General features: G+C 50.6%; 6 protein-coding genes across 10 annotated transcripts; 3 read left to right on the top strand and 3 right to left on the bottom strand.

The window, feature by feature from the left end:
• Positions 1–5,716: 5,716 nt before the first annotated feature.
• CDX1 (caudal type homeobox 1) lies at positions 5,717–32,585 on the top strand. Its single transcript, XM_073358127.1, has 3 exons — positions 5,717–6,143; positions 31,097–31,242; positions 32,382–32,585. Exons 1-3 carry the CDS (start codon positions 5,717–5,719, stop codon positions 32,583–32,585), a joined length of 777 nt encoding a protein of 258 aa, XP_073214228.1.
• An 18,580-nt stretch (positions 32,586–51,165) lies between these two features.
• SLC6A7 (solute carrier family 6 member 7) lies at positions 51,166–81,681 on the top strand. Its single transcript, XM_073355338.1, has 14 exons — positions 51,166–51,447; positions 59,891–60,074; positions 61,673–61,804; positions 63,564–63,798; positions 65,284–65,422; positions 65,973–66,107; positions 67,287–67,390; positions 68,194–68,318; positions 70,477–70,589; positions 70,690–70,821; positions 71,384–71,483; positions 71,933–72,033; positions 74,085–74,252; positions 78,584–81,681. The coding sequence occupies exons 1-14, from the start codon at positions 51,415–51,417 to the stop codon at positions 78,791–78,793; spliced, it is 1,911 nt and encodes a 636-aa protein (XP_073211439.1). The 5' UTR covers positions 51,166–51,414; the 3' UTR covers positions 78,794–81,681.
• Positions 81,682–93,269: 11,588 nt separating this feature from the next.
• On the bottom strand, positions 93,270–168,432 carry CAMK2A (calcium/calmodulin dependent protein kinase II alpha). Of its 3 annotated transcripts, XM_073355334.1 has the most exons (19): positions 168,193–168,432; positions 153,334–153,428; positions 136,863–136,922; positions 128,968–129,022; positions 127,211–127,276; positions 125,445–125,517; positions 123,392–123,494; positions 121,646–121,729; positions 120,592–120,686; positions 119,651–119,773; positions 117,504–117,587; positions 115,615–115,657; positions 111,623–111,663; positions 106,036–106,068; positions 104,902–104,950; positions 102,807–102,882; positions 101,187–101,281; positions 100,453–100,681; positions 93,270–99,176 (listed from the first exon to the last, which is right to left on the bottom strand). In XM_073355334.1, the coding sequence occupies exons 1-19, from the start codon at positions 168,252–168,254 to the stop codon at positions 99,173–99,175; spliced, it is 1,470 nt and encodes a 489-aa protein (XP_073211435.1). In that variant the 5' UTR covers positions 168,255–168,432; the 3' UTR covers positions 93,270–99,172. The 3 variants fall into 3 exon arrangements, with proteins under 3 accessions (XP_073211435.1, XP_073211436.1, XP_073211437.1); XM_073355335.1 differs by lacking the exon at positions 106,036–106,068; XM_073355336.1 differs by lacking the exons at positions 93,270–99,176; positions 106,036–106,068 and having other exon boundaries at positions 100,449–100,681.
• A 15,369-nt stretch (positions 168,433–183,801) lies between these two features.
• Positions 183,802–188,021, bottom strand: ARSI (arylsulfatase family member I). The gene is made up of 2 exons (XM_073358126.1): positions 187,702–188,021; positions 183,802–185,386 (listed from the first exon to the last, which is right to left on the bottom strand). The coding sequence occupies exons 1-2, from the start codon at positions 188,019–188,021 to the stop codon at positions 183,985–183,987; spliced, it is 1,722 nt and encodes a 573-aa protein (XP_073214227.1). The 3' UTR covers positions 183,802–183,984.
• A 37,502-nt stretch (positions 188,022–225,523) lies between these two features.
• TCOF1 (treacle ribosome biogenesis factor 1) lies at positions 225,524–261,880 on the top strand. 3 transcript variants are annotated; one of them, XM_073355331.1, is made up of 18 exons: positions 225,524–225,842; positions 226,398–226,453; positions 232,192–232,319; positions 235,473–235,576; positions 236,406–236,772; positions 237,640–237,734; positions 238,373–238,639; positions 239,391–239,669; positions 247,190–247,364; positions 249,472–249,620; positions 251,193–251,393; positions 252,243–252,519; positions 252,832–252,914; positions 253,932–254,151; positions 256,220–256,765; positions 258,566–258,675; positions 259,459–259,495; positions 261,258–261,880. In XM_073355331.1, exons 1-17 carry the CDS (start codon positions 225,732–225,734, stop codon positions 259,489–259,491), a joined length of 3,201 nt encoding a protein of 1,066 aa, XP_073211432.1. In that variant the 5' UTR covers positions 225,524–225,731; the 3' UTR covers positions 259,492–259,495; positions 261,258–261,880. The 3 variants fall into 3 exon arrangements, with proteins under 3 accessions (XP_073211432.1, XP_073211431.1, XP_073211433.1); XM_073355330.1 differs by having other exon boundaries at positions 252,829–252,914; XM_073355332.1 differs by lacking the exon at positions 239,391–239,669 and having other exon boundaries at positions 252,829–252,914.
• Positions 261,881–265,047: 3,167 nt separating this feature from the next.
• Positions 265,048–277,098, bottom strand: CD74 (CD74 molecule). The gene is made up of 9 exons (XM_073355333.1): positions 276,810–277,098; positions 273,096–273,271; positions 272,058–272,149; positions 271,079–271,141; positions 270,646–270,741; positions 270,157–270,247; positions 268,626–268,814; positions 267,276–267,356; positions 265,048–266,508 (listed from the first exon to the last, which is right to left on the bottom strand). The coding sequence occupies exons 1-9, from the start codon at positions 276,893–276,895 to the stop codon at positions 266,495–266,497; spliced, it is 888 nt and encodes a 295-aa protein (XP_073211434.1). The 5' UTR covers positions 276,896–277,098; the 3' UTR covers positions 265,048–266,494.
• Between the last annotated feature and the right edge of the window lie 7,016 nt (positions 277,099–284,114).

The raw sequence follows: 284,114 nt of genomic DNA, 5'->3' as shown, positions 1-284,114 counted from the left end.
GTCCATGCCTGGAGAGGTCCCTCCACAAGCAGATCCCCTGACACCTGCACAGAGAGTGGGCTCAGCCATCTCTGCACCACTGTCTTCCACCTTCAAACCTTGCAACAGCTTCTTTACAAGTCCGGCATCTGTGCTGTGGGCAGGGTAGCTGGGGCCTTGGGAGGAGTCGGTGAGCGGGGCAGGGGCGGCATTGGCGGGGCTAGGGCGGATGGGGTACCACACCGCTCAGCCCTGTGGAGAATCCCCGGAAAAGGTGGTGGAACAGTCTAGGGCTGCATCCTGTTCTCTGTGGAGACGTCTCCGGGGCAGCTGTGGCTGGGGTGTAGCAAGATCTGCTGGCACGTCTTTGCTAGTAACGGTTCGGGCTGAGCTGTGCTTAGAACAATCTTGCCCTCAGTTACACGGAAGTCCAAGAAGCTGCACAGCTCTGCCAGGGCAGGGTTCAGACTCCCTGCTTCGAAGGCCAAGCATCACCTACTCTGCTTTTAGCCTCCGAGTGCCAGGAGCTCATTTCCAGTTGCTTTGGCTTCAGCCTCCCCTGCGTGTCACTGAGCTGCAGGGTTCCCTTTGCAGGCCCGTCCCTTATCTCGCCCTCATATTTCCCTTTAATCTCACTATGGACTTTTCACCCTTTTGCAGGGAGCGCATGTGGCTGCTGCAGCTTCCCAGCAGGAGAAGATAAAAACGGGTTTCCAAGCACATGAAATATTTTTGCCTAATCTCAGACTGAATCGAGAAAAATGAAAAAAACCCAGCAAACTAGGATCAGACATGCTGGGACTGCGTCTGCAATGCAAGTCACTGGGCCCATCGTTCTGGGGCTGGGGCTGCTGCTGGGCTGTGGTCTGGCCCATCTTTAGCTCTCACATTTAGCTGACCTATTTTTAGTGGCAGAACAGAGTTAGGCCGAGGCTGAGCCCTTGGAAAATCCAACCTTAAGCAAATAAATAATGGCATTTCCACAGCATCTCTGGGAGCTCAAATCCCTGTGCAACCATAGATGAGTTCAGCCTTAAGACACTTTTGCGAAGAACCTCTTTTATATGGAGGAGGGAAGAGAGACAGCAGCATCCAGTGGCTAGAACAATGGACTAAAAGTTAGGAGGGCAGGGTTCTGTCCCTGGCTGCCATTGATTCGCTGCCTGGCTCCGAGCCAGTCACTGACCATTTCTGTGCCTCAGTTTCCCCACCTGGAAAGCGGAGATAATATTATGTAAAAGGCTTTGAGAACCTCAGATAAAAGGCGCTCTCAATGTTATGATATTATTGTTGTTATTATCCTTTTACCCCTCCTTCACCTCTACAGATCTTGGGACCCAGTCCTGCCCTTGCAAAAAAATCCCAAGTTTACCATTGTGCTTGGGAGAAACCCTATGTATCTATTTGTCAATCGGTCCAGGGTTTTATACGACTCTCTGCTCTGATCCTATCCTACAGGCTGGACCTTCAAATGCACAAATAACCATCTGTTCAGCAGGAGGTAGGGGGGCGAGAAACAGCTCGGTGGCCTTTGCTGTGGCTTCATTCTGTTTTTAAACAGGCTAAGCAGGGTTTGAGTTCTATTTTCCAATTTTTGGGCGGGTCTTGTTTATTTTTTAGAATCAAACGTCAGGCCTGGGCTGTCTGGCAGTATGCTCTGGGCCATGGGAGAACTGGAAGGGCTATAACATCACAGACATCAAAGGGTCATGCAGGAAGTTGGGGGCGGGGAAGGGGAACAATCTTTGCACATTACACTACAGCAGACAGAGGAGTGGCTGCTGCAGAAGTAGTCACTGCCCCCACCAGCTCTTGAAGGGCATATGGGAGTGTCCGTCCTGCATAACCTCAAACGGGATCGGAACTGTCACGGGTTTTAATATTCCACTGAGGATCTACGTTTCCATTCCTGCATTACAATCTCTCTCCAGCCTATTACATGTTCAGTTTACCTACACTGTCTCCATTCCTATCAAAGGCACTGCTTTGCCATCCTGGGCCAAGAATGATGTATTAGTCTTTAGTGTTCTGGTAGCACTTAGGAGCCCCAGTCCTGGGCCAGGACCCCAGTGTGCTAGGTGTTGGACAAACACAGACCAAAAATTCAGTCTCTGCCCCAAGAAGCTTCCAATCAAAGCCCACTTCTGTTCCAGCTGAAGTAAATAGGCCTTTTGCCATTGCGTTTGAGCAGAGCAGATGCAGGCTCAGTGTAGGAGAGGGGAATCTCCTTGCTTCTCTCATTTGAATCACTGTAGTGGATTTTTAAAAAAATCTCCAGGACTTGATGAAAATAATAATTTAATATCTGTGACGGCGATGATGCGATCCAGTGGTTGGAAACCAAAGCGAGACAAAATAAAGACTAGAAATAAAGTAACAGGAAGGGTAAAATTAACCCCTGGAACAATTGCCCTATGGATGTGGGGATCAGACTTCACTTGCCGTCTTACATCAAGACTGGCTGTCCTGCTAAAAGCTCCGTTGTAGCTCAACCATAAGCTATGGGCCTGGTGCGGAAATTACTGGGGGAGGATCTCTGGCCTGTGTCATGCTGGAGATCAGGTCAGATGATCATTACAGTCCCTCCTGGCCTTCGAATCTATGAGGCTAAAAAAAAGGGAGGAAATGCCCTTGTTCTGCACGGTCTGCACCAAAATGCCAATGGGTCCAGTGTGGTTCTGGTTTTCAAATGTGGGTAAGAAATAAACAGCAGGGCTGTGCCGAGCTGGGACCAAGCTGTCCCCGGAATCAGCATGCTGGAGTGAAACCATTTTGTCGCCATCAGAGAGAGAGAGAATTCCACACCCATTTAGTGCTCATATAATAAAAATGAACGGGTGGTTTAGAACAGAACAGAATAGAATAGAATAGTTCCTCTTTTCTTTTCTTTCCCCCTTTTTGTTTTAGAAAGCAATACAAACTTTTTAAACTGGGGGGGAGGGGGAAGGCTGAGAAAACGTTTCTTCCTCACCTGGCTGGAAAAATTCATTCTGAGACACAAGATAGTGAGGGTCAAATTCCAGCTTCGAAGGCATTTTTTTAAAAGCCCGGGATGGCCAGGTACAAAACAAGTGCTTAACCTGGACATCGTGTTTATGCTTGAAGGGGTTAAGTCACAATGCTTCAAAGAAACACCGGGGCTTACATGAAACCTCTGACTCCCAAGAAAATAAAGGCAGAAAGGAACAAGGCATATAAGGGATGTCGACTTTGTTCTCCAGAATAGCCAATGGCCAGTGTCCTGATTATTGCTAAAGCACACCGGGGTGCCTCATATGAAATGTACAGCCCACTACATATACCATAGTGTAGGCTGGGGTGAGTTGGGTAAGGTCGGGGCTCCGCGGGAGGTCAGAGTAGATGCTGATGGTCCCTTCCGGCTCTGGCTAGACGCGGTTACATTACATTGTCATTACTACAGACACAGCTTCCACGTGTTTCTGAGGCACCTTGTTTATTTCCTTCTGACAACCACCCATCGTGGCTTGTTTCCTTCTCCTTCTCGCCCTTTTCCCAGTCTCCGCCGCACTTCCAGCCTTTGATGAGAGGCCAGCCAGACTCACCCACCCTCCGCCCAAGGACTCCGGTCACCTGGGACTCCCATCCCCCCAAGGAGGTTCGGGGAGCAGGGGCTGCTCTCCCACTGAAGCGAATCGGGGGGGGGGTTGTTGCCGCGTTCAGTGCGGAAGGGATCGGGCTCCGTTAGGAGGTTGCCCCCGGGGGTGGAGCGCCCTGGAGCCGGAGCCCAGCTGCGGTTTGCAGGCCAGGGCTGTGTTTGGGATACTCCTCTTCTGGGGGTGAGCTTCCGTGCATGATCCCCTGGTGACCCTAGGGTTCAGGCTGGGGGGCAGAGGCTGAGCGGAGCCGGGGCCTTTCTTGTAATCCACATACACTGCAGAGACTTCAGCCCCGTCCTAGGACTTGACTTGCCTGGCCCCTGGCCAAGCGAACGAAGGGGCGTTGGGCGGTGGCTCTCTGCCCAGGGGAGAGGAGGTGGAACTAGGCAGCGGGGCCAGGGGCCCCCTGCTCTGCATTTGATGATTTCCCCATTTAGTCCTGCCTCCCCCCAGTCCCTCCCCCGCCACAAGAGCCAGGCTGGGAAGCTGTTCTGGGAGCTGCCCCAGCAAGAGGAAAGAGATGGGGTGGGGCGGGGGGAGACTGCCAGGCTCCGGGGCTTCAGGGGGAAAGCTTCCGGCACATGGCTGGAGGGTCTGGGCCAGGGGTGACACGGGCAATGGACAGCCCATTCGGGAGGGTGTCCCCGCAGTACTGGAGGGAGTGAACCGGCTGAGAGCACTGTGTCCAGCAGTGTGCCTGGCTGACATGGGGCGACGACCACTATTCCCCTCTCAGGCATGGAGATGAATCTGATCTCTCCCTCCATCCGCCAGATCCCATGGTTAAGACCCTCCCCACCAGCCAGCTAGCGTTCGCCCTCCAGTATCCCTACAGGGCAGAGCCAGGCCGGCAGAGCCGGTCCTGTCCCCACACCGGCAGCCTGCGGTTGCCCCAGTCAGGAAAGGAGGCTTTCCACTAACTGGAGGCCGTAGTTTGGAGCTGGGAAGGCCAACGTCCTTATAAATACAGGCCCAGCCATTGGTGTGTTGGGGAGATACGGTGACCATGGTACCCTCACAAAGCCAGTGGCTCATTTCACTCCCTCCCTTCGTCATTTAAGAGGGTTTCTCAGGTCAGGAAGTTTTTGATACAAACAAAACTCCCCATTAGCGTCCTGACATTTGGCCTGAGTCAGGCCCCAGGGAAAAAGGCCAGAAAAGGGGGGATTTTTTGTGGGTAATAAATAAACTGGAATCCTAACTGCGATTAGACCCCGGAGCTTTGTAACGTGTAGGTTTAAAATGGTGACAGTTGGGCCCTTTTAGGGGCACAAAAGTCTGGTATTTTACACTCGCTGTGTTCTTATGAAGGTCCATATCTTGCACATAACAGGCGCACTCCTCCGGGTCCCCAGCCAAGCCCTCCTGGCGCCGGAGAGCAGCCCCAGCAAGTCGGTGGAAAACAAGACGCTTGACAGAAGCCCCAAGGGTTCCCCAGTAGCTGGGAAGTTACACGGAGCCAGGGTCAGCGCCAGGTCCTTAGCAAGGGAAATAACCCCAAATCTGGGCACGTGTCCCCGGGGCGGGGGAGCCGATCCAAAGCTCCCTGGACTCAGTGGGAAGGCTCCATTGATTTCATCAGGCTTTGGATCAGGCCCTAATAGTACTCGTGCCACCAGAAAGGGACTCGCTCCGTTGCCATCACGGAGGTGCTCGGAGGGGTAGGGGAGACTTTGTAAAAGTTCCCCGGGCTCCAGCAGTTCCGCTCTCTTGAGCGGGTCATTGGCCGGTCTCCTTGAGCCCGGAGGTCTCCGTGTTTCCCGGAGCCGCTCGGCCTTTCCCCACCCGCCTCAAACCTTCCCACAGGATGGGCCTTCTTCCCCCCCCCCCCCCCCTCTTGTGCCTGGCGAGCGATTTGTACCGTTTGAATTCGCCCCGCTGCCTGCCACTTTGATTCCTGCACTTTGAAATGCAAACCTGCCTTTCAATGCAAATGCTCCGGGAGGTTGGCCCAATAAAAGCCCTTCGTCAGGGAGGTGCCTTTGCGAGGTGGGGGAAAGCTGCCCAAGAAGTTCAGGTGAACCGCTTATCAGGAAGGAGAGGGAGCTGTTACAGGGAGCTCAGGCCAGGCCAGAGGCAGCCGCAGGGGCACAGTATGCGCGCAGAGCCAGCCGGGGATGATGTATGTGGGCTATCTTTTGGATAAGGACACTAACATGTACCCTGCCCCGGTCAGGCACCCCAGCCTGAACCTCAGCCCCCAGAACTACGTGCCTGCGCCCCCTCAATACTCGGATTTTGCCAGCTACCATCACGTGCCAGGGATTAACAGTGACCCGCACCATGGGCAGCCTGCGGGCGCCTGGGGGTCGCCATACACACCCACCAAGGAGGACTGGCATTCCTACGGGCCTGGAGCCGCTTCTTCCGTCGCTAACCCGGGGCAGCTCGGATTCAGCCCCCCTGATTTTAACCCAATTCAGCCGCCAGGCTCTGGACTCCTACCTCCAGCCATCAACAGCTCGGTGGCCCAGCTCTCCCCCAATGCGCAAAGGCGCACCCCCTATGAGTGGATGAGGCGCAGCGTCCCAACCAGCAGCAGCAGTGGTAAGGACCCCCCCCGCCGCCCCCGGCCTCTCGGGGTTGTCTTTGCGTAGGTCGTAGCTGGGGCGCAATCCTGCACCCCAACAATGCCAGGAAGGGAGGGCAGCATTCGGCCTGGGAGAAGCTGAGTTTTCAAATGCCCATTACCCTAGAGAGCTCTGGTCAATGACACCGTAACGTGCCAGGGTATTTCGGAGAGCGCAGGGCTTGTGAATTAATATTTACACACAGTTTATATCGGCGGTTTCGTCCATCTGAACTTCGGGGGATAATTACAATCTCGGAGACTTCGCTTGCGACGCCTCAGGTTCCTGGGGGTCCTTTCACAAGCGTGTCCCCGGAGCTGGCCCGTACGGGCCCTGAGTCGAAGTGCATTTCCCCCTGCCCAGTAGAGCTGCATAAAAGTGCTTTGTTCTTGCTTTGTGGTAATGATAGTCCCCACGGGGCAATATCGCCATCCCCGGTGCGGCAGCTGCGGGGAAACCTGTTGCATCCGATGTATCCGATGAAGCGAGCTGTAGCTCACGAAAGCTCACGCTCAGATAAATTGGTTAGTCTCTAAGATGCCACAAGTCCTCCTTTCCTATTGCAAAGACCTCTCTCTTCAACCCCCGGCCCTGCCTGGAGTCCGCCTGGACTGGAATCCAAAGAGTTTAGCTCCAAATTCGGGTCACGCCATTCTGTTAAACACCCAAGACCTGATCCAAAGCCCAATGGTCCTCGGAGAGGGGCCGATTCAGGGCCCAATTTTCCAGGGCCTGGGTGTTTTACCCGTTTCTCCTCAAACCGGCAAGGAGACGCTGGTGCTAGGCTGGCTTTTCCCAGCCTGGGACGCTCTCCCCTGAGGGCCCCAATCCCCCCCAGTGCGGGGTGTGCCGCTGATGCAGGATCAGACCCAGACAGCCTATATCCCCTCCTGTCCACTGTTATTGGGAGCCAGGCATTATGAACGGGCGAGCTTCGATCTCAGGCGGCCCAGTGGCTTCTAGTTTTGCCATTTCTGGTGTAGTTAAGAAATGCCCAGAGCTTATCCCTCGGAGCAACAGGCTTCTAAGCGGAGACTGGGGGCCTCTCCCAAGCCCCACTGGATCAGGGCTGGGGCCGGAGAGCTGGGAGCACACGTCCCCAAGGGAAGTGGCAGGAGGGAAGAGAGTTTCTGATCGTTCAGACCCTTTCTGGAGGAGATCCCGGACAGACCCTGCACAAGTCACTGGAGTGCCCTACACTGATTTTAGAGAGCCCCCCCTGCCCCCCCTGCTGTGTGTGGGTGAGGTGGGGGCTGGAGAGGGGGGTTGTGTGAGTGTGTCTGTGAGAAAGGGGGGGTGTATAGGGGAGTTGGGGTGTGGGAGGTGCGGGGGGGGGTTGTGTGTGAGAGAGCGGTGTGTGTAGGGGTTGTGTGGGCTCTTGTGTGAGAGAGGAGGTTTGTGTGAGGTGTGCAGGGTTGTGTGTGTGTGTGTGTCCAGCTCCCCCTTCCAGGCGTGCTCTCCCCGGCCCCTTGCCCCCCGGCGCAGTGTGGCGCCGCGCCCCGGGCCCCGCCGCAAGTGGTTCGAGGCTGCACCTCGCTGCCTCTCCCGCAGGCCCCGGGCCGCAGCTGAACTCCTGACCCCTCCGGAGGCGGGGGGCCGGCGGGGGGGGAGGAGGTGGAAGTCTCTCCCCAGGCCAACCCAAATGAACACGCTCCGCGGCCGCCCGGCTGCCCAGTTCAAAGGCAGCGCGGTTGTTTAAGGCAGGGGGGCTGGAAGTGGGGGCAGCCCAAATTTACAAGCGCTGCCCTTTGTCATGCAGATCCGGAGTGACTCCGGGTTGCAGGAAGGCGCGGGGCGCCCAGCAGCCCCATTGTCCTCGGCCTTTGTCGCCCCTGCTCTGCTCTTTGATGTTCCGAGCCGAGCCGAGAGGTCGGTGCGGGGCAGGACCTCGCCCCAGAGACATCTTCCCGCTCCCACTGCCGGGGCGGCCAAGGCCTGGCCAATGCCCCCGACCCGGCCCTAGGCTGCGAAGGGGACTGGCCCAACCAGCTCCTGCTGGCCGACCTCCCCAGCCTGCGGCACAGGGGCCTTCTCCCACTGCCGTCGCCAACCGGGCAGGGCTCTGGCAGGACTGGGAAATCCAGGCTGGAAAGGGGCCGGCTGTGAGTGGCTTGGACCCATGGCTGGCTGCCCCGCATCTCCAGCCCGGCTTGGGCTCTGCTCCCTTCCCCGCTCTGCCTTTGGGTCAAATCCTGCTGCCTAGATCCTCCCTAGATCCCAGAGCCCCACTGGAGTTAGGTGGGCGGCTTCAGGGGACATGGGGAGAGCCAGATTTGACCCGGAAGGCTACCAGCTACATATCACTGCCCCTCAGATGGGGGTTATCATCATCAGGTGTGAGGACCCCAAAGCCCCAGCAATATCAAACTCAAAGAGGACTCCTATTAAAAAATATATGTATCAGAGGAGCAGATCCTACTGGCATTGGCTTCACATGCACCAGGGTTCTGCCCAGAGTGAGCTGCGGACCAGAAGTGGTAAATTTCCCCATGTAGACCAGCCCATCACTTAAATTGCCCTTACAAAGGGTCCAGTTCTGTCTTCCTTACGTCTTCTTTCCTATGGCTGGTGTAGAGCAGCATCTACAATTTCCCCTGAAGTTGATCAAGCCATATGGCTACATCAGGTGTAGCAGAATTTATTGCAGTAATGCCTCCTTCATATTTATAAATTGGGCAGTAGGTGGTGATATGTTGGATGGTCTGTCTTGGGGAGTCACACTCCCAGGCTGGGGAATCCCTGATTTTCCATGTCTGCATCTACCGTGACTGGTCTGGATTTGGTTCAGAGTTGAGCAAGATGACAGTGGAAGGTTAAATCCAGGAACCTTACTAGACTGAGTACTGCCTTACTTACTCTTCAAGTAGTAATACAGCCCAGAAGCATTGTGGGCTTTCAAATTCTCCTGGGGCTTGTAGCTCAGTAAGGTACTACTCAACCTTAGCAAAAGGGGCAGATCTGAATTTGTAACCACATCTGATCCATGAGCCGCAAAAATGGTCCACAGATATCTGCATCTGGATTTAAAGTGGATATCTGTGGAGTTGCAGGGCTGTATAGATCTGGGCCAGAACAGACAGCTTGCGGCTTGATCCTGCTCTATTGAAATCGGTAGGAATCTTGCCGTTGATTGCAGTGGGAGAAAGATCAAGCTGTGTATAAATTCTACGTATCTGAGTACAGATTTTTAGGATGCCCCCCACCAGTACTGGGTCTTGGTAATATTAAAAATCTTCATTTACACACTAATCATATAATCTGCACCAATTTGACCATATCTGGGAGCATACAGTACACAGAATAAATACCTTAGCAAGGGAAGTTTCTGATTCAAAAGTTGCTTTGGGAAATCGGTGCACACTCTTATTTTCAAAACTGCCCAGCACTCAGCTGCAATTATCCATCTCTGTGAGAGCTGCTGGGGATCACATTTGAAAATCAGGCCAATAATGTCCAGTCGGGCCATTGATCAGCACCCAGGAATTCCTGCTAACTTCCACGCAATTGTTCCGAGTTAAAATTCAGGTACCTAATGCTTCATGGTCAAGAGAGTTTTGGAGGTGTCCTTTTGAAAAGGGAATTTTTACAAATCAAATGAATCTGAGTGGGTTTACCAGCCCCTCAGCTTGGAAATATGTCCCTGCTAGAATGTGATCCACCAGCACTGAAGATCTTTTTCATCCATCTATCCAGATGCCATGGGGGTGGGGGTGGTATCAGAACTTAAATAAAATAGAAGCCAAAATGAGACATGCTCCGTGTCTCACTTTGGCTGTGATCTAAATATTGCACTTCCTATTTTATGCAGCTTTTCAAAGTTTTGACAACAACCCCCTCCAACATGTTTGAATGGCTTGGATAGGGTAATGATCTAGCGGGTAGAGAGAGAGCTCTGCACTGCCATGCAGGAGACCTGAGTCCAAGGGGGAAAGAGCTGTCATGAGGGATAGCCTCAGTCTCTGCTGGAATGCGAAGCGGACAGATATGGCCATGGGGGGTTCTCATCTGCCAAGAAGGTCCTGTTGCTGAGCTGTGTAGCCATCTCTTGCTGCTGTCGTCACACAAAAATTGTACGGCTTCAACTGTAGCAACATAATTACAGCAGTACCAGCCACCTAGTGTGGATGCAGTTACGCTGGTATAAAAGGGCTTATACTGGTACAGCTAGTCCCATACCAGAAGGGGAATAAACTCTACTGCTACAAGGCATCTTTATACTGGTATAACTGCATCCACACTTGGGATGCGCCAGTGTAATCGCACTCCAGTGTCATTATTTCAGTAAAAAGTCACACTCCTAACTGAAATAGTTATACGGATACAAAACCTACATGTCGACCAGGTCAGATGCCCTCTCCCTCTTACAGCAGGATGGGTGCAGCTGTCATGAGTTGGATGAAGCAGTAGCTCAGGATATAGGAATGGGAACTCTTTCTCCCAAGTGACTGGCTTGGGAGAGGAGGGTCTCAACGTGGGGTAAGATGACGGGTGCGGTGTTCTCATATGAGACTCTCTCTGCTCTATGTGGACACTAAAGATCGGTTGGCATTTCTCAGGGGCAATGGCATTTGCCCAGATATCTTTGGCTGAAAATACCCCATCCCCTCAGTACTGTTGTACTGTGCAAGAGTTGCTTGTGCATTTCTGCCCCAGAGGTGGTCGTATTTCAGTGGTGCTCTAAGTACATATCTTGAGAAACACTTTGAGATTAAAGGCACTCCAACAACAATAACTGATTACACAATAGGAATCCTAATTGAATTAGTTGTATGTATACTATTAATTGACTAGAGCAGAGCACATGTGAATTCTTTGTCGTATACTGTGCCCAGTTTTGCAGCTTGTTGCCTTCCCACTGGGCTCTGCATAGGCACATTCAGCAAATAGCAGAATTGAGGCCTTGGAGAGGACATGTGATGAGTGAATCATGATATTACTATCTGGGTGGATGACTCCAGAGCCCCCGGTACCAGGGCAGGAATTTATTCCCATTCTGATTAGTGCTCAGTGAGATCCTGGAATGATCAAAACTCCATGATCCACTATTATCAAAAGAAGAGCCAGCTGCACGGGGTAGTTTTGGGCTCTCAGGTCAGCCCTTGGAGGAGAAACTTGGGAGGGGCAGAAGTTTGAAACAATTGATAAAGGGAGAAAGAAACCAACAAACATCTTCTCTGGGTGAACCTTGTTTAATAATTTTACACCCAGGAGTGGAATTAAGATAAAATGGGAGCTTGAAAGCGCCTCTGATTGAGTTAAATGACAATTGGATTGATTGAATTGTGAAAAATATCGTGAGGTGCTCAGTTCGTATCTCTTAGATTAAATACACACCAAAGGCCAAATAAAGTAGCCATTGTCTCCTTCAATGCATATTAGGAAATTCCCCTCCCCAGCCAATGTCTAAAATCAGGAGGGTGTAAAACAAGTTCTGCGTCTGCCCAGTGCATCGTTGGCTTCTAATGACAGGCCCATTCTTGCAGTCCTTACCTCGGGAAGTCAGTCCTGCAGGCCTCACTCAAGATAAATTCCCAGCAAAGTCCATGGGCATTTCCCCCGGGAAAGAGCTGCCGAATCAGACAATATCCAGTAGTACCAGTTCATTTTGTTCGAAAATTGGCTTAGAATTTCTGTCCCTCTCCTCCATGCACAAGCACTCCACACGTGGGATTTTTTGCCTGAGTAGGACAGCAGGATTCTTAGTAAGAATCTGCAGTTTCATCCTGCAGGGAGATCTTGGGTGAAATCCTCACCAAAATCAATAGCAAAACTCCCATTGACTAGTATCGGTTAGCACCAATTAGATGTTGTTTATATACCCCAGTCTTCAGTGGGATTTGTGTATGCAGAGCGTTTGCAGAATCAGGTCCTTCATACCTAATGGAAATAAAATATTGAGGGCTTTCCTGGGCCATTCTTTTTTAAAACAGGCAAATGCTTCAGAAACTTTCTTTATTAAGACAAAAAGTAATCAGCCTAGAGGCACGTTTGGCACAGGTAAGGGAGAAATGCTTAAATGAACTGTTTTATTGCAATCAATAAACTGGGCATTAATCAACCTGGATTGATTAACTACCCACCTTGCTGCAAAAGAAATAGGAAATTGATACCACAGCGTTTTTACTATAAATATCAACAGTTTAATTATGAGTGCTATAAATCATAATATTTCAGAAGGTTATAAATTACACCTTCCTCTCTATCACTCCTTGAATAAACAGCTACTAGTCTCTAGCCTGAAAGCCGCTGGGAAAGTGTTTTTCCTAGGTAATAAGATACTGTAATAACATCAAACTTTATATGGGAGAAAGGGGTGCAAATCCTATAGAGAGATCCAAAGCCCAGGGGACCCTATGAAAAGTCTCTAGTTGAGTCATTCGATGAGCTTTGGACAGGCCTTAAATAAGGGAACATTTTATATAGTTATCGCTAAATATTTACATGTTCTCCTCCAATTGAACTACCAAACTATTGGGGGGAGGTCCCAGCTGTCTGTACCATGCAAGAGAATTGAGAGACTTCAGGGAAAGGGTTGTTGGGAAATTGGTTAAGAAACCAAGCATTCAATAGAATTGAACACATAATTCCTAACAAATTATTTGTCGAACGTCACCTCTTTTTTCTGCTCATAAAATGTTCACAAGCACAGTGTGAAAGTCTCGTGCTTGCTCATGGTTCACAGTTATTTGCAAACCTCCTTGTGAATTTCACCTCACTCTGGAAATAGCTTAGGAAGGGCTTGCTGAAAATGTTTCAGATCTGAACTTTGAAATTCACGCGGTGCTGGTGAGTTACATAAAGCGCATGGTATGGATTGTGTTCTAGGATTTGTGTAACTCATGAACATGGTGTGAATTTCAAATGTTGCAGCTGATTGATTGTACAATTAAAACTTCACTTTTTGGTGCATCCATGAGTGGAAAAAGTCTGCTTTTTGCAAACATTCATGTCAGTGACGTTTGAGCGCTTGAATGCTGGTGGGAAGCAAATGTTAAACTTGCTGCAAGCGCGGTCAAATCAAAATGTGTCTAGAATTCAAACAAGTATTCTCAGAACTTTCCCCACGCTATTTGCTCAGCTCTGGCATTAACCCCAAAATCTTGAGAGGAGAAAATCTAATTACTGAGATGTTGTGGCAAGTTTTGCTCTGGAAATTCTGCTGCAGGAAGTCTCAGGGATGGAACGTTTGCAGCCATTCCCAATGTCTTCGTGAATAGGGGGATTGTCTCATCTGAGGAGGTCAGTATATTTCATTCAGCCTGCTAAACTGTGTGTGTGTGGGGGGCGTTTTCAGTAAATGATGCTCCATTGTTAAAGTCCTTAACACAATTAACCCCCCACCCTCCACACACACTATATACCCACACACATGCACGTACACACCCAAACCACCCCCGCCACCCTTAAATTATTAACCCAGGGATTTGTTGAGCAGCTAGTCGCCTGTCCAAGGTACAGAGTTTTCAAACTTTCTTAGAATTGACTTTCCTTGAACAAAAAAGGGCTTCCCTTGAACATTAAAGATACCTACGTGACAGGCCAGGCCAGATAATACCCTGAGATTAGTGAAGGGACACTTAAAACCTCTGGCCAACGGAGGAGGTTTCTTACGGGGGAACCTTCAAGGATGCCCACCTTCCCACTCTGTCAACACCGTGCTTTCATGGTGATAAGGGAGCCCGATTCTGCTCTCACACCAGATTTACACTGGGGTCACTCCATGAACTTCAGTGGAGTTGCTCCTGATTTATAAGCGCAAGGAGAATCAGGCCCACTCTGGACAGTTTGACTGTGGCGCAGAGGCTGGGAGCTGAAAAGCAGTTGAGAAAAGAGTAGAAAATGCTGTAAAGATGGGCTAGTATCTTCAGGTTTCAGAGTAGCAGCCGTGTTAGTCTGTATCTGCAAAAAGAACTCACGGAAGCTTGTGCTCTAATAAATATGTTAGTCTCTAAGGTGCCACAAGTACTCCTGTTCTTTTTGTAGTATCTTCAGGGACTGTTTTCAGAGTAGCAGCCGTGTTAGTCTGTATCCGCAAAAAGAAAAGGAGTACTTGTGGCACCTTAGAGACTAACCAATTTATTTGAGCATAAGCATTCAGTGCATCCGATGAAGTGAGCTGTAGCTCACGAAAGCTTATGCTCAAATAAATTGGTTAGTCTCTAAGGTGCCACAAGTCCTCCTTTTCTTTTTTCAGGGACTGTCTGCAGGTGCTTTGTAGGAAGGCACTGCTCCTTCTGACACAGCAGGCAAAATCCTAAGAGGTGCTGAATTACGGTAGGCTGGGGCTGTAGGCCCATGCTTCATTAGCCAGGGTGTGGCGAACCATGTGAAATCGGTACGCAATACACCCACCCTCCAGCTGATCTGTTTGTTGCCTCAGCTCTACCTTCCCACATATGACATTACACAGCAGGTACGGTTGATGGGAGGTTTAGCAGTGTACTAACGAAAAGCCGGGCGAGCAATCAAAAGAATCAGCCAGGTGCCAAAATCAGTGCTGAATTCTGAGGAATTGGAAGGGGAGAGACGAGTCTGCGTGAAATACATGCCCTAGGTCTGCGTGTGATGTCGTCCTAACAGTTAATCCACCTATGGTTCAGAGAGAGCACCGTTTTCAGTGCATTTTCCATTAAATAGGGGGGTGTGATGATGATTAGGGATGGGTGACATAGAAAACTGTAGCTGTTCTACCATCTCCTAGGCTGGGGCCTGAATTTCATTGTGGGTTGTATTAAGAAATCCTTGCTTTGGTTTGCAATTCTCACAGGTTCTTGATCCTTCCTCACTGCTGTGAGATGCCTCTAATGTTATGGTGAGATCCAGGAGGGACTGGGTTTTTCTCTATTTAACTTGTAACTAAGCCTGGCTTTGGACCACTGTGGAGCCTTTGACAACCACTTTCCGATAGGCACAAAACTGGGGAAATAATTCATATTTCTGGAAGCACTTTTCCCCCCATTCAGACAAAAGCCCTCAAATCAACTACAATTCTGTAAATAATAGTTGACTGCAGCCAGCCTTCTGTGAATAGTTTGCAGTGGAGATGTAGCAGTTAATTGTGATTGGTCCGATAAGATGAGTCACATGGCATTATTTCTGTTCCCTGACTAGATGAACACTGTGCTTTACTCCTGGGAGCATTCTGCACCAAAAACACAAAAATTCTGCAAAATTCTGGAAATTTTATTTGTCAAAATAACAAACTACATAATCACGCCAGTTTCAATTATTTTGGCAATTTGTTTCATAATACCTGTTAGTAAGCATTTCTGTAACAATAGAGACACACACAAAAATTCCCCCTGGAGTACAGTTAAAGAAACCCCTATGATAATCCAGTTACTGTTTCTCTGCTCCCTGACCCCCCCAGAGCCCAGCCAGGGGGCCAGACACCCTCCCCCCAGAGCCCAGCTGCAGGTCCCCCCCAGCCAATACACCTGCACCCCTCAACCCCAGAGCCCAGCCACAGCCCCCCCCCGCCCCCAGCCCAGACACCCGCCTCCCTCCCCCTCCTCAGAGCCCAGGGATCCAGAGGGAGAAACAGCCTGATGCTCAGTCCCAGGCTTGCACGGAGTTTCCCGTGTGCAGGCTGGGAACTGCAGCTGCCAGGAACCCTCTAGCTCCCACTCCCTCCCGCCAGCAGTGTCTTTGGCGTGCAAGCTGGGCTCTGCCAGGTCTGGCAGCCCATAGTGGCGGCAGTGCATTTCTGTGGGGAAAAGGAAATTCTGCACAGTGGCACAGAATTCCCCAGGAGTAATACTTGTGCATATGAAACAAAAGTTTGTTTGCAATGAAAACTCCCACATGGGACGTTGGAATTTTCCCACTCAGCGGACGTGAAAGTTCTGCTGGAACATGTACAATGTTGGCTTCTGGACACTTGGAGGGGCTTTCTTAGGATTCCTACACCGGCTGTTGGCCACATCTATGACCTGACATCCCCTTCCCCTCTGAAAGCGAGATTACACCCCTAGTGTTTCATCCACTGTCTATATTTTTGCTACTCCACTTCCTGTGGTGGGGGGCTGAGAAAGGGGTAGGAGAGGGCTTGTGAAAACCAGGCCTGTTGATTCACAGCCAGGACAGTGTCCTTCAACCATCGTGCGTTTGGCTCCCCCACCCCGTAGGAGCTCCCGTGAGCTCCTGCCTGAAGTCAATGAAATACAAGGGCGACAAAGGAGCGTGGGTAGAATAGGGAAGGCAGGTGCTACCAGGGCTCACAGGTTCTCAGACGGAGGCTGTTGTCTCAACCTTTCTTTTCCTTCAGACAAAGTGGGTTTAGTGATGGTGGAATGTGCTGGTTTGACTGTCCTGAGGACTGATGGCCGCTCTTTAGCCAGGGAACACTTAGCTCCATGGGTAACAGCTTCCCCATGCAACCTCATTAGCAAAATAGATAATGTGCCGAAAGTGTGTGGCATTCTTCTGAGGGGAAGCGCTGTATCAGTGCAAAGCGTTATGATTATTGTGCTTCCATAAGGACGTGTAGCTCGGGTCCCAGGCCCTCCTGCTTAGTTCTTGGCCTCTTTGGTGACACTGTGAACTAGGAGGCAATTACCATTATTTCTATCGGTGATGGGAGCCCTTTTGCAGTGAGAACTGAACTGGGACCGTCAAACATTTCACATAAGGTTACTGAGCAGCCTTCAGTTGGTAACAGCTTGTGGTTGGCTATTGACCTGACCCAGGCCGGAATAACTGGCTGAGGGGCGAAATTCTCCATGTCCCATTATCAGCCCCTTGAGCTATCAAGCCCCCTACCATCTCAATAATAAAATACCCACCCCACACCTGCATGGATAGTTTAGAGACTTTAATAGGAAACCATCTCTTTACTGGCACATTCCTCTTCTCTCTCAGCCAACCCATGGAAATACCCTTAAGGTACTGGATTCATAGTTACTTGTGGGCAATCCTGCTGGATGATATTGTAAGGGACTGTGGCTCTCACGGACCCTGGTGGGATTTACCAAGAGTTGTGGGGTAAGATAATAGTGATAGACCCTACGGGTATATACTCTGAGGATCTGTGGGCCTGGTGGAAGAGGCTGGAGCGAGTTGTGAGGGGTGCAGGCTCAGTATTACAAACCCCACAGTTTTGTAGTGCAAGGATTGTCGGTCTTGTGAGACCGAAACGCTGCAGAAGCTTCTTAGGAGCCAGGATAATGCTGCAACAGTAGAGAATAGAATAACTGCCCCGGCAGCTAATTACTTCTATATTTCTTCTCTGTGATTTTCTTAGGAAGATGTGCCATGGTTGACAGTGGTGTATTGTATATTTGGCTTCTTCTTGTTGCTTTGGGTGCTGCCGGAAGGGATGTATGTTAGGGAGGGGCCGCTGTAATCATACACTGGCCGACGAGCATGAACCTCAGGACTATTCACACTGAAAGGGTTGGAAAATGGTTGACTGCCTGAGAGGGTTAGAGTCCAGTGGGAGGCCTTCAAACCTCATGAGAACCAATAAGTGTCTAGATCTGCAATCTCAGTCATGTAACTGATGTGGCAGCCATCTTGCCATCACCGATGAGTCGTTTTGCCTGCTGCTTTCCTCTCTGTGCTTCATGCAGGAGATGAGGAGAAAAACCAGTAGGTTGCTCCTATTCCAAACTACAAAAGAGACATTGATTTAAAGTTGGAGCAAGTGCAGGTAGGAGCAGTCAGCACAGGGTTTGGAGTCCGTAGTTTCTGAGATCCAGTCCTGACTCTGCCACTGATTTGCAGTGTCGCTTTGGGCAAGTCCCTTTGCCTCCCTGCCTAAGTTTCCTCATCCATAAAACAGGGAGGATAATAGGTACTTAGCTACTTCACAGGGGTGGTGAGAGGTGTAATTAGTCAACATTTGTGCCATGGTTGTATTTGGATAAGTACGGATTTTCATCATAAAAAAAATTAAAACAAAAATGGCAGCTAGATGTTATGGAAAGGGATACATGAGAGAGAGAGAGAAGATCCTTATGGGGACAGACAGATGGATGGACAGAAGTGCCACGCTCTCTCAGGCTTTGCTGCTGGCTTCATTGCTAGTGCAGGGTGAGGGGCAGAGAAGGCAGCATTCGCAAGAAGTGGACACAGGCACCCCACACATCAAACACAGGGCGTTGTGCCCTTCTCAGACAGCTGGCCTGGCTCAAGCTCGCTTGCTGCAGGTTCTGCCTGTTTAGTTTTGGATGTTTCTGACTTTTGACTCTGGAGGCCAGTCTATTATTACGTTATTCATATGGTTTAGGAAACCTACATTCTTTGTTTTAGTTTTAACTGTGGATGAGTGAAGCCACATGCGCAGGGCTGATCAGCAGTGCTACACGCTGAGGCATAAATGGCTGGACTCGGCGCTCTGTGCTCCTGACCACATCCACCAGCTGGCATTTCTCGAGGTCACTCTCCCTCGTTGGAGTTTCCAGTGTTAATTACTTTGGTTTAATAACTGCCAACCCCAGCCCCCACACTGTGCTCTCCCCTGTGAGAGGGTCCCCACCAGGGGCTGTCAATGAGCATATAATCCTGAACCTTCAGCACCAGAAACACCAGCCTCTACCAATTGAGCTAAAGGAGTAACTCCACTAGCTGGTAGCAGTAGTAGGCTCTTGTCCTCTATGTGGAGCAGCCACTATATAGGGACACAACACAACCTGCTCCAATCTGTGTCTCTTTCTATCACTGTGCTCATGAGTCCATCACCATCATAAAATTGTACAGTTCTCCTGTCCTCTCTGCATGCATTTGTGCTGCTCCTGCTGCTGCAGTGTATGCCAAATGCCTGTTATCCATCTGCCAACACAATGGTGCCCACCTCTTAGCCATTCCCATTTGCTGCATCAGCTGTGCCCTCCTCACCCAGGGCTGGCTGGATCTCTGGTAAGGAAGAAAAAGGAAACAGCCACCTCTGTTAAATAAATACAAGTCTCACCCCTCCTCTGCTTCTGCCTGCTCCTCCAATGCTGTTTCTGTCTTTATGCCCTTGCCCGTCACTCTTTAATGCAGTTATTTCCATTCCAAATCAGAATATTCCCAAGTATTTCCTGAGCCTCCAGTTCCTAATACCACCCTAATCTGAACATCCCTATATTTGCCCATTTCTTCGAGTTTAGACCTAACGCCTTGAATCGTTCTGTTCTTTGCACAATCAATTCAATACCAAAGTATTCTTTTGGGTGCCTAGTCTCATAGGCTCCTCATTGAGAACTCTGTCTTGAAGCAGGAAGAGGAGGTCAGTCCTGGGGAGAAAGGCTTGACTACTGCTGCCTCTCTGGGCATGAGCAAGTGGGATCTTCCATTCGCCTTGACCTCACTGAAGGCCAAACTCTGCTTTCTAGCCCCAACAGCGACTTTTGACTTCCTCATTTATCTGCTGGCCTCATGCAGGCTGCTCTAGTCCAGGATACAGAATAGAGGAAGCAGGAAGAAGTTTTTATTTCCCCTTTCTTCCCCTGCTAGGAGGGAGCGACAAAGCTCGCCTTGTCTGGGGCTGCATGGGCCACAGCGAATGGATGGAGACCCAGCTCCTAAACCCAGCCACAGCCAATCCCAGTCTGCTGGGAGATGGTGAGAGAGGTGCGTTCTGATGAGATGTGGTATAATGGGACATGCCGTGCATTGGAGCTGAGGCCGGAGCTCCCTTCCTTGTCTCAGAGTGAGCGCGATCTCAGGCAGAGCCCACGAGGCCTTATCTGTGAGAAGGCAGTACAGCAGGTGGATGCTGGGTGCAGCTCAGAATCTGGACCCAACCTACCATCCCCGTCCCCCTCCCCATGTGTGCGAGTGGGTGTGTGTTTCTGTGTGCACACGCTCAGAAGTGAGTCCCTTTTGGTTTCCACAGCACATTAAAGCTGCTCCCTTATCTAATCGTGGCTAAGGTGAGGGCTATTAGAGTTATATATTAACAAAGATAATGATACCCTCTCCCCACACAGACATTGGCCCTTTCTTGATCCTGGTGCTGAAATCCTTCCCACTGGCCTCGTGAAGGGCTCCTTGCGGCTGGTCATTCACCTGCCATGATTGTGATAGGACAGAGAAAGATTAAAAAGAAGCCGGCCTGACTTGGCTGCAGATTGTCAAGCGGCAGTGATAACGTTTTCAAAAATTTGAGCGGCCAGTTAAGGGCTCCAGGCCTGAGGAGGCCCGTGGCCAGGCTGTCAGGAGAGGCGGGCTTCATTCATAAGGAGTAGGGGGGAATTAAAAAGCAAAGGTGGCGAGCGAGAATCTGATGTCAGGGAGAGGGAGCGAGTTCATGCTGATACTCTCAGGAACCTGAGGCCAGGTTCCATGGCACGCAACTGGGCCTGCCTGAGAGCTATCCAAAAGACTCATAGAATATCAGGGATGGAAGGGACCTCAGGAGATCATCTAGTCCAACCCCCTGCTCAAAGCAGGACCAATCCCCAATTTTTGCCCCAGATCTCTAAATGGCCCCCTCAAGGATTGAACTCACAACCTTGGGTTTAGCAGACCAATGCTCAAACCACTGAGCGATCCCTCAGCCCTCAGTTGGCTCAAGCTCCCAGTGTGGGGGCCTTGGCGCTCCCCTCAGACCTTGTCGGAGGGCGGGGGGGCAAAGAGAAGGGTGGCTGTAGGCAACACTGCAGGTGGCTCTGTAAGCTCCCTTAGCTGACATGTGCCCACTTATTAATGGCAGGGTGGAAAGTGCTCATGGAGACCTTGGTTGTGGCTTCTGGGCTGTTCATTAAAGCCCATCCTCCCTGCTGCTGTGGCTCCTGAGGGGCCCGGGGCACTGGAGCACTTGCCCCTACACGGGACTTTTCTCTGGAGAACGGGAGCACCGTGCGGTCAGTTTAAACAGCTGGGGATGAAACATAGCATTGGGCCCCGGGGGGGTTGTGTTTTAATTTAAGATTCCATGTTTGGGGAGCGTGGGCGGGGGGGCATCCACACTCCACGCACGATCCTTGCAGGCTTGCATCACGCGTGAATGAGTCTTACACTTAGGCTGGTGTGGCCCGGTGTAGCGGGCTTGTGCACGATCACGGGAGCTCTGCCCTCGGGCCCAAACGTAGTCACGCGGCACAGAGCCCAGATGCTGCGCCGGGGGCTGGGGAGCTACGCGGGTTGCTCAGCAGGGAAGGAAGTCCTAGCCTGCAGAATCATTCTGCAGCTGCTGTTGCGACTCTGAGGCTGCAGCACAGTGAGTGGCAGTAAAGTTACCCCTTTACGAGGAGGAGGAGAGAGCTGCAGGGCTGCGCCGTTTGCCTTCTGGTGCGGCTCCTTCCCAACCTTCTTTTGCCCTGCCCCACCCACGCACTACAGTGCCCTGCAGTGCAGTGGGCAATGCAGAGCTGGGCTCTCTACCATGCTAGGGGAGCACGTCCTTTATGTGTTCCTGGCCCACCCTGGAGCAATGCCCTGCCAGGGGAGCCTCTGCAGCCATGACGGAGGGGACTGGATTGGCCCCTAAGGGTTTAAATGAAGCTTACACAGTATGGAAGGGCTGTCTACTCAGGTGTGTGTGTGTGGCGGGGGGGGTGCCACACCTTAAGAGGGACATGGATGAGGGTAGTTGGAGATGTGATTTGATTTTTAATAATGTGCATCACTAGAGTACGTACATTAAGTCTCCCATCTTCACTGCTGGAAATAGAGGTCCAGTTTTATAGCTCTGGTCTTTCCAAACAGAGCAAAGCTGACTTGAGGTGAAATCTTTGGTGGCCGAAGGATTTGGCATAATGAGTGGCTTTCTGTCCCAGCCACCAACGATTTAATTCACTCCAATGCGACTGAGCGGAGCGAGCACATCGTTCATCTCTCAGACGCGTCGCTTTCTGTTGCAAATAAGAGCTCGACACCACAAATGCCTGGTTGAAGCCCTCTCTCTTTCTACACCCACCACGGAGGGTGCGTCTACACTGTGTTTGAAAACCCATGCCAGTGAGCCTTGCTCTATCGCACTGAAACCAGCTGTGTAGACGTTTGGGCTCAGGCCCTGAGGTGAGCTTGACAGCAGAGTTTGCGCTGCTGTTATGGACAAAAATCACTGTAAAGATAGCATTAAGTTTGCAGCTCTGCATTTGTATTTAAAGAGAGTTGAATTATTCATTGTGAGTACTATTTTGGTCTTTTCTTCTGCCTCTAAATCTGCCACAAGCCACTTTAGAATTCAGCAGATGTATTTGCATTTGACCATTAGTTGGGATGAATTACCGTCAGTCTTTGGGTTGAATGTGCAACCTTTGCTACTTTGTTTAGATTGTAAGTGCCACATGGGAGGACCTGTCTACTCTGTGTTTGTGTGGTATTAGCACAATGAGCCCCGCTCTTGGTTGGCTGCTAGGCCCTAACATAATAAACAAGGTTAATAATAATGTTTGTGGTGAGTGACTGGTCGCTCAAGTCACATGGTATTGTTTCATCTGCCTGATTAGGTGACTGAAACATTTGAAACAAAGAGGAGAATTAATTAATGAGATCTGGTGAACAGCAACTAACAGTGAATGACTAATTTCCCGCAGGGACTTTTGGATGAATAATAATTCCTGCTAAAATTCATGGAACATTCAGGATTCACCCACCATCTGATTTTTGACTTTCAAACATTTATTTTTAATCTTATTTCCTCTCTTCCCAATGGTCCCCCCCACCCCCACAACAATAGTCAGGGCAAAGAGAGTTAGAAGTCAGATTCCCATGGAGCTCCCATATGCTTTGCATGAGTAGAAGCCCTGGTTTCCACCTCACTGATCATGTGGAGTTTACAACTTCTTCATGACTCCTTGTGTTTATAAATTATTGGGCTTGTAAGCCCGGCAGTGCTTATAAACTTGGAAGGAGTCCTTCCAAAATTTAACTCTGCAAGAATCCCTGCAGAGTTTATAAACTACGCAGAGGACCCTTAAGAATTAGTGAACGGAATTTATAAATTTCAGGACCAGGGGTGCCTGACCAGGTAATGAATTTCAGGCTGCACCTACACAGCTTGTAACTTTAGAGACTTGGAGCAATTTGGATCACTTTGTCCACATACTCTGCCTGAGGGAGTTGTGAGAGACACAGAATTCTACATGGAAGTTATCGCCGTTGCAGAGAATACATAGAGCAATGGCCCCCAAGATGTTCCATTTTCCTGTTGCTTAGCTAATAGCTTTTCAATAATCCATCGGGCACAGTTTAATACACATCTGTGCACTAGTTCTCTCTGGCATCTAGTGACTGCAACACTTTTAGAGTTCCTAGCTCAAAACTTTTATCAGTAATTTTTGAAGTCACATGTTGCATACACAGCCGGTGAGATCCACCTCACAATTGCAAAAAACCTCACCAACAATCCCCCTGAGCAGGAGAATATAGATGCAAATTTCAGATGGAAAGGCCCTATAGTCTGTGGAAGTTAGAGGGAGGAAATCAGATTTATAATGCAAATTGTCTTACAACAGTAAACGTGGATTTGCTATGGTGGGTCCATAATATAATAAGGCCCCTTTTCTTAACCTTGTGTTTGTCTCGCTCTATATTTGCACGTGTTACACACACAAACATAAAATCTCTCTTTTGCACAACTACACCTACTTACTCTCACACTGAAACACATTTCTCAAGTGGTCACCGAGCTGTTCGTTCTTGCTAGCTGTGACGAGGAATTGAGGTAGGACGCTGGAACTGGAGGTGCTGGCTTGAAGTAATAATAACATCCAAATGCGCGGTTTCCATCACATGCAGCATTTAGAGTTTTGTTCAGTGACTTTCAGTATAAAATCCCTATAAAAATCGTCCCAGCACCCAACTTGGGTGCTCTCTTCTGAGCAGATATGACGTGAGCCAGTCTTACTACCTTGCTTCCCTTCTACTGGCAAGGGATGATCAAATTAGGTCTTTTCTGCTACGTGCGATTTAGTGGCTAACGCCCAGTTCTAAGAGATTTGGGTTCTATTCCTGGCCGTGTGACAGACTTGCTGTGCCCTTGCCCACCTCGCCGAGTTCTTGGAAGACTTAATTGCTGCTTGTCAGTTGCTTTGAGCTCCTCTAAGGCAAGGCTGCATAGATGTGCATGTTATTATTTAGATGACAGGTGCTATATGAAATCCCACTCTTGTTCTGTCCACATAGGTGCTCATACAAATCCATGCTCCACGCCTGTGTACCTCCGAACACACACTGACATAGGGATGAGCAACCCTGGCTGTATGCACGGGCATATGCTCGAGCTGTTTGCCGAGTACATGCACTTCAATGGCTTCCTCAGCCAGAGGCCTAGAGAGAGGACACAAAAGCCCCGGTGAGTGGTACAGGGATGGAAATCCTGCTTCCACTTGAAAAGGTGAGCGACTGCTTTTGTAGCCGGGGGTCCTCAGGTCCCGTCCCAGCAGGATCAGCTGTCTCCCAGCACTTGCGCCCATATGCAGGCGCATCCCCCGGGTTCACACATGCGTTCACACATACCCATGTGTTGACACACGCTTACACTCTTGCATCTGGCTTGGTGGCAAACTGGAAGCAGGAAGTAAACTGGCTTGGGCTTGGTTACTCATTAGAAAAGCAGCTGCTTTTTGCCCCGACGCTCAGACATCACCTGTTGTGGCGGCTGCCCTTTCCCGCTCTTATTGCCAGTGGGCTGATCCCTCGTCAATCACTCAGCAGGGTGACCCTGCCCCCAACATCTCTCCTGAGGACTCTTCCCTCCGGGGTCCTGTGCCTTGGCCCAGGGTGAGCCCCAGGCCGCCACAGAGCCGCTGCCCTCTGATGACGCTCACCCTTGTTTCCTCGCCTCTTTCCATGAAAGAAACCGTTTTAAAAAAAAGCCCCATCTCGTTGAGATGGGGAAGGTATAGAAGGGACACACCCGGCCGGCTGAGGCCTCCCGGAATGAGGGGAAAATCCAGCTAGGTAGGGCTGCAAGGGGGCGTTGCGTCTTCCACTCCAGCGGTTCCTTCTCTGGTGTACTCTGCAGAGACCTCGAGCCCTCCCCTCCCAAACCCTCCATGGGGCGGCAAAGGAAGCCGGAGAGGCTGAAAGGGGCAACTTGGTGGCTGGAACCTGCTGGGCAAAGCGTTCCAAGTGCATAGGGAGACCAGACTGGGGCGAGGGGCTTAGCTTCCTGCTCCCACCCTCAAACATTGGTACGATCAACACCAAGCCTCGGGTAGGTGAGGTGGTGTAATAACGCCCGGCCCCACCCTTACCAGGAAGAGCCTCTCCGTTGCCATTTGGCCTTTCCATCCCGAGGGTGAGGCCGACAGCAGGCAATGCCCAGGCTGCTACTCATAAATTTAAAAAGGACAGCCTGACACGCACTCCTATATTTTTACCCTCAGAAATGGGCTTGCTCATATTTTAGGGGAAGGTTTTGAGGGAGGGACCAGTTAATATTTTATTGGCCTGGGTTTGCCGGCCAGGCATTGGCTGCAAGGCCCTCAGATACCACAGTGATGGGCATAAGGTCCCACTTTCTTCCTTTTTAGTGTGTGCCTCCTCCTCTGAGCCCTGTTCCTCCTCTGCTTTCTTCCTTTTGTGGGCTACCCTCCTGTGCGCAAGGAGCTGACTGATGGCCAGAAAAGGCCAAGTGCCAGTCTTGGAGCCTTTATGACACGGAGCCACGTGAAATTCCCAGACTGATGCAAAATGAGCAACTCACAGTGGAACCTTTTCAGTCCCTTGCCACTGGCTTTGCATTTTGCTCACTGAGTCAGTTGGGTCGTCCCTGCACTCTGCGTGCAAATCTTGCCCCGTTTTCACCGCTGCTTCCTTTGCTGCGTTAATTCTCCTGCTTCAGTTCCCTTTGGTCAATAATCCTCTTTGGTTGCTGGGATTAATAATAAGACAAATCAGCCTGTTCCACAGCAGAGCCTCTAGGACATTTCCACATGAGCCATGGATGCTGATCTTTTTAACTCGCGTTCGGATACCCCGGTGATGGGCATAGTAAATCGACTAGCAGCCAGGCAGGCTGTATGTTTGTATTTCTAGCTCTCCGAAGATGGTGTTGCAGTCTGGGCAAAGACCAGGCCCCCAAAGAGTCAGGGTACAGTGAGCGGGGCACAGGGATGTGAAGAGCAGGCCTGAGTAGTGCTGTGGAAAGGCTCCAGGCTGGCAGCCCAGGAAGGCTGAGCCGTCTCTCGGTGGAACAGGAACAGCACCGAAGCAGCAATTCAAGCTTCTCCTCCACTGCCCGCCAATGGGGCCCAGTCCTCTCCTGGAGGAACCCCTCCTGGGGTGAGTAGACATGCCCATGAGAATACCACGCTGCCCATGCTTTGTGGTGACATTCGCAAAAAGAAAAGGAGGACTTGTGGCACCTTAGAGACTAACCAATTTATTTGAGCATGAGCTTTCGTGAGCTACAGCTCACTTCATCGGATGCATCCGATGAAGTGAGCTGTAGCTCATGAAAGCTTATGCTCAGATAAATTGGTTAGTCTCTAAGGTGCCACAAGTCCTCCTTTTCTTTTTGCGAATACAGACTAACACGGCTGTTACTCTGAAACCTGTGGTGACTTGATACCTGTCCACCAGGTACCATTTATTTCACCTAGGAGAGCTATGCAACATTTTGGACACCTAGAATTGTCTGACAATATAACAATATGTTATCATGCCTCTCGAGCAGTGATACTCAGGCTGAGGGTCCCAAGCTGCAAGTGACTCTTTAACATGTCTCCTGCAGCTGTTTTCAGTACATGGTATTAAAACACTGGGTCATTTAATTATTAGCCAATCTCAGTTATTAACCAGTCAGGATGCTTTTACTATGTTATACTAAACACTTCCCCTGGCATACTGCTTACATGTGAATCGATAGTACTTTAGGAAATGAAACAATGAATTCACACGACTGTGGTTCTTTTGGGTAATGTTGATCACTAATTTGGCTCCTGAATCACTGAGGTGTGAGGATCACTGCTCTAGAGCAAGGCAACATTCCTGTCTTGGGCTAGACGTGAACCAGAGAACTTGAAGTGAAAGGTTTTGTATCCCGATACCTTGTCCTGCTCTGTAGGAATGGATCTTGGTCTCCAGGCCTGGACTTTCCACAGCAGCGGCATACACAGCATCATACATAGCTCCCCCATTCCTTTTCACTATGCCAGTCTTACCAAGTGTGACTGATGGCCGTCATCATGGAGAGATGGAGTCAACAAGTCATACAAGAATCTTCCAGTATCAGGAGAAAGGGACATTTTTTTTTCTTAAAGAAGGATAAAGACAAACAAAACTAAAGCAAATAACTCCCCTCTTTAGAGATTCCAGTGGGCTTCTCACATCCCTTTTCATGCCCTTTTCCCCCTGGCCAGGTCCCCTGTCCCAGGACGGGATGCTAGAGAGCACTAAACTTTCTTTATGGCACTCACAGATTCCCCCTGCACAGAGGGAATCTTCAGAAGGGCAGTGTCCACCAGGTTTCCAGCTGCTTTGTACCATGCAGGGGTGTCAAGCAACCTAAGAACTGGGCCCTCTATATAAGGATGTCCTCCTGGTTAAACTGATCCAAGCAAAGTAACTGGTAGCTGTATATGGGGGGTGGGGTGGGGTGGGCATGGGGGACTGGTTGTGATGATTTATGTAATCTATTGCTGACACTTCTTAGTTTGGAAGGGCTTCATGGTTCCTTTCACTGCTACAGTATTACACTGACACTCTAATAATATATTTAATACCCTCACATGCTTTTCCAAATTAAAAAAGAGGGAGGTGACAATATTCTGTCCTCTCAATGAAAAAGGCTTTCCATGCTTTGGCACCACCAGTCACCATGCAGCATGAGCTGTCTTGAACATAATCCTGCCCTCTATTACTCCAGATTTACATCTGTGTAACTCCACGGACTTTTGTGGGGTGACGCCAGGTTTACACCAGTGCAACTGAACAGATTTTGGCCCATTGCCTTCTTGAATTTTGGAAATCTCTTAGTTGTTGCTGTGTCAAGCTCTGGAGAACCTCTGTAGGTCAAAAAACACACGGCCAAACCCTGTTTTCAGTGACACTGATGTAAATCCGGAGCAACTCAATTGAAATTCATTAAGATGCTTTGGATTTGCACCCACTGTTCCCTGGTACAGCTCCAGTCTCTTTGGCAAAAGTTTAGGAAAAGACAGGCATCTACATCTGTTGTCCTGTGTTTTCCAAGAAGACAAATGGACTGATTCCCAGGCAGGAGGATGTTGAATATGCAGTTGAAAACACCATCATGACCCACCTGCCATTCTGGAACAAAATTTATTGATTTCTGGATATGAAACAAACTTTCATGGCTGTGTTTGTTGCCCTCTCTCTTGGGTATTTGGTAGGGATAATCACAACATTCTTATTAGTAAACCTGTTGATGTGGGTATATCCAGTTCTTCTTTAAAACGTCTTGAAAGAAAGGACCTATGTCCACTGATCCAGGAATGTAATAAGTGAGATGGCAGGACCATCAAAGGCCTATGTTGTATTTATTTGCTGTATTTCTGAGTCACTGCTTGTCTGTACACAAGGACACTGTTGTGCATGACTCATTTGTCTTCAGGCAACCTCGTGGTATTGCGGAGCTGAATGTTCTGCTGCAATTAGGCTTCTGTTTGGTAGCGATGTGGATTGCTCAACAGACATTTGTATTTAATGCTAACAAAGCCAATATGCTACATTTTGGACCCCTAGAATTGTCGGACAAAACCTTTGTGGATTAGCAAAATGGATGACCGACCCATGGTCTTTGACGCATACATCCCATTATCCTGTTGTGTGGTTAGAGTTAGGTCTTACTCTGCAAAATCCCACAGGAACTCCAAGACAGAGCCCTCTCTCTTACGGTATATTTTCATTAAACCTTTATCTTTTAGTTTGCATATTATCCCTAAATATATGTCACACACTGAATGAGCTAATGCAGGAGACCTGTGTATCATCTTCTACATTTATTTTTCCATTTAGGAGAAAATAGTTATACAGAGGAATTAAATTACTTATGGCTGAGGCTGAGAAGCAATGTGTGGGGTCCAGTTGTGGAGTTTGGGGGTTTTGGGGCTCTATCTCTGCTTTGTCTTTTATTATTAATCATCATCATCATCATTTCTATTACAGTATATAGGCTCTAGATATTTTATATATCATTCTATTACCGCCTAGCAGCCATCTCTAAAGAAAATCAACTTTCACATAACTTACCATGTGATGGATCTGAAGAACAGTTCACTTTCCTTTCCAGTGTTACATGTGAAATGTATCAACACAGTCAAGTCAAATCTGCTGCTTACAAAGAGCCCTATTGAACTCCTGATTGAAATCAATGGGCCCAACGGAGTAACAGAAAAATATGTTTGCGAACAATTATTCAGTGAACAGATGCAGAGATTCACAACAAATATCCCCAAAGAACCTATTTAACTCATTCAACAAACAAACAAGTAACTTGCCCTACGCTTTGTCTCGCTAAACGCTGGTCGAAGGTGGACAGCTAAGCTGCACCTGCAAAATATACCCTTGCATCTGCTTTGTGCACAAAACCCACATTTGCAGACACAACTTAGGTGCTGCCCTTTGAAAAAGTGGTACTGCCCTGTCCCAATGGCAGAGACACACGTGTGTTCATAGCACATTCCATAAGCCGCCCCTTTGCTTCACTATTACTTAGGGGCTGAGGTGAGCAATTCAGGGCCTTCTTCCCTCCTTAGGTGCACTGCCTGCTGGGGTCACTTGCTAGAAGTCTCGGGTAGGTATCCAGGAACAGAGCTCAGCCCTTAGGTTTCTTCGCCTGCAGCTGCAGGAGCGGCCCTAGCCATTTTGCCAGCCAGGGTGGAAAACGTTTTCGTCCCCGCCTCAGCAGTGGAGGGGGAAAATCAGACAAACCAACTCCGGCTGGCCAAGCAACAGTGAAAAACCAGGTCAGCCAATGCAGCAGAGAAAGGGGGGAAAAGTCAAGGGGCACAGGAACATGTTGCCCCTGGAATTTGGCACCCAGAAAAACCCTGCTTGCTCACCCCTAGAACTGGCCCCAAACAGCTGACAGTAAACTCATTGGGGCTACTGCTGTGACATAGCTGCTGTTCCTATCTGTAATCCTGCTGTTATTCCCGGGGGAAAATCTTTAGCTCTGCTGGTATCTTCTTTTCCTGTTATTATTTCTTGTGCAGGTTGCAGTACTCCCTGGAGGCCCAACCAAGTGCAGGGCCCTCTTGTGCAGGGCGCTGTACAGACACATAGCGAGAAACAGCCCTGGCCCTGAAGCTCTTACCATCTCTGTAGACAAGACTGACAAAGGGTGGGAGGGGAAACCGAGGCCTGGAGTGGGGAACGACGACTTGCCCAAGGACGCACAGCAAGTCAGAGGAAGAGAGAAGAACAGAGTGCGGGTCTCCTGATTCCCAATCCACTGCCCCATCCCCTAGACTCCACTACACTTTTCCTCCCTGGCTTCTAGCGCATGCATCTTAAAACGATCAAACCTGACCTTCTTCCAATAGGTTGGGTTTGGAGTTTTATGGCCAAGGGACTCCGGTTTCCTTTGCATTCTCAGGTTTCATTTCAAACCAGTTCATTCTACATTTCCTAGCCAGCGTCCATCATTGCCTTCCAACACCTGACTCTGGCACTCTGTCTCTCTCTGGTGCCGTAACGTGTGTCTCTCTCTTCCTTGGGTGCAATTAGATACCGCACAGCCTCCTCCTCAGTCTACGGTGTCATCTCTCTCTTGGATGCCCCCGCCCCAGCCAGCTCTCTTCTTCCAGCGACTGCTTGCCAATGGGTAGGAGTCTGTGGGCCTCCCTGGTGGACTGACTTGGGCAATTGCTGGGCAGAGCATTTCCGCATCCCTTCCGAAAGGGCTTGATGTCTCCGCTGCCCTCTGGGTACCAGGGCTCTGCAGTGCTACCAAGCGATCCATGGCATTGAATTGTGGCTAGCCGGCAGGTCCCTGGGGGTAATGTCCTCACACTCATCCCTTGCCAGCCGGCACTCCGAGTCCCCACTCCAGTCACTGGACATTGTCCTCTCTGCTGTTCCCATTAGGCAAGACCAGAACAAAAGACAAGTACCGGGTGGTATATACGGACCACCAGCGCCTGGAGCTGGAGAAGGAATTCCACTACAGCCGCTACATCACCATCCGGCGGAAAGCAGAGCTGGCAGCAACGCTAGGGCTCACCGAACGGCAGGTCAGTGCTGCGTTAGCCACGACGCGCTGGGCCGGGCTGGGGTTATTCTCCCTCTCGCCCCACCAGCTACCGTCAATGGGAGGATGATGGATGACCATCCAACCACTGCCAGTGGCTAAGGGCTCCTCCAGCCGATCCCATCCCCGGCAGCTGAGACGTGGCGCCTGCATTGTCCCGTGGGATGGGCTGATGCAGGCAGCCTCGGATATTAGGCCTAACTGCACCCATTGAAGCCAGCGGTAAAACTCCCGAGTGCATAGGAGTTGCCCTCCTTTGCACTCCATTGCACTCCATTGCAATTAAACCAATGCGGAGAGCTCTTGAAACCCGCCCACTCTTAGGCTGATCCTATAAAACAGCAGAGTCAGCATCCTCTAGGGGAGACGGGAACGCTGTAGGGGACATGAGAAAGCTTTGGAGGAGATGGGAAGCGAGGTTAGGAATCAGGGGCGCTCTGAGGGGGCGGGAGGCTCGTGTTCGGGCACAGGCTCAGAGCGGCGACGTGGCTCATAAAACGAAGACTTCCCCGCCAAGCCCCACACTACGGCTCCTCGTTCCTTCCTGCCTAGGGTGACCATACGTCCTGTTTTGGCCGGGACAATCCCTTTGTTAAGCCCTGTCCCGACTCTTTTGGCAAAAGTGGGCATTTGTCCTGTTTGCTCTTGCCAAGCTTGATCAGTTGGCAAGAGTAAACGGGACAAGTGCCGACTTCTGTCAAAAATGTGGGGTGTGGAGGAATGTGCTTGTGTGTGTGGGGGAAATGGCGACGCCAGCCCCCCCCCCCCCCCGGGCCAGGGGGGAGGGGCTCAGGGCTAGCCCTGCACGGTGTCCTTTGGGAAATATGGTCACCCTATCCCCTGGTGTCCCCTGTCGGAAAGTCTCTCCATCCTGTGTGTGCCAGAGGAACAATAGTGAAGACAGAAAAACTAACCCGGCAGAGAATTGACTCCTTGCACTGACTCCCTCCAACCCTCTCGTCCCCATCACCTCACACGCTCTTTCCCTCCCAAATGCTCGTTCCCCTTCTGTCCCTGGCCTCGCTCACTGCCATATTTCATCCTGCCTGCTTCTCTCCTTTCCCTGTTTCTCTCCCCCGGCCCCTCCCATGCCTGTCCGTCTCTCTCGTCTCGTCTCCCCAGGTGAAAATCTGGTTCCAGAACCGGAGAGCCAAGGAGAGGAAGGTGAACAAGAAGAAGATGCAGCAGCAGACGCAACCCACAAGCACCACCACTCCCACCCCGCCGGCCGTTGGCACCCCGGGTCCCATTGGCGGCATCTGCAGCAGCACCACCAACCTGGTCTCCTCTTCCCCAATGACTATCAAAGAAGAGTTCATGCCCTAAGGCCAGAAGACAGCAAGACACGGCTAGATGTGCCGTGCAGCGGCGTGGAACCACGTGGGGAGCTCTGGAGACTGGCCATCCCTTCACAAAGACCTGATGCTGCAATGGCTGAGCCTATGAAGCCACTTCCTCTCTCTCCGGAGGAAGAATAAGCTTTCTTTTTGATGGCAGACGACCCCTCTGTGGCCGTGTCATGGACTCAGTTCTATGTATAAAAACAATAGGTTAGTTACTGTTACTCTGTGGTAGGAAAGAAACACTGATCGGGCCTCAAATATTTATAATCAAATGCAAGAGGGGGCGCTTGGGGGATGGGAGGAGACAGTGAGGCCTAGGAAATGTCATTAGCAGGAGGGGGACAGGTTGGGCTCCTGGCTGGAGGTTCAGGAGACTGGTCAGGAATGACTTCCCCTCGGCACATCAGGCGGAATGGGGCCGTTCAAACAAGTCTGGACTAACCACTAGGTAGATGTGCTGCTGGGAACAAGCCTCTGAATCAGTCTCTGGCATCCCCCACAGTCACAGAGCGGGAGAAGGGAGAAAAGCAGTGGAAGTCCTTCTGCAGAGAATCGGGTGAGGAGCACACAGGAGACAGGACTGAAGGGATTAGCCAGGAGAAGACACTCAGCTGGTGCCTGGAGGGAGAACAGAAGTGGAGAGGGGACATGGGGACAAGCTAGGAACGTTCTCTGGAGCAAGTGTGTTCTTGTAAGTCTGAGGCATGAAAGTGGGAGGTGGAGTAAGCGCTGTTCCAGGAAAGGTGGCTGTTTTAAACAGGGTGAATTTGGTCCTCCTTTAAACAAGGGCCTCTTAGTACTGGGCTAGGAGCGGGAACTCCACTAACATGCCTTTGTCCTCATCTGCAGCACCCACTATTTAGTCCCAGGTTCCCTACACACAGCTCTGCCAATGCTAGTCCAGTCCTGCATGTCTCCTGAACAGCTGGGATACCGGGTTCAGGTGCATAGGGATTGATTTGTAAAGTGGACAAATGTCCAGAAGGAGCCAGGCTGACACCACCCGCCCACCTTCGCCCACATTTATTTTACTGTGCTCCAAGCCAAAGGCTGAAGCTGAGTTCCAGAGGTGACAGTTCAGCTCCTAAATCCGCTAGGCAACAGAGTCATCCCTCCCTTCCAAGGAGCATCAAGAATAATTCTCCATATGGAATGCGAGTGGCAAGAAATAACCTGGTTTTGGGGTTAGCCAGAGAGGAAGGCTGACTGAAGGAACTGCCAGAGCTAGCTCATTCTTGTCTTAAGAAGTCTTTAAATGCCGAGAGATTTCCGCATCTGGTCTGCAGATCTGTCCTCCTGTAGGAGCAGTCTGAACTGTAAAGAGAACAAGCTGAGCATAAGAGTATTTTTAGTTGTGTTGGGGTTTGATATCTGGGCAGCATAACCAATTGAGGCTGGGTGCAGGGGGTGGTGGAAGTCATATCTGAGATTCGTGTGACCAAGCAAATTCAGAATGGGGCTATTACAGAGGTGATGCAATAGTCTGTTAGTTTCCTGCTGGTCATGCTGGTTCCATTGGGCACCTCTTATTGGTCCTAGTCACAGAGCATGTCCTACTGGAGGCTTCAGGAGCCACCAGCAGGTCTTCTCTTGCAGCTTGTGGCATGAGCCAATAGGTGGAGGAGGATAAAAGTGCAAAGGGAAGGAGTGTGTGAAGTTAGAGGGTCCCTTAGTACAGCGCGCAGAATTGAGGATTTAAATGACACGTGACAATGAATACAGCTGCTGTGGCATCGGGTTTGTATGCAACCAGCCTGGTGACCAAGGTGGGATTTCACCCCATGGATGTGAGGGGACAGCACACACAGTGGCATCCACCTGTGTGGGGAAATGCAGGCTCCAGGAGGATGCTGTAAAAGTTGTGGTTTTCCAAAGCTAGTGAGCATGGTTGTTTCCCATTTCTCTGCCTCAGTGGAGTCCTGCACACCGCAGAGCCCTCTGGGTTTTCATCCATTGTTCTCCTCACCACCATCCCCCTTGCCCTCTTCTTGCTGCAAAGCCCCTTGCTCCTGTCACCATCTATACTGTGTTCCAGATAAACACGGAAAAAAGATCCAGACCCCAGTGCACTGGCAGAGCAATCTGGACATACAGCTGGCATAACCAGCTTCAAGAAGATCACCCAGTGTTGGGAGAATTCTCAGGTGGTGTGCAGCTGGCATCATGAGTTCTACACCACCCCCGGTCCTGGGTGCCCACGTAGGCGCATGGCTCTTCTTTCCCCGAGCCATTATTGTCACGTTGGCCCCTTGAGGCCATTGGCAGTCACCGTAACTTACATTAGCCCTTAGGATGCTCTAAGGGCTTGTCTACATGATGCCGGAGTCCGGACTAGGATTGTGTGTGTGAATTGTAGCGCGCTCTTAACGCTCTGAGCTCTAACTGCTCCATGGAGACCCCGCTGGCGTGAACTCAAAGGTCCATCATTCACTTTAACGTAGTCCTGTTTGACACGGGACTACATCAGTGTGAACTAGGTCCCATTTTCATGCCAGCAGGGCCTGGTTTGGACTATGGCACTGTGTAGACAAACCCTGTCACATCAGGGGACAGTTACTGCACCCAGCTGCCCTATGCAGGGGAGCACTGTGTCCAGCCTTGCAACCCCCACCCTGAGCTGGGCACTCCTTAATTATAGCCTGGGTTCTGGGCCTCAGTACCAAGGTAAAGAACTAGCAGCTTGCTTGAGCATCTGCAGCTCTGCTACCACAGAAGTGAACAGGAACCCTCTGAAGATGTCCTGTCCTGCCACACACTGGGCCTTGTTTCAAAGCTGGGATGGCCTTTTCTGGGTCTGTCTCTTGGGTTGGTGCAGCGTTCCGGCCTGGAGTTCCGTGGGGATCATAACAGTCTGAGGACTGGACGAGACCCACTTTGTATCTCCCCCACCATTGCTCAGCCCGTCGGTTGCTGGGGGCTGCAGGTGAATACCATGCATTCCTTTCCCAGTCCCCTGGGGCCGAGGTTAATATCCCAGTGGTACTGCCAGAAACTTCCAGCCCAGAGAGCAAGAAGTCCAATGGGGGAAGGAAACTGAGGTCTCAATGATGACACAGAGGGTCCTGGACTGTTCCCTGGGCCAGCCCTGCTCCTGCGTCCAGCCTCCAGTGCAGTTTTAGCTCCCTCCCATCCCACGACACATGAGCACTGCCCCCTGGACACTCCCTGCCTGCTGCTGTCAGGGGTCAAAACATTGATGTTTATATTGGTTCAGGGCTTCGGCTCAGGGTTTTGTACATACAGTGGAATCCTTTTTTAAAAAACAGCTTGAAAAATAAAAATGTGCAAGAACCTGGCCCACTGTGAATTTGTTGCTAGCCAGTTCCCACCCCCATGGTCTCACGGTCTCAGTTAGTATCCAGCACAGGCTTGGAGGAAGCTTCGGACCAGATTCACATGATGTGATCTAAACTAATGAGAGTTTTCCAGGCAGCAAAGCAAGACACTGCCATTCTCACTTTCCTCCCAGCTGCCAACAGGATGCTGACCATCTCCGCACAGCTCCCAGCCCGCCGGCTGTCAGATTTGGGCAGGCATCTCATCACGCCGGGTTTGGTGGAGGCTGGGAAAAAGGCAATGATCCCAGCCAAGTTAATGCCCCCAATCACCTGGCTACCGACGCCGACATCGATGGCTGGGGGGGCACGCTTGTGTCTGGTGCTGTCTGCGCAGGGGCCCTTCGTCCCCCTTGTTGACTCGTTTTGAAGTGTCTGTGTCACATTAATAAAGGGTTCTATGGTTTTTAGTGTGATCGTTTTCCGGGCCTTAACACCAGGGGTACGTATGAAGTGTGCCGTGCCCCTAGCCCATGCAGGCACATCGCCAGTGCCTGGTGCTTCTGGCTCATACAGGCATTTCCCTGGTGCCCAGTGTCCCTGGCCCATATGGGCACATCAGTGCCCAATGCCCCGAGCATATGCAGGCATGTTTTGGGTGCAGTGCACAGAGATTTAGTTCCTCTAGGCCCTAGCAAGAATCAGGTGGCTCCATCAATGGGCCGAGACTGTCACGCAGCTAGTGTCCTGGTTCCCAGTTCCTGGGCCAGTTTGCCGTGCCTGGGGGAACCTCCCTGAAGGCTGTAATCTTGTAACATCATGGGGGAGGGGAAAGAACAAAGAACAAGGCCACCAGCCACCACTAAACGTGGCAGCCTCTGATAGGTGTTTTCTCACCTCTAATCTCTGTTTATGGCGGTTAACAGGCCAAATACCCTCCCCAATCAAGAACAATAAACAAAGAGAGAAGATGCAAGATAGCCCGTGGAACAGCTGGCACCGGTGCCTGGCAGCGCGGTGAAGGGATGGTGAAGGAGAACGGGGGCGGATGGGCAGCGACTGGCTCTGGGAACACATCCTGGTCCTGCTCCCGTTCCCTGTCTCGCCCTTCCTCTGCGGTTACACTGTTCCTCCTCACCCTCCCCTCTTCCCAACTGCCCAGCCCCACAACTCCCCCTGCCAATTCCCCCTGCTGTTCTCGGCTTGCTAGCACCAGAGAGCTTCTGGGGTAACCTGAGGGGGAAGGGGAGAGGAGCTGGTGTGAGGAGGACCGGATGGTTACGTCATTTTGGTTCCATATTAACCCAGCGCCTTGTTTGCCACGGCCCTGGAGAGGGAGATCCAGACTCAGGCATGCTGGGGTGGAGCTGTCTGTAGGATTCAACATGGGGCCTTGCTCTGCCAATGGCAAAGTTAGGGCAAGGTTGAGTGCCTTTGAAAACCCCTTTCCAGCCATTGCCCGCGCCTGGGACTCCTCTCCAGTATTAATCAGCAGTGCGTTTTATTGTTTTTTCACCTCACGGAACACAGCGCCCTCCCCCGGAGGCATGGAGAGAGGTGGGAACACCTGCATGGCGTGGGGAAGCTGCTTTGCAGTGAAGGTGGGTCTGGCAGGTGGGGTCGGGGGAAGCATGGGGAGCTTACTACAGGCCTAATGCATGGAGGGGCTGGAGGTACAGAGATGGGGTAGCGAGTGGGAGAGGGAGAATGCAGGGAGCAGGTGAAGGGGGAGAGGTGGGCAGAGCTCCGCGGGGCTCTGGAGAAGGGGCATGATGAAGTTAATATAGAACGGGGGGGGTCAATGCAGTATAGGGAGGGGGACATGACCAGGGTGGTCATCACAGCAGCTATTCATAGACTCACAGATTCCAAGGCCAGACAGGACCCCTGTGACCATCTAGTCTGACCTCTGGCTTCACACGGGCCTGAATGAATCCCTGGCTGGACGAGAGCAAATCTATAAGAAAAACAGCCCGTCTTGATGTAAAATGTTCAGCGATAGAGAATCCGCTGCCCCCCTCAGTAAATTGTTCCAGTGGTTAATTACCCCCTGCTAAAAATGTACACCATACTTCCAGTCTGAATTTGTCTAGCTTCAATTTCCAGCCATAAATATTTGTGTCCCTCATTTAGCAGCAAGAGAATGGAGACGTGGAGATGAAGGGCTGCCTACGTGGGGAATGCACAAGGAAGTTAGTGTGCAAGAGCTAGGGGGTAAATTTAAAGTGCAATAGCTATTCTGCACTACTGCCTCGTGTAGACACTCTTATTCTGTGCTAGAGCAGATTAACCGGATCCCCACAAAGGGGCACTAGCGTGGAATAGCTATTAGCTATTCAGCACCAGCTGTGTGGGGCTTTCTACCCAGGTAGATGAGCCCTCAGTGACGTACCTAAGATCCCACAGGAAGGCTGCAATGGAGCCGGGAAATGAACCCTCCTTCCCAAGCTCCAGTCTAGCACCTTAACCACTGGACCATCCTTGCACACCTGAGCTGGGTCTGGGTGAGCTGGGTAAAGGAGATGGGAGATTCTGAGCACCTGGGCTAATATCTGCACTAGAAGGTATCTGCCAGAGGAGAGATTCTGGGTTAGCTCTGAAGGTCTCATAGGAGGGGAGGGGTTGGGAAGGGGCAGTTGTGCAGGGACATATTCCCCAGTGCTGCCTGGACCTGGAGTGTCTCAAGGAGCTGTCTCTCCTTTCAACCGGCAGGACAAGAGCAGGGAAAAGTTAAGAGAAGGGGGAATCAAACCAAGGTTTGGGGTGGGTGAGTTACACGAATAGAGCATTCAACAAAGCAGCAAAGTTCCTTCCAGCCAGCCCAGGCTTGCAGCTGAATGTTGGTGCTGTGGATTGCCTGGGTTGTTAACACACCAGGTTAGCTGTGAGAGCTGGTGGGGAGAGAAAGGCCCCTGCTGCTCCCTCACTGGCACACACCAGTCAGTGGCTGGAACAGGTCTTTCCATCACTGCCCGTTGGCACCTCTGCCATCATCCTACCATTGGCGTGGAGATAGCAGGCTAATCACGCTGTGTGTGTGTGTGACAGGCAGGTTTGCAAGTCTGCGTGTGCGAGCACTGGTGTGCAGGGGAGGAAGGGCACTGGGCTGGAAGGGGAGTGGGCCCTGACCAGGTGGGCAAAGGGAACGGTATGCAGCCATGGGGGAGGAGCAGTGGTACCGCAGGGAGAGCTGCAGGAAGGAGAGGTGGCATCTTGGAGAGCTGGGGTGGAGGGACGGGTCTGGGACGGGATGGCCCTGGGGGAGGGAGAGAAGACGCGTTTGCAGGTTGTTCCTGCACTACGATGTCGGGATGAAATTCCACCTGATACTCCTATCAGGTGCCTGACTGTTTGCATAGCAGGGTAAAAGTCCATGAAGCCGCTGTGCCCTCAGGTTCCTGCTGGCCATGTGTGTGCAGGGAGCAGGCAGCTTCGGGAAGTGGCAATAAATGTGCCCCCAACCCCAGAACACACCTTGCCCAGGGTGATGAAATGCATCTGTCCAGGTCCCTGCTGGGGCTTTAGGTTTCGAAAGCATTGGGATATTGCTGTTTGCCCTGAACTGGTCAATGACTGTAGCTGGAGGAGAAGGTGGGAGCAAGTTGATCGTTAGTCACCGAGCCAGCTCCCCAACAGACACATACACACAAACTCTCCCCCCGGGCAGCTCTGCCAGATGCCACGTGTCGCCGTGACAGGCGCACCACCAGCAGGTGGCAGGCACTCACTTTCCTTCCCCAGTCCTACCAGCTGCCAGCGGCCACTGCACATCTGCTCCCAGTTCATCCCAGCGCTGGCAGACAGGACAGAGACTGGGCTGCTGGCACTTACAGGGTGGCTCTGAGGAAGGCCAAGGAGCATGGCCACACCGTGTGTGTGTTGCAGGTGTGTGTATATATCTCAGCCCCTTACACGTCAGGATTTTCAATGCTCCTAGAGGCATTCAGCACCATTTCCTTGATCTCATGCTATCCTGGTAAATCATTGCATGGAGACACCTTCTTTACAAAGTAAACCCACAAAATATAATTAGCCCAACACGCAGCCACCCTGCCAACAGTCTCCAAACAGGTACATTACCAAACAGTGACTACCTGGTGCCCTGAGACATCTGTCTCCTTTCTTACGTCTTGCAAAGTGGAGACTGAATTGGGACACCTGTGTCCCGAGATCAGGGGCTCTCTGCTAGCTTGCAGGATGGCTGGGGCATGGTAGCGGAGCAGCTAGACCAGTTGGCTCAGGACGGTGCAGTTTATAAGCTTTCTGGGACCAGAGAAGTTGAAAGGCCAAATTCTCTGCTGGTACAAATGACCCCAGCGTCTGTCACATCAATGGAATTTTGCCTTTCACACCAGCAGAGAACTGATATTTGCTCTTCAGACCCGGCTGTAAAGCACCAATCACGTAAATAACAATAGCCCCCGCTTGCCCAGGGTCTGAGGCAGCTGGGATCAGTACAATGGGCCCAGAGCAGAGGCTGGTATGTTTCCCTACTCCCCTCCCAATCCACAGCCCCATTACTGACACGAAGGGCCAGCTCCTCAGTTATGATGATTTACATCCCAAAGTCAATTCCTCCAAAGCAGGGCTTAATTTGTAATGAAAGAGGTGCCGGCACTCAAGCAATCTTTTTACTCTCATAACTGACACAGCAAGCCCACAGGTGCCAGGGCTATGAACCGCCAAGCCTAGAAGTGCCAGGGCTGAGTGGAGGAAGAAGAGGAGGAAGAAGAGGAGCATTCTCCTTCACCCGCTCACAGCACTCAGCTAGTCACCGGAGGGACGGACGTGTTTTCTCGGCCATAAATGGCCTGGTCTGTCACAAGTCCCTGTGCACCCAGGCCAGTTCAGTTCCCACGTAAAGCTACAGTGAGTCTGGCCACAGGCAAAGCTTGCCAGGAAAATTTGTGGCAAAACTGTGAAATGTTTCTCTATGGTTGCTGGGATTGCCACCCCAGCAGGGCAAATGTTTTCAGCAGCTCAGCCCAGCCTTGCCCTCAGAGCTCTGGCTTGGCACCACCTCAGCAGGAAGCACAAGAGGAAGCAGCTCTCTTCATGCTCTGTCACAGCAGCCAAAATCGACAGCCGTGCTGTCACTTACACTCCCGAGCAGTGAACATTTGGGCGCTGGGGCATGCAGCGTATGCAGCTTTGAAACTGATGCCTTAGGTTTTAAGTGACTGGGTGACCTTGGGCAAGTATCCCTGCTTTGTGCCTCAGTTTCTCCATCTGTAAAATGGGGGTACTGATGCTTCCCTCCTTTGTACAGCACTTTGAGGTCTATGGATGAACAGAGCTTGGTATTATTATTACGATTATTAGGTGTGCTGCAGCTTCCAGAGCCTAAGATCTCTCCCTGTGTGCAGTGTTTAGCAGCCATTTTGTTCTCAGAGTAGCTGCAGCCCTTTATAGAGACCCCTACACCATGCTCTCTCTTAGAGATTCTACTTTGGTTCCTTCTTTATTCTTTACTCTCATTTCTGAATGAAAGTATTTGTTTTTCTCTTTGCAGGAAGACACATTAGGGCAATACTTTTGCAGAAGAGGGCCCTCAATGCTCGAATGGAGCTCAGATCTGTTGACAGAACAAGGACAAAGTTCATTTAGCTACCCAGGCTTTTGCCCATGTGGGGGGTTCTGCCAGGGCATACTTCTGCTGATGGTGGAGGCGAATCTCTTTACATTTAGGGCTTGTCTACATGGGTAAATTGACCAGAAACTATACCGGTGTGATTATATTGCTTTTAAAATGACATAAACTAAACCAGAATAAAGATCCTCTTATTCCAGAATAAGACTGTTCCCATGTGGAGCTATACCAGTATCACTGTAGTGTGTAATTATGTTGGTATAGTTCTGCTGGTAAAATTCCTCCCTGTAAACAAGCCTGTAGTTTGATATCAGTTCAGCTAAATGTTGCATTGTTTTTAATCAGTTAGGTATATGCCCTGGTGACATTGTGCTGGGGCAATTTTAACAACCAGACACCCACCTCTTCTCTTTAATGCTGTTGTGTGTTTTAGGTGGATCCCTGGGGAAAAAGTCAAAAGGTTGATTGAGATAAAAAAGTGGCAAAATGCAAACAAAGCATCAGTGCATGGAACGGAAAGGGTGGAGCTGTGACAATGCCCGACATGAAACATCTGACTCCTTCTGGAGTCCCAGGTGGGCACAGCGACAAACCGCCTTCCAGCCAGGGTGCAGGGAGTTACTGCACCAATTTTCACCAAGGGCCTTGGCTCCAATTCCTGGGTAAAATGTGTTTGCAGTCCTCATCTCTGTCACCTACGGACTCGTTCCCATTGCAAGATGCCTGTGTAACGTAGCCTCTGCTCAAGTGAGCCTGTGAGTGGGACTGGCGGGGGGGCGGGGGGCGTGCTGCAGGACAGACGGGCAGGGGCAGAGCTGCAGGGGAAGCTGCACAATGGCTGGCTACACCAGCCAGCTCAATCGGCCCCTCACTTTCACCAGCGATGTGTGCCACCCCTGATACTGTACAGGCTTGTCCTCTCAGTGCTCAGCTGTGACTTTAGGCCAAAGGCCAGCCCTGGAGAGGTGCAGCGGCACGCTGCCCCGATGGAAGGACAAAGGCGCCAGGCACTCTGGGTTGACGTAGGACAGTACCTGGCACAATGGGTACACACAGTCTCAGGTGGACCCTTGAGGTTCTACAGCAGGGGTGGGCAAACTTTTTGGCCCGAGGGCCACATCTGGGTATGGAAATTGTATGGCGGGCCATGAATGCTCATGAAATTGGGGGTTGGGGTGCAGGGGGGGGGAGGGAGGTGATTGCTCCGGCTGCGGCTGGGGATAAGGGGTTGGCGGTGCAGGAGGATGCTCTGGGCTGGGACCGAGGGGTTCAGAGGGAGGGAGGGGGCAGGGGGTTGGGGTGCACTAGAGGGTCAGGGCAGGGTGCAGGCTCCGGGTGGTGCTTACCTCAAGCAGCTCCCAGGAGCAGCGGCATGTCCCCCTCCTGCTTCTACGCAGAGGCGCAGCCAGGCAGCCCTGTACGCTACCCTGTCCGCAGGTGCCACCCCTGCAGCTCCCACGGGCCGCGGTTCCCAGCCAATGGGAGCTGTGGGGGCAGCGTGCTGAGCCCCTTGGCTGCCCCTACGCGTAGGAGCCAGAGCGGGGACATGATACTGCTTCTGGGAGCCATGTGGAGCGTGGCAAGCCCCCAACCCCACTCCCTGGCTGGAGCTCCAGGGCCTGATTAAAATGGCTGGAGGGCCAGATGCGGCCCCCGGGCCGTAGTTTGCCCACTCCTGCTCTATAGCATAATAGTAAGTAATGGCGGGGGGCGCGGGGCGGGGTAGCATGGCTGGGGCACTGCACGATTGCAACTCCACTCACCATTCCTTCCCAGCAGACAGCCGCAGAAGGGAGGAGTTGAGATATGACCATGCCCCTGCCCACCCTCTTAGGAGAGGCTTGGAGCGCTGCGGGTGCTGCTAACTTTGCACCACCCTGTATAGACTGCAAATGTGCTCAGCCTGTGTATGCACCGGGTGTGTGGGTGGGCTCTCTTCCTCCTTGCACCCTCTTCCACCCGTAGCACCCGCTCCTGGTCCTTCGGCACCATTCAGTCCTTGAAAAGCTGCCATGCGATGCCAAGCGATTTCCCCGGGGCATTTCCATAGAAAGTGTCTGCCTCCTCATTAGTCAAGTGCCTGTACGGCCCTATTTCCCTGGCGGCCTTCGGGAGCTGTGCAGAGAGGGTTACGATGGAAGGAGTGCGGGGGGCTGGCTAGGCACCGGCAGACTCTGCCGATCACAGCACTACCGGGACAGAACAGAACCGCGGGGCGGGGTGGGGACTGTGCCAGCCTTTCCATCAGAAACGCGTCTTCTCACGGGTTTAGAAAGTGGCCATAAATTCCACTCTGGGGCTGAGAATTGACACGCAACCGGTGCGTCTGGGGAGTTAGGAGGGTGGGAAAGCAGCAGAAGGCGGCACTTTGGCGGGATCTGCACAGGGAATCGCAATGGTTTTAACACAGAACTGCGGCTGCTCCTAGGCCCCCTGCCTCTTTCTTGGTCCCAGATCCACTTTGCCTTCTTGCGGGACCTATCCCATCACCAAATCCCAGCCTCCCAATCTGCAGATCCAGCCCCCACTCCCTCCCATCTCTGCTACAGTGTAGGTCCAGGTTCAGCAGCCCTGAAGGAAGCCCATTAAACTCAGTGGAGGCCCTGCCACCTGCACCAGGTCTGGGTTTTTAGCCTATTACCTGATATTAATCTTAGCAGCATTCCAAGTGCAATCCCTGATCTGCTCAGATTCTCCTCTTGAATGGGCCCAAACCGGCTGGAGTAGCAGATTCCCTCCCACTGCCAGAGCTGGGCCGGTTCTGCAGAACACCTTACACGGGTCTGCACCAAAGTGAATTTGCATCTGTCTCACCCACACCCATTTTGGACCCAATTCTCTGCTAGAGCAAATGGCCCCAACTCCATTGACATCACGAGTTTCACCCACTGCTCATGGCAGGTGCTTTGTTTCCACTGTCCATGAACATTCATGCAATTGGCTTTCACTGGTACAAATATTCCAGGCAAGCTCAAAGTTGCACATGCAAACGACGGGAGAAACTTGGTTCTGCCGAGGCACAGTGTAAGCCAGAAGTGAGACCTCTGAAAATGGGCTCTTCGGGCTAAAAGACAAAAGGTCTGACAACAATCCAATGGCTGGGAGGTGAAGCTAGAGAAATTCGGACTGGAAATAAGGTGCAAAATTGAAAGACTGAGGGTAATTAATCACTGGAACAACATACCACTGGCTGGGGTGGAGTCTCCAGCACTGGAAATTTTCAATCAAGGTTGGATGTATTTTCTACAAGGTCTGCTGGGGTTCAAACAGGAATTAATTCAGGAACGTTCTGTGCATGAGGTCAGACTAGATGATCTGGGTGGTGGTCCCTTCCGGCTGAATAATCTATGAATCTACGCGGTTGCACACTCAGCCAATCCGGGAACAGAAATAATACCATGTGACTTCTTTGCCCTCTCACAGCCTATCAATGTAGCTCAAAAGTGAAGATCTGCAAAGAGCTGTCGTTCTTGAGCAATCCATGGAGTTAACAAAATTGGTGTATGTGGGGGCGGCAGGGGCAGTCACAGAGTATTCCCAAATAGGGAATACAGCTGAAAAAAATGGGATCTGGCATTCTGTTTGTTCTAATAGCAGGATAAGAGGAGAAATTCACTGGATACATTTTTCACTCAGCTCCACCCACTCCCACTGGGAAATTCAGATCATAAAACGTAGACTCCAAGTGGTAAATTGTGCAAACTTTGAGGCACTGCATCATCCTTTTGCTCTTGTAGCTAATTCTTTTTATGTGTAGGCGCCTTTTCCTTTTAGGGGTAGATTTTCAGAACTGCTTAAAGGGACTTAGGTGCATAAATCCCACTGGAAATCCATGGGATTTGCTCCTAAATCCCTGGGCACTTTGAAAATCTCGCTCTCTATCATTTAATCTAATACCTTCCCCAACGTACACAAATTCTACGCTCCTTGTTCATCCTCAGACCTAAGCAGGTTGGAGGGTTCAGGAGAACACTTGCACATTCACAAGGCGGAGCTGGATAGAGTGATCCAAATAATGCCCCCGCCCCCCATGTCACCAAGGGCCTACCCAGCTATTATACGCTGTACAGCACAAAACAAGTCCACCCAGTGAAAAGTTTTATCCAACTGTCAGACAGCAGAGAGAAGCAAAGGTGCTGGAACAATTTTGATAGTGGGGGAGCTGAGAGCCATTGAACCAAACTGTAAGACCTGTGTATGATGGAAACCACTTCAAGTCAGGGGGTGCTGCAGCACGCCCCCGCGCCCCTAGTTCCAGCACCCACGGAGAGAGGGCGATGTCACCTGGGTACAATTCACTGGCTTCATGCACGTCCGTGAGAGAGCAGGAATTCCAATCCAGGCACCCCGTACTACGCATCAGATGGCTGGCTGCCAAGCTGTAGACAGCAAGGGGGGTTGCACTGAACAAATATTTTGTCACATTCACTTATTGCTACAGACATGGGTGATCTATAGGAGCCTCGTTAGCATCGGTGATGATGCAGCCTCCAGCAGTCAAGAAAGGGAGCACCTCCGTTCAAAGTGATGTCTGCAGCTTGCCTGACCTCTTTGCTCTCATCAGTTCAGAAATAGCACGTCGGCTGCGGCACTGCAGCCAGGTGGCATCAAGCTGTCCTTGTTCACTGGCGGTGCCTTCCATGTCTTTAACATGCTCACCGGGCCGGCATCCCGTTAGACAGTCCCTGAAGCCGCAGACCCCCTGCTCTCTTGGGTTGCGAGTGCCAAGGAGGTGTGAGAGCTCCTGGAAGTGCAGACACCTTGCTTCTGCCTGCGTGAGGCCCTTCCCAAAGCTGGATCCCAGCTCCGGGGGCACCGCCAGCCCCAGGGACTATTTCCTTCTCTAGCAGCTGCTCCGTCTTTCCCTAAGGAGTGCCTGTAGTTGCTTCCCCTCCACAGGAGCCCATCTGTGGCCCAGATTAGAGCAGGGCACTGGGCGTCAGGACTCTAAGATCCCACTCCAGATTTGGCCACTGACTTGCTGTCACTTCACTGCACCATGCCTCAGTTTTCCCACTGGTAAAATGGGGATAATTACAGAAATGTAGGGCTAGATGGAACCTCAAGAGGCCATCTCATCCATCCCATCCCATGCTGAGACTGAATTAAATATATCTAGAGTCCTAGACCAACCCATGGTGGCGACCTCCCTGCCTGGGGTGTCGTGTGGCTTAGCTAATGGGTGTTCATAACTCACACTGAGATCTGTGGATGCTGTACGCAAAGTATTATAACCGTAATGATCCTGACTGGAACCTTTGGGCATTACTGCAAGACCAGTGCTCCTGCCATCTGAGGACAGACGCTGCTGCAGCCGGCTATGGGCAAAGTTGCTCTCACGCACAGACATGGAGTGTCAGATTGCAGGAGGTAGATATCATGGCTTCAGCGGCTCTTGGGGACGTTCCCATTAGATTAGCAGCCACTGCAGCATGGCTGCCAGGCCCTGTATTGGACAGATCATGTTTGACAAGGTATTTGGGGGGGGGGGGGGTAAACGGGACCTACCCTGGAATCTTTACCCATGTCTGTGAAGCCACCGTGCTCTGATGGTCCTGCCCCCTCATGCCTAGAGCTCTGACAGAGGAGTTCAGTGATGTTCAGAGGGGTCCTCAAGTTAATTCCCCCAAGGGCTGGCACATTGTAGGGATTTCTCAGCCATTCACTCTATGATGTCCTGGCCTGTAACACGCCCCCTGTCGTGCAGAGGGCACATGTAGAACCCAGCTCCGGGGGCAGGGGAGGGAGAGCAGAAAACAAAGGCCAGATTTCATTAGCCTCAGGGATGTGGTACTTACCTGCCTCTAACAGGGCAAACCAGGACAGCTATCCTGGAGAGGGGGAGATAGTGCGCTGGAGATGGTTCTGGTGGCCATCAGGGAGGCTGAGACAGAGAAGGGGACCCACTTCTTCCTCTCCTCAGTCAAGCAACTGTCCTCCTCAGCCCCCTGTGGATTTGGCTCAACATGATGGGAGGAAAACAGGGACATCCTTGGGTTTCAGGGACACCTGGTCCCACTAAGTAGCCAGCAAGGATTTCCAAGTACCCGGGAATGTGAACTGTACTTTGCCTGTGGCCAATGACAGGTCAAGCAGCCTCCCCCTGGCGTCTGCTCCCCATAACTCAGAGAAGCCTGGCTGAAGAGACGCATGGATTAGAAGAGAGCAACGGGACCAGCGCGAAAGGGAAATGCCACTCAGGGGCCCAGCCCGAAGGCCCTTCCACTGGGGTTCCAGGGTTACTTTGCAGCAGTGAGTGTGGGTGGGATAAGACACCATGGGATAAGATACCAGCACGGTTATAATTCACTGGGATACTCCATAAAAGTGGGGTCTTACCAATAACTCAGGCCATTGGCTCACCCTACCCACTGTTACAATGGCCATGCCGGGCTCACGCCCAGCACTGTCGGGTATTATTCTCCAGTCTCAACAAGTCCTTCCAGATGCACCCCCCGCCCGTCCCTCAAATCTGCAGCCGGTCTGTTAAATGCCCCAGAGACGTCTGGGCTGAAGAAGTCTCTGCCCATTCCTCCTCCTGGGCTTCTAACAACCAGCAGAGCAAGCCCTGACGGAAGGGAGAGCGGCCCAGTTCCTTACTGTGCGGATTCCTGCTTCTCGCTCTTGAAACAGAGCGATAAGAGCTGGGCAAGCCCTGCTGAGGGGAGCTGGTCCCCTCCCAATACAGAGCTGGTCCTTGCATTGTCCATCGCTTTGCCTGCTTGGGAGCAAAATGCCCCAAGCAAGGGGCCGATGTCCTAAAATATCCCAGTGTCCCAGCGCTTCGCTGGAGATTGTATGGCTCAGCCTGGTACAGCTCACTGCCAGCAGGTCCCCGCTGAGCACCCGCCTACATCGCTGCTTGCTACATGTCGCCCGAACTATACCCCTGCGTGCCACCCTAAATAACCCCTCTCCCTCCCTGGGGTTTGCTCCTGCCCCCGACAGCCCTAACTACCATGAAGCGGCTCCCCCTCTTAAAATCAACCCTTCCCGCCAGTTAATTATTTCCATTGCTCCCATGCTGCAAGAATCCTCCGAACTGGGCCTGCTGCAGAGCTCCGCCAGCAGGGGGAGCAGGGACACCAGGTTTGGGCCTTGTGCAGAGACCCCTGTAGGAATGGCAGCCGCCAAAGCCCATCATCCCAACTCCCCTGGGCAGAGCAGGGCTGGAAACCAGCTCCCACCCAGAGGAGGGCTAAAGGGGAGGAGGAGAAGGGAAGGGAGGAAAGCAAGACAGGAGGGGGAGAGAATGACAGCAGCAGAGCCACGATGGAGGGAGGGGAAAGGGAGAGAGAAGGAGCCCAGATCTGATCTGATCCGTCGGATTTTACAGGGCGAGGGGTGGGGTGGGCAGGATCATGGTGTCCAGACCAGCTGAGGTATGCAGCAACATCCCCCGCTCCTCAGAGAGCCCATGGCCCAGCGGGGTCTCTCACTGGAGGATGGGGACCGCAGGGAAAGAGCCATATTCTCCGTAGCCCTTCCATGTTAGGGGGAGTCTGGTTGGCCTGTGGGTATGAGGGTCCCCTGGCCCCCCTCGGGTGGGGGCCTGTGTCTGGAACTCATTTCAGGCCATTTCTAACCTGCTGTGACTGGTCAGTGCGGACGGGGCCAACGCGCGATAGAACCGGGAGGCACAGCCAAGCGCTAGCCCAGTTCTGTGCAGACGGGGGCCTAAGGCTGAGGTTACTGGGAGCCTTCACTAAGCACACAGACTCCAGGCAGCTTTGTCGGGCACCTCGGACATGGCTGCTTGTCTGCTGGAGATCAAGTAAAGAGCTCTCCCCCACTGTTCAGAGCTTCTGGGATGGATTCTCTGGGAGCTGCCTCTGCTTGGGTCGTTCTCATGCCCCAGCCTGGGGATGGGGGAATGTCGCCTGTGCCCGGGGGGGGGGGGATCTTTCCCCGACATCCCAGCACTGTCCCTCTGTGTCTCACTGCAGCCTCGGTTTGTGCTGGGGTCTCAGGCTGGAACACAGAGTTGGGGATGTTAAAGATTTTCTTGCTCTGGAAGCAGGAGGAAAGGAATGGGCTCCCGGTGCCTATGTGCATGCAGTCTTAGATTCTGTGCAACTGGGAAATTGCCACCACAGTATGCTGCCAGTGCCCAGAGTCCTGCCTCAGGAAGTCACAGCATCAGCCCATTAGCTTAGCAGGTGTTCAGCTGTGATCCAGGGACAAATGATGATTTATGCAACCCTTGCAGGTGGTTCCTGGAGAGCTGACTAATTGCGTGGGAGGAAGGATGGGCTTGTGGTTAAGGCAGTGGGCTGGAACTCAGGAGATCTGAGGTTTGTTCCTAGCACTGCATCAGACCTCTGGGACCTTGGGCAAATCAGTTAACCACTTTGTGCCTCAGTTTCCCCAGAATAAGGGTGTCATAATACTTCCTCATCGGGCGTGGGTGCTCTGAGGATTAGTTCATTAGCATATGTGAGATGTTCAGATTCCAGTAATTTGCACCAGAGAAAAGCCAATAAGTAAATGAGGCATGTTCTCCTCCTTATTTCCAGCTGCTGATGGTCCCTCAGGTTCCTTTTGTGGGTTGGCAGTTGGTGTAGTTATCCCAGGGACATGGCAGGAGGGGAGATGTCTGGGAGCCCATCTCTCTAGGAAGAGGTGCTCTGCGCTATGAGAATGTTTGAGAGCCCCTGTCCTAGCACTGTTCCCTGGAGCGCCGGCTGCTGCAGGCGATGGCTCCTGTGGCAATGTCTCTTTGGGGGAAGGGAAATAAATACGGGCAGGAATGAACCGGGAGGTGCAGCGTGACACGTCTGGTTTTCTGTCCTGCACCTGCATGCTGGCCGACAGCTCTACAACCAGAAAGAGGGACTTCCCTCACATGTTCCCCTCTCCTGCTGGGGAATCAGCTCTTGCTCCCAGACAGACACACTAACCCTGTTGTATGTTGCTGGGCTGTCGCGCTGTCCAGGGAGGCTGCTGGGGTACTCGCCAGTGTCTGACATTTACAGCTGTGCTTCGGAGTTCCCTGTCTCAGAGCCCATCTCTTACAGGATGTTTGGAGAACCCTGGGGTGCCTTCTGCATGGGCTATCGCAGGGCCTGCATAAAGAAGAGCCCAGTCAGTGCGGATTGGATGAACCCCATGAGTCTAGTCTCTCTGGATATCTAGGCCGACTCTTAGTGGCTTGATCCCATTGTATCTGCTGATTGCTCGACCCTTACCAGCAGCACACCCTGTTATTAAAGTCCTGCCCCCCCGGCCCCCCGCAGCATTTCAGCCCCGTCTTACTGTGCCCCGCTATTCCAGTGCCCCCCACAGCTCATCCACCTCAAACCTCACCTGTGACATGGCCTGCTGATCCAATCCCGGGCCACTTTCGGGCATAGGTGGCCAGCATTGGCAGATTGCCAGCCGGATCCATGACCGGGATGGACCACAATGAGATCCAGCACACTCATTCCACATGTGATGCAGCTCTGGTCTCCTCCTTATTCCCACCCAATGAGCATTCCCTCACTGGGTTACTGAGGATCTCCAGTCCCTGAGCCACCGGGGTTGTCCTCATTGGAACTCATTGTTTTCCCGAAGCAGGACTCAGCCCACAGACCCCGCAGATGGCAGAAACCCTTTTGATGGAGAGCCCATCTGCAGCCTGCTGGGATCCCTCCTCTTCCCACTTGCTGCTCCCCACCCAGCGATTTCCAACTCAGAGCAAACCTGTTTGCCAACCCTTATGGTTGCACCCTGCCTGCCTGGCATCCCTCTCTCATTCTGCCTCATTCTAGACAGGGTTAACATCTCGTCTGCCTGTGCCAGGAACACCCAGCCGAGGAGGAGAGAGCCGGAGAGCGAGAAGTGGGATTCTTCCTTTTCTTTTCCGGACTCGTCTCCCTCCCCATCGCCGTAGAGACGGTCTCCGAGGAGAGCGAAGGTGTCAGAGCGCGGAGAGGCAGGGGAAGCATCGCAGCAGGGCTTCAGAGATGAAGAAGGTCCAGGAGCACCATCTCCGGGAGGTAGGAAGCAGCAATCTGTAACCACACAGAATGAGATGCCAGGGAAGGAGAGGAGGGGGAAAGCTGCAGGGCTGACCAGCATGGGGATGCCTTTTTAATGCAAACCAGGCAGGTCGAGGGGACTAACGTTCAGCCTCACAGTACCTCCATCTCCTCTCCCCCTGGGGTAGGGGGGTTCTTTCGGGTACTTATTAACGGTCATTCGTTGCACCTGGGAAGAGCAGAGTTTTCTGTTTTGGGGAGCCAAAGCTGGCTCAGTAGCAGATTAAGCAGGTGGGTGGCTGTCATTTCGTAACGAGCTCTTCTCGCTCTCTTTAATTAGCAAGTTCAGTAAATAGCGACGCCCGGCGCTGTGCAGCTAATTGGCTGGTCCCACGTTCGCCCGCCAGCTTCGTCGTGGAGATGCTTTTCCTAGCGAGCAGGTGTTTCCGTCGGGATGGTTCATGTTGTGTCGGGGCGGGTGCTCAGGTGGAACATGCTGTTCCTCGAGGTGTTGGGTGGTTTGCATGCCTGGCATCACACCCAAGGTGGGACAGATGCAGCAGATGTGGGGCGGGCACAGGTGCTCTGGGGAGGGAGTAGGGCCCGAGTGATCTTTTGTTGGGATTAGCAGACTGGCCAGCGGACAGGAAGCAGTTTGATCCTCCCCAGACCAGGCACTGGTCCTCTCCCTGGCATGTTCCAGCCAGCTCCCCTGCCTCAGTTGCCAGCAGCTGGACTTTTGGCTGATAAAGAGACTCCCCCCGGCTCAAAGTCTAGTTCTTGGGAGTGGTGTTCCCCTCCCAGACAGATGCAGGACCACAAAAGGGCACAAATGTTCCATTTGCCCTGGATGAGACCCTGGCAGCTGAGGTGAAATGTCACCCCGGTAGGAAAGGGAAACGTCACCCCGGTAGGAAATGTCACCCCTTTGGCTTATTCCTGTCAGATTCCATAGCTCCCTTGCCTGGGCCCTGAAGCCTCACGGCCAGTTGGATGCAGGTTTCTTTGCGATTCCCAGGTTGTGTGGGGAACATCTGGAGACCTTAAGGGAAACCGGTGGGATTCTTTAAATGAATCCAGCTAACAAGACATGGAGAATGCTGAGAGGCTCTTTACAGAATAGTTTCAAATAAAGGGGGTATTGTCTCACCCCGTCTCATCTTTAAATCCCCCCTCAGCTCGCGTGGCCCCTCCCGCCCTTACCAAAGCATCCCCCTTTCTCAGAGACCTTTCAACCCCCAGAAAACTCCCCTTTCCCCTCCACTTGCCTCTCTTCCTCTGCCTCGCGAGGGGACCAAACAATGGAGCGAATGTGACTGGGGCACTCTCCCACCCATCTCTCCCTTTGCTTCCAGACAGGACTGAGCCCTAATGCCTGGCTACACTGGGTCTCATGAAGGGAGTTTTCTTCACATAAGGTGGGAGTTCAGAGGGCCCTGAGGGGGTCTGTCATCCCATAGGTGCTGGGCACTCCGCTCCCTCTCCGGCCCCTTTGGAACTCTCAGCCTAGGAACCTACTATTAAACCTCTGCTTTCAGGCCCTGCTTTCGCAGACTCTGTCTCTCCCCTTGACCCTCTTCCTCTTACTTCTGGGCTCTCTCTCTTCTCCAGCACTCTGTTTGTTCTCCAGCACGTGTGGAGCTTTTCCATCTGCACCAAGCCCTTCTCTCTGCCACGGTGCCCAGCTCCCCAATCTCCCGCCAGACCCCCAACGCTCATTTGAAAGAGAAGAGTGCGCTTCATTAAGAAGTGGGGGCTGGGGTTGCTCCTGCTAGAATAGCGCTCGGCATAGTGCCTGTCTGAGCGTATCACAAAACGTGTTACAAGTGTCGCGAACGCCTGCTCAACTTCTCCCTTCTCCCATTTGGGTGCTCATGCCGCCCGACTCTTCCTATCAGACTGGATTCCAGCTTGGTCTTGACCACATATTCTGTAGTTCTTAAAAGTCCAAGCAGCCTGATGGCTGAAACGAAAACATGGGACATTTCAGGTATGATGAAAGAAGTTCCTAAGACACCGGGACATGGTATGAACAACCAGGACTGCCCTAGTAAAACCAAGACATACGGTCATTCTACCAGCCTTGGCTGCTTTGGCCCTCCCTGTCTCTCGCTGCTCTTGTGGAAGGCTTGCTTATTGTTCAATATATATAATTATTTTGTCAGTGATTTTGTCTCAAATAATGACAGTTCAATCGACTGAAAATTAAATTCCCCTCTCTGTAAATGAATGAGGTATAAACACTCTCTTTCCATACCTCTCTCTCTCTATTTACACCTACTACCGTTACTGTTCCATCCCATAGGTGCCATTTACAGCCTTGTATGTAGGTTCTCACACTGTGCTCTGTTGACCACCAATGGTCTGCAGTTACCTAGCTAAGAACATAAGAATGGCTGTACTGGGTCAAACCAGTGGCCCATCTTGCCCAGTATCCTGTCTCTGACAGTGGCCAGTGCCAGATGCTTCAGAAGAGGGAATGAACAGAACAAGGCAGTTATCAAGTGATACATCTCTGGTTGTCCATTCCCAGCTTCTGGCAGTCAGAGGCTTAGGAACACCCAGAGCATGGGGTTGCATCCCTGACCATCTCAGCTAATAGCCCTTGATGGACTGATCCTCCATGAGCTAGTCATATGGTTCAGGCTCCTCTTTATTTCTAGCTGCCAATCCACATTAAAAGACAGTTAGACAGACATTCAGATGTTTCTTTCCTGTAGCTACCAAAGGGACATTGCAGGATTGGGAATGGGAGAGAAGGCGGGGATGTACTGTAGTGAATGGGAGGGGAGAGGTTTAGGAGATAATCTCACTATTGAAATGTAGGCCACACCATGAAAAGATTTGAGAACTCCTGCTCTCATCTGTAACTGAGCCTGGATTCATGGATTCCCAGACAAGAGGAACCACTGTGATCTTCTAGTCTGACCTCCTGCAACAGGTTTCCCTGGAATAATCTGTGTAATATATATCTGTTTAGAGAGCTAAAGTAAAATCACCCCTTACCCATGATTCTTTGCTCATTGTAAGTCTCTGCCTAGTTCACTTTTTCTCTTATGCTGCCCAGCACAATGTAGGATGTTTTTCTACGTTTCCTCCCTCCCTCTGATGTTTCAGTGCAGGGTCCAGCTTATGCTGGGCTCTTCCCTCTCATTCACTTTCCCATAAATTACTGCTTTGGATGACAAAGTGAATGCCAGATCCATTAAAAGTTCATATAGGCAAGTTTTTCCTACCTTCTTCCAAAGTCTCCATATGAGCAATCACTGCGCCTGATAGAGATCAATTTTAAACTTTGATTCAGGGATACATTTAGTTCCTGAAATACCAGCTCAAGTAAAATATATGTCTCCAGGATTGTTTTCCCCATTATTCATGCTGTTTTGCTACAGAACATTTTGGGCCCTATCCTGGCAAAACTCTCATGGAACTTAATGGCAGGGGGATAACAGGATCAGGCCTTTTAACCGTTCCACAATCCCATGTGCTCATTGTCACCTAGAACCTTTGAACACTTGTTATTATCTCTTAAATCAAGTTTCCTCCAAGGAGCCCAGTACAATTGCTGAGAGATTTTACACAGTGTTGGCTTTGGGGGGGGGGTCACATCTCAGATAGTTCAAGAGCTTTTCCCTCTGATTTTGATCCACTTTCCATCCATGAGTTGGGAGTTTAAGGTCTTTTTCCGAAATGGATGGAAGTTCAGGTGTAACAGAAAACAAGACATCTCTCATGCTTGATGGATTTTATACCCGATTTCCCTTAACCAGTGCTTCCATAAAGGTCTGAGTTGGGTTTTGCTGGAGATGGGCCCAAAATTCACAACCAGAGCTGGGGGTTGGGATTTGGGGTGGGTCCCAGGAAGTTCAGAGAGGGCTGGGATGTGAGGTTCGGCCTCGTCCTGACCCCTCTCTTATGCTCAAGTCTTGTTTTAAAGATTTCCCGGGGGGCACTACCGGTCAGTGTCCATTCTGCTTGTATTTCACCGCCCACGTGCCAGGCTGCTGTGCTCCGTCCAGCACAAGAGCAAGTGGAGGCTGCACAAGGTGTGAGGAAAGCTAAGTCTGAGGTGTAGCCCTTTGCACAGAGCAGAAAGAAGTCTAGAGCCCCTCTGCGTGCCTTACTCACAGGTGCCAGGATAAGAGGCTGAGCCTGGGCAGAGAATGGGCATTTCTGAGGAGAGAGAGTCTTAATCGTCACCGCAGCATGTCCACAAGGTTCTTAGCTACAGGTGTCTTTGTTTGGGCGTGATTCAGTGCTCAAATATCAATGGGAGCCCCGCCACTGATTTCAGTGGCTTTGGGGCAAACCGTCCGGCTTCACTCCTTCTGTGAGGCTGGCGTCATTGGGCAGCAGTGCTCTCTGCGATGCAGGATCAGGTCCTGCTGCACTCCCCGGCCCCCTCAGCGCTCCTTACGGCGTGTACTCACATATGCAACACCACGCCCCTGTGCTGTGCACAGTTGGGCCCCACAGCTCATGAAAGTCCTTGTGTGAAGCGGGTCCAATGTTTGATGAACCCCAGCTTTCCCCAGACAGTGCAGATTTAGTGTCACTATTGAATTTCACTAACGGTGCCGAATACAAGTGTTGCCAAAGACCCTCCAGCCGCTGTTACAAGTAGGTACAGTCTACCCCAGATGGAGCTTCACAGGATTATGAGGATTTGAACCCCTAGGTCCATTGGTCATCCTTGACCCGGTGGCAGGTTGTTCTGTCCCCTGACGCCAGCTCTGCCGGGTCTCTCCATTCTTAGGCATCGTTTTTCCTCATTGTTTTTTAATGTGCTTCTTATTTGCAATAATGTGAGGGAATCTCTTTCTCCCACTCCCTGGCATTTTGTGTATGACAGTAGAGAGTTCATCTCCACCCCAGGTTGCTCGCAGTCACTGCTCACTGGGGGGGCCAGCATTGCTTTGCTTTCCCCTGGCTTCCACTTCTGTGTGCAGTCACTGATTCTGGACTGGGCAAGTGTCAAACTTAGCTTGGTGGCAGCTGTCATATGAATGCCTTTGGCGACTGTCTTGCAGAGGTGCTAGCGGATCACCTGCCTGCCACTGTGGTTTTTGGTGGGAGTGCCAAGCTCATTCGTGATGGAAAAGGGCAGCCTGAGGTGACCCGGTTGTTTTGCTGCCTTTTCTTGCTTAAAGGGCTTCCGTATCTTGTGCTGTTTATTTTTAAGTTATGTTTGATGATTGGTCTATGGATTTAACAGGGTCATACATTGCGGCACTCGTTCCCTTTCCTTCCCATTTTAAGGTTCAGCCCTCTGCACCAGGTTGAGTCAAAAGCTTGTTAAAAACCTCCACAGCAGACAGCTCCCTTGTCTGGTTACCAGTCCACACATCTGTGAACGTGCTCTCTGGGTGGTAAGGGAGCGGGGGGTTGGTTCTCAGTGAGGAATCCAGCTCGACCCTCCTGGCTGACTTCGTTAGTGGTCAAATCTTTCATTAAGGAGGCTACAGAATAATTTGCTGGTGTTACGGCAAACCCAGGTGCTTCTGTGAGTGAAAGTCACCGCTGCTTATGTGTATTGGGGCAATTAGTCTGTGACCATACCTCAGGGAAGTCTCTGAACTGAAGAGCCAAATGAAACTGCTTCAGAAAGGCTTCCTTGATGTGGTCAGTGCTGCGTTCAAGCCACTCATCTGATGTATTTTCAGAGTAACAGCCGTGTTAGTCTGTATTCGCAAAAAGAAAAGGAGGACTTGTGGCACCTTAGAGACTAACCAATTTATTAGAGCATAAGCTTTCGTGAGCTACAGCTCACTTCATCCACGATATGCATCTGATGAAGTGACCTGTAGCTCACGAAAGCTTATGCTCTAATAAATTGGTTAGTCTCTAAGGTGCCACAAGTACTCCTTTTCATCTGATGTACTAACAGGGCTGCATGATATTCTGAGTTTGAATTATTGGAGGTTTTCATTTAGCCCTTGTATTGTTATAGGGGCATCCAGCAGGGACTGGTAGGTTTTTAATGGTGTCTTCAATGATCATTGCATTTTTTTATTTTATTTTTTTTTAGTGATACTATTTTGGTCTCAGTCTAGATTCTTCAGGCTGGATTTTTTGTTGAGACTTCAGAAGAATTCTGTCCAAACTGCTGGACGCTGCTGCTATGTATTAGGTTGATATTCTTTCCAAGCTTGCCAGAATGTGGGTGTGTGTATTTGCACATGGGTACGCAGGCGTGTGCATGATGTGTGCCCATGTGTAAGTATGTCTATGTGTGCATGCATGGATGTAAATGTGAGGCAGGCATGAGGCATATAGGTGTGTAACCATCTGGGCAAACCCACACGTCCCAGGCAGGTCTGTGTTTAATGATCAGATTGGCTAAACATCACACATGCGTTCTCCATTCCAACAGCTCCTCATCTCCATGGAAACTGAGCAGCAGGAACTTTGCAGCCCTAGCTCAGCCGCAAGAGAGGGAGAGAAGTGGAAGAGGGGGCCGGAGGACAGGCCGGGGAGGCTTCACCAGCATTTCACCTGCTGGGACGGCTGCTGTCTGAGTGCTGGGCGGGTTTGGCAAGGCCGGTCAGCGGCACGGTCAGCACTGGGCTTTCCAGTCACGTTTTAGTTGCTGGTCTGTTTTTTTTTTTCTGGGGTGCGGGCCAAAAGGGACCCTACAGCTGCAGCTGGGTCTCCATCCCTGTGCAGAAAACATGGAACTACAGACCAGGTGCCCCCTGCAGATTCCCCGCCGTGTGACAGCTGTTCATACAGATGTTTCCCAAACCCTTATAGGGTCTTTCTTGTAAGAGCCTAGTACAAATGTTGGAGGGGCTAGAACTAGGAGGACGTCATCCCATTGACCCGTGTGTATTCTATTGGCCAGTGAGTTTGTTGTGGTCCCATGACACCTGTCGCCTTACTTGCCTCCACTGTCTCGTTGCCATCACAGCACTGGTCAGAGCATGATACACGGCGGCAGCTTGGGGGCTTAGAATATTCAGCATGCAGCTAAGCAGTGGCTGAGAGGCCCTCATTCTGTCACTGGGCTTTGGCCCTGTGACATTTGGTCTGTGATGCCTGTGGGTGGCAGAGAGCCCTTGCCTGGGGACATACCAGTACAGGGATCTCATCGGGCAATGGTGTGCCAGGGAGGTTCGGTCATTTGGGTGCATGACTTCAGATAAAGTAAGGACCAGCCTTAATCTTCTAGCCCAGTGGTTTTCAACCTGTGGTCCACAGACCCCCTGGGGGCTGCAGACTTTGTCTAAGATGCCGAAGGGGTCCGCACCTCCATTCGAATTTTTTTAAAGGTCTGCCAATGAAAAAAGGTTGAAAACCCCTGATCTAGCCAATCCCCCAAGTAAGGCTCTGCCGTCTTTTTAGCTACGGAAAGCGTGTCTTACCAGGAAGGGTTGGATATCTCATTGGAAAGCCAAATATCCAGTCACACTTTCAGATCAAAGAGCGTGAGCAAAACTAGCTGTGTTTTAAGATTTGCCCCTGCTGAGCTGTGGCCCAGCTTTGAGATCCTGGGGGAAAGGAAAGGGTTAATATCCTGCCATGTGATAGCAGCATGCACTCTGTGGATCAGGGGTCAGATTCTGTGAGCCTGGAAGGGATCTTAGGCACCAGGCACATGGTTATCACTGAAGCACTGTACTTCAAGCCAACATAGGGTGACCAGACAGCAAGTGTGAAAAATCGGGACGGGGGTGGGAGGGCAATAGGAGCCTATATAAGAAAAAGACCCAAAAACCGGGACTGTCCCTATAAAATCAGGACATCTGGTCACCGTAAGCCAAAAGCGTGGGAAATAAATACAGCATTTTTAGCATGGAGTGTCCCACGTAGCAAGGGGATATAAGCAGGGTCAACTCCAGTTCTCACCAGCACAGGCTCAGTGGGTATGTGACAGTCTGTGGCAATGTAGAGACCATTCTTCTCATTCTGTCCTCCTAAATGCTCTGGCCTGTGCTATAGGAGGTCAGACTAGATGTTCATCATTGTCCCTTCTGGCTTTACCACCTCTGAATTTTCTGGTTGGGAAAAGCAGGCAGGATAGTGCTTGGGAGATGGTTCTGGCCACCCAAGGAGAGTCCCCATGGCACTCCTTAGCTCAGCCAGGAGTGGGAAGAAACGTGGAAGGGATAGTATTCCACTGAACGATGGCCAAGGGTCTGCTGGAGTCACTTGTGTCAGCCTGCCCTCTGGGAACTGACCATAAGGGGACTCTTAGGGGACCCTTCCTTGGGGTTAAAGTCTTGGTGAATCAGCCACATGAATTCTAACCTTGTTTCTCATACCTCTTCCCTTTCCACCTTCTCCCTTTCTACAACAAACCCTTTCTGCCTTTCTGTCATTCTTCCCTCGTTTCATCCTCTCTCCTGTCTCGGCCTGCACTCTCCTCTCCCCTCGTTTATTCATTCTCTCTTTCTCCTTCCCTGGCCTACTTCTCTCCGACTCCCTTACCCTCCTCCCCCTTCTTCTCTTTCTCGGTCAGCCCATAATTCCAGACCTGCTGATGAGCCCCAGCGACCAAGGAGATGGGGACCTGGAGATGGAGTACCCAGCAGAGAGAGGGAACTGGACCGGGAAGCTGGATTTCCTTCTCTCCTGTATTGGCTACTGTGTGGGGTTGGGGAATGTGTGGCGGTTTCCATACAGAGCTTACACCAATGGGGGAGGTACATGCTCGATCATCCCCTCTTTAATGGGTTCAGTTTCACCACTTCCATCCCCTCATGTTGGACTAAAGCCTCACTTATGTCCCTTTCTCCCCTTCCCTCTCAGGGTTGGGAATCTGCAGTTACTTGGAAATTCTTGGCTTTCAGATGATTTCCCTGCAACTGCCTGATCTCTCTTCAGACTGGTCAGGACGAACAGCCTAGGATTTATCTCAGTGGACCAGTCCACTTCTGTGAGGCTTGGTATCTCAGTACAGGAGTGGCTTACCATGGACTAAGGATGATTTCATCTGATGATGCCCTAGAAGGATATACAGTGCATGCTTGGGAACCCCCACTCTGTGTGTGACAATACAGCACCCCACGGGGCCTGCTATTCAAAGACCTTAAAATGGGAATGTGGATTGGGCTTTGATAGTCTTAAACGCTATGAGTCCCTCCTGGTCTTTGGCACCACCTCTAAAGCCACCTCACATTGCTGTTGGTCCAATCCAGACCTCTGTAGATCCTGGCAAACAATTCCCACGGGTATTCATCTCACTTATGGAACAAATTCGCAGCATCTAGGCATGCCCTTTGTGCAATCACTCCCTGCAAATGTCTCAGTGAACAGGCTACCCCAGCCTGAATATGGGTGAAACCTCAAACATCATGCACTCTTCACAATGCAATAACTAACCAACAGTGCTAATTGCCAACTTGACTCCTGAAATTCAGGGTTTTGTCTGGTCACATGCGTCATCCATTCCAGGATCTGATCCATCATGATATGGCCATCCCGCACATCATCACAAATCTTCACAGTAGGGTATTTGCAAACAGCCCGCAGATGAAGAATTATTCCAGAGAGATACTTGCTAGTAATTTGGAATAGTAAATAAACTGGAGAGTTTGACAGCCTGTTTGCAGAGAGTTCAAGGACAGGAAATAAACCATTCCTGATGCATTATTTGCCCAGCTCTCCTTGCCCCAGATTCCAAAAGCTAAGCAGAGTCAGAGCTGGTCCTGGAACACCTCTAATAAATTTCCCGGACGCTGCAGTAAATGGTTATGATTTGGCAGGCAGCATCCCGCTGAGTCAGTGTCCAGCTGGCATGATAATATGACACCAAGGGGTGCCTTGCTGTTGGAGATGCCATCTTTGCAGAAGAGATTTAAAATGAAGACCGTGACTTACTTACTTACTTGCTTACTATAACTTTCCCAGAACTTTTCACACTCGTGGGGTGCTAACCCTGGGGTCCTGACCATACTCTAGCAGATAATAATGACATTCTCCCTGCTGAAATTCCCCCAGTCGTTGACTCCTTGACCTAAGAACTGATGCTTAGTCTCGCTGGAACAGCATTTTGCTGCAGAGAGGACTGTTGCAGTGGTGGGGGGAGGGATCCCTACATATACAGGGCCAAATCTTGAGAGGCCCTAGGCAATCCCAACCCTCACTGACCCTTTAATGTGAGTGGTGGGTACTCATCACCTTCCAGGCTTTGGCTCTGTGCACTTTGAGATGTTTCAGGAGCTTTATAAAACTGTATTGATCTCCTGTCCCAGCACCAGCGCTCCAGGCTCACCCTCCCTGCCTTTTTTGTCCCCTACAGGAGCTTTCCTTGTTCCTTACTTCATCATGCTGGCAATATGTGGTATCCCCATCTTCTTCATGGAGCTCTCACTAGGCCAGTTCTCCAGCTTGGGGCCACTTGCAGTCTGGAAGATAAGCCCACTCTTTAAAGGTGTGTGACGAACCCCAATCCTGCTCTCTCTTCCCTCCTTCTTCCTGCCCTCATAACAGAGGGCTGATGGTGAGATGTGTTAGCATCGCCATCCTTTGATCTTTAAGGCAATTGTGAGAACTACAATCTAATTAGGGGGAGCTCGTCAGGCTTTTAGGTTGACTAGCTGGCATCTATCCATCCAGGTCCTCCAGGGCTCTGGACCCACGTTACTTCCAGAAAGAAATGTGACTCAGTGTCAATTTCATAAATTTTATTACAACTATTGAACAAAAATAAATATCGAGAGGACATCACCACAGCTAAGCTGTTGTTACAAATATTAAACTAACCTAAGAATAAAGCAATGCAGCCATCAAATCAAGGTCAAAGCAACACATTAGTTTCAATATTGGATTGTAATTAAATCATCATTTAGTTAAATCATCTGATGAATGCAACAAGTAATCAACCCTTTTAAATTCTAAGACAGCATCTAAGGAGCTGACTGTCCACTTCATTATAAAGCCCAGCTAATGAGCTTTACCAAAGTCAATCGAATCTATAACTTGGAGCTCTTTAAATATTTTGACACTGAAACCAAATTATTATCTAATGACTGAACCTCAACCTCAGTGCCAGAGATCCTTCCTTCAATTTCAATTCTTGCATGGCCATGCAACTTGCTCCAGTCAGGTTTGAGTTAGATCATGCTTAGCTAGTGTCAATTTGGAGAAAAGTCCTGCTTAAGCCAGCAATTTAAAAAATATTCACTGTTTGCCTACCACAGAGGCTGTACGTCTGTGACAGCCGCCCTCCACTCCTTCAAATATCAAACGTAGAGAACATACGATTACTTTTGAGAAGGCTGACATGGCCTTGGCTGGGTGAAAAGAACTTGCGATGACATTATTTCACCACTTTATGGAAAGTTTGACCCCAAATCCTATAAAAATAATGGCTTGAAAAGACTCTAGGCTACAACCAGCCACTCAATGTCCATCCATCAGCAAAAGTAAAAATAAACGTGAACATCTTATGATCAGATGCCATCATTCTTCATGCAAATAAGACAATCTGGGTATACAGGGGCTGGGCCATAAGGCAAACACAGCTCTGAAAGTTTCATCTTGAAAGAGAAAAGTTACCTAAAAACTGCTCAAGATGAAACTCATTTAAGATATAAAAATAATTAAAGTTTATATAAGGTCTGTATGCGCATATACGCTACTTCTCTCACCCAGTGCAAACCTCCAATGCTGAGCTTTGGAAAGGGAGTTCTGACAAGGGAAAAGGAGTCTCTCTGGCTGACACTTGTCTACAGGAATCTAGAGTAGTTCTCTCCACCGGAAGGCAGCTTCCCCCTTGCATAGATCTATCACATTTCTGCACCAGTGCCTGTGACTTTCAAAGCGATCTCAGGAGGAAAGGCTCAGATGTGGCTGGAGCAGAGTTCTCGGCTCTGGGCCTGAGCCAGGAAAAGCCAGGAAAGCAATGAGCCTGTTAGCAGATCCTTGATGTTCTCATGCAACATCCCCCTCGCTATGGTGGGTTATTGTTCCTTCCTGCACAATAACCTAGCAGCTCTGCTTTGATCTAGCTCGTGGCTGTGGTTTAAGGTTCATTTTAGATTCCTAACAGCTGGTCTGCTTGTACCAAGGACTGGGCCCCTAGGATGCCTCTGGTAGCATCGCAGTAGCTAAGCAGCCCCTGGGAGAGATGACTGGGTGGTGTCTCTTTGCCGTCACACTGAGCTGTGTTTACATCTCCCCTCCCTTAGGTGTTGGGATGGGCACGATCCTGATTGTCTCTCTGGTGGCCATTTACTATAACATGATCATTGCTTACGTGCTCTTCTACCTCTTCGCATCCCTGACAAGCAACTTGCCCTGGGAGCACTGCGGCAACTGGTGGAACACCGACCTCTGCTTGGATCACCAGGTCGTCAAGGCAGGGAATGCTGCCATCCCATTCAACATCACTAACACCGTCAGTCCGAGCGAGGAGTACTGGAAGTAAGGAGGCTAGCCAGAGACCGTGGCAGAGCAGGGTGGGGGTTGGAGTGAGTGAGACTGGTGTAGGAACCATGGCGATGGGTCTACAACACACACGCTATGGCTTGATGGGCACCCACCTTCTCCAAGTGCACGATGAGGCGTGTGGCTGTTGTCATCAGCACTATCCAGCGTGTCGGCACAACCTGGACTGCGTTGCTGCAATGAGACAGTGGTCGTATATGTTATATGCCAGCTTAGCACCTGGGATCATGGTGCCTTCTCATGGCTGGCTTCACTATCTAACAGTTTGCCATTTACTCACAGATACAGGAAGCTGTAGTTTAGGCGGAAGGGGCATGTGGTTATGGGCAAAAGGGGCCTGGGTTTGGTCCTGTCTGTGTGTAATCGGCCTTGGTTCCATGTGTATTTTTGATTCAGTGGAACCTGTTAGCCACCAAATGCCTGGGTATGTTGCTGGCTGTTCTGACAGGCGGCTGCATGGTCAGACGAGATTAACCACTTGCAGGGACTGAAGTTTCACTAGCCATTACATAGGATGGGTGACCCTGGTTAGTGGATGACCATTAGCGACGGTTCTACTGTCTATTTTAAACGCAGTCATTCTCTTTGTGTGTGTGTGTCTCTCTCTCTCTCTTCTTTGACTCTTTAAGGCTGACATTTGAATAGCTTTTGTGGCTGTACAAAACCCCTGGATGTCATTTTACAATGTGCCCGTTCCACCCTGCCAGGCACAGAGCACTTGGTAGCTAGTGAGGGTCCAAACACTTGGGTGACCATGCCATAGAAAATTCATGCCACCCTAAGTGCCCATTCTGGCAGGGGGCAGGTGTGGGAGAGACGTTCTCAGTTGCGAGGTCAAGAACTTCTGCACTCTCTGGCCCTGTTGGAGTCTCCCATGGTACGGAATGATCATGTGACCCAGAAGAAGGGTTAATTTACACGAACTTGTGAAAATGGAACATGTCGCCTATGTAGGCATAGATCCATCAATGGCTATTAGCCAGGATGGGCAGGGATGGCGTCCCTAGCCTCTGTTTGCCAGAAGCTGGGAATGGACGATGGGATGGGATCACTTGATGATTCCCTGTTCTGTTCATTCCCTCTAGGGCACCTGACATTGGCCACTGTCAGAAGACAGGATACTGGGCCAGATGGACTGACTCAGTATGGCCGTTCTTATGTTCAAAATAGTTCATTTGTGTTGATTGAGACAATTAAGCTAAAAACCAGCCTTTCCCTGGGGACCTCTCAGTTCATTAACGTGTGGTCAGGAATTAACTCCCCCCGCCAAGGAATCAAACCCTTGGCTCTCCTTGCGCAAAGGGATTTTCAGTATCATTTTTATTGTCAGAGTCAAAGCTAGATCCAGGTTCTAAGGTGCTGCAGCGTAAAGTACGGGCTCTCAGACAGGAGCTCTGGTCCCTGGCACATTGCTGAAGGGAGGATGCTACCTGTTTATTAATGGCTCTCCTTTTGCCCTAGTCGTTATGTTCTGCATATCCAAGGGAGCTCTGGGATCGGGGACCCTGGGCGAATCCGCTGGAATCTATGCCTGTGTCTCCTGCTCTCCTGGGTCATCGTGTACCTCTGTATCCTCAAGGGAGTCAAATCCTCCGGCAAGGTAAGACCAGGAGTCATTCTCCTCCTGCAGCCCCCTGTCGTTTGCTTCACGAGAATGAACCGAGCGAGGTTAAGTGGTCATTTTCCGTGATCTACAGTATTTGTGTGTGTGTGGCTGTGTATATATATCTTGGAAATATCAATTAGAATAACTAGCTCTCTTGCTAAATACAATGGCTATCAATAGGCACAATTTGGAGAGGGTGGTAGTTTGCAGATCATCAAATGCCTGCCCACTATTCAGGGCTGGAATGTAGTTAATGACACAACTCTGCTTCCGATGGAATTAGCATGGCCATGTGCCTCAGTAAATTGCATGGATACACCACAGTGACCCATCCAACATTGTGTTGCCCACATCATAAACCCACACAGCAGTGAGGTGCAAGATAAAGCAGACTTTTAGTTGAACAGAGATGCTCCCCAAAGGGCACGCCTCTTCTGCAAGTGACTCCGGAACTGTCCAGTGGGCAAAGATCCCCTGTGTGTCAGTGCGGTTAAGGGAAGGTCTTGCTGAAGCTTAAACTCAGATCCATCTGCTCTTCCCGCAGGTTGTGTATATCACTGCCACATTCCCTTACTTCATCCTGATCATGCTGCTCATTCGTGGTGTGACACTGGAGGGGGCCTGGATAGGAATCAAGTTCTACCTCACACCCCAGTTTGATCACCTGCTGTCTTCCAAGGTGAGAAGGGGACAGGGCACTTTTAACATACTGTGGGGTTCAGTTACCTGGTTCAGGCTGGGATCCAGTCTTTTGGCCGCTGCTTTCAAGTGATTTTGGGGGGGGGGGAGGGATAGCTCTGTGGTTTGAGCATTGGCCTGCTAAACCCAGGGTTGTGAGTTCAATCCTTGAGGGGGCCATTTAGGGATCTGGGGCAACAATTGGGGATTGGTCCTGCTTTGAGCAGGGGGTTGGACTAGATGACCTCCTGAGGTCCCTTCCAACCCTGATATTCTATGATTCTATGATGATGACAAGCAAAGCAGAGCTGTGAAACAGGGAAATCCCCAAATCTGACATGTGTGTAAAAGAAAAGCTTCCATTGTATAAGGACTTTTAATGCCACGGCAGGTCAATCTGGTTATTCATGGCTCTAATTAACACTCTTACCAGCTGACTGGCATGCAAACAAGATGCAAAATCATTTCCTGCCTTTGAAAGTAGAAAAGAAAAACTAGGAAATCATTTCCAGCCTGATCCCTGCAACCAGGATCTCACTGCGTAGCATAAAGTACGGCAAACACATCAGCAGCATGAATAGCAGCTGTTAGGAAGCCCAGGACAGCCTGCACTTTAAGAGAAGCCCAAGCATGCCCGAACAAAAAGGCCAAATGCAGTTCTTCTCCACCATTGGCTTTTGGGTTGGAGGCCAGTGCAGAAACCCCTGGACTGATTACCTTCTCCCTCCCTTAGGGTGATGGCCCATTGGTGGAGCAGCCTAGGGTAATCAATAAGCAACTAGACTGAATTCCCTCCTCCATGTGGGTACTTCCAAATCTGATGGGGTCTCCATTTCAGAGCAGGTGGAGAAGTCCAAGCATGGACTCCAAACACCTGCCCAAGGTGGTTGCACCAGGTCAGGGCTGGAGTCCACTGGAGCATTTGGTAGTTCTCTGTGAAGAAGCCCAGAAGCGAAGGACCATGGGAACTGCCCTCACTTGACTCTAAGAGACCCGTGTTGGATGGAATCTGTGTTGGCGATGCAGACAAAGAGTGGAGATATGCTCGGTAAAAGGAGTCAGCATGTCCGTCTGGAGCAGAGGGAATCCCTCCCGGAAAGCACTCTCTTCTTGAGAGTGGAGCTGAGATTTGCACTCCTTTCTGTGCAGTGAGCTCTTCTTCCTTGTTTCCCCCTCCCAGGTGTGGATAGAGGCAGCTCTGCAGATCTTCTACTCCCTTGGGGTGGGCTTCGGGGGACTGCTCACTTTTGCGTCTTATAACACCTTCCACCAGAATATTTACAGGTAGGTTTCCAGTCCTTACACAGGAAATGGAGGTGAGCCTCGGGGTGACACTCACAGTGGGGTTCAAACTGACCTGGGTCCTTAGAGTTATTACAACCTCTCTTCCCGGAATGGAAGCTGCATATCATGGGGCACCAACGGGTAAGCACCAACTGTCTCTTTAAAGGGAACAGATGGGTCAGGATAAGGTGGATAAGAAGAAAGAAGCAGGCAAGAAACAAGCAGAAAGATAGGGATGCATGGAGCCCAGTGGCAACCTGTAAGGAGAGACACCTGCATCCTCATCTGCATGCAGGAGGGGCCCTTCTCTTGGCACGAGCCAGGCACTGAGTGCCGCTTTCCCTAGCCTGGTTCCAGCCCCCAGCAGATGCTGAGGAACGGGTTGCCTTGTCCAGTGTTGAGAGGGGTGTGTCACAGCCAAGCTGAGCTGAGAACCAGCTGAATTTGCTGCCCCCCACCATTGATTTTCCCTGATATTCGTAATAAAAACCCAAAACAGGTGGGGAAGTTGCCCAGTGTCACCTCCACACTTTTAGTTTCTCTGTAAGTCCAGCTCCCCACAGGCTCCTGAATGCGGATGTTGGCAAAGAGAAAAGAGCCTGTCCCCTCTCTAACTGGGGAACCCATCTCAGCTCGGCGCAGAAAGCCAGCTTGTGCCCCCAAAGTGGGTCTTTTCTTGGTGCCCCTCCCCAGTCAGCCGCTGCCTCCTCTCTCTCCTCTGGAAACCATGCGAGCTCTCAGCAGTGCAGTCTCTTTAGGCTCTGATGGTGACACGTTCAGATCAGCTGCTGTCTGTTCTGCAGGGATACATTTATAGTCACCCTAGGCAATGCCATCACCAGCATCCTGGCCGGGTTTGCCATCTTTTCCGTCTTGGGCTACATGTCGCAGGAGCTGGGCATCCCGGTTAACCAAGTGGCAAAAGCAGGTCAGACCAAAAAATAATAATTCCTTCCCTCTTTTCTTGGTGTGTGTGTGTGTGAATACATGCGTGTGTGGGGATATATGTAGGTTGGGGTGTGTATGCAGAAGGGACGGGCTTATAAGTGCTTTATAAGACTCAGGTGTGATAGTTTAAAACAATAATAACCATGAGACTTTGCATGGATAAAGAGCCATTCACTGGAGCAGTTCAAAGCACATTATGAAGGTGGGTGGGTGCACAAATGGGCCCTCACCAGGGGAAAACGGGGAAGCAGGCGCCTAAGTGCCCAGCCGCAAATTCAGGATTTGGGAGCATAGTTTATGTGGCCACCTAATGGGGCCTGAAATCAGCGTTTAATGGTGACTGTTTCCCAGTCGTTTTTCTTTCTCCAGCTCCCAGCGCAGACAGAACTCCCCAGAGCAGCTCCTCTGGTGCAGTCGTCAGGCCCTTATCCTTTCCCGTGTGCAGGGAGCCATTGCTCCTTCCCTTGCAGTGAGTCCAGGCTGCTGCCCAAGTGTCAGCTGGTCTGGTAGGACTGTAACAAAGTGGTCTAGGTTGATAAAACAGCTGAAGCCAGCTCACGGAGCCTCAGGGAGGAATCTGGGCTCAGGTGGGACATATGTCTCCCTGGGCACCCGTGGAACCAGAGGAGCCAAGCACTGAAACAAAACCGCAGCGGGTGTCAGAGAACGCAAGGAACGCCCAGAGGAAGAGAAGGGCGGTTTGGTGGTGTGATGCCAGCTCTTCATTCTGCCATGCAGGAGAGATGGCTTGGGAGCCCCTGGGACTCTCCTTGCCAAGCGTGGTGGGGACCAGGCGCTGCCCAGAGGCCACGGGTGAAGGAGGGGATGGTGTTACTTACAGAGGGGAGGCTTGACACATGGAGGGATGGAGCAGGACACACAGAGCCTGAGCATGCAGCTGTGGGCACTAGCCTAGCTCTCCAAAACCAGGCCAGAGCATTGAAACAATAATCAGAGCCAGCTTCTCACTCCTCCAGGCTCTCTGCAAAGCCCATTCCTGACTGGGGGCCCAGGGGGAAACACCTTACGAGAGACATGAGCCACCCCAGTGCATCGGGGCAGGAGCTGCTGTGATAAGTCCCACAGGAATGGGCCGAATGACAACCCTGTCCCTTGGTGCTTAGTGAGACGTCCCAGGAGCTCCTGCATGCACTGATGTCGTTCCCAGGACAAACCCGGGGCTGGCAGAGAGGGGAATGTTAGCTGCGTGGTGGTGGGGTGACAGACAAGAGGCTGAATAAAGCCACGCAGCTCCACCAGCCAGCGCTGCCTGTTGTAGCAATGGCAGCTTGATACAGACGAGTGGGTTTGGGGGGAGTGGGGCATTCATCATGCTCAGCTGTCTCGTTCAGGGCCTTGGCGGGGCGATAAGGAACTAGGCAGAGCGGAGAGTCCCGCTCTAGTGGCTCCTGGAGGCTGTGATCCATCAGCTTCCCCTCTCAAAGGGCTAACGTCCGTTTCCGCGCTGGTTCCCTCCCAGGTCTTGGAGGCAGACGCTCTTGCAGTGAGTGGGGAGACCTGAGGTACTGGGGACCTCCTCCATCCGCAGGCTACTGCAATTCCTCCAGCTGGGAGCTCCCACCAGCCAGGGCTTCCCTATAGGGCCTCCTATTGGGAGGCGGGTGAAGCCATGAGCGACTTAGCAGCTCCCCCTTGGGTAGCCTCCCCTACAGTGCCCCCTGCTGGGGAGACGTTGCCACCACAGCCAGGGCATCTCCCAGGCTGCGGGCAGCGTACAATTCTGTTGAAAACCTGGGGCCGTGGGTGACAGGTGGAGACCTTCCGGGCAGAAGGGAGGTGCCCGCTGTTGGGGGCTCTCCTTGCCCGCCGTGCGCTGCGCGACACTCCTGCTGATCAAGAAAAGGCAATCGTGACCTTTTATCTAAAAAAATAGCATGAAAAAGCCTTGAGGCTGGATTCCTGCCCCCTCCCACGGTGCCGGCCCCTGCCTGCTTCTGCTCGATCCCACACATGGGAACACCTCCTGTCTGCTCTTGTAGGACACCTCTCCCGCCCCCCCTTCTCCCAGCGGTGCCATACCCTGCCTGGGCTGGTACACTGCCTCCCCCTGCCCAGCAGTAACAGCTGTGTCTGATGTACGATCCCATTCACTGTCCCATCCTCTGCCTGTCCCCTAGGTCCCGGCTTGGCTTTCGTGGTGTACCCCCAGGCCATGACAATGCTTCCTCTTTCTCCACTCTGGTCTTTCCTTTTCTTCTTCATGCTGCTGACCTTGGGCCTGGACAGCCAGGTAAGGACACAGCATGCCGAACCTTGTACGTTAGCCCCCCACACACAGACACACACACAGACGCACACGCTTAGGGTGGCTTGTTTTCCGTTATGTGCAGTTTGCCTTCATGGAGACCATTGTTACTGCAGTGACAGATGAGTTTCCTTATTACCTGCGGCCCAAGAAGGCTTTTTTCTCAGCCATCATCTGTATCGCCATGTACCTGATGGGGCTCATTCTCACGACAGAGGTAGGCAATCTTTCCCACGGGCCAGCTTGTCAGAGTCGACTTTGACTGGCGTCTGAGTGCTCAGTTAGTTGAGGATTTACAGGGGGACGTTTGTCAGATCCATGATCATTTGTGACTATGACTGAGTGGGAGGGGGCTCGGGAAGAGAAATGGATGGAGCGTCCCACCGGATAGGGCCGTGGGAGTGGAGACGCTAGGTGACTTCAGAGCAGAGTGAATCATTCGCAGGGAATAATTTATCTAATCAGTAGAGCCCATGTTTATTAACATTTCGCTGTGAGTATTCCATACTTGAGATTCACAATCCAAGCTGCAATTGATCTAATATGTGGCGTGGCATTACTTCTGTCCCCGGATTGGATGAGCATGCAAACAGGATGGATACACTGGCATTCGCTTCCCACGAATATTCAGGCCCCTAAAACTCAGCCTCCCAAATGTGACCAGGAAAGGGGCACAAGAGAATTTATCCCAAAAGGCGAGGGTGGGAGCTTGTTGACCAGCTCTGGTGATAACGGGTCCTTCCCTGAGGGTCTGGCTGCTTGTCATTCTCTCTCTCCAGGGGGGGATGTACTGGCTCGTCCTGCTGGATGACTACAGTGCTGGGTTTGGACTCATGGTGGTGGTGATTACAACCTGCCTGGTGGTGACACGTGTCTATGGTAAGGGGGGACTGGCCTCCATGGAAACTTGTCTATTCAGTGGGCGTTTGAACTGGAGCAGGAGGTATAGTTTCCAGCTTGTGCAGATGAACCCCATGGCAGAGGGCTAGACACTTCAGCTCCAGGCTCTTGCTGCTTCCCAGGGTCGAGGCAGCTGGATGGAAGTTCCAGATCAAGCCAGAGACATTTGTGTCATCACAATGGTAGCGGATACCTCAGTTTGACCCCTTCCTTGCTCTCATAGCAGAGCAGCGAAAGTCACGTGATACAGAAGGAGAAACAACACATCCGTTGTTCTCCAGGCTCTCTCTGCCCCCGTGGCTGACAGCCCAATCCCTGAGCTCACACAGCTGGTGGGGTGCCTCTCTGGAGCCAAGGGATTCGCCAGGAGAACCCCCAGCTAGAGTTGCTGGCTGGTTTCTGATGCCATCTCCTCCTCCTTTCTCTAGGCATGAAGCGGTTCTGCCGGGATATTCACATGATGCTGGGCTTCCAACCAGGGCTGTACTTTAAAGCCTGCTGGATGTTCCTGTCCCCGGCAATGATGATGGTAACTGGTGTGACCCTGCCGACGTTTGCTGAGCTTCCCTTACTCTGCCCACTCCCCATTGTCATGGTCTCAGCACCATTTGGATTAGTCCCTTTGGGACAAAATCTTTCCCAACTCGCCTGGCTCCCCCTCACAGCCAGCAGCATGGAATGGTCTTTGCACCCTGGTATCAGCATGGGTCTCCAACCTGCGTTGTCTCGGTGGGGTCCAGGTAGCCCCTTCCCATCCCAGCCTGGGGAGCCCAGGTTCTGGGTGTGGGGGAGGTGTCACTAAGTTCTAGGGCTGGGCTTGGGTGTGAAACCCTCAGAAGATTTTGGATGACAGCCTGTGATGATCCTCGGGATGGCTAGGTCTGGGAGTCACCTTGTTACCCTCCTGCTGCCAGCATGAGAGAGTCTTGCTTGTGTGTAACTGGGTGTCTGCTCCCTCACATCCCCAGTCTGATCGCCATCCAAGCCCTCTGCTCTGGGCTATGCCAGCCATAGCTTTGCCTTGCAGGTTAACATTAGGTGTGCCCCAGCCCCCGAGCCCCTTGGAAGCGTTTCCCCATAGCATTCAGCCCCTTCTCCATTGAACACTTCCGAAAACACCAGGTCTGCCATCCCCAAAGGAACAGTACGCACACCAGCGTGTACGATTCAACTCAGGCCCAGCACGTTGCTTAACACCACCGCACTGAGATACATTGATAGTGAAAACAGCAATGCATTTACTATCAAAGTGCCAAGATTCAAGTGATCATGAGTAAGGAAACTGGAAACAAAATCATTGCCCATTTTCTAGAGACTAACCTTAACTATCAGGTTAGCCTCCTGTCTAATAAATTTTATCTCACTCAAAGCCTTTTGCAACATCTTCAGTCCAGCTGGGCTGCGATCCTGATTTCATGAATGTAATAGCACTGCCCATTTACCTACTAGGGCAGGGTAAAGGGGTGTTTTCTTTGACTTCTACTTGTATCCCCAGAGTTTGTTGTCTATCCTCAGAGACAGGATAACCCCCCGGGGCTTGTGTTTCCTGTGTGCTGCTCTCTTATTGACATCACATATTTTCAATAATTTTGTATGTAAAGGGGCATCCATTGTGTTAGCTACAATGTTTAATTCACATCCAACAGAGATCAGACCTGCAGACATATCTCCGCAACACACCTGTCAAGATCCATGGGTCCCCACATATGCCTATCACAACAGCCCACTAAATGCCCCAGCACCTAAGTAGGGGAAACCAGTCAATCGCTATGCTCTTGAATGAACTCACACAGGAAAATGATAAAAGACAAAACCACCCTGTTGTCTGTGGGAGAACACTTTTCTGACAGCGGTCACTCTCTATCTGACCTCTCAGTCCTCAGCCTCCAAAGAAACCTGCCCAACACTTCCAAAATACGAGCCTGGGAGCTTAAATTCACAACTCCGCTAGACACTACAAGTCATGGACTGAAGAGCGACACTGGATTTGTGGTTTATTAAAACAATCTGCAACCCACTAGCCCCCTCCCCCTTTTTGTCCTATGACTGCAGAGGTGTAAATGGGCCACTTCACCTTGAATGGGCCCTTAGAATATGTGCTAACTACTTATGCTAAACTCTTTGTTTGACTTGTATTTAGCTGTGACATCCTTTCCCCAGACCTGAAGAAGAGCTCTGTGTAGCTTCAAAGCTTGTCTCTCTCACCAGTAAAAGTTGGGCCAATAAAAGATATTCCCTCACCCATCTTGTCTAGCCAACAGAGGGACAGGTGAATAAACACCTCATCTGGCAGAAAACCTGGTTCTCCACCTCTGCTGTGATACAAAATAAGAATGTATTGACCGTGTTGTGTGTACACATAACTCCTTGCATAGCACCTGTACATACGGTTCACAAAGAGATTAGTGACTGGTGTGACCCTGGCTTTCATTTGAGAGCTCATATGATGTTGGTGAACCAGAATGTGCATCCCAGAATCAGGTCATTCCTGTAACCCTCTGGCCAGCTGGCACTGAGGGGTTCTTGTGTCACACAGCCCCAGGAAGGACGCATCCCTTTGACTCTCTCCCTGTGTTGCAGGCCCTGCTGGTGTACAATATAGTCAAGTACCAGCCCTCAGAGTATGGGAGTTACCATTTCCCATACTGGGCCGAGGTCCTGGGCATCCTGATGGGGCTGTTCTCCTGCCTGATGATCCCCGCAGGGATGGTGGTCGCGGTGCTCAGAGAAGAAGGGACGCTGTGGGAGGTAAGTGGCAGATGGACGTGGGCGGCAGCCTGTAAAAAGGGAGGGGACTCTACCCCTCCAGGGCGTTTCTTCCCTTGGCTGCGTTCCCCAGCTCTCCCCACTGCTAGATACTGGTTTTCTGTGCCATGAAATCTTGCTCTTTGGTTCATGCTGGGTAAAAGACAACCCCCTTCCGGCTCATTTTGGAGTCTTCGTTCTAGCCATAGGTCAAAGGGGGCCGGCTCCTGGGGCTGTTCCCAGGTGTGAGGGCTGAGAATTGAGCATCATGTCAGACTGGGCTACCTCGCAGCCTGCTCAACCTGTGGCTTGTCACTGCAGCCTGTCTAGGGCAAATCCTTCCGCTCTCCAGGCTCACCCTGTTAGCTCCCGCACAAGCTCTGCCTGGTCCGGAGTTGAGGGCCCCAGCATACCCATATTGTCTAACCTTTGCAGAATGGATTTAATGCATCTGCCCCAGCAAGGACAAAGGCCTCACTTCAGAAGCACAGGTTCCCATCCCACCCTCCCTGTCCACGAATCCTGAGAATTGGTGTACAGGACAGCTTATTCCCGTGTATTTACAATGGTGTGTGGCACCCTCTAGTGGTTTGCATGGGACATCACAAAGTCATGCTTATTTGGGATGTAGAACGGGAATGATAATCCAGAGAGGAAACAGGCCCCGCCTCACTTCTTTGCCAGGCCCTATGGCAACACATGGTGATATCACTATTCGTGGCTCACACGTGGACGGAGCCTGTGCACAGATTCCAAATGCAGCCCACGTGCAGGGAGGGGGGATGGATGCACTGGGGCATACCTGGGGATAGCTGTAGGTGGATTCCTAGTGCATGCTGCACAGCAGACTGCAGGCCACAGCCCCATGTGTGTTCGCACCTCTTGGTGCGTTTTGTGACATTAATATAGCAGGCTATGCGGTTAAACCAGTGTAAATCAGTGGATTTGCCTCAGGAAAGTGAAGTTCTGATGGCAGAGGCTACAGCTAAAGAGGTGCTACAGATTTCCATATACAGCTCTCTCAAGCCTCTCTGTTCTCATCCTAGAACTTCCCTGAGTTACAGGATCATAGAGACATAGGGCTGGAATGGACCTCAAGAGATCTAGTCCATCCCACTGGGATGAGGCAGGACCAAGTAAACCTAGACCATCCTTGACAAGTGTTTGTCCAGCCTGTTCTTAAAAACCTCTGATGGTGGAGATTCCACAACCTCCCTAGGTAACCTCTTCCAGTGCTTAACTGTCCTTGTAGCTAAAAAGCTTTTCCTAATATCTAACCTAAATCTCCCTTGCTGCAAACTAAGCTGATTGCTTATTGTTCAACCCCTTGGTGGACATAAAGAACAATTGATCACCGTCCTCTGCAGAACCACCATTTATAAATGTGAAGACTGTTACATGCCCCCGCAGCCTTCTCAAGACTAAACACATTCAACTCTTTCAACCTTTCCTCATAGATCAGGGTTTGCTAAACATCTAATTTTTGTTGCTCTCCTCTGGACTCTCTCCAATTTGTCCCCATCATTTTTCAAGCGTGGCACCCAAAAGTGGATGCAGTCCTGCAGCTGAGGCCTTGCCAGTGTCACACAGGGTGGGACAGTTACCTCACCGGTCTTACCTAGGACACTGCTGTTAATACAGCCCTGAGGGACATTTGCCTTTTTTGCCACCGCATTGTACAGTTGACATATGCAGTTTGTGACCCACTATAACCCCCAGATCCTTTTCAGCAGCACTGCTGTCTAGCCAGCTATTCCCAACTTTGGAGCTGTGCATTTGATTTTTCCTTCCTGAGTGTAGTACTTTGCCCTGGTCTTTAGCATCATATGGTGATGAACAACAAAAGGGGAAGAGACAGAAATAACAAATGCCTAACTCAGTCAGGTGAGAGGCTTCCCCACAACTGTCCAAATGCTGAGCCTTAATGGGTCCGTGCTTACAGCTCTGCTGTGTCAGATAACCATTACCCCTTGTGGCTCACTATTGCCCCAAAAGTAACCTCTCTGAGCACATGCTCCTACAAAGGGCCACGGCTGCATTTGGGATGGGCTCAGGTAGCCAGGTTTGGCAGTAGCTTGGGTCAGTCAAGTCAGCTGGTCCTGGCCAGTGCTCTGAAGCCCAAAGCCTTTCACACTGCTATTGCGGTGTACATTTCGCAGCATTCTCCCTCCCTCTTGACAGGAGCTACATTCTTGTTGTAGATAACACTGAGCCATAGCAACAGCCTTTCTGACTCCATTAACACACCCCAGAAGCCCACACCCTTCCTGCCTGCCCACAGGCTTTGGGCAACAAACACCCCCTAGGGAGTAGGATTAGAGCTCAGGACACTAGTTCACTTGTGCCCTATACCAGCGTGAAGCCCAGCCGGGCTCCCAGAGGCCATTGCAAAGAGAGGTAGACACCTGCTTTCTTGAGGTTAAATGACCAAGCTGACTCCCAAAATAGCAGCATGTAAGTGGCCTTGGGAGGTCTGATTCTTTCAGTGAATTTCCTCATTCCCTGACAAAGGAAAAACACGCAACTGAGAGGGTTCAAGTGGCAAAGCTGCACCCAGATCCAGGCTTCTCTACTGCTTTGGCCACAGGAGAGGGATGAAGCTGGGTTCTTGCTTTGGCCCAATCTCTAACACAGACTAATAAAATAAAGGAAACTCCCTATCAGTCCCTACTTACTGCATAGCAAAGCCACAGCACCTAGGACAAATCATAACAAATACAGCCACTTAATTCAGGACCCCCAACCCTTTCCCCATACACCATAAACAACTCCACTAGCTAGCTTGCTAGACCACTGCTGGGGGTTTTATACTGAGCTGCCTTCCCATCATGCCTTGGGACAAGGCTGTCCCCACCTCTCCAGTCCTTAATGGAAGGGTGGTTCAGCCAATCCCTTCCCTCTGTGCCTGAGTGGCCCCTCCTCTTCTTGTGCAAGCAGAGGTTTCTGCTGGTGGCTTGCAGCTGCGAGCTGGTGATTACTCATCAAAGCAATGGCAGTTCTGGTGGGTGGTGATTTTCCTGCACTGGACTGGTGTCCCCTGAGCCCTGCTGCTCTCATCACACAGATGTGAGGAGAATAGTGGGAAGCTGCTTCTCAGGGGGAAGTCCCTCCTCCTCCTTGTACCCCCTGCTCAGTGCTTCTGCCCCCAAAGCCTTTCACCCTGCTGATTAGTCCTCAGGTGCACCAGGTCACAACCTGACGGGAAGAGTGCAGCAGCTCAGACCCCTGAGCTGCCCAGCTGAGCAGCCCTTTGAGATGCAGGTCTGGAGCGAGAGGGAGTCCCCCCCCTCCGTCCTCCCCCAGGGCCACTGCTGCAGGACTTGGGCAGACAGGTGGCCTGTGTGGGTGCTGATCACATGGCTCCTGGGAGTGCCTTTACCCCTGGGAGGGCCAAAGAGCAGTGAGCAAAGTGCCCGATGCATTAATCCAAACACACAGCAGCCCCAGGCAGCAGGGCCTGAGTCCGCTGGCTCCTGGCACGCAGCATCATTCACTGCACTGGGAATGCTTCAATACAGGGACGACGTTCCCTTTTTCTTCTGTCCCTGGGGAATCTCCGCAGGCGCCCTTAGGCCTGACTGCACCCAGGAAGTCTCCCAGCGTCTAGCGACGGTGCAGGGCACCGATGCAGATGGCACTAGCGTTCCCTGGCAATTTCACCATCCTCCAGACCAGGTTACACAGAAACGGCCGTGCCGGGTTAGTGCTGCACCGGCACTAGTGAGGCAGGGGGACTGTCCAAGGAGAGGCCCAGCCACGGGGAACAGGGCTCAGAGCAGCAGCAAATCCTTGTCCACACAAGTGCTGGCTGGGGCACCTTTAGAGCTTCAATTGCTCCATTCAGACTCAATTACAGCGCCCCCTATGGGCTGGCTAGAGATGGTCTGGACAGGTGCCCCGTGTAATTACAGTACCCCCTGTAGGCTGGCTAGAGATGGTCTGGTGTCCCATGTGATTACAGCGCCCCCTATGGGCTGGCTAGAGATGGTCTGGTGCCCCATGTGATTACAGCGCCCCCTATGGGCTGGCTGGAGATGGTCTGGTGCCCCATGTGATTACAGCGCCCCCTATGGGCTGGCTAGAGATGGTCTGGTGCCCCATGTGATTACAGTACCCCCAGTGGGCTGGCTGGAGATGGTCTGGTGCCCCATGGGATTAGAGTCCCCGTTGGTTCTGATACCCTGACAGTAGCTATGGAGTGAGTCTAGTCCAAAGCATTGGATGCTGGGGCATTGTCTGAAGCGCTCACCTGGTGATCTGTCACCATTACTGAGCCTTAGTGCCTAGCAGGTGCTTCTGTAACACTGCTGTTCATCTCCTGATTTCAACCACAGAGAATCCAGCAAGCCAGCCGGCCAGCCATGGACTGGGGCCCTTCTCTGGAGGAGAACAGAACCGGCATGTACGTGGCTACCCTGGCCGGCAGCCAGTCCCCCAAACCCTTGATGGTCCACATGAGGAAATACGGGGGAATCACCAGCTATGAGAACACAGCCATCGAGGTGGACAGGGAGATCGAGGAGGAAGAGGAGTCTATGATATGAGGAGGCCACGACCCCGGTGGGGAGCAGAGAATGGGGGACTGCACCCCTGAACTTGCACAGTTGCACTTAGGCACTTCGGGCCAGTTAACAGGCCTTTCTAGAGGCAGCTGCGAGCTGCTGACCTTCCAGCATCCCACGGGATGCTCTGGCCTCTCCAGGAGAACGCTGCTGAGAATTCCAGTGTTGCTGAGATTTTTGTTCAGTGTGGCAAGCTGTGTAATGAATGTGTGTGTTAGCTCTCCAGTGTCTGGGACCAGCTGCCCGGACCCTACCCTGCTCCAGGCCCGCCCCACCCTGCCTGGGTGCCCTCTGCCCAGAGTTATGACTCATTGACCCCTGTGTAAAGACTGCGACATGCACCCACTTTGCGCTCCTTTTGCACAGGCATCAGTGAGCAAGGCAGTGGAGAACAAGGCTAGTAGTTGTTGGTGGTGTTTGTTGTTGCTAAGCCTGTTTAACTCCAATGACGCACGGACGTTGTGGAGAAAGGATGTCTTTGTTAACCCCACCCTGTCAGTGGAGTGCCTGTGTGTCCCACCCCTGCTGGGGTCCTCCAGCAACACCAGGTCCTCATGGTGCCCGTGTGTCCTGCCCCTACTGGGAGCCTCCAGCAACACCAGGGAAGACCAGAGTGGCCATTCCTGATAAATAAGTCTAGGGAAAAGAAACCCCATGTTATAAAACAAACCAACCCGCCCCTGGACAGGCCTTTCTGTGCACGACAGAGAAAGGTAAACCCTGGTCCTGGGATGAATCAATCCTTTGCAGGTTGCTCTTAAGAGATGCCGTTTGCACTCTGGGCCCCTGTTCACACAGCTGAATTGAGAACCTCGGGGTGAGGCTGCGCCACGTTAACCCCTCCGTGGACTGCAGCTGGTGGTAAGGGCAGAGCCTCTGGCTGTGGCTGTCCCTCCCCTATTCCCGCCCAGGGTGGAGCAGAGTGGGGGCTGGGAGGGGGCGATGTCTAATCTCAGCAGTGCCCCCCCAGTCACACGCCCTGGGAGCAGAGTGCAGGCCGGGGAGCGGGGGGGGGGCACTTGACGTGTGTTTTTTCCACGTTTGCAATGCGAAGGGGTCGGCCGACTCGCCGAGTGAAGGCTGCAGCAGGACCAGCCACGTGCTCTCTGGCACCGGTGGTCCATTGTGCTGCAGGGCCTGTGCTGCGCTGACTAGCCCGTGAATTATGAATGAGGAATTATGAATTGGAAGTGTTACTAAAATAACTTCACAGAAAGGAATGGAAGAAACCTCTCTGCATGGGCTCTTTGTAAGATCCCACTCGCTGGGCACAGAGACCCCATGCTGAGGGGCTGCCTCCAGAGTCTTCTCCAGGCAGGGACAGAAATCCAGTCTCACTTCTTCTCCTCCAGTGCCAGAGTCCACTCAAGGGGGGCACGGCTCACCTTCCCTTGTAGTCCCTGTTATTGAAGTTTGGGGGAGGGTGCCCCTTATCTCACATGGTAATAGGAAAATCCTGGACTGGCAGCCATTGCTTGCATGACATGGAGTAAAGTTCCAGGAATGTACTGACTTGTCAAAGTCTCCAGGAAGTCCTCTCCCCACATGGCCTGTTACAATTTCTACACTAGGGTGACCAGATAGCAAGTGTGAAAAATCGGGATGGGGGTGGAGGGTGACAGGCACCTACATAAAACAAAGCCCCGAATATCGGGACTGTCCCTATAAAATCAGGTCTTCTGCTCACCCTATGCTACACACAGTTCTCCACACCTTCCTCCCCCAGCAGTCTGAGGGTATGTCTACCTGTGCACTGTGGGTACATCTACACAGCAAAAATCAATCAATCAGTCTGTGGCAGCGAGTCTCCGAGCTCAAAAGAGCAGTGTAGACTTTCGGGTTCGGGCTGAAGCCTGGGATATGAGACCCTCCCCTGCTGCCAGGTTTCACAGCCCAGGTTCCAGCCCAAGCCTGAGCATCTACACTGCTATGTTTAGCCCACAGCTTGAACCCTGCATCAGTTGACCTAGGCTCTTTGCTGTGTAGACATAACCTAAGCCTGGGCTCTGACTCAGGTTTGAGCCCAAGTCCCACTTCTGTCCACACACAAATCAGTCTGACCTGGATCCTAGAACCCTGCTAGGGGAGTGGGTCAGAGTCTGCGATCTGCTGTGACGTGGGTCCAAGCCCTGGCAATTTGCAGCGTGGCTGCAGGTCAAGCCACAGACCCAAGTCAGAAGGTCTGCGTAGTGCAGCATGGAAGCATTTGCATGGCTGTGAGACCCGGGTCCAGCAGCTGTGAACCCAGGTTTACAATGCAGTGTGGACGCTCAAGTGCAGGCTTGGAAACACTGAGTCCACAAGCCCAGGTCCACGGTGCAGTGCGGGGATATCCGCACTCGAGCTGGGGCTGCAATCCCTTGTCAGCGCAATCAGAGCTTGTGCCCTAAAAACAGCAATGAGCTGCGGTGGGAGGGGGTAGCTGCCCCCCAGTAGGTGCCGAGGGCCTCCCCCGGGTTTGTACTTGAGGCTGCTAGGCCTTCCCGCTGCTGCGGGTACGTAATGCTGTTAGCGCACTAGCTTGATCAGAGCTAGCGTGGGTACGTCTCTCTGCGCCAGACTTCGCCCGTCCTGCTCCAGCGTAGCCAGGGCGTCAATGATTCTGGGTCATGTGATTTCCAACTTTGAAAGCCCGCCCCGCAGGGTCCTGGCAGCCGCTGTGCGTCTGTGCGTCAGCAGCTCAGCTCCTGCCGGTGCTATTGTGTATGGAGGGTGCAGGGCATCCTCTTTTAAGGAGCAGCAGTTCAATACCTAAGCTGCCCCCGTGGTGGTTTGTAACGTACCCCGTGTTCGCCTGCTGTGATGTGTGTTCTCAAGTGTGCGTGTGTCGTTGGTGTAACATTGCAAACAAATGAAGATCCACCCTTCTGTGCGTGCTGTTTTCACTGCACACTGGGCTTGAAATGGGCTGGTTCCGGGCGGCTCCGCAGCTCACTCGCTCTTGCGTTATTAACGCACCAGTTGTGTAGTGGCTAGACGCCACCTTGTGGGGGAGGAGGGTTATTTCCACTTCGAGCTGAGCAGTGTTTCAGACACAGCATCGAAGGGCCCAAACTTCTCCCTTAACCTGAGCTCAAACCGAACACAGGCTCCAAACCTACTGGTTCCTTCCTAGAGGCCAGGGAGCCCAGTGCATCATCTCCCAAAACCACCCAGAGAGCTACCCCATGGAGGGTCCTGGGTTGCTGTTTTTCATATTCATGATCCTCTGCACAGCCAGTTGTGTAGACGCTGAGTACGTCTACACAGGGATGAAAAACCCATGGGAGACACACCCTTAGAGACCAGAAGCAGACACACCAATGTACCACCAGTAAGGTTGTGCTTGGGGGTTCTTCTACCTGGGAAGCTCGCAAAGCTGGACTTCTTCCTCGACAGCCTGATTTCCATGGCTGTATTCGAGACGGAGCAGGGCCAAATCCTGGCCCCAAACACCTCTGAACCCAGGGCTGAATTTTGCAAATGGCCCTTTATCGTTACAGTGGGCTCAGCCGAGCCCCAGGTCCCAACGACCCCCACATGGGCTTAAAGTCTCCGTCTGGACCTGGATTTTATGGTTTGAGCCTGTCTCCAGCTCCAATAGCTCAGCTCCCTGTGTGTATCCAAACTGAACCTCCCCACTTCCTGAGGGCTACTGCATCCCCTGGAGGCCAGGGCAATCTGGACTGGGGTTTGAAGGGCTGTGTGTTCCCGGGGTTTCATAGAATCATAGAATCATAGAATATCAGGGTTGGAAGGGACCCCAGAAGGTCATCTAGTCCAACCCCCTGCTCGAAGCAGGACCAATTCCCAGTTAAATCATCCCAGCCAGGGCTTTGTCAAGCCTGACCTTAAAAACCTCTAAGGAAGGAGATTCTACCACCTCCCTAGGTAACGCATTCCAGTGTTTCACCACCCTCTTAGTGAAAAAGTTTTTCCTAATATCCAACCTAAACCTCCCCCACTGCAACTTGAGACCATTACTCCTCGTTCTGTCATCTGCTACCATTGAGAACAGTCTAGAGCCATCCTCTTTGGGACCCCCTTTCAGGTAGTTGAAAGCAGCTATCAAATCCCCCCTCATTCTTCTCTTCTGCAGGCTAAACAATCCCAGCTCCCTCAGCCTCTCCTCATAACTCATGTGCTCCAGTCCCCTAATCATTTTTGTTGCCCTTCGCTGGACTCTCTCCAATTTATCCACATCCTTCTTGAAGTGTGGGGCCCAAAACTGGACACAGTACTCCAGATGAGGCCTCACCAATGTCGTATAGTTTATCCTGGACTGGATTGGGTTTGATTGTAGATGGCTTTCATGGGTAAACAAAGTTTTGTGGTACCATGTGCTTAGTGTTAAATGCAATCTCTAGCACTGGTGGCCTTACAAGTCACCATGTTGTGGGCAGCTACTCTGCCCCACTGGACGTGCAGTGGCCATGCTGACTAAAGCCCTGCAGACCTCCCGCCTGGGACCTTTGCCCTGAAGAAGATAAATACACAAGAAGCAACCCCTGCAATCCAGGCTCCTGGCTGGGGAGCCGGCCCAGAAAGGGAAAGTGCTCTCTGAATGGCTGTGCCATCTTTTGCCCACGCACAACAGCCCGCTCCCAGGATGCCAGCAGAGAGTCCTGTGAACCAAGGAGCAGGATGGTGGCCCTTCCTCAGCGAGGCCGGGCCTGCCCTGCAGTCCTCTCTCATCTCAGTTCCTTTCTGCGCTGAAGACTGGGAAGAGACACACAACCCTCTCCCGGCCACCCACCCGTGCGCTGCCCAGGGACAGCATATAACTGACCCCGGCATCTCCTGGGGTCCCTTCTGCATCTCCCACATGCCGCTCCCTTCCTCAGTGCCACAGTGAACGTGTACTGGCGTGGCCATGGCCATGGGTGCGCACACAGGGAGACGGGGACAATGAGTGTAAATACTGTTACGATGAAATAAAGCTCTTTCCTCCCTCTGGAGTCCCAGGTATCCCAGCACCTGCGGCTGGCAGTGATCGAGCCCCGAGCGGTTGGGAGCGAGACATTCCCGCGCTGGCCGGCTGCTCGTCCTGCGTGTGTGCACGAGGCTGGGTTAATAGTGGGCACTCGAGAGAGACGCAGCTATTCCCCACTCGGAGCACTGCTTTTCCCCTTTATGACTGGTGCCTAATGGAGGTGACGCTGCTAATTGTTTCCCCTGCCAATATGCCATCTCCCTCAGCTCAGAGCCCAGGGAAGGGCTCGAATGGCTCTTGCTGTCCTGTCTAACAGCTCCCTCTGCCTGCCCCAGTGAATGCAGAACGGCATACTGAGGACAGCTGGGAACTGTTCCACCCCAGAGCACCCCGATGTCCCGCGCTGCCTTTTCCGCCCCTCCAGCAACAGTCAGCACCTGGTGCCCAGAGCGAGCGACTCAGGGGAGGGTGGCTCAGTGTCAGGGCCACCCTGCCCCACTTTCCACTGGGTCACCATTTGCTTTCCTCGTGCGTCTAGCCTTCCACACTTATTCCATCTGACTCACTTTCACAATCCTCCTCTCGGTGCCCAGAGACTGAGGGGCCCCAGCAGTGAGGGTCTTCCCTTCCCCTCCCTGCCTAATCCCGGCACGGCTGCTGCAGCTCAGACACCGAGCCGGAGAGGGGCAGCGTTGGGTGCCAGAACAGAGCCCCAAGCTAGCTAGGTCGGCTTTGGTCAGACACAAGTTGTGGGGCTCAACACTGGGGAAACTGGGTGAAATTCTATCCTGTGGATATACAGGAGGCCAGGCTACATGAGCTAATTCTCATTATTTAGGTTACTAAAAGACCTAAGAGCTCCAGTCAAGGATCAGGACCCCGTTGCGCTAGGCGCTGTAAAACACAGAGCAAAAAGACGGGCCCTGCCCAGAGGTGCTGGCAATCTAAGCACAAGCTTGGTCCTTTCTGGCCTTAAACTCTAGAAATCTATGAATTGCCACTGAGTTGCCTGGGATTTGAGGGGGTTCAGCCCCTCCCAGGATCAGGTCCCCAGCATGCAGCTCCCAGCCCTGGAGACTAAAATAGCTTTAGCTCCGGTGTGGCTCTGGTTGGTATTTCTCCCATTTCCTCTCCATTCAGACAGCCGGTATCCTCGCTGTCTATGCTCTGCTCCAACAATACCGCGATCACTCCTGCTCCCCGGCCTTCCTTTGCCTGTGGCAGCTAGGGAACCAGGCTGCGTTCACACGGATTGCTTCATGGCACATGGCAAATCTGCAGCATCTCGGGCAAAGGAAATGGATGCGTCCTAGCCAGCTGCATGTGTGACACAGTTGCTGGCAACCTGGCCTAGCAATGCGTGGATTCTGGGCTCAGGCCCAAGGCAATGCAGTAACAGAGGGCGCTGTGAGACTAGCGATGCTGTTCTTCCAAAGAGAGCTGGACATTTGCTTAGACCAGGGGTCGGCAACCTGCCAATTTTTACTGGCACGCTGCTGCCAGGTGGGCTCCCGGCTGCCGGCCCCACTCAGCCCGCTGCTGGCCTGAGTGAATGGAACACCTGGCCGGCAGTGGCTGAGTGGGGCCGGCGGCCGGGACCCCAGACCGGAGGCGGGTGAGCCACTGCCGGTCTGGGGTTCTGTCCGCCACCCAGCTCAGCCCGCTGACGGTCTGGGGTTCCGGCCGCCAGCCCCTTGCCAGCCGGGGTCCCGGCCATCAACCCTGCTCAGCCTGCTAACGGCCTGGGATACCAGCCGCCAGCCACGCTCACCTCGCTGCCGGTCTGGGGTTCTGTCCGCCAGCCCCTTGCCAGCCAGGGTCCCGGCCATTGGCCTCGCTCAGCCTGCTAACAGCCTGGGATACCAGCCGCCGGCCCTGCTCACCTCTCTGCCAGTCTGGGGTTCCAGCCATCCGGCCCCCTGCCAGCTGGGGTCCTGGCCGCAGGCCCGCTCAGGCCGCTGCCAGTCTAGGGTTCTGTTGGGGGCCCCCGTAAATGTAAAATTTATTACTGGCACGTGAAACCTTACATTGATGAAGACTTGGCACGCCACTTCTCAAAGGTTGCCGACCCCTGGCTTAGACTGTTGGCTCTTTGGGGCAGGGACCGTTGTTTTGTTCTGGGTTTGTACAGCACCCTGCGCACCGGGGTCCTGCTCTGTGTCTGGGGCTGCGGGATGCTGGGGCAACGGACACAAGCGGGGATAAGATAGCATTACATTGAAATACAAATTCAATCATCTCCTTTCTGCATTGATGGGCCTCCCAGGGGGAACTACAGACATTAGCACTGTCCTGTCTGCGCTGAGGCAGACCCCGGTGTTCTTGTCAGGAGCCCCCCGGCTCTAGGTGAGCTGTCGCTGTGCACACCATGGCTGCTTCCTGCATAGTCGCTGCCCAGCCAGCGCCTGCCTCCTCCCTGGGACGTGGACTGGGCTCCCTGCAGGGTGACCCCTGCCTCATGGCCGGCTGGAGGACAGCATCCGCTTGAAATCACAGGCTCCAGGCACCGGTGGGAGGTGCACCAGGGCCAAGCCCGCCGGCTGGTGTGCTGGAAGAGGGCTGTGAACGCGGAGGGGAAGGGGCCCGAGGAATAACTCCCTCAGATGACCACGGCCTACTTAGCGTTTTAGGTTGCAGGGGGAGCGGCGCAGAGATTTCACCTACTCCGCTCTAAGGGGCACTGAATGGTGGGGCGTGGTCTCCCCAAAGACAGAGCATCCCCCCTCCTGCCTGATGCAGCTTGTGCCCTGGAAGAGAGACGGATGCCTATATTTTGTGCATGAGCCACCCCCTCCTTTACCGTATCTCCCTTCCCCCTGCCCGGGGCGCTCCAGCACCAGCGGAGTTAATCATTAGCGGCCCACCATAAAGGGATGGGTTATGGAAAGTTCCGTTTCTGGCAGGGCCTAGGAAGGGGGATGCAATAAAGATTTACGGCTGCAGCCAACGACGTGCTCTGACCTTGACACTGTTTACCCAAAACGAGGCGTCAGCGTGCAGCTTTATTGCCCCGGCCCCCCCCGCCATTGGGCGAGGGCGAGGGCACCCAGGAGTGGATTGGGTAGAGGAGAAAGAGACCGAGAGCTGATTGGCTAACAGCAAGGGAACTAAGTAACGGGGCGAGGGCTGATTGGCCGGGGGAGTTGGCGGTTAGGGCACCAAGCAGGGAGTTGAACCGATTCGCTGGCCAGCTGGGGTGTGTTTGCTGGTAGAACCAGTGCAGCGAGCTCGGGGGGGGGTGGGGGGTGCAGGGCAGGCTGTGGGTCACGCAATGAGTCACACACTGGGGAGGTGGCCTCTTGCCAGCGGAGACAGGCTCACACTGCTCATTCCCACCCAAGACGGGCTGCACCCATTGTCCTACCCCCACTCTGCTAGGGACAGGTGGGGTTCCTCAGGGGTGGAAAAGGCTTGCTGCTGGCTGACTTCCACAGTTGGTGAGGTTTGATTCCCATGGGAATAGGGTGGCGATGTCCCGGATTGGGCAAACACTTCCTCCTTGCAAAGGAAGAGGCTACAAAACATTTACCCAGAGCCAGCCTCACATGTCAATTAAATATACATCACTGTTCCTCTTGGGGGTGGAGGGGAGAAAGCAAATACAACATGCCGACAGCCTGCCCCGCAGCTCACACCCTCCTGTCATGTATAGCTCAAACCCAGGCATTGGTGTGACTCTGAGATCATTTCACACCCACACACGGCTACCCACACGCCATTAACATGGGGAGCTGGACACCCAATTCGAGACCTGGGGGTCCAAATCGCATAGACAGCTTTGAACATCTCAGCCCCCAAACCCACCTGACTGCAGCACCTCTGAAAATCAGGCCCCAGATGTCACCAGTCGGGCACCCAGAACCAGAGGCACCCAAAATTACTCGCACTTTCGAACATTCTGCCCCTCGTTCACTCAGGAATAGAGCCCAGGTCTCTGTGTCCTGATGCCCAGGCCTCTGCTTTAGGCACAAGATCACCCTTCCCGCCTAACATGCACCTTCCCCCACAAACAGGCCTCTGACAGCACACCTTTCAGCAGGGAGGTCCCATTCCCTGTGGGGCAACTCGCCAAGGACCATCTAGCTCCAAGTCTCACACACAGGCACTCCCTTGTCTCTATTTGGCTTCTGGTTACAGAAGGAGGCAGCCATCAGGAACCGGATATGAGTGAGACAGAGCAGGGGAAGAAGCTCTGGCAGGTACAGACAGCTGGGTAGAGTGGAGGATAGGAGCCCAAAACGAGTAACATGTGGATGTCAAACGTGGTACACTTTAAAGGGATCTGAGTTTCGGGAAGTGCTGAGCACACAGAAAGTGTCTCAAGTCGGGCACCCAAAATCATGAGTCCATTTTGAAAAGCTTGCCCACAATGTCTTTGGGGAAGCTCCTCTAGCTGAATTTGCACTGGGGACCATTTCACCTGGGGAAACTGGTTGGTGGTGAGAACAAGCTGCTGAAGTTCAGTTCTGCATTTCGCACAGCTGTGAATTTGGAACATTTGGGTCTGAGCTTGGGCTGCAGCAGGTGCAATTTTTAAACTTGTGACTTTTTTTAGTTGCAGTGGTGCACAGGTGAAAACAGCAGCGTGATGCTAACGAACTCTCTGCTTGCCTCTGGAGATCAGTGAGTTACTTAGCCATCTGACTACTTCTGTTTGCAACCACGTTTCGTGGCATGAGCACAGATGCAGCCAGAATTACTGGAGGGAGCAAAACTGACCCTGGAATAGCAGAGGTTGGGAACAATCCAGGGTAATAAGACACTTCAATGACCCTGCAAGTTTGCCAATAATGAAAGAAGCTGAGTTGGTTATTGTTGCAGGGCAGAAAGCAAATCAGCACCCAGCAGGCCAGAATTACAGACCAGGTGGAGAGCATTGCACTGGGCTTTGCTCTTTATTTCTAGCAGCCAGCATAAATCCTGAGTCCCCAGGGAACTGGCTTATTCACATTTAGTTTTCAGAGTGCAGAACAAGCCCTGTCAAGTTCTGTGACACTTGGCAAGTTCTGATCCAGTGTGTTGTCCTGATTGAAGTGCAAGAAAAAGAAAACACTTGACTTGATGGCATTTGAAAAGCTAAGTGGACGGTGATTGCAGCTCCCCTGAGTCGGAGGCTCTTATTTACAACAGGGGGCTTGGACTCTGTGGGAGCGCAGGCTTAAATCCTGGCAGGGCTGACACAGCCTCTGTCCCTGTGAGGCATGCACAGTGGGATTGGACAGTTAACCGGGTGTGGGTCTCTCAGGTGAGGCCTGTCTTCTGCTCTTTCCGGGTACTAAAAATCCCTTGGCAATTTCCTGAAGAACAGGGGGTTTGCCCCTGTGTCCTGAGCTGGACCAAATTTTCATCCCCACTCTCCATTTGCAACCCATTCTTGTGCTGGTCAGCTGTCACGCTATACTCCAGAGGTGGCTGCATTTCAATGATGCCACGTGCAGTTGATAAAATGCTTTTGGATATTATTAATTATTATAATAATTATTTCTGATCCTGGCCAGTAACCTCTGCACGGCAGGATTCTGGGGTAAAACTTCTCCCCAGACTGCCTCTGTACAGGGCCAGCACTGTAAGCACCACAGAGTGGGAGCTTTTTTTCTCCGCAGGGGCCCTTAACACCCCGTTGCAAACAGGCTGGTCCGGAGTGTCTTGGCAAAGCCAGCCCTGCTGACGCTGTCATTCCCCCGTGAGACAGGAAACGAGAACCTCTTGGCTAAGCATCCTCACGCTCTGGATAAAGAGGCCAAGCAAACTTAAATCCAAACCATGCATCTGTGGGAGACCAGAGCTTCTGATGGCTCCAGCTGCCCGCTGTGGAGCGCCACACGGATGAAGGTCTATGTCCAATGGAAGATAAGTTCACTTTCGACAGAGGAGCTGATGGAGGGAAGTCTCAGTGAGCTACTGAGCGAGTCAGCCCAATTCATGGGGTTTCCAAAGGTATCAGCCCTGTCCTGATTAGCTCCTATCCCAAAAGCCCTATTGAGAAACATTCCTTCCGTTCTCCATCTTCACACACTTTACCTGTGTGAACTAGGCAGCTGTGCAGATAGTGGTCTTTCACCGCCCCCTGGCAGACAGACTGTGGTATTGCAAGCGCGAGCTGTGAGTAGCCATAATATAAGGAAGATGACACTGGGTCACTGCCAGCCTGACTGCACATGGCCTCCTGGTCCCAGGGGTGCTGGACCTAGGGGTGCTGGGGGTTCAGCAGCTCCCCTGGCTTGAAGTGGTTTCCATCATATGCAGGGTTTACAGTTTGGTTCAATGGCTCTCAGCACCCCCCACTGTTGTTCCAATGCCACTGTCTGGTCCTGTCTTGTATCCCTCTCACCAGTTCAGATCTCCTGATCAGGGGACCTGCAGTCATTCCTGCATAGGGATTTTAAATGCTCTTCCTGCAGCTTTTCCTGGCTGTGATGTTATATTCTAGCACACTGCAGCACTACCCTACTCCCTGCTCTGCCAGATGGATGCAGATCTAGACCTCTCTGAGTTACGCACCTATGCCCTGGCTCTCACCCTGGCCTAAGGGCAGCATGTGGTGCATACAGAGGAGCCCCCCAGGGCAAACTCCACATTCCCCATGTTGGATTGCAGACATGATAGGCTGAACCCTGCCAGTCAGCCTTTGTTCAGCTGCCTTTGGCAGGGCAGTCAAAGGCCAAGGAACTTATACAAATCTCCCAGCAGCTAAAACACCCTGTGCATCACTGGGGTCCAGCTGGCCAGCAGAGCTCAAATTCTTGTTAAAATCTTGAGTAGAAGACAGAAATCCCCTGGCCTCGTCTGTGCTGAGGCTGCCAGCTCTCATGTGGGCTAAGCTGCTAAGGACTGAAGTTCTGCCAGCTCATAATGACTTTCTGTCACTACCGATCCAGGGCAGATTGGCTCTAATGATCTAGATGTGGGAGGCTCCCTAGCTCATTCTGGGAATCCTGAGCCACCTACTCCTCCTAGGGAAAGTGTCAATAAAAACTACCACGCCCTCCCACCACGTTTTCTGCAAGGGCAGGTGCAGCTCCACCAGAGGGGTGGAGGCAGCAGGAAAGATGCAGCCCCAGCTATAGGCATTCACAGAGGAAGCAGTAGTGGGCACTGGGGCTGTACTAAGGACAGGGCAGCTCCAGCAGGCATAGAGTTGGGAAGTCCCTTGCTGCTCACTCTAAGGGAAATCAATCAGATGGAGTCCAACATCGGCTGGAGGCTTGTGCGCATCTGCCCTGCAGCCCAGAGATAGTCCTTGTACCTCTTGGAAGGCTGAAGATGTTTGACGGGGTCTCTTTGAGGGACACAACTTGCCACCAGTTTTTATCTTTAAAGCCCTACTTTGTGATGCCTGCTTATCAGATCAGGAGCTCGTTACCTGGCCGAAACTGGAAAATACAGTGAAACCTGCCTTAGCCATCCCACCTCCTCTAGGCAACTCCTGGTCTAAAGGGATGATTTTAAAGTAGCCCCCAGATTTATCAATGCACCCCACCCATGAAGACCAGCTGTGCTAGGTGACTGGTTTTTCTTGGCTTAATGGATGGTAGCTTAAGACAGAGTTGACTTAAAGGGACACCATCAGCATGAGCGTTGCATTTCACTCTGAAAACGTTGTCCCTGTTAGTTATGACTAGCACCTAAGGAGACTATTGCTGAAAGAAATTAGTGTGTGTGGGGGGAGGGAGAACAGGGAAGGATTCTCTATTCTGGTTTACTTTGCAGATAGTCAGGTTCAGTATTTCTCTCTGCACTACAGGGATGGGCAAAGTACAAACCCTGAGATGGAGGCACTTAACAGGGGGAAAACGGACCAGAGCCCGGAGTCAGCAAAGCACTTAAGCACATACATAACTTTACCTTAAAAGTGAGCATTTGCTTAAATGCTTGGCTGAATCGGGGCCCCACTGAAAAAGACTCAATAGCTTTGTCAGTATCACCAGGGAGAAGAAAAACTCTTTGGAACAATTTTATTTTAGGAGGAAATCGTCACAGCCAGTGGTGTTTAAAGGGAGGGGAATAAAGTCAATCTCCCATAAATAAATCTCCCTCTCTTTCAGTTACCATCCCAAAGAAGAAATAAAGAAAAGGAGAGCGAGTCACACTTAGGCTGTGGGCCATCAATTTCCTTTTTGTTCTCTGCTTGTACAGCACCTAGCGCAGCATTTCTCAAACACGGCCACTGTGGCTGCATGCAGCCACCAGGGAAAGTAGCGCACCCTCCTTCTCCCTGTTGCTGCTGGATGCACCACCTTGGTGGGGGTTGCTGTGGCCACGAGCAGGGGTTAGGCCCTGCCCCCAGCTGGAGTCCGCTGGGGCACAAGACCATAGGAGCAGGCAGTGGGTGAGTTCCCCACCTTCCCAGAGGTGCTGGGGCTCAGGCTTTGGACTTCAGCGCTGGGGTGGTGGGGCAGGAGGCTCTGGCCGTGGGGCTCTGGGCTCCGGCTCCGTGGCGGCAGGCCCCAGGCTCCAGCCACACGGCTTTGGGCCCTGTCCTCTGGCCATGGGGCTTCAGGCTCCAGCCCCCTGCTGCCTCCCCCAGCCGCCCACCGCCTTCTCCCCTGACCTCCACTGCCTCCCCCGACCCTCCATTCAGCCCTTAATTTGTTCCCAGGCTTGCCAGGGCTGAGTAAGTCTGTTGTGAAAAGTGATATTAACAAACATACAAGTATCACTTTTCACAACAGACTTGCTAGCTAGCAATAAATAAATGACCATGATTTGGACATGTCTATGTGCATATTTATTTGGTTTTCCTAAAGCTAATTAAATATTTTAGGGAAAAGCGTAATGGGGACTTTGTCCATGAGTGAGACGCCTAGCGGGTCTGGTAATACAAATAAAAAATAATAAAGATCCCTTCTCTCTCCCCTCTAACCTCAATCCCAGTCTCAACGCTTTGGACTCCATGAAACAGACAGATGAAGTGGCAGATCGTCTGAGTCACTGCAGGAGAAATCATCACTTTCCATGCTCAGAAGTTTGTAGCTATTTATTGCACTTGAAACACCAAGAATAAAACTGACAATTCCCCCTCCCCCCCGCACCCCAAGTCCCCCAAAAATATAGCATAAAATTTGAGCAGTGATCATTCTGTTCACAGCCACAGGTTCAAAAAAACTGTAACAAAGAATCCAACACGGAAACGCCGCTTTACAGATCGGATTCACTTACAAAAGATACCACAAGTCTTAGAGTCCAACCACACTGAGTTACAATCAGGAGAGGACACACCGCAGCCTCTCACTGGGGTTTTCATTTGTTACATTAAAAAGCTCCCCCCTTTTTTTTTATTATTTTGTTTTTGCAGTCGTGTGAAATAAATACTTCCATAGAGATTTCCTGTATGTATATATCTATATATATCTATATATATCTATATCTCATAGTTTTTAAACCACTGTTAACATTTTCCCTGCTTGTTCCAAAAATGTTTCAAAAGCCCTAAAATTGTGCAACAGTTAGAAAAAAGTAACAACAATCCAAAAGAAACAAGTCAATAAACAACACCCCGCTTCCCCGGAACCCCACCCTCCCTCACCGGTGTCACGGTTACAAAAAGGGTGGATGGTTCACAGCCGTGCGAGAATTGAGGAGAAGGAAGGAAGCTCAGCCGAGGGAGGGGAGCCAGGTGGGTCTACAGGGAAGGGCTGTGACCACCTGGGTCCCCTACGGCACTGAATGGGAATGGGGACAGACAGCAGGCCCTTCTTTCCAGGCTCCATCCATGGCCAGGAAGGTGTTGTTACACTTTATATTAAGGTTCCCTGTATCAATAGACTATAAAGTGTTAAAAGATGTTTTAATACATGGTTCATCAATTGTAGAATCCAACAGGTAGCTTTTAAGCATCTATAACCTCTTCTGAGGAAGTGCCTACAACCTTCTATGGCATCTGTTGCTCGTGTCTGTGATGCTTGTGCTGTCTGCGGTCATTTGTTAACCCTCTAGGAACAGTTTGTAAAGATGCAACCACTTATTCTTTGCATTTCACCACTGCTGTTGTGTCTGTGAAGGGTTAATTGGGGCTCACACCAAGAGTGCTTACCTTCTGGGGATCCTGGCAAATCTCCTCCCACTGATCCCCAGCCAGGCAATCTGGGGGTGGGCCCAAAGCTACTGGAATGTAGGCATATACCTCCAAACAAAGAAGTTCCTGAAAACCCAGCTGAGCGTGCCCAAGGAAATATGCCCCCAACACGGCCATGAACACCAACAGGTGTATTTCCCTGGGCTAGAAACAAGGGTTAAATATGCTCCTGGAATGTCTGCAGGAGCTAATTGCGTGATCTTCTGCATCTCTGCTGTTCTCAGGGGAAAGCTACTCCTGGGGCACATGACTACATCAGGATTGTCTTAAAGACACGTCACCATCCTCCACAGGCACTGTGGTCATGGTGCCCCACTGCAAACATTAGAGATAGCGTTACCTCTATCTTCAACACCTGATCAAAGAGAATTTGCACCAGCTGGACTTCCACAGCACCACTGCAGAGCCATCCTGGAAACACCAGGATGGGCCGCCACCCTATGCCTGCTGCTTGCTGACCTGTCCAGCGCCCTAGTGAAACTACACTAGGTGGTGCCATGGTGGGTTTGGGGTCAGGAACTGGTTCTTTGCGCATCATACTGGGCAGAGTGATTGTCTTCTGCTGTAGAAAAGAGAGCCTGAAATGTCCTCCCAACAACCTACAGGGTAAATTACCAGGGAGGCGACTTTTTAACCATGTAGGTCCCCATAGACCACAGAACCTTCATGCATGAGGCTCACAGGGGTTTAATGCAGGCCATTTTCTTTCAGTGAGGTGGCAAGATGCAAGCTCCAAAGACATCAGAAGACGTGATAACATTAGCGCTGCTTATGGACAGGCCGGTTTATGGTGGACTGTGACGTGATACCATCACTGCATTGCTCTTGTAACCAAAATCGATGGGATGGTGTCGTGTTACAGCCTGCAGGACAGGTCTCAGGGGAACAGGTGTTTTCCACCCCTCAGAGCATAGCTATCCACAGACAGTGCGGCAATGGGGCTAGGAGGGGGCTAAAGTTGCCTGTCTCTTTCCAGGCTGAGGGAAACAGCAACAGTAAGGACATAAGAGATGCTACCACAGACAGGCTGGCAGCTTCCCGAGACTCAGAAGGGAATTGCCGCCACCACCTGCTCCAGCCTAAAAAGGAGAAACCAGAGCAGCAAATGCTGTCACCACAGCTGTTGCTTGTGGTCTCCTGTGACAGACAGGGGAAGTAGGAGGATAATGGAGTGTGGCTTGGCCCCAAGGCCTGGGCTACCGGGGAAGAGACGGTGCCCTTTGTTCTGGAAGCCAAAGAAGAGCCAGTCTGCTGTGACGGAGGGTGCTTTGTCTCGGAGGAATTGGAGAGTTTGGGGAAGACCCAGGAATCCACGACCTGACCAGGGATAAAGCAATTTTGATATGGCTGCTAAAGGAAGGCAGCAGCTTAGTACTGTGCCAATGCTTACTCAGACAAAGACCAGTGCGGAGACCTATTCTAGGTGTCCGGGCCGAGCTGGGGATGGAGACCGGGGCACAAAACCAATCCATTTGTGCTAGCAGGGCCCTAAAGTGCGCGTGCTAAAAGCAGACGTGGTGGACAGGAAGTGAAAGGCTGGAGCGCCCCTTCCTTGTCAGGATTCTCCTTTCCAAGGAGACGAAAAAGAGCCAAAGCCCCAGCCTCTGCAGGGAAACAGCTTCACTTGGAAATGCTCAGGTGGCTCATTATTATTACTAAAGTCCCGTGGGTGTTGTATGGCATCCATCCAGCCCAGGACTGAGGATGAGCCTTCCCCTGAGAAAGAGGTCCATGGGGAAACAGTCTGAGTAGGGACCATGCACTTCTAAGAAGTCAGGCCATAACCATGCTGGAAGCAAAGCCAAACTGGGTGCAGAAATGGGTGGGGCCTAGGTGGGTGTGGCTGTTCAGCCCTAGCAGCAGAGGGGAGTGTGACCATGGCACCCAATCAGCTTCCTCCCTTCAAAGGAGGCTCTCATCTAGTGAAAGGAGAACATTTCTGCACAAAGGTCAACGTTCTTCTGAGCTCCTCTCCACGTTCTCAAAGGTATTTGTGTTCTAAGCCCAGCCTCCGGCACCCCCTCCCCCAAGGATGACCAGAGAGCAAATATGAAAAATCGGGACACTTTTTGTAGGAGAGGGGATGGGTATAGTTGCGTATATAAGACAAAGCCCCTAATATCAGGAAGTCTGGTCACCCTACCTCCCTGTCTGTCCAGTCCAGCCGCCCTTTACAGTCAGAACTCACCATGGGTGCAGGTCCACCATCAGTCGCAAAGGTAGAAGCTATATGTGCAGGCTGGACTCAAACTACAGCCCCCGCTGGTGGATTCCCACTGGGGGCAGATTACGACGATGGAACTTGATAGGACAGCCGCAGCCTTCACGGCTGCTCCTGCAATTAAATCACAATTTGGGTCGCGCCCCGGGAATGTTCACAACATCCAAAATACTGCCGATGCCCAGATGGCATGGTGATTAATAGGTGGATGAGACACCTCATCAGAGTTGGCTTCACAGTAGGTTCTAGAGGAGCATAGTAAGCTGTGAAAGAGCCAACGCCCTCATTTAGACACAAATAGCTTTGGCACTAAGCAAACACAGGAAGAAAAAAACGTTGTGAAAAAGCAACCCTAAAAGGCTGATCCTCTCCACAGCATGAGAGTGCCTGTTTAAGAGAAGATTCTGGGCCAGATTCTCAGCTGGCGTAAGTCAGTGTCACTCCCTTGTAAATCAGTATAGGTCCATTGAGTTTCATGGAGAGACACTGATTTCCATCAGCAGAGAATCTGGCTGATATGTCCCTAAAAAAGGCACATTCAACGCCCATTCCGCACAATAAGCTCACAATGGGGTCAGTGGAATCTCATAGAACATGCCTCCTGAAGCTTGTTAAATGCCCCGGCTGCTTGGATTTCTTCCCCTCAGGTCCAACGAGAAAATATTTTCACACTTTGCAAACATGGCTGTGTTTCAGCAGGCAGTCGTCCTGCTTTGATGGTGAGCTAAGCACTTGAAACCACGGAAAAGGCAAAATACACCATTTAGAATTTACATTGAGAATACACTGGTTTTTTTGTCCAAAACAAGCATTTTTGTTTGTTTGTTTCTAAATACACGCACCGTCTATAAAGTTAAACGTCATGCAAATGAAGAAAGTGCAGTTAGAAAGTCCCCGGCAACGCAAGTGCACTGCAGTAACCTCACATCAAAGAGTAAAGAAGTTGCAGTTTGAAAAAAGAGAACAGGAAATGGAAGGATTACCAAAAAATAACCAGATCACACCTCTCATACCTCTACCAAAAATAGACGTCTTGCCAGCCCCTCCTGATGTCATGAGACTGACATAACGGTGGCACCGGAAGAACCACTGGATGGTTGTTTATCGTTCAAGAAAATGCACAGGCTCAGAAATGACCCATGCCTGCTGTATTCCTGCCAGCTGGCTCCGATGTCCCTTGGAGATGACCACTCTCCCTGCAGAACCTGCAACTTCAGTCCAGGGATGCCTCACTGTCCAGTTGTCTCCATTCAAATGGGCACTTCTGACATTCAAACATTTCCATTGCAAATAGAAACGACCATGTGTCCCATGTATCTTAAGGGGCCTAGCGTGGTTCACAGGAAAACCAGCTACGGAACTTTCCCCACCCTGCCTTCTTGGGGCCACCTTCACTATGACCATCGCTTTGTTGCCAAGCCACTCCCACACGTAAACAAAACAAAAACAACCTCCCCAAAATCCAACAACTCCCAAAAAATTCCCCACCCCCCCAAAAACGTTCAATATTTCTAGTTATTACATAAAGATCCATTTCAGCAAATACTCAAAATCAATTTACGAAATACACGGAAGGTTTCTTTTTCCTATAAAAAGGCATGCACTCAAAGTAGAAGAGATAGCTAAAGGCTTGTTTGTTTCTTCGAAGCATAATCAGATTCCTCAAAGTTTTATTACTAAAGTTTACATTCGCCATCTTTGCTGGAAGGTATCCTGTGGTCGGTTTATTTTTCTCTCTCAAATGAACAGCCGGCTCTATTTCCTTAAGCACCAGTGTCGTCAATTCTGTGAATTTCCTGAAGCTGATTAATGGGGAAGGGTTTTGGTTCCTGGTTTTGGGTGGCCTTTAAAAATGAAGAGAAAATTGAGTCTTGGAGGGCAGATTGGAAGAGGAATGTGGGGGGCAAAGGGGTAGATTCAACACTAGATGTTTGGAGCTGATCTCTTAAATTGGCCGAGGGTAAAGAAGACCACCTGCAAGGTGTTGGATGATGGCAGATTGCCTAAGAGTGAAACAGTTCCTATCACTGAGTCAGGAATGGATAAATAATGCTTGCGGAAGAAGAGCCAGCTACCACACCCAACCTCTAACCCTGGCTATGACTGCCCTCTGCACAGAGGGCTGCTCTCTCAACTTTAGTTGCACTTGGATACCTTATTGTGCCGATAAAGCACTTGAAATTGTTTTCTTAATCTCTCACTCTCTTTTCCCAGCATCTCTAAGCCCCGCTCCAAAGGGAGAAGGGAGAAAGAAAGGAAAATGTTCACATTTGACCAGCATGGTCAAAATTAGCGTGAGAACTCACTGGGCCATGCATACGATCCTGCCCAGTCCAGTGAGTTCGCACGCTAATTGCCTGCCCAGCCGTTTCTAGAAAGAGAAACAAAGGATATATTTTACTCACCCATCACAATAAAACCCTACTCGCCCTAGAGTAGCAAGTGAGTAGGATATTGAAAGAGTTTAAGCAGATGTCCTTCAGCTGTTGCTGCAAAGAACTGGGAGGGCAGGAGCCCTGAGGGGGAGTGGTGTGGGGAACATGCCAAGGTCAAGGGCATCAGATCGGGTACCTAGACACCAATAAGGCAAAACCCATTGGTGCTGAGAGGACGTGGCCACAGACCTTGGTCAGCCCAAAGTAGCTTGACACTCCTCTCATGCTCCACCCTTTTGCCTTGGTCCCCAGAGACTCCCAGGCAGAGGTGAGGATGGAGGTGGAGTAGGAGTCCTACCCCGTCCTATGAGAAATGTACTGAGCTGTGAGGGAGGATGCGTGGGGATCTGAGAGTTCTGGTGAGGCAGCGGGTGGAGGTCTTCGCCTCAGACACGTTCTGTGTGTTGGTCACTTGTTTTTGTCTTACCGCAGACGGTTTCATGCAGAAGCAGTGGGAGCTGCGCACGGGCCCCTGACAGCGCTTGCTGTGCCCAAAGGTGACAGTATGGGGGGAGAGAGAGAGAGAGAGAAGTCAATTCGAAGCTCGTTCGGGCCTTGTTGTCCTTTGTTTGTTTTTGGTGAGGAGCCAGGTGGGCAGGAGGAATTCCAGCAAGAGCCAAGCAGTAGACCCAGCAGCCAAGTTCTATAGGTGAAGGATGGGGGTGGGTATTCCCTTTGCAGTGAGGCAGTGACAAACCTGGCCCGAGCGGCCAACGTTTCAGCTGGAAAACACAAGTCGGGGTTGGGGGGGAGACTTTTCATTCACTTTGTCCTTCTGAAGGGCCTCTTGGGCACGTCTCTTGTGTCTGCCTGTGCCCTCCCCTTCCACAGGAGCTAACCAGCAACCCCCCGCAGATCAGTCACCTAACCTGTGTTTGATTTTTCCTGCAGCCGTACACTGGGCCACATTGACTTCGGTTTTGCTAACTGAGAATCTAGCCCATGCACATGATCAGGAGGGGACAGCAGAGAGAGGACATGAGACACTTGACTGCAGTGGGAGTTTGCAGGGGCCAGGCACCATCAGGATCAGGCCCTAAGGCTCGTGACTGGGTCTTGCACAGAATCCAGACAGAATTTCATCCCACTTCCAAGCTGGATTTTCCTGCCTCTTCCCTCCCTCCCCCCAGATGCCCCCGCTCCAATGCAGAATGGATCTAGCAGGCAGAAGCCACAAGCTGGATGTGGAAAAAGAGCTTAGCAGGCTGGAGGGGGAAAAAAGCATGAGGCATTTAACAAATATGCAGGGCCGGATCAGATAACACTTCCAAACCTGTAGTCACAGGGAGACCCTGGGTCACGCTGCAGTGCGGCGGGGGATGGAGTGTGAGCTATGTGGTGTTGCCAGAGCTCTGTGCTCAGAACCAGAGTCCCCTGGGTAGTCAGGAAGTCTCCTCCCCACCCCCATCACAGCTCCGCCCAGGGCAGGGCAGGTTCTCCACACCTCTCTTGATCAACGAGGAGGACTGCTAGGTTTTCCCCTAACTCCCTCCATGGGCACACACGGCGTTCTGGACCTATTCCTCTTCCCACCCCTCTCCATCTGGCCTCGCACAAGAGTTTGGGGCAGATCACACACTGTGCCTTGGACCTGGCTGGGGAACCCAACTGAATGGCTCCGCGCGGAGGTGGGGGGCAAATTTGCTTGAATTAGCCCTGACGCTATCTAGGATAAAATTACACTGGTGTCAGTCCTAGAGCTTCAAGGCATGAGCTAGCCCCAGCTGGGGCCAGGACAAAAGTGAACTTCCCTCCCCAAGGTGGAGCTCTGCACAGATAGTTGCATTCTGTGAAGCCTATTAAGCTTCTCTAAAGCATCAGGCGTCAGCCACTGTTAAGAGACAAGGACCCGGAATGACTCTTGGTCCATTCAGCTCCCTTAGTGGGCCCTTTATCCCTTCACCCCTACTCTCCTCTCCCATTCTAGTCTCCATGCCTGGCGAACAGGAGTCAATGGGGCCGGTGGAAAGGGCTAGCCATAGTTTCTCATTGGCTTACTGTGGTAGAACGGAAGGTGCTCCAGATCTGTGGAAGTGAACAATTTGCCATTTGCCATCCCGGCGGTGCCAGATGCGGGTCTCCTCAGACTGGGCAGTGCGTGGGATGCCGCCTGCATCAATGTACTGTGTGATGCGGATATAGGCAATGCAGGCCGACTCGTCTCCCATCAGGTGGATGTGCGGGTTCAGGATGGTAGTGTGCACCGGCTTGCTGTTTCTGGACCACACTGGACATGGGGGAAGGCAGGTGGAATTACACAGAGGCAGGGGTCCCGTGTGAGTGGGGAATCTCCTCTCTGCTTGACTAACCACCACAGGCTGTAGCCATATAGAAAGGGGAGATACTTAGCAAGCAAACTTCCTGCCAGTGCCATGGAGCATTGGATCATTTCTGCATCAACACAGCTCAGACTGGGAAGGGGCCAGTAAAGGCCCCTATAAAAGGCGCTCTATAAAAGGCGCTCTATAAAAGGCGCTTTATAAAAAATTTATGAACCAACAACTAACCAAAACACCACTCCATGAGCCAGCCGCTCCCCATTTTGAATTATTTAACAGATTTGATTTGCTTCCCGCCTAGATCTTTTGGGATGGCCAGGAGACAGCAGTGAGAACATCCCATCCGAGGAGATCCAGAGATGCCCCAGCCCCGCCGCCCTGCTCTTCCAAGCGACATAAAAGCATATCAACACGAGAGGTCAACAGCCTATTGGGGGGAAAGGAGCTGCTTACAGTTTTCAAAGTAGAATCGATGGAACTCCAGTCCTTCCACCAGGTTCCCCAAGGCCTCGGGCTCAAAAGCAGTCATTCCAGGATCACACATCTTCCTGAGGAAGCCAAAGCACAGAGAGAGGGGGGAGATTATCTCATTGTTTCAAACTGGAAGGTTTCCGGGAATGTTGCTACATAACAATAAATTCATCCCAGCTCTGTGGGTCTCTTCTGGAATATAGAGCACAGCATCCCCTCTCTCTGTCCCAGCTCTCTCTCACTTCACCTAAGATCTGCTCCTGCTGAGAATGACAGTTCTCTGATAGCAGGAACAATGTACCCCACTGTTTCATCTGCATGGCACCAGAGCTACCCAGATGCATGCACCACCTAGCAACCTTTTAAAAGACATAGTTAAAGATCCCCAAATACTCCTCTGGATTATCCTCACATTTCCAGGATGAGAGTTAATAGCAGGAGCTGCTGGAATAAAGCATCAAGAACTTTAGGGAGACATGAGCCTGTTTCTCATAGTGTTAGCTTCAGAGTCCCTGGCACAACTGTACAGAAAAGCAGCAGGGCAATATGCCAGTCACAATTCATCCCTGTGAAATGGACATAAAATGTTACCTGGGAGATAGCTTGTGGCTGGCACCAAAACCAAGCAGTGGGAAGTTTCATCATGCAGATGGGCCCAAGTCAGATCCATTTACCCAAATCCCCCCTGAGCTGCAAAGGGTTCAGATAAAGGGCGCCAGATCTGCATTATGAATATGCAGAACAACAAGGTTTTGCAACACCCAAAGCACTTGTACTGAAGCTGCTAGCTGGCCCCTCCGTCTGGACCCAAGCTGGCTTTTGCACATCCCCCTTAATGAGGGATAGAAGGACTTAGCTGAAAAATCGTGTGCTCTGAGCTAATCCCAAGAATTCAGGGAGAGAATTACGGTACCTCCCTCACCATGTGGAATTGGATCTTTGTGATACACTACCTAAGCTTTTGCAGAGCTAGAATAGGCTTGTGACCTCTTTTCTGAGACAAAATAAAACCCAAATAAAAACCTAACCCTGCTCCATACCAGTAAACCCCTGCTCTTGGTCTCTGAGGCAGGAACTGAAATCTGTGTGAGCTCGGCAGTGCCTCTTAAATAGGCTTTGGACGCAGGAGCTTGTAGGAGGGAATGTCTTTGAGTAGTACTTACTCAGCGAGTAGAAACTTGCTATGTTTCAAAGTACCACAAGGCAATTCTGAGTAATAATGTATGGAAATAACATTCCTCCCTCCATTATAAATCACAATTACAATTATTCATCCTTTAGCAATCCATAAGATGCACCCATCCATTATAGTGAGGGGAGAGCGGCATGGTACAGTGGTTTGGTTTGAGTATGGGACTGGGAAATCAGATCTCCTCTGGAGATCAGACCTCTGGAGTCTTGAAATAGTTACTTACCTTTTCTGGGTCTCACCATCTTAGCATTCTGACATTTCCCACCGAATGGCCACACAAACCAACCAACTCCTTTCTCACAGCTGAGAGCACTTGGCAGTGTTGCGGCTAACTGAACCGCACTTAGCTCGCTGAGCCAAACTCCCCCTCTCCCCATTGTACAGTCAGAACCCACCCCAGATACACTCACGTGTAGGACTCAAAGTCTCCGTTGCTTATTGCTTCGATCAGTTGCTCTGTTACTTTAATAATTTCTTGTTTTCGTACTGTTGGTTTTAAAAAAAACAAAAGCACAAATTTCAGAGGGGTCGCTGTGTGAGTCTGTATCAGCCAAAAAACCGAGGAGTCCTTGTGGCCCCTTAGAAACTAACACATTTATTTGGGCATAAGCTTTTGTGGGCTAAAACCCACTTCATCCAACGAAGTGCCAAAATTGTGCCAAAAGCACAAATGTTGAGGTCCCCATGAGAAAAAGGGCATCCCCATTCACCCATTCGCTTGAGAAAACTTGTCGGGGGAGAGGGGCCCAGAGGATGGAAAGCAGGGATTCCTGCCTGGATGGATGGGAGCAGGAAAGGGCCTGGGAACGATGAGATAGAAAAGTTCTAACAACAGCAGGTGAGGAAACTCCTTCAGAATCAGGGACACTTACAGGAATTCTTAATGTTCATCTCTTGTTACAAAAGTAGAGGGTTAGTGACCGATTTGTGGTATAAAATGGTGGTATGGAGTCTTGAGTGACCTCAGCATCACCATCTGGCCAGTAAATCTCCACCAGTTTAACCATCTCTAAGCAAGTGAACTTTGCTCGACTCTCCCAAGACTTTTTATCCTGCTCACTAGCCAGAATGTTGTCCTGCAGACCCCTAGCCAAACACTAGGGTGGATGGAACCAGCTAACAGGTCCCTCATCTGGTGGCTGGGTGTCCATCTTGCTTGTGATCACAGCTGAGACTTAAATTGGGATCATCCTAGTCTGTGGGTGGCCCTTCTCCCACGCGAGCCAAAAAAACACCCCTTGCCTCTGCCCCACGGTAGGAGGAGGTGGGGTTCTTGCATGTCTCAGAGGGAGGTCTGACCTCGGAATCTCACCTGCCTCCATTCCATCGCTCACAGAAAACTCCAGGAGAGAACCAGCAAATGTAACTCTCAGCGGGGGTCAGGCTGATGTTTTGCGTCTCCACGCCTGTTCCCAGCTGGATCTGGGATAAGCCTAAACCTACTTGGGACGAGTCCAGTGATACTCGCTGGCACTTCCGAAGGAGCCTGTCTGAGCTACCCCAGGTGCTTATTAATGAAGTCCAGTTCAGATGCAGACCAAGGGTCTGTGTGACTCACAAAGTAGAGTTAATTTTTTATTATGCCAAAGGGGGAAGAGAGAGAGAAGGTCATTAATAAAAATGAGTATCTAGCTCTGGGCCTTGCTTGCATGCTCGGCCTGAAGTATTTCCACCCTTTGAAATGTTAATTTCCATTCCCTGTCTCCTGGGATTTGTTCCCTGTGAGGACGAATTTTCAATTAATTTTAATGTCAGGCCAGAGTCCACATCACTTGCTGCTGGGTTCACTTCATTGGGGAGACTTTACAAATTAGCGCTGAACAATTATTCCCCAGGCTATTCTTGGCAAGCCAGCCCTGACAGGGTGGGAGGGAGGTATTTCCTCCCTAGGCTCTTCCCAAAGGCTGATTAACTTTTCAGACTGTCTCCAGCGGCAGGGACAGGATCAGAAGGGACAGGAACGAAAAGGAGCTAAGCAGGGAGGGCGGCACTTGCAGAATGGGGCAAGGGATTGCTGAGCTCAAGCACTTGCAAAGACTAGGAAGATCCCTGGTGAAGTGCTGGGATGGATTCTGGCAGGGTCAGACTAACGCAAGGGCTAATTGTATATCGCCGCATAAAGAATGGCATGCTGCAGTGACGTTCTGGAGTAAAACACTGTGCATTAGAGAGGGACCAAAACTGAGGCCAGTCATCTGCCTCTCCTACAGTGATCCCTCGGGTGTGCAGATAAAACGGGCCAAATTTCTCCCTAGTGTAAGCCTAATATGTTCACAGAGACTTGGGTACCCTAGTAATAATAACACCTAACTCTGATCTAGTGCTTTTCATCTCCAAGCACTTTCAGTATCATCATCCCCATTTTACAGATGGGGAAACTGAGGCACAAGGCACAAATGAGTTTATACTGCATAGACAGTAACTATGTCTGACTTGGGAGGGGCCAGTGACAAGGGTAGGATCCCTGCACCTCTCTCCCTGACGCCTGAAGGCCATCCACTGTACCTTTAGTGTCTTCATCTTCAATGGTGGTGTTGGTGCTCTCCGAAGATTCCTGAGCAAAGAACAGAAAGGAGAGAGGAAAAGTAAGACCCACTCTACGCTGTTTGTTTGAAGGCTCCCGTGCACTCAGAAATCCGTCACACAGGTTCTACCCAACTCTGCAAATGGACCAAAACCAGGTAAAACACCAGCTGACCGAGCCAGCCATCAATCACCACTCTAGCTTAGCAACTGCAGTGTCCTCCCTGAGTTTCAACCTGGTAGCCAAAGAGAAGGGGGCTGGTGTCTGTAGGAGTGGACACGCCTTTCCTGCAACCATCTACAGTGACATACAAGGGGCGGATCTGGGGGAAGGGGGGGAGTGTCACAGGATCCTAGGACTGCAGCCAGAAAGGGCGGGGAAAGGCTGTGCAGGGGTGAAAGACATCATGTTGACTATACAATAGGAAAAGAAATGTACAAATTAACAAAGAGAGGTAACTGCGATGAGAGAGCAAGGGGACTGTGCAGGAGTGAGAGAGACCACATTGACTGCATAATAGGGAGAGAAATGGACAGTAAAACAGAGAGGGCTTCCGAGACCCACATGGACTACCAAAGGCTGAGACAAACCGCCGACCGAGACACAGATTTGCACGGGGAGGCGCCGGGGCCGCTGAACCCATCCGCTCTCCAAATTTCCCAGGAAAGATGAGACTGCCAGGTGAGCTAGAGCAACTGCTCCACTAACCCGTCCCAGCCAAGGCGTATTTATGTAGTACCCGTAATCCACTAGATCCACTGGGCTGGCAAGGGCTGCCACTGCTGTTGTGACTCCCGCGACCACACAGGTCCAGGAAAGCCAAGTGAGGTGTTTTTTCAAGGCTCTTTGGACTGATGCAGGCTGCAGACAGGAGGACTGGGAGAAATGTGTGATAACCTGCCAGCAGGAAGCAAAGCTGGCTTCCCCTTGGCCTTGGGCATCACCAACCCTGTTCAAGGGATCTGGGGGTGATACTGCTTTGAAAATGTTCCCTCCAACCCAGTGTCCCCTCTTCCCTAACCCCCGTGTCAAAGGTAAGCTCCAAGAATGGGATAGGCTGGCACACGTGGAGAGGCCCAGCATTAGCGGCATTGAGGAAGACGAAGGACACTCACCATTAACTGAACGCTGGAACTGGACTTTCTTTTCTGGAAAAACAAGGAGAAGAGATGGGACAGGGAGAGACACAGAGTGAGAAAGGCAGAGAGCAGCACATGGGAGACAGCAGCTCCTGAGCCACCCTTCACAGTCCTTTTGCAGGGGGGAATTTGGGGGTAAATTTGGCACTTCAGGTGAGAAACCGATGCCACTAGCTAAGGTGAAACAGTGCAGCCAATGCTATGTGAGGTCCCCAACACAGCTCCACCAATGCCTCTCAGCCCTGGTCTGCCGCAACATCTGCTCCTCCAGTTCTGGATCCATGCACACCTCTGCCTATGCAACTCAGTCCTCACCTTGCTATTCCAAAACGGAGCCTCTCTGAGCAATGACAGCCAATCATGTCAAATTGTGCAGTGGTTTTACAGGGTGGACAAACATCCACTCGGAACTAGCATGAGACCACTAAACTCATTCTACTTGTGACTATACAAGGATCTGAAACCAGGTGAGATGCTACTATTCTAATCCTCTTCACCAACTAAATTTCCCTCTGCCCTGATCCTGCATGTGAGCAAGTTGTGGTTCTAAACACTGGAATTGCTCAGTTGCAGGTCCTCTATGGAGTAATTTTTACATCCAGGAGTCTGCTTCAAAGTGCTTCTTGAACAAACCACGTCAAGGTGTCCTGGATATAAATCTAGCACCTAGGCTATCTCCTTAGAACACAGCTGAGCTCCTCAAAAAAGACCTTATGCATATACTTTGATTCCTACCCAAGAATGCTCTGGACTCCTTGGATAAAAAGACCCCTTGAACAGATTCCTGCCTATCACCCCAAAATACTCCTGCAGATTCTTGGCTTATGCACTCAGCTTCTTTTCACCTTCTGTTTGGTTTGGAGACTTCTTCAAAGGGATGGGCAAGATGACCTACCGCCTTTTTCTATCTCTAACTTCTAGGATGTGCACCAGGGTTATCAATTCCCTAAGAACACATTCCACTTTGACTTCCATGATGCGAGGTGGTGGTGGTGAAGATGGCAGGAACTGGGAATTCCCACAACAGTAAAGGCCAATGCAAAACGCATCAGATTTGGGAGGTGCCATGCCAAGGTAACAGGCTTGGTGCCAGCACATTGAATTAGGCATAGACATACCTCCCACGGCCAACGGGGCAATGGGCAAAAGCTATGCATGCCCCTTGTGAGATGAAACTCAGTGTCCCATCACAGCTCACGATAGGCTGTGTTATAAAGAGCCATCCAAATCCACTAATGCTCATTACCACTTGTTCCTCCCTTTGCATCCTAAATGATTGCAGCCATTTCATGAGGCTCCATCCTACATTAGCATAGCTACCACCACCCTATTGGCATCACCTAAATTAGTCTCCCGGCACAAATATACATCCTCAAATACGATGTAAGGCCAGATGGTGGCGACTGCTGTATTTAGGGTGAAACCTGATGAGAAAGTGTAGTGACAGCTACCTTGAATCAGGACATAGGAAGATGCAAGGAGGGTCAAGAGCTTTCATTAATTCAGTTTGGGAGACAAGGCAGTCAGGGTAGAAATTTCAGACGGAACATGATGCAACACAAAGCAGTGACCGCATTAATTTAGGACATACAGTAACAGGATGCAACATGGGGCAGTGACTTCATTAATTTAGGACGTAACAGGATGGGACATGGGGCAGTGATTGCATTCATTTACAATGTAACAGGATGTGACACCACAAAGGGCAGTGATTGTATCGTATCCTCCAGGAAAAGGAGGACCAAAAATGGCCTCCATGCATTGTGGGTAGGGAAATTCTGGCCCTGTGAAAACTGTTTCATGGGTAAAGAACCTCTGGGGATCACAGGTTTCCAAGCCCACAGGGCCACACTGCTGGATGTCTCCACTAGTGGGATGGGGGGGTAGCAGAAGTGGGCGGAACCCTGCTTTCAACCATTTGCAAGATAATGTGATGGCTGCATTAACTCAGGGATGGGACAGTAACTCAGGAATGGTGGGTCTGCTGCCTGGGACCAGTGTGTTGTCATGGGATGGTGAACCCCATGGGTTCCCTCAAATGAGGACACAACCCATCCAGCACCATACCAGACCACATGGCCTGAGTTACAGTGATGTTCACTGATAAACAGCACTCCCCCTCCCCACTTAGAGGGGGAAAGGGTACTCACACTCCTGTCCCCAAAGACCCCCTGGAGTTTTCAAGACACTGTCCCACTTTTGCAGCTAAGTTAAAACCACAAACCAAAGAAATGAACACATCCAGCATGTGCCCTGATTTCTGCAGATTGCTCGCAGTCTGTCACGCCAGCTTCGCCCCAGGGCATGTCCAGCTGCCAGCCTGAACATTTCACTCCTCTGTGCCCCGGAGGCTGCTGGGATGGAAGCCACACCCCCGAGAGAGAACCGTGCCTCCAGGCTGGCCAGGGCAGCGAGGTGTGAGGAATGGTGCAACTGAACGGTCCATTGGGAAAGAACTAACACCTGTGTTGTTTCGGCAGGAGCCCTTCCTCTGCCCTGCCTCCCACCTCTACCCCTCCCACGAAGTTAGTACTTCTCCCATCTTCCTGTCAAGTTGTATCATGGCACGGGGCCAGGGAGGAGAGGCTTCCAGCCACCTACCCAGGCTGTCCCTCCTTGGTGCCCAGAAAATGCAGTCATGGCAATCCAAAATCATTAAGAACTCTTCCCCAGAGTTCTCTCTCTCAAGAGCTGGGTGATAAGGTGGGGCAGACGAGCCCATTCACAGGGCCCTCGAGACAAGGTTCAGAATTGAAGGATACAAACCTAAGTGACTGATGCGGTACTGGAAATCTAAACCCTTCCCTCTTGATGGTTCCAAAGATTTAATTGGTGTTGGTCCTGCTCTGAGCAGGAGATTGGACTAGATGACCTCCTGAGGTCTCTTCCAACCCTGATATTCTATGATTGTTTTCCTAACAATCTACCCACAATTACCCTCGAGCTCTGCTGCATACCTAGGACCGCGTTCACCCTTATAGCCACCACAAAACCAACGTGAATAACCTTTATCAAAGAGGTTTCCCACCAGCACAGCCACCTTTGTGAAGTGACAGGTCTAATTCAACACTACCCCTTAGGGATGGCTAAGGCCCTTTGTTTTCAGTTTTTAATGAATTTTAACAAAACACATTCCCAGCTTTTACAAAAGCCATTATTTTGTAATTATTTTACCACTTTTCACCCAAATTTCGGACGACTCAAGTACATGGAAATATTGATAACATTAAGCAAATCCAGTGCATTACATTATGCAGATGTGTTTAGGTTAATCAAAAGTTAGTCTAAGGGTAAATGTGAGGCTGTCTGTTAGAGTAAGGCAATGTAGTAGAAGATACACACACGTGTGTTAATATGTGTACACACTGTTAAGATATAGTTCATGAAATAAACCACAGCATAAATAAAACTGCATTTACTTTCAATACTCTTACTTTTCTCTATTTGTTGCTTTACATCTGTTCCCCCATCTCCCAATATTAACCCAAATATTTACCCAGAAAACGTTAACGTTATTTTTTGAACCGATTTTCATCTGTTTTCAAATGTTTGTAATAAACATCAATAAATTCCCAGCAAATTTTAAACAAACTAAAACCCAAACATGAAGGCCTTGCCCGTGGGCAATCTAACCGAGGAACGCCACTACACAGGCTTCCTGGTCCATCGCCCTCTCTTTCCACAGCTTTAGAAAGCTTCTTTCAGTTTGTCCTACTCTCCCCCAGCCCCTTGCACTGCATCAGCAATGCCTGGGGGGGGATTATTTCCCCTGGGGACCATCATAAGCTGCTGGCAGCTCTGGCAGCACCAGAGTAGCAGAGGAGAGGCACAGGCTGACAGTGAGGTGCCCATGGTACAATCATGACTCTCCTGGTCCGGGGCCTTACTGTGTCACATCCCACAAGACTAGTGTGCAGGAGGTTAACAGAGAGAGTTCTGACCCAGGGCACCCCTACGTGTGTCATGACCTCATGACACAGTGCGGCGTCTTCACGTCATGAAGCAACATTACCTCCTGATGGCAGCTGACCAAGATACAATATTCTCTGGCCTGCAGGTGAATCTCAAGAGTTAAGGAGAGAGGCTGGCAGCAGAGGTAGAATAAGCTGAGCTCATATACAGCATTTCTGTGGTTATAAATGCTCTTAACACTGTGGGCTTGGCCTCCTCCAACAGTACCAGGGAGAGAGGAAGCAATCCATTGCCAGAGCTTCTTAGCCCATCCAGCAACTGGGTCACAGCGAGAGTTAGAGTGAGAGCGGCCTGATTCTCTGGCCCTCCCAGAATCCTGGGGCCCTGCACAGCTCGTAAGTTTGCCCCCGGAGAAAGCCCCAGAGAGAAGAGGTCCCCATGGCGTCTGGTCCCAAGCCCTGGTGAAATCAGTGGAAAGACTCCCAATGCATCAGACAGAGAGACCTTCCCACAGATCACACGCCCTCCTCTGGGGAGGAAGGAGGACGAAGGCCCCTCTCCCCCGCCCCCATGCACACACACCAGAGGCCATTAGAACAGGTGATTAATGGAGAGAGCTGATTTCCACTGGGCTCTAACCCCAGGAGACTGCCTGGCTCTGGACGCGGGATTGAGCTCGGTAGGTACCGCAAGCACATGGGGCCCCGTCGCTCACCCTGACATGTCCATACTCTTTTTAAGTAAAATGGGATTTTTTTCTTATTATTTCTAACTCTTGAATTTGGGGTAGGAGGGGGAGGGGTGTGCCCCCCCCCCCAATCTCCTGGGACCAGTGCCACCTGCTGGGGAAGTGAGAGGAGTGGAATTGGCAGGCTGTGAAACTCTCTGCAGAGAGCCGGCTCGTGCTGCTCATTTATTCATTTGAATACAGGCAGCCCCTTCCAGGTTCTTGCGCTCAGCCTCCCTTGGGTGACCCTGAATTTGCATGGGCTCTCCTGCTAATGAGCGGGGGAGATTCTGGAATGCCTCTGCTTTGAATTCCTGCTGCTCGCCTGAACCCTCGGCTCTCCCCACCAGGCATAAATTGCAAGACTGTCTTTCCCCTTCCCCTCTTCCTTTCCTGATCCCTTCTCTCCCCTTCCCATCCATTCGACTCCTCTCCTTTCCCCATCCCTCCTGCCCTCATGGGGAGAGAGTGGTGGGGGCATGTGGAGAGGGCTGCAGGCAGCTGAGCAGCAGTAAAATCCTCGGGAGGAGGCGAATTTCGGAGTTCTCCTCATGCCACCTTCCTGCAGGGGTGTTGGAGGGGTGCATTATTCAAGCATGAGCCTGTGCATCCATTCTCTTCGCTCACGGATCTGCAAGCTGCAAGCTTTTCCCTAGAGAGCTTTGCACATTTTACAGTTTTTCCCTTTTGCTCTTGTTGCAGCTCTGCTGACTGACAGCGGGGATTGTGGGGGACAGGGGAGGAAGGGCCCTCTGACCTAAGGACAAGGGGATGGTGGCCAAGGAGCCGGGCCAGCAATGCATGGCTACCAACCGCACTTTCAAACAGAGGAAGGCCACGGCGGGGCCCTCAGCAGAGCTGAATCCACTGCAGCCCCAAGGAGTGGCTCCCGAGGTGCTGTCCCGGCCGGGAGGGAGCGCTTACCTTCACGCCGTCATTCTTCTTGTTGCCTCCGCTTTTCCCTCCTGCGGAGACAAGGTAGGAGGTTAGCAGGGCCAGGCAAGGCGCCAAGGCCAGCAGTGTGAGGATCAGTAGCATGAGGGACGATGGAGTCAGACAAAAGAGGGGTGGGGTTCAGGAGTCCTTGCGGGTTGGCGCGCTCCAGACCCAGAGCAGAACAGCCCCAGGTGCCGCCTCTCTCCACAGCCCCTTGAGCTGCAAGGTGAATGCCTCAACTCCAGCCCTTCCTTCTCCTGCACAGAGACAAAGGCCCTGGCCGCCAGCTCCGTGGAGGAACCTTAGCAAGGGGCAGTGTTGGAAACAGCAGAGGCCTGGGCAGTTTTCTTCCTGCCGGGACTCAAGGGTCATGCAGTAGTATGGCCAGTGAGGATCCAGCGTCCTCCACGGCAGAGCATGAGCCTCAGTCCAGCCCCAGGGCTTCCCCTCCTGCCTTTGTCTTGGGGAGCTGAGTATGAAGCTCTAAGCAGTGTGCCGTGGCACTGCCTGCCTGCCTCTCTCTCTCTCTCTCTAATTTTAGCCCCATGCTGCCGGGGTCATGTGCTATGATTCCCTGGACCTGACAGCTGCAGCCCACATTTTGACTATGATGAAAAGCAGACGGCCTCCCTTGAGCCCACCTATCACCACAGGCCTGGCCCCATCCCCCAGGGCCACTCCGGCGCTCTCCCAGCTCGCTGCCCTTGGCAAACAGATAATGAACTTCCAGCAGCCGCCCTCCCACACGGTAGCGTCAGATGAGTGCGCTGAGGGGAGGAGACCCCTGGGAATTCCCGGGCAGAATGCGGGAAGGGAAGTGGCTATGGGGTGTAGCTTTGAACATCCTGGCCTTAGATGCTCAAGGACAGCCTCTTCACCCTTAGTAGGGCCTGACAGAATATCCCCCCTGGGTGTTTAACTCTTCCAACTCCAGCACGTATTCCCACAACTACCACATGTCCGCAAAAGCCTAACTACCCCCATGACAAATGCCCGGGGCTGACCCTGACCCCCAGCCGCTGGACAATCCCAATGCCCCTTGCAGGCCCCAGCGGTCCTCGACCTGACCTTCCTCCCAGTTCACCTCCTGCTCCCTCTTACCCACCCGACAAGCACCCTGCTCTGACTGTCTGCAGCTACTTCACAAACTCCCTGTGCCAACCATCCTCTGTCCAGCTCCTGAGACTTCCCTTAAGGCCCCGCCCCAGGCAAGCTTAATTGCTCCTCCATCCTCTTTCAATCCCACCCTAACAGTGCCCTGTCCCCGCCCCCATCACTCCACCTGTTCAGAGAATCACAGGTTCCCAGGCAAGGGACCATTGTGATCATGTACTCTGACCTCTGGTACAACCCAGGCCAGAGAACTGCCCCAGAATAGACACTGGCTCCCCCCATCCCTCAGGTGAACACCTCACAGTTCCTCTGCCCTAGACCAGCGTCCGGATTCCTCCTCCCCTCCCTCACAACTTCCCCGGTTCTCCAGCTCTCCTCTGATATGCACAATCCCTTTGGCACCTGCACACCCTCCGTCCTCCCTGCCTCTCCCCGCCCAGAGGAACTGGCATCCAGCTAACCCCCTCCATCCTGGCCTTGATTCACCCTTTGCCCTGCACCTTGTGTCAGCATTTACACCAGTGCAGAGTGTAAATCGGCCGGGCAGCATTTTGCACTGGTGCAAACTACTGTGCAAGGAGGAGGTGTTGCAAACAGCTGGGGCAGGGGCACACTTTGTTAGGACTTTAAAAAAGAAAGTTAAAATGCCCCCTGGCCACTCCCAGCAGCTGCAGAGGTTGGGACTCAGCATTACGCCCCAGGGGCTTTCACAGCCCACATCATGTTCATGCAATTGCCCCTTCACAGGCCTTCAAAAACACAGATTAGCTCCAGGTATGTTTTTAGGGTTTTCCCAGAACACAAGTGATTAGCGAGAGCTAATCTGCAATGCTTTTTAGATTGTCAAGACTTTAGGGTAGGAGCTGTGTCTTCTAATTGCCTTTAAAGCCCCAAGCATGCTTTGGGTGCTATGTAGCTAAAAAAGATCAAACAAGAACACTAATAGATCAGAAAACTCTTTGTGATCCCTACCCACCCGTTATCAATTTTCCAAAATTAAGTGTCTTTTCAAACGACAATCCTGCTAATAGTCAGCTACAATGACCTCTGCACTGTCTGAGATGGAGAATGAAGAGGTCCCTTGCCTGGAAGAGTTTACAGTCTAGCACGGAGAAGTGGTCACCTGCTTTACCGTCACCAATACGTTGTTTTCCTAACAGAGATTTTTTTTTTTCTTCATATTGAATGAATGTGGAACAAACCTGAGACTGGTCCAGGTCAAAACACACCTGTGGCCACAACAAATCTCACCAACCCCTTTTCTAGGCTGGCTGGGCCCCTGGGGTCAGAGACTCGCCCCACTCGGGGGACACAGCCAGGCCAGGCCTGCAGCCCTGCACATTAAGTACCAGTGCCCTCCTCCGCCTTTTCTGCTCGGGCTCTGAGCAGGTTGCAACAGGGAGCTGCAGGGGCCTGTGTTGGAGAGGGGATGCTCTCAATCCCAGTTTGAGGGTCGAGGTTCAGACTTGTTGTGAGAGATCTCGTTGGGTACCCCACACTCAGGAATCATCTGGGAATTCATGATTCCTTCATGTGAATTCCCACCTGTAGGGTTTGCTTTAAGTCTGCTGAATACCCCACGAGACAGGCGCTTTGAGAGAAGATGCTAGCTAGTAATGTCTGTGCATCCCATAGGAGTAGACAGTGGGCTACAAAAACCCCTCCCCAACTCCCTTCTTGTCTGCTTGTGTGTGCTAGCTGTGTTGTAACACCTGGGAGTAAGGGAAGGAGGTGGAGCCTTTGGGCACAGACCAGACTTCCCAGTAGCTTGAACCCTTCTTGAAACTCTGACCACAGGACTCTCCCCTAGAGAGGGAGAGAAGAAAAGGCAGAAAAAGAAAGGAGGGAAACAGACAGAGACTCCAGCCTCCGGGGGCTGCTGCGGTCTAATTCTGACTGTACCTGGACGGCTTCCAAAGGGCTTCAAGGCAATTTTTCCATGAGTCTCTAACATGCTCCCCCACACAGAGAGAGATCTTTTCAAGTAGGGCTGCACTCCAAGATCAGCCTTCAGGGAAAACAACCTAATAGCTCGCATGCCATGATGGGTAGAGTGGTGTTCTCCCCCTCACAGCAGGGCCCTCTCTTTCAGGGCCAGCCATTCGCACCTGAGGCTCTTGGGATTGCAGTTCCCATCCCAGAGGACCCTCAATAGAAGGGGAACTTACTGGGGGAACTTTACATAATTAGGTTCCACGTCTTTGTATTGATGTCTGCAGAGAGGCCCACATGACTTGGGCCATATCTGCCTCTCATTATTCACAACCTAGATAGAGGCTGAACCTAGGACCCTTCCCAAAAGGCTGTTTCTCTTTCCTTCTGCTCTCCTTGGGGCCCGTCCTGGCATGGCTGCCGGAGGGGTTATTACAGTGACAGGAGCTTTCCCCTCTGGGCTGAATCTGAGCACCAGCCACTCGCCACAGAACTGTGAAACGAGAGGCTGCACCTTCTCCGCCCCAGCACCTCTCCAGGATGTGAACATGGCTGCCCGTTAACTGTGAGTAAGCAAATGCATAGAAAGCCCTTCAGGACCAAATCTCCAGGAACTGTGATTTCCCACGCCCTCAATTCCACTCCCCTTGGACATACATCTCTCCCGCTTCCCTTCTCCAGGTCACCTTCCCCACTGCCAGCCTTGTGGTGCTTCCCAGAATGACATCCATTACGAACACGCAGCATGCGTGTTCAGCTCCCATAAGGACATGGATGGTGTAAATGCAGAGGGGCCAGTCTTTACCAGTAAGGCTTCTGGGTTTGGCTGGCTTTTGTGAGTACAAATCAGCTCCCACCTAGCACCCGAAACCCAGTGTATACAATAAATGCAAAGCAACCGAGTAAAGAGCGTGAGGTGCCAAGACAACACCTACCAGAGAAATTCCGGGTTGCCAGCATCGTAGTGAGAATAGCTCCCTGAAATACACAAAAGGCAGAAAGGAAAGAGAGATCACTGTGCTCAGAGTCAGGTCCATCTGTTTGTCCTTCTTTTCAAAGGTATCCGGTGGAAAACAGAACCAGGTGGAGCTGGTGGGAGATTGCATGAATGGAGTCCAGAGATGATATTAACAGAAACAGAAACCAGTTTGTAGAAACAGGTCCTGGGTAGGGGTCCTACAATCCGAGTCTCTGGATGGTAATGGGAGGGACAGGATGATTTACAACCTTCTTGTGAAGACAATCTAGATCTCTCCCCTGGGGCTTTTTATGTGCCATGCAATGGCATCATTTCTCTGGCCCTGTGTTCCAAAGGCATCGAGACCAGACCAGCAGAGAGATTTCTATTGGGAGTTTCTGGGAAGTTTCCTTATCTTGAGATTTCTCTCAGAAATTCCCCCCACATCATCTGCCTTTCTGAGATTCTGCCAGAGTGAAAATGGCCAAAACGCCAGAACTCTGCTCACTCCAGTAACACACACTTTTACTTCTCAATAACAGCTTATTCTCCTGTACCTGCCTCCCTAACCACAGTCCCAGGGTTTCCACTGCAGGCCACTAAACTGCCTATACCCGTGAGATTAAAAGGAGTATCAGACATGCAGGGCCGTACTCTGATTTCAGATTAGTCTGTGTAAATTGTAACAAGTGGAATTACTCCAGATTGAAATGGGTGTAACAGAGGTCAGAATCAGGTTCAATGCTATTAAAGTAACTTCTTATACTAATTACAGCTGAGGGAGGGAATTGCCATCAAAACTAAACTTTGACCAAAAACAGGAAAAAAAAGTACTGCAAAAATGTTCGCCAGAAATGTTTTCCGTTTTCCAGTCGACTCTACTAGCTAGTCAAGTAGCATATAATGAGATTTGAGTAATTAGTTACAGTAACGGATTACTACTTAGAAGTGTAGACCTGAACTAATCTGATTACTTGCTGAGATGAACAGTAAATATAGATTATTGCCAGTTTCTTTTCTTGCCAATCTTGTTACCAGTCTGGAGCCACCTACTTTATGCTGCAAAGCCATCAGCCCTCCCAGGATAATGAAGGGCAGGGTAGATCCCTGCTTAGATTGGAGACCCCCATGAAACAGACGCCCATCTTGACAAATCCCTGGCTGGGATGATTTAGTTGGGGTTGGTCCTGCTTTGAACAGGGAGTTGGACTAGATGACCTCCTGAGGTCTCTTCCAACCCTAATCTTCTCTGATTCTATGAACAGTAATACGCTGCTGGAAGTTGGTGTTAATGACTCAGTATTCTTCCCAGTATGGAAAACCAAAGTTCTGACTCCTTCCGATCCCTCGAGATCCAATAGCACTTTTTGTAAGTATATTGAAGCGTTAGCCCCAACCGCTGGGTGACATCTCTACTTCAAGTATTTTGCCTACCTATAATTCCCCCGCTGTGGTGGGTAGCACTGCCATACACCATTAAAAGGGCTGCCCCCTAGTGGCAGATGTAGACACCCTGGAGCACTGTTCAGCTTTGGCATCCCTGTGGCTGAAAGGTGCTCTATATATGCCTATCACCGTTCCTACCCCAGGTGGGAATACGGATTTCCCAACTTGCTTGCAACACACCCAACAGATGACTTCCTCAAAATAACTAGCAACCCTGGTCAGACATCCTTTTGTGCCTGGTTTTTAATGTTCAGCCCCTCAGCTCAGCCTCTCCTTTCCCTGGCCAGTCTGGCTCCCCTGAAATCCAAACTCACAGAATAACACGGATTCCCACCCGGTGACACATCTCCTGTTCAGGAAAACAAACTCATCGTGGTTCCCAAAGGTACCTGGGCGGCGGGGATGGGCCCTGCGAATTACCTTTAACTTTCTTCTGGCGTTGAACTTCTTCAGGCAGTCCACTGTCTCTTGTCTGTGCATGCATGACGCCACGGTGGAGCGGTGCTAGAAGAGAGAAGGAGAGCCCGCTCAGTAGTGGAGGGAAGGGAGAAACCTGGAGACCCAAGGACCTGGGGAAGGGCACACATGTACACACACACTCTGTTGCTCTCACATGCACACATGCATGCAGTCTGGCTCTCCTGGCTGAGGCAGACGGCCTTTGCTGCATGCAGCTGCGTGGGCCTCTCTGGAAGCAGCAGATAAAACTTTAATGGGTAGCGTGAGTTAGCCACCCTCTTTGTTCATTTGTTTCTCGTTCTGCTGTGCAGTGGGCTGTAAATTAGCTTGCAGAGAGTTTAGCTACGCCCTGGGCTGACTGATTTGTCTGGATGATTAACACTGCAACCCCTTGCTGTGAAGGGATGTGATGAGAGGTCTCAGGCGTGGACTATATACCTGGCAGTGAGGCTAAGTTCATGGACGATTTATCACTTTGGTCGTTGATTAGACTTTTATGGGATGAAAGGTGTGTCAGTGAGTCTCAGGCTTTGGTACCTCTGCCATGGAAAGGAGCTCTGTTACTGGCCCCTGCCTGGGGGACTTTCCTGTTTCTAAGGCCTGGTCTACACTACACAGTTAGGTCAACGTAAGGCAGCTTACGCTGACGTAATTAGGTCAGCGTACGCACTATAGTCTTGTCCCGCTGATGTAAGTGCCCTGCTACACTGACATAATAACTCCACCTCCATGAGAGGTGTAGGACTTATGTCGGTGTAGTTAGGGCGAGGCAGTGTCTGTGTAGACACTGCGTTACTTACATCTACTTACAGGCTGTTGGCTGTCTTATCAGTTTCAGGGTTCCATGCTGGAGCTGTGAAATTGACAAGAAAGCTGGGCAGCTAGAGCCTGGCTGCCCTCACTCTTGGCGGGGACAGGGGAGGCGAGAAGCCTGGGCAGCTGCCCCCAGCTCCCGGCTGGGAGGTGAGAAGCCCAGGTGGCTGCCCCCCACTCTCACCTGGGTGTGGGGAGCTGAGAGACCGGGGGAGCAGCTGGGCTCCCAGCGAGGAGCTGCACAGAGCTCAGCCCCCCACACTACCCCTCTTCAGTTGGTGGAAGCACTCCTGGTTAGGACACGCACCACTGACAAGAGGGTAGTGTGGACGTCAGCCACCACTGGCTGTAAGTTGACCTAACATAGGTCAACTTACGTTCGTCTGTAGACATTCCCTAACTGTTGTTACAGCCCACACAATAGGGCCCTGTAGCCGGGAAGTAAGGGAGCATGTTGCAGATCTGAGATGAAGCATTAAAGATCCAGAAGACACTAGAGGAAGAGTATTTTTGCCATGTGAAGACAATATTATGACTATCAGAAACCTAGCTGTAAACAGAAGACAGCAGAAGAGAGTGCAGGGCAAGCTGGGGTTTGCATTTACACCAGAAGGTGCAGTGCAGGGAAGAAGAGGAGCAGCAGCGGGAGGAGGAGGAAGAAGGCATGGCACAGCCAGCAGCAATGGCAGAGCAGAGCTTAGAGATGATCTCTATGGTCAACGCTCTCAGGGAGCTGGGCAGGTGAGTCTGACATAGCTCCCCTCAAAGAGAGAAGGAATTCCCACCACCCTCCTGCAAAGGAGCCAAGAGCAGCAGGGTTCCAGCTGCCTGAGGCTCCTACAGGGGGGCGGGGGGTGAGACATTAATGAATTCACAGCATTTTTCTTGGTTTGGCTAAGATGGCACATTTCCTCCCATCACCAGGCTGTCTGGGCTCAAGCATTTAATGTGAGTTCGTATTAATGCTTCACTTGCGCTAAGGCTTAACGACACCTAAATGTCTCGTGCTGATTTAGATAAATGCCTGTCGCTGTATCAGAGGAGCGAGACCTGGGAGGAGGATTTCATTACACATCAGATAAACAGGCCACACCCAAGGCGATGCCTATTCACCAATATGCAAAGTGAGGTGCCTCATCATTTGCATAAAACTTCCCGATTTCTGGACCTTCATCCTTAACAGAAATGTTCCTGCATCACAGAACAGGCCACATCTCCCAGCTGCATGCTAAGCTGCCTGTCCTTCTACTGTCTGGCTAGCGCCCTGAGTAGCCCATCCTGTACGCCATGCTTACCGATATCCAGGGATGCTTCAGAGCCTCTGCTGCCGTGATACGCTTGGATGGGTTAATCGTTAACATCTTGTTGATGAGGTCTTTTGCTTCAGGAGTGACAGTATCCCACTCGGGTGAAGGGAACTGCAAAGGCAAAGGGGCCGGATGTGAGCGTGCTATCAGCAATGGCATCAGGGGCATTTCTGCTGCTGCCCAGCCCCCCAGATAAAGTTTGGCTCATTTCCACACACTACTCTTACAAAAGGATGAGCCTCTTCTCATGCTGGGAGGCTCTGGTGCGTTTTGGCCAAAGGGAGAGTGAACGGTTAGTTCTGCCAGCTCAGGGAGCGCGATGCCTGGAACAGTGGACACTAGGAGAAAGTCTATCCTCTACTGGAGAGGATCAGACCCTCTGTCGTTTTCCCCACTGTAGCCTGGAGTAGCAGCTTACAAAGAGAATATCAACTCTAACGCTGCTCTGTCGCATGGGAATTCTCCTTTGGCTCAGGTGGGGAGGGCTGAGGCAGAAAAGACTATGATCTTTGAGCTGATGACCCCAGCGTCAGTTAGATTGTCCGTAACTGTCCCCAACAGACACTTCAGAAGCAGCAACGGCTCCAAGAAGGACTCCGGAGGAAGATCTGTCCAAGCTTCCCCACAGCTGCCCTAGCCTTTTGGTGTTGTGCTGTTTCCTCAGGGGAAACCAAACCGCACACCTTCCTCTGCACGGCCTTGAAATAGGTGTGTTGGTGATTGGTGGATATGGTCTTCCCCATGGCCACTCACAAGCACAGAAGGAACGGTGCTGTTGGTTTCCTTCAAGCCAGCAACTGGTCTCAGCTACTGGTCCTATTTGTATAAAGAGTCAAAGTGATGACTTGGAGGCCAGATGGGTGCCGGAGAGAGGAGGAGAAGAGTGTGAGAGAGACGAGTGGAGAGGAGAGAAAAACAAAGCTACTCACATCATAGGCCCCGGCTTTGATCTGCTGGTAGAGTCGGTGTTGATCCTCATCCCAAAAGGGAGGATACCCAACCAACAGAATATAGAGAATGACTCCTGCACAAGAGAGGGATAGGAGCATATTATTATCAACCTCCATCAGGCGGAAGTGGGAGAGAGTTTAGATCACTGACTTAGGAGATCTGTATGGGCCCAAGTTCTGTGTTGGTCTAAATCACACACACACACACACACAGAGTCATGATGCCTGTGCATGCAAATGACTGGTTAGACGCCATGCATGCGTGCAGCTCTCCGATCTGTGCACGCAGCCACAGCAACTGTGCACAAAAATGTAGGCCCACACTGTGCACAGGCCTCCTTGAAAAGAAGAGAAATCTGTTTCAATCTATGCCATGTGACATTCTGGCAGCCCAGACGGAGAGGAGTGCCTCTCCACCTGCCTGCACCGTGAAATCAATTTGAAGGTGAAACTTTTAATTAACTGGGTCACTGGTGCATTGTGCTCCAGATACATGAGGCCCACTGGGTTTGGCCTCACAGGCCACTGGCACGTCCCAGGGAGAGCGCTGGCTTTTCACGAAGTGCTGGCATTATGGAGAAAACTGCCACCCAGCAGCATTTTCAGAGTTGGTCTGCAAGGAAAGGAGTCACTGCTGGAGAGCAGCCTATTCCTGAGCCGTGGTCTCTCTCGTGACATGGGTGGCCTGGAAAGCCAGCATCACACGTTGCTAACACAGGGCCGCTCTAGCTTCACTGGTGGCTTAATGTTCAGAAGAATGTAGCTGTTCAAGACTTAAATTAACCGTACCGCGGTGCCGTCGGGTGCTAGGAGCGATGGCACATGGGCAGGGAAGATGTGGCTTACAGCATGGCAGGGGTACATTCTGATAGAGGCCGCCCTGGCCCCCACAGCTTCAGAATGAGCATGCTGAAATATACACGTCTCTGATACGCTGGTGGGTGTGGCATAGAATGTGGGAAATGAGATACTTGGCTGCTTCTTCCTTCTCCCAGATGTATCTGTCCTGTTTGCTCACCTCAGTCTGACTTACCACACGCCCACAGGTCCACAGCTTTGCCATAGGGATCCTTCCGGAGCACTTCTGGAGAAAGGTACCCTGGTGTGCCTGCAAAACCTAACAAACCAAACAAAGGCGCCGACTTCCTCAGTCCCCAGGGGGTGCTCGACCCCCTGCTCCCCCCGTCCCACCCTCACTCCATCCCAGCCCCATCCCTACTCCATCCCTTCCCCCAAGTCTCCACCCTGCCTCTTCCCGCCCCCGCCCTGCCCCACCACTTCCCACCCTGTTCCACACACTGTCCCCCACTCCTCCTGCTTCCCCCCAGCGCCTCCTGCACGCCGCTGAACAGCTGATCGGCAGCCGGCGGGCAGTGCTGGGGGGTGGGAGGGGCAGGCACGGATCTGCAGGGCTGCTGGTGGGTGCTGAGCATCCTTTTTTTCCCCCCGTGGGTGCTCCAGCCCCGGAGCACCCCTGGAGTCGGCGCCCCAGCCCCGGAGCACCCATGGAGTCAGCGCCTATGGAACCAAACCCAGACCACACTCAGTGATGTCAGCACTCGCCAGGAAGTACGGAGCACCCAAGAGCCGACTGCGAGACAAACGCGTGACTTGGGTCTTCTGCCGCAGTTAGTCCATTGAGAACGGCCGTAACAAAGATAATTGGCCATCCAGAGGGCCCACGCTCCCATGATCTGATTACAGGTCCTCAGAGTTCAGTGCCTGTTCATGAGGGGCTGTGAGTGCACTGGGTCAGATTATGCTTTAAGTTATATGGGTGTCAATCCAATGAGTCAACTGCATTGACGTGGGCGCAGTTACTCCAGATTGACACTGGTGTAACTGAAAAACCAATCTGTCCTGTGGTTAGGAAGTCCTGGCCTATTAGCAGCTAATCAGATGGGTTAAGGAAGGATAGGAAAATGAGTCATGCAAGGCACGGAGCCAGCCTGCTGAGCCGGATGCTGGCACAGCATTAGGAAAGAAGTCTTGGGTTGGCATCCTACACCTGCCTTCTCCCTTTGTATTCATCTCTACGTTGGCAGGTTTGCTTATGAAGATGTATGTGACACCCTCTTCTGCTGAGCATGTAGCCCACCCCATTACTGAGGCCTCATTGGGTTTCAAGCGTTGTCCAGAAGACCAGTTTTACACATCCTTTCCCAATTGTCCTGGAAGACGGAAGTATATGGGGATTGCAGCAGTGCAGCGAAGAGGCACTCAGCGACTTCAACATGGTGTAAGCCACCGGTGGACTGGGAGCACAGCGGAGGGGACACTGGCTGTGTACCCATCATGGAGTCATCATACCCTTAAAGTAGCTCCATGACTCAAGTTCCAGCTCTTCACATCCATTCATTGAATCCCCATTCAGTTACTTGACTTATATCTTGCCTGTGCACCTCTGGGACCCAAGGGTGTATTTTCCCAATGGAATAAAATGGGTTATCCCAAGTACACAGTAGGGTGGTTTCACCTTGGAGCCATGAAGGCTGCCAAAACAGCTGCTTTGCAAGAGACTAGTTGCCATGTAGCTGTTGTCAAGGTTCCACACCCTCCCCCATCCCTGCTGGCCCGGCTTTGCCTTGGGAGCTCAGTGGAAATTTTTTAACCCTTTGGTTAGATTCAGGGATAAATATTCAAGGTACCCGCGTTGCTCATGACATTAATAAAACATTCCTGGACAGTGGGGGGGAGGGGAGCTGTTTAGCCACACACATAGAAACAGGAAATGCAGAATGATCCCTCCTCAATCCCCCACCTGACCATTTCCACTCACCAAACCAAGCCTGCTGATCCGCTTCCACCTCAATGGCTAGGCCGAAGTCTGCCAGCTTGACCGCAGCTCCCTTCAGTTTGGATGCCAGCAGCAGGTTCTCTGGCTACAGGAGGAAGCAAGGGATAGAGAGCAAAAGAAAAAACAACCTCCTGACACTGTATTCAAACAACAGGGGCACAAGCAGGACCCCTTTCCTAGGGCTCTCTCTGACTGGCCATGGGAATGGCTATGGCCAGCAGAACTCCCAGTCCGGATTCAGGGTATGGGACTGTCCCCCATCAGACGCCAGCTGGGAGACACTTAACTGAGAAGCCCAGGGGGTTGCTGTGTTATACTTAGACAGTCCTAGACACAATGAGATTCCCTTAAAACTATTCTGCCCCACTGTGTGACATAGAAGGGAGCAGACCTGGAGGAGGTGGAAGAAGATGTAAGTTAGAATAAGTGGGTAGCCTGCCACCATTACCTTCTGACAGCCTCCTGTTAGTTGCTTTTCCTGCTGCATTCCTCTCTTCCAGGCCCTGGGCCTGTGAGTTACAGGTACACTAGCTTACATTGCCTTACACAGACTCATTGGGCCAAATTCAGGGGTCATGTGTAGATGGGGAGGTTACGTTACCAGTGGTAAGTGGATGTGAGTCTAAGAGAGTCTGAGGGAGTGGAACATTCAAGTCTGCATGGCTGAAAGGAGGAGTAACCTAGACCAGCTTAGGCTCCTTCGGACTACTTGCTGAATTTGGCCCCTTGCTTCTTCAGGGAAGGGGAAACAATCGTATGTGTTACAGATCAGAGGTTCCCTCACGGACAGCTCGCCCTGATCTCTTTTTCTCTCATAGAAACAAGAGGTGTCTTGGCCAGTAAAGCCCTCAGTGCTTATGTCCTTATTAATAGGGTTGGTGGCTGATGTTTGGGCTCCATCACTCCCTATGTTAGGGCTGATGAAGACATATGAATCCGGTTTCCACCTCCGCTGAGGCGCCCGACTCCGGGCTCCCTTTCAGTGGCAATGTTATTACATCTATTAGGGAGAGTGATAGTCTAGTTCTGCTCCTTCGACTGCATTAGCCAGCCTGGAATCAGGGCAGCTGGCTCAATAATCCCCAGACAAAGTGCGGGTGAACAAACTGATGACAGCACTGATTGATTCCCAGGTACTACCAGAGTTATTGCTGTCTTTGTAGGGAGAGACGACACTGGTTCAGACTTGGGAGTCACACTCCTCCAGCATTTGGGCCTGAATTAGGGAGGCATTTTGAGAGGAAGAGGTGGGATGAGCTTCCCCTTACAGGAGAGGCTGCTGGGCCGATCTGAGAAGAGCTCTCTCCAGTGAGAGAACATTATAGACCAGCATGTATTAAGCCAGAGCCTTAAAATCCCTCCTGGCCTGCAGGAAGGGAGGGTCTCTGCTGCAGGAGCTCAGTGTTACTGAATTGAATTCCCTGTATGGGACAGCTGGGGTTTTTGGGCTCCAAGACTATACCGGGATAATCAAGCCCTAAAGAACTTCCTGTTTCAGATGACATGAGACCATGGGTCATTTTTCTCCCCTGAACTGGAGGACGGGTTTGAGGAGGCCCAGGTGGGGACCTGAAGCTTCACAGTCACTTACCCATCTTCCAGCCACAGGGGACTGAATAGGTCTCCACGGAGCCCCCACCAATGGCCATCATGATGCACTCCCTCCAAACCTACCCATGTCTTCCTCTGGGGCTGATCTTGCTCCCTCCAGAGCAGGAGAAAGGCTTTTTTAAGCAGACCAGCTGCATCCTTCTGGAAGGAAAAGTTGACCTGACAAGGGACCTCCTCATTGTTCCCTTCACCCTTGAAAGTCATGAAGTCAGTGATGCCTCCTGAAGGCCTGACTTTGCTTTGTATCCTTGGCTTTTGGTAGCTCCCACAAGTCATTCTTCTCACAATGTTACAGGGGCACCAGACCTCCGCAGAGAAGGTTACAGCACAAGGGTTCTAGGGCCATCTCTCTCTTTATGATGTATATCCTGGAAGCACTGGCCATTACATGTATACGTGTAGGGAGTCTCACCACAGCTCTTACCTTTAGGTCCCGGTGCACCACGCCCATCTGGTGGCAATGCAGAACAGCTTCCAGGATCTGCTGAATGCAGTGGCTGGAGAGAGAAATCATACAAGTCACATCTGTGCTCTGGGAGAGCGGCAGAGATAGGGCTTCCTTAGGAGTTTCCCTTCACTTTTATCTCTTTTCATCACTTCCTACACTCCCCATCCCTTTTCCCACTAGCAGCCATACAGCATGGCTCAGAATCTCGCTCTACAGAGTCCCACGTAAGTGCTGCATGGAGAAAGGTAGAACAATCAAAACCTGATTGCCAATAAAACTCTCAGTTGGGGGTCATTGAATCATTCAGCCAGACTTAGTGAACAATACAAAAGGAGCACACAGGTTACCTTAGGAACTCTCATGGTTGTCAGAGGTAATGAGCTAAAACAATCCAAACAATTCCCATAGAAACAATGTGAGTGGCTGCATGGAGAACTTGATAATGGCAGTTGGTGAAATCAGGATGCCAGCCTGAGTTTGTGCGATAATATCAAGCAGAGCAGAAGAACTCATAAGACATAAAGCTTATGGTAACTCCAGCCCCATTTCCCTAGTCCTGACTTATGCTTGTAGGTCTCATCAGATCCATTTGTTATATACAGCTCATTAAATCACGCACACTCTGTTGAATGCATGAGAAAGAAAGAAAAAGAAATTCCAGGTGCCAAGAGGGGATTATAACTTTGATCACAAAGCATTTGTCTGCAAAACGAAAGGTCTTGATTTACATTTTTTGCAGGGTATTAATAGGTGGATTGGTTATAAGCGTATTCAGTGCACGCAGAACACTCAATAAAAAGCTCGCTCCAAACAAGGAAATAAAGAGAATGTTTTCATGCAGAAGCCTTGAATCGAAAGTTTACTGCATGGCTATGTTTACCTGAAGCTCGGTATTATTCCCAGTGTTTGGGATGGGTTAGACACCAGTAAAGAGAGGAAGGATTGTTTGGTGGTTAAGGGCACGGGAGACATGGGTTCTATTCAAAGATCTACCACAGAGTTCCTGTGGGGCCTTGAGCAAGTCACCTCATCTTTCCATGCCTGAATAAAATGAAGCTAATGTTTCCCTTCCTTTCAGGGCTGCTCTGAGGTTTAATTCATTAATATTTGCAAGGTGCTCCGATACACCAGTGATGAATGCCATCAATACACCTTTAAAATACATAAAAATAACTATTGCAACTGGTAAATGTCAAGAATTTAATTATCTCTACCATATTTTCCTAGGACTCCACAAGGTACTGGCACCCAGACCTCCTTGACTGGGATGCCAGTATGCTACTGGCCTCTCTTATCCCACACATTGGTGACTGAGGAGCGGGGCAGTCCAGCGGCTACCAGTCAGGCAGGTAGGTCGGACACTAACTACATTATAATCTGGGGCAAGGGGAATGCCTGTCTGTATTCACTTACAGCGGCCTGGGTTTGACTTTGGAGAATCGGCAGTGTGGTTACGCACAGAACCCTTGGCATGGAAAATGAGTTGGCTAGAATAAGCCACTTGCAGTGTCACATCGTGTCGAAAAGCAAGAGCAGCAGATCTCGGAGCACTGCTATAAAATCAGTATACAGTGTGGAGGAAACTGATGTTCTGATACTGTAAATAAAATAAATACAAGAGTCCCTGGCTGAGGCAGACTTCAAGCTCTTGGTGAGGGCTGGGCATCTCTGCCCTTCCATTGCCTGTCTGGGTACAGCAGCCAAGCCTTGCAGGATCATATTTGGTATGTTTCCATCCTCACCTGGCATCTGCTTCACTGTAGTATTCTCTGGCCACAATGTCCTCGAACAGCTCCCCACCCGTGACACTGTGAATGAAACAGACAAAGGAGAATGTCAGCTCGGGAAGCTCTACATGCCATCGAGCTGTGCGGATGTATACCAGCTGGCAATCTGGCCCATGGAAAGAATCGAAACACAACTGGACAAGCAGCTCAGCAGAGAGTGAGCCGGGGCAAGTGTGGCTGGGGGTGAACGGGTGCGTGGAACTGGTAGGTGACAGGCCTTAGGCACCTGGTAATTTTTTTTCCAGGCAAGAAGAGAACTGATTTCCCATTTTAACCCCTGTCCCAAGGGTGGATCCTGGGTTCAGGAACCGGTGTGCTAGTCTCTAAGGTGCCACAAGTCCTCCTTTTCTTTTTGCAAATACAGACTAACGCAGCTGCTGCTCTGAAACCTGTGCTGATATGTTTGAGCTTGGAGGGACTGGGGAGAGAAAGATGGAGGAATGGCTGCCGCTAATTCATTTCTCCCAGCTGATCAGTGCTTCTTTCCCACCTATGGGGGGAGCAGCATCCGAGAAATGGATCCTGTGACTGGAGGAGAGCGTGCTGGGAAATTGAACCAGTTCCATGCCACCAAAAGTACTAGACTCATCTAACCCACATGCATCTGCTGTGCTCCTGTACCTAGCAGGATGTCCTGAAGTTCCAGCGATTTCAGCATAACACCACTTAAACCTGGCAGCACATTCCATCCTTGAAGGGCTAACGGGTTCCCAAAGACCAGGGCTCTCTTTGCCTGATGTTACGTCCTTTCAAGCCGTCTGCAAGGGTGGGAGGGTGGTTCGTTTCCCATTGCAACGCAGCTCTCAGCCAGGCACTTGGAACGGCCAGCGAGAGCCCAGCAGTCTGGCAGAGCTGGACAGAGCTCACCAGTTCCTTTCTCAGAGGAGGCCACCAAGCAGCCATCAGACGGGCTGTCTTGGATCTGCTGATTTGGAGCGGGAAGGGGCTGGCATCTGAGCCATCCTGTCCCCCACCCCAGAAGGATCAGAGAGTGAAGGGGGTCTTTGGGAAGAGATCAGATCAGATGATCACAATGGTCCCACCTGGCCCTAAAATCTGTGCATTCACACACACTTCTGGACAGGCCCAGATCTTTATACCCTTCCAGCTCTCATTAAATTACGCTCTGCACTTTCCGCATGCTCTGGAAAGGACTGCACTTTCCGCATGCTCTGGAAAGGACTCGCCCCCTGCTTCCAGCAAACCCGTCAGAGTTCCAGTCCTTCCCTGGACTGCAAGGGAGGGGAACAGCCAAGAGCAACCAGGCAGGGGAGAGGAGGGCAAGGGGTGGAGGGGATGCACCATGCAAAGTAGAGCTTCTTAGCAATTACTTGGATGCAAAGCTCCTCTGTCTCCAAGGGGAAGGAACCAAAGCTGCTGCACAAGGTAGGGTCACTGACACAAGCAGGGAGCAGCGGTAGCATCTGGACCCCTAGGGAGGCTGCATTAAATATGCTAATTGTTGCTCTGAGAAGCCTGGAGGGCTGATCTGCATAGGACAGAGCTAATTCGACTACGGCTGGAAGCAGGCACAAAAGGGCCTCTCCAGCCTGCCCCGTTACTCTGTGCCTTCCCCTCTCCGTGGCAGTGGCTTCAGGCCCCGCAGAGAGGTCCCTCCTGGGCAGGAGTCAGGGGTGCGATGGCTTTGCATGGTGGCGGAATAACCTGGCCCTTGGGGCGGAGGATGAAACGCAAAGATCACCATTACTTACAGGTCAAATATCAGGTAGTGGTGGCCCTCCTCGGAGATGCTGTCATGCAGCCTCACTGCCGTGGAGACAAAAGGACAGTTAACCACAACGTCCTTCATACTCACAGACTTCTCTCGTTCCCGTATGCTCCCGTTTCCCTTTAGCAGCAAGAGTTCCACAGGGGATGGCAGAGGAACAGCAGGGGAGTCCCATAACCCGGAGCGTTTTCCTCCGACAGCCTTCCACTGCCTCGTGCTGCTCACTATTGCAACAGCTAAGCGGTGCTCTCACGGCCTTACCAGTGTCCCTCACACAACAGTGATTCCCCCAGCCCCAGGAGGTGCACGGGTTCAAGGTCATTTGCAAAACAAGGAGCTGTCTGTGGTTTGCACATAGTGCTCGTCCTTGGCTAAGGCCCTGGGCAGCTGCTTGGTTATCTCGGGCATCGAGCAGTATTTCAGCCACACACGCACTCACACACGCTTCTCTAATTCCCAGGATTAGGGTGGTTTAATCAAGAGGAATGCTGGACTGCAAAGGGAGCCCTGCCAAGGCAGCATTCTTGCAGACAGGGTTTCTCTGCTGCTGGGAATATGTTTTTCCTCTGTGACTTCCCTTTCTCCTGGGGGGCCCAGGTGGACCATATGGTGGGGTTGTCTAGGAGCAGCCATGGGACCCCTTTCTTATTAAACATCCCCCCTCTCCTCACCAGTACTGTTCTTTGACCAGAGACCTGAAATGGAAAGAGCAGCACCCTGTTGTAATGTCCAAAGAATAGCCTCTCCTGTCTGCTTCCAGGAGCTTGGGCTCTGGGCTAGTGGCTGTTCCTGAGGAATCCATTCCAAGTGCTACACACGATTCAGGATGTGTAGGGACACAATGCTTTTGTAGCAGTGCTTAATTTGTGCCAGGGCTTGTCAGGGCTGAGCCCCGGCACCTCTTGCATTATAAATTAAGCTCTGTTTTGTAATATTGTTCTGTGCAGAACTCTAGTCAGACTGAATGCAGTCAAGAAACGGCTCACCTCTTCCTTAATTCAGAGTCTTGAGGGTCAATTCTGCTCTCAGTTACAAAGTTTGGCATTCCAATACTAGGTTGATAGAGATGGCACAGAAATAAGACGATTAGATAGATAGATAGATAGAATTAGAAGCAACCCCAATACAGTTGCACCAGTGAAAATACGAGCGTAATTTGGCCCTGGTTGTTTTGATTCACAGTCCCCTATGTCCCAGGATCCTACACCTTATTCTAGTGACATTTAGACTGTACATACAATACATTTAACCCTTTCTGCCTGTGTGTCTGTCACCTGGTCTCAGTACAATCAGGTAAGTCTCAATACTTTTGAAAATGATCTTTAGAAACTAGGGGTAAAAAGAAAAAAATTATACAAAAATGTGGGTTTTTTTAAATCCTATTTCTTGTTAAAATTGAGTGGAGTTTTAGCTACTCGCACTTTGATCACAGCTAATTTGGCCTCGGCTCATGGGATAGTGGGAGATAATACGCCCTAAGGCTATATCCAGCTCTGATTTTGAATGCAGATTCTTTGCATTCCTAGTGTTATTTTCCAGATTCAGTAAAACGTTCAGTTGTTAATATCACCCCCAACACACCAACGTGAAGAAAAGCTCAGCAGGCAGATCCAACGACTGATGGTGATTGCAGCTTGTGAACCAGGGTCCTGCTGGGAATGGGGAGCATGCATTGGAGGGTGTAGAATTTGGAGCAAAAGGGGATTTAAGCACCATTTTGTAATGGAAACAATATAAAGAAAGGCTAGGAAGGAATTGCTAGAGTTAAGAAAGCATATGCTCCCATGACCAGTGCTCAGACAACTCAGCTCCTCCAATGACCTTGTGCCCCAGTGCAGATGTATACAGTCATAGTCATCAAACCCACCAAGACCATGCTCCCCAATGGACACCCTCCAATTTGGGCAGTCAGGTGACATCCCCAATGAACAGTCACATCACTAGTGCTCACACCATCCTGTGCCCCAGGGCATGTAGAGAGTCACTTCCAAGACCTCCGATGGAGAACAGTCAGGGGGTTCTTGGAACAGCGATTGGGTTCGCTTTGCCTGCAGTCATGTATTTATTAGTCCAGCTCTTTAGATGCTCATTGCACAGAGCTGCAATTCAGAAGCCACTACCTACTTGTTCTCTTTGTTGTTTTTTGCCTGTGTTCTCTCCAGAAGAAGGCTGTCACCTGCTTCGACATCCTTTCACCTTCAGTCTCCTCTCAAAGGGACGACTTGAGTCACCACTATCATCACTGCCCAGGAAGACAATGACCCACCAATGCTGATGTCTTGCTGCGAGGCAGAGTCCTCCAGGAGGTTTATTGTTGTATTTTCATTAATAATTATGAAGAGAAAGGAAAAGGCTTGTCATGCCTGAGTGGGTCTTTGCTCACAGTCCCTTTTGTGGAGCTGATCTGAGCCATGGCTGTTAGTCTAATTTATTAGTATTTCCCCCTTTCACATTGCTGGTTTATGTATTCATCCTCCGATGCTCAGAGACCTGCAGTCATCCAGTTATTCTCATGCTTAGTTACGACTTTTCTGTCTTCCTGTGATGGCCACGTGGGTCAAGAGAGAAACATCAAGTACATAAAAGGTTGTTACAAGGAGGAGAGTGAAAAAATGTTCCCCTTAGCCTCTGAGGATAGGACAAGAAGCAATGGGCTTAAATTGCAGCAAGGTCACTTTAGGTTTGACATTAGGAAAGACTTCCTAACTGTCAGGTTGGTTAAGCACTGGAATAAATTGCTTAGGGAGGTTGTGGAATCTCCATCATTGGAGATTTTTAAGAGCAGGTTAGACAAACACCTGTCAGGGATGGTTTAGATAATACTTAGTTCTGCCATGAGTGCAGGGGACTGGACTAGATGACCTCTCAAGATCCCTGCCAGTCCTATGATTCTATGATCCCCTCCTGTTCCATGAAGAAGGTATCCGATTCCTGTGAGGATCCTTGACGCATGTCTTGGGGAAACAATCAGTGACAGGAGCCATGCCAAGGATCTGTACAGCCGGAGGGCTGGACGGCAACAGAGGCCTGGAGTTTCACACAGGGCCTCAGAACTGAATGAATTCAAAACCTGAAAGTGAAATTCAATTGACACTGCCCTGGTTTGCTCAGCGTGGGGGTCACTGCCACTTGAAACCCCCAGGTTCCTCCAGGATTCCATCCCAAACCAGAAATTCACCCAGTGTCACTCAAACCTAGGCCCAGGCTACTCCGAACTGCTCCAAATCTGTGGGTTTGGTTACGGAAGTACTGCACAAAGCTTTGCCCTCAGGGATGTTCAGCAGCCATGCTGGGGGTCATGAAGGCTTAAAGCCTCCCATGCCCACCTACATACCACAGCCTCCTTCAAGCCTCCATCCTAGTCTCGGCCACCCCTAGCCACAATGTGTGCAATGGTTCGAACTTGTATAGCTTGCCACCTGGGAATGCTTTATGTGCCTGGATATTGACCACCACCAGTAACTGCAGAGTCTGCCGTGTCCATGGGGGATGATGTCCGTGAGAAGTTGCCACAGGGAATGAATGAGAACCCTGCTAAGGGGCCCACATCTCATCAAAAAGGATTTTCCACCTCTCTCTTTTCCTGTGGGATCCAAAAGAATTGCACGTTATGGGTGTGGCCCCTGAGGACTAAGGACTGTTAGAATTATTCAGGGGTAGGGGAGGATCTGACCTGTTATTTACGAAGGAGCTCCAACATCTACCAGAATTAGAGATGGGTCAGATAAAACCCTCAAATCTGGACTCCCCTGAGCAGTAGGGAAGCTGAGATCTGGATCCATGTCATGCAGCTGGTTCCCATCTCTAGAATGGGCCAAAGCAACATGCTAGACCTAAACAGCTTCAAACGTTGGACCTTTGGATCCATCTCTAATTAAAACAGGAGGGGATGGTCCAACCCAGTGGAAACGCCCCAGTCCCTCCTGCGGTGCATCCCCCCTGGAGAGGTAGTAGTGTCCCGCAGCCCATGGCTCTGGCTTCTGCCAGGAAACTGGGCTCCACTGCAGACTGGCTTTCCTTGCATTCCTGATGGCATTGATTCTTCTTTCTCCTCTTTAATTCCAGTCTGCAGCATTCTAGTTCATGCCAGATCATCAGTGGGTAATTAGGCCTGTTTGTGCTGCAGTCAGGGGAAGCTGTGCTCCCAAGTTTCCAGGCAGCAGTGAACAGTGGGGGTGCGAGGGGCGGGGAGAGAAGTGCCTTGTGGGTATAAATAGCAACCAGATTGGTTTCATTAGCATCTTGCTCTGTTAACCCTTTCCAGCCCAGCGCTCCCTGCACCAAGGCCAGCGGTGCGCGTCAGGAGTGCACGCCAAGGATGAGTGGTGAATAAAAAGGAGACAAGACTTGTGAAGACCAATCTGCAGCCTACACTGCCCTCAAAATGCAGGGGGCCTGGAAGACCTGTGAAGCCAATGCTAAAACTCCCATTCACTTCAGTGGGAGTGGGGCCTGGCCCAGAGAGCATATGGCACAGCAGCTCTACGCCGCTCGAGCTTATGCTGTTGAGAGGCTGATTCAACGGATTGGCCCATCCAGTTACTGATTATCTGTGCTATGGGGTGCTGGCGAGAGGGGGAGGAGAGGGCTGCATCAGACCAGCTCCCTCTTGCACCCTTCCCCCGTTCACTTGCTTGCCATCCTTGCCACTTTGCAGCAGTCACCTGCTGCCGTGATGGACACTCGTGTTTCCCATCGGAGGAAGCTTCCCGGAGTTCCGTTGCTGTCCATCGGGGAGTGCACCATGTGCTCTGACTTGGACTGTTTCTTACTCCCATGACTGGGCTGATCCCTGTACATGGAGCCTGTTACTGGAAGGTTCCCGTGCCCTGACATCAGCAAACGACATGCCTGCAGGTGCTCCCCCTCCCCCGCTGAGCAGTGGGCACCCTGCAGGTGTCGGGGTGGACTGCTAGGGATGCCTGGTCTCAGGGCAGCTTTTGACAGACCTTTCCCCCCCTGCTAACGGGGCGTGGATCTGAACTAGAGAAGAGGAGGAGGAGGAGGAGAAGATGAAGATGATGACTGGCCAGAGATGAGGACTCACGGGCCTGCCCCCTGCCGGGCAGTGGCTTGTGGAGATAAGGGAATCTGCATCTATTAGCAGGAGAAATGCTGTGTTTCCTGTATGAACTTGTACCTGCCTGGCAGTGACAGGCTCATTCCCTGGCCATCTTCTTATAAATGCCCATGGGGTCATTTTAGTTTCCAGAAGGTAGGTGCTCAGCGCAGAATGCTGGCTAGCTGTGCCCAGGACAGAGTAGCAAACCTTTGGCAAGGGGAAACTTCCCTTTCTCTGTGGTCTGTCCTGTGCAAAGGGGCCAGGAAAACGCTCTCTTTGTCCTAGGGTTGCCAGCCCTCCAGGATTGTCCTGGGGTCTCCAGGAATTAAAGACTAATTTTTAATTAAAGATTATGTCGTGTGATGAAATCTTCAGGGATTCATCCAACCAAAGTTGGCAACCCTACTTTGTCCCTGCCCCCAGATTAATTGCGTGAATGACACTTTGCACGCCTCGGGCGCTTGCCACTGGAGGACCTCAAAGTACTCTAATGAATCCAGCCTCCCAGCATCCCTGGGAGGGAGGCAGATATTGTCATCCCCATTGTACAGGTCAGGAGTGAGGAGGCATGAAGAAGCACAGGTCACTTGCTCTGTGACTAAAGCTGGGAAGTGAATCTAGTGGCAATCACCTGTTCTAACTACTTACACACAGGAGCCCTGATCTGTTCCATTAGGTGCTGAGTCCAGCTATGTAATAACTGTGATGGCTTTGTCTTCTCTGTCCTGCACCTTTCATCTTTCCTGGAAGTGGAGAGAGCAGCCTGTGTGTCCTGCAAGCTCTATGCAGGGATCAGACAGTTCACCGCGCTCTTGCCGGCAGACTTTACAAGAAAGAACAAAAGTGTGGTTTCCCATACGATACTCCTTTCTTTGAGCAGGGAAAAGCACAGCACCCTCCACCTCTGGGGGCTGCGCTCTCTCTCATTTCCAGCCCCAGAGAGCCTGGGAGAGATTTGGAGGCTGTGTCACTTAGGAGATGCCAGGGTGGCAAAGATTAGTTGTTAAGGAGCGAAATGCCAGGGAAATTGGCAGCATTGCTGCGATGGCCATCACCTTTCCCTCCCTCCCTCTCTCTGCTCTGCCCCCCAGATTCTCGCACTGCTTGGCTGACGCCCCTTCTCATCCCTCTCCCGTTTGCCTTCCCTTTGCCCAGGAGCGTTGTTCCAGCTGGAACGAGGGGGAGCAAATGCCTCTGTTGTCACGGCAACAGCTTGGTCCAGCGTGGTCTGTGACTCGAGCTGATGCGGAGACGACCTGACGCTGCTGCACTGGCTATTTGCCTGAGACAGATTGAAGCTGACAGGCTCTTTATGAGCTGAAATATTTATGAAGCAGGCACCGTGTGTGTATGCATGTGTGTGGGGGGGGGGGCGGGGGGGCAGTTCCAGGCAGAGCAGACAGCGCAGGGCAGATGGAGTCTGGTCAGCGTGGGCTCACCCACGGGACTGACTTTCTGCTGCCACTTACTGTCTCCCCCTCACCGTGGTGTGCCACAGAACTGCGGTGAGCACGGCATGACGATGTGATTTGCCAGACAGGTGCCTTGGGAGGCACTGGGGAGGGGGCGGACAGGTGAGCGCGCGAACCCAGACCGGCCACGGCTTGCAGCGCTCCGCATTCTGTGGCCGACGCTTCAGTGCGTGGCTTGTTCCAGCGGCCCTCCCCACCCGGACAGCGGCCGACTTCACCTCGGCCCGGACAGGGAAAGCCAGGCAGCAGCTAGACACGCCGGGGGAAGCCCCAGTTTGGAAGGAAGCTGGCTCCATCTCAGCACGGTGGGCCGCTCTGGGGGGGATACCATTGCGGAGCACCTGCTCCCGGCGTCGCAAGCCATTTCCTTTTCAACATGGTGCAAAAACCCACCGACGCTCCTGCCTGGGGGCAGAGTCCCCATGGGAGAGAAGGCTTTCCCTAGCTCCCGCCCTGAGAGCCACGGGCCTTGCTCACCACGTTCCCCGCTGAGTGGGGATCTTCCTCTGGCACAGCCAGCATCAGCTTGGGCTCTGGGAGAATGGTGAAAGCGACAGATTGAATCAGCATCACTGACAGGGCTTGGGGCTGGGTTTTTCCCCCCTCTCTCTCTCTCTCTTCTCCTGGCCTATTTCTGTCTTTCCCAGAGGCTCAGGAGTTTTCCTGGAACAGCTTTTCTGAAGGAGGCTACCATCAGATGGACGTTTGATGGGAAAGCCCCCACCCCCCGTTTCATGTCACCCGCCTCCGTAGCCCCCACCCCTTCGCTGGTCCCTGATGGGATCTGCTCTCCCTTTGGAGAGCCCTGAGGAAAGGAGCACCTGGGCAGTGGGAGGTGGGGAGGGGGTAAAAATGGAAGCACTGCCCACTTAATGGCATGCTCCTGCTTCTCCTTATGTGGCCAAGTGCTATGCACAGGGCCCAATCCAAAGTCAATGGGAAGCTGTCCGTTGATTTCAGTGGACTTTGGATCACACCCTTAGACCTCATTGGAGGAAGTCACCCCACCGAGCCAGCCACTGAACGTTCATGTCCCATAGGGAGCAACTGCTGGCCTCTGGGAATTAAGGCCCTTGGCACCTTGTTCTCTTGTCACTTACAAAGGTCTCCTACTCCAGTTGCACTGACCTCAGGGGAGCCATTCCTGACTGGCACAGCATGAGTGAGAGGAGAACAGGCTTTTGCCCCTCAGGTACGCCTTTCAATACCGACAGAGGCCTCAGCTTGTCCAGCCTCTCTCAGTGGGAAGTGGAGGTGGGTGCAGGGTATGACTGGAAGGAAAGGAATGCAGAGGGGTTCCCGCTCCCCACACACACACGTCCCCAGCATGGAGAAAGACCCTACCTATGTTTGGATGCTTCAGAAGACGGCAGATCCGAGCTTCTCGCTCCAGCTTCTGGTGATCTGGAAAGAAACAAGTCACAAGTCAAGGTTGAGGGAAAGGTCATGCAGGTTCCCTTCATCAGGAGACATGGCTATGGCCAAACCCGCCTCCACTTCCTCTCAGGCTCTAGAAAATACAAAGGCTCCTGGTGGGACTTGATGCTGCCCATGCAGGGGACCCCAGCGGCATTCTAGGAGGCTGTTGGGGGGAACCAGTCACTTTTACCCTTTAGGAACAGGGTTGAGGATATTCTTCAACACCAAGAGGATCTGACATATGTATATTTCAGCCAGGATATCCTTGAGGAGCACACCCCCAGGCTAACCTCACAAGACCCTGTATCACTTTTAAATGAGATACAGGGCCTACCATGCCTCCTCATGGATAGCCTTCTGCCTCTGTCCCCACCAGCCTGTCTCTGCCCCAGGCTCCTTGCCCCAGTCTCTCCCCATGGCTTCTCATCCCAGTTTCCTTTCCTAGCTAATCCCAGTCTCACACACTGAGCTCCTTGTCCACCCATCACGGTTACCCATCTCCGCCCAGGTCCTCAGGTTCCTCGTCCCTCTCTCCTTCCCCAGCCAGCCCCAGTCTTCCCCATTCCAGGCTCCCCATCAGATCTCAGTTTTGCATTCACTCCATTCCCAGTTCTGGTATCCTCACCAGTCTCAGTCCCAGCTTCTCATCTGATCTAAGTCCCACCCCACCCCCAAGACTGGCTCCGAGTCCCGTCCCCCCCCGGCCATTTCCCACCCTGGCTTCCAGTCCCAGTCTCCTTGCTGAGACCATCCCAGCCCCCACCCAACTCCCAGACCCCGCCTCCCTCCCCATCCAGCTCTTGTCCCCCCTGCATTTGAATCAGGCTCCCTCCTCCTTCCCCTCCTCACTGCCTGGGTGCCAGCATAGGTGAGACTCTCTGCTCTCAGTTCTGGAGCCCAGCACCACAGCAGCCTGCAGCAGCCCAGAGGAGCAATTGCAGGGAAAGTCCTGCTTTGGTCCTGCAGCCCCAGGCTGGTGCATCCTTGGTAGCTCTGTGGGGCTGGCAGTCCGGTCAGCAGGTAGGAGCTGGGTGGGGATGAAGCGTGCTCAGGGCAGATAGAATCTTCAGAGAATTTAGCTGCCAAGCTCTAACAAGTCTCTACTGAGCATGTGCAAACTGAGATTTTGCAACAGTTTATAACTTGTTCCGATTTGGCCAGTTTCCCCCTTGATAACAGCAAAAGGCACATTCTTGACATCAGGGTGACCTCTCTGTCCAATCTCAAGCCCTCTCTCCACAGCATGGAGACGCTAGTGCTTTTCACCTAAACGGCTGTAAGAACTTTTTAAGCTGGGCAACGCGATGTATTTTCCCCTAAACTAGTTCTTGAAAATGGCTGAACCATTTCCATGAAGCCCCCCCACCCCCAAAAATCAGCCTAAGGCAGACACACACCATCAAAAATGTCAGCGCTAATGGTTAGAATTTGGCAAAGTTACAAAGCAACAGAAAATGGGCTCTTATAATGGGAAATGACAGACAATCTGCCTCTCTCTTTTTTCAGCCTCTCTTTTTTGTTTTGTTTTTTTGTCCTGCCCATTCTCTGCTCCTCTTTTCACTGGATTTGTTTCTTCTTTTCTCCTATAACCCCTGGTGCGTGCGTGTGTGTGTGTCTCTCTCTCTCACTCAGGAAAAACACAAACCTCATATGGTGGAATTTTGGAATGCAAGATGTACAGAATTAGGCAGCCTGCATTCTCCCATCCCTAGCGGACAGAGTGTGTTTTGATGTGACGAGAAGATCAGGGACAACAATCTCACACTGCACCAGAGGTGCCATTAACATCAGACTCTTAAGCTCCAGCAGACCATTTACTGCTGTGTGCTTGTGAGCACAGGACCAGCCTCTCCCTATCTCTCCAACATCTCTTTCAGTCTCTCTCCAACACGTGCATGTTGACACAAACTGCAATCTAATTCTCCTCTAGCGTCCTTCGGCCCTGATAGTGCTCTGCAGTAACACTGTTGAGGAGCATGACTCAGGCGCTAACATAGACACACATGAACCACCGCGAGAACATCTCACCCCGTTAAGGTACCCTGTGTTCAGTGAGCATCTCATTCCACCCAGGCTGCTGCATACGGCTTCCCTTTCCCAACTTCTCTTCCCTTCTCAACACCACTTCAAATATACCTGGTTCAGGAATTCCTGGCCTCACAGTTATTCCTGAACTTTGCAGTTCTTTGAAATCCAGTACAGGGAACCAGATCCAAATGGCTCCTGTGTTCCGTTCTGGGATGTTCTGAAGTGATTTTGTGTTTTTTCCTCTGCATTTTACTGCCTTCTCAGTCCATGAAATGGACTTCCTGGGAAGAGACACGTTCCCACAGCAACCATTTGTGAATGTATTTCATGGTATCAGGCACTAAGCAGCAGCAAGAAGAAACAGGGTTATTATTAGAGCTGGGCAAACCTCAGCCATGACTATTGCCATCCTGGTTCACCCCCTGGAGTTTAACTTTTGAGTTTCAGTGAATCCTGCCTGTCAGACTCCCATGCAAGATCCTCACCAATTCCTCTCTGCTCCTGGTGTTTATACCCTTCCAATATTTGTAGACTATTATATGTCTCCCCTTTAGCCATTGCTTTACTAAACTATACAAGTTTAGTTCTCGGAGTCTTCGCTCAGAATTCCTCCCCCATAGGCCCCTTGTACTTCTTGCTTATCTCTCAACTCATAGACTCAAAGACTTCAAGGCCAGAAGGGTCCATCACGATCATTTAGTTTGACCTCCTGCATGTTGCAGGCCACAGAACCTTGCCCACCCACTCCTGTAATAGACCCGTAACCTCTGGCTGAGTTACCGAACTCCTAAAATCTCTCCATTTCATCAACTTCTTTCCAATTATGTGGTGGCCAGACAGTAATGCATAGTCACATCACTTAATGCACTGCAGGAATGGGCTCATATACTCTGGTGATATGCACAATATAAAAATCTACACAGAATAGAGCAGAACAGAGCATTCCAGGTGCAGTCACAGAAGGCCTGTACAGAGACAATCCACACTACTCCCTGGGATACTTTTGTATGTACAGTCCAGAGCCACAGTAAACTTTTTCATGGTCTTTTTCAGCACAGCCAGTGAATTGCCCTGAGAAGCACATTCCCACTGGCTTTTCATAGATTCATAGATTTTTAAGGCCAAAGGGAAACGTTACAGTCATCCTTGTCTGATCTCCTGTACAACACAGGCGAGAGAAGTTCACACTGTTATTGTTTGGGTCAGTCTGAGCTAGTTCCTCTTCCCTCTGTCCACCTGGGCTCTCCGTTATCAGGCATCACTCATTGAGGGTGTCTGCCACGCCATGTCACGGAGGAAGTAGCCAGCACTTCCCCGGCACATGTGGCAAGAGAGGGCCTGCGATGGGCTACATGGAGAACGTTGCAAAAGCCAAGGACTGGGCAGGGATGCCACTTTGCTCAGATAACATGATCACGGGCATGGTATAAGAAGCAGACAGGACACAATTTGCTCTGACACGTGGCCTACAGTGGGCCCCAGTAATATTCCCACCTCCCTTTATTTGTTTAAGGAAGAAAGGAGTGGCAAAGCCCTGCAGAACACAACAAGCCCTAGCATACCGGAGGGCTCCTCCCAGCCAAAGGCAATTCACCAAGCACAGCTGCTTTCCCTGCTGTGAGCTGCTCAGCTCCAGACCTGCTGCACGTGCCCGAGTACTGAGAAAGCTGCATGCATGGGCGGAGAAGCCCTGGGGGCATTCTCCTAGCAGGATGGAGGCCCCGGGCTAACTCACAGGAGGGTACAGTTCCACCCGTCACAGTGTAAGTCAAAGGCTGCAAAGAGCAAGAGTCACCTCCAATCACAGGGCTGCACAGAGGGGGGGCTGGGTTCCTCTCCTCCAGCTGGCAGGTGACATGAGCTTCACTTCTCAAAGTCTGTGCTCTCACTGCCTTGTAATGCCCGAACAGCAGATCAACAGCACTGATGCGAGTAGCGTACGGGTCACACTCAATTCCGTCTCTTCCCCAGCACATCCTCCAGCTACAACACAAATGCTTCCTCGGGTCCAGGCGGCATCTCATCATGCACACTGTACTAGCGAGACAGATTTCACCTCTTGGATTCCCGCACACTCCCAGCAGAAGATGAATGTGCTGGGACAGCTCAGGCGCTTTCTCACTCAGTTTTTTGATCCTGTGTTTGTACTTTGGGATGGGGAGGTAGCGGGGAGTGAGGCAGGAATAAAGGAAAAGGGATTGGATAGAGCACGGGACTGGGCACAGGAGAGCTGGGTTCTGTTCCTGTTTCTGCTGGGTGGCCTTGGCCAAGTCATGTCACTGCTCTGTGCCTCAGTTTCCCCATCTGTAAAATGGGGATAATATGATACTGACCTCCTTTGTAAAGTGCTTTCAGATTTACTGATGAAAAACACCATAGAAGAGCTAGGTACCATTATTATTTTGGTAAAGGCCCTTGCTTATTGAGAAGAATTCTTTTGGGAGGCATGGAGTGCCCTTGAAAGGAGAAATGATTAATGCAAACAGCAGTGGACTTGACTGGTCATTTTCTATGTTTCCCTTAGCTAGGGTCCTAAGGGAGGATAGCACAGGAGTGGGAGGCAGGACACCTGGGCTACCTTTCTGGCTCTGCCTCCAGTCTTCCTGTGTCTTTTGACCTGTTGTGCCTCAGTTTCCCCATCTGTGAAATGAAGATGCTAATACTTCCCTATCCCCCATAGGGCTAACTTCATTAATGCTTGCAGAGTGCTTTGAGATCCTGAGAGAGACAGCTGTGCAAAGCATTATTAGAAGTGAGACAAAATGGGAACCATTTATCTGAGCTCTGAGGCCATTAATAAATGGGATGTAGACCCAAACAAACCAGGTTTGGATCACTTGACTAATGAGATTTTGCAAAGCAAAACCCCCAGCCCTGCTCCTGCCCATCCCAGTCATTCTGAGATTCAGAATAAATGTCTCTTCCCTCACCCCCAGCTTTTCCTTCTGCCTGGTCCTGCATTTGTACCATCACAGTCTGCCACCATTGAAGTGACTGCAAGGTCACAACTCAGGCGTTTGACAGCAGAGGCGGCCAGGAGGGAGTTGGCGCTAACTAAAGCACAAAAGGTACCGAGAATAAATAGTGAGAAACAAGTGCAATGGATCCGAGATGGCGAGAGGAGATAAAGCAGCAGCCCTGGAGCCTGGCTGGCACTGGACAGAAGAGTTACATCAGCAGTCTGATTTCCCCCGGGCCACCCCAATTTTGGCACAGAAAGACCAACTGTGGGGGAGGGAAGGGGAGTTAAATCTTCATGTCCCATTCAGTCCGTGGCCTCCCTCTAACATTGTAACCAAAGGCATCAAGCACTCCTGTTGTTTTGCCACCAGGAACGGGACTAAAACAACAATTGAGTCCACATATAGTAGCCACCGAAGGGTCCAGCTATTACTAACCTGGGTACATTTGATCCAGTAGCCTAAAGGTTAAAGGTTTGTTAGTCCAGTAGGAACCCTTCAGTCCAACTATTCACCACTAATGGAATTGTGTGGAAACCTTGAGATGCTTGAACTGTTTACCCCAGTCTGTTTGACTGACCCTGCACGGGGGGAAAGTAAGTACAGCCTTTCCTACCAATCCTGCAGTCGTGCATGTGTTGGGATGGGCACTCGCAGAAAAGCGCTCCAAAGTTATAACAGAAAATCTTTTTATACACACCACAAAATATGCAGCATCAAAACGAGAGGTGCATAACTGAGAAATGGCTGTGTCTGTTGAAATGAGACACCACCAGCCATCAGGTGCCTGGGGGAGTGAATTTATCATTTGCCTTCTGAGCTTCTGATGTTGTCAAGCTATATCCTGCTGTCCTTACTCAGGCAAAGCTTCCAGTGAAGTCACTGAGTAAGGAGAACTGATTAAAAGTGGAGCAAAGACTTCAGAATTTGGCTACTGGCTCCTCTGATATTTACCAAAGAGATTCAGACTAAAATGTGGTGGTTTTAGAATAACCTTACTTGGGCCTGTAGCAGGATTTTAACTGATGATCTTCAGCATTAAAAGTAGAATCTCAATTACGTGAATAATAGGGTAGCTAAAAGAGTAGCTCCATTAGCTGTCGGCTGTAATGGACTCTTATCCTCCCTCACTAGAGGGAGACAAAGATGCAACTTCTAGTATGTGTTGCCCATTCTTTGCTAATCAAATCGACATGTGCTGGACAGTGCGGTCAGGAGACAGAGGGTGGATTCTACGGAGATCAGCCCCCAAATCACAAGGCAGCCTAGCACTGGGACAGTACATCCAGGTTGATGGCAAGCACTGAATCCCAGACCAGCCGACACTGGAGAATATTTCAGGAAGTGCATATTAGGGAGATTAACTCTCAGTCCTTGAGTCCGGCACTGGGATGTTGATTGCAGGAAAACAGAACAGATCTGGATTTGCGATTAACATAGTTGTAATCCCTGGCTGGAGAATAAGAAGGGAATGGTTTCCGCAAATTCTTGCCAGCTACATTCCAGTGGCTCCTGGGATTCATGGGGTAGACAGACTGTGGGAAGATTAGTGATATACGGAGTTTTAGCAAGGAGCCTGGCCCCTGCATGAAAGGGAGCAGTGGTGATTCACTCCATCCAGCCCCTCAGGGAGAAGAAGTGGTCCTCACAGCCAGCCGCAATGACAGTTCAGTTTGGATAAACCCCGCAAGTGCTGGATGCTTATCTGCTCCTTACGGGGCTTTTGGAGTCACAAACGCAGGTTGGAAATCTCAGGAGGATAGATATTTTCTGCCTGCTGTTGAGAACAACCTGAATAAGGGTGGGAGATTTTGACAGACATGGTCCCTGTCCCAGCTGAAACCTAGGGCTGGGATTTTCAAATGGACCTAAGTGAGGTAGGAGCACAAATCCTATTGACTTTCATTGCGACTTGAGCTGCTAAGTCAGGCAGGTCTTGTTAAAATCCCACCCTTGGAGGGTGAGGTGCATGAAAAGGAAATCTAGCGGGCTGTGAAAGGTAGTCAAACTTCTCCAGGGCCCCCCAGCGGCGTCATCTGAATTTGGAGTTCTGTTCCACCATCTCTCCAGGTTTCACTCTTCGCTGCTCCTCTCACGCTACATCTCAAAGCTTCTCCTCCCAGCGCTGGCAGCTTTCCGACTCTGGATACTCCCTGAGCCAAACCTAGCCCCATTCTCCGCACCTGCAGGAGTGTCAGGATGAAAACACGCGTGGCCTTTGGATGAATGAAAAGGCAAGAAGAACAAGCCACTTCCCCTCCTTGGGCCTCGCATTCTGCAGCTATCCACCACTGACCTGCCTCCCAAGGGTGCCCAGAGGCTTGTTTTGTTAGTGGTTTAAAAGGGCTTTGAGATGCTCAGGGCAGAGGTGCTGCAGAAGGACAGAGAGTTCAGATCAAGTGGGGAAGACTGTGTTTAGCTCAGGAAGGCTAAGCAAGCAGTCTGGAACACACACGCAATATACGGCACCCACTCACCTTTCCAGATACCTGCACAGAAACACCGCCACATACACCTAACCAGCAGCAGAGAGACACACCCAGCCACTTGCCTGTCTCACACAACTACCTGCATGCACTCACAGCCCTGCAGGTGCCCTTTCACACCCAGGCACACACCTGCTTGCAGGTGTGCACTCTCACAAAATCACTTGTCATGCACACCCCTGCAAGCCTGCATAAAGTCTCCTCCTCACAGCTGTGTGGAGACACCTGTACACTGAGGAATGCATGTCTCCACACTCACCTACATGCATCCCCGCAGACCCAGCCTACGTGTGCATAGATACCCACTCCTGGCCAGGCTGCTGCTTGCACCCACTGGCACCCACACCTATGCAACAGACACACAGCTCAGTCTTTGCTTCCTTCCTCCCTCACAGGCCACAACCCTCCAGGAATGTAGCAGAGAATTGGCAGATTTCCTGTTCTGGTTTGTTCAGGTTCTTATAGTGCATCCAGCACCGTGGCATTCGACACCTGACAGTGATGCATTAACCAACACAGCGAGCTTGGCCCTGGGTAGGAACTCTGGGTTCAGAGACACACAGGGAGCTGAGAGGGCTCTGGAATTGAGCCCGGGCGTGAGAAGGAAGCACGGGAGAGATGAAAAGCAAAGGGAGTTTCAATGCAGTTAAGCACAGCATGGGTGCCGTGCTTTCAAGTGAGCTGCAGAGGCCAGGAAGGGGGAATTCCTCCTCCTACTCCCAACAAAAGCCGGTGGCACTGAAACATGGCAAGGAGCAGGGAACCTTTGCAAGTGATTTCTGTGTATGGCTGGAGGGGATCTGGATTTAAATCAAAGTCATTGCTTTCAAAGGCCATTGGCTCTTGGGGGTTTCACCTGAATTGTGTGCCCAGAAACCGCCGATCAGGACACCCCTTGGACGTGGAGAGAGAGAGAGAGAGAGGCCAGATTTGGGGCTAAAACGTCTCCTGACTCAAGAAGCAATGGCTGAAGACACACACCCACACAACTCACTCTTAGTGTCTAGGGATACTGGGCCTCTGGTATTGCCCCCGCCCTTCTGTACCTCAGCAGCAACGTGGGGAGGCTTTGAAGAGGAGCATTCGTCAATTCTCATCCCCTTTTCCTTCCCCTCCCCCTGTATTCCAGGGTGATTCGCATCCATCATATGATTCATCCTCATGGAAGGCAGACAGCCCATTGCATTTGATCTTGACCCCGGGGCTCTAACAGTTAGCAGCTATGCGGCTCCTCCACCTATCCCAGGTACGCTTTGCTCCTGGTAGAGGTCTTGGTGGAAGGATCAAAACTAGCTTCCAGACACTGGTGAAATAGTAGCAGTATCAAGACTCTGCTGGGTGGATGGCTGACAAAAGATGCTGGTGACTTGATCCAGGTCAGCCGGCAGAGTAAGGCTGCAGGCTCCTCTGCGTATTTAAGGATGAAGATGCTGGGCTACTGCTGGAGGGGTAGACCAACAGAAGCCTGAGAAGAGGACAAAGAGGGAACCAATGAAGACACAAAAGTGGGCGGGGAGGAGGGAAGAGAAAGAAAGTAATTCAATCTGGTCTTTCAGGAAGCCCTGAAATCTGCAATGCTTCCTGGCTGGTGGCTTCTCTGCTGCCAACTTCGATCTGCATGGAAAAGCCAAGCATTCAGCCCTCCAGAAGAATCCTACCATCTGTTCTTGATGGACAGTGGCTTGCTTATTTATTGTCCAAAGGATAAAAATTCTGTTGGGGGGTGGGGTAATTAATGCACTAGCCTTCCACCTCCTTTAAATGAGGCTTGTATGAGACAACAAGACGGGTGAGTTTCCCCTAGACCCTACTGGGTGGTTGTCCATTTCATAAACCCAACCAGCAGCTCCACCTGGTTGGTGGCCTCAATTCAGGGAAAGCCACCTAGGACTGGAGCAGCAGTGGAAGTTGACAAGTCAGGAACAAGGGGCATGGGCAGAGCTGTGCAACGCTCCAGTCCTGGTCTATAATGGTGCGCTGCAAATTAAGGTACGCCACTAGATTTGTATGAGAGTCCAGGTCCGGAGTCGCAGGGGTGCTGTAGGTCGAGACTGAGGAGACTTGGTAGAGCTGGGGCTGGGGGGTCTGGGACGGAAATATTAGGAGGTGCTGCAGATTAGGAAAGAGGTGCATTGGCAGAACTTTGTGGGAGATCAAGCCTGGAATAGCTGTGATGCTTCAGGTCGCGATCGTGGTATATTGGCAGAGCTATGTGTGGGAAGCCTGTGAAATGCTGGTCTATTTTAAGATTTGAAAGGAGATGATTGGGGTTGGGTTCTTTTTACCTTGAGAGAGATGAATAATGGTGCCAGGTAGAAACAACGTGAGAGTTTTGCCCATTTTCAGGGCTCTCATTCAGACTAATTCAAAATCACACAGATTGAGGGCTCTGCTACAGGTGACAATGCCCTCCGAAATGCCAGTCAAGAAGAATTCAAAGGCAACTTGATCAGTACTGTGCATTCCCATCCCATCATCTCCCGTTGTTCAACACAGTGCATGCTGCGCCCAGAGCTGATGCGAGGAATGGCTGCCTGAGTGCACACAGCAGCCAAAATGAAAACACAAATTCCCTTTTTCGGCAGCTCAGAGAGAGGGAAACATCTGAGGAGAGGGAGAACACTGCTGCCAGCTGCAGAACTCGATTGCCTTGCCCAGGCTGAGGTGGCACCTGGCCAAACCAAGGCAACTCCCCCAGCCCCTGGTTTCAGATTTGGTGAGGTTGTCTCAGTCAGAGAGAGGGAGCTTTGCTAACCAGCCCAGGACCTGAGTGCTGCATCCCCCGGGCTGGCATCTCAGTGTAGTACCAGATCAGTGCCCTCCTTTGGAAGGGATACTGAACCAAGGTTTCCCACCTCTGGCTGTCCAGGGGGGGAGTTAATGATCCCTTGGCACTTGCTGGAAAGAGTAGGGGGTAACCTAGGTGTCCTGGCAAACACTCCCTCTCACAGCCAAACAAGTCCTCGTGTCCAAGGCTGAGCGCGAGCTATAGCTGAGTGCACAATGGCTGCTGTGTTTGCCTACACATGCACTGCACCTACACACTGCTTTATAAAGTGGTTTAGCACTTTGAGTACAAATTACATTACATAAAACCAATTCTATTTTCTTTACAGTATGTGAATGCCATCCAGTTATAAAATATAATACAGCGTTCCCACTTGGATCAAGTGCTTGGCAATAAATCTTCCCTTGCTATATGCCTTTTGTCCTCTGCATCCCAGCTCCATCAACAACGCATTATAGACTTTTCCTTTATAACACACAGCTCAGTACATACACAACCGAACATCAGACTAGGCCCCTGGTAGAGAGGTCTGTGAAAGGAACATCACCGGTGTAGCTCTCAGAGGCTATGGTAGCAGATTAAACCTTCAGCTTTTAAGAACCCACAGATGGGAATCATGCATCGACCCTAGTGGGAATGAAAATATAGCCAGCTCATGCTCTGTTGTTCTGCATTATGTATAGAGAACCATAGGGATGCATGCCACTCTGCAGATATAATATAAACCAAATTCATGCCCCAAGGAGCTTACAGTTTTATTTATGCAGCTAACTCGACTAAAGAAATCATCAGCTCTTGAGAGGGGGTGTCGGGGAGAGGGGACTGGTAGGTGGCAACACAAGGGAAAGGGGGGAATAAAAGCTCTCGAGAAAACTTTCTTGTCGTTTAAAAGCTTCAGGGGGGCGGGTTGCAGTCATTTGAGTCATCGTGTCACTTCTAGTAACCCTACTACAGGAGGCTTGTGAGAGGGGAACTCCAGAGAGGAGGGTACTGGAGAAAGGTCAGGCCAAGAAGCACAGCAGAGGAGTGCCTGAAGGGGAGTGAAGTCACTAGGCTGTTCCAGGGTGGGTGGGGTGGCAGTGTTGAAGAAGGCGATGAAGTCTGCGTGGGAGGAGATGATGGGAACATGGAAGAGTTAGCGGGGGAAGGCCCATGGGGGGGAGCAGTAAGAAATGGGAGAGGAGATGCAGGAGAGCTTTGAAGGTGAGCACAAAGGAGTATGAATCTGATACAGGAATTACAGCAAGACTGGAGGAGGGGGAAAAGCCATGGCACTGCATTGGGAGAAGAAGGGGACTTTTGCAACGGAGTCTTCGTAGGTCGGCAGGGAACAAAGTGAGGTTTGGAGGGCAACCAGAGGTCATTAGCTTAAAGCCAGACCAGCCTGGTGGCCCCTCGGAAATAGTTTGGAAATCTCAGTCTAGTCCCCCTCACAGAAACCATCACCCCCTTTGGGACTTGGTTGGCATCAGGGCTGTCCTTACCCCATAGGCAAAGTAGGCAGCTGCGTAGGGCACCAGGAAATTTGGGGCACCACATTTCCTGGTGCCCTGAGCAGTTGCGTGCTGCTCCGGCCCTTGCTCTGGCTCTTACCCATGCCCCTGCCCGTGCTCCGCCCTGCCTGTTCCTGCCCTGCCCCTTCCCCACCCCTGCTCCGCCCCAGCCCTGTCCCCACTCCCCTGAAGACTGCAGCCAGCCCCAACCCTGCACTCACCACGTGATAAATGGAGTAACCCAGTCCCAGCCTGCTCCGCTCCTTTGGCTCCCAGCCGCGCCGCCGGCGAATGATGGGGGGCAGTTTCCCCCTCCCCCCAAGCCTGGGAGCCAGGAGAGCAGAGCAGGCTGGGGCCAGGTCACTCCACTTCCCGCAGGAAGTGACCAGCCCCCATCCACCGCGGCGGCCTGGGACCAGCCTGCTCCCGCCCGTGGAGGCCTGGTGCCCCACACAGCCCCCCCACAGCGGGGGGGCTGCCTAGAGCACCAAAATAGCTAGGGACGGCCCTGGTTGGCATAGCGACAACAGGGAGCAGGGTCGGAAGGGGCATGGAGAGCTAACCTCTCTCCCTTCTAGGGGTGTTTGGTCCCAGAGGCTGTTTTGCCATCAGGGCAGCTGGACCATCAGAAAAATGGAAACCAATGAATCAAAGCTGAGCAGATTTCCCTTCATCCCATCTCCATGGATCATTCACAGCTGCTAAGGTGACAGGAACACGGCTTCCATTACCAGGTGTGAGAAGGGGAGAGATCCAGGCCACAGCACCCCTTCCAATGCCTGCACCCCCAGACTGTACAGTGCACCTTCCACTATGCAGTGTGACCAGCTCTCCCGTCCATCACTGCTTAGTCCAGGCTAGGACTTTGGGTGATCAGGGCCAAGATTTTCACAAGAGGCCAGTGATTTGAGCTGTCCTAGTGTTTGGCTACTCAACCTGAAAGGGGCCTGATTTTCATAATTGCTGCGTGCCTGGCCCCTGGTGAACAAGTCCTGTTAAGGCATCTCAATTTGAGCACCTAAAAATAGAGGCACCCAAAATTATTAGCCCCTTTAGAAAATCTCAGCCCCTCTGTGTAGTGACACTAGGCAGTGCAGATTGGCTTTAGGCAGCCTGGAAGCCAGAGAGAACCACGGGGGCTGTCTGCGTCCAGCAGCTTCACTAATGAATCCCTTCCATTCATTACTGCCGAACCTGGCCTCATGACTCCCAGGAAGGACGCTCAACCCTGCAAAGCAGCGGGGCTTCGGAGAAGGCGCTCGCTCTTCTGTGAACAGCTTGCCAGCCACGGAAGAGGACTGAGGGGTACTTTCAAAAGAGCGAGTGTCTCCACGGAGAGTCATAGCACCCTGCCTAAAACATTTGGGGATGTCTGCAGTGCAGCTCCAATAGCCATATCCCAGCTAGCTTTCACCTGGCTAGCTCGGGCACCAGTAGCCGCGGCCCAGGCTGCAGGAGCACCATCAGAACGCTGGGTACCTGCTCGGGGGCTAGCATGCATGGAAGCTCGTGCTGCCCTGGCTTCACCATTCCAGCACCAGATTAAAGCCAGCTCAGGGTGTGTCTGTGTGAGCTTCACCCACCCGCTGTGATTGCAGAGCAGACACATCCTTGGCCTGTAGTGAGCCCGGCCCCTCCAGGTCAAAGCTGAGTCACAGGTTATGTTGACCCTGGAGCTGACGTTGTCACTTCCAGCTCTTGTAGACATACATGCGCTAGATCTCATCGAGCTAGTGGGCTGAACGTAGAAGCACGGCTGTGACACAAGCCGCAGCAGGGGCTAGCTGCCCGGAGGACGTACCTACAGGATCGTCCTCGGGATGGCTAGCTGCTGCAGCTACAGTTCTCTTTGGACCGTGCTCGCTCAGTCGGAGCTAGCGTGGGTATGTCTGCTCCAGCTGCAAGTTACACTTCCCAGCCCCAGTGCCGCCATGCCCACGGTCACAGTCGCCATACGGATACATACACGATGTCAGTCGCGAATGCTTTCCGTCCCACACCTTTAAAAGTGACAGCGGGCCACTACATGCCATGGAAGAGCTGGCTCCATGGCATGGCCCCATTCAGCTTGGGGCAGGCAAAAGCAAAAGATGAAGACGGATGAAAACCTTTTAATACAGCTGGTCAGTAGCAGGGCAAAACATTCCAGGGCAGCGAAGCTGCCAGGCTCACCCAGGTGGAAGGTCTGCTCTCAGTCTGCTTTCAGGGCCAGAGAGCCATGCAGAGCAGCAGGAGATTGTCAGGGACTCACAAGTTGTTATGGCTGTGAAGAAAAATGGTTCCTACATTGTTCTTGACAGTTTTGGGTCTCGGAGACCCTGACGATCCCTTGCGCAGCCAGTTCCACCAAGAACAGCAACAATCAATTATGCAACTTTTTGCAGGCAATTTGCACCCGTGTGTGTGGCTGGGGACAAGGGGGGGGGGGGTGGGGGGAGGAGGAAAGGCGGAGGGGACTGCATGGAACAGCAGCTGGGACCAAATGCAATGAGCCACGCTCTTCTGTGGAAGAGGTTTTCCACTCTGCAAAGCACAGCCGTTGCCCATGGCAGGCTACAGGGGCTAAGCAGCAAGGCGGCTGTGACAGGCACCTCTGAAGAGAACTGGGAAAGAGGACATGGGTGGAAAATAAAATAAGTTCTTTTCCCATTGCTGGCGGGCCATGTTTCTCAGGGCTTTTTGGATAGAGAGAACAGAGGGGCTCGGGGGTGGGGGAATTATTGAAGGGTTTGATCTCTCCTGCTAATATTTTCACTCTATTTATCATCAGCAACAACCTGTGGCACCTGTCTGAGGTCAGTGCATGGTCACTGATCCCCTGGGTCTGATTCACTTGGGGCAGCCAGACACAGGCTGGTTGGGGGTTGTAGCAGAGTCCCCAAGTGGAAGAGCAAAGCATGATTGGAGCCCTTTGAAAAGAGAGGGTACCCTTAGGGTGCTGGCTAGAAAATAAGAATGGCCATACTGGGTCAGACCAATGGTCCAGCTAGCCCAGGAGCCTGTCTTCCACCAAAAAAGAACAGGAGTACTTGTGGCACCTTAGAGACTAAAAATTTTTTTTATTTATTTGTTAGTCTCTAAGGTGCCACAAGTACTCCTGTTCATTTTTGCGGATATAGACTAACACAGCTGCTACTCTGAAACCCATCTTCCAACAGTGGCTGGTGCCAGATGCTTCAGACAGAATGAAGAGAACAGAGCAATTATCAAGTGATCCATCCCCAGTTGTCCAGTCCCAGCTTCCGGCAGTCAGAGGTTCAGGGATACCCAGAGCATGGAGTTGCATCTCTGGCCATCTTGGCTAAAAGCCATTGATGGACCTAGCCTCCATGAACTTATCTAGTTCTTTTTTGAACCCAGTTATATTTTGGCCTTCACAACACCCCCTGGCAATGAGTTCCACAGGCTGATTGTGTGCTGTGTGAAAGAAGTACTTCCTTATGTTTGTTTTAAACCTGCTGGCTAGTAATTTCATGGGGGAGCCCTGCTTCCTGCGTTATGGCAAGGGGTAAATAATACCCTAGTCCCTAGTCACTTTCTCCACCCCCTTCATAGTTGTGATTACTCCTTAATATGGAGGTTCGCTAATGAGCACCTCCCTGTCTACGGCCACCACGGCCCCCAGTGACATGGAAAAGGCATCTTGGGACAGCACTGAGGAATGAAGGTTAAAGTCTACATCTGTTTGGTTATAGCTCTCCTGTTTGTATCTGTGCTCTGTGTCTCCTTCTCTCATTACTACTGAATCTCCCTCGGCCACACTCCCTGCTCTCACCTGTCCAGGCCCTTTTGCTCTTTGGTACTCTTCTGTGTTTGCTACTCCCCCAGCGCTGGCTGTGTGTGTGAACGAAGTTACCTGGCAAAGACTGACACGGAGCAGCCACGCTGGGTGCAGAGAGGGGCTTAGTTTCTGAGTTCAGCTGGCTAAAAAAACCATCTAGAAATGCCAACAGACTCCTGGCCCAAGCTGCAGCGAACAGGAAGCATCACTGCTCAAGACCTGATGGCTGCTTCGCCACCGGGAAGGAAACAGCTCCACAGGCTCAGAACCACACTTCAGAGAAACTGAAGTGAGAAGACGATTGCAGAGGTGGGGAGAATTCCCACGCGGGACAAAAGCCATCACCACCACTCAACATGAGGCTCCAGAATTAGCTCCACGTAGAAGGCCCAATCCTGGCTGGCGCTGAATGCTCCCCATTCCCACTGAAGTCAATGGGAGCTGTGGGCGCTCAGCCCCTGGCAGGCCTAAACCCACAGAGCTGGAGTGTTAGTAGGCCGGGGGGCTACCTCAGGGTATGTTTTTCATGCAGGTAAAAGCTTAGCTTGGCTAACTGGCTTTTCTGTGCTCTGCCTCTCTTCTCTGCAACTCCCCATTATCCAAATACAGGCTGGATCCCCCCTCGCATCATGGCCCCAGTTCCATGCTGATAAAGGGGATTCAACTGTTCAGGAAAACATGCCCATATCTCTTCCTTCCTTCCTGCAGTTCCCACCCACAGAGCAGAATCAGCAGGAGGTATTAAAGGTTAAGGCTCACCTTGGTCCAAGCAGAGGAGGCGTGAGGTGGGCAAGGGCAGTGGAATCAGTGGAAAGGCACCTGCTCCCAGGAGGTATGCCACAAGACTTCAGCGCACTTACCTCTGGCAGTGAGCTTCTTGGTGTTTATGATCTTGGCTGCGTACTCCTGTCCCGCCAGCACCTTCACGCATCTCCGGACGATTGAGAAGGCACCTCTGGGGGAGACAAGAGCCCAGAAAGAAAGTGAAAGGGGTTGGACTCAAAAGGAAAAGCAGGAGCGCCACACGGCACCTGCCAGCATTGGAGACTTGAAAACAGAAACACATGTATGAACTCTGGACAAGGAGGAGAGTTCTGGAGGGACAGACTCAATAGTGGTAATTAGCATGATTGGAAAGATAGGGATTATCCTGTCCAAACTGAGCTAGATGGCATGGGCAAGACTGTTAGGAAAACGCTCCCATCCTGAGAGCTGATTCTGGGAGGGCAGGGACCAGGGCTCTGTCAAGGCTGAATCCCCACTCTGTCACTCCGAGTGCAGAAGGTGGGGGCCCACAGGGATTCTAAAAATTAGTACTTGCCACTCCAGGCTTCTATTACACTTCCGAGGTTACAGCTTTTCTCTGACCTTGGCTTGGTAAATGCTGCCACCACCCAAATGAAAAAAAGACAACCTTGGACCCAGGCAGGAACACTTGGGAATTCCTCCCTGTGAGGTACCCTCAAGCCCTTTCACCCACCTCCGGGGAAGAGCTGAGAAGGAAAACAAAGGAAATTAGCTGTGCTACCAGCTGATCAAACAGCATATGCACAAACCACTTAGGACACCAAAAATCCAATCCTGTTCTTAAAAAAGGTAAATTTTATTAAAAACAAAAAGAAAGAAAATACATCTGGAACTTAGGCTTTTGCTAGATTTTAAAAGAGCAATTCCAAAAATCAAGCACTCAAAATAGCTTTCTTGGGGGTTCAGCTTAAAAGGTTATAAGAAAACAAAAGCATTTGGGGTTAGCACAGAGGTGATCCACAAGCCAAAATAAAAAAATCAACCTGATTGTGCCTTACTAAACATTTCCTATCCAAATAATTCCTTCTAGGTATGGAAGATGAATTTTCATACCTGGTTCAAGCCTTACATAGCATTGCTGCTCCATCCCTGCAGCCCAGAGAACAACAGACAAACGGAAAGTTTCTTTCCCAATTTTAAAAGTTCTAGCCTTCCCATTGGCTCTTTTGGTCGGGTGCCCACCCCTTTTCTTTTACCTGTGGGTTTGTTAACCATTTACAGGTATAGCAAGCAGAGAACAGACACCAAGAGGGATTTTACAGCTAACTGGCTGGGTGGGTATCCATCAAAGGGAGCTACTCCCCCCATCCCCTTCATGTATCACAGGCCCTGAGACAAGCAATTCAGTATTAGAAAAAAGACCAGTTTATCTCCCCTCTTTTACCTGGTTTGCTGGAAAGCTCAAAATCAAGTACATTTACTGGACTTTTTTCACATTTTCTTCTCTCCCAAAAAGGCCAGTCTTTGATTGGTGGAAACCACTTTCTGTCTTATCAAACATCTTGCACTACAGGTTGCAACCTTTGACAAAAATATTGACTTAGGAAGGGGTAACAGAAATGAAAGTGGCTTTTATTCACAAACTAATTGTGGCTGCTTTTTAGTCTTTTGATTGTGCTTTCTACCGTAAAATTACTGTAATAATACACATAGGCAGATGCAAACATGGTATCAAAAACCCAGATCAGCAACAGGGAATTTATGGCACAAGAAGCCCCTTCCACTAGCAAACACTCAGAATCCACTCACGGAGAAGTATCTATTACAAGCAGCAGCTCACAGGGTATTTTAAGATGATGGATGAATGAGTAAATGTGTCTTGGGATCACTTCATGAGTGAGTGTGTCTTGGAATCACATGTGCATTTCAGGGCCAGGTAGAGGAATCTACGTATGGCATCTTGGGAACACATGGGCGTCTCACTTGGGCACACGTGGGTACTTCAGCTTGGTGAATGCATGTCTGGGGTGAATTGTGGGTCATAGATCTTCAGATCACAATTGAGTGAATGAACATGTGCGTTTCCTGGGCGCATGCAGGTGACTAGTGAGTACATGCATCTCACGATCGTGCACGTGTATTGTGGGGGATGATACGAGTGGGTGACTGAGCATATATCAGGTATTTCAACCTTAGGTGCCGTCCATCACACTTGGTCTGCCCTGCAGCATCCTCTACCGTTCCCGCCCTTGGTCTCTCCAGAGCGGAAGCCGTGTAGCATGTTGAGCAGTGCCAGACTGCGTGGTACTTTTATGATGTGTATCTATGTCCACTTGGCAACAGAATGAAACCTGCCAATTTCATTGCACTTGTGGTCCAAACGGATTCTGAACCCAGATCTTAGCTGGGAGCTGCAACAACTCGTACGCTCTGTGAATCGGCACAGAGGGGACCTGCCACACACACTCACCAGTGGGTTACAAAAGGTTAATCCACTCGTTCCCAGCATCACTGAGCCCCGCCTCCTCCAGTGAAAAGCCCATCTGTAAACAGGGGGACCCACGTATATTTGGAACATAGTGAATGGAAGCCACCAGCGTGGAGAAGTGCTGAAGAGTTTGACAAATGACTCTCTTACCCTGGCTGCCACAGTTCACTAACAGCTTGGACAGTGCTCTATGCCCAAGGAGGTGATAGGTGAGCAGAGTTCCCTCTCCTTTGCTGAGAAGGGGACAGATCCACATGGCATTCTCCTCTTCCTGCCTCCACCCAAAGGGACCACAGAGCTCAGCACTCAAAGAGCTTTTCCAAGACACTGACCTCACTGTCCCTTGAAGCAATGAGCAAAGCAATATTGGAAACCAAAGTCCATCAGAAAACTGAAACAGCATCTCCCTGAACCATCACCTGAGCAGAACGACCAGCAACCTCCCTAACAGCTCAATCTTGAGTCTCTGCACCAGATTCTGCAGTGTGATTTTGGAACACTGACCCAGCTAGACCAACAAACTCATTGCACTTTAGGAACACAGTTTGGATTTGAGCACCGTCTTTCCAAGCTGCAAGGCAAGGCACAACCCCACCCACACCAGGCCTGCTAAATAGGAGCTAGGACTCTGCATTTAGTGATCTTTCTGCCAGATCCATTCAAATCAGTGAACAATCAAAAGCAATCCCCCCTCCTGCCCCCCTTCCTTCCTTCCATCTCCCCGCATAAACGGGAAAGGAATAAAATCAGGAAACAGGCTCTCTGCTGAACAATGATGACCAATTGATTTTCCCGGTGGGAGAAGGAGGAGGTAGGCAATTTGGGTTTGAATATGAATCTTTAGTGAAATGGGGAAGCAACGGGGTGCGAGAAGCTGCAGTAAAGAACTTATTGAAATCCCAATGGAGAAGCCAACCTATGCACCCGGAGCCACAGCTGGAAAGTACTGCTCAGGGTCACGTGGCTGCGGCCAGCAGGGCTAGCCACAGGAGACTCTTCTGGAGGGGTTTGAAAGATGAGAAAGCCAAACGGGAACTTTTCCTGCCTCTCTGTCTTGTGGGAGCCTGAGATTTATTCTTGGCCTCTGTAAGATCTGATTTCAGAGTAACAGCCGTGTTAGTCTGTATTTGCAAAAAGAAAAGGAGTACTTGTGGCACCTTAGAGACTAACCAATTTATTTGCGCATAAGCTTTCGTGAGCTACAGCTCACTTCATCGGATGTGTAACTGTGGAAAATACAGAAGATGTTCTTATACATACAAACCATGAAAAAATGGGTGTTTACCACTACAAAAGGTTTTCTCTCCCCCCACCCCACTCTCCTGCTGGTAATAGCCCATCCAAAGTGATCACTCTCCTTACAATGTGTATGATAATCAAGTTGGGCCATTTCCTGCATAAATCCGGGGGGGGAAGGGAGGGAGAAAACCTGGATTTGTGCTGGAAATGGCCCACCTTGATCATCATACACATTGTAAGGAGAGTGATCACTTTAGATAAGCTATTACCAACAGGAGAGTGGGTTTGTGGGTGGTGGGGGGAGAAAACCTGGATTTGTGCTGGAAACAGCCCAACTTGATTATCATACACATTGTAAGGAGAGTGATCACTTTGGATGGGCTATTACCAGCAGGAGAGTGGGGTGGGGGGAGAGAAAACCTTCTGTAGTGGTAAACACCCATTTTTTCATGGTTTGTATGTATAAGAACATCTTCTGTATTTTCCACAGTATGCATCCGATGAAGTGAGCTGTAGCTCACGAAAGCTTATGCTCAAATAAATTGGTTAGTCTCTAAGGTGCCACAAGTACTCCTTTTCTTTTTGTAAGATCTGAACTATTCTTATCCCCAGAGCCTGGAGGGCAAGGGGTTTAACTGGAATGTGGGGGGCAGAGGAGAGAGAGAGAGGAGTAAATGCTGCATTTCATGCTGCATTTCTCCACTGAGGGGCCGCCCATCCATTCTGGGTCCTTGAGGCTCCCTGTGTGCATTTGTCTTCATCACGCCTGCCTTCCTGGAAGTGGGGGATTTGGGCACCGTTTGCTGCGCCTATTTCCACATCAGAACCCCACGCTCTGGTACCTGGATGGGAAGAAATCAGTGCTCCCATGCCTGGGAAAACCTCCCTAGCTTGCACACAGAGCTAGTCTACAAAACTGTCCATCTGTCACTGTCACCCACATCCTCCCTCCTCCTCTGCTGCTCTTTGGTAGTTACACCTGCGGAACATGTCTTACCTTAATTTAGATGGTGAACACTTTGGGGCGGGGGTTGTCTCTTCCTAGGTGTTTGCCCAACACCCAACCCCACGGACTAGTGCCATGCAAATAGGGCTAAGGGTGCCATCCACTGCTGCTGACGCTCGTGATTTTATTGGGAATCTTATATTTGGGGGGTTTCTGAAAGCCCCGATTCTGGATTTGGGCTCATTCCTGGAAATCTCAGCTTTCCTTTGAAAACAATAAGGAAGTGTCTAGCCCTTGTGGGTGTGGAGAATAGCCTGAAAAGGTGGCCTGAGTGCAACGTAAAGGCTCATACACCCAGAAGGCAAATGCCCAAGATTGCTTGGGGTTTTTTCAATCTCCTGCTTGTTCAGGTCCAATGATTTTTGGCCCAACTAATTGGGGTTGGCGCTAGTGAGAGTGCCCCCAACTCCCATTGCTTTCAGTTCTTGCTAAGGGGATTGAGATCATGCCCTGATATCTAAGTATGGACAGAAAGCCCATGCTCTGAAATCTATGGGAGACAGAGTTCTCACACTGATACCTGGCCCTCTTCTATACCCTGGGAGCAGCCAGAGATCCCCCATGGTTCTGCCAATACATCGTGGACTGGATTGCTATAAATCCTGTAACTTTCCACTGTCTAAATAAATAAAGGAATTAATTCATTTCAATTCAAATAAACAATCCAGAAAGAGGAAGTGTCAGGAAACCTCAGAAGACCACAATCAGGAAGCTGGAAACGTATCCGTCTGGTTCACTGGGGCAGGAACATTCCGCCAACACACTTGATTGTTCAGCTCTTCTTTGTCTTTGTAACAGATCACAGAAATACCATGTGATGAATTAAGAAGAGTCCAGAGAGTGCAGCAGGAGGAACAAGGCACTGGCCTTTCATCACAAGAACAGCGAGTTTCAATTTGGCTTAAGTAATAAGTGAAATGAGTCTGCAGGGCTCAGCTGAGTCCTTAGTGAATCTTTATCAATGTCACAGAACTGCCACATTACAGACTGTCTCTCTGGTTAGGAGAATCTGGAACTGAGGGTAGGAAGGGAGGAATTGCTATAGTGGATCAGACTTGAGGTAGAGATGCCTCAGGAGACAACTTAAGAACCCTGGCAATGAGTTCCACAGTCTACTTATACATTTTGTGAAAATATTACCTTTGATTAGTTTTTAATTTCTCATCTTTTAATTTCATTGAATGGCCCCTTATTCTTGTCAGGGAGAACAGAAGTTTCTGCTCTACCATCGCCGGACCATTCATCATTAGATATACTTTTATCACATCCCCTTTTCTTCATCTCCTTTGTAAGGTAAACAATCCCAATCTTTTCAATCTCTCTTTCTCAGAGAGTTTTCTCTGCCTTGATCATTCTTGTCTCCCTTCTCTGAAATCCCTTAGATATGCAATATCCTTTTTGAGATGGTGTGACTAGGACTGCATCCCGAAAGAGGCCATACCATTGTTTTCTATAAGGGCATTAGAATATGCTTCATATTACTCTCCATCCCATCCCTTATGCAGCCTAATGTCTTGTTTGCTTTTTGACCATAGCTGCATACCGAGAAATTGTCCCCACTGAGCTGTCTGCAGTGATGCCCAGGTCCCTTCCTTGTGTTGATATGGTCAATTCAGAACCTTGGAATAGACTGGACGAGCAGGGCGTGCTGCAGGTCACACTTTAGGTGCACGAGGAGAGCTGGGTGAGGAGCCTGTATCAGCTGGGGCTGTTGCGGGTCAGCACCGAGGTGCATTAACAGAGCTTTGCGGAGACTGTTCGAAAAGCAGCAAGTGCCACAGCTGTGGATGGAGCCGTGTGGGACAGCCTTGCATAAAGGTGTGGCTATGTGTAGGTCAACACTTGTCTAGACTAACAGTGCCTGTGTGTCTGGCGCAGGGCGCAGGTGTGCGTGTGTGTTTCAGTTGGACGGGTGCTTTACAGGGTGCGTGCGTGTGTTTGCACACGTGTGAGTCAAAATGACGTATTATGGGCAATATCCAGGTTGGCTCTGCATGCACGCTGCACAAGGCACTCATGCGGTCAGCATGCAGTTGCTCAGAGGGAATCAGAGGGCATGTTGCATGGTGTTTTCACAGGTCTTGGCTGCAGCAGGAAGGTGACCCATTGCTGGCACTGGAGATTTACATTGAACTGTAAGCGTAGACAGCACCCAGCTGCTGAACCCAAGAACCATGGGCAGCAGCAGCTCAGCTGCACAGGGTGCTGATGCCCATTAACGATGGGGAGATTCGCTAGGTTTCAGGACTGCGCATTGTGAGGCGTTCAGAGGGCCTGTGTGCGCCCATGCGGCATGGAGCATTCTTAAGGACAGCATGCCTTGTCCGGTATTCAGAGGGTCCTTTGTGCAAAGGCTGCAGGGGAGGTTTGCAATGTGCAAGTGCTGGAGGCAATAGACAGAGGACCTCTGTGTGCATGCTGCAGGGAGCATTCGCCGTCTGCGTGCTGCAGGGGGATTGAGAGTGGCAATATTTCAGTCTGTGTGTGGGTGGGTGAGTGGGTGCATGGATCCGTACATGCATTGAAACATGTGCACAGCTAGAGAGGAAGCATGTATTTACTTTTCAGTGCTTCCCTTCCTTGTATTTACGAGCCCAGCACTGCTCACAGCCCACTGCCTTCTGGGCTCCTGCTGATCACACACAACCTTTAAACACAGGACAGTGAACCAAGCCAGGGCCAATGCTGGCTGCTCGCTGGGCAGCAAACTCGGCAGAGTCTAGGCATCAGGCGGAGCCCTGAAGCAGAACAACCACCTGTTGCCGCAGGACAGGGGCACAACTCCAGCCGTGGCAGAACGTGGTGCTGAGCTGGGAGAGCCTCTCTCCTGCCACTTGTTGGCTGCTTGAGAGACAGGCTGGTTGCAGCAAATAGCTCCCAGGGAAGCAATGCTCAGGTCCCTTGGCCTGACCCCTCAGGGCACCCACTCTCACAATGCGATTCCATCTGAACTGCCTTCCCTAGCTCCCACGGACCTGGGGTGTCCCCCTGCCAACTTATAGTGTGCTGTACTGCCTGGACACACTCCAGTTCCCACAGCCAGAGGCCAGCACTCCCTGCTCCCCACAAATACAGAATGCCCCTCCCTGCCCAGCTCCCACAACTGGGGGACATTCACTCTCAGTCCCCCCTAGTCCACCACAAACAGGGGTCACACCCATCCGTTCCCCTCTCACAGCACACATCACTCTCAGCTGCTCCCCTCGCCACAGCTGCCCACACACAGGGGATGCCTCGCCCCTGCTGTTTCCCTCACACAGACTCAAGCAGCTGGGGGGGAGGATTTGGGGGGTGGAGATGCGTGAGCAGCTCAACAGTACCAAGAACACAGCCCTGCACACATGCTCCTAGCAAAAAACCCCTTCCTAGAGCCACGGCTAGCCAGGAAGGGGGACAGATTGCAGCATAAGGAGGGAAATCTCCACCTGTGAGCAGCCAGTTCTCCCACCTTGCTCCAAAGCACAGTCCACGCCTGCTGACAAAGGTCAGTGCTCCCTCCCTTCCTGACATTAGGTTTTATTAACAAAGTAACTCAAAACGAGTCCCAGCCTAAGCTTCCTCGCACAGCTGGGCAGCTACTGCTGCTAGGGCTCCTCCCTAAAGACTGTTCAGCCCAGCCCCTCCATTCCCAACAAACCGCTTCCACCTCCCTTATATCAAGGGTGGAGTTAACAAGTCACCTGCAGCAGTGAGTCAGCCGGATTCACTTAGCATCTCCCAGCAGACAGCTCAACACCTCAGACCACTGCGAGCACGGCCCACCACCCTCGCCCCCAGGTCACCATGCGCCCCCCCTTGATCTGTGATGCCCCCATCTTGATACGTTTGGTGATGCTGGCCTTGAATAGACATGGGAGTAAGCAAGGTGACGGTAGAAGGGGAGGACGGTGCAGTTATCTTTGCCAAATCTGTTAGGGCAGGTTTTGGTTCTGATAAATAAACACAGGGTGAGGTTTGGATCTGGCCCTGTTTGAGGGAGGGTGGAGAAACTGTTCCAAGTTAGAGTCAGGAGGCAAGAACTGCTCCAGTTTCATGAATTCATCTTCACGGAGGTATGAGATTCAGGCTGAAATTGGTACAAAGGATCCTGCTTCAACAAAAATGGTTCTTAATCCAGAATCTCTCTCCAGGTAGCTGGTAACCTACCATCTTCTCTCCTCTCAGTCCAAGCAGCAGCTGGCCAGCGCTCCCTTGTGTAGCAACTCATGCACGTTCATGGGTTCAGTCCCTCTGGTGGAGGAGGGGAAAGTGTCACCATCTCCCCCTTGCCGCCTGTCTATATTTGATGGGTGGCATGTCCTTGGCCCCGGGATTTGAGGCGGCAGCTGGAACCCATCACCTGAGGGGGTCACGGACACAAATGTACTCCCATTTCCCCTCGCTTCAGCCAGAGTTGGGTCTTTCTGTAGGAGCCCCTCCACTGAGAGGTCACCAACACACAGCCCCTCTGTTCTGCCCTGTATCTGCTATCCCAGCCTCGCAGACAATGTGTAGGGTCAGCTTTAAGTGTAAGCAAAGCAGGAGGCCACACACGGCCCTGCACCCCACACAAGCTCGGCAACACTCAGGCCCGCCCTGGGCGCCAGTTGCCATTAGACCATCCCTATGGCAGCAGACGGCAGGCAACTCGTGGCCTCCTCCGCCCTGGCAGCTTGCAGGACCTGGCTTCATGAGCAGTCACTCTGACACAAGGACTCTCTGCGTCTCCGTGTTTCACACCTTCCCTGCCAGCACCAGCCTGCTATGCTGCCTCCCTTCTGCACCTCCTCCTCCTCCCAGTCCGTTAAAGGATTTCTCTCCTTTCTAGAAAGAAGAGGGTGGGTGGTGGGGGGGGGTGCTTTTTTTTTTTTTTTTTTTTTTTTAATAAAGTCATCTTCTCCTGCTGCTCTGGGAGTGAAGGGGCTGATTATACAGTGCTGCATGATCATTTCCTCCAGCCCCTCCTGTCACCTGCCGTGGGGGCGGACTCAAAGAGTTGAGAGGAGCCTGGAGCCAGAAGGAGACATTCTTTCTATTTGTCTCACTTCAGTTCCCTCCCTTGCCGACTGCCTCCCCCCCACCCTGCAACTGCGTGCTCCCCTTGTTCTTCAGCCGCTTGTTTTGTTCCCCAGCCTCCTCGGGGAAGATAGAGTTAGCGATCCCTATGGTGACCCGCAGATGGAGAATGCAAGGTTCTTGTTTCTCCAGTCAAGGTGGCAAGGCCGCCCTGGAGTATAGTTCTTCCAGAAGGAGCCGGGTTTTGTCTTATACTCCTGGGAGGGAGGCTGGGAGCTCAGCCATGCTGGGAGGAAGGCAGACTCTGGAAATGCTTCCTCCTCCCTCTGGGAGATCTTGGGATGGTGCAAATGGACTGATCCAGCAGCACCAGAAAATGCCCCAGAGACAAGGATGTCTTTGTCAAGCCAATTTCCACCTCCTGCCCCTCTCTACTCCTGGCCATCCCCATCCCTCAGACCCCAAAGTCTCTCTGAGCCTCACATGAACCGTGCTTCAGCTTTCCCTTGGGTGGCGCTCTCCTGTACAGACAATGGCTCACCTGGCTGGCAGGAGACATGCTCAGGACATGAACTCTACAGCTAAGGCTGAGTGGAGAGATGAAAGTGCAAAGACACACTAGTGCACTGTTTAAGATGAGACATCCAAATAAGAGCCAGGGTCCTTCACCTCTTTATCTCAATGATCAATGCCTGATACTTCTCAGGGAGATGGGGAAACCCCCATAATGCACTTAGGCAACTGTGTAATATTTTCCATGGAGAAGGGGAATTCCTTCTCAACTCCAACGGTGATCCTCTTACACCCTAGATTTGATTACCACTCCCTTAGCAGGAGTAATGACAACTGTTGTTCTTGGCCATCAAATTAACCACCTACCATGATCTGGCCCCCTGCATAGAGGGCTCCCTTCAACACCATTACCCTTGGGCTGCTAGGGAAGGGCATCAGTGTTCTGTTATCGGTCCTCTTCACTGGTCAGTCCAAAGGAACGCCACCCCCATCCTCTGACTCATCTCCCCACAGCCTGGTTCAGGCCTGGCTCAGGCCCGGCTCAGGCCCGGCTCAGGCCCAGCTCCCTGCACTTGGGGAGTGGAAGACCAAGCCCCAGACAGCAGCATAACCTGTCGCTCTCACAGTGCACTGTCGTCTCTGCATCATCATTCAGCAGCTTCAGGGCAATGACATGAAACTGAAGATGTGACCCAGGAAATCCAAGCTTTTTAGCACCTTGAGGGCCTTTGAGTCCTTCCTGGATTCTGCCCCCCATCCCCACAAGAAGGGAGCTGCACATTAAGGACCGTTGCTCCGGATGTAGCTCCCGCCAGAGTCTGTCATGACCGTGGGATGGAAGACCATGTGAAGAGATTCCTTCTCCTTCCTCTAGGAGGCAGCGCTCACATCTCCAGAGCTCCCAGCCAGGATAAGAGATGAATGCAGCTCTCCCAGGGTCAGCACTGAAGCTGAGCAAAATTCAGAATTTCCATCCCGCATGAAAGTCCCATATTTGAACATTTGTTTTCGTCTCAAATCGGGACAAAAATTAATTGTGATTCAGAAACGTTGAAACGTTTCTCTTTGATGTTCCTGAAATTGAAATATTCATTTTGGTTTGTTGAACTGACTCAAAATGAAGCATTATGGGTCAGTTCAACATTAAACTGGTTTGCTCCATTGTAGAAGTGGTAGTTCTGGACCTGGATGCTCCAATGCTCCCCTATCTGCCAGGCTCCCTGGCAAGACTCCATTTCCCATGATGCACCACGCAGCAGGAACCAAGACGAGTTCATGCTGCATTATGGGAGATGTAATATCCAGGGAGCCCAGCCATAGGAGAGAATGGGGGCATGAATTACAAGTCCCAGACGACAATGCACTGATAGGGAAATGCAGTTTAATGTTCTGTTGAACTGAATCAAAATGAAACATATCAGGTCAGTTCAACAAAACTAAACATTCTGATTTGGGCTGAACTGACCTGACTTCATTTCGATTTTCCCAACAGACAAATGTAACTGGCAAAATTGCAATTTTCCCAACAGAAAAATTTGATTTTTGCAGGAACTCCAATTTCCACTGGAAAACCATTCCAATGGAAAAGTCCCCATAGCTCTAGTCTGCATGTTGTGACTTACTGGGTTGACAAGACAGCAAGGCCTACAATGCACTTAGGAGCATACCCCAGAGATGCAGCTCTGCTCCAACCTCCACCCCCTTCGAGCTCACACACAAGTTAAAATCCTTCTGGAGTAAACTAGATCTCTTCAACACAGGCAAACAAAGAACACTGTGGGCGAGTGAAGAAGAGGGTCCAGCCTGCCTCTGAACTACCTCCCTTCAGTCGGCTCAATTCTCAACATGAGCAATACCAAGGGGTAACCTTCCCATCTACTCAGTGAAAGGACAGTCTGGGCCGCAGGCAGGAACATGGCCTTCTTAGAACCATGGGTTCAGATCCTAGCAGGGCTGGCTCAGCCTGTCATCTATCCAACGCAAAGAGACTTGGAGGTGCCGTGAAAAGCCAAGGTCCTATCTGCCGCATGTGAATGTTATTGGTTTATTTTTGGATTTGGGAAAACGCATCCATTGAAAATGCCTCTGGTCTAGCATTACAGCAGAGCACAAAACCAGCTAACTCAGGCTTGGATCCCAACAGATGTTCACATCTGAAGATCAAGCCTAAAAGATATTAATGATCCACTAGTCCTTTCCATCAAGGGAGGAGCTTGCCATAGTGTCCTAGGCTACAGCCTCTCCTGTACACACGGCTATGCTGGGTTTCTGCCTGTGCAATGTTTGGCTGCTGCCTACCCTTCCCCAGAGGCAGCTGCTTTGCAGCAGTGTTGTGTGAATCTGTGAAGAGCTTCGGGATCCATCAGGACGGAGGGTGATACACAAACAAAAAATGTTAATACCATTAAATAATAAAACAAAACATTCTCCGGGTAACACTAGAAAATGTGCCTTGGTTACTCAATAAATTGGTTAGTCTCTAAGGTGCCACAAGTACTCCTTTTCTTTTTACTCTCGGGCTTGTGCACAAGGCATGTGCCCATGCAGAGTTGTATCCCATCCTGCCTGTGCCTCACCCTATTATCCTCACATTTCCTATGTCGCACCCCATCCCTACCTTTTCTGTGCACCCCCCCTGCCATTTAGAACCATCCTGGCTGTGCCATGTACCCAGTTTTATTCCTTGTCCCCTCCAGCCATGCCCGCGGCACCTGAGAACACTTCACATGGTTGCAGTCCCTCCCGCCCCACTCCGTGCAGCAACCACGCAGCAGCGTGAGCGAAGAGATGAGAAGCCTCTGGAAGAAACAGGTTCAAAGCAGGTGTCTGGGGGGAAAGAATAGCTTGCCCCTCTCGGGCCAACCCACCAGCTTTATCTCCATTTATCGCACAGACCTGGTCACCGACTCAGTACTTCACTTCAGTCTGAATCACAGTGTCCCAGGAGTGACGCAGTCACCAAACATTGGTGAAAAATAAATACAGTGTGCTGTGCGCTTCACAAGCCATCTAGGTACACACGCATATCCCAGAGCCAGCTGGACACGGACTTCCTTGGAGTTGCACCTGCTTCAGCAAGCAGCAAATCTGGCCCATTCTGTCCTCCCCTCTCTTTTGCACAGGAAATACTAGTCACTTTCAGTCCAGAAGAAAGCACCCTCCGCTTTCGCTCGATTTCTCCATCCTCGCCCCCAGTTTTGTATCCCTACCTGCCTGCACATAGTCATAGACAAACCCAACACCTGTGCACACACACATTTAATGTTATACAAAATACATATGTGCATGCAGGCCATGACGTATGTACTGGAACAAATAGGCACTCCTACAAATAGGCACAACTTCACATTCAAAACAGATGCACACAATCGTACGCAAGATGCGCATGCAGACTCAAACAGCCAAACAAAACCATATGCCCACGTATACATCCAAAGATGCCTGTAACTGTGTGCACAAAATTCAAATGGATGTACACAAATGTGAAAAATTCACTCAGAAAGATGCACCCCCTTATACACACACACACACACACAGATGGATGCATGCACGAGGGCATTCACACACAAAATACACACCAACAGGCAGTCATACCCCAGCATAGACACATAAGGCTCCATCCTGCCAGGTGCTAAGCACTCTGAATTCCCAGAGATTTCAATGGGAGCAGAAGACATTCTGTACCTCACTGGAATGCTCAGCACCCTGGAGGATCAATCCTACAATGCACACACATTTAGACAGATGCACACTAATACAGACCTACGTGTGCATGCATGACAAGTCAAGACAGACATCTACACATATGCACGCAAAGAAATACCCAGACATGCAAAACCAGACACAGCCCACCCTATACATGACAGTCTCATGAAACCCAACTGTCAGCCTCGCTCTCTTGGGCTCCTGGGCACACAGGTTCCTGTCCAAGGAATCAGGAGCAGCGCTACCCATAAGAGGTGTCTAACTACTCCGAGCTAATCAGGGCAGCACAGAAGATGGATGAGGGGGTGGCTGCTGTCCTGGATTCTTCCATGAATTTCTAAACCCCAGTTCTCCTGGGAGACAGTCATCACCAGGCAAGTTGTTTCCTGCTGGCAAGCAAAGCCCTGTGAAATCCAGCACAGAGCATCTCCCAGTAAAAAAAACTTAGTGCAACATACAACGGAACAAGAACTCAGACAGCTGCCCAGATCAGATCCTTCATCTCCCTTGACGCAGCCGGACAAGTTCCCAGGCAGAATTAGCAGCATCGCTTTGGGGGTTTGCTTTCTTAAGCGAGGGTCATTTCGCAGTTGCCCCTTTTTGCAGAGGCAGCAGCCCCCGAAGTGCACACAATGCAAGCCATTCACACACCCAGCCCTGGATGCTTGAGCCGCTCTTAGCCTTTCCCAGGCTGATCCCCTTTCCTTACAAAAGCGGAGGGCAAGGGAACCTGGTTTTATGTGCCACTGCGTTCATTCTAGGGGAACAAAGCAGGGAAGGTCAGGGGCTGTTTCCCTGGTCTCTGGCTCTGCGATCCTACCCTAGTGCGACCCCTTTCACTCGACAGTTTGCGTGACCCCGCTCCCTTGCGAGTTTGATTTTTATGGTTCACTCCGTTGCCTTTTCTTTCCTCCAGAATCCCAGCTGTTCCCATGTCAGTTAATTTCCCCCCACCCCCGCTGCCAAAGCCTCTCTCACTGCCGATGCGGCACCACTACATTCCGAGCCCTGCTGTCTCCAACTTACTTGCCCAGTTCTTCAAAGAGCTGATATTCTTCGCTGAACCGGGTGCAGGTGATGGTTGCCATCCTGGATGGTGATGCTCCCTCACCAGCGTGGAGTTTTGGACAAGCGCCTCTCCTCTCGTTCCCTCAGTCTCTTTTTGCTCCTAGTGCTCTCTCCTCTCCGAGGTAAATAAGGGAACGTGTTTGATTGACAAGCCCGAAGATAATGATGAGGGCAATTTGTCTTCTCAGCCTCACAAGCCTTCGTCAGCATCCAAATCCCCATAGCAACCACCTCTGGAACGCCCTGTTTCTGTTGCCCAGGCAACTGCTTCCCAAACACCTTCCTCTGCTGCTACTTGCAACTCTCTAACGCCCTGACTCTGCGGCTCTAGAAATTGCAGCCCAGTGGAAAACAGCACGCCACTTGCTAAGAGGGTCCCCAAAGTCTAAAATATAAATATTAAAAGCAAATTAAGCCAGACAACATGGTTAGAATTAACTGGGGCAAAAAAGGGTTACCCTGGAAACTGCAGTTTCCATGTTGCAGGACAGTCCCTGGAAAGACAGGATGATGTTGCCATGGCAACTGCATCTCATTCTCCAGAAAGACAGGTATTGCAGAGTTGCCCTGGCAACAGCATAGTTCCAAGGTTTAGAGAGAGGATGCCTCATTCAGCCAGACCTAATTTTTTTAGGTGCCTGCTTTATTAGGCTGCTGAGCATCATTTGTGGATAGAAGACAAGCAAAGCGGGTGCACTTGGAGGACCAAACCTCCTTTCAAAATGAATAAATAGGTCAAATAATGCAAACTAAATGGGTTCAGTTCCTCGATGATTCCTCCTGGGAGAGCTTCCCAAAACCACCCTGGTAGAAAGAAGCCACTGAGCTTTATTCCCAGAAGACCATCTGGCCCAGATTCCACTGCAGTGGGGAGCGGTGTGTTTGCCCTTGGAATTTGTGTTTGTTTAAATCTCACGAGAGATAGGGACTGCATCTCGACAGCCATGCGATGGAGCCAGTATGCGTATGTACCGTTGAGGAGAAAGGACAGGACATAGGGGCAGCAGTCGCTTTATAGCACTGAATGGCAGTGCTAGAAGAGGCAGTTTATCCATAGCATCAGCGCAAGCCTTGGATCATGCTGCTGACTCTGAATCCTGCCTCTCGGGTGGCTGGGAGTTTGAGGCTGTCATTTCTCTGGTGGGGGACTGTCTTTCCCTTAAAGGTCAGCAACCAAGGGAAAAGTTTGTGCCTCCCCACTATGATTTATAAAGAAGGCTTAAAAGGGGGGAGGTTTCAAGGGATGTGTGGTTTATCTTACGAATATCAGAAGTAAAGTGTTATCTTCACTGATGTGCTGGAGGACTCTTTGGAGGAGCTGAGAACTGGAGTGGGAGCTTTCTCAGCCCTTAGCTGAAAAGGCAGAGTGCTGATCCTTTCACCAAGAGCATATTTCTCCCAAGAGTTTCTAAAATGTTTGAGTTAAACAGGTATTTTTTAAAATACAGATTTTTAATCTGGCTGGCAAGAAACCTTTTGCCTGCTCAGATCTGTAAATCTTTCTACAGCTTGCCCTTAGGGACTACTGTTGAAGTGGTAATAAAATCTGGGGGGAGGGATAGCTCAGTGGTTTAAGCATTGGCCTGCTAAACCCAGGGTTGTGAGTTCAATCCTTGAAAGGGCCATTTAGAGATCTGGGCCAAAAATTGGGGATTGGGTCCTGCTTTGAGCAGGGGGTTGGACTAGATGACCTCCTGAGGTCCCGTCCAACCCTGATATTCTATGATGTTACAAATCCATCTGTTCTAAAGTCCTCCAATGTTTCTTCCACAAAAAGCAAGTCATGACCGCTCTAACAAAACAAGCAGGAAGAAAAATAAAAACACTTATTTTTGTGGGGGGTGGGGGGCTGGAACGGGAACCTTTGAGGTCTTGGCTTGATGGTTCCACTTTTGATCCAGTTCTGCTCTTCACCCCATGAATTAAATAGTGTGGCCCTGCTCTCACATGATGCTGAGCACTCTCAACCCCCACTGCCTGCAGCACTTTGCAGGAGGTTCTCTGTCCCTATATCCTCACCGTACAAATGGTAAGAGGTTCTGCAACTTGCTCCAGGTCACAGGAAGAGAACCCGGGTCTCCCCTCTGCCAGGGCTGTGCTTTGGCCTCCTTCCCCCTGTGCCAGTCTTTGAATTTCAGCAGCTTTATCATCTAGATAAAGGGGTGGTGGGGGGGGGGGGGGGTTGTCACAGCCTGAAATATTTTCAAAGGAGGGCCTAGCACAAAAAAGTTTGAGAGCCCCCAATCTAGAGCACTCAATGAGTTGCATGGACGCCAAGAAAGGAGGAAATTAGGGACTGAACTGGGGCTCAGAGAGTCTTGCAAAGCCTGCTGAGGAAGGGTCAGTTTAGGCAAATGGGAATAATTTCCCCTTGTGGTTGACACGGAAGGGTTAATAGGGAAAGGAAGATGATTTAACCATGCAAAAATACCAAGCAATCTTAAGACACAGCTGCTTCTTCAGAAGCAAATGAGGGAGAAGGAGGAGCAGAGAGAGGGAGAAGGAAAAGAGGTGGAAGTGGAGGAGGACAGCGAGCGAGTGAGCGAGGAAGGGGAGGGGGAGGAGAAGGAGAGCTCTAATGGCTTTTCAATTAATTGTGCTATTACCACCTTCATAAAAGCCACTCCACTTGATTCCCTCGCACGCTGTACTTCAGCTCCCCACTCCCGCGTCCCCAATTGGATTCAAATCAGAGCGGCATAAATTACAGCCCTGCCAAGCTGCGAGCTCCTGCTCTCCTCCCAGGGAGGGGAGCGTTTCTCATGCAGGGAGTCTAGAACGCAAGTGCCTGGGGAGGCAGAAGAGGCACCCAGAGGTGGGAGAAAGGGTGGGCAAGGGCAGCTCAGCACCCGGCACATCCCACCATGTGTGTCCTTGGCAGGCTTTTAGCTCCGAGCTGACTAACAAGGGAGGTTTGTTTAAATGGCAGTGCAGATAATGCAGAGAGCGGTTTGTCTGCCCACACTGCTGCCTGGCTCCTGCTCTCTGGCCCTAGGATGTCTCAAGGAGGGAGGAATCTATGCAGGGCGGGAAGGGAGTGCCAGACGTCCAACACAACAAAAGCCATGTTGCTGGCCCGCCAGAGGGGACCCCAGGGCTTTATTTGCCTTGTATCCTGGGTCACTGTGGTGCAAAGCTGCTCCCTCTCCCAAATTCCTGATCACCTGTACGAGCTCCACCCTAGGCAGATGCAGAGCTCTGTTCAATAGACTGGAAAGCCAGAAGGGACCATGACAACAGCTAGCCTGACCTCCTGCACACAAGGCCAGAGAATGCCACGCAATGGTTTCTGCCCAAGCTCATTCCCCTCCTCCGCTTTATGTCTGCTCCTGAATAATCCAGGCTGAGAGCCCTTCCAGAGCTACGCTGGGCGCCCACACAGCCTCCACTCCCGAACTCTAACGGAGAGTGCTGGTGTAGAACAAAATGTGCTGATGAGGGCGTGACAGCAGCCCCTTCTTTGCGTATGCCCCTGGGGGACCAAGGGTTTGAGAGAAGCAATTTTCTTCACCTTGGAGCAGTTTGTTGTAGCGTGTACTTTACTACTTATAGACTTCTCCATGGAACTGGAGCCCCCCACAGAGACATTGTCTGCTTGCCATCAGCAGTCACTCTAAACTAAAGGGCTTTATCAGTGCCTGCCGCAAGACACTGACGTTTGAGCACCTGCCATGGTGATACGATAGCAGGATCCTGCAATGCAGGAGCCAGGCTCTTGTGGAATTCGATCCTCATGCATGAGGACACCCGTGGACATGCTTGAACAAACATGCCAGCATCAACGTGTACAGTCTCCCACACCGAGCTGTAAGTGGGAAGAGTTGCCATATACATCCCCTGCAGCAGTTGTATTTCCAGAGTACAGCTGGGTTGACACCCAAGTAATGTTAAAGGACACAACCCCACTCTGGGGGCAGCCCCTTTGAAAAGGGAGATGGCTGGAGCGTTGAAGCCTGGAGGTTCCAGAGCAGCTGGCTTGGCACCGAAACAGCAAAGCAGGTTACAGGCAGCCTAGCTGGCCTCTGGAGTGACTCGATGAGTACTCAGGCGCTGGAGTACTGCCCTGCTATGTTAAGACTGAGGAGAAGCATTCCCCCAGCCTGCACTGAAAGTGTGGCTAACGGAGAAAGAATGGTGCCCTAGAGAGCGGGATTTGATGAACCACACAAAAGGCTCGGTGGTGGACAGAGGGAAACGGAAGCAAGATCAGAAACAGTTTCTAGCAAGTGGATGTCCGAGAGCAGTGTTTCTCCTGTTATTGCACTGGCCCCTAGCAATCAAGGGAGTAACCCACACGGCCTCTCCCGCCCCCCCCCAGCTGCTTGCTGTCTTTGCAGCTGGCCCAGAAGCCCCACACAGAGATTTGGGCTCACTCCTGGAAGCTGGGCTGACCCTCAGAACTGGAGTTGGCCTGCCAGAAAGGCCAGCTTCTAGCTGTCAAACTGAAGCCCCTTCATGCCCGTCTCGGAGAGCTGCCAGGCTGGACATTAGAGCCCCGGTGACTGTTTTCAGACAGAGTCAGAGATGAGCCCGGTGTCCCAGCCAGCCAGCGTTCCCTCTTTCCATAAGATGGGGTTTAATGGCCAAGGCTGCATGTGAGTTACTGCTGAGCACATAATGGCTTCTGTGTTTGCCTACATAGTCCCTGCACCATCTGGATCTCCCTTGCTGCTGTGTGATGTGTCAGAGCACTGTGCTAGCAGGACGCTGCTGTCAGGGAGGAAGAGCACAACTCATCCCACAGCAAGCAGGTAACGGCAAGGGGAGAGCGAAGCATCTACCACAGCTGAGCTTTAGCGGTCACTGACCTCAGGAAGGCCGTGAGTCACTGGACAACACCTGGCTCCAAGCAGGGGCTGGATAAAGCTAGGAGCCATAGCGACACGTTTGTACATGGCTCTACAAGCTAAAATAGGGGTAATCGATCAGCCAGCTGTCTCAGGCAGGGCAGAGTCCTACCTGACACCCCCACCCCCTCCATACAGGATTACACAGCTGAGTCTATGCCAATTACTCACAGGTTTCTTCTGCTTTCCTACGAGGGGTCGGCAATGAAGCTGGTGGGAAAAGGAGGTGCTGCCCTCCCCCATGAAAAATATTGACCACCCCACCCTCTCCCCAAAAAAGAATGCTCATTGTTAACATTTCCCCCCGGAATGGCATTGGTTTTCAGCAACTGAAAAAATTTTGGATTTTCAATGAAAGTAAAAAAAAAAAAACCCACCCGAATGTTTCCTGCAGGAATTTCTTCAACAAAACTCAGCCATTTTCTGTCAAAGAGACTTTAATGGAAAGTTTCCAGCTCGCTCTGTTCTGCAGTAATCTATGGCTGCAGTCAGGACAGACTTGCTGGCATGATAAACCCAGCACTTCCACTCAGATTCCTCACAGCAGTGTCCCTTAATCCTCACTAGCCCTTCTCTGCACAAGACAGCTGACCCGCTGGGAACTGACCCAATGGGGGTAATCCTGGTGTAAGAGCCAGAACTAGCTGTACAGCGGGCCAAAACAAAGTGAGGGGCAGTTTTCCCCCAGGTCCGCACCATACCACACTGCTGCAGCTCCACTGCCCAGCAGGTCCCCGGTTCTCAAAGGGCCTTCTCAGAGCCTAGTAGAATGGCAGGAGAAGTCAAGCTCCCAGCACGTCCCGGGACACTGGGACGAGTCCCCAGGCACTGGCATGCTTTCCAAGAGCTTTTCTCAAAATGGAGGCCGGATGAGAGTTCAGCTCACGCGCCTCGCTCACCGTGAAATGTTTCTGCTGGAGCTTTAGAAGAGCAGTGGCAAGGCAAACCCAGTCTCTTCTCCTGTTTTGCTGCTGTGCCGTCATCTGGCCCCCTGACGGAGACTTTCAGCCTGTAGCGCTCTTTAGCGCCACGGTTGTATCTCCCAAAATCCATTTTGCCTTTTCCCCGGCTGCTCTCTTGCAGGCCTCCCTAGTTTTCTGCATCCAGGCTACAGTGTCTCGTGCACAGATGGCCCAGCTCCTTTGTTCAGTTGAGTCCACACAACACAGCTCTGTAAATACCACCAGTGCTAGAGTATCACGGCTCCCCATCCTGCATCCGTGCCCCCTTTGCTGGTATCTCTGCCCCTTGGAATTTGGGAGAGAGGCAGACACCAGCTCCCCCTGAGGTTTATCTCGTCTCAGTTTGTCTCAAGGCATGATCCCAAAGTGGGTGTCGCTGGGGAGCAGAGCCGGATATGGAGCGGGGACATGGGCGCATGTGACAATCATGGCCTGGATAATATAGTTTGTATATGGCCCATCTTCCCTAAACTCAACCAATGCTGTCTGGTCTCACTCCTTGAATCCAGAGCTTCCTATTCTGGCGGCAGAAGCATTAGAGATATGTGTGAAAGCAGCAGCAGCAGGAGGATTCATGGAAGGGTCTCAGCACTGAGGACAAGCCTCATCTCCCCTCTGCCTGGAAGGCACCAGCAGGGTCAGAGGGGGATTTCTGTCCAGCCCAGTGTCCTCCCAGCCTGATGGTCACAGTTACTGATGCAGATGATAGGGACACGCTGCCATCTAGTGGCTAGCATTAGAGGGAGGTGAGACTGCAGAGCGCATTGGTGTTTCTTACCTAGTTAAACCCAGAGAGCTTTGCAGTGTATATAATTAGCACATAGTAACTACAAGGCCAGGGCAGATGGCCTGAGTGATAAGAACCTGGAGATACGTGGCCCAAGGCCTTAGGAGCAGTAGGGTCAAGGCAGATGGTGAGAGACCAAGGCAAGGGAAGTTGACCGTAGTAATGCCAGGTCTGGATCACAAAAACACCACACCGCCAGGGTGGGACAGCAAGCAGGGGTAGCAGCATCATGATCCTCAAGAACAGGTTCCAAACCTAACAGCTTCAGCTTCACCTTTAGCTAGGTTCAGAGGGACACAGTGAGCCTAGGAATAGCATCATTGACTTGGCCAGAAGAAAACACGATTCCTCCAGGGCAGGTCCATCACACTCCCACAGATGTCAGCAACAGATACAGACCCCATAGAATAAGAGCTATCTATAAGACGCATAGCTTAAATGCAAGTTATAGATTCCATGCGTTGCCAACCCATAGAAAATAATTATAGGGGAAGTTTCCACAATAAGCTGGGGCCTATGAGATGCTCAGTCCCTGTCCCACAGAGGCCTGCATGTCCGTTAGGATTTGTAGATTATTTTCATCGGATGATCAGAATGATCATGATCATAAAACTGACCTCACGATGTTCTTAAAGTTCTCTCCCTCCAGACGCCAACTCCACTCACACACCACCTTCTCTACATCACCTAGCACACAGTGACTCTGCAGTCAGTCATGAGGACCCTTTGTCACAATACAACCCTGAAGAGATGTACAAGGAGTTCCTCAAACTCCACTGTCCACATTGCATGGGGGCATATAAAAACCCAGGGTCACAATCCAGGCCTGGTTCAGGGACGTCTCTCAAAGGCAGGATGCTTATCGTAACATGTGGAAGCCCCTGCCAGGGCCTGTGGCCCTCCACCACACAAGCACCTCTCTGCCCAATAGGCTCTGGATCTCCTCTACTTTGGAGCGATCTTCCTGAGAGAAACCAGCTAGCCTACAAGCTCCTTGGTGTGTATTAGGGGCACCACCCTCAAGCACACCCCCTTGTGAGTGCATTGCCCTTAGCTCCCTCTGAATTCTGTCAATCGTTTACTCAGACCCAGAGCCATCCCTTGGGTATGGCGAATCAGGGCAACCACTCCGGGCCCTGCACTTTGGGGGGCCCCACGCTTCAGTGTGCATTTGTTGTGCGGGGGGCGCTAGGCCAGCTCAGGGGGGTGTCGGGTTAGGGGTGCCTGGGGGGCCAGGCCAGCCCAGGGAGTTAGAGGGGGGCCTGGCACCGGGGTTGGGCCTGCACTCACCGGCAGGAAGCATACGTTGTATTTCTTTTTCTTGTTTGCCCGCCGCCACACCAGCCGCCAGCATCCTAGAGCCACCAGAACACGCCAGCGCCAGGCTGACCCCATCCGTTGCCCTTCTGACCCGGACCACTCCCTTTTCCGGGACCCGCCAGCCCATGCGGCCCCCTTGCCCTTAGCACAGGGCTGCCACCCTTTGACTCTCCATCATCCCTCAGCACTGGTGTCCCCTCCCCACACCAGATTTCACCTGTATAAAAAATGGTTACGGGGGGGCCCCTACAGGCTGATTCCTCCCAGGCCCCACACCCCCCTAGGGACAACCCTGCTCAGACCCAAATACTTCAAACCGACACCCCCTTTTGTGTGTGTGGAGGGGTGGGGAAGGGTCTGATTTGTTAGCTCTTTTACAGAGGGCACTCGCCTCTGCTTTAGTCCCACGAGTCCAAGCCCATCCAAGGTCTGTGTGAGGGTTCAGATGGGCTTCCTCTCCCTCACCCAGGAGCCCCCAGCCCTCCTTTTCCCACTCAACCATTTCATCCCTGGGGAGAGTCACAGGCAACCAGCCACCTCATAGTGGCTTCTCTAGGTACCCTCTCTCTCTAGAAGCACTGTCCTCCAACTGTGCTCTGGTAGCCTTTATCAGGCCCAGGGCTCGTTAGTCAATTAGCTGCTAACCAGCCACCTAGGGAGTTAATTACTTACTGGTGAGCCAAGATGGGCCCTGATGCCTTTAAATGGGCCAGCCACCTGGGACAAGGTGCTCTTCTCTCATGTGAGGCATGTCCTCTTCACACCTCCTTCCACTGCCTCCTGCTGATGGCCCTGTTCTTCTCCCCCTGGGGTGCCCCCACTTCAGGTAGCTACGCCCTGCTCGTCCCAGCCAGGCCGGAGCCACGCACACAGTGGTGCACGGAAGTGAGTGAGTGTCAGCATCCATGGCAACCGCCCCACTGCCCCTGGATGCAGGTGCTGCTGAAGCCCCACCTGTCAGAGCCGGGGGGTGCCTACCGCTTAGCGGGCTCTCCTGGCTGGACTAGCCTGAGCACATTCAGTACAGGCTGCAGTGCAGAGTGAGATCGCAGGAGCCTCACCTGAAACCCCACAGCCCCCAGATGCCTCTGGGGCAAACACACCCTGAGCCACCCCCCTCCCCCAGCAAGAGGCCAGGCTCCAGGAGCTCCCCTCAGGACCAGAGCACCACCACCTCCGGCTTCCCTGCATGCCTCCCGCCTCTAGCGCTACCCCCGGCAGTGATCTGACCAGCTGAGGAGGGAGGCCTCATCTCTCCATCAAATCATCAGTCTCTGGCCAGTCCCAAAGCTGCAGGAGCTGCGGCCCTGCTGGCCTTCGCTCACTACGTGCCTGACCCTCCTCCCAGGGTGTCTGCTGGTTCCTTGCTTCCCTCCCGCCCTGGTGAGGCACCTTGGCAGAGATGTCTTTCTTTGCTTGCCTCTCCTCTGGGGGAAGATCTCTCCCTCCTCCCATCCCTCCCTGGTACCCCTCTGGGGGTGCAGGACGGGGGGAGAATGTGCTCCCATTGCTGAGGTCTGGTAGGGGTTAGGGGATACAGTTGCCTCTTCCCCTTCCCTGCACACCCTGCCTTTACCCAGTGCCTCTGACTGCTCAGCAGCAGTGAGACCAGCAGCCTCTAGCCTTCACAGCTGAAAACTGCACCCAAAGCTATTTGTCGCTTAGACCTAGCCGCTTGGGGCAGCAAGGCAGGAAAACTCATGACTTTCCTGTCCCACGTGGGGCAGTTGGCAAGTATGAGAGGGAGGCCAGCTCTCCTGCTACTGAAATGCAGCTGCCTCTGGGGTGGGATACAGCAGCCGTTTGTAGTGCACCCAGCAACAATTTAGGGAAGAAGGTGAAAGAAAACCTTATAACCAAGTCAAATGGCAAAACAGAGAGAATGTGTCTGCATGAAGAGTTGTGGCCATTCCAGTATATGTCACAACTCTCTATCTATCCATGCCAATTCCTCACAGAGCAGAAAATCCTCATGTATCCATTCATTCTAGGTGGATTGGGCCAGGATCCCTTTGGCTAGACAATACCAGAGTACTGCCTTCTGCCTCAGTTAAGCAGAGGTCACATAGCAGGGAATTCCTCCCCACCTAGACCTATTCCAACCTTCTCCAGCGAACTGTCCTCACACACCCCTGCCCTACACAGTCATTCAGTACAATCTGGTGCAAGTTAAACTGGTTTGTCTGGTGTTTTGTTGACAGGACAAGGCCACCAGCTGCTATTTGCCTGTAAGCCCAGGCCAAGGATGCATCCCTCTATAAATGCCTCCTAGGCCTCTGGACAAAAAGTCAAATGTGAAACCACCGCATGTCGGTGACATGCTGAAAGGTATATTTTATACCAGGAGCCACTAGGGGGCACTTCAACCCTCACTAAACAAAACAGGCGGAAAAGAGCATTGATAAATATGTGTGTGGCTGTTATGTGTGTATGATGAAATGCAAAGCCCGTGCTCTGACAGTGCCTGGGATGCTGCCCTGTAGATGCTTATAACTCTCATGATATTTCATCTGTATGGGAAGGCACAATGGGCCCCATTCCCGCTTGCCCTGGCCCCTGTGTCAGTAGTCTCTGCACAGGCTGAGCGCCGATCTGAAATGGAGGTTGGCTTGTCCTCTCCCCACTGCAGGTCAGCCCCTCCAAGGTAGGGCTGAGCGGAGCAGACACGTGCAGCAAGGTGCTGTCACTCACACTGCTGCTCCCCGGGCCCCGTGGATGAAGAGAGGCCACCCCAGAGCCATTCGTCTGTCCCCTTGCACCGCTCCCATTGGAGAGGAAACCGAGAGAGGGGAATTAATGAAAGAGTGACGAGTGTGTCTGAGTGTGCAAGGTTTCTCACACAGTCCGCCTCATCCTCGCCATCCCAGAACATAACCACAAAGTGCATAAAATTAATAGTTTATTAATCAACTGATGGCATCACAGAACAAAATGGAGAACGAGTAAGAGACAGGCCGAGTAGGGGGCTGGGCCCAGCTGGAGACAAAGGGTGCTAGCAACACTGGCAATTCCAGACGTGGCAAACAACGGCGACAGCATCACCAACACTAATGCTAAGGACAAATAGGTGACTTGGCTGCTGCAGTGCATCCTGGGCAATGCTGGGGGTAATTGTCATGTGGAACAAACAGGCCCATTTTGCTTTGAACCCCTGTATTTTGCAAACTCCTCTCTAACCTCCTAGCAATTTCCCAACCAAGCAGCCTTTATGGAGTAACAGCACGGTGGCAGAAGAGGGGGAGAAAGGAGCAGCACTTAGAGACAGCTGTCTCCCGAGTCTCATCTTTGCAGGCTTCCAGATCCCCGCTTCAGCGACGGAGAGAACAGGCAGGCCAAAAAGGAGGGCTGCTGGCCTGGGTCTCAGCAGGAACGTCAGCGAGAGAGAGAGGGAGACTTGGCCAAGGAGAGGCAGATGCCGTAATGCTGGGCTCTCCCTTCCCAGCACTCCAGTCCTCCTGTGCCAAAGCTTGTGCCTGCCGAGACGCTGCTCACTGACCGGCTTCCTCCATGGGAACCTGGCTGTCACTCGGCTCCTAGGGCTTGATGTTTTAAATATACTTTGGCTTCTGCAACTTTACAAGAGAGTGATCTTAGCATATCTGTGCAAATAGATCTCCTCGGTGTGTGGGCAGCTCCTCATGGTCACTATTGCCAAGGCAGAAGTAGAACGGCCGTGGGCTTAGCTAAATCTCACCCACGGACTTTCTTAGAGCTAGAGCCAGACAGGGGAGGAGATGGAGTGTGACAAGCACTCCTTGGGGCCTATCTTTGCAGGTTGAGACCCCTCCTTTCTTCCAGTGTTTTTTGCAGGTTGTTTTGTTTCCGCTGAGCTGTCCTCCAGCAGTTTGCACTGGCCTTTCTCATCACACCTGGAAGCAGAGCACGGAGCAAGGAAACTGAGCCAGCGTGTCTCAGTACAGGGATGGGACAACAGTGCATCTCTGGGAGTGACAGAGGATTAGCTGAGAAGGCAGGACAAAGTGGTCACTGGCTCAGAATTGAGAAACACTTAGAAAATAAGATGTAGCTTGCACCAGCTGCTGTCACCAGGAACCAATGTACCCATTCCCAGAATCAGTTGTCCCTTTCTCTCATGCCACTCAGATTTGGTCTCATGGAATTAAGCATGCTCAAAGATGGCACATGCTATCATTGTGAAGTCACCACTAGAGTTAACCAACATTACAAAAAAAGTTACAATGGTTTAAAAATTTTCCAGTAAAGTTTCATTCATTTCATTGGGTTGTGAAACAAACTCATTTTTTGCTTTTCAAATTTTTCCAGAGACTTTTTGGTTCGACCTTTTTTTTTCCTTTCAAAAATTGAAAATTGTCTAAAATGAGTTTTCTGTTTCAGAATCATTTCCAAAAGCTTTGCATTAGACTGATCGCTCCAAATGGCAACAGAAAAGAAAGGGAAAAAATTTAAAACAAAGAAACAAAACAAAGAAAACCATCAGAACATGGAAAAAATTGAAAAAAATCAAAAATGTTTTCATGGAAATTTCCATTTTTGAAAAAATGGCGAAATTTGGTTAAAAATTTTCAGAGATTTTATGACCAACTCTTGTCACACCACACACCCCCAATCATGAATTTGGTTATAACAATTGCCCACGTCCAACTTCCCATTAAAGCTGTTTTCTCAAATGATCAATAATGATTTGTTTTTGCATAGCATCCCCCTTTGCTTTGATTCCAAGTCTGATCTTTATTTTAGCTCTTTTTCACCTTTTCTCTTGCTCTGTATGGATTCTTCCCAAAGGCCCTGATTCAGCAAAGGGTTTAAAATATATTGAACTTTAAGCATGTACTTATATCTGTCCTTATTCAGCAACGCATTTACGTGTGTGATTATGTGTTTGGCTGGATACGGACACACTTAAGCGCATGCTTAAAGTTAAGTACCTGCTGAAGTGCTCTGCTAAATGGGGCCCATAAGTGAAATCTCACTTACTTATTCATTAAACGAAGCATAATGCATAAGGGGATGGAATGCTCCACTCTATTGCTGTGATGCTAGTTATAAGTGGCTTGTTAGAACACATAGTCTCTCCCCTGGGTCATCTGAGCTGGTAGGCGATTTTAGGTCTGTTATGGTAAGTGCCTCTCTGTGGCTGCTTTGTAACTGGTCATAACCCTGCAAATGTACCAGGGAGATGGGTCCAAGCTAGAACAATTGATCTGCCCCTGGCCCTCCACTGGGTGGGGTGATGGCAGAGCTGAATAAACTGAACTTCAATCTCAGCCACCACTGCCCCTGCGGCCTTTGGTGTTGGAAAACCAATTCTGATGCCAGTTTTGCCCACCACCATTTGACACAGAGATGACCCAAAACCGGAACCATTCCCAGGGTCAGAATACTTCCCTCCCAAATGGAGCAGAGTGCAGCTCAATAGGACCCAGATTTCAACCAGGGGATGAGGAGAGAGAAACAACCATCCCTATCTGTGAGTTTGATAGGAGACTCTGCACAGTGCTCAGATGTACTCTAATCCTGCAAACTGTTCCAACTGGCCAGGCCCTGGAGCCCACGCTGAGCCCCACTGAACTCCGGGGTCGGCGGGGGGGGAGGGTGTCCACACGGAACAACTTGCAGGATCAGGGCCATAGTGCAGTGATGGGTACTGTATAGACAGGTAGACCGATCCATGTCCTGCTGGTGGGTAATGCGAAAGCTCCTATTTTTGCCCATCTCTAGGGTAACACGGCCTCCCATTTCTCTTCCTCTTGTTGTTGGGGTTTTTTCCCCTCTTTCTATATAAAATCACAATCCTCCAAATAATCTAAATAATAATAGAAAAACACAGATGTCATTGTATTCCTCTCCCGTCCCCAGCCTTGTCTCTGTCTTTTTCCTCGCACACACATACGGAGCCAACGGGAAAGCACTCCGCAAGGTACCCAGTGAAAATGCTGTCAGTTGTCACGTCCTTCAGGGACAGATGTAAAATGAATGTTATTTTGCAAAAAAAAAGGCCCGCCCTGCTCATCCAAAAGCTGACAAGCCCTAACAGGCCTCATTTTCCAGAGACAAAAATAACTATTTTCAAAATTCACAGCAGGGCTGTCGCCTACACACGCTGCACCAAGAGAAACCTGTGGGGAGAAATGTAAAACGCGTTGTGTAAATGTAAATGCACCACACGTTAAAAATGCTTTTAAAGCCGTTTACTCCCTTTCTTCCTGGCCAGCCCCCTTCCGTGGCACACGCGGGCGCACACTCTCTCTCACGCATGCCACAGAAAGGTCAACAGTAAAAGGACGCAGAAGTGGAGGACCAGCAATTTGCACTCTGTCGCGCTCAGAGAGGACTGGCCTCAGATGATCTCCTCAGTTAAATTCCCAAGGAAGGAGGGCGGTATGGTATCCCCCCTTTGCTGGCAGGACTGAGCAAGCATGGAGATTCACTCGGCAGCCAGGGAAGCAGTGGGTGCCTGTTTGGTGCAAACACATCGTCAGAGTGTTTTGAGTAAGGAACAGCTCTGGGAACAAACAAAAGAGATGCCTGCCGTTTGCAGCCCGGCAAGGTGTTACTACACACTGATCCCACACCTGCATTCCTCCCTACATCCCCATCGTCAAGCTCCACTACATTTGCCATCAGCTCCTTGTGGATCCTCTGGGAATCCACGCACACCCTGGAAAATAGACCGAACAGAGCAAGTGTCCGAGAGACCTGGTGCTCTGTTCCAGAGCCGGCATCGACGTGGCAGCAAGACCATGAGGCAAGCTGCTCTGCTGCCACTGCAAAGGTGTGTGTGTGGGGGGGGGGGGGGGGCTGTCTGGCAGAGGACACCCCTGGGAGTTGAGAATCAGGGAGCTGCCTTCTTTCAAACCCATTGTGGTGGTGATGGTGATGGTGGAGGGGGGGTAAGTGAATCCACACATATCTGTCCACGTGGGTGTACATGCATGAGTCTGTACAATAGATGAATGTAAACTGGGGTTGTTCTATACTGAAACAGCTGACGCCCCATAAGTTCTCAGTGCAAACGTGTCTCCAATACACCACAGGGCCACGCTGATCCAGGCCCATATACAGTCTGTTTGCCTTTGTGTCCATTAGGGATAGTATTCTCTTGCCGCCCCCAGGCTCTGCCTGGTCTCTGAGCCAGGGACCATCAACATAAAACTAAGTGTGCCTCGCCTTCACTGTGCTGCCACCTGCCGTAAAGCCTTCAGGAGGGAAAAGCTGTCGTCGGGGCTGAGTGAGAAAGGACAGGCAGAGTTCCCGGAGCAGGGGCACATGGGGCGACATACTCACTAGGGTTCCATAAGGTGACAGCACATTTTATAGAGCCAGACAATCAGGGAAACCTGCCCTGAGAGCAGCCTTCAGCAGGCCAGCCTCCCTCGTATGAACCACTTGAGAACATCCTCATGCAGCTTCAAGTACCGTGGGTTTGATCTGCGTCTAAAGCTTTGCTCCCAGGATGGTGCGTTTGAACTGGTCCCTGGGTTGATCGCTTACGGCAAGTTTCATTCTTTTGCACTGGAACGGGCTAGACAGCTCGACAACCAGCAACCGATGTAACGTGCACTGAACAGATTGCAGGACCCCCGTCGCTCTCCCTCGCCCACCCTAACCTGGACACCTGCTCCTTGCAGACCGGATGGCTATCCCTACAGGTTGCTCAATTTGGGGGAGTCCGGAGGGAAAGACATCGGGGGGCTTTTGTGACTGGCTGGCCTTGTGCGCGGGTCCACTGGTGCAAGGGAAAGTGAGAGTGCGCTGCTGTCTCTGTGGCCATCTGCCTCTCTCCTTCCCATTGTCCTGGCCATTTGGAACACCCACCTTGAGCGGCTGCGTCTGGAGCTCTGCGGAAGCCCCATCAGATGCGGTTTGACATCAGCCTGGTGTTCAGCTTCCGGAAAAAGGAGCGCAGTTTGCAGATCTTGCACGTCTTCTTCTTGTTTTTATTTCTCAGCGGCCCACCACCTCCCTCCCAATCCTCCGCTTCCTCCTCGCTGGCCCACGGCCCCCAGGCACCGCCGTTGAAGTCCGGGTGGGCCCGGGGGTTCTCGGCCGGGTACCTAACCGGGATCGCAGTCCGGTTGTAGTGGACGAGCCTCTTCAAGAGAGCCCTGACCACGTCTGGGCGCTGGTCCGACAGGTCGTCGCGCTCGTAGGGGTCAGCCGAGATGTTGAAGAGCCAGACGGATTTGCGCACGCTATCCGTCAGCCGCTCCAGGTTCCACCAACTCCCTGGGAAGTTGGTCAGCATCTGCGGAGGGATCCAGTCGCTGTAGCCAGGGTCACCAGTCAGAAGCTTCCATTCCCTCACCCGTATGGAGGCCTGCACAGCTGTGTTCCATATGCCAAAGCCGCCCTCCAGTGAGCCGTGCTTGGCGTGGTTGTAGAGGGGGTCGATGTTGTGTAGGATTTCAGTGCGCGGGGACTCCTTGCCCTCGCTGATGGCCGGCCACACATTGTACCCATCCAGGCCCTTGGCTTCAGACACGTTGCCCCCAGCCAGGGTCACCAGCGTAGGGTACCAGTCTGTGATGTGGACCAGCGCCCAGCTGGTCCTACGCTTGCGTTTGATCAGGGGGCTGTGGACAAAGCCGATGCCGCGGACCCCGCCTTCCCAGTAGGTCCCTTTGCGGCCTCGCAGAGGCCAGTTGCTTCCCCCGGAAAACGTCTGCCCGCCGTTGTCCGTGGAGAACACAATCACACTGTTGTCATAGTAACCGTACTTCTTGAGTGCCCAGGTGATGTTCCTCACGGCCTCATCCATGCACGTCACCATCGCGGCGTATTTGCGCCGAGCCACGTTGCCCATGGAGCGGTAGCGGTAGATGTACTCTTTGGGGGACTGCAGGGGCGTGTGCACGGCTTGGAACGCCACATAGATAAAGATGGGCTCCTTGGGGTTATGGGTGGCCAGGATCTTGTTCACTCGCTGGGCATAGAGGAAGGTTGAGTACTTCCCACTCTGGTCCCACGCTACGTTCTCCCCTTCGTGCAGGTCATAGCCACAGACGCCGGGTCCGTCGCAGTTGTCGTAAGTGTAGTAATCCACGTTGCCTGTCAGGGAGCCCAGAAAGGTGTCGAAGCCTCGCCGGGTGGGCAGGCATTCCTTTTTGTAGAAGCCAAGGTGCCACTTGCCCACCATGTGCGTCGAGTAGCCCGCTTCCTGCAGCTTTTGGGGCAGCGTGACCTGATCCAGGGGCAGACAGTTGGGCTGCCGGGGCCGGATGATGGAGTGCTGAAGGCCCGTGTGGATCTGGTACCTGCAAGGGGAATGAAGAAAAACAAAAAGAGAAATTAGTTCTGATCCAGAAAAGCTCTGAGCCTCCATTCCTTAGTGGAGCCTGCCTGTGTGCCTGGGAGAGGAAACACATTGCACTAGTTTTGACATGGCAGACCCCTATTTAACAGCTGTCCCAACCCACACTCCTGTCCAAGTTGCTCTATCTAAATCCATTGCATCCACTATCATTTGGAAAGCCGGTTATGTATCCTACAGGAACAAACTGTGCAAAATCAGTTCAGTAAATGCCCCTCCAGCCAGCAGTGCAGGATAGTCATTGGGCTGCTCTCCTGTAAAAAGCTAGATTACTTGTGTTGCATGAGTCATCCCGTTGAGGTCAGTGGGGCTACTTGTGTGAGCAAGGGCTCAACAAGATGAGTAAGGCTTGCACAATCTAGCAGTTTGCTGTGTGTCCATAGGGCGACTAAGTCGGTCCTGGGAATATTAGCTTCCTTCCTCCCATTCCCAAATTCAGGTAGTTTCTCTCTTCTAGTAGCACTCAGGTGGCATCTGTTCTATCCAGACCCTTAGCACCAAGAGACTGAGATGAGACAGGCTTCATACAATGAACACTGATCTCCAAGTGCTGTCATAGTTTTCCTGTAGACATGCAGCATACCCTAGAGACATGCAGCCATGGGCTGCCACCACAAGATGCATCTACAGTGAAAGCACTATATGGCTCAATAGAGAGTCAGCCTGCACCCTCTACAGGAGAAGACTATGGACTTAGAGGTGGTTGCACATACCTCCCTCACAGTGCCATTGTGAATAACGGCCAAGCAAGTAGGAAAAGCACTAAAAACATGTCAAGTATTGTTATTACTACTATGAGAGGAAAGCCTCCTATGGCCTCATGGTCCAAGCAAACACCACATGGACGATGCCACTCTATGACCCCATGAGTCAGTGTAAAGGGAAGAAAGGATCATATAATGCACAGCCACAGAGACTATCACATTAACACCATGGCCATGCAGATACCAGCTCTTTCTTTCCCAGTTGTTCGCAAAGGTTGCAGCCGTCTCCCTCCATTTTGGGGGTCGATGGAGGAGCCGGAGGTTCTCCCTTTTCAGGTGGTTATTAATTTGTGTTATAGCCATCAGTTTCCAAAGGCTCTGCAGACATGGGCACGCACCATTTGAGCCGCTTTACAGAAGGGAAGCCTGAGGTACAGGTACAGGCTACGACTGTCAAATACAGCCAGTGATTTTGGTGGCCTACCTGAAGGCACCTTTAAAACTTTTGGCCTAAGTGACTTGCCCAGCACTCACACAGCAAGTCAGGAATAGATCCTCATATTTCCGGACTCCCAACCTGATGCCCGGTCGCCTAGATCAGTGGTTTTCAACTAGGGGTCCAGGGCCCCCTGGGGGGCCACAAGCAGGTTTCAGGGGGTCTGCCAAGCAGGGCCAGTGGTAGACTCGTTGAGGCTCAGGGCAGAAAGCTGAAGCCCGACCTCATGGGACTGAAGCCTGGATCCCTGAGCCCTGCCACCCGGGGCTGAAGCCGAAGCCTGAGCAACTTAGCTTTGCGGGGGCCCCTGTGGCATGGGGCCCCAGGCAATTGCCCTGCTTGCTACCCCCTAACGCCAACCCAGGCTTTTATATGCAGAAAACCAGTTGTTGTCGCACAGGTGGGCCGTGGAGTTTTTATAGCATGTTGGGGGGAAACAGGACTCAGAAACAAAAAAGTCGAGAACCCCTGACCTAGATCATGCTATATCTCTTTAAGTACTTATCTGGACCCGCATTCCCACAGTGTCTGAACACTCACAATCTTTATTATTTATCCTCACGCATCCACGTGGGGCAGGGCAGGGCTTTTATCCCCATTGTACAGGTGGGAAATGGAGACACAGAGAGATTAAATGACTTGCCTGAGGTCACACAAGTCCATGGTGGAGCAAGGGCATGGATCCCTCTCTCCCAAGTTCTTGGCTAGCACCCTAACCACTGAACCACCAGGGCTAACGGACCACATTTAGCCCTGGCATAATATAATTTGACTTCAATGGGAGTTGTGCCTGCTTACACAGAGCTCAGTTTGGTTCAAGATCCCTGCCCCATGGAGTCTACAGTGTAAAGTTTCAAGCAATTTATTACACAGTACACAAAACAATTCTTTTCCAAGGGATTCTTCCTAAGAGAGCCTCAAGGTTTTACTACTTGGGTATTTTCCATAGGGCTATCTCATAAACACCTGCCCACAGTAAGCTGGGATTAACTGGTCAGAAGAGAAGGGAAGAAACTGTTAAGTTTCCCAGGACCGTGACAGGTGAAGTTGTTGTCTTACCTCCCTGTTATAAGTTGGCTCCTGGATGGGGTACAGATGGGCTGGATGTAATAATTCTCCAGTTTAACTCCTTCGGCTGCTAGCCGGTCTAGCATTGGTGTCTGTATGTCGGAGTCATGGTACCCGATATCATGGTACCCCTGGTCATCAGTCAGAATGAAGATGATGTGAGGCGGTCTGGAGAAGGCAGGAGGGAGCGATTTCTCCATTGGGTCCATGGAAAAGTCCCTTACCAAACTGGGTTTCATCCAGTCCCAGGACAAGTAGCCAAAACTAAGCAGGCTGACTAGTGAGAAACCTGTGAGAGCATAAACAGCCATGCTGGAGCAAGCATTCAGACTTCTAAGGGTGGTTATTGTCCAAGCATCTTCCACTGAGAAAGAGGAATAGGAGACCTCTTCCTCCTTCAAAAAAAATCACAATCTACCCTCCCACCCTAGGGTCTGTTCTTTCAAATTCCTTTGGCAAGTTTTATAGAAACAACTCTCTCTCTCTTTAAAAAAAAGAAGAAGAAGTAATTAAATCCACCAGTGCTGTAGAGCTGTTTCCAGTAAAAAGAAAATAATCTTCAAGCTGATACAGTCAAAGACACATGCACCATAAAGTTAATTTCCTCTGGGATGTTATTTAGTTTCCAAAAGTGCTGCAATGTCTCGTTTTTAATACAACTACCCAAAACCCAGCTAGAGACCACGCTGGATTCTTGTCCCGTTCAGCTGTTGGAACGCCGGGCTAGCCAAATGGCTCGTTGAGCCCTGTCTCAGCAGAATATATTCTTTTTATGTAAACCCCAGTGCAAGATGGAGCCAAAGTTCAAGCCCACAGCTGCTGAGTCCTCTTCCTCACGCCACGGTGATGAACCAGGCTCTCCCTTCTTCACAGTTTGCACCGAAAAGATTTCTTGGCAAGACCAGATCACCATTATTCTCCTTTCTTCCTTCCCTTGTTTTGTTTTGTTTTTCCTTTCCCCTTTCCCCTTCTTCCAAATGAGCTCCCTCAAGAATCCCTGAAGTTTTTCAAAATTGGACAAAGAGCTCTGGAAGCTCCCTGCTTAGCTTTGCTCAGACTGCAACCCGAGTGATGAGAGCAGAGCCAGAGGGTGTTCCCTCCTGAAAGTTCCCTCCTGAAAAGACTAGCGAGGAAGGCAGAAAGTTGTAACATCTGCCCAGGAGACAGGCGAAGCAGCCAGGTTTAAGGGGAGTCTGAGCTTCAGCCCCTCCCAGTTCTTTCACTGACTTCAAGGAAAAAAGCTGGGAAGCCCAGAGCCCTGCAGGGTCCTAACACTGGTTCTGTTCCCCCGCTTTATAGCTGCAGCGTGGATGTCTCCTTCTCTGATGTGTGCAGGGAACTAATTCCAGGAGCAGCACACAGAGGTTTCTTGCCCACATTCCTGGAGGCATTTTCATTTTTCTGAACCTGAAGGTTTTAAACAGGATGCTTCACCCTCCAGATGCATCAAGGCTCCTGGTAGGCCTGTCTGGCATTCCTCACCATGACCCCCAGCCAGACAAATATGTTCTTCTGGAGTCACTGCAGGGCAAATTCCTGAGACTGCAGAAAAACCTTCCCCCACCGCTATCCCTTTCTCGCCCTTGCAGAGATGTGTCCAGATGATATAAAGAGCTGGTGGCAGAGGTAGGCCTGGAATGGTGGTGGATAAACAGTGGAGCCCACCCTCAGTGCTACAGTAATATAAATAAATAAATAACAGTTGAAAGATTCCCTGTTCAGGGGAAATGGCAATGATTAGTTATAGATCTTGGAAAATTAGTAACACAGGACTATCTAATGGTACTCAGGACTCTTCAACTGTAGATCTCAAAGCACTTTCCAAAGTTGAGTTAGCATTATTATTCTCATTTTACAGATGGGGAAACTGAGGCAGGGAGCGGTTAAATGTCTTGTCCAAGGTTGCATGGCAAGTGAGGAGCAATAGAATCAATGTCTCTTCCAGCATAGGTACTTAAATGGTCTGCATTATAGCAGTCCCCAAGAATTAGTTTAGTGTCCTATACAACCCTTCAGGTAGATGTCAATGTAGATATATAGGTGTTACTCCCATGTAGGTGTAGGTATATAGATGTGGCTCCCCTATAGATCTGAATATAGAATAGTTCAAAGCAGTTTTAGGAATACCTGTCATTGTTTCAATAGCTACTTAAGTGGCAGTGGTGCTGGTGTATGTCAATGAAAAGGGCCATTTTCTTGCTACATCCTATCACCAAGTCCAGGCGGATGCCCAGTCGTGCTCACCTTACTCACAAGAGTCTTCTCCTCTTGACTTTAATGAGCAGGATTTGGCTTGTAATGGGAAAACCTCAAATTCAGAATACGTTGTTCTAATAAAAAACGGTTGCACGTTTGCTACAGCCTAGTGAGAGCCCAGGGGCCCTGGGAAAGTCAAACGTTTGTTCAAGGCACCTGGGTTGTTATTCACTCAGCAGAGAGGAGGTTGCACTGCAGATTTCTCAGGCTCTAAGGAGGTGGTAATTGTCTCAAATTCTCAGACACGACAGCATCAATTATCTATATGTATGTACATGCATAATGATGAGGTATTCTGATTTCACTTTCTCCGGTTTACACCAGCGACTTGAGTGGAACGACTCCTGATTTCACCAGGGGCAAGGTAGATCAGAATCAGGCCCCAGACATTTCCCTCTCTGCTGTCCCGATCTTTAAAGGGGGATTCGGGAGGGTACTCTAACCCTCTTCTCCCCTCACTAGAACCAAAAAATACATGTGACAACATGGGCTGGGCAATGGGGCTCATCTCCTGCCTCCGAGATCCCATTCACCAGTTTCATCCCCTAGGCCTGTGGTTCTCAACTACGCATACCCTGGAGGTGTGCAGAGGTCTTCTGGGGGCTACATCAACTCCTCTAGATATTTGCCTGGTTTTACAACAGGCTACACTAAAAGCACTAGTGAAAGCAGTACAAACTAAAATTTCATACAGACAAACACTTACTTGTTTATACTGCTCTTTATACTATACACTGAAATGTAAGTACAATCTTTATGTTCCAACGGATTTATTTTATAATGATATGGTAATGATGAGAAAGGCAGCCATTTTCCAGTAATCGTGTGCTGCGATACTTTTGTATTTTTATGGCGGATTTTCATAAGCAAGTAGTTTTTAAGCGAGGTGAACCTTGGGGCTATGCAAGACAAATCAAACTCCTGAAAGGGGGACTGTCACCTGGAAAGGCTAAGTGCCACTGGGCTAGGTTTACAAGCAAAATGGGGCAGCTGCACTTTCGAGGGAGCCGTCGGTCTTTAGGACCGCAGAGGCAGGTGCTTCAGTTCAGCTTCTTGGACAAGTCCCCCTGTGAGGCTCTTGTAGTTCTGTTGACTCAGTCAAGCAGCTGGGTGAGTTTATTCAGCACTACTCTTCTCTCTTGCTGTCTCACTCACTCCTCCAGTTGTGGGAAGCCATGACTGGAACTGTGGCTCCCAAGACAAGTTAAAGCTTTGTCTATTTCCCCTACAGTCCCCAAGCCACAGCTTGTAACTCTTCCCCGTGAAGACCCCAGGCGCAGCCCCAGAAGAAAGATTCAGCAGGCTACGGAATGCTTCTCACTTAAAGGAGGTTGGAGTCTTGGAAGAAAATGCAACGGTTCTGTCTGGTCTGGGTGCTTTTCACACAGCAGTTTCTGGATGGGAGACGGCACCGACAGACTGAGAGTGGAAGAGGAAGAGGTTGTGTCCCTGGAAACTCACTGGGATTGTGATGGCAGAAAGAATTAGAGAGTCACCGGTACCCCAGGGAGTTTTCCACCTGTCTTCCCAAGTACAAAACGTTTAAAGGAAGGGGTGGAAATTAACTCAGTCCCTGCCCCAGCAGCGCTGCACATTACCCAAGACACTATATGGTTATATCTACATATGTTGGTGCACATTAGCTGTTATCATCTGTTTAGTAATTTAGTAGAGACTAAGGTGATGGGGTGCTATAGAAAAACCAAAAATAGATACACAGATTAGAGAGCTAGATCTATCTTCTGGACAGCAGCCTTGTGTCTTTTCACATTGGCAAACATTCATGCACGCGTAGGGAAGTACAGTGGTGTGATGTAGTGGGTGGAAAAGGGGGTTGAAGCCAGGACTCTCGGGCTCTGTTTCTTATTCTGTCACAACTTGTTGCTTAATAACAGGCATGTCACTTAACCTATCTGTGCCTCATTTGATCCGTCCATAAAAACAGGGATTCCTGCCGGACCTTCCAGGAAGCATGTTAATGTTAGTAAAACATTCCTGAGATCCTCAGGCCAGAGGCAGTGAGTTATTTCCAAGTCTAATCCTGGCACTTTCTAAATAATAAATAGCAGTTGGTTTTAGTAAATGTCTCCTAGAAACACGAACATAATGGCCTTTCCCTTTCTGATTTTGTTTTTTACATGTAAAAACAATGCTATTTTATTCCCTTTGTTTATAACAGAACTTGACGTTAACAGGAGATTTTTCTTAATGTTCTTCTTTGTCTGTGCCCTGGTACGACTGATCACATCAAAATTGCTCTGGGAATAGTATTTTTTAAGTTACCTGCTGCTGCACAGACACCACATAATTTTATAGGTCCTATACACATTGTGTATATTTTTTCTTCTTGCTTATTTTCTTTGTTGCAGAGGGGCAGTTTGGGTTTTAGAAGGCCGTCATATTCAGAATCCGTTAGACATGGGTTGTAAACAATGATTGGAACAATTTTAAGATGCAGCACATTTTGGGACTAAACTACTTACCAGCAACCCCCTAAACCAGATTATCATCCTCAACAGGAGAGCAAAAATATCAGCAGGCAGCAGACTTGGCAAAGTTTGATTTCTCTGTGCTGTCTGAGCAGCAGTGCCAGACCAAGTTGGAAGGGAAAGAGGAGAGGGCCCGGGAGGAGGAGCAGAGAGATTAGGCTGGAGCAGTCTGGAGGATGTCAGGACTGAGGCACATTGACAAGGCTTTGGGGGTGGGGAAGGGAAGTACTGGAATAGCAAGCTCAGGACTGAGGTGGGTTGGCAGAGCTGCGGGGGGGCCAGGAATGGACTAGAAGGGAGTGATGCAAGTCTGTGCATAACATCCTGCTGGATACCGAGCGTGTAAACAAGAAGAGTTGCACAACTGTAAGCAGCATGGAACATGCTTTTAACCCCAGCACAGGCAAAATAATGAGCTACCTCTGCCCCTGGGTGCTGAATGAGCTCAGTACACATGGTACCAGAGAGGGAAGGCAGTGAAGGGCTGCGAGGGCTGAAGAGCGGAACATGCTGAGAAGGAAACGCAGTGGTATAAGATAGCGAGTGTGATTGGGAATACAGGGTGGGGAGGCAACAACTGGAGCGAGAGGGCCAGAGACTTCAGAGCTAGAGGCAGAGAGATGAGAGAGGGCGTCATGGTCTTGGGGAAAGAAAGCCACCGCTGGACAGAGCATCCATGTCTGCTGCAGGCCCTAAAGAGAAAGGAGGAAGAAATCATAGCCGGAGGCAGGAAGAACGGAAACATCTTTGGGATGGGTTGTGTTCCAGGAGCTCAGGCACAGGGACCAAATGTAGGAGGTTGATGCGCCACCGTCAGCAAACGGTGACTCACTGCAGAGCAGCGAGGAACTCCTAACTGTGCCATGTCAAAGTACAGAACACTGAGGCCCAGATCTTGCTCTCAGTTACCCTGGTGTAAACTGAAGCCAATGGAGTTATTCTGGATTTACACCTATGTCAGTGAATGCAGAATCTGTTCCAAAGTGTTCAATCTAAACGGCTGGCCTAACATGGCAGAGACGCTGGCACAGATTGTAAACATAAGGCAAAGTTCTGCTCTTAGTTATACCTGTGTCAGTGGCAGGTTTGGACGGGCCTCAGATGGGACTTAGAGAGATCCAGGGACATGTAGGTTTTCCAAGAGCCAAGACTCCTCCATGCAGTGACAGGTTTAGCACAGAAAGCATGGAGCTGTACATCCAAGTCCTGGCTGCCCGGAGATCAAGGAGCCAAGAGAACTTCAATCTACTGATCTATTTGGGAGGGGGCCCCCACCACTAGAAAAGATTGGGTCCAGAAAAACCAGGAGGGTATGTGGGCAGGGGTATGGGCTGGCTCTGACTGCCCTCTGTTGCCCCTTGTGCTTTAATTTAGCATGCTACCATATTATGCATAATAGGGCATGCTCGGAGAAACCCCACAATGCCGTGTGCACAGTTCGAGCACCAGAGACAGCAAACAGCAGCAGAGCAGCACACATAGTAAGCCAAGCCGTGAGGCAGCTGGGCCCCCAGACAGTCACCACTCGAAGTTGTAGCTGCAGAGCTTTCAAGCCCCTTCTCTGAGGGGAGCAAAGACTATTGCCATGGCCTTGGGCCATAACAGCTGTGCTAGGCCCATGAGTCATCATTGCCTGAGCTGACCTCTGGGACAGATTCCCAGGGCCCCTACTCGTCCAGAGCTGCCGTGTGTACAATTAGAGGCGCTTCCTCAGTAATGCACGTGGACTCCTCCAGACACTCACCAGTTTTAGGCTGAGACCTAATCCCTGTCAAGGTCAAGGTTTGAGGTTTGAGGTCCAGACACACTGGACCGCGATCACTTCAACGGGAAGCAATGGAGCAATGTGGGGAACACCGAGGGTCCTGTCCGTGCAGGTCACAATTCATTATCGTTCTGCCAGTCAGTAAAATGGCCTGACCTCCTTGAGCTGGGTTGTGGGTCGGTTCGGCTCCGACCTCATGTTGCGTCTCTGGCAGTTGTTGCTAGGTAACAAGCGACCTGCCTTCCCTCTACGCTCAGCCAGCCAGCTCAGTTGTGATGATGTGACACTTGTTATGACTGATGTAATGGGATCCAGCCCTCTGCCCGGGTGGAACAGCACAGGCCGGATCTAATTTCTAGTGTGTGTTTCATCACAGATAAATATTAATACACCAGGAGTGAGTCGGTTTTGAAGGTTCTAGACGGCAGCTGGCGCGCAGGGGAGGCGTCCACCTGGAGAGGGAAGGGCGTGAAATGGGTTCTCCCCTGAGCAAGAGTAAGAAGGCGGGGAAATGGGAGGTAAGAGGAAGAATCGATAAGCTGAACTTAGTAACCAGTGGAGAAACCAGTGTAAAAAGCGGGCCCCTAAACGGCCTATTTGAAAGAGTGCAGGAGGGAGGCACGTGCAGGTTGAAGAGGAAGTAGGAGCTGGTGGGGGAAGCAGGTTGAAGCAGCAAAATGTGGGGGGAAAGGAGACATAATTAATGACAGTTATTATAAGAAGGGGCTTGACGCTGAGCCGTGCCAGCTCATGCTTGGCGTCCCCGGGGGAAGGGGATAAAATGGCTCCAGGCCCTACTTTTATCTCCCTCAATCCTGCTGCACAGCTCCAGGGGGAGGCTGTGGGAGGTGAGTGGGGGAGCTGGGTTCCAGGTTGCCATGAGAACAGAGTGGCTCACTGGGGGATCCCTCTGCTCTCCCCACAATCTCTTTGGGTGGGGCATTTTAGCTCAGTTATCTCATTTCTTCTGTCTGCCTTATCTCTCAGAAACAGCCAGGGTCACTGTCTTGGACTCTGTGGCCCATTCACTCTCCCTGATTCTCATTCAGCTGGAGAGGAAGCTGGCCCTATCTCCAGGGCACTGGGCAGGCATTGCCATCCCTCGCATTACACTAGTGTACAGCTGTCCCAAGCGGCAGTAGAGCAGGACAGAGTCACAGACCCAGTCCTTGGTGTGAGGGAGGGATTGGAGCTACGCAGCAGGCCTGGAAGCAGTTGTTATATGCAGCTGTTGCGAGTTCTGCGCATAGCTGCTGCTAAAGCCAGGATCTGGCTCACTGGGGCAGTGTCAGGTGGCGATGCAGCCACACAGGAGATGCAGGCCTTGGGTAATTGCAACACTCGTCCCTGGAGCTGGTGAAGTCACAAATGATACGTTGGCGTTTCGGGATCAGGAGAGTTTCTGCCAACTGTGAGTGCCACTCAGTGGATGATCTATGCCTCATAGAGTTTAGAGGTTAAAAAGAAAACAAAAAAACACTGTTTTTGGCTTTCTAATGCATCCTGCCTGCTAATGCGAGAACGTTGCGTGTCAGTATGTTTTGTAGTGCTTTGTCCAATTTGATTTTAAATGTCTCAAGAGAGGGGAGTTTCACAGCTTCCCTGGAGAGACCAGGCACTGCATTCTTAGGAAGTTCCCCCCGATAATCATCTTTAGTGATCCTTTCTTTAATTTCTTCCCATCCCTTCTAGTTGTGCCCTCCAATACCACCCCAAAACCACCTTCTCATCTCCCCAGTGCCTCACTTGTGGGCACTTTTTCTTATGGCCTCCCTTAGGGCCTGATCTGAATAGACTAGAAAGAGTCTATTCAGATCAGGGGATTATGGGACTTCAGTGAGCTTTGGATTAAGGCTTTAGAGACTGCTTAGCCAATTCAGCTGTCCATATTTAGGATGAGCTCCTGCAATCCTTACTCATTCCAAGCTCCCACTGAAGTTACTCACAGGGCAGAGCGATGATAGACCCTGACTCTGGGGCACTAGTGAGACTGTGGGTGGAATAATGTGTCCAGTATTGGAGACTTCAATACCAGAAAGACTGAGGCAAACTGGAGGGAATTCAGAGGTCATGAAAGGTCCTTAGAGGCTGGCAGGAATGAGGAGAGGCTAAAAGAACTGCTGGTCAAATCCTGCAGTCCTTAGGCAAAACTGTGTTGGCTTTTTCCTTGACTTTCTCCAACATGTGTTCCTATTGCTTCTGGTTATACCTCCCATCACTATCCACAGCAGTCCTCTGTCTCCTTGACATTTATAACTGCCATCACTTGTGCCCAGTGCAGCTGATTGGCCCCTGCATTATGCCAGTTGTACAGGTGTAATGTTATTAAAATCCCCAGCTAAGACTGGGAACCTTAAGAGCTCAGCTGGACTCTCCTTCAAGTCAGGGTCAAGTACTTTAATTGCGGGGGCAGGCAAATCTTACACTGGGAGAAGCTGGCTGGCGGGTGAGGAGCAACACTTCAGACAAAGCCAAGTGACATTTTTTAGCTTAGTGAGCTAGACAGAAGCCACGTGCTTGGTGCCCTCCTGCTGCTGTACTAATTGTGCAGAGATGAACCTTGGCCTAGCTCTAGGTGAGTTCTCTCCGCAGGGCCACACTTGGCACACTGCCTCCCATTCGCTCAGCTGTTTCTCTAATTTGAAAATTAGCTTTCTTTTTTTTTAAAAAAAGAATTGTTACGTGGCCTAGAGCAAGAATGAAAATAATCAAGGTTCTTCCTGCACTGGCTGCCACTACCCCCTAGTCCCAATCTCTGCACACTAGTGTTTTGATGGGTTACACACACAGGCTTTGCATATTTTTTGCAGCCATGCTTTACCGTAAGGGCCACAGAGTGAAATTTAAAACCAAGCATCAACCCGCCCCCCCCCCTTTTTTTTTTCAAACCCTTCTTGGGGACCTAGCCCCTCAGCCTTTCAATGCTGCCTTTCTCTCAGCACTCAATGGGGCATTATTAACAGCAGGATTATTGAAAGCAGAACTCCCTGGCTTTTCAATGGGAGCTCTGTGAAGGGCAAAATATTGCACAATCTGTTTACATGGGCTTCTGGTTCCCTTTCCTCCTCCACCCCTGTGCCCTCCCCACACACACATCTAATCTTCCATCCCCCAAATGAAAATATGAAAGGAGTTTAATAAGTCCCATTTCTCCTTCTTCATAGCAAGACTTTTGACCTAAAAGGGCATCGGGGTCTAGACCAGGCCTGAAATGTAGAACGTGTTGCTCTCCTTGCCTTAGATGTTTAAGGGCTTCCGTTCTCCCTAGCCACTGTTTGATTTTTATTTTTCTTTATTGGGCTTTTGATGAAAGAGCCTAGTCTGGAAAAGAAAAAAACAGTACAGAGGTTGGTGGGAGCTTGTCGACGGGAGCAAAACCCAAGCAGAGAATCTCAGAGCTACATGGCAATGACGTTGGCTTCAGTTTGTCACTGTGATGATCGTGTGGAACTTTCCCTGTGATGGCATGCGCTTGCTGCTGTAGATAAAGGCATCTCAGCATTTCCATGATATCAGCCCTGATTTACAGGATTTAGAACTTGGCTGTAAAAACTCCCTCCAGGTAGAAACTTGGCAACAAGCTCTTACTCAATGAGAGAAATTTCTTGTTAGCAATTTTGCGATAAAAAAAAAAAAGCTTTGACTTTTAAAAATTATGTAAATAATGGGCCAAATCTCAAGTTGTCCTAGAAATGAACCAGGTGTTCGTTTTAAGTAATCATCATTCCAAATGTAGCCCCTTTCCTGCTTAGTCCATCCTTTGTGAACCAACTCCAGTTTTTCCAAATGGAGTCCTCATTTAACAGAGTTGGGTCAGGATCCATTACCCACTGAACCCAGCAGGAGTTCAAGTTCCTTTGACTTCAGTGAGCTTTGGAGCAGACCTTTAATGAATCAGGGCTTGTCCACACAAGTTACTGTGCTTATTGTGCTCTGTAGATTCACACCCTGGTTTAACACGCAGTAGCTCACCTTGTAGATGAGCCCTTGGTCTTAGCTTATGGGTTGTTTGTGACCTGTTCACGTTGATTATTCCTTATTTATCTTGCAGTTGGTCACCTAAGTCACATGGTATTTTCTCTGTTCCCTCACTGGACAACTGCTAGATGACATAAAAAAAATCACCATTGACCTCACGTTAATAACCAGCAGTGCCCTAGACCATGTGGTTTTATACTCCAAGTAAAAGCATGGGAAGGAAGTGTGGTTGTTTCTCAGGTGCCTGGGGATGGTAGCCGTGGGTAAACGCTTACTTTTTGATGGCAACCACCATAAAACGGTTGATCTAAAGCCTGACAAAATTATACGGCTCAGGACCAATTTGTATGTCTGTGGAAGAGTCAGAGGTTTCCAGGCCACAGTGACTCATTCTCACTGAGCTGTGGCCAGGGGAAGAATAATGAGCAAGTTCGCATGATCTTCCTCTTTCGCAATCATGATCATTGCCACACCCTATGATGTCAGACCCTGAAGCAATAAGAGGTGATGCATTTTCTACGCAGAGTGGAGTCACAGCACAGGCTGTGTCCCCACTGCATGGTTTCTATCTGCCCTATATGAGAGATCAACTCTGTTGAGCATTCCAGCCATTGGATGACTTTCTGGAACTCACTGGACCTTTCTGAAGCCCTGTGCCACATGCATCTCATTTGTGCAGTTGAAAATAATCATCATCATAATCAATATGCACTTACAAGTTGTAGAGCAATATTATAGCACTTTTCTAACGTAAACCACAGCGCCTGCTAACACATGTTGGACTTGGCTTGGACACGCTCGGAATCAAAGCACCGCAGTTCTCCTTTCCCCACCATTAGAAAAATAAAAAATAAAATACCTAAATCAAAGATATTTCCTTTCCTACGCTGAGGAATTTTTCTTCCGTGTTTGGTCACTGATGATACATCTCAATTACTCTGCAAATTGCTTTCATTATATGACTTATAAATATTCCTTCACTGGTTTGTTTTCTTTCTTCCTCCTTTCACTTTGACTGATTTCATTCCATCATCTACAGTTCCTCTATTTAATATTTCGGTCCACCCGATCCCCTGGTAAACTACAGCTCAGCTTCTCTCCTTAATGACCAGTGTATTTTCTTTGAAGAGCTGACAAGCTGGAGAAGAGCCTGTGGGTTTGGCTCTGCTCCTTTCTTCACGTCTGATGCTTTCCACATGGCTTCGGCACACTCCATTCTCACTCTAACTTGGACCCAAGTTTCCAGCATTGGACCTGAAATGCATCCATGCTTGAGGCAGCATGCTGGGGACTGCTGCTCCCATGGAGAGACTGTAGGGCAGCAGGACGGCTTGTATTCTTCCTAAGGTTTCTAGCCATATGCAATTTGGTGGAAGTGGTTAGACAACAGTGCCCAGAAGAATCCTGTGGAGAGGATTAGGTGAGGAAGACCTGAATTCTGGCCAGGCTGAAATGCTATGGACTGTTAGGCGGTTCAGGGAGGAATCTTAACCTTTCCTACGCAGGGTAACTTTTGAATATATGAGACTGACGCTTAAATTCGTTCACCTGAGAGAAGTTTTTCACGTTGTCTCACGGGGTTTTCTAACCGTCAAAGCTGTTTTTGTGCATGTGTCCCTCACTGGTCAGGCTCTATAGACAAAGGGGCTGACCCTTTCAGTAAAGAGTAAGTGGCTACTGTTGCCTGCAGGCCCCTCTTTGAACTGGAGGAGTAGGTCCAAAGGTGGCAGAAGGAAGGAATTTAAGCCTTTAGCCTGGTTGGTTCCTGGCAGTGCTTTCCATAGCCCATGATGACCCTGACACTTGGCTGCAAGGGCTTATTGATTTTGGACTATTCTAACTCCATTCCTGACATGATTATTCATGGGACAAACAGTAACATCTCACTGCTCAGAGTATGTAAGATGTTGGTGTGACCTCCAGCCTCATCTTGGCTGAGCACAAAAGAACAATTCTTCCCAGCACCAGCCTGGCAAATTTCCCTCTGCTACAGGTAGAGGGGCTAAGAGCCGCCTGTCATTGACTTCAGATGGGCTTTGGATAAGCCCCAATATGTGCTAACGTTCTTCTCTCAGTTGCCTGCTCACACCCTCTTTGTGGACTTCTGGCCCATATTACCAGACAAGACATGCTCTGCCGATTCACCCGTTGCACCATCCGGACCCTCTATTGCTCAGGCACCCTCAATAGCTGTGCTCTGGGATAAAGACTTGATGCTAAGTCGTTTTTCCCTTCTCCTGCAATTTTATTCTTAAGTAACACTGATGCTAGCAGGCAGCCCAGCCACAGAGCCAGGGCTTAAATGGTATGTACACATTATTGATGCATAAGGGACGCATGCCACCTTGAGTACTTTGGCACTTAACTTGCCCAGTGTATTAGATTTTTCTCTCTCCAGGCTGGAAAAAGAAAGGGCTCACTTTATGTTTAGTGCTGTTTCAGGACTGAGCACAAACACTCTATAGTTCACCCTGGCTACCATCAATCTTATGCTATTTACATCCAGGCTGGGCACCAAATTCTGTTCCTACGCCTGGTGAAGCAAGGGGGCCAGCCCACCCATTTCTTCTGGCTCAGCAGCCTGCAGGCTCCTTAGAGCTCTCTCCTTTGCCAGTTTCCGTCTCCCCTTTCAGATGGGACTACTCCAAAAGCAGTCTTTGGGTTTTGCCTGACAGGAGACCTGAAGAGCCCAGCGCACGTGTGGATCCCAGGAGCTCTGCCTTGCAGTGAGGTCTGCAGCTACCTGTAGGCGCAGTCAAGGCACAAAGCGTTAAAAAAACAACCCCCCTCAGCTTGGCTCGCACCCCTGCCTGAAACAAGGAGGGCTTTCTCGCTTGGGGACCACTCCACGGAGTATGGCAGAGGCAACAGAATCAACTGATCTCTCTGTTTATTTATAAGCCAAGTCCAGTTCCCAGAAAGGAAAACACACCTGTCTGCATTTGGCCCATGCTAGCACCTGTAATGTATTAACAGGAGCCTGTTTCTCCACAACATGTTTCCCTTGTGTCCCTGGTAGCTTTTGCTGGGGGTGGGAGGTCATTTCCAGAGATAGGAGTGGGCATTGTTTCCCTTTGGTGGAGCAGGATGGGAAGGCCCCAGCATGCCCTTTTTAACTTGATCTTGGAAAGTCGGTATCTAGGACAGAGAGATTGGAGGATGGGGTACAGACTCCCTGCTGGCATGGAGACCCCCCATTCTGAACCCCCTGACTAGTGGTGGAAACACTGGACCATCTGCACCACTTCTTTATCCAGCTGCAATGAGAGGACATAGTAAATTATGCAAAATCCTCCTCTTGGAGAAAGCCTTTCCACCATTAGTAATGTTCACAATACAAACACCCCTTTCTAGTCCCCCCAAAAAAGTCAAACAAAACCCTACCCCCAAGCAGAGTTCTGGCCCGGAAAAGGGAAAAGTGCCACAGACTCCATGAAGACTGCTAGAGACTTTGTGGTGGGTGCTAAGATACTCTGGTGATAGACAGACAGACAGACAGACAGATAGACAGATAGATAGACAGATAGATAGATAGACAGACAGATAGACAGATAGATAGACAGATAGACTGACAGACAGATAGATAGATAGATAGACTGATAGATAGACAGATAGATAGATAGATAGATAGATAGATAGATAGATAGATAGATAGATAGATAGATAGATAGATAGATAGAGTGGGGGAGGTTATGGAGGAGGGTCAGACTTGGAGGAATGAGATCCATTCATGCATCTTCTAACTTCCAAGTCTGACTGTGATTAGACATGAAAAACAACCTGAAGATGGGCCAAAACCAGCTGGTCCAACTGAAAGGCCCCAGGCTCTATTTCCCCATGGCAGTTACAAGGAAATCCCAATAACACCAGTATTCTGAGGCAGGAGAGCAGAGGGCTTGGACTTGAGGAAGAAAAAGGCTTGTGTGTGATGACTCCCAGCAGGTTAACATCCCCGCCCCACCCTTCCCTCGGCGTTCTGCCCGTCAAAAGCTACTTCATGCTGATCAGAATGAGTTGAAGGTTTGACTAGTAACTAGTCCATGTGACACCCCCCTCCCCCCGGCTACCATCAGGTCCTGCACTTTAATTAGCGGGACTGTATCTACAACGTGTAGGCTAGCTGTGCTGTAGGGTTTTCATTCTTTTCAATAAGAGTTTCAATCTCAGGGTCCTCGACTTGGATGGAGTGGAGTGCATGTGAGGAAACGAGAAAGGGGCTAAGCCACTGACATCTTCTTGAAGGGTCACTGGTCCATGGATCACTGGTAGGGAAGTATTTTAGAATACACAAATAGCCAATTCAAAAGTTGTATTGCTTAATGTGAAAGGTATTAATAACCCAACTACAGCAATGAGCTCTTTCCCCACTGAGAATACCAGGAGCACAAATTGCCTTCTTGTAAGAGAACAGCTTAATTTCCGTGGAGCATGACAGATTAAAGGGCGAGTGGGCGGGTCTGGTGTATTATTCATCCTTCTACATTTCTAAAAGGAGAGGAGTGGTGACAGCAGCACACAGGATTCTTTGAAGTCTCTTCTGAGCCCCAGAATGCCCAGGGCCATTGTACTGGAGGGAGAGAAGGAGAGAGAGAGATGGAGTTTTCACTGGTTATGCTTGTACTCCCTGCTGTCCTGATTTTATAAGGAACTGGCCTTGCTGCTTCTGTTACATCCTCACTGTGGGTCAAATCCTGAGGTCCTCACGTACGGCCCAACTCTCCGTCCCACAGCAGAAACCACACGTGGGGCCTAAAGAGGTGGAAGCCTCTATGAGGTTCCCAATTGGGGGAATTCTCCCCAGTTGGGAGGGGTGGGAGGAGGATCCAGCCCCATTATGGAACAAATCGAAGGGCCAGCCCCTGCCTCTCTCACACCAGATCCTTAGTGGAGGCCAGAGCCATGGGTGTGGAGTCATGGAGTATAATTCCACTACTACTGCCAATTCATAAGGACACCTCCCCGCCCCATACTGTTGGAGCATCACTTGGTGTCTGTGCAGTGAACCCTTCCAGCAACTAAATCTGGATTAATGTATGGAGATTGGATTCTTCACTCCTGAGTGGGAAATGGACCAACACCTCCCTCCCGAAAAATCAGTTTCCATCAGATGAATTTAGCAGAACACGTTAGAATACTTTGCTTAAATGGAAAACTCTAATAATAATTCTTCAGGGGCAATATATTTCATTTGCAGCTAAACCCTCCAGTATGAGAGATATCCAGGGAAATGTTTTATGCAGAGCAACTAAGAGTCTGGAACAGCATCATAACTGGACAGGCAAATCAGGGTAAACTTTATTTAGTAAACTGCAGGCAGCCAGAGGCTGTCTGGCAAAGATAGAAACTGCTGATCTAGAAAAGAAATATGGCTCTCCACAAGAAAAGTGTGGAGTTAGAGGAGCCAAAGTGAGAAAAGTACCCACCAGAGCAAAACCAAATAAGAGAGAAATTTTGGAAATTAAAAATCAAAATGGTCCCTTAGAAAAAATCTTTTTAGATACCTTTCTAAAGTCCTTGCTGCCATTTACCTGGGTACCAAACTCTAAAGGTAATGAGAGTTCACTCTCTTGGAGTGTTTGTCCAAGCCCTGAAACCAGGACTCCTTGTGCTTTAAATTGGAATCATACTCATAGACCATGTGACCACTGTACTTAAGCCAAGTATTAGCTGTTGGGGTTTTTTTTCAACTTGCAGGTAATGGGTATAGGGAATAAAATGGATGCATTCTTAAAGGACTTACGAACTGAACTTGAAGTCAGTTGCAAAGCTCCCATCAACTTCGGAGGCTAGCTCTACATCCTCCTTCACTAAGTGGTGCAGGCAGCACGAAGCCTGTAGGTGGGGAAAAGCCTCTGGCCCCCTTGGGTGTTCTACAGAATGCTTTCACAGAGCATAAATGTCTCCACTTGAGGCATGCTTATAGTGATGTTCAGAATACTAGTCCTCCTTCCACCAGAACTGAAACGTCCATTGCTGTTAAAAGATCCTTCACCCGTCGATATAAATGGCAGAACAATTATGACTGATCAGACTGGATTACTCTGGGGAGATTGTGGCAAATCAGACACCTGGGCCAAAATTTTCAAAAATGGCCTCTGGTTTTGAACTTGAAACTTAAAACACCTAGAGAAGTCTCTGTCTGCATTGAGTGGGCGTATTGGCTTATGGTGCTTTAGAAGTTGGCTTTGGAGAAATATATCTGCCTTGGATTAGGGCTTTACATGCAAACCGGAAAGCTAAGGCTAGTGGCAAATTGTGTCTCCTCTGTTTTCCTGGGGTGAAATCCTGGCTCCATTGAGGTAAATGGCAAAACTCCCTCTACATTTCACTGCAGGTGTGTTCAATATCCGCTGCATAGATGAACTCCTTGGCTAAGCTACAAGCCAGTCTAATTTGATTCAAAGCCATGCAGTGGTTGCCTGTCAACAAGAGAGCTCTCTCTACCAAGAAGACAATGTGCTATATTTAGTGTCCCTGGAAATTTCAGTTCCCTTTCTTTCACATGTCTTGAAGCTCATGTGGAAATATCAGGACGTATATGAGAGAGCTGTGGGGGGCACTTAGTTTTGTTCTCCATCCAGGTTTGCCTTTTTAAGTCACTACAAAAGAGTTTTTATTTAGGATTAAAGGTTACTCCTACTGTTTGATTTATAGAAGAATAATTACCTTGAGGTTTTGGAAGGTGTTGGGAATGATGTCACTTCATGGTCTCAAGCTGCCAGTTTCTTGGATGGAGGGAGAAGAACTGACTTCTTATAGATGGAAATAACACAAGACTTCTTACCTTTTTCAACACCTGCCTGCAACAATGCTGGAGAGAGCTTTTAGAATGGTCAATAAGTACTCCTCCAGATGCACTGGGGTGAGTTACAGGACTCAGATTTGTCTCGCTCATTAAGACATGGATTCAAGCACTATCAAGTGTATTGCTGAGAAGATCTGAAGTTGAGTCAGTGTGTATGCACTGGGGACTCCTGTTTGGGATTTCCCATTTATCTGCTGTCAATATGTGTCTCTGGAACAGGCTTGAGCTAAGCACAGCAGTGAAACATACTTTCCAGATGTGGGATCTGTTTTCCAGGTATATAATAATAACAATTCCTAGCACTTATATAGCACCAACCAGGGAGTTGGACTAGATGACCTCCTGAGGTCCCTTCCAACCCTGATATTCAATGATTCTATGATTCTTTCATCCAGATATCTCAAAGTGCTTTGCAAAGGTCAGTTTAATTTTTCCCATTTTACAAAAGGGCAAACTGTAGGCGCACTATAAACCCATTTTAATTCCATCTGAGGTTTTCTCCACCGAAGTCCAAAGCACAGTTTAAAGTTTGGTTGTTAGCAGGTTTAAAGTCCCTGTATCAATAGTGCAGAAGGTGATTCATTATCATCTGCAGCTTTACAGAGGTGATATATATTTGCTAATAATAGGTCCTCAAATCCAACATTTTATTCGAGATAAAAAATTAGCGGAAAAAAATCCAATCACGCTTCTGACAATTATAAATGGAAGGATATAACCCATGTTCATATCTCATAAATACTGTTATATAAATGAAGGCATGAGTTCTGGTTTATCCCACACAGGGACCCGTGGAAAAATGGAAACCATATCGTTAGTTAGAAAATAGTGAAGGGAGTGCGGGGGTGGGGGAGGAACCTTTGGTTAAGTGTTAAATTGATTTCTCTCTTCCAGAAAGCAAAAATGGATGTATAAATTCCCAAATTAGAGAGACAAGGTGGATAAGGTAATATCTTTTATTGGACCAACTTCCGTTGGTGAGAGAGACAAGCTTTGGAGCTTACACAGAATAGAGCTCTGTCTCTCTCACCAACAGAGGCTGGTCCAATAAAAGATATTTCCTCACCCACCTTGTCTCTCTAATATCCTGGGACCGACATGGCTGCAAGAACACTAACTTCCCATATAACACACTTATCTCCTGTATTGTGGGGGGATAAAGGGATCCAGGAGCGGGGATGTGCATTTGGACATGGGTTTTGTGGTACTTGTCTCCATACCTGGTAGTTAAGCTATTCCGGTTACCCATGAATGCCCAAAGACTGATAATTGCAGAATAGTCAAATCCTGGATTCACTCTCTGGGGTGTTGGGTTTGTGATTATTTGCCCTATTAGGTACAGTTTGTTTAATCATCTCATGCAATAAGGCGTGGTTGCTAATATTCACCATGGATCCAACCATATTCAGGATATTGGTAAAACTGAGCCCTCTCTAGCAAAGTGTGACACTGATTCATTGCCAAGAACATGGGGTACTTTTCTCAATAGACTAATGGTCTAACTGAACTATTTTGTTCAGGTGTTGAGTATAAAGATTGTGTGTCTGTGTCTGTGTGTGTGTGTGAGAGAGAGAGAGAGAGAAACAGAGAGACAGAGAAAGATTTAAAGGAGTTAGATACGGTTTGTTTCTATCCCTATATCCGTTCATGGCACACCCATCACCCTGGTATCTGAACAGCCTCTGGTCACTGCATGCCCTCCAGCATTCTGTTCTGTTTAATAAGCCCCAGACTGTATGTACTGTGTAATTTCCACTGGATGAGGGGACAGTCTGCACTCCCCTGCACACATCTCGCCCACCTCCTCTCTCCCCAGCCAATCCAGTCCTCAAGCCCTTCCTATGCACTGGTATCAGACAAGTGGAGAGAATACCTAGGTCTGAAAAAAAGGGGAAAGGTGCCCTGGAGATAGCTGGCCCCATGCCCTTTCTGAGCATATGGGAAGAGATCCAGGTGTGGAGTGTTTCCCCTATGCATGGATCTTGGGGCACAATCCCTCCCTTTGAGAGGAACTGTGCTGGCTGCCACTGTGTTTCCCTGACCACTGCAGACAGGGGGTTTTGTGAGGCCCATGCTAGGTACCAGTGAGACTGCTCCAGGTAAGAGCATGGGAGGCTAGAGTATGGTCTTAGAGCATGGCTCTGACACAGCACTCCGACACAGTGCTCAGGGAAAACATCCATGATCTGTGTGAACAACACTCGGGATTAAACATGGTTGCAGCTAGCAGGGCACTGCTCCTAGCATGAGCAGGGTTTAACAGTAACACAAAGTCCTCAGGCCCAGCCCTGAGCGAGATGAAGGAACCAGGAAGCGAATTCAGAGGCAACTCCTGTAAACATCCCTTGTAAAGTCATCTGCCTCGGGATCTGACCCGGTGCCAAGCCCACACTCGAAGAGAGACAAGATTTCACTTTCCACCCATTTGAAATGGAAGGCTTCCGCCCTTTCTGGTACATTTGCTTCTTCTTTGGCAATCCCAACAATAACACAAGGGAGGCAGAGTGTCTTTCATAAAATCAAGCCCTACTCACTGGCCTCTTTCAAGCTTCAGACACATGAGTCTGGCCCAGGCTGTTCTGCCTGGGCTTTCCAAACTTCCAGCATTATTTCCTCCCATCGCTTCCCCCCACCAGAATCTTCTTACCCAGGCAGAAAATATCCCTCATCTCCGATGTTCAGTGTTTCATCTGCCGACGTACTGCTTACGCCGATAAAATCTGCTGACTACACCAAATGGAATCTGTTCCCGCCACGCTTTCCCTGCCAGATGCTCATCCAAACCAGCCACTCCATGGCGAAGGACTTGAAAATCTCCTGGCCATTAACTCTGTGGGGTGTAGCAGAGTGAAGCATTTCAACTGCCAGAGTCAACAAGAAATTTGCTGAGATTTTTTTGCAGCATTAGGGCAACTTACTGCTGAACCCAGAGCAAGTTTTACTGGCACTGTTTTCACTAACCATTGTAAAATTCAGGGGTTCACTGCTCAATCGCTAAGCTTTCAGACTTGCCAGGGTTTGGCTCAGGAATTTGGCGTGTATTTTCATTCACACATTGATTTTGTAGTGTGTTGTAAATACAAATGAAGCCATTCCCCATTGATCCATAAGCCTTACCCAGCCTCCTCGTCCTGCCCAGAGGAGGATGACCATCTCTGCTTCCTCAAGGCCCTGTGCCTTGACAGGCCATTGGGCTGAGGAGACTGTACCACAGGGTTCATGGCTGAGGGCTGAATCCCTTGAAGTGCTCTCTCCATCCCAAGGGAAATCTCTGCAGCAGCCCCAGCCCAGGGCATGAGCGGGGAGTCTGAATCTTCCCAGGAGTGAGCGGCTTAAAACTGTCCCCACCCTCCCTCCCCATAGGGCACCATGACAGGCTTGGAGTGGAGTGCTTGTAACAGATCTGGAGACATTTCACTTTGGACCATTTTAAAGTTAAATTAAACAGCAGCCGTTGTCTTAGAAAACGCCAAGTGCAGCATCTAATCGCTGCTTATATTTAAAGAGTAAGTGACCTCTTGAGCCTCCCCTGGGGAAAAGGTTCCCCTCGCTGGCAAATGCCTCACATAGTATTCCACAGGCACTCACCCCACACCCGTCTCTCTGCACGCACATACAGATCACACTGAATACCAGCACACCTACCAACACAACGCACACACACACTAGCCAATACACATTCCACATACACCCTCTAAATTCACACAGTACGACACTCGCGGATACCGCTACAACAGCAAACATACCTCACCACGCTCACCGAACAATACGTGCACCGTTCTCCATGTGCACACACACCAGGTGTGCCCTCAGTACACTACACACGCGCCCAGCAATAAACAGAGCCACTGCACACAACCCCTTACGCACATGATAGTGGACGCACGTACCGAGCGATGTTACGACATACTTACCAAGCAGTGTTCTACCTGGGGGCGGATGTGATGGTACAACCCAAATGATGGTACGAACCCTCCCCTACAAGTAATGTTATGCTGCTACATTTTCTCAAGTGTTTGTCCTTTAATCAGCCAACGGTATGGGAAAGGGGCAGGTGGATGGAAATCGGCAAATCTACATTCCTGAATACCCATATCACTCACACTCACACTCACTCGCACACACAGGAGCGATCATTAAAACAGGACACTCCAAGGTTTCACAGTAAAGTCTCAGTATCCACCCCGATTCACACACTGTGCCATTCCCATCCAAACAACAAAGCCAGACCCAACCCTACAGCTTTTGGTCAGATGCTAAGATGATGGCTTTGACATTGGGGGCATTACTTCTGTTTTCATCCAAGTGACACATGAAGTTATAACAGAGCTGGCTGGAGCTGTTGCAGAAGATCCCGTCAGAGCCCACACCCACCGGCCTGGCCCCTGGGAAAGGAGGAGGAGGAGTGAAACTTAGTCCTGGAAACTTCCCAAGCTCTTTAATCTTCGGATGGCGCCTCTGGCTGTTGTTTAGAATCGCTGTGTTGTCCCCTATGAAACAAAATAAAAAACATCAGTTGGCAACAGTCTTTCATTCCCCGCGAGTGTCCGCAGTGTGTGTGGTGATACTCCAGCCTGGGAAGCACAATGGAAAAGCAGCAAGAGACAGACACACCACAGATCTTTGTGTTCCCCAAAGAAAGACCCAGGCTGGATTTGACAGCAGTGAGGAATATGCAGTTCACGAGCTCCTGGACTCCAAACATAAATGGGGCAGGCTCTGGTGTCTTGTCGACTGGGAGGAACCCACCTGGGAGCCTGCGGAAAATGTACACACTTCCACACTTGTGCAGGCATTCCATAAGAATCCCCCCAAAAAGCCTAGTCCTGCATTGCCCTGAGGGGACCTCTTGGGAAGCAGGGATATCAGGGACTTCAGGTCCTGAATGCTGGGCCACAGGACTCTTGGAAGCTAGTACACTCCAACCTGCCATCCAGAAGCTGAACCCTAACAGAGGACTCCAGTTCTGGGACCCGATTGGCAGGCTGCTGGGGGTCCTGATTGGTCCACAGCTACTATATAAACCCAGAACAGGTACAAGAAGTTGTCTGTGCAGCTGGGATTCACCCTGCATTGGACTGTGTGCCTGGTAGCTCCCGTGACTTGACTTCCTGCTGTTCGACTTGAGGTTCTGATCTTCTCTTTGACGCCTGTGTCTGACCCCCTGGTATCCCAGCCTGGCCTGACTCTGGTTACCAATTCGTGGTTGTGCTCTCATGTTTGTCCCCCACTTCTAGTCTCCCGGTATCCTGACCCGGCTGACTCTTGACTCTGTCCCATGACTGTGGACCCTGGCTCTGACCACTAGGTCTGGCTGGTTTCAGAGTAGCAGCCATGTTAGTCTGTATCCGCAAAAAGAACAGGAGGACTTGTGGCACCTTCGAGACTAACAAATTTATTTGAGCATAAGCTTTCATGAGCTAAAACCCACTTCATCGGATGCATGCTGTAGAAAATACAGTAAGAAGATATATATATACACAGAGAACATGAAACAATGGATGTTATCATACACACTATAACAAGAGTGATCAGTTAAGGTGAGCTATTACCAGCAGGAGATGGGGGGAAAAACAACAACAAAAAACAAAAAAAAAAACCAAAAAAAAAACCCCTTTTGTAGTGATAATCAAGATGGGCCACTTCCAGCAGTTGACAAAAACGTGTGATGAACAGTGGGGGGGGGGGCGGAAATAAACATGGGGAAATAGTTTTACTTTGTGTAATGACACATCCACTCCCAGTCTTTATTCAAGCTAATTTAATGGTGTCCAGTTTGCAAATTAATTCCAATTCAGCAGTCTCTCGTTGGAGTCTATTTTTGAAGTTTTTTTGTTGTAATATTGCGACTTTTAGGTCTGTAATCGAGTGACCAGGGAGATTGAAGTTTTCTCCAACTGGTTTTTGAATGTTATAATTTTTGACGTCTTATTTGTGTCCATTTATTCTTTTATGTAGAGACTGTCCGGTTTGGCCAATGTACATGGCAGAGGGGCATTGCTAGCACATGATGGCATATATCACATTGGTAGATCTGCAGGTGAACGAGCCTCTGATAGTGTGGCTGATGTGATTAGGTCCTATGCTGGTGTCCTCCCAAGGGGGACCATCATAGGACCTAATCACATCAGCCACACTAATCACATCAGCCACACTATCAGAGGCTCGTTCACCTGCACATCTACCAATGTGATATATGCCATCATGTGCCAGTAATGCCTCTCTGCCATGTACATTGGCCAAACCAGACAGTCTCTACGTAAAAGAATAAATGGCCACACCTTCATTCCACCCTTCAGCTGCCTGGCTTCCCTTTGACTTCTCCTCCCTTGCTTTCTGGTTCTTTTCCACCCTTCCTCTCTCTTCATCTCTCCTGTTAGGCGCATTTACAGGGATCCATAATCCCCAGATACCTCTTTCTTCTAGAGCCCAGCTTGCGACGCAAAACCAGTTGCATCAGGTTTTGAGAAAACTGACAGCTGCAATAAATTAGCTTTTTCTGTTTAAAAAAAAAACTTCAGCAAAATCATAAAACAAAGCCCAGTCTGGATGGTGACAGGTATCAAAGCTCCCAACCTGAGCCAAACACTGCAGCAAGGGAGCAAGCCGATCCTGCTTCCATGCCAGCAGGAATTAAGAACAGACCAGGGGAGTGAGAAATCGCAACACACAGGGCAGGACTATCTCCTCCATCAAGGGCTAAGCACAGAAATCCCAAATTCTACCTGCATTGCTTCATGCTAACCCTCCAGATCTCAGGCCAGGGCTACGCTAGAGAGCTTACAGCAATGCCGCTGTGCCTCTGTAAGCTCTCTAGTGAGCCACTTGAAGCCGGTGGGAGAGAGCTCTCCTGCAGATTTAATGAATCCACCCCCAACAAGCGACAGTAGTTACATCAGTGGCAGACGCTCTCCCACTGACATAGCACAGTCCACACCGGCACTTAAGTCGGCCTAAGTTATGTCGCTCAGAAGGGTGGCTAATTCACACTCCTGAGTGATAACATGTATGTCAACTTAAGCTGCAGTGTAGCCATTGTCATTCTCCTAAAAGCCATGGCAGCCTGCGCCCAGCTCCCGGCTGAGCTGATGGGCACTGTGCATCCTGATTGCTCTTTTCCAGTTGGTTTTGCCTGTCAGCTGTCCTTTTCTCTAAAGAAATGCTGCAGAATCTGCCCCTGTGTTGGTATCCACCAGCACCTGACCTTTCATTTGCAAATGACTCAGGACCCAATGTTGTTTGCAGAGGTGGTGTAGAAGTGTCAGTCCCAGGATTTTAGAAAGACAAGGTGGGTGAGGTAACATCTTATACTGGACCAACTTCCAATGAAACATATTGCCTCCCCCCCTTGTCCCTCAAGATCCAATGTCAAACAGCTGGTGGGTAAAGGTCTGATCCATATCAGCAGGCACCTAGACACCTCTGGGAGGCTCTTTCCTTGCCCCTTTCCATCTGCTGAGCCTGGGTGACTTTGCACACAACTCATATCCCAGTTCCACTCATTTCCCCTTTTTTCTTCTCTGTATAGTGGCCTGCCCAGAGCAGAGTCCCAGGGAGTACACAGTACAGTATTCGCCCTACAAGTACAAAGGACGCTTACTGATTAACTATTCTTGTTCTTACTGATTACTATGCAATATGGCTATCACGTTATACCATCCCTGGAGGGTGAGAATGAGTCTCTTTCTCTGACTGCTACAGCAATCTTTGTGAGTTTTCATCCTTCTACTCTTTTGGCAAAAAGACAGATTTTGCTGAGGCCGGTTCTGGGATTAACTAGAGCCAGGAGAGATAAAGACAAGTCCTAAAGATTTAAATAAAAGAATTCTGGTTCCAACTAGTGCTCTCCCAGATCCATGACTCCAGCCAGGATTTTCCAAACTCCTCAGTTATCCAGACAAGCTCAAATACTGCGGAAGCATTCTTGTAGGGGTTTGTGTGAGAGTGATTGCTTCAGCTGGTCTATTCAGTGTGGTGCTGATGTGTATATATTTGGGCATGATATTGCTTATAATAAACATGAGACCCAAGCCAACAGTGTAGGCATTTGTTCCCCTCTTGTGGCCATACCATGTATAGAGGTTTGAGAGTCTACTACTGCCTTGGAGCTAATGATTCTCGCCTTTTATTTCAAGCAATCGGGGCTCATGCTTTGAGACCCAGAGATCCCAGGTTCAATCCCTGAAGACTACCCAGCCATGGGTGTCATTACACTGACACTCTCCCTCCCTGACTCCTCCAGTGAATGTAGTGATAGGTATCCGCCTATCAACATGCTGAGAGAATAAAGTTTGCTCTCTGTTCAAAGACCTTGCACAGGCATTGGCAGCAGTAAATTAATTACCAGGTTCCTGCCAATATGTCTTACTCCTGATCCATTCCAGTCCCTTAAGAGCAGAGGCGGATCACTCTCTACATCCACTCTGGCCTTGGCCTTGCCAACCAGACGGCTCAACATTCCTTTGGATTTGGTTCTTTTGAAATGCCACCTTCTTCTCAGCTCAGGTTGCTGTGTAGCACCCAGCCCCAAACCTCACTCCATCAAAAGCTGACATTCTTCAGCCGGGAAATCTGGCCCCAGAGGTCTGACTACTAACACAGGTCAACAGACAGAGTCAATCACTGTTACCCTAAAATCCTTTTAAAGTATGTCCATGTTTTAATGAAACTTGGAAAAAACCCACAGATTAATAACAGGGGTGGGGAGGGGTTGGACTCTCAAAAGTTTCTTGCTTTTTCCAGATAAATATATATATGATTTTGATGGAATGTTTGTGTGTGTTTGTTGGCAAAAGGCAATAAATCCCATGACTGCTATGTCCCTTGAGCAAAACCAAGCAAGAATCTGAGTGCAATTCCCTTTTATTAATGTCCCACGTAGATAAGCAAGCTTATCCCCCTGTCCTGGGCTGTCCCAGCAGCAAGAGAGAGAGGAATCTTTTTGCTTTGTCTCAGATGCCGAATCTCTTCCATGGCAATCTTGAATGATGACAGAGCATAACAGTCCTCTCCTTTAAAAGTTAACCCTGTGTTTCTCCATTCGCTCCACCTAGTTGGGAGGGAGCTGGAAGTGCTGAGGCAGCAGAGACAGTATGGATCTTGCTGCCACTCTAAGAAGGCCCCTTTGTATGTCTTGCTCCTGTATGAAACCTGAACCCGAAGGCTTCACCAGGGACAAACAACGAGGTTGGATCTGGTTACCGCAGCAGGTGTCTGTATCACACCTGAACGTAGAGCGATTGTAAAGAAACATTCCCCAGCAAACGGTGAATCTACAAAGCAACTACCTAACCTCTTTGCCTTATCTTTGGGTCCCACCAACCCTCCTGCAGCAACTTCCAGCCAGCCAGTGATAGCAGTGGTTAGACAAAGGAATAATAAAGGACCATGTGCAATGAGTTCTGTTATGAAACAGTAGGTCCACCCATTCAGCGGTCCCCCCTTTCTACTATGATAAAGAGGGACTGGCACCACGACCGCGCAGGGCACTGCGAGCAGCCTTTGGCCCTGATGGCCCAGCATCCCTGCAGTAGGATTGTCAACCTGTCACTTGGGGATGCCAGGGGAGGTTTCAAAAATTGCCTCCAAATGAATCCAGAGTGAGGGAGCCTCCTTCCAGAGGAGTGAGGGTTGGCCCAGGCCAGCTTCTCCCAGTCACACAGGGAGAAGCAGAGCATTAGAGGATGGCTAGCTCAGACTGTCTGTCTGAATAACAACAGCTCTCCTGGAACATGGAGGATAAGAGTCCCGGAGTAACAGCCGTGTTAGTCTGTATTCGCAAGAAGAAAAGGAGTACTTTGGCACCTTAGAGACTAACCAATTTATTTGAGCATAATAAATTGGTTAGTCTCTAAGGTGCCACAAGTACGCCTTTTCTTTTTGAGGATAAGAGTGTTGGCTGTGTGATAAAAATGGATTTCAGGTCGCACAAAACCCATTTGGCTGAAGGGAATCCAAGATCAAACCATGCCGGGGGAACTGGCTGGCCCGGGGAAGCTGGTAATGGGATGTGGAGGTCACTGGGATGAGGTGGCCTGTGTGAAATGAGCCGGTGATCACAGCCCAGTCCCTAGTGGATAAACATCCACGCCACAAAGAAAGAAACCCAGCACTTGCCATCATCACCTTCACGGACAGCCTCCGGGAAGTCAGCCATGTGGAGGATGAACAGCCCTCTCCGACCTATGGGTGGTTCCTGCAGATTAGAGATGAGGCACATGGCAGGGCAATGGGAGCAAAGCCCATTCTGAACCTGTTCTGTAGCCAGGGGCTTTGGTCACCAGCCATGTCAGACCAGGTCTGACCTCACTACGGTCACTCCAATAGCAACAGCCATAAGCCATAGCTGGGGATCCAAGCAGGGGCAAGCTTCTCCAAACCAATGGCTGACTTCACAGGCCCCGGCTTTGCTCTCGGGCACTGGGGAGAAGACAAGGGAGCAAGACAAGGCCTAGTCTGGGCCCAATCCTGTTCCCACCCAAGTCAGTAGTAAAACAACCTTGTGTTAAATGTGCCCCAGGTAGATTCTCCAAAGTGTGAATGCGTCCAAATTCTCTCCCTCAATCTCTGCCCGCAGTCTCCCTTTAATGATCATGTTTTGTTTCTTTCTCATTAAATAAGGGGAAAGCAATAATCATCATTAATGAATCACTTTCTTTATAAAGATCCCTCCGTGGCACCTAGGACGCCCCAAAACAGAGTAAACACACGTCAAGAGTCCATTAAAAATTACTTTTATCATTCAAGTAGCTAAAAGCAAACGGGAGGCTCCAGTGGAAAGAGGAGAGAAGGAGCAGGAAGGAATGGAAAGACACAGAGCCAGCCGTGCTCATTCTAACAAACTCCTTTGGAAGGGAGGCCCAGCTTTTGATCTCCGTTGCACCAGTGTAATTCTGGAGGAGCTCCATTGGACCGCTAGGTCCTTTGACTTCAATGCAGCTTCTCTGGATTTGCATCGGTGCAACAGAGATCAGAATCTAGACCAAGCGTGTTCTGAAAAGCCGCTAGAGATGGACTGGGCCACATTTCAGAGTATGGTGAGCCCCTTGCCCTACCATACAGCACAGCCATGGCAGGTGTGAGGGCAGGAGCCCTACGCATCCGGGGGCCTCAGGAAGATGCAGATGTAGCATTAATGACCTCTACAAAGCGCCTGCCCCAGACTCACTCTCTCCCACTCCCCGACCTGCCTTGAGGTATGTGTTTTCACTCTGTTCCTGCCAGCGCCTCTTCCTGCCACGCAGCGTTGGACAGAACTTAAATCAGCCAAGTAAGCGCTACAGGAAATGCACTTCTTGAACATGAACACCATTCGCCTTTGCAACCCTTCTCCCTTCCATCAACACCGAGCTTCAGAAATCTGTACAAACACGAAAGTGCTGTTGGAACTATTGGTGTTGGCCTGCGCTCGTCAGCAATGCTGCCAAGCCGTTTAATGAGGATATACTTACAAAGCTAGCCCTGAGCGAGGGTGCTGTTGAAAGCAGAGGGGGTTTATTTTAGGGTAATTAATAATAATAATAGCCCGTGAGCTGGCAACAACAGAGGCTCAACACACATTAGATCTTAAAATAATGAAAAATTAAATGGCTTAATGCTGCTAACCTTTCGTTGCCTGTACTCCATAACTGACACGAGCAAGACGTGCAGACATCTATGTATGTGCGGAGATATGTTTCTAATATAGATTATTAAAAACAGGCTGATGGCAGCTGAATTTTAATGTCACATCTTCTGTTAGTTTTAGTTTTCAAATCCACTCTCTGAGCCAAGTAAATTAAAAGAGTGCTTTATACTCTGCAAGCCTAGAGGTGACTTTTTTGCACAATTAATTAGTATGTAACTAATGGGACTGGATGGTTCATGGTTTTAGTAACAGGATATGGAGTTTTTTACTTCTAGGTTGCTGTTTCTAATCTGGCTGCAGGCCGGTAGTGACTGAGCCAATGCTATTTGACGGCTGTCTGGTGGCTTATATGAAGTGACCTGAGGGACTCAGGCAGTCCCCGGTGGACAGGTGGCCACATCACAAAAACCACCAGCATACTTGGCAACAAAGGGCAGTCTCAACAGAGAGGCCAAGGAATGAGCAGGCGTGGTGGCAGATCTACACTCTCCAGAGCAGGAAAGGTTCAGCTGGAGACTGCAGGAAGATTTGCACAGTGCTGGAATCGTTTGAGAGAAATCTGGTTGCTTGTCAGGACCAAATTTTTGCACCCAGTGAGGAAATCATATCAATGTAATACTGGAATTGAATTTAATACATAGCACACACACACACCCAGGCATTATGGAGCAGATATTTAAAAGCTGGCCCTGGTTTTGCCACCAGTAACCTCTCGTGGGCTCCATTTTGACTGCCCAGTTGTATGCAGAATCATTCAATGTTACTTGAACCTCTAAGTACTGGTTTGCACTGGCAAATCAGCTATTTAGACAGTGAAATGACCTTAATTATACCTGCAAAACTACAGGCATATAAATGAATGCCCAGATAAGGCTTGGCTGTAATATAGCTCTCTGTGACCAAAAAGATTAAACGGTTCACTCCCTGTTATTAGTATCCCATTGCATCTCATCATGATGCTCTGGCATCTGAAATGTCATTTCCTCCCATCTGTTGGACATTAACAGACAAAGGCAAAAATTATTCCCAAGAAATACTGGTTTGGAAAATGGTGCATTTTAGAATTACAATCCGAAACATTTCCCCATTGCTCCACTGAGCAAACACCTAGGCACGTTCTCTAAAAATACAGATTTTCTCAGTGGTGACTCAAACCCCCACAGCAACAGCACTCTGCAGTCCCCCTTCCTCAAACATATGGAGCTACGGGACGCCTGCCAGGGGAATACTATCCAATGGAGGGGTGTAAATAAAGTGCGTTTCTCCATTCCCTCTGCTTCTCCACTGACTCCTCCTCCATCTCTGTTGGCCTCTTTGTATGCATTAAAATATTTTTCTTCTCAACCTCTCCTTTGAAATTAGAGTGTCTTTCTCTTCTTCCGGAGCAGAACAGTGTCTCCTCTCCCCCTAGCTCTGTCCATGGTGTCCCTTCCCCCCTTCTCTCTGTTTCTTTTTTTCTTCCCATGGCCCCTTCCTCCCCCAATTCAATTCTCTCTCCCTCTTGGCTTTCCCCACCTGTTTTCTCATCCTCTTTTCTTTTCCCTTCTGCTTCCCTCGCTACATTTTGTCTGTCCCCTTTCCAACTCCTCTGGTCTTGCCCAACTTTTGCTCTTTGGCCATTGCCACCTACAGCTGCAGCGCATTACCGCTCAGCAGGCAGGTGGAGGCCTGCGGGCTGATCAGAGGAGGGAGGTGGATGGAGCGTGCGATGCCTGATTTGCACAGTGCCCCCGCAGCACTGGAAGAAGCAGCACAGTGCTGGGGAAGGCTGGGGAGGGTCAGGCTGCTTAGAGCGTGTGGTGGTGCATTGAGCTGGCAATAATTCAGAAGAGGGGTGTATTGGTGGATGGGGGAAATGGTCAGGTGTGAGACTCGGCAGGCCCAGGTCCTTCCTAGAGGCAGCCCTTTACGATTAGGACTGAGGGGCAGCCAGGGGCAAAGCTCACACAGCTCCTCCCTGTTCTGTGTCCTGTAGATGGGCAGAGGAATCTGTTCCCCAAGGCTGTTTGGTAGGTTCCACCCCCCCATGCTGGTTATCAGAGTGGGCGGCGCTTTCCAGCAGCACTAGCCTCTCGCTTACCAAATGCATCAGAGTGGATTTGGGATTTGCTTGCCTTGGTGTTGTTTATAGTCATGTTAGTCCGCACTGGTTTAAAAGTGCAGTCCGAAGCGGTCTCCTGGGAGTGTAGGGTCTGTGCAGAAAGATACTGCAGCCACTGTGTGCTCACTACCAGGTTGGCGATAACCTCAGTTACTAGAAGCTGTTTTATTGGGGGGGTGATGGAAAGAAAGACCAGAGATGGAGAGAAAGACCTAAATGTAACCTCATGGACAGGACCAAAGAGCAATATCCTTCCCCACCCATTGCTGGGTCAGCACTGCAGACCAAGGCCCGGATCCAGCAAAGCCATTAAACACGTGCCGAACTTTAGGCATGTGAATAGTTCCGACGGGACTGCTCACCTGTTTAAAGTACAGCATCAGCTTCTGTGCTTTGCTGGACTGGGGCTCAAGCCCCGTTGCAGGGCTAGAAAGTCGCCATTTGCTATTCATCTGCCTGCAGTCAAGCTGAGCAGGGAGAGGCTGGCTCAGCACTTGGGCAGCAGACCTCCAAGGAACACCTACAACAGGTGCTTTCAGGGAGCAGTGTTGATGATTCACTCCATGGCACTCTTCCATCCCAGTGAGTACTAGACCAATGCCTCAGCACGGTGCATGGGCCCCTGCTGGGGAGATCACCTTTCAGAGGAAGTCCTAACCACTTCTGGTCATTAAAGCTCCCCTAGTCATTTTGGTAATAGTAGGAGTATTAATCATGGTTTCCTGTCTGAACTGGGTCATGCTAATTACCTGCTGTCTACCAAGATACCCCTGGCAGCTTCAGCTGAACCAGGCTACACTTCACCTTTGGTCTCAACCCATTGTGTAGCGTTGCAGGGCCCTAGGGTTGCCAGCCCTCCAGGATTATCCTGGAGTCTCCAGCAATTGAAGATTAATCTTTAATTAAAGATTATGTCAAGTGATGAAAGCTCCAGGAATATGTCCGACCAAAACTAGCAACTGCTGTTAGGGCCAAATTCTGATCTCCCATGCCAAAGATAAGTGCAGTAAATGCCTGTTCACAGGGGACAAAATTCTCCCCTGACACCGAGTTCCTTCCTGACCTATTCACAAGCTCTCCCTCCATGTCGCTGCACAGACAGCAGCTATGGAGCATCGTACAGGTCACGCGGGGTCTTGTCCTCCTGAACAATGGACCCCGGCAGTTCCACTGGTTCAAAAGATGATGTGATCCTTGAGTACAGTTTTTAGGGTACTTTGGGGACAGGAGGGCTGAAATTATTAATTGTCATTCATTGCTGACAGATGCACTTGATACTCTCTCAGACCCACCAGAAAACATGGGGCAAGATCCTCAGCTCAGGCTAACTCCCCTTCATGGCACCCCAGCAGACCTTAATAAGGATCCTAAGATCTCTTTGTGCTGCTGAATCAGATCCTGATTTTGCAGCTCGCACTATCTCCACAATGGACAGGACCATCTCTCCAAGATCCGAATGCCCCCAAATTTGAGGGGAGGGGGAGTTGCAAGGCCAATCTGAATCTCACGGCTCAGACCCTGGCTAAGATACATGTCTCACTGCCGTAAATTGCTAATATTAGAAATCTGCACCAGGACAAATAAAAAACCCAAACGACCCTCACTCAGTGTCCATGTAAAGGATGGAAGGAAAGTGTCCCAGTAGGCCATGAGGTCCACTGAGGAATGCCAGTTTCCATATTGTGCAAAAGAGCTTTCCAGTCTGCTAATGTTCTCCTGAACCCTGCTTGTTCTGGTGAGTACCACCTTGGGCTGGACACAAGTGGAGTCATTCATAATGGAGTAGGTGTGGGGAAATTTAACACAATGAGCAAAGCACTCAGGTTGCAGAGCTGTGGACATGAACAGGGCTGTTTGGACATTAGCGTACCGAGCTGGCTACTAAACTACTACGGCTTTATCCCCTGTCTGGATTTTAAACAGCTTCCTGCAATCCCTTCATGAGTCACTGTCGTGGCATGGAAATCACATACCTAAAAGGCTAGCTTTCTTAATCCACAGGGGACACTTTACCCTCCTAAAAATAAAGAGTGGGCAAACTAGTTTCAACTCCTGGCAAGAAATGCAAGAAAAAATTCACCTTCTAATAACTGCACGTTGTTGATGGGTTTTTTCCCCTCACTGGGGTTTGGGTTGAGGCAGATTTTCCTATTTATAATTGTGCAGCTGTTTGCTTTGCTGAATTGCCCTATTTATTATTTGCCATGTTTACTAAATGTCTCAAATACCTTCCCTGCCTCTAATTGTTGGGCAACAACAAAATTCTTCAGATGTATTTGTTTAAATGGGGCTGCATTGCTGTAACATGCCTTTGCACAGCCATTTTTGAAGGGCTATTCATGATTCAAGCGTGTGAGGCTTTGGACTCAAGTGACCCTGAACCACAGCAGACCTGCAAAGTGTCTCTCGCTTGGCATGAGTCGTGGGCAGTTAGTTCTCATTTTAAAACCAGTTTTATAGGGATGCACTCAACATTTTATAGGGATGCACTCAGTGCACAGTGTTTGTCCTGCCTTGCCAGCAGTCCCTTCTGGGTGTCTTTATGGCCATCTTTCCATCTGTCCCTCAGCCTCCAGGCCACCTAATTCCCCCCACTTTCCATTTTGCTGCTATTAGGACTTACTGTATTTCAGCCACTTTTCTTCTGGCTGAGGCGAAGGAGCCAAATCCTGCTTACTCTTGCAAACAGTGTCACTGCAGTCAGTGGGGCGGCTTGTGTGAGTAAGGCCAGCAGGAATTAGCCTTCTCTTTGGAGCCCTTCAACCTCATTCCTCACACAACTGAAGGGGACAGCAGCCCTCCTACCCAGGCTGACCCAAAGGGCCAAAAGGGGGATGTTTTGCAGTCACCCTAGCTCAAGCAAGTTAACCTGCTTGAAAAGCTCCATTACTATTCAGGCTAGGGGCAGCCTAAGCTACAACATGGCCATCTAACACAGCTTTAGCCTGCATGGGACTTCTCAATCATGTTAAACTGAGCGAGAGAGAGAGAGAGCACAAGTCAAATCCAGGCCTTGAGAAATGAGTGGTTTTTCTCAGGGTTGAAGTTGTGATTCCAGCATGTGAATCACAGCTCTAGCCACAAGGGGGCAGATTTTCAAAAGCACTTATGGGATTTAGGAGCACAACTCCCATTAACTTTGAATGGCACTTATGCGCCTAAATCTTTGCGGTGCTTTGGAAAAATATTGCTAGGCACCGAAATGGAAGCGAAAATCTGGCCATCTCCAGGTGCTGAGCACTTGAAATCCTGTTCATGAGTTTTTTAAACCTCTAGGCCTAGCTCTCTCCATGACCTAAGGCTAGTCACTAACTCAATACTTTACTGACGTACCTCCCAGAGGAGCGATGAGAATGACTGTAAAGAGTTTTGCAGATGGAAAATGCTAAGGAATATAGTCTCCTGTTTGACAGACAGATCATTAACCTCTGGACTAGTGGGGCAAGCTCTGCCTTTGGGTTCTGTTTTTAAATGAATCTTTGCAACAAACAGAAACTCTTTGAAGGGGGTGCCAGCGGACAGAGCACTCAACAGCTCAAGAGAAGCTCCTAGTGCAATTTCTTGTCAGAGATACGGGCACTGTATTGTACTGTGTAATTTATGCTCAGCCCCACTCAATTTTCTAAGAACAATTTCCCAGCAGTTGCAATGTTAGCTTTGTGGTGCACCAAAGCAAAGCAAATGGAAAGACTCCTGGAGGTAAAACAACCTTCCAGATGGGACCATGTCAAAGTAGGTCAACATCTGTGTCTAATTATATCTACAAGACAGAGTGTCCCATGTAAGTCCCTGGCATAGGCAGCGAGTTATATGGGCCCATGGTGCCTGTGCTCCACCAATACTTCGAAACATGGGCCCAGCTCCAACGTTTCGGCTTACCGCGCTTTGCGGGGCCCCGCGGTTCAGGGGGATGCGGGGTCCAGGGTGGCCTGGGGGGTCAGCAGGGGGCCTGGCGCCGGCATCAGCAAGTGACCCAGCCCCAGCCCGCCCCGCTCCATCGGCTCCCGACATTGCTCGGGGGAGGGGGTGGAAGCTGGAAAGAGGCGGGGTGGGCGGTTGGGGGAAGGGGTAGAATGGGGGAGGGGAGATGGCGGAGCAGGGGCGGACTGGGGCTGGGTCGCTCACTGCTGCCGTTGCCAGGCCTTCCGAATCTCCCAGGCTGCCCTGAACCCCGTGTCCCCCGGAATTGTGGGGCCCCCCAAAGCATGGGGCCCAGGGCGGTTGTCCCAGTCCATCCTATGGACGGGATGGCTCTGCCTGGACCCCAAGTCCCCCTGAAGCGCGGGGCCCCCCAAAGCGCAGGGCCAAGGGCTGTTGCCTCAGTCTGTCCATGGACGGGATGGCTCTGGGACCTGTTCTGGGCACCACCAAAAATTATACAAACCTGGCACCCATGGTTTCTGGGTCCAGTTCTCATGGCTGTTTGTACACTGAACTGACTTTCATGAAGTCACTCCTGATTTGCCCCAGAGCAAGTGAAAGAAGAATCAGGCCTTCAATCTCTTGCTCTCTGACAATCAAGCAATTTACAAAAAGAAAAGGAGGACTTGTGGCACCTTAGAGACTAACCAATTTATTTGAGCATAAGCTTTCGTCACGAAAGCTCATGCTCAAATAAATTGGTTAGTCTCTAAGGTGCCACAAGTCCTCCTTTTCTTTTTGCGAATACAGACTAACACGGCTGCTACTCTGAAACAAGCAATTTACAGCATTACAAGTCATTTAAAACCTAACAAAGGACTGTTTGAATTCTACCTCACTTACATTTCTCCAGCTCAGCAGCTCAGTCAGGGGCTCCGACCCACTCACCAAAATGCACTGGGCATATTCATATTGCTGGCCAGTGATCCACCAGTGAGTCACTCACTGAAACAATTAGCCAGAGTCTGTCTTGCTGGAACTGTAAGGCTGCAACCTGGCCAGTGGCGTTATTACCTTAGATGATGATGATGATGATGATGGTTGGGGAGATTTAGCTTCAAAGCCAGCTGGAACTCAGCCAGTGTTATATTTAATCTCTTCAATAAATACAAATAAAGGTTCTGTATTTGCACTTTGAACATTATTAAACCTTCCAAAAATAAACCCACACCTCTGCCATAATAAACGTAGCCAGCTTTTTCCTGGAAGGTATCAGCACCGTGGAGGAGGGGGGTTGTTGTGTGTTTGTGTGGTTACTGGGCTGTCCACCCCCGTCCCACTCACTCTGCTACTTTGTGTCCCAGGATTGGTTTTTAAGAAAAAATGATGGAAGCCCAAATGCATGTTCCCCAAAACAGCCAAATGCCAACTCAGCACTAAAGCAGTCAAAGTGGCTGTCAGATCAGGACTATTCTGAGGTTGTTACACTGAGTTCCATGCGGCTGTGCATGTGTTTTTAGGCCTCATGAAATTTGGTGTTTATCTTAAAGTTCCTGGAGTCACAGGCTTATGTCAGAATTCCAGCTTTCATTTTTGTTTAAAAGTGTTTCTAGCCCACGTGTTCACAGAGAAAAGTGTGCAGATCTGACCCACAAACACTTAGAAGCCAAAAGGCAAGTAAAATGAATTCCCAAACTTTTATCATTAAAAAATCTTATGATTTTAAGGGAATCTCATTATTTTGGAGCCCGACTCCTGTTTTTTATACTGTGTGGAGTTGGCAGCCCTGCTGGGGAGTTGTTTAAAACGGAGGCTCTGCCTGCTCTCTGTTAACTATCCCATGGCACTTTTCATAAAAGAGTTGAACTCATGTCAGTGGCCAAAATTTCTGTATAGAGTATCTGTCCCTATTTAGGAGAAAATAACCTTATTTTCAAAAATTGTTTAGGAAAGTAGCTATCATTTGTCAACGCTCTCCCTCAAGCTCTCCCAATTAATGATCGTCCTTTGGCTTAGAAGATGTATAAATGCCCCTATTTATAGTCTCTATTTAAATCTTTCAAATGTCCCTGTCTGATACCCTCCACCCCAGAAGTGGCTGCATCCAGTGGTGTTCTAGGTATCTAAGGCATGATCCATTGAAGTCACTTCCCCTGACTACAACGGGCATCCCTCAGGCTTGTAGTTTGCAAGTGTTTTGGAATTCTTTGCGATGGGAGGCGCACCATAAATGTAAATAGAAAAGGAGGACTTGTGGCACCTTAGAGACTAACCAATTTACTGGAGCATAAGCATTCAGTGCATCCGATGAAGTGAGCTGTAGCTCACGAAAGCTCATCCTCCAATAAATGGGTTAGTCTCTAAGGTGCCACGAGTCCTCCTGTTCTTTTTGCCAACACAGACTAACCCGGCTGCTCCTCTGTCATTGTGCCGAGGAAGGAGTCCGGGGCACAGCGTGCGCCTCACCGCAACCAAGCCCCCTCCATTCACCCCCAGCCATCTGAGGGGGGCCAGCCCCCACGGGTGGGCAAACCAGCCACCTCTCCCTGCATGCACGTGCCCGGCCCCTGACACCGGGGCTCGTCCCCCTCCACACGGTGCCAGAAAATCCCCATGGCCCAGCTGTGCCACGACAACGGCGTTTCGGGGCGGCAAGCGGGGCAATGGCCTGGGGCCCCACCCCACGCAGGGGGCCCCGCAAGGCTACACTGCTCAGGCTTCGGCCCCGGGTGGTGGGGCTCAGGCCCCTCGCAGCGGGGCTTCAGCTTTCTGCCTTGGGCCCCCCTGCGCCTAACCCTGAACCCTGCTCGCGCCCCCGACCCCGCGGCGGGCCCCGCGCTCCGCCCCGCCCCCCAGGCAGAGCCGCCGCCCGCGGGCCTCTGGCGGCCCGGAGCCACGAGGAGGCGGCGGCGGCGGCGGCCCGGGCGGACTACACTTCCCGGCAGGCCCCGGGCCGCGAGTGGGGAAGAGGAAGCCCGGCGCGTGGTGCCCGTGGTCAAAGGGGACTAGAGGCAGCGGGAGGTGCCTAAGGGGGCATGTGTCTCCCTGCGTCCCCGCTGCAGCCCCGGTGCACGAGCCGCCAGGCCGCCCGGGCGTCGCCCCAGCGGCCGTAGTCAGGGCGGAGGCCGGGCGGGAGCAGCATGGCAGCGCCGAGCACGGGCCCGAGGGAGCTGCTGGCCCTCATTCACCAGCATCTGCTGCGCGCTGGCTACGCCAAGGCAGCGCGGGAGCTGCAGCTGCAGCTCGGCCAGGTAACCCAGCAGCACCCCCACGTGGGGACCCGGGCACGGCTGCTCCTGGGCTCCCCTGAGCGCGTGGACAGGTGTAACCCCGCAGCACCCCCACGTGGTGCCCGTGGGCTCCCCTGATCAGGTAACCCTGCAGCACCCCCACGTGGGGACCCGGGCACGGCTGCTCCTGGGCTCCCCTGAGCGCGTGGACAGGTGTAACCCCGCAGCACCCCCACGTGGTGCCCGTGGGCTCCCCTGATCAGGTAACCCTGCAGCACCCCCACGTGGGGACCCGGGCACGGCTGCTCCTGGGCTCCCCTGAGCACGTGGACAGGTGTAACCCCGCAGCACCCCCACGTGGGGGCCAGGGCACGGCTGCCCCAGGGGCTGGGCTCCCCTGAGTCCATGGGCAGGTGACCCTTTATCACTAGCACATTGGGCTAGTCTGGAGGGGCCAGGGTGAGACCTACTGGTTCATGTCTGTCATGCCCCCTGGCATTACTTTGAACTCCATAATCTGTGTGCTTTCCTGAGGTAAACACAGTGCCCATTGTTTCCTTTCTTCTTCTCCTACAGAAGGAGTTTCCTCCACAGTTGACCTCTCTTGAGGACATCTTCACCCACTGGCAAAAGTAAGTCTGTCTGAGAGGGAATGGTTATGAAGTGGAAGGCAGATCATATCTCACTCTCCTCATAGAAATAACCAGGTTTGATTACATTGGTATGTCTGATTAATTGGAATGGGGCAATTTGGAAATATTCCCACTAATGTCAAGATGGTCATGTACCTAGGATGGAAGTGTCTCTAACCCTAACCCAGACAACACCCCTGTTTGGGCTGAAATTTCTCAGCCCAGAGGGCAGGCCTTACCTTTAGCATCCAGCTTTCTAATGTAATATTCTCGCTGGTGACTTTTTTGAAGTATTAGAGGAGGGGGAGCATGTTTCACCAGTTAAGATGTTTTCCTAGTGATTTCTTTCCCGTGGACTAACCCCATTGACTTCATTAGGATTTCATTAGAGACTGGTTGTGCAAGTAACCTACTTGTGTGCATGTTTGCAGCACTGGGGCCTTCATGTTAATAAAGAATGAAATGATGGTGTTCAGCATCCACACGTTCTCCATGGGCTGTTTGCTGTGTTTTAACCCATAGAAGGGTGATGCTACACGGGGTGAAATCTGATTTATGACAGCCGCCAAAGGAATCCGAAAAAATCTCTTAGCTAGGGCTACAAGAGTCAGCCTGTACCGAGTCATTTGCAGGAGAAATACCCGAGTCGAGAGAGTTATTCAAGGTTGAACCAAATTGTACTAATAACCCCAGAGAATAGTTTATAGGTTTCATTGTATCTAAAGTATCACACAATGAAATACTGTGTATCCTGACAGTCCTTGGCCCTCTCCTTACTCTTGCTGTGTATCTCTCTGATCTCCTTTCTTTCATGTTTATTGCCCTATGTGATCATGAGAAACTCTACAACTTGATTCAAGAAACTCAACTGATGCAAAGGTGGAGCTGAAATTTAATTTTCTGTGCTACTACCTTAATGTCTTAATTTGCATTGCACCATGACAGATCATTCTAGATACTCCTACAACCACCCGTATATTACATAAGTGTATTTTTTCAAAATGCACATGTAATGTTACCCTATAATACCACCCCCACTCATGCAACCCCAAACACACCCTTCGTTTATTGTCTTTCTTTGCTGTTATGTCTAGACTAGAGTCTAAACTAGTCGTGGCAGGGACCTATCATTGTATTTATCTATCCAATACCATGCTCACCAAAAGCACCATAACCTAGAGAGGTTCTTCTTCTTGGAACAACTTTCTCTGTCTCTCAATTTTTGGCCTTGAAGATGATGCCCCTCCCCTTCTTGACCCATCTTAATAGCCTCCAAGCACACTCCCTTTCATCCATCGCTCTGCAGCCATTACACGTCTGGCTAAGGAGAACGGGATGGGACTTTCTTTGGAGCCTTTTAATACTCTCCTTAAGCAGCCAGAGAGGCTTCATTTAAGTGGTTAAAAAAAAATAGTCTCTTCTCATCTTACATAGTTGGGTTATGAAGGGAATTGATACATAGAATGGTTATATAGGATCACATTGGAAGAGAAGACCCAATCTGTTGTTGTAACACATTTGCCTTATGCAGAGTAGCTGTAGCCATGTCTGTCCGGGATATTCGAGAGGCTAGGTGGGTAAGGTAATATCTCTTATTGGTCTGACTTCTGCTGGTGACAGAGACAAGCTTTTGAGCCACACAGAGCTCTTCTTCGGGTCTGGGAAAAGTACTCTCACCAACAGAAGTTGGCGCAGTAAAAGGTTTTGCCTTAGACAATTTAGCTCGAACAGAGATTATGCGCCTGATTTAGAGATTATTGGGTGAGGTTCTTTGGCCTGTGTTATGCAGGAGGCCACATTAGATGATCAGAATGGTCCCTTCTGCTCTGAAAAATCGGAGGGCTTGTCTAGACTTGAAATGCTGCAGCTGCAGCGCTTCAGTGTAGAGCCTACCTACAGTGATGGGCGGGGTTCTGGAACTCGAAAAAGAGTCCCACAAAAAGTGGAAATTAGGTTAAATTACAACGGATGAATATAAACAAATAATACAAGTATGTAGGGGCAGAATTAGAAAGGCCAAGGCACAAAATGAGACTAAACTAGCTAGAGACATGAAGGGTAACAAGAAAACATTCTACAAATACACTAGAAGCAAGAGGAAGACCCGGCGATTAATCAATGAGGGAGGGGAAACAATAATAGAAAATGTGGAAATGGCAGAGGTGCTTAAAGCTTCTCTGTTTCGGTTTTCACCAAGAAAGTTGGTGGTTATTGAATGTCTAAACATAGTGAATACCAGTGAAAATGAGGTAGGATCAGAGGCTAAAATAGGGAAAGAACAAGTTAAAAATTACTTAGACAAGGTAGATGTCTTCAAGTCACCAAGGCCTGATGAAATACATCCTAGAATATTCAAGGAGCTGAGTGAGGAGATATGAGTCATTAGGGATTATCTTTGAGAAGTCATGGAAGACGGGAGATATTCCAGAGGACTAGAAAAGGGCAAATACAGTGCCCATCTATAAAAAGGGGAATAAGAACAACCTGGGGAATTACAGACCAGTCAGCTTAACTTCTGTACCCAGAAAGATAATGGAGCAAATAATTAAGCCATCAATTTCCAAACACCTATAAGATAATAAGGTTATAAGTAACAGTCGGCATGGATTTGTCCAGAACAAATCGTGCCAAACCAACCTGATAGGGTTGACAGGGTAACAAATCTTGTGGCTGGTGGGGAAGCGGTAGATGTGGTATAGCTTGACTTTACTAAAGCTTCTGATTTTTTGTCTAACATGACCTTCTCGTATACAAACTAGGGAAATACAAACTAGATGAAGCTACTATAAGGTGGGAGCAAAACCAGTTGGAAAACCGTTCCCAGAGAGTAGTTATCAGTGTTTCATAGTCAAGCTGAAGGGCATAATGAGTGGGGTCCTGCAGGGATCAGTTCTGGATCCGGTTCTATTCAATATCTTCATCAGTTATTTAGATAATGGTATACAGAGTAAACTTTGCGGATGATACCGAGCTGGGAGGGGTTGCAAGTGCTTTGGAGGATAGGATTAAAATGCAAAATGATCTGGACAAAACTGGAGAAATGGTCTGAAGTAAATAGGATGAAATTCAATAAGGACAAATGCCAAGTACTCCACTTAGGAAGGAACAATCAGTTGCACACACACAAAATGGGAAATGACTGCGTAGGAAGGAGTACTGCAGAAAGGGATCTGGGGGTCACAATGCATCACAAGCTAAATATGAGTCAGTGGTATAACACTGTTGCAAAAAAGCAGACATCATTCCGGACATATTAGCAGGAGTGTTGTAACCAAGACATGAGAAGTAATTTGTCCGCTCTACTCCGTGCTGATTAGGCCTCAGCTGGAGTATTGTGTCCAGTTCTGGGTGCCACATTTCAGGAAAGATGTGGACAGATTGGAGAAAGTCCAGAGAAGAGCAACAAAAATGATTAAAGATCTAGAAAACATGACCTATGAGGGAAGATTGAAAAAATTGGGTTTCTTTAGTCTGGAAAAGAGAAGACTGAGTGGGGACATTATAACAGTTTGGTACGTAAAAGATTGGAGGGAGGTAAATTGTTCTCATTAACCTCTGAGGATAGGACAAGAAGCAATGGGCTTAAATTGCAGCAAGGGCGGTTTAGGTTGGACATTAGGAAAAACTTCCTAACTGTCAGGGTGGTTAAGCGGTGGAATAAGTTGCCTAGGGAGTTTGGAATCTCTGCCATTGGAGATTTTTAAGAGCAGACTAGACAAACAGGGGCCTGTCCAGGATGGTCTAGATCAGTGGTTCTCAACCTACTTACTATTGTGGTCTGCAGATTGAGAACCACTGTGCCAGACACACACTGGCCTGCCCAGCCCTGCACTGCCAGCATGCCCCTTCCCCTTGAGGGCAGGCCTGTGTCACACTGACTCCCTATGCCCAGCGCCCCCCTGTCCAGTCCCCCTGAGACCCCTGCACAGAGCGGGGCCAGGAGTGGAGCCCTGCGTAAAGCCTGGGGGTGCTGTAGCACTCCCCAAACCCCTAGTTCCTGCACCTATGCTGCCCAGAACCCCCCACAAACCTCTCCACTGCCCAGCACCCCCTACCTCTCACTGGCCAGATCCCTGCCCCCGGACCCACCCCACTTCCCTGCACCCCTGCTACATTCACTGTTTTGCTGGGAGATGACTTTGTCTGCCAGGCAATCACAGGCCGGGCTCTCTCCCTCAGGACCCACTTGCCCAGTGTCAAAGTTTGACTCAGACTCACAATTTATCAGACCACTCTGTTTTATTAGCAAGGCTGCTCTGCTAATACATTTAGAAGTGAGCCCCCCGAGTGGGGCTTGTGTCTTTTAAATTTATACAGTTTTTTGGAGAACAAGTTACAGAGAAGTTACAGACGAAAGAAGAAAAAGATTTTAGTCACCACCCTTCGAGATCCCTGAGACCAGTCACGTATCTTCAATTACCTGCCACCCTTAACAATCTCCTTTAACAGCTTCCAGTTAACTAATTGCTCTTCACACCTTCCATTCTGATGCCTGCTTCTTAGATGTGCTGGCTCTATCTTAATTGCTTCTCCATTCAAAAGCTAACTGTCCCTACGTGTGCTCCCTAAGATACTTTGTAACATGTTTTGGCATGCCCTCTCATATACAATGTATCCAGCATGTCCCCTTATACAACGTTATACGTATACAATGTTATACTTCCACACCAGCCAGGCCCCCTGCATTGGACTGCTGAGCTCTTCACTTGCCACAGGGGCCTGCTTCGCCTTCCCTGCTGGCAGGAGCGCTCTTGCCAGGCTCCGTGGGGCCGGCCATTCCTCAACCGGCCCCACCCCATGCCGGACCAGATCGACAAACTGAATTTTTTTTTTCGCACATAGCTGGGTTGCAGCTGTGTGCTAATTGGGCTGTGGCTTGAGAACTGCTGGATAATACTTAGTCCTGCCATGAACACAGGGGACTGGACTAGATGACCTCTCAAGGTCCCTTCCAGTCCTACAAGTCTATGATTTTCACCCATAAATCCAGTTCATATCATAATTTTGTGTCCCCTAGGTGTGACCATCCAAGTCTGAATGGGTGTGTAGCCTCTAGGTCATGGGTCAGTTTTGCATCACAATCCATTAGCCTCCATATACCTGTTTGGAGCTTGTCCTGTAGGACCAAGCCATATAAAACAAGTCTAGCCAGTGCTGAGTTCTAACGTGAGGCTGACTATACATTAAATAGAGCACTGGACTGGGGCTCAGGAGTTCAGGGTTTTATTCCTAGCTCTGCCATTGGCCTGCTGGGTGACCTTGGGCAAGCAGCTTGCCTGCTCTGTGCCTCAGTTTCCCCATTGGTAAAATCTGGGTAATGATACTGACCACCTTGGTAAAGCACGTTGAGATGCTCTGAGGAAAAGCGCTAGATAAGCGTTTAATCATTTGACTGTCGGAGCAAGAACAGCATTTTTCCAAATACTTGAGGCTAATTTTCCTGACTCTGGCTACTGGCCCTGCCCTATACAGATGGAATTCATTTCTAGCCATCTCTCCTCTTCACGTTCCTGTGAAGTGTCACATCCAGGGTTTGGCTAAGAAGGATTATGGGGAATTCTCTTCAGATCAACCTAAGTCGCTCCAGAGTCAGGCACCTGAAGTTACTGTGGAGGAATGGCAGTTCCTATGCTGACCCTGGGGGAAGAAGGCTGGGTGAATTGATAAGTGTTTCTGCTATTTAATGCCATTTCCCTTTTTAACACCACCTCCCTGTTCTTGAAAAATCTCTCCTACAGAACTCCTTCAAACACCAAGAAACGAAAGACAAGCAACGTGGGGGCAGGCATTCCAGCAAAGAAGATCAGGGTGCCTGATCCCCAGAGCAGCTCTGAAAGTTCGGAAGAGGAAACAAAAGCTGGGAAGGGTAAGAGCCAAGAACGGCCCACGTGGATCGGACAACAGAGAGGGCTAGCAGGCAACAGGTGCAGCTGATGCTCTGATAGCTTAATAATATGTGGCTCACCACTGTTCTAGCGGAGCTTGTTATAGTGTGGCCTAGTGGTTAGAGCCACAGATTGGGACTCAGAAGATCTGGGTTCTAAACCCAGTTCTTCCACTGGCCTGCTGGACATGGGCAGTGGGTGGAGCCGCCTCTCTGGGGAGGCTAGCCCCTGACTCCACCCCTTCCTCCCGTGCCCTCCCCATGGCCAGAGCCCCGAGACCCCCTGTGTCGCATTCCCCCCCAGTGGCTGGAGCCACAAGCCCCCTGCCCAGAGAGGTGCCCCCCCGGCTGCAGAAGCCCTGGGCCAGCCGAAGCCCCAAGGCCCGCCTGGAGAAGCCCTGGGATGGCCGAAGCCACGCAGTGCCTCCCCTCCCCAGACCCAACCTGTGCAAGAACCTGCAAAGGACATCATAAAGCAAAAACTTTGCTGCCAAACCCCGCACCCAGGGGCCGCGGCAGCGCTGGGGGAGGCAGAACCTCCCCTGGCCTATTATACCCACCGCCCATGCTGCTAGGTGACCCCGAGCAAGTCATTTTTACCTCTGTGCCTCAATTTCCCTATCTCTGCAGTTGAGTGCAGCTGCTGGGAGGAGCGGCGGTTTCCCATTTGAGCCCCGTTCACCAGCGAGGAGTCTGGGGCAGACTAACCGAGAACTCAGGATTGGCTGCATGCACAAGCAGCAGGCTCTTAGGAGGACTTGCCATAGGTCAGCCCAAGGGGAATGCTTTTTTTTTTTTTTTTTTTTTTTTTTTTTTTTTTAAAGCTTACCCATGTGATTTCAGCCAGGTCTGGTGGAGGAGGTGAGCTCTTCCACTGCCTCTCTGGCAGGCTGTTCCCGGTAGCCTGTTAGTCTGTATCAGCAAAAACAACGAGGAATCCTTGTGGCACCTTAGAGACTAACAAATTTATTTGGGCATAAGCTTTCATGGGCTAGAACCCACTTCATCAGATGCATGGAGTGGAAAATACAGTAGCAGGTGTGTGTGTGTGTGTATATGTATACACACACAGAGAGACAGACAGCATGTGAAAAGATGGGAGTTGCCTTACCAAGTGGGGGGTCAGTCTAACAAGACAATTCAATTAACAGTAAATACCAAGGGAGGAAAAATCACTTTTGGGCCTTTCTTGTAGAAGGTGACTTATAGGTACCCTTCTGGCTCTGTGAGTCTGTTTCTTAACTTCCCCAGGTGGGTACTGTAGTTTTAAGAACGCTTAATAGAGATCCTGTAGGTGTTTGTTTCTGTCTGAGGAATTGGAGCAAATGCGGTTGTATCTTAGAGCTTGGCTGTAGACAATGGATCGTGTGATGTGGTCTGGATGAAAGCTGAAGACATGTAGGTAACCATAGTGGTCAAACACCTACAGGATCTCTATTAAGCATTCTTAAAACTACAATACCCACCTGGTGAAGTTAAGAAACAGATTGACAGAGCCAAAAGGGTACCCAGAAGTCGCCTACTACAGGACAGGCCCAACAAAGAAAGTAACAGAACGCCACTAGCCGTCACCTACAGCCCCCAACTAAAACCTCTCCAGCGCATCAGCAAGGATCTACAACCTATCCTGAAGGACGATCCCTCACTCTCACAGACCTTGGGAGACAGGCCAGTCCTCGCTTACAGACAGCTCCCCAACCTGAAGCAAATACTCACCAGCAACTACACACCACACAACAAAAACACTAACACAGGAACCAAACCCTGCAACAAATCCTGGTGCCAACTCTGTCCGCATATCTATTCAAGGGACACCATCATAGGACCTAACCACATCAGCCACACCATCAGGAGCTCATTCACCTGCACATCCACCAATGTGGTATATGCCATCATGTGCCAGCAGTGCCCCTCTGCCATGTACATTGGCCAAACCGGACAGTCTCTGTGCAAAAGAATAAATGGACACAAATCTGACATCAGGAATTACAACATTCAAAAACTGGTAGGAGAACACTTCAACCTCCCTGGTCACTCAGTAACAGACTTCAAAGTGGCGATTCTTCAACAAAAAAACTTCAAAAACAGACTCCAATGAGAAACTGCAGAACTGGAATTAATTTGCAAATTGGACTCCATCAAATTAGGCCTGAATAAAGACTGGGAGTGGATGGATCATTACAAAAACTGATTTTACCATACTAATTTCCCCGTACTGTTATTCACACCTTCTTGTCAACTGTTTGAAATGGGGCCACCTCATTACCACTACAAAAGTGATTTTTTTTTCCTCCCTTGGTATCCTAGTGTTAATTGAATTGTCTCATTAGACTGACCCCTCACTTGATAAGGCAACTCCCATCTTTTCATGTACGGTGTGTGTGCGCATGGGTAATATATACCTGCTACTGTATTTTCCACTCCATGCATCTGATGAAGTGGGTTCTGGCCCACGAAAGCTTATGCCCAAATAAATTTGTTAGTCTCTAAGGTGTCACAAGGACTCCTCGTTGTTCCTCTAGCCTAATGTTTAAAGGTGGGATGCTAGATGGAGTTACCAAGCTCAGTCTAATTACTGCCTTCTAAAACTCTAGCCAAGAAAAATCCATCGAACTCTAGCACATGCTAAACTCACTAAGGTAAATATTATGGGAGAGCCCCTAGAGCTCAGCCTAAGTGGGTTAAATTGCATCTGCGTTGATGTTCAGTGGTGTTTTCAGTCAAGTTAAGCTAACTTGATTTGGGTGAGGGGAGAGCATGTTTTTCCTAGTCCACACAAGGCCTCTCTAATAATACCATCATTACATCTCGATATTCATAGATTAATACACAGCAGTTCCTGCTGTGTCCATATCGTTATTCTATCTCTGCTCCATGTCCGCCACAAACAGCCAGGGATTTCTCTCAACTAAAGAGAACTTGACTCTTTGCTCGTAGAGAGGAGGGGTGAGAGGTAGGGGAAGAGAACTCTTCATGGAGCAACAAGGTCTTTCCTCCGACACCATGGTAATGTGCAGAACCAGCTTCTGCAGCGCCAGGGGTCTGTAGCTAGTACTGCCTTTGTCTCCAGTTGAGGGGAAGCTAGTCTTGTGTTTTGAGTCTCTGCATATTGTGGCTTTCCCTTCTGTGTGGCAGCTGGCGCCCCTGTTGTGACTAACTCCACGGTGCAGGCAGGGAGCGGGAGGGACGAAGGCTCCTCTTCAGAAGAGGAGGCAGCGGCTGGAAAGCAAATAAAGGAGGTAAGGTGCCGCTTGTCTCCGGGCTGCCCCCCAAGGCTGCTAGTGGCCTGCGGCTAGGACTGCATTAGAAAGTTCTAGCAATGCCTGCTTGGTGGGAGGGGGTGGTGTTTGTCACAGACCCTAGTTAGGACAGCAAAAAAGAGCTTTTGATGCTCCAGTTTATTTCATCTGGGGAGCCCGTATAAGCTATACTGACGAGTGCTTCAGCTCTGCGAGGGTTTGCCAGTATGGTTGTACTGACAGCCCTCTTCTGCTATAGACAGGCCTGAGGGAGCTGTGCATACGGCTTTGTAAAGGGGAAATCGACTGTGGAGGTTGAACCTGTTCTCATGGAAAGTGCTTTTCATTCACTTTCAAGAGTTAAGAGACTTGAGCGTTGTTTAGATGTGGCACTAATGAGAGAGAGAGAGGGAGGTTAGAGGAGCACTGAACTCCCTCTTTACTCCATGCGCCAGTTAATTAGGTGCTCACTTCAGGGGAACAAAACACAAAAGCCTCATCCAAACCTCTTCTGCCTGATTGGGGCAGTAACCACAGCAAAACTCTGCGTGGGTTGCTGGTGTCCTGGAGAAGTGCCCTCTGAAGGCCAGCTACATTGCGGGTGTGAGTCCCTTGAGCTCCCTGGTGGAGCTCCGTGGATGAACGTGTCTCTGAGTGCCCTTGTTTAAATGCAAAGACTTTAGCCTCCGTGTCAGAGCGCATTAACGACTCGATACGTTTTGGCATTTTCTGGGCGGTGGTCCCTAAAATCTAGTTCAGAGCATTCACGATTCCATGAAGAGGACAAAAGGCTGTCCTGGAACTGACTTTCTTTTGTTGTTTCCTCCAGGTGAGAACTACTGCGTCGGGTAGCAAAGCTGCTAACTCTCTGCAGCATGCTGCCCAAAACAAAGCCAATGCCACTTCAGGTAAGCCTGGGGCTGCTGCTGTAGTTCAGACCAGAGCAGGAAAGAGCAAAGGCATCTCAAATAAGCTCACGCCTGGTGCTCCAGCTACTTCTTCAGCTCTGGCCCAAGCTGGGCAGAAGAAAGCCAATGCTGGTAAGCCAGGACCTGCTGCAGCAACTCAGGCCAAAGTTGGGCAAAGCAAAGCAGCAGCTACTGCAAAGGCAGCAGAGAGCTCTGAAAGCAGCGATTCGTCAGAGAGTGAGGAAGGGGAGAAGATGCCAGCAGCAAAGCTCCCAGCTCCCAAGTCAGGTGAGAAGCCCATGGGCTTGGGATGCATTTCCTAAAGCATTGCACAGCTGTTGTGCTGGTCTTGAGACGTACATCTCTGTTCTGGCTTTGCAGTATATCAGGTCTGAATTACTTTCCTACTAATGCCGCAGGCCTCGTGGCTTCAGCTCTCCTGGCAGATAATCATCAAACCAAAACTGCTCCCTGTAGAGACTAAAGAAACCTGGCAGAAGCAGGAGCAACACAAGCACTGCCAGTCACAACCAGATCAGGCTGCATTCAGAGCCGTATTGCTTGGATCTGCGATACAGAGAAATGGATGGGATCTAGCGTCTGGGGGAGCAAATGCTATAGTTAAGGTCTCGTTCAGTGCCCAGTACAATGGAGCGCTGACATGTCCGGGCCACTGGATGATACCAGAACGCTGCTTTATTCTGAGCCCTCTGAAAAAGTCACTGAAACTTTCCATGTTTGGTCTCAAGCCAGAAGTGAATTGTTATTGATGTTTTGAGGGGAAAATCCCCAGAAAAGAAATGCTCCAAGCTTGGGACTTGATCCGGCAATGAGGGTGTGTGTGTGTAAGTGTCCACACTGCACTTACTCCAGGAGCGGGGACTTGGGATGACTGTCCTCTTTGAGGGAGGGTCTCCTAAACGGGTGTGGGGGGTTAATCTTCAATATGTGACCGGAAAATTTTTTTGACATGCTCAGTAGGTTCCTAAGATTTTAGCAGTGTCACTGGGCCCTGCCCCCATGCGACATGACTGTAGCCTCTCCCCTGTGCCTTCTGACTGGTTCCCATAACCTAAAAGCTGGATGAATATAGCTCTCTGCATGGACTCGACAAGAGAGCTCAGTGTGAGTGACGTCTCCTCTCTGGTGTTTCAGCACTGAAGCAAACGGTGGGAAAGGCAGAGAGTAGCTGTGAGGACTCGAGTGATGAGACTTCCTCTGAAGAGGAATTAAAAACCCCAGCGCTCCAGGTATCTACCTCCAAGAGGGTCCACTGAGTGCTTTGAGCATTCCCCACCACCACCACCCATACACATCCTCTAACCTCCCAGGGCTGTGTGTTGTTAAGGCCCTTCCCCAGACTGACAGTGGGGCAGGGACTAGGAACAGTTTTCTCTGAAGCCAGGGCACTGAGGAAACAGACCCATCCCCACCCAACAGCACCTCCCAGCCTCTGTCAGCTCCAGAGGGAAAGTCTGGGTCCCGCTCCCTCACTAGAGGGTTAGAGCAGAGGGAGGAGCAAACCCTGAGCCGCTCTGACCTGTAGGATGCACTCGATGCAGACATGTGGGATACTGAGAACCCAGAGAGTGTAAAATGACTGACGCAGCCTGTTGTGCTGGTGAAACGAAAGTCCCCAAACCGCCATCTCTAGCGTAAACTAACCTACCACAGATTCACCAGTTGCTGCCCGACCCAGGGGCCTTGCACTGAATTGTGGTATAGCTGTAGAGTGGGGGACCCTCGTTTATAGCTAATCCCACCCCCTGATCAAGGCCTGTGCCCTGGGCTAACCTCGCCCCCTGACTGCCTTTCGGCTTCCTCCCACCCCCACTCCTGCACAGATGTTCCATACCCCTCCTCAGTGAGTCTCTTCTCTCGTCTCCAGACAAAACCAGCTGTGAAAGCAGCGCAGGTCAACGCAACACCAGTGAAAAGCGCGCCAGCCACTCCAGCACCCACCAAGAGGACCCCAGGGAAAGTGTCTGACCCAGCTCCATGGATGCCAACAGTAGATACGCCAACCCAGAGCAAACCCGGAGCTGCAAAGGTGACCGCTCCTGCAAAGGCTGCTGGGAGTGCAAAGGCAGAGGACACCTCTGAGAGCAGCGACTCGTCGGACAGTGATGATGAGGAAGCCACATCAGCAGCACAGGTGGGTCAGTTTGAGCCTATCATCCCTCACACCTGTCCCGAGGTCTGGGGATGCTATGAATGGGAACCTTGTAAAAGGGGCACCGTGCACAGCAAGGTGGCACTTGCAACAGGGTAGTTAATGGTCCCAGGTTGTTTCCACTGTAAACTTCAAGCGACCAGTTGAAAATGAAGTGTGCTGATTTCAACAGACAAAAGCTGCACGAGTGCTTTTAACCAAAATCCAACACAGGCATTCTCCACCCAAGAAAGGAAAATTCCTCTCTAACCCTTCCAAGTTCTATATCTGATCCATGGAAAGATGGCAATTCACAGCTGAGTGTTGGATCTGCAAACTCTAGCGCTACCTGATTTCTGCTGCTTTTGTGTCTGGGCAGGGGAGGCTTGGTCCTTTTCACCATTGGTTCCTGTGCCATGGTGTATGTTAAACAGAGCCGTTCATGTTCTTGTGCAGTAGGCAGCCTTTTCTCCCCCCACTGTTTGTTTGTTTGCCGCTGTGACCAGTTACACAGCAGATTTTTGAGGAATTTCAGTCATTGCTCCCTCACTCTAGGAGATTTCTTCCAGTGGCCAGGAGGACTGACGAGGGACGCCTGGCTCGCCACACTAGTCCCCCATCCTCTCTTGGCTTTTGCAGTCGCTTTCCAGATTTACATCTTGATCCCTTATATTTTATCGTGGGAAGACGCATCTCCCCACCCCGAGTCAGGGATTCCTGTTGTGTTTATTCTGGTCTTGTCTCTTGGCTCTAGACCAACTCATCTGCAAAAGCTCCCCAGGCCACAGCGACACGAGTGAAAAGTACCTCAGCTGCTCCTCCATCCTCCAAGACAGCTCCAGCAAAAGCCTCGACTCCAGCTCCACGGAAGCAGCCCTCAAAACCAGCTGTGCCCAGCCAGGCCAACGTGGGGCCTGGAACAACCAGAACCGCTGCAAAGGCTGCTGGGAGTGCAAAGCCAGAAGAGAGCTCGGAGAGCAGCGACTCATCGAGCAGCGAAGACGAGACACCCCCAGTGCCGATAAGCCAGAAGGTTTGTAATTATTGCCTCCAGTTGGGTTCTGAGATGCTGGTGATGGCTGTGTTAGTGTCTGGCTGTTCGTACTGCTGTGCTTAGGATGCTAAATCTTTCTGATGCATGAAATTGCAGCCCTGTGCAAGGTATCCCTTCACCTTCCTCCATCTTTGCTTTGTAGAACTACTATGAATTGTTTTCTGATTTGATGGCCCTCTGCTTTAATGCATCTTTTAAAGGCCAGCTGTTTCCAAGTGACTAGTTTATAGTTACTAAATTCTCTGGCTCCTTTGTAGAACTTGTTTGGCTTTGCCAAAGAACTGGCTTCTGCCAATAAGATCAAACAGAAGTCATTGCAAACGCTACAATAAAATACAAGCCAAGGCCGGGGGGGAGGCGCCCGTAGCATAGTATCACTTGGCTTAAAACATCTCCCATTCTTCAGCAGTGTGAGGAGCCAAACCAGCAAAAACTGTACATGGAGAACTCCAGAGTGAAACAGTTCATTTGCCTGCATCCAAACAATGACGCTGGTCTGTCATATGAATAGTAGCTGGTCGGAGCCTTCCCCTCTTGCTTCCTTTTGACTGGAACTTGTGACATAGGTCCCAGAATGGATACGTATGGGGCCACAAGCAGCCTGGGCTTGCTTTCTGTGTGCACAGAAAGTCTGCTCACGCTTGCATGGGCCGGAACCAGCTCCCACTGAAGCTGATGGCAAAACTTCCATTGCTTCCAGTGGGATCGGGGTCAGGCTGAGTGTTTAGCAAGGCAGGAATCCACACGGAGTGGATTGGCACTTCTCAGTTGCTCATGATTAATCTGGCAGAGAGCACTGCCCGTGGGAGTCATTACTGGTAGGGCGCATCCTTGTCAATGGTGGCCCCAAGTGCTCGCTCAGTCTTCCTGAAGATGGCACCCCAGCAAGGCGTAGTCTGATGGTGTGTGCAAGATTGTGACCTAGTTCCCCCTGTGTCTCCAAGAGTTTTCTCTCTCTCTGTGCCCATTTGGTGTGGAGGAGTGGGAGTCCGATGAGCTCTGCATGTTGGCTTTTACATTGGATTGTCCTGGTCTGCTGGCTCAGGGAACTTCTCTGAGTGATTGGCGCTATCCCAGTCTGTCTGTCTCTCAGCATTTCTACACTGCGATTCGAATCCTAATGCTGGTTCAGAACGAGGGGTGTTGTCGGGAAAAGAGGCAATTTATGCTGCATCATGAATTTGTGCAATACCAGTGAGACTTGGCCCTTCTAGCAATAGTAATAGGTGAAGAATGCATTTTCCCCACAATGTCTTTAGTTGAGGAGAATACTCTACTTGAGGCAGAATCATAGAATATCAGGGTTGGAAGGGACCTCAGGAGGTCATCTAGTCCAATCCCCTGCTCAAAGCAGGACCAATCCCCAACTAAATCATCCCATCCAGGGCATTGTCAAGCCTGACCTTAAAAACCTCAAAGGAAGGAGATTCCACCACCTGCCTAGGTAACGCATTCCAGTGCTTCACCACCCTCCTAGTGAAAAAGTTTTTCCTAATATCCAACGTAAACCTCCCCCGCTGCAACTTGAGACCATTACTCCTTGTTCGGTCATCTGCTACCACTGAGGACAGTCTAGATCCATCCTCTTTGGAACCCCCTTGCAGGTAGTTGAAAGCAGCTATCAAATCCCCCTGCAGGCTAAACAATCCCAGCTCCCTCAGCCTCTTCTCATAAGTCATGTGTTCCAGTCCCCTAATCATTTTTGTTGCCCTCCTCTGGATGCTTTCCAATTTTTTCACATCCTTCTTGTAGTGTGGGGCCCAAAACTGGACACAGTACTTCAGATGAGGCCTCACCAATGTTGAATAGAGGGGAACGATCACGTCCCTCAATCTGCTGGCAATGCCCCTACTTATACAGCCCAAAATGCCGTTAGCCTTCTTGGCAACAAGGGCACACTGACTCATATCCAGCTTCTCGTCCACTGTAACCCCTAGGTCCTTTTCTGCCGAACTGCTGCTGAGCCATTCGGTCCCTAGTCTGTAGCCGTGCATGTAATTCTTCCGTCCTAAAGTGCAGGACTCTGCACTTGTCCTCGTTGAACCCCATCAGATTTCTTTTGGCACAATCCTCTAATTTGTCTAGGGCCCTCTGTATCCTATCCCTACCCTCCAGGGTATCTACCTCTCCTCCCAGTTTAGTGTCATCTGCAAACTTGCTGAGGGTGCAGTCCACACCGTCCTCCAGATCATTTATGAAGATACTGAACAAGACCGATCCTTGGGGCACTCCACTTGATACCAGCTGCCAACTGGACATGGAGCCATTAATCACTAGCCATTGAGCCTGACGATCTAGCCAGCTTTCTATCCACCTTATAGTCCAGTGGTCCCCAACCTTTCTGTTGCAATAGCATATTCATCTTCCCAGAAGAGTGTGGCGGGCCCAGCTGCCCAAATGCCGCCGAGAAGCAGCGTCATCGAGAAGCGTTGCTGCCTAAATGCCGCTGAGAAGTGTCGCCGCTGAAATGCCACTGAGAAGCAGCGGCATTTCAGCGGCGATGCTTCTCTATGACGCTGCTTCTGGGTGGCATTTCAGCGGCTGGTTGTCCGGCGGCTGCGCTCCTCGGCAGCGGGTTGTCCAGCAGAAGCGCTCCCTTGTCAGTAGGCAGGCGCACATAAATGCCCCGGCGGGTGCCATGGTGCCTGCGGGCACTGCATTGGGGACCACTGTTATAGTCCATTCATCCAGCCCATACTTCTTTAACTTGCTGGCAAGAATACTGTGGGAGACCGTGTCAAAAGCTTTGCTAAAGTCAAGAAACAACACGTCCACTGCTTTCCCTTCATCCACAGAGCCAGTTATCTCGTCATAGAAGGCAATTAGATTAGTCAGGCATGACTTGCCCTTGGTGAATCCATGCTGACTGTTCCTGATCACTTTCCTCTCCTCTAAGTGCTCCAGAATTGATTCCTTGAGGACCTGCTCCATGATTTTTCCAGGGACTGAGGTGAGGCTGACTGGCCTGTAGTTCCCCGGATCCTCCTCCTTCCCTTTTTTTTTTTTAAAGATGGGCACTACATTAGCCTTTTTCCAGTCGTCCGGATTGCCATGAGTTTTCAAAGATAATGGCCAATGGCTCTGCAATCACATCCGCCAACTCCTTTAGCACTCTCGAATGCAGCGCATCCAGTCCCATGGACTTGTGCTCGTCCAGCTTTTCTAAATAGTCCCGAACCACTTCTTTCTCCACAGAGGGCTGGTCACCTCCTCCCCATGCTGTGCTGCCCAGTGCAGTAGTCTGGGAGCTGACCTTGTTCGTGAAGACAGGCAAAAAAAGCCATTGAGTACATGAGCTTTTTTCCACATCCTCTGTCACTAGGTTGCCTCCCTCATTCAGGAAGGGGCCTACACTTTCCTTGACTTTCTTCTTGTTGCTAACATACCTGAAGAAACCCTTCTTGTTTTAACATCCCTTGCTAGCTGCAACTCCAGGTGTGATTTGGCCTTCCTAATTTCACTCTTGCATGCCTGAGCAATATTTTTATACTCCTCCCTGGTCATTTGTCCAATCTTCCACTTCTTGTAAGCTTCTTTTTTGTGTTTAAGATCCGCAAGGATTTCACTATTAAGCCAAGCTGGTTGCCTGCCATATTTACTATTCTTTCTACACATTGGGATGGTTTGTCCCTGTAACCTCAATAAGGATTCTTTAAAATACAGCCAGCTCTCCTGGACTCCTTCCCCCTCATGTTATTCTCCCAGGGGGTCCTGTCCATCAGTTCCCTGAGGTTGTCAAAGTCTGCTTTTCTGAAGTCCAGGGTCCGAATTCTGCTGTTCTCCTTTCTCCCTTGTGTCAGGATCCTGAACTCGACCATCTCATGGTCACTGCCTCCCAGGTTCCCATCCACTTTTGCTTCCCCTACTAATTCTTCCTGGTTTGTGAGCAGCAGGTCAAGAAGAGCTCTGCCGCTAGTTGGTTCCTCCAGCACTTGCACCAGGAAATTGTCCCCTCTGCTTTCCAAAAACTTCTTGGATTGTCTGTGCACCGCTGTATTGCTCTCCCAGCAGATACCAGGGTGATTTAAATCTCCCATGAGAACCAGGGCCTGCGATCTGGTAACTTCTGTTAGTTGCCGGAAGAAAGCCTCATCCCCCCCCTGATCCTCGCTGCTGCCGAGAAAGGCTGTAACCAAAATGGGCTGGCTTTCATGATGCCAGCAGCCAAGGACTTGGAATGGAAGTAGGCGTTCAGCCATTCTGCCCTTTTGTGTCCACAATCCGGCTCTCCCAGTGGAACGTCTCTGGGCAGATGGAGAACATGAAGTACTTGGGCCTATATTTAACCACTGACTTACTGTATCCTGCAGCTTCCGATCGCTTCTGAGCGAGATCCAGACAGGTACAGAGAATTGCAAGCTGCTTCATCTTTCACTGCAGGGGCGGATTAGCATAATTAAAATGAACATCATTTCTACATCAAACTGCTTATTTAGTATGTTTACCGCTGAAGATTTTAGGATTATTTAATCAAAGACATTTGTTTGCAAAGGTGGTGTTTTGGTGTATGTGTTTTTTCCCGGAGCAATGGGGAAGCAAACAAGATTGACCTTGAAGAAACTGCAGGCTCCTGCTTCTTTCAGACTTTCCAAACCCACCTGTGCAATAAGTCCAAAAATGTCATATGGGCACACTGATGTGCCGGTGCCTCACTTTAGACGTGCAGCGAGTCTACATCTCCTGTCGGCACCCAGAAATGGAGCCATGTAGTATTAATGGACGTGACGGAAAATTTGGCTGTGAGCTTTTATCTGGACTCAGTGCTGAGGCGATAGTCCACTAGGTCCTTTGGGGAGATGAAGCGTGACTGCGTCCTAAGCTCATACCTTGGAGCGGCAGTCTTTATTCCTTTATGTCGTGGCACATCCCAGTTACTGAGCTCGTTGTTGGTATGCTGGGGGTGCTTCCTGTGCATGCCGGTAGGCGAGATTTGGCGTGTGACTGATACAGCTTCTGGGGAGCATGCTCGCTTTCTGACTCGCTGCATTATGCAAATAAACTAAAGAGCATGGGGGTAGAGGGGTGATTCAACTCTGGCATGCTCCCACCGCAGGGCCAGGAGCTATTTGTAGGCCAGCAGAGAGAGAGAGAGAAAGGAAGCGAGGGAGGAGAGGACAAGAAGCTCAATCTGTAGTTACTCATGAATTTCTCTCAGGTACCAGCATCTCTAGTATGGCAGACTGCTCCTCCACCCCTTTACTTTAGGCTTCTTCCAGTCTCCTGGGTCCATAAAACACGCTGGCCTGGATCGTGTTCTGCACAGCTCACCTGGGAGCGTTTTACAGCCAGGCGTAGTTCAGCCAAGCCCTGCCTGGGCTCAGTCACTAGGACGTGGCAGCCCTGTAGAAATGATACCACGGCCGTTTTAGGGAAATAATCTTACATAGTGTCCAGATGCTGCTATCTGATTGTCTTCCAGGTCTTTGAGCTGTTCCCTAATACGCCCTTGTTATACATGGGCTCGCTTTCTGAACGTGAGCGAGAGTCTGTCCTGTCACTAGGAAGTTGGAGGCAAATGACTTAGACTAGATCCAATATCCCGCAAGTGCTGGTGTCTGAGTAGGGAGGAGTCTGATGTGTTCCCAAGTAGGTGATTCATTTAAATCCCTACATCCAATTCCAATAACACTCTCGATTTGCCATTTAGAAGCTGGCCCCTCTCTAGGAGTTAGTGACTCATGTTAACCAAAACAAAACAGAGACTCCAGTTTGTTTTCCTCTCTCGTCCTTGTGGAGGTTTCAGTGTCTATGTGCAGAGCCTGGATATGCCTGGCTTGTTTGGAGAGCCCCTTCTGTAATGGGTAAACACTCCAATACTGACGTCTGTTCAGCAGCTGGTTTAAATGCAGTAAACGCTGCCCCAGGGCCGTGCCAGAAAGCCAGGTTTGACAGTCTTCCATCTCACGAAGCTGCAAACCTGGGGCTCTTGGCCATTGGCAAGGAGCAGCCACCCCTTCAGGCTGTCAGAACGACTGTGATGTTCTAGCTCTTCACTGGTATTGAGAGAGAGACCGTGTACTAAGTCCGGCACGCGGAGTAAAGGGAATGAATGCTGGGGGAGGGGATAGTGTCATGCTCCATTTTCCCTGAGAAGAGCTCTGGTGATGGCTCCCAGGCCATGGGACGCTGCCCCAAAAGTGGGTCACAGGCAGGTTGGGTGGCTCTCTGCTCCTACTGTGCCTGGCAAACGGAGTGTCCCTGAACATCCAACTGCCAGGAGCTGGGACTGGACCACAGGATGGATCACTCAACAAGTGCCCTGTTCTGTTCATTCCCTCTGAAGCATCTGGCACCGGCCACTGTGGGGAGACAAGGTCCTGGGCCAGGTGGACCATTGGCTGGCCCAGCATGGCCATAGTTATGTTCTTGCGCTGCCAGAGCAAACTGGTGCTTGAGCGTTCAGCCCAGCATGTGAAGATCAGGCCGTGTTTGCGTGCCTGAGCGGGTGCAGAGCCTCACCGGCCCTGAAGAGCCCCAGAGGGTGGGGTAGTCTCCCGAACTTCCTGCAAGTGGGACTTCCTCTCTTTAGCACACCCTCTGCAAGCAGCCAAAGGGTGAGAGGAGCATGGAAGCTCTCTCTGGGCCGCATGGGAGGCAGAAAATCAGACCTGCCTGGAATAATTTTTTCACGTGCCAGAATAACCGGTACCTCCTTTGCATCAACTCATCAGCTGCACAAGACCCTGAGACGCGGCTCACACGCTGCCTTGAGTCATAGAAATCCAAACACGGCCAGCTGCTGTACAACCCAAGTGCCATGTTCGAGTTGCACAGCTGCTTATTTAGGCTCATGGGCAAATGAATTGTTCACGTTCTGGACAAAGTGCTTCCTAGGAACGGTGCGACACTGTCTCCCTTAAACGCCTCTCTAATGCTGTGTCCAGGAGGCAGCTGCTGTGATGGTGGACTCTTGCAGTCGTTTCACCTTGTGCTCGGGTCCCTCAAAGTGTCACAAGCCCCCAGGGTCCGACAGTCAGTGTTCAAGGGAGCAGTCTCCAAGGGACATCTAGCCCCTGTAGGCAGTGGGGGTTTTCTGTAGTTGGCCTTCTCCCTTCCAAGTCAAGCTGCCCTGTTTTGGCCTATTGATAGTGCCGTGCAGTTGGTACAGTTGTCAGATGAGACATGATAATGAGGTGCTGAACCCCTGGTCATTAAAGATCCCTTGGTCCTTTTTGAAAGAGTAGGGGTTTTAACCCTGGTGGCCTGATTAATTTCTAGCGAAATATGGCCTCCCCTCAAGTTTTCCCTGCACTCTTCCAGTTGGATACGGTATACTTCTTGCCTGAACTGCTGGGTGGTGTTTCTCTCTGCTGCAAACAGCTGCTGCCTCCCACCCAAGAGAGGTAGCCGCATTTCATTGGTTTCGGACATGATCCATCTCCAAACTTGTGATGTTCTTTGGGGATAAAGGGAGCATTTTAAATTATCACAGCCGCATATGGGGTGTAGGAAACAAACCCTGGCTCAGTGTTGTTGGTTTTTTTGTTTGTTTTTTAAAGAGATTACCAACTCCTCAGCCTTCCCCTGGCATCAAGCCCAGCCTGGTGGGTAAAACTGGGAGCCCCAGGAAAGCAGCTGGAGGTGCCTTGAAGGGCAAGGACTCTGAGAGCGAGAGCAGCACGTCATCAGATAGTGAGGAGGACAAGGCAGCACAGAAACCGCCTTCTAACGCTGGTAAGATTCTAGCCTTCCCTTGGTATTCAGGGCCTCTCTCCTCCATACTCACGGGGTTTGCTTCTCTTCTCGGCTTGAGCAGCTAGTGTGTTCTAGACGGGGCTGCCCCCTAAGAGCCATCACCAGGCATGCTCTGAACTGCCAGGGGATGCAGACTTTGCCAGTCGCTTTGAAGCTGATGTTAGCAAGACCTGTCCGTGCAACTCCCTCCTGTCTCTTCTAGAGTGTCCTTCCAAACTGGCACAAGAGTTGGGTTTTTTGGGGGTACGGGGGGTTATTTTGTTCTGTTTTCTATTCCTTCCAGCATTGCCAGCATGGGTCAGCTGCTAACATACTCCCCAGTGTATGCAGATGGAGGGAGGAGCCTTGGCGTAATAATTAATAAGCACTTTGAGATTCGTGGATGGAAGAAATTACTAGTAATGAATGAAGTAATGAATGAATTACTATAAGAAATTACTAGTAATGAATGAAGCCACACTTCTCCCCTCCTGTGTGGCCTGGGGGAGTTTTGTCATCCCCATTCCTCCTGGATCAGGCGAGGAAGTCTTGCACCACTCTGGTTGATGAAGGGTAGGAAGGGAGTCCTGGCAGCTGTCCTGGAGTGGGCCGGGGCTGGCTACAACATGGAGTCTCACGAGGACATGGTTATGTCTGAAGTGGGGATAGAGGAAGATCACCGAAAATGCAGAGGAGCCTCCCAGGCAGAATACATATCTTCTCCTGCTTCCCTGCTGCTGCCCCCGTCTCCAGAGTCTTCCGGCGTCTCTGCAGCTACGAGGCCCAGAGAGCACAAGGTCTAAGTCCCCCGGGAAGATACAGGGCCACTGTCATTAGACCTGCAAAGGAAACTCGGGGTGTGGCCAGTGGCGTGCTGGGGCAGCACTGGGACAACCCATGGGAACCCAGTAAATGGAGGGGCTTGATGACTGTCCGAGTTGATTCTTGCTGTTTTCAGTTGACCCATCTCCTCCCTTCCATGGACATGAACCTTTAGTGGTCACCAGGTGACTGTGGTCTTTGCACAGCAATGTCCCTGTTTGCAGTGCAGAGGCCCAGATAACGCATGCTCCAGGCTGGTTCGTCTCTGTTGCTGCGTTTCGTGACATGAGCAACCAGAAGTTATTTCTGGCATCTCAGCAGTTGATGCCTGGATGCAGGAGGATGCCGGAGGGAACGATTTCATTACAAAGAAGTCTTGCACCTGTAGATGGCTATTGCAGGACCTTCCTGCAGGGAGAGCTTGAGCTAATGTCAAGTCCTTTGTTGCAGGGAGCTGGTAAAACGGGACTCGGCCTGTGCCCGCGGGAGGTGTGGAGAGCTTTTGTTAGCAGTACACGTGGGGTTGAGTGCTGAGAGAAGTGGAGCCTGCCCATAGCGCAGAGGAATAGCCTGAGCATACACAGATCTGCCCTTGCACGGCTGTCCAGACCTCCGACACCCCCTTGGTTTGTGTTCTGGGGCTAGTGGAAGCACCAGGCAATAGGCCGGCTGGCCTCTATTGCTTGTTGGTGTAACTGCTGCCAGGAAACAGGCAGAAACCCTCCCAGTCAGCTTTATTAGTAGCCAAAGTAGCTGACGTTCTCCCCAGCTGTCAGGGTGGGAGGGTTTGTGGGATATGGAAGACAGCAGCCCCCTAGGAAATAAACAGAAGCCTCCAGCAGGCTTTGCACAGAGCATTGTTCAGCTGTCAGTTGCTAACATTTTCCACTACTGATTCCTGCCGGCTTCTGGTGGTGGTTGTCTGTTTGCACAAAGGCGGGAGGGAGGGGTTCTCCAGCTCCAGAGCTCAGTTATTCTGGCATGGTCGTAGCGTTCCCAACTGTTCCATCCCTCTGCCACCCCTCACACCATGCCCTGTTGGGCCCCTTCAGTCGTACTGAAGAGAAAGCCAGGGCCTGGGGGCAGCAAGAGAAATCTTGCAGAGAAGGAGGTGTTAGGAAAGGAAATCATTGTCTTCTAGCAGCTCTCCCCTTCCAGCAGGGTTTTCTCTCCCAGGCTAAAATCGGAACACTGAAGCATCGGCAACCTCCCTCGTCTCTCCAGCCATTGTCTTCCTATAAACAGCCTGCAGTCTTACCCTTGGTTTCTCTCTGACCTCTTTCAGCAATGAAGACCGCTGCTGCAGGACAGCTGACTAGCGTCAAGAAGGCCCAGGCCCTTCCAGCATCTCTTCCAAAAGCACCAGGGGCAGCAGATAGCAGCGAGGAGTCCAGTGAGGAGTCAGACTCTGAGGAGGATCAGGTACCCCCGCAGGTAACTAGCAAACAGACGACGCGGCTGTCAGGCAAAGAGGAGGAAGCTCTGCTGAGTTGGCCTCTTTGAGAGCTGGGGTTTCGAGGAATGGTGACTAGCGAAACTCTATCTGGAGCCCTTGCTCTTCAGGAAACCCAGCTCTGGGAAATGTCTGTCAGTGCTGGGGATCCCAGACAGCTGGCACAGGGACCTTTGCAACCAATGGGGCCTGGCTAGGGTTCGGAGGTTAGAAGCAATGGAGGGATTGGCTGTCTTGTGACAGCGATAATCATACAGGCCCATTCCTTCCCATAATTGGGCCTCTTTTTGTGCCGTTCCTGTAGAATAAATAAGCTGGAAAACAGCTGAATCCCCCACAGTGGAGAATTCTCCCAGCCCAGGAGGGGTCCCCAAGCCCTGTAGCACCAGCATAACCCCCTGTCTCTTCTTCTCCCCACCCCCGCCCCCTCAAGCCCGGCAGGGATGTACTGACCAGAATCCTCTGTACTCCAGCTGTTCAGTGCTGCAGGGTGGCCCACGTGCCCCCGGAGAAGCTGACATAAATAAGAGCAGCCTCAGTGGCTTTTCTAACTTCTAGTGGGCCGGGGCATGGTTCTCCGCTTCCAGCGGTGCCCCCTGAACTGCGCAGTGCTCCAGATGTGCCCCACAGCCTTTCAGCTCCAGCTGCCTGGCTCCAGCTCTGCTCCCAGGTGTTTGAAATCGTTGGTACCTGCTGGCTGGCCTTTGGGAGAGGGGCTAGGTGCTCTCCGTCCCGTTCCCAGAAGCGTCCGTGCCGTGCAAAGCGCCAGCCTAGTTGGCCCTGTTGTTGGGATTCGGGGATAGAAACAGGATGCCCCTGTGTTGTGGATGACCAGAAAGCTGTGTGCTCCCCAGCTGGCAGGCTGGCACAAGGGCTCCTTTATTAAGAGGGTTGATATTTTAGAGGTACGTAAAAGCAGTCACTGTGATTTTTGAGCTTTTAAATCACAGCCGAAAATGTTTAAAGACACCTTGGATCCACAACCCCCTGGATGGCATCTCGCACCAGATATCCTATCCGAGAAACCTGCGAGATCCCACAGAGCCCTGGCATGTAGAAGCTTGGGTGTCTGCTGGGTGCGGGATGCTGCACACGTAGCCTGGCTTGTAACTGACACCAGGAGACTGATAGCTTCCCCTGCCCTCCTCTCTTTGTATTCACTTGCTTCTGCCAATAGTCTACCTCCCCGGAGCATGGTGTTCCTTCCAGGGCTGTCCCGTCAACCCCCGGTGGCCACTGCCTCCCATGTGGGGAAGTGATAGGCCTGGGCTGTGATGAAATGCTACACATTCTTGTTAATCATCATTGTAAACCACAAGGGGTGTATGAAAAGAGAGGGAGAGCACATTTCCCAGGGGGCTGGTGTCCTGTTCTCTATCTCGGTATGTCCCCATCAGCCTGGGATCTGAGCACAGAGGCTTACTTGGCTATGCATTGTCCTCCTGCAAAATGGGGTCTAATTCCCTGGACTTCCAGGCTCCTCAACTCTGTTGCTGTATTTCTTTAAAAGTCACCATGCTGTCTTGACATTCCTCCTTTCTTGTCTGGCCTAGCAACTGGCCCAGGTGAAACCTAAACCTGCCCCAGCCGCAAAGCCTCTGGGCACGGCTGGGCCCATGCTGCCCACTGGGAAAGGGGCCAACAGAGTGGCCAGCAGCCCTGTGAAGCCAGCTGCTGCCGCAGTTGGCCAAGCGCCCGAGAGCTCGAGCTCCGATTCCTCGGACAGCGAGGAGGAAGAGAAGCCGGTAAGCCAGGTAAGAAAGAAATGCTGGGTGTGCAGAGCCACATGCAGCGCTGCAAGGAGATCTGGTGGAGCCTGTGGGCCTGGACTGGCGGAGTGTCCTCCAGAGGCTGGCTGGGGCTTGCAGTGCGACTCTAACAGCCACGGTAAGCACAGTTACCCCAATGCAAGGGGGGAAAGAAATCCCTGTCGCCTTGACTGAGAAGGCTGCAGTTCTCCCCCTCAAACTGGCTCTTTCCTGGTAAGAGCGCCCTGCTGAAAACTTCCTTTTCAGCTCTCAGCAGTTCCCCGCAGGCCTGTCTTGCTGGCCGCCTCCTAGATAATGGCTCCGGACTCACGTCAGTGCTGTCTTGTAGCTTCCCCTGCACCTCTTTACACTAAAGATCTGGAGTGACCAGACCATCTCTTTCCCTCTCCATCTGTCTTTGATTTGAGCTGCTGCTGCCCCCAGCCACAGACTGAGGGGTAGCCAGAGCAGCGGGCACGAGCTGCGTCCCTGAGGGCTTTCTCCTCCCTCTGATACTGAGGAGACTCTGAGGTTTGGTAGCACCTTCGATTTGAGGATCTTCACTCCTTTTACAGATTGCCTCGGGTATCGTAGCTTCCTCAGCACCATCGGTGAGGCAGGTGGCATTTTCCTCATTGTGCCCATGGGGAAACTGAGTCACGGAGGTGAAGTGACTTGCCCATGAGCTGCGTGAAAGAGATTTTCCCCCCCCATCCCCCTGATCATCTAGGCCCTCACCATGAGAGCTCCCAGCCTTCGGGGTACGCTGGATGCTCTGGAAAGCTCAGGGAAATTATGAATCCCCTACCCCCAGTTTGTCTAAAATGTTCCTTGTTTTCTTCTCCCTGCCCTCAGCCCCTTCCTCCTTCCTGCCTGAAGCATGGGGCTGCCTCAGGTAAAGCTGCTGCCCTCACAGGGAAGGGTGCGCAAGCAAATGCCCCTGCATTGCTGAGCCCTTCTGCCAAGGGCAAAGGTCCCGTCGCAGCCGCAGGAAAAGCAGGACTTCACGCTGCAGGCAGGGCCACCCAGAGCCAGGCGGTGCCCCCTGCACCCAGCAAAGGCCGGGAGAGCCCGGACAGCAGCAGTTCCTCCAACAGCGAGGAGGACAAGGCCAAGCAGCCCCTGAAGCCTGGTAAGAGATGCTGCTCTGGGGGACTTCCAGTAGTGGTTGGGGGCAGCCGGCCCAGCAAGCAGCATGGAGAACGAGGGTTCGCTGTGCACTGGGCCTGGCTTAGCTGGCGGGATGGGTCTCGCCAACCCACGAGGCTGTGAGTGACAAGAAGCAGCAGGCTCCTTGTAGAGGAGCGGACGCTCTCTGCAGCACACGTCTCTGGGGAGCCCCGCTGCAGCCTGTATCCGGGAGCGACGCCCAGAGAGAGCTCTCAGGCGCGCGCTGGGCTGGACCAGTGGGAGGATTTCACTGGGCACTTTGCTTCTCCAGCAGGGGCGCCCCAGAAGCAGGGAGCGACGAAGGAGGCCGACAGCACCTCCTCGGAGTCCAGCGAGGAAGAAGAGCAGCCTTCGCAGGTGAGGGGTCCTGTACCCTGCGGGCTAGGGCTGTTGCCTTTCTCCTCTGCTCTGTAAGATGAGCAGACACCGGGCCAGAATCAGCACCGGGGTAAACCGCTGCTGCCGCCCTGGCGTCCTAAAGTTGCACCCGCTCCGGCGGCTGGGTGGGGCGGTTGAAGGGTGCTGGGCTTCAGGTGCCTCCCATGGAGAGGGAGAGGGGAGAAGACTTTGAACTCGGGTGTTCGGGACCCTCCTGCACACTGATGGACAGATCGCAGCCCGGCTCTGCCCTTGCCTGGTGCTGTACTGACATGGCCGTCGAATAAAATGGCACATACTGGAAGCCTGGTGCCCTGCAGCACTGAAATAGCCAAACAAGGGAGACTATCCGTGCTCGTAGCAGCAACGTGTATTTGTAACTAAACCCATGTCTAAGCCAGTAAACCCCCTTTATTAGTAATATCTAGGGAGCGCAGTACATCTGTAATGCATCAGCTTTGCATGCAAGCGTAGGAATGGACTGATGGTCAAAAACCTCCCCAGGCACGTTTTACCAGGAGAAAGTAAAGGAGCAAATATACAGTGGATTACGACATATGTCATAAACACGTCAAGCAGCCATATACATAACCTCCCTGTTTGGGTTTCGTTCCGTGAGCAACCCCAGCTGTGCCACTCCCCGCCACCCAGCTGCCCAGCACTGGGGTACCCCCAGCACACTCCTGTACCCACCTCCATGGCTCGGGGTGTGGGACAGGAGAGAGGCTAATAATGGACCAGTGGGGTAGAGCCCAAGTTCAGTGGGCTCCCTACAAACTCCTGGTCTCCCTGTGTCGTGTGTTGGTAGGTGCACTTTGCTTCTGTCTCTCCGCTTTCCAGTGGCCCCAGATCACGAAGGGCAGCTGAGGGGAGCCTGCCAACCTGGAGGGCTGCTCAAGGGGCAGTTGCAGGTGGCAGTTAAAATGCTCTGGGTGAAGGCAAGAGGGTCCAGCCCCGGTGACGGTGTGTCTCACTCAGCGTACGTGTGCTCTTCAGTCCCTTCTCACAGGTTATCTAGGCCTTCCTAAGGCTCCAGCAGCACCCCAAGGGCAAAAACCTGCTTCCCTGACCTCCCCCAAACTGGGGTGTGGAAAAGCAGCCGCCGTTGTCAGCACCCTCGCCAAACCTGGGAAAGCAGGCCTGCCTGACGCCACGGAGAGTGACATCAGTGACTCCGACACGGATGCTGAGGGGACGGCAGCCAAACGGAAGGCAGGTTAGTCCTAGGGCCATGGTCTAGCTTGCAAACCCGAGCAGCTTTAGAGCTGGCTCCTAAATGTGCGCTATATCTGGGCTCCGGACACCCTAGACCATGGAGTAATCTTCCAAGGGAAGTGGTGGAAACCCCATCAGCTGGGACTTTCAGATGAGCTTGGAGAATATATGCTGAGGGGACAAATCTGCATTGGCAGGGGCTGAAGTAGATGATCTATTAGGTCTTCTCTGTCTCTGAAATCTGAGTCCAGGTGAAGAGTGCAAATCACAAGTCCACAGTGTCCTTTACTGTGACAGTCTGCTGCTGCCCCCTGCTGGACACCTCCAGCAACATTGCAATTTGTCCTGGGCTTCTGCATCCTTTCGGGAGGGGGTGGTTGGGAAGTTTTGGGAAGCATACACCTGCTCAGTTATACAGCTTACAGGGTGCTCCCATGTGCAAGGCTATTTTGAATCCCGAAGTTTAACTAACATTTCTAGTGATAGTTGCCAAAATTCTTTCTAAAGTCAAAGACCAGCGAGCAATGCAAGCTCTCTAACCTGATAACTGGCGAGGTGTTTGTCTTCAAATATATGTTGCACTTCTCCTGGGAACCATTTTTGATTGGAAAATGTCTCAACACTTGATAAATGCCGATTTAAGAATCACTTTATCAAATGCTACCAACAAAATACTCACCTGCTACATCTTCCATGGAGCTTTCTCTGTTACGTGTTATTCAGAAATGTTTGTTTGGGGAAGAGCCAGCCACAGGGAAACACAAGGGAACAGAGCTATTTGGTGGATGATTGAAATAGAATGTATGAACATACTGGGTCAGACCAAAGGTCCATCTAGCCCAGTATCCTGTCTTCCAACACTGGCCAGAGCCAGGTGCCCCAGAGGGAATGAACAGAACAGGTAATCAAGTGATCCATTCCCTGTCACTCATTCCCAGCTTCTGGCAAACAGAGGCAAGGGACGCCATCCCTGCCCATCCTGGCTAATAGTCATTGATGGACCTATCCTCCATGAACTTATCTAGTTCTTTTTTTGAACCCTGTTAGTCTTGCATTCACAACATCCTCTGGCAAGGAGTTCCACAGGCTGACTGACTGCGTTGTGTGCAAACATACTTCCTTTGGTTTGTTTTAAACCTGCTGCCTATTCATTTCATTTGGTGACCCCTATTTTTTTGTGTTATGAGAAGGAGTAAATAACACTTCCATATTTACTTTCTCCGCACCAGTCATGATTTTATCAACCTCTATCATATCCCCCCTTAGTCATCTCTTTTCCAAGCTGAAAAGTCCCAGCCTTGTTAATCTCTCCTCCACATATGGCAGCCGTTCCATACCCCCCTCATTTTTGTGTGGTTAAAAACCTTTCTCCCCACCGCCATTGAATGGTTGTAAGTGAATAGTAGAAATCCAAGACTGAAAAATCTGTTGGGTTTCGTCGGTATCCTCCCTACACAGCTGTGTTGTGGTCTGTGATGATCAGGAAGTCAGACAAGATGTCTGCAAGGGATCATTGTAATCTAGAATCTACTCTCAAAGTCGAGGGACGTAAGAGCATTGTCTTGAGACCGCCGTAGTGCAAGTTGCCCACGTACAGCCGTGTCTGTACACCTGCAGATCCAGCCAGTGCTCTTAATCTGGGCCTCTCTTGAGTAGAGACTTAAAATTCTCAAATTGTTTGGTTTTTCGTTTGGGGGTTTTTTTTAGGGCACACATTAGGGACCAGAATGCCCTGTTCTGTTCATTCCCTCTGAAGCATCTGGTCTGACACAGTTCGGCCATTCTTACGTTCTTATGAGCCCTTTGGACTCTTTAATTTGTAGCCCAAACCTGACTTTTGTACTCTGAGTTAATGCACTTCCCCCACACCCCCTCACAGAGCCCTGTAACAATACACCATTATGTTTCTGGGGAGATTAGTGTCTATTTCTATATGACCCAACTACCTACAAATTACCGTGTCTGGGGGCGGGGACTGAAGGCGTCTCTTAAACACCAGCCTCCCTCGAGTGGGTTGGGTCATAACCAAATCTCTTCCCTAAATCCTCTTCTTTAAATTGTGTCCACAGAGAGCAAGTCGTCCTCTTCTGGGGCCGAAGGGGTTGCCGCAAAAGAGACGGCGGCAGGGAAAGCGGGAGAAGGAGGCGCCAGCTACAAAGCTTCGCGGGCAAAGAAAGCTCTGTTGGTGACTCAGAATGCTGGCGGTCCGGCGGGCGTTCCGGGGACGCCGTCCCCGTATGCTCTACTGTCCATCGCTCAGTCGGAGAGGGAGAGCTCGATGAGCGACAGCGAAGACGGGGTTACCACTGCTGCCAAGGCTCCGGGAGGGCCAGCACCGGGGGAGCTGGAGGGAGGGAAGAAGAAGCAGAAGAAAGTGAAGAAAACCCCTGCGGCCTCAGCCAAGGCTTTGAAAGCAGCGAAAGCACCAAAACATGGGGACAAAGAGAACAAGAAGCAGAAATCCTCTGTGAAAAGGAAGCTGGCAGCAGGGGACGGCGGCCCCGCGGAGCCCAAGCCAAAGAAGCTGAAAAGCAGCCTCGAGACTCCCAAAAAGAAGAAAAGCAAAGGGGAGAGACCAGCCGGCAGCAAGGAGAAGAAGAAGAAAACCAGTAAAAGTAAGGGCCCTGCTGCTGTCCCTCACCCGGTTCGACTGTCCCCGCTCCTCTGTAGACAGGCTAGTGCCCCCTGCTCACCCCAATGCTGGTCTCCACTGCAGGACCCCCTAAATGGCACCCCAAGGCCTGATTCCTAAGGGTTAGCTTGGGGCTCCGCTGCCGCTCCCAAATCCAGTCAAGGGTTGAGCTGAACTAGTTAAGCAAGCGACTGAATAAATGTTACCCCGGGTCAGAGAACGACTCTGCTGTTAAAAGGTGGCTGTGGGCAGTGACGCGCTCTGCTTCCAACGGCGGCCTGCCCACCTGCCTGGCTTACGCACCGGGCACGTATCTGTCCGCAGAGCAGTCCTGCTACCCTTGCTAGTCTGTCGCAGCGCTGCTTGGAGGGAGGAGTTTGTCTGCTTCCGCCCTTCTCCAGAAATGCCCTTATGCCCCGGCCCTTCGCTCTGGGCCCCCTCCCTTCCCTACTCTGAATGCCAGCAGGACCCAGTTGGCAGGCTTAGTGCATGCCGTGCCGACGAGGGTGGGGCAAGCCGCTGCCAGTTACAAGCTGTACAGAGCTGTTCCTGGGGCCACTGGTGAAACCCTGCAGCGCTTTGAGTGCCTGCCCGGCCCTAAAGGGCTGAAGCCAAGCTGGCTGGCAATGCCAGCTCCCAGCTGGTGCCTGACAAAGGCCACAGGCATGTTCTGAGAAACGGAGGGTGAAGTTCCCAGCCAGGCAGGATGGAGGTTGGGGTTGTGATCAGCGCCAGCTCCCCGAGTGCATGGCAGAAGTGCTGATGAGCTGGGTGTTGTCAGTGACCCCATGTTTGAAAGGCTCTGCATTGAGCTGTCGTCTTCACAGCGCCAGCCTGCCACTCCCGCTCTTCACAGCGGGCCCTGCCTGCCTGGCTGCGTATTGTTACTGTACGTTCCAGCGGGGCAGTGAGCCACAGCGATCCCCGAAAATGACTCCGTGCCATTAGCGCTGCTCGGGGGGTGAGAGAGAGAGAATGGAGCTGGGCTGCACTTTGTCACTTCCAAGTAAAAGAGCAGTTTCTGCCCCTGCCCTGCAGGTAGCCCCTGCTAAGAGAATAAAGGACAGAAAAGGCAGAGGACGATCGAAACCCCAGCATATCCTGTTCGAAACTTCTCATCTGGGAGAGGGGCCTGGCAGCGCAGTGTGGGGTAGATGGACAGGCTGCCCAGGCTGGGCTTTGTGGGGTGCTCCAGCCCTACAAGAATTAAGACCTCGTAGAACAGTTTTTTGCTCATGTTGTTCTTCTGTTTCTTAATCGTATGTGTATTCAGTGCCAGTGAGTGACCTCCCAGCCTGGCTCTCCCCCACGCATGCCCCATCTTGGAGAACCCCCAATTCACTTCGCAGTATCAGCTGCGGTGGGAATGTGCCCCGGGCCGTGTCACCACAGAGTTGTGCCCAGTCCATGTGAGCGGGCTGAAATGTTAGCACGGGCCCTAGCTGCCGCTGCCCCTGTCAGTGCCTCCAGCCCGAGAGACGCCTGCATGTGCCCTGTGCAGTGTGGGACAGAACGGGGCGTGCTCTCAAAGGCATTCCAGCTTCCCTCTCGAAATGTCCCTCGGGCATGGGTGGGCCCTGAGCGGCAGGGCTGGGCATTCACTGCCACCGTTGCTAGCCTGATGGAGCAATGCAAGGCAAGGGTGGGGAAGCTGCTAGCAGGGGCACAACCAAAGGCTTGCTGGGCGAGGCAGAGACCACCTCCCCACCCCCACCCCCCGCCTCTCAGCAGTGTCTGACCCAGTCCCCTTTCACATGCACCCCGGTCCTTTTGTCTCTCCCAGAGAAGAAGGCCGCGAAAGACAAGAAGAAGAAGAAAAGCAAGAAGGCCACATCTGGAGGGGAGGCGAGCACGGACGGGTCTGCTTCCACCCACAAAAAAAAGAAAAAAAAGGTGGGCGGGTGTGTACACACTTCCATCCCCCTGGAGCAGGGTGGGAGAGGGCTGGCCTCTGTCTTGTGGGCAGGTACCCAGAGCACAAAGTGATCAGCATCCGTGGCTCCCTTCTCCAGCATCTCAGCAGCAGCGTCTGGTTGCATGGCCAGACTGAGCTGCACCCTACAGCTGGCCCCTTCAAGGCTTGGCAGCGTCAGTGGCGTTAGGGATGGACTGACCTGGTCTTCGTGTCAGACGAGCCCTCTGACTGCGTGGGGGTGGGTGGGTGCTGAGAGGGGCAGTGGCTGGCACTGCTGGAGGGAATGGGTTTTCCCTTGCTGTGCTAACACTTACAGGCTCGCTCACTCCTGCCTGAGTTCCTGGCTGTGTGGAGGGAGTGCTCCACGCCGCCCTGCTCCTGCCGGTAAAGAGAGCTTTGCTCCAGGGGGCTCGCGCCTCTCCCCAGCAAAGAGATCACAGTGGGGAAGCCCTGGTTGCGCTTCCCAGCAGGCTCTGCAATCACTTTGCAGAGAGAAATGAATCATTCGGCTAAAAACTGCAGGGGGTGAAGGGGAGAGGGTGGGGAAAAGAGGCAGGAGAGAGGAGTAGCAGTAGGAGCAAAGCCTCTGGACAACTGGAAAGCTGATCTCAGCCACCCGATGAAACTGTGTGTGAGGAGGAAATGTCCATTTCTATGGAGTTAGCAAGGAAGCCTCCAGCGACTTGCCGGCTGTAGACTCGGCTCTGCTGGGTCCAGTTCATACGGGGGTTTTACTGATTTTACTTTCCATTTTTTCCTAGAAGAAAGATGCTGAGCTCGAGGGATCTTTGTGAGAAGGTAAGTGGGCCATGGAGACGTGTCCTTAGCTCTTTGAACTCCAAACCCTGAGACCTGTATTCTTGGGTGGCGAGGAGCTGTTCTGTGGCACCTGACTCGGCCTGTTTTAAAACATGGCCTTTAACAAGCGACCTCCGTGCCCTGGTGGGGGTGGTGCACACCCGTCTGTCTGGGGGAGTGGACCCATACCCGCGCATAGGAAGAAGTTGTGTGGAAAAAGCACCATGCAGGGCTCAGTCTTTCCCCCTTGAAGTCCTGCCCAAGCTTTCAATGGGAGGAGAGCGAGATGGGACCTTTTTCTCCTGATGTACGTGTTCGGTTTTCATGGAGTTCAGCAGGAATGGGTCACCACGAAGCATGGCTCTGAGAACAACTGGATCCACAGAGTTAAGCAGTAGTGACAGGACAGCTCGCCGGGCCCCTGTCAGTTCTCCTGAGGATCTGTCTGTGCAGGACTCGCGTCTGGGCCTCTGCTCCCAGCGCAGGATCTGGAATTCCCCGAGCCCTGGCGGTTTTGGTCCCTAAGGGCAGCCGTAGTGCCAGGAGGTATATAAGCAAGTCTCCCCATCTGGCTGGCTCTGCACCAGCCCCTGAGCTTACGGGCTGGCCCGGAACCTTCCAGCCAGTTCCTAATTGTCACCAGCGGCACGCCCTGCAGGAACTGCCTCTCTGGTCCCAGCACTGCCAACCTCAAGAGGCCAAAAATCACCGGGGGGGGGGGGGGGGGGTTTGTTTGTTGGAGACAATGTATTGTGGGTGGTGCGGGTCTCCTCTGATTGTTGATCTCCTCCCCCCTGGGCCAGGTGCTAGAGTAGAGGGGAAGCACGGGTGCCCCACTGCTCCCAGGAGAGGAGGGGGCAGAGTCACCCTGAGCCGCTGGGCTCTTTGGCTCCAGCTTGACCAGCTCTGATTTGGTTATTCTGCCCCAGGAGGCAGGCACGTGGGACAGCCAGCCAGTCCAAGGGCTCGGATTCACTAGCAGGCTGGCACTTCTCTCCTCAGCCCTGGCCGGCTCCAGCGCCAGCCAGAATTGCCTCTCGCCCGAGCATTGGCAATGCTGTAGTCAGCTTTCCGGCTTCCTCGCGGCCCCAGCTGCGCGTGCTGCTGGCGCCCTTTATTTGTGGCCAGCAACTCCTGCGCTGCTGGCCTCACTTTCCCTATTCAAACGGCGTAGGACTCTGCCCCCGCTCCCATCGGAGCTTGAGGGACGTTTGAACTTGGACAATAGAAGTGAGGGTGCTACTCGTCATGGGGGAATTTGTCCATCTCTCTCTTCCTGACCTTTCTCCAGGAGTCTTTACTTCCTGCTCAACTGAGAGGCTGGTTCACAGGGTGGCCCACGAATGCCAGTGCTGGGGGGATGGAGGTGCAAGGCTCACACTCAAACCTCCTCCTACCGCCTTGGGGACCAAAATGCATTCAGAGCTTGGAGCTCCACTTCTCTAGCACAAGGGCACCAAGACCTAGGAACGAGAATCCGGCATCCAAAATTCCAAGCCAAGGACCCTTTTCGCTTTTGGTTACAAGCCCAAGGGAAGCTCATTTGTCCTGACGGTTTGTGAGTGACAGGACTAGAATTAATAAGCCTTTTACAAAGAAGTTGAGGCCGGGGGAGATGTAAGAGCAGATCGCACTGCCCCTCTATGAAGGGGGATCCTTGCTTAGGGGAGTTAACGGGTCACCTTGTGGCCGTGTAATAGGCCTTCCCATCTCTGTGGGATGGACTTAAAGAAGAAATAACAAAATCTTTTCTTCCCCATAGAGCACTCCCTTGGATGGCCGACAATGAATGAATGACGAAGGGGTGGAAGAAAGCTCATCAGAAGGCGGATGAAAACGCTCTTCGATTATTTTTTTTAAAGAAAAAGATAATACTTAAACTTCTAAATCTTAATTTATAACTTCTTCTTTTAACTGTGACTTTTAGAGCCAAGCATTGTACTTTGCTGCCTCATCCACCACCTGGCTGGGAATGGACTTAAGTGTATATTGCTCTCCTGGAACCCCCCCCCCCTCCCCCCCAGCCGTTGCACTGTAACCAAATGGAGCAGCCCCTTGGACAGAGGGAGTAAGAAGCCGGCTCCTACAGTGTGACCTGTCCCCTCTTAGAAGTGATGTGCAGCAATGTCTCTCCAGAGCTATATTTTTTAAGAGAAACTTCCAATCTTTCTGTGAGCACGGGGTCTGTCTTTTTGCTACCTACCTAACAGCTCTTGGGTTCACTTTATAATATAACTTTAAAACCAGGTTCTCTGGGTATTACCTCCTCGGTCCCGTCAGAGGCTGTATTCAAGCAGCAGCGTGCACAAGGCACGGTTGGTCTAGGGTGCGTTCTTGGGGTTTTGTTTTTTTGGAACACAGAAATAAAATTGATTTTGATTGGAAGTGTGTCCCTGACTGGGCTCTAGGGAGGGCAATGCTTTTAAAAGGAACATGGGGGAGGGGTAGCTCAGTGGTTTGAGCATTGGCCTGCTAAACCCAGGGTTGTGAGTTCAATCCTTGAGGGGGATACTTAGGGATTGGGCCAAAAATTGGGGATTAGTCCTGCTTTGAGCAGAGGGGTGGACTAGGTGACCTCCTGAGGTCCCTTCCAACCCTGATACTCTATGTCATTTAAGCCCTTCATAACGTATGGTGGATATGGCAGCTCATTAAATAGCAGTTGAGGATTGCTTTACTGAAAGTTTAAAGTATGTGAGGTCCCGGCGGTCTGGACTCTCCGGGGGGGGCAGGGGTGATTAAAAAGTAGCTGCAGGTCAGATCTTTGGGTCTGGCTGAATGATACTGAGGCCTTGTCTTTGCTAGGACAAAGTGGTGCTTGCTTATGTCACGTTACAATGCCAGTGTGCAAAAGCTAGCATGTCCAGGTAAAGCCAAGGCTCTTCCTCCTCTCCCCATCCCGCTCTTCCAGCTTTAACTCACCCTGCTGATGTGTCTGAAGATTATAAACTGCCTTGTCTTCTCTGGGCTTTTAGCTTGAGTTAGTCAATGGGAGTTAAGAACACACCTCTCTCTTGGTGCGAGGACAAGACCTCAAGGGGGATGGGTGGAGGAGATGAGTGAGCTGTGCCCTGCTCTGTTAGGCTGGTAGGAATGGTTGTTTAGAGACCCTCCTGCTGACTAGGCATTGCAGGAGCACTGGACCCTTGACCTACAGCCCAGGGGCAGGGGCAACTTGATAGGAACTGGAGGTGAAAGGTTCAAAGGCAGACCCATGGGCAGGGACCACAAGCTACTGTTCTCTGATGGCTGGGGTGGGGTAGTGCAAAATGGGTCTGTAGGGTGCCTTAGTCCAGATTCATGTCATAGAACCCACCACCCCAGGGGGTGCTAATGGGACCCTCCACTTAGGGGCAGGGGTAGCAGAGACTATCCTCCTCCTCATGCCTGGAGGTGGGCCTGTCATGGAGTCCCTGGGCAATGCTCTGGAACTGCTCCCCATGAAGCCAGTCAGGACTCTGGGGAAGTCTCCTTTCTGTGAGCAGCCCGTCTTCAGGACACACAGCTTCCACCTTCCTGGGTCTGACCTTGGAGCATTCAGCATCCTCTGCCCCTCCGTGCGCTTCCCCCAGCGAGTCCGCTCAGGCAGGGCTCCTGGGGAAGCCAGAGGGTCCTGCACCCCAACTTCGCAGTCAGACGTGACTCTCAGCCAGCCAGTAAAACAGAGGTTTATTAGATGACAGGAACATGGTCTAACACAGAGCTTGTAGGTTTTAGAGAACAGGACCCCTCAGCTGGGTCCATTTTGGGGGGCAGTGAGCCAGACAAGAGTCTGCCCTTCACTCCATGTCCCAGCCAGCCCCAAACTGAAACTCCCTCCTCCCCTGGGCTTTGTCCCTTTCCTGGGCCAGGAGGTCACCTGATTCCTTTGTTCTCCAACCCTTTAGCTCTCACCTTGCAGGGGGGAAGGGCCCAGGCCATCAGTTGCCAGGAAACAGGGTGTCGGCCATTCTCTTTGTCCAGACTCCTGCACACACCTGCCCTCTAGGGCTCTGCAATGATCATACACCCTTCCCCCACACCCTAGATACTTAAGAACTGCATAGGGGAAACTGAGGCACCCCCACACTATTCAGAGGAAACATTAAGAACAGTCGCACTTCGTGACAGGGCCCCCTAGGTAAGGAGTGAGCTACTGGGTCAGGAATGGAGCAGCCTCTGCTCACGCACTAAGTTGTGTGGGTGAACATGCAAATCATAAAGGGTCCCAGCCCACATGTGCATCAGAGCTTGCAGGGGAGGTTCTCTAGAATTCCTCTGCCCCGTTGCCTCAGCTGAGCTCATCCAAGCTAATGCTGACTCTAGGGGCTGAAGGCTGCTACTGGGGAGCCTACCACCCTATAAAAACATACTTCCCAGTGCTCCTGCTTCCTTAGCTTTCTCCAGCAGGCCCCAAACTCTGCCCGCACCATAGCCTCAGAGGCATAACCAACACAAGGAGGGGAGCAGTTGATCAATAACATAATTTGTCTGTCTTAAAAGGACAGAGCTGTGTCAGCCATGCGGACTCCAGGTATTCATAATCTGAAATGGATACAGTTGAGTCCCTCCAGCTGCCCTGGCAGGCAGACCCTAGTATGGGGCAGGGTACAAAGAGCTGCCTGCCCTGGGTATTTTACCTCAGTGGGGAGAGACAAAGAGGCACTGCTGTTCCTCGGTCTCCAGTGTGAAACAAGACCCTTTGTGCTGATGGGGGAACAGGCCAAGCTCTGAGAGACTGAGCTCAGACACGTCCTTTGGCATAGGAGTCATGGACTGGGCAGCCTTCAGCAGCCCCTTTGCCCCTGGAGTTCTCCCCCGTGCAATAGCGCTCCTGCTCATCCCTTGCCAGCCCTGCCTCATTTTACCAAATGGAGTGAAAACAATCAATCCCAGGACCATGCATTTGAAATTCATTGACTTCAGCTGCAAAACACATCCCACGTGCCTTTGAAAGCTAAAGGAAAAAGGAGCGACAGGCCCAGGCAGGAAGTCTGGGGCTATGGAGACGTGATGCAAGCATCGAACACTGAGTTGGACCCGTGGAAAAGGTTCTCCACACATCTGGGCCAGAGGGGGCGATAAGTCATTCCTGGCCCTAAGGCCTTCTCTACTCTTTGTGCTGGCTGGTGCCTGAAGGATGGGAAATGTTCCAGCCCTCACTTCAGAGAAAGCACCCGCCAGCTGGTACCAGTGGAAATGGGTACCATCAAAGGGCCTGATGGGTGCTGCTCTGTGCTATGGAAAGTTTAGCAGTGGGGGGAGGGGCCTCAAGCAGACGGATTAGGTAGTAAACAGCATGGATGGACTGCGAGTATGGACAGGAGGCCGGGACCCTGCACACAGCTGTGGAGGAGCAGGAGTGATGCTCTGAGCAGGAGCACATAGTCACGAGGGCTAGGCTGTGGAGAACAGGAGGTAGACACCCACCTATACAAACACAGGCAAGTCCACATAAGCAGTGGAACAGATACACTTGCTAGAGACTTATTTTGAATCACATCTGATTTGCCAACTACTTTAACAAGACCATGGCCTGACCGAGAAATGCTTGTTAAATAGCTTCCAGGCAGTTTTTTAGGGGCGGTCATTATTAAAAGTTTATTTGAAATCATCAGCCTTGTGAGTTTGGTTATGCTGTAACAATAGAACACATTCAAAACACACAATTCTAGTTCCAAGATTAGCTATTACGTTACCCGTTCAACAAAGATCCTACCAATACCAGGGTTAAGCAACGGATGGGAAAATACAGCCATATAAACTCATTTGCCTGTTTAAAAAATATAGGAAGCCTGCATTCCTCTAGTACGCTAATGTCCCCCTGAAGCCCACTTACTTTAGTTAAGATCAGAGTTCATTGCTGCTGCATTTAATGTCTGTTCAGTGTAAGGAAAAGCCACTGACCCATTCTTTAGCTTGAGTGATATCAAAGTCTTCCTACAGCCTCTTCTTAGTGACCCATGGCCCCAGAGGCGCTTCAGAACCCACTGCTAGCCAGGTTCTCAAACTAAGAGCTCTAACTCTGTGATGAAGCGCAAAGCATTGCTCAAGCAATCAGGGTATTTCAGTGGCTGAATGCTCCTGCCCATGTAATTTGGAATAGCATGTGCTTCATAGGGTGGGGTGCTGCCTACCCCAGCTTGGTCCTTTAGGATGGGGGAGAGAAGGCCTGTGCTACTCGTCAGCACTGAATACATGTTTAAGAGTTGCTGGCAGGTTCAGTGAATTTGGAGGTTGCACCTGAGATACAGACATACCCCAGCATTATCATTCAGGGCTGTGGCAGTCAGAACCTTATGGACACCCCTGCCCCGCACACACAAATACTTGGTTCTTGGAACAACCAGACAAGTCTGCACCGGTGGCTGACCAAACTCATCCAGACCCTCAGAGCCATTTATAAGCAAACATAGGGCCTGATTCTCCTCACGTACACTGGTGTAAATCAGAAGGAACTCCACTGAAGTCAATGGAGTTACACCACTGTAAGGGAGGGAAGGATCATGTCCAGCGTATCTAACAATTCACTGAGATAATTCAATTGAAATTGACTGTGTTTTGGACCCGGATCCCCTCTTCCCACCGGACAGTGCTGATATAACAGGAGCTGTGGTACTGCACCAGCCCCATCGCTATTCAGACACCTGTGGTTGTCCATGCAACGGCTAATGTGCTCTGATTAGCCAAGAAAGCACTAAGAGCTTTATCCTTTGCCTGCCTTTGATTGCAGTTCAGGGGGCCACTGCATCCTTTCTCCACTAAAAGTCCTAATATTCTGCTGGCTTGCTGCAGCACATCTTGGTACAGGTAGAGGCACTGGGTTTGGCAGACAGGATCTATAATCTACTCATTTGGATCGCCTGCTAAGACGATAAACAATAATAAATGCCTGAACAGAGGCTCTCAGCGGCTGCTGCTGTAATTCAGGAAAGCAATTTTAAAGCATGAGTGAAAAAGAGCGGTAAACTCTGCAAACTGGAGGCGGAGAGAGAAGGTGCCAGGCCTCTGCGTCCTCTTCTACTTGGTGACGTCTAGGGGGAGAGGGAGAAAAGAGGGAGGAAATTAGATAGACCTGAACCCAGGAAGTGATACTCACTGCATCCGGCTGGGTTTCAGTGAAGCAACGATCAGTCATTTCTTTGTTCTGCTCCAGTCACCTTCAGGGTGAGGCCAATACAAAGCACCTCTCCGGCTGGATTGACATGAGTCATGTGAAGTGACATGACGGGTGAAGGCTAGATTTCACTCCCATCCAGAATCCATACACCTGGGCATGCAGCCACTGGTGCCAGCCTTAAGCCCCCACACCACAGCAAGAAAATAAAAATCCAAACAGCACTTTCCCTCACTGCTCCTGATTGCATTGGATAGGTGGCCTGGGTCTGCGAAGACCTTTGCCTCCCAGCTTCTGGGATATCCATACCTCTCATCTATCCCCCAGCCCAGATCAACCGGATTTACTACAGGATGCTGAGCTGCAGACCTGAGTGGGATGAAGCACTAATTTCCTTTGAAAGAGATAGCATTATGTTTCGCTGGTGGTGCTATTTTCCCTGTGTCCTTCATTTGGGCCTCAGTAGTTTGAGGGGAGTGGTGATGCACCAAAACACCGCTATAGCCCAGACAGCAAAGGTCCTTCCTTCATCTCCCTTGCTTACTCATGACCATCCCTATACACACAGCATCATGTCACTCGGCCACTGGGCCTAGGAATCTAATCGTTGCCACCTTCCAGCCAACTCTCCCCATGACCTCGCCGAGTCATAGCCCCCAGCCCTAGGCTGGCTCAGACTCTTACCTTTCCCTTTCCCAGACTCCAGCTTCAGCAGATCCACACCTGAGTACATCAGTTCTTCAGTGTCCAAACCACCCGGAGTAACTGCAGCAAGACACAGCAAGAGATTCGGCATTTTATAGCACACCTGAGACAGGCACGTCCACCTCGGCTACCAACACACCTGGGACGCTTTGTGCTAGCCTGACCCAGGGCTAGTCTCCCTACAATATTTGCCTGGATCATTACGTGCATGTATTCATCATAACCTGCCCAACACACTGAAGTGTGGGCTCTGATTTTCCTCAGTGTCTGATTCACCAAGGAGTTTTAGACATCTCACTTCTCTCTCTCTCTCTCTCTGTGGCTAACAGCTGTATTTGGGATCAGCACCTTCAGCAGTGGGATGAAAATGGGGAGCTCGGGGATTTGTGGATAGCTTCCCCTGCCTCTGAGAGCAAAGACCCTTCATTTCTTCAGGGAAGGTTCTGTGGGGCACTAGCCATGTGTGGGCCCAAACTGGAGTCTGGACACAGCTGAGATAGTCCTACTGCCCTGGTTCTCTGGGACCTCTACATATGACATGGGTGCTGGCCAGGCCGGGCTGGGATGGTGACAGCTATCTCCATTTGACTAAGCCAACAAGGGCGGAAGCTTCAGTTCATACATTTTCAGAGTGCTCCATTCAGAAAAGATGGTAGCAACATAATGGCGCCCAGTAGTAGGGAATCAATGATCTCCCAGGATATGGGGTAGTGAGAACTCAGGGTGTACCAGCAAAGGGGATAGTTCCCATTCTTCAGCCAACTCTGGGCAGACATAGGCAGTGCAATCTCACCCTTTGTCATTTGCCCATGTCTACGATCCTCCACCTTATATTTGCTCCTAATAGGCTGCATTTCCTACTGTGTTATCTGGGTTCTTCCCGTTGATGACCTAGTGTCTGATCTTGCCAGGCACTGAGCACCTGCTGGTTGATGCTGAACACCCTCAACTCCCACAGGGCCAGTTGCTGAGTATTCACAATTCTCCTTGGTTTCCTTTGGAATTGTGGGCGCTTGGCGTGTCTAAAAAACAGCTCCATTGACTTCCATGACAATTGAACGTGCTCAGGAGTTTGCAGGAGAGGACCCAGTACAGATACAGGAGCACGGCAGTGCTCTGAATCCTGTTTCCCAATGAACGCTCTGGACTGGATTCAACATCCCCAGAATTACTGATTTACCAGCCAGTCCCATGGCCCTACATTGACACAACGCCCACTGTGCTCATCAGCTTAGCGGAGCGAGAACATACGAGATCACAGGCAGCGTCTTCATGGACACGTGCTCCTTTCCCCTGCCCCTGGCCGGCCAACGTGAAATAAGCTCCTACCAGGGCAGTCCAGCTTTCCACGGGTGTCAGTGCCTTCGATCTTGGTGCCATTTTTGTAGACGCACCAACAGTACCCCGTGCTGGCATGGCACTGCTTGGGAAGATAGTCACCATGTTCGTCACACTGGGGGCGGAACCGACCCGGGTAGACACCACTAAAACTTGACTCCGCCTGGCACTTAGATTGCACTAAAGCAACAAGCACAGGAAAATACTCATGAGTATGTTTTATTCTCCCCCCCTGCTGGGGTCTTCCCTACATTCCTAAGCCCTTGAGGCTATTCAGCCAATCCAACGGCTTGCTTGCATGAGCACTGAAGCGGCGGTGGGATACATTGTGCAAAGAACTTCTCCATGCTGGGCTGGCCCCTCGGCACCACCCCAGAGAGGGCTGGGGAAAGGGATAGGGAATACCACTGTGCAAAAATATACTACCTTCATTGGGACAACGGCTTTATTGGGATTGCTCCCAGGAAACCCACTGAGCGTCATGATAACAAAGGGTGACAGTTGCTGCTTAATGGAGACAGTATTAACATAAAGTCTGCTCATGGGGATGCATCCGACCACTGCTGAGTGACCAAGTGGCATGGAAATCCAGGCTTGGAGCTCTCCATACTGAAGCAGCTAAATGAGGAACTGAAAGGCATCTCAGCGAAATCTCAGTTTCACCTTTGCATCCAATACAGGGTTGTAAGCGATTACAAGGCTTTTCAGACTTGTTTAAAAATGGGTTCTTGTCTGTCCCCATAGGATGCTCCCATTGCTGGGGGCGGCCTTAATCAGGGCACTGGCCCCCTTCCATGAGGATCCCCCATTTAGCTGCAATAATTTGGATTAAAAATGAATTGTTCTTTATAGACACTTCATGTGTGCGCACCAGGGTCACCCAATCCTGGAGGAGGAATGAATTTTGCTTCTGTTGTGACGGCACAGAATTCAAAGTAGCAACCCTTGCGAGGCAAAGAGCTAGTGGGCCAGCCCCTCTGGTTTGCGAAGAGCCAAAATGTCAACCGATCTATTTCCAAGTTTTCTTAAGGCAGCGGCGATTGGCCTAAGGCTCACTCTGCTCCCAGCGGGGGATGCAGCTTTGGAAATCTAGCCGCTAAAAGCAGACTCATGACACAACCAGCCTCAAGGATTCAGGAAGGCAGTCCCATAGTATCAGGTTTTGTATGGCCTCCAGCAAAGCTCAAACCCTTGTTCCCTGGGATTTTCCCTGACATCCCTCAACAGCAACTCCTCAGGCTGATGTGCCCCCAGTGCTCCAATAGTGGCCATAACTTGCAGCCTCAAGGATGGGGTGAAGACTACAAGTTTGGCAAAAACTGAAGTTCTCAAAGGAACACAGGAGGACTCTGGAGAAGGAAAAAATCGCTAGCTACCAAAGAGCAAAACCATTCCAAGAGGGTACGTGCTTCCACTGCCCTCCAAGGTGCTCTGAACCTTGGCCAGTGATCTCCTGGGTTGCAATTGCTACCTAAGGACCATTCCTACCCCAAAGGAATTTGGTGACCCATAACCCTGATACCTTCATCTGCTGGGACCTCAGTAGGTTGCACAGTTTGGGGGGTTTTGGCCATTTCAAACAGCAGCCACTTGTGCATCCAGGATTCAAACGACTGCAAGAGACCAACAAGGGGAAGAAGGTGTTGTTAATAAAATGCACCCAACAAAAACAAATGCCCCAGCCAACTGGCATAGCCTCCCTTCCCCCCATCTGATCAGGGTGACACTGGAGCCCTCCCCGCTTTTGTGTTCTCATGTCTGCCGCACAAAGTCAGGAGCAGGAGAGCTGGGGTCCCTTGTGAACCCCCAGCGTCCCATGCAATGGTGATAATGTAACCATGACAGCAGCCCCAATGCAGGCTGTGCTTTGCCATGTAATGGAGCCATTCTCCCAGTGGGAGACCCCCATTCCACCACCAGCCTAGTTCAGGCTATTCCCTGGAATGGGTGCAAAGGACAAGCTGGAGCTGCAGCTGGTCCACTAGCCAGCTGACCGAGTGAGAGCACTGACCTGCCAGTCTTGGTCTGTCATGGTGTGCTTCAGGTGGTTCAGATTCTCCATCAGGTTATTCTTTAACTCAGGAAACATCTTGCTGGGGTCTGCCCGCTACAGGAGGACCAAAGGGGACAGGACAGTGTTAACAGCGGGCTGACACCTAGGAGCCAGAGAGAACTCACCTGCCACAGTCAAGCCAGCCCCCCGGGAACAAGGGAACACTAAGCCATGAGCCTAAGCGAATGAGAGCAGCAGATGAAGGGACAGAGAAAGGCTGCTCCTAATCCAATGGCTCTTTAATAGTCCACACCCCTCGCCCAGAGGAACCAATAGGCTAATAGGGCTGAAAGGAAGTGGGTCTGTGGAAGTGCCCAACTATACATGGGTGTTGCAGACAGACCCATGAGAGGGACAGAGGCAGCCACGGGAACAGAAAGGAGGCTCTTACCAGCAGCAGGTGTTTGACTTGGTCCGTGGTGCTGTTGCTAGGCATGGCCGTGTTCTCCAGGGGCTAGAGAGAGCGAGAGAATTGGAGTTGTGATGGTCAGGACGAGGAGCTGAAGAGCCAGAGACTTAAAGCAGATGGCCTTTAGCTGGAACAGGATGGGTAGGACATGGCCAGTCTTGGGGGGTTCTTTTTGGCAGACACAGAGTCACTTGGCTACCAGGGAGCCAGGCTGGTGAGAGTGGACGCTGCACCACAAGAACCTTCAGCAGAACTTCTTCTTCACCCCAGGGCAGGCTAATTCCTGGAAATACTGGACCCCCCCCGGGAAGTGGAACCTTTCTCAAAGCCTGTGATCCCTGCACGGGCCTATCTACAGCACACGGAAGAACAGCTGAGCTTTGGAAAATACCAAGCTGACCACCTCCCACTGCTCCCCTTTCTCAGCCACTGTCCGAGAGGGACTCAGCACACAAACTCCACCCTAAGCAAGCTCAGGAGAAAGAGCAAGGCAACTATCTCTGATTCTGGAGAGCAAATGGGCCAGGGCCTGGGGAATGGGACACAGAACTTTCACCCCTCCGTCACTGGCGTGAATGCAACAGGTTGTAGATGGTGGTCTCCATCCAGGTACAAATGGGTGGGTTTCCATAACACTTCTTGTGTGTCGCTCTAGTTGGCAGAAGATCCAAGGACTGAACGGATCCCTAGGAGTTGGGACCCAGTAACTAGCAGTAGGAGCCCCAGCCACAGGAGAGAAACCCAAGCTGCTGGTGAGCAGTGTGCACTGCAAGGTGCTGGCTGAGGTCTCAGAGGCAGGATGGCCAGGGCTGCTTTCTGCTTCTCTCACTGCTGACCACAGAGCAGCTATGGCCCAAGGCTTGGAAGAAACCACTCAACCACGTTCCCAAATAGACTACGAAACTGCTGCCAGAGCAGCATCCAAAACTACATGCAGAGTGATCCAGGGGACGTCTCTTACCGTCATGTCCACCTTCGGGGCGAGTGGCAGCTCCCTCATGACCATGGGCATGCTGAACTTTGCCATCCTCAGCTTGGAAGTTGGCTTGGCACCTGCAAAGGAAAGAGAGAGAGAGATGAATGGACCCCCAAAGTCCATTCTGGGATCAGTGTCTCCATAAGCGGGAGTTGAATCAGCAGAAGGGTCCCTGTGTTTTAGCTTAATGGGACTTTGTCACCCTCAGCCTGAGCTCAGTGCCTATCCTGTGCTGTTCCCGTGTTGTGATGTCCAGCAGAGCTAGTGTAAGTCTGTCTACCCAGGCTGGGAAACACCTATGGAGTCACGGACTCCATGGCCAATGCTCCAGCCAGTGCTGGCAAGGCTCCAGCCCGTTTCCCAGGGCCAAGGCAATAAATGGTTACTTGGTAGGTACTGACAGGTTTCAGAGTAGCAGCCGTGTTAGTCTGTATTCGCAACAAGAAAAGGAGTATTAGTGGCACCTTAGAGACTAACCCATTTATTTGAGCATAAGCATTCAGTGCATCCGATGAAGTGAGCTGTAGCTCACAAAAGCTCATGCTCAAATAAATGGATTAGTCTCTAAGGTGCCACGAGTCCTCCTTTTCTTTTTGGTAGGCACTGGTATCACCGCCAGGTTCGACCCCGAGGGCCAGGAATAGCACCAGAAAGGCTCCCTCCTCCCACATGCAGCAAACAGGCCGAAGGATAAAGCAGCGCTCAGATGGTCTCCAGGCACTCTGATCAAAACTCTCACCCCTGCAAGTTTCACTTCCCCCTCTCCAAAAGTGGGGGTGAGGAAGGAAACATGATGAGACTCAGTAGGGTAAGACAGCACAAAAACCACCATCTCCAGAAGGGGAGCAGGAGCTCTAGATGACTCCAGGAGCCTTGTTAATAGCAGTCTCCAGAACTCTTTCCTCCATCTCTCTGGCCAAGAGAGTCGGGGGATGCTCTGGGACTGTGAAGTACAGCTGTCACGTCACTCAACTAACCTAGGCTTGTGCCCACACAGTGCAATCATGCTGGGCAATTACTCACTTTGGGGGAGTTTCCTGGTCAGGGCCTCCAGCTGCAGATTCTGGGAGGTCTTGGTCAGCTTGCCGATCTGGCCACTCTGCTGATACACGAAGTAAATGGTGATGGCCTGGCCAGCAATCAGCAGGGCCACCAAGATGGAGACAGCAGAGTAAACGGCTCCACGGCTGCAGTAGTTCCTGCAAGATACAAGACAGAGGGAGGCTAGTGCAGGGCAAACACAAGCTGCAGCCACCTGCATCAGCCGCCAGCCTCTTGGGATACACTGCATTGGCACTGTTAGCGGACGTGCTATTCTCCAGGGGTTCTATACCACCCTCATCACCAGCACAGCTTTCAGTAGAGCATTGAGAGTTTGTTCTCTCTCATCCTCTCCCCAGGAGATGTGCATCATGCATGTGCAGTGGAGGGGTTAGTTTTGGTAATTATTTTCTTTAGTGGTAAAATGATTGTTCTCAGGGCGGCCCATCCTCAGTCTGGGCACTGAACTTTTCAGTGTATTCCGCTACGTCAAGCTCCGGCCCATCTGAAAGCATCTGTCATTCATCCAATGCCCTCCCCACACTAACGCCATGGAGATTTGGGTTAGATTGGACCGATCAGCTACTTCGTCCAAACTAGACTCTTCTTTCCATGTAAGATTTGGCAGGGGAAGTGAAACAGTTTTCTAAATGGGGGGTAGGAGGGGGAGCGTGTGTGTGTGTGTGGTGAGTGTGTGTTTGTTGGGGTAGGAGTGCAGGGGGTTGGTTGCTGGAGAAAATAATATCGAACATCTAGCACTGTGAAGAGAACTCTTCAAAGAGGCCACGTGGAGTAAAGAGTTGAAGAGGTTCTGAAGCAGTACATGGTATACTTGCAAGCATGTCAGTTTAGGGTAGCTGACCTACACAATTGTTAAATGCTTTTGCCTCCATATTTTCCACGTTCTCTCAATGTAGGGCATGATCCAATGCCAGCTGAAGGCAATGGTTAAACTCCCATTGATTCCAGTGGGTATTGGATCAGATCCATAGGTAGCATCCTCAACTTGTCATGAGAAAATCCAGATTACGTTGGGGCAGGCGGGGTAGAAAATTGGCCATGTTGCTGCTCCTGTTCCCATAGTCCATTTTTTGCATACAGCATGCTTAAGAGAGAAGAATTGTCAAACATTACAATTGAAAACGTATATATAATTTGGAGACTTTGGAAAATCAGACTCAAAACTTAACATAAAAGAGTGAAACCCCTGATTAATGGGAACGACTTTGTTCACGAGGATAAAGGAATCTAGAGATTACTGGGTGATAAAGAACTATTTGATTGTATGTGAAGACCGTCCCTATTTTCGGGTAATGGATAAAGTACCATAATCATACTGCTACACCTCTTCTTGCATTATGTTCATCTCTCCTTTTTCCTGTTGTTTTGTCTTCCATACACATAGATTTACTGATTATAGTTCTTTTGCAAGTTCATTTCACACACACATAATTTTAGTAGCCTAAACTTTAGGCACGTTTTTAAAAAACCCTAACAAAATATCGCTTTTATAAAGAATCTGACATGCTTTTATACACACTCCTATGTGCTTTTTCCCCCAGGCGAAAGCACACGGAGCAGCTCCGCATTATCTGGCAAGGGAAATAATTACAAGACTAATGGACTGAAAAACTGTCCTAGAAACAAAAGCATCCCAGCAGGGAGCATGCTGAATGCTGGAGGAGCAGTGCCCTATTGTAGAAGGCCAGCTCTGTGCTTAGATACGCATGCACAACTCCCACTGAAAGCAGCAGGCCTGGTGCGCATGTATCTGGGGATGGACTCTGCCCAAGTTCAACTTGCTCGACGCAGTTCGTCAGCAATTGGTATTAAAGCAGGTTCCAAAAAAGACTCCCAAATTACATTTCTACCTTGCAACTGATGAGGTCACCCATGAACCGACCTATTAGAAAGAAGCTCCAAGTTCTGCAGCCTACCTTTTTTTGTACCCAGCCTTCATTCTTAGCAGGTGTTATTGGGAGGAGGGGGAGGGTGTTTTAGAAAGGCAGCTAGATTGATCAGAGAGAGCTTAGAGGGACCCGCATTTACAACCAGATGGCAAGACATATGCTGATGGGCCCAAGGTAATAAGTAATAAAGCGTACCACAGATATTCCAAGAAGCTTTGTGCTAGACATGCTCTCTCGCTGTCGGAGGAGATCCTGCAAACTCTCTCACGGAGCAGTCCCATTGGCGTCAATGGAACTACTCCCATGAGTAAGGGCTACTCAAAGGAGTCGGGTTTGCAGGATCAGGCCCATCGGTCGGAGAACACACGATTTGTGCGTGCGCTGTCTCTGTGGCCGCTACAGCACAAACACACACAGCGACATAAAAAGTAAATTCAGCCTGGAGCTGATCCAGGCCTGGCCAAGCAGGTTCTTTCCCCACCTTCTTTTCCCTAAGTTCCTGTTCTGATCGTCCTGCAAACCTTCCTGCCTGGCAACTCCTGATGTCATGAGACATCTGATTTCTCAGTGGCTGGGGCTGTTTGGTCTGGTATGGTTGGACAGGTTGGCTGCAGCCCAATAATGCATTTCCCTGTGCTAAGGGATGGTTACTGATTTGTACAAATGCAGCAGTTTTACAAAACCACAGGAGAAAGCCCTTTCTTCTCAAAGCCTTTCCACTAGGATCGTATATACTGGTACAAATGCTAGGGACTGTGGGAGATACAGCCCGGAGGAGGGCAGATATCTGCTCAGGAAGTTTGATCCAAGCAATGCTTCAGGCCAAGAGGAATTCCAGAAACACTGGCTATTAAACAACAGCATCGCTAGCCCCCTGAGCGGAAGATGGGGGCACAAAATAAAGTTATATTGTCCAAGCTCCGGGATGCTACGCACCTAGAAGATCACATTCTCCAGGGGAGAGTTTCCAGAAAGGGGCAGTCAAGGGTGTTGAATAAAGGATCTTGTTTAAAAATATAGCCCAGCTGTGGCTTGATTTACAGGTCAGATCTGTGCCGCCATAGACCCAATTTTCTGTGCGCACACCACAGACAGGTGGGGTCAAGTCTGCTGCTGGGGTATCTAGGGCACATGCTGGTCAGACAATGAGAAGGGTGTATTTGGTACGCAGAATCATGTCTAAACAGCTCATTGGAACTGGGACGAACAGGGCACAGATGCCACCAGCCAAGGGTATAAAATAACTCAAGAGATTTTGCATGATTCCCGTGTCGGGCTTTGGTTACCACGGGGCCAGTTCACAAATAGGGCCAAAGATTCCCGAGGGAGTTGTGCAGCGTGGGGCAAGGAATAAAGGGCAAACAGCTTCCCAACTCTCCCTCGTTGGTGGAAAGCCCCTCCTGCGGGGTGGGAGATCCTTGCACAGACATCACAAGCTGTCACGCAGCTGGGCTCTAATGCTGGTCTTTTAAAGAGGCCCCTACTCTCCCATGTGTTAAAATAACGTAACCAGCCGCCCAGATCTGAGTTCAGGAGAAAGAAGGGAAATTCAAGTTCAAATTCAACATTCAAGCCCTGCTTGGGAGTCGGGTCAGGTCAACCACTGAAGAACTCATTTCCCTTGAAACTCCGTCAGCTCACACTTTCCCCACTACCAAGATTTAAATGGCACCTTCATTCCATTAACAGAGCCCACTTTCCTTCTCCTGCTTCCAGAGCCCTCCCTACTTCCCCCTGCCCAAAGAAATGCAAATAAAAGGGGACTGAAAACCTAGATGAGGAATACCTCTGTGCTCCAGAGTCTGGGGCCATGACGCCATCACCAGGTCGCTCCTGGGTGGAGATCAGGTCCCGTCTGTCTTCGTCTTCCATGGAGCCTCTTGCCCACTAGCTGACTTCTGCTCTGCAGCCGACGATGTTCTGGGCTCTGCCGCACCCGGCACTGGCTCTAAGTTGATGCTGAAAAGGAAATTAGGTCCTGTTCCTTTGAACTTTCTTGAAGCACAAAAACTAGGAAGTGAAAGCTACAAAATATCAATAGTTGGAAATACCCCACCAAAGCCTGCCCACCCCCAGTCCAGCCACAGAGAGCCCTCAGCCAGCACTATTATTTCAAGTGTGGCATTAGAAATAATCCTATTGGCTACTCAGAAGGCATCACTTGTTTCTAGGCAAACCTTTGAATTCACAGTCCTCATCTTGGACTTGCACGAGTGGATGGAACCAGCACAGTGCTCTCATTGTCTATAATACAAAATCCCCAATGGATATAAGAGACGCAAGGTAGGTGAAGGAAACTCTTTTACTGGGCCGTTGTCTAGAGGTGAGAGACAAGCAGCTTTCGAGCTACGCAGAGCTCTTCTTTGGGTCTGGGAAAGGTGCTCCCGATGTCCCAGCTAAATACAAGGTGGAACAGATTGTTTAGCATAAGCAGCTAGTATTTATTGAAAGAGGCCATTCAGGATGAAATAGGCAACATTTCCCTCTCCCAGATCAGTTCTGAAGCAAGATTTTTTGCATCAGATCAGGACGACTTGTGAGCTCTGCAATATTTAACACCAACTCGCACGTACACACACACAATGGCTTAGAGGCCGACTTTGCCTTTTGAGCTACATACTTGGGGCCCCGCACAAGCATCTTAGGGCAGAATTTGACTTTGAGGCCAGATCCTCAGCCGGTGTAAAGTGATATCACTCCATTGCCTCCAGTGGAGTTGTGCAGTTTCACGAGCTGAGGATCTGGCCCTTAGCTTTTACATATTTTCATCTTATCACTTGCAAAAGGGTTATTGGGGGAAACGTCAATGGGTCAGCACTAAGAACACACCCAATCACAATTATGCTCATTTACATATTATTAGGGTTGGACTAGCCATGCTAGGGGTTTAGTGGAAGAGGCACTACTTTTTATTTAAAGGGAGGGAGGGTTTTTATTTGAAAAGTACTAAGTTAGCCTTTGGGCTGACCCCTCCCAGGGTGCTCTCAGCACATGTTCTGTTTGGCTAACCTTTCAGCCTGTCAAGGAAATATTTAAAGCAGGTACAAGTGCCTTTCTTGCAGTTATATGACTTAAAATGGCTTCTTTTCCATACGTCAGCTTGCCTGAGATTTGAGAATAGATTTTCCAAAGCACAGTGCTCTCAGACCACGGCATAATGTGGCCGGGTTTTGGGAAGTGCACAGAGCACCCCGGAGCTCCCGAGACCAGCAATGGAAACAGGTGGGTGCTGAGCACTTTGGAAAATCTGGCCGGTAGCCAGAAATAATGAAATTGACGTGTCTGAAAAGATTTGATTTGGTCAGGACCCAGTGCTACAAATCCCTACTCCCAGGGAAAAGCAATAGACACACAAGAAGGCCCCCAGCAGCTAACAGGACTGGTCGTGGGAGTAAGGATTACTCATGTAAAGCAGTCTTTGCAGCACTGGATCCTAAATTATCAGTATTTAAAGCGGTGTTTTATGCATATGCAAAACAGCATTTTCTATTAACTTTTTAATACACCAAGATCCAGCAATACATTTAGTGTATGAGAGGATATCTGAGGCATTGAACACTTAAGATCAACATAGTGGCATTTATTCAGGGATTATACATTCAAATAAGAATAACTGGAGCATTTCAGCATTCAAGCCGTTTTAGAAAACTTAGGAAATTAAATCAGAACATTACAATAAGGTTACTTATAAGATTTCAACTATATGAAAGCCAAGACATTCATGTTTTATAATCCTCTCAGAAATCATTATTTGGGCACATCACACATGGAGAAAGCATCGGACATGCTTTTATACACATTGTCATAAATCTAAAGGGAAGGGTAACCACCTTTCTATATACAATGCTATAAAATCCCTCCTGGCCAGAGGCAAAGTCCTTTTACCTGTAAAAGGTTAAGAAGCTCAGGTAACCTGGCTGGCACCTGACCCTAAATGACCAATGCCCAAGTTCAACGCAGAGTTCATCAGCAATTGGTATTAAAGCAAGTTTCAAAAGAGACTACCAAATTGCATTTCTACCTTGCAACTGATGAGGTCACCCACAAACCGACCTCTGAGAGAGAAGCTCCAAGTTTTGCAGAGCTTGGATCAAAATCCAAACTTCCCCAACATTCGGGGAAAACGGGTTTGCAGGTTGGTTCAGGCATGTCCCTTACATTAAGACATAAGAAGAAAATATCCCATATTAGTGTGGGCACTGAGTACCAGCTGCTGTTGGAGCAGTTACTCTGAGCATTTAAAATCTCCATCACAATGTTGCATTGACAGTTATTTTAATTTACACCGATTATGATATTTTGCACTTCTACCGCACCCTTCATCAGAGGATCTCAACGAGTCATCACCATTCATAAGACACCCATTAGGGAGCACTTTACATGGCTTGAAGAGAACAGAAGTGGCAAAAACATTGGACTCCCTGGCTGTCAGGAGCTTTTTGACAAAAGGACACAGAGAAATCTAGGGACCCTGGATTTCATAGTTTAATCAGCCTGGGCAAAGCCATGTATCTTGAAACTTGATGTGATGCCAGGTTTACTTTTAAGTGTAATTCCAGCAGGACTGAACATTGAAGCACACGGTACCTTAGAGATAAGGGATATAGTGAGTTCACTTCACCCACTCATGAAATGCAGCTATCCTGAGGGTGGAAGACAGCAGCAAAGGATTCAATCCAACTCTGACTGAAACCAGAAGATGAAGGCACTACGTTGCACATAGCAACACTAGACAGCAGGTGATGAAGTACAGGAAAGAGGGCTTGGGAGTGATGGCAGAGAGCACAGATTGCCACACAATCAAGAAGGGCCAGTAATGACAGCTGGGCCTGGGGTGAAACCCCAAACATAGTATGAAGCCTTGCGCTGGGTAGGGGTGTATTTTATGCATCTTCCTCAGACAGAGGCATTCTTTCCTCCTCACGCTTTGGCCCTGCTTGTGTGACTTCCCCTGCCAATGACGTATTTGGAATCTGTGTCCAACTGAAACTACAGGGGGAATTTAGGGAGGCAGGACAATGGAGTTAACAGGGCTGTGGGATCTTTACCTCTAATTTATGCCTCATCCCAAAGGTCTCACCCACAGCCACACTCTATAGGGCCCAGAACATGATGCTGGGTTGTTTGTCCGACACCTACTGTATTGCCACAGAATTTGCTGCATCATAGGGGTCTCCTGTCCAAATAGAGCCAGGCCTGAAGCTGCTTCGCTTGTAAAACCTGACAGGATCAGAGACAGGGGGATTTTGCTACAGCTGTAGTTAGAGCCAGCACGTTCTCCAGAGCTCTCCTCGGGCTGTTCGTTTAGTCACCTCACTTCTTCTCAACTGCAGGTGTCATCTGATCACAGCTGATGGGACTAGTCGTCATCAAGGCAAGGCTCACCCTTCAGGAGCCACGGACGACCTTGCCTACAGAATGCCAGGTCAGCAGGGCCAGGAACTAGACAGCTAATTAGGAGCAGCCCAAATTTCTGTTCAACATCCTTCCAGAAACGGGAACTCCCCAGCAACTCGGTTCCTCTTCCTCATTCGTTACTTCTGCTCTCTGGGGTTTCCATAGACTCAAGCAAGTGGGTATGTTACAACGTACATGAGTGCCGTTCAGACCAGAGGGCACACGGCCAGTGAGACGTAACAGACAGATGCATGTAACAGACTGGACCAATGTCTGGAGGTGAGAGAGAAAAGGGTCTGATGTGTGACAGGGGAGAAGTTCAGTCTCTCCTATTGCAGATGCAGTGACAGGTGCTCCTAGGCCACTAGGCCCTATACTCAGAGACATAAGGAAACACTTTGCAGACCAGGCCCAGGGCTGATTTCTTTTCTGAAGATTCATGATTATTAATCCAAATCCTGAGTTCTTTGCTCAGACCGACACATGAAAATGAATGAGAATTTTGCCTGAGCAAGGGCTGAGACAGAACCTTGCATTTGGCCCCTTATTATTTAGTTATAGAGTTCTGGAGAAAAGACTGTCATCTTTGTTACCTGCCTGCACACCATCTAGCACAATGGGGGCCTGACCCTCGACTGGGAATCCTAGTAATAAATAAGACAGGTAAGATGCTGCTGCCCTGGAGTACTCCCATTTACCATCAGTATCAATAAGTGGAATAAAAAGCAAGCTCCCTTTTCTGGATTTGTGGTGACTGCCACAAAGGGTGAATGTTTTCATCTGAGCCACCCCCATCCTCAAGCACAAAACGAGAAGTGCGCACTGGTAGCTAAGCCATGGCTGGCTGGCTGGCTTGATACGCAACTAACTCGACAGGTCTAAATAACACCCCCTCTGCTACTCTCAAAATCAGTATATTCAGCTCAGGGGTTGAGTGCCTTTGAAATCTCTTTCCCACATCTTGTTTAAGGAAAAACAAGGAAGATTATGAACACACTGCATTTCACCCCTTGAGGCCAAACACTGCACAATGCAGCACACCCTACAAACTCTGATGCAAGACACCTAGGTTGTTTCAGATTGATGCTAAAATGGCTCACCAAGTCAATGCGTGCAAGTGATTTAACCGCGCTCATGCCTTCATTCCCCCAGTTGTCAAATGGCAACAATTCCTACTCACCTTGCCAAGTAACTCTGCCACCCTGTTGCTGTGTGTATGCACCAAATCATTCATTAGAAACAAACTGCCATACCCGATCAGACACACTCATGTACTCCAGAAGCTTGTGTATCCAAATAAAAGTTACATTTAAAAACCAACACATCTTGGGCAGTAGAATTAATGGGCAAACAGGGCCACTGCAGAATCCCAGAGTAAGATGCTTCATGTAACCTCTAGCCCCAAATAGCAGTAGTACTTTATCAGCTGGGAACGGTTTCTAAAGTAACTGGCATATAGATCTGATTGAAAAAAGGGGGGAAAAAACTGCACAACAAATTTCAGAAGCTGCATGTCATATGTATTTAAATTCCAAAGCCAAGCATCCATCTGTCCCAATGTACATGTGTGGGATTGTTTTTTCCTGAGAAGGGGCTAAGTCACTGCCTAATAGGAATGGAGATTCCAATAGACTCTCTCACATCAGTAAGGGCACCAAGCTTAGGCGGTTTAGAAATATTAACTGGTTTATACTTTCTTCTCTTTCACTAATATAAGGCACCCAGCTCCCTGAACCTCCTCTGAGCACATCTACTTTTCTGTTCTTTCTGAACACCCTTCTGCCTGGTAACTTCTGACATCAGGCCATGGCTAATTTCTCACTGGCTGGATAGCATTAATGTTCCCCTTCATTCCTTGGCTGGTTCCCAGCAGTGGAATTCAGAGGAGACTTCATCAACTTCAAATGCTGCTAGTCATTGTTCCTACAAATAAAACTCTAAAAGAAACCTTTATTTCTAAAAGCCTTTCCATGTAACAATGATACGTATAAAGCTACAAATGAGTTTGGCCATGTCAGGGGAGACGCTAGTGCCCATCCAGGCAAGAGATGTTTCGCACAAAGGGGAATTCCAAGAATATCAGCTATTAAAGTAACAGTCCACAAGAAAGACGCCGGACGAGATAAAGTGGCACTGTCAGCAGATCATTCCCAAAGCAGGCGTGTCTCCAAGAAGTCAGGACAAAGGGTCTGCAAGCTGCAGAGCTAGAGTTGGTTTTGAACAAAGACTATTAACAAAAATAAACCCCAGCAGTGGCTTCAGTTCTAAGCGTCTCTTCTCCACCATTTAAATCGCAGTGTAAGGAGAGACGCACTGAGTTGGAAGGCAACACAGAGCCACAAGGGGCTGCATGGCGGTGCTCCGTGCTGGTTTAGACTCAGAACCACGTCTAGCCAATTACCTGGAAAAGGGATTCAATGAGGGTGCTCTCCAGTATCTGAGGAAGGGAGAGAGGCCAAGGACAAATCCTCTTATGGGAGACTAGTGTTTTAAGAGCCAAAGCTGGCAAGGGCATACGTGAAAGTAGCTCCATCTTTTTATGTTCATTCTCAAACCTAAAGGTTCAAAGGCAGGCTGAAGTCTCAGCCAAGGTCTCACAGGAGACCACAACACTCAATTTCTGAGCCCATGTCTCCAATATGTAGGGCCTTGTGTATATCATGAGTCTGAACCACTTAAGTTACTCTGAGTTTGCTGCATAATAGTGCTTCAGAATCTAAACTTTCAATTAAACAGCTCAGACTTACAAACTGCCCCTTTTATTTCAATGGAGACATTGATTCTCAAGTCTAATGATACTTGAAATGGTGACATTAACTATCTCACTGCTGTATTTTAGCAGAAGCTTCAAGTTAACATACTTGCCTGCTATTGCTTAGTGGAAAAACCAGGAGGTATTTGTCCAGTAGGGTATGTAGTTACTGTTAAGGTTTGCTAAGGCGTGGAAGGAAGAATTCAAACCCTGTTCCTTTCCATTTGAATCCACTTCTGCTTGAGCGGGGAAAAATGAGACATCTTTTCCACAGCATTGAAGGCTGTAACTGCCGCTTAGGGACCAAAAAAGGGCCGACTGCCACATCCACCTGTCAAATCCACTCGCTCCCTGCAACGCCTACAGTCGTTACATATCTTCACAATAATCTGCAGCATGCTTGGGACAGCATAAAAAAAGTGCCATTTCAAAATAAAGGCTATTCTACTGGGAGAGGGGCAAGAACAAAGCACTGCATGATACTGGGCTTCCTGCATTATAGGACATGGGGCTTTGCTGAGAGGACAACTTGTTTGAAAAACATATATAGTAACGAAGGTAGCAGAGTATCAGAAGCCATTTTGGACGTCACCCTAACACTGGCAGAACAAAGGAGTGGGGCTTTGTCTGACGATATTAGGAAGATTATCTTCAATCTTGAAATAGAGTCACCCAAAGACGGGTAACACCTTTCAACATGGAGAGGGGCTTCCCAGTCACAGAATGTAGGCAGTTCCACGCTCTGCTTTTAAACCTCCCTGGGCTGACACCTGGAATATACATTTAGCACAGATGAGCGCATACCTTCCATACGATCATGACAGGAATTAGTGAAGGGTAAATATGACAGCAGGGAGCACAAAATTACTAGGAAGAGAGTATTTTTCAAATGTAACTGGAAGTATAACATGCCTTAGAACGTCTGGTGGGGCTGTAATTTTA

This window comes from Lepidochelys kempii, chromosome 8 (genome assembly GCF_965140265.1).
Source record: "Lepidochelys kempii isolate rLepKem1 chromosome 8, rLepKem1.hap2, whole genome shotgun sequence".
Taxonomy (NCBI): domain Eukaryota; kingdom Metazoa; phylum Chordata; order Testudines; family Cheloniidae; genus Lepidochelys; species Lepidochelys kempii.
The sequence above is the reverse complement of the archived record's forward strand: the minus strand, read 5'-3'. Positions and strand labels throughout refer to the sequence as shown.

Excerpts from the sequence above, each read along its gene's own strand:
- ARSI (XM_073358126.1), bottom strand. The coding sequence starts at position 188,021 with ATGGCTGTTTATGCTCTCACAGGTTTCTCACTAGTCAGCCTGCTTAGT. Across the intron at positions 185,387-187,701 it reads AGCCAACTTATAACAGGGAG|GTACCAGATCCACACGGGCC; the intron begins GTAAGACAACAA and ends TTCCCCTTGCAG.
- CD74 (XM_073355333.1), bottom strand. The coding sequence starts at position 276,895 with ATGGAAGACGAAGACAGACGGGACCTGATCTCCACCCAGGAGCGACCT. Across the intron at positions 273,272-276,809 it reads CCAGACTCTGGAGCACAGAG|GAACTACTGCAGCCGTGGAG; the intron begins GTATTCCTCATC and ends TGTATCTTGCAG. Across the intron at positions 267,357-268,625 it reads TGGAAAGCTGGACTGCCCTG|TTACTCCGGGTGGTTTGGAC; the intron begins GTAGGAGCTTAT and ends GTCTTGCTGCAG.
- CAMK2A (XM_073355334.1), bottom strand. The coding sequence starts at position 168,254 with ATGGCAACCATCACCTGCACCCGGTTCAGCGAAGAATATCAGCTCTTT. Across the intron at positions 136,923-153,333 it reads CAAGAAGCTCACTGCCAGAG|ATCACCAGAAGCTGGAGCGA; the intron begins GTAAGTGCGCTG and ends GTTTCTTTCCAG. Across the intron at positions 115,658-117,503 it reads ACGCCAGAAGAAAGTTAAAG|GGAGCTATTCTCACTACGAT; the intron begins GTAATTCGCAGG and ends TGTGTATTTCAG.
- TCOF1 (XM_073355330.1), top strand. The coding sequence starts at position 225,732 with ATGGCAGCGCCGAGCACGGGCCCGAGGGAGCTGCTGGCCCTCATTCAC. Across the intron at positions 236,773-237,639 it reads GCTCCCAGCTCCCAAGTCAG|CACTGAAGCAAACGGTGGGA; the intron begins GTGAGAAGCCCA and ends CTGGTGTTTCAG. Across the intron at positions 247,365-249,471 it reads GAAACCGCCTTCTAACGCTG|CAATGAAGACCGCTGCTGCA; the intron begins GTAAGATTCTAG and ends GACCTCTTTCAG.
- CDX1 (XM_073358127.1), top strand. The coding sequence starts at position 5,717 with ATGTATGTGGGCTATCTTTTGGATAAGGACACTAACATGTACCCTGCC. Across the intron at positions 6,144-31,096 it reads CCCAACCAGCAGCAGCAGTG|GCAAGACCAGAACAAAAGAC; the intron begins GTAAGGACCCCC and ends TGTTCCCATTAG. Across the intron at positions 31,243-32,381 it reads TAGGGCTCACCGAACGGCAG|GTGAAAATCTGGTTCCAGAA; the intron begins GTCAGTGCTGCG and ends TCGTCTCCCCAG.
- SLC6A7 (XM_073355338.1), top strand. The coding sequence starts at position 51,415 with ATGAAGAAGGTCCAGGAGCACCATCTCCGGGAG. Across the intron at positions 51,448-59,890 it reads AGGAGCACCATCTCCGGGAG|CCCATAATTCCAGACCTGCT; the intron begins GTAGGAAGCAGC and ends TTTCTCGGTCAG. Across the intron at positions 68,319-70,476 it reads TAACCAAGTGGCAAAAGCAG|GTCCCGGCTTGGCTTTCGTG; the intron begins GTCAGACCAAAA and ends CCTGTCCCCTAG.